Source organism: Hyperoodon ampullatus (genome assembly GCF_949752795.1).
Source record: "Hyperoodon ampullatus genome assembly, chromosome: 9".
Taxonomy (NCBI): domain Eukaryota; kingdom Metazoa; phylum Chordata; class Mammalia; order Artiodactyla; family Ziphiidae; genus Hyperoodon; species Hyperoodon ampullatus.
In genome coordinates this window covers 53,394,489-53,682,846 of record NC_136922.1, presented here as the reverse complement: position 1 = coordinate 53,682,846, position 288,358 = coordinate 53,394,489, and positions in this window count along the sequence as shown.

Here is a 288,358-nt window from a genome sequence, read left to right as displayed (position 1 = left end):
AGCATGCCATACGAATGCATCCTCCCTCTATTTATTTTTACACTACTCATTGGTGAGTGGACATTTTGTTGGTTTCTCAGTTTTTGATATTCAACCCAGCCTGCAATGTATGTCTTAATAAAAATATCTTTAGGCACTTGGGTAGGTATTTTTATAAGATAAATTCATGGCAATGGCATTTCTGGGTCAATCATTTCATGGAATTTTTCATAGAAATTACCAAATTGCCCTCCAGGAAAGCTGTGTCAATACTAGGCTCACAGCAACAGCATACATGAAAGGGGCCCTTTTTCCACACCCTCACCAAGGTGTAGGGTATTATTACTCTTCTAAAATTTTTGGCAATCTCTGACGTAAATATATATCTCATTTTTTCAGATATGATCTTTAAATGTTAGTCAGTAGAGACTCTTTCCTTCTGCTTAATGGTTATGTGTGTTTATCTGGGACACACTTGTATGTACCCCTTGCCTATTTTCTGCTGGGGTCTTCATGTTTTCCCTGGATCCGTGACAGCTCATCATATATTAAGTGTATCAATCAAGCTCTTAACATAGCTTGCCACTTTTTTCTAATTTGTCTCATTTTTAAAAATTCTAATTTATGATGTCTTCTGTCAGGCAAAATTTTTAATTTTCACATAGTCAAATATATAAATATTTTCCTTTTTTATTCATTAAAAAAGCTCTCAATAATGTTGTGAATCTACTCCTAACACTTACTCCCAAATATTTTAATAGCCACCTATAATGAATTCAATTTTGTTGGATAGAAGATTGTGTGCTAACATTTTCAGGCTATTAGATGTAATTAGTAATAATTTTGTGAGGAAATTACTATATGTCTCTCTCTTTTTTTTTTTTTTTTTTGCGGTACGCGGGCCTCTCACTGTTGTGGCCTTTCCCATTGTGGAGCACGGGTTCTGGACGCGCAGGCTCAGCGGCCATGGCTCACGGGCCCAGCCACTCCGCAGCATGCGGGATCCTCCCGGACCAGGGCATGAACCCGTGTCCCCTGCAACGGCAGGCGGACTCTCAACCACTGTGCCACCAGGGAAGCCCTATATGTCTCTTTTAAAACTGTTCTATTTCAATGTATGTGGTGATTTTTCACTCTGAAAAATTTGCTTGCAGCCCACCTTTCAATTAAGTAATGATGATTAAGCGTTGAGATGAGGGCTAAGGGGTTGGGTTCTAGCCCATCTTTGCCACCAGCTTGGTGAATGACCTTGGGTGAATCATGTCTGCCCTCAGGTTTCATGTTCTCCATCTTGAAAGGACAGGGTTGGATGAAATACGTTTTGAAAACCTTTCTAGCACCAAACTTTCAAGAGTCTATTAATTCTTTGCTCGTATCTTTATTTAAATCTTATACTAAGTGATAAATCATTTTCTAATACACAGTGAGTAGTATTCCATAGTTTTTTTTACGAGTTTTTTTTGGGGAGGGTGTATAGGAAGGAAATTATATTTATTAAGTGCTTATCAGGTCCTAGGCACTATACATGTATTGTTTTATTTAGTTTCCACAACAAACTTTCGAGATGGAAGATGTAATCCCATTTTACAAATGAGGAAACTATAGTCCACTGAGGTTAAGTGATGGAACAACTGGGTAGCCTTATGCAAAAATGAAATAAAATATACCTTGACTCTTAGCTGATATCACACATAAAATTTAACTTAACATGGCTCATAGTCCTAAATGTCAGAGCTAAAACTATAAAACTTCTAGAAGAAAACATAGGAGAAAATCTTAGCGACCTTGAATTTGGTAAAGACTTTAAAACATGACACTGAGGGCTTCCCTGGTGGTGCAGTGGTTGAGAGTCCGCCTGTTGATGCAGGGGACACGGGTTCGTGCCCCGGTCCGGGAAGATCCCACATGCCGCGGAGCGGCTGGGCCCGTGAGTCATGGCCACTGAGCCTGCACGTCCGGAGCCTGTGCTCCACAATGGGAGAGGCCACAACAGTGAGAGGCCCGCGTACAGCAAAAAAAATAAAATAAAAAAATAAAACATGACACTGAAAGCACAACCCCAAAAGAAAAAAGTCAGTAAATGAGACTGTATCAAAAGTTAAAAGTTTTGCTCTTCAAACAGCATTGTTATGAAAGCCACAGCCTAGGAGAAAATATTTACAAGATATATATCTGACAAAGGAATTGTGTCTAAGCTATATAAAGAACTCATGACTAATTAACAAGATAAGCAACCCAGTGAAAATTGGTAAAATTTGAACAGACACATCACTAAAGAAGAAATATTGATGCCAAATAAAAACATGAAAAGAAGTTCAACATCATTATCCATCAGGGGAATGCAACTCAAAACCACAATGAGAGGGTTTCCCTGGTGGCGCGGTGGTTGAGAGTCCGCCTGCTGATGCAGGGGACACAGGTTCGTGCCCCGCTCCGGGAAGATCCCACATGCCGCGGAGCGGCTGGGCCCGTGAGCCATGGCCGCTGAGCCTGCACGTCCGGAGCCTGTGCTCCACAATGGGAAAGGCCACAACAGTGAGAGGCCCTCCGCAAAAAAAAACACAAAACAACCACAATGAGATATCACTTCACACGCATTAGAAGGGTTAAAACTGAAAGAAGCTGACTGTACCAAGCACTGGGGAGGATAAGAAGGAGCCAGAAATCTCATACACTGCTGGTGGAAGTGAGAAAGGGTACAACTGCTTTGGAAAACTGGCAGTTTCTTAAAAATTTAAATGTACACTTAACTACAACTCAAGGGAAAAGAAATCGTATGTTTATACAAAGATTTGTACATAATGTTCATAGCAGCTTTATGAATAAAAATTAAAAACTGCAAACATCTCAAATGAGCATCAACAGGTAAATGGATAAACAAACTCTGGTACATCCATAAAAGGAAATTAAATAAATAAATAGAAATATCTGGAATAAGTAGAATAAAAAGGGATAATTAATAATAAAAAGGAATAAAATACTGGTACATACAACAACACAGATGAATCTCAGAATAATTAGGCTGAGTGAAAGAAGCCAGACAAAAGAGAGTAGCTATGGAATGACTCCATTTATATAAAATCTTGTAACAGAATCTATAGTGACAGAAAGCAAATTCATGTTTGTCTGGGGAGGGACGACTTACAGAGGGGCATGAGGAAACTTTTGGGGGTGACAGATGTATTCACAATACTAATTGTGGTGATGATTTCATGGATGTTTACATCTAACAAACATTAAATTGTATACTTAAATATATGCAGCTTTATTTGGGTCTATTTTATCCACAATAAACTTGTAAAATGGATATATTCAGAGAGAATTTCTCTGATGCATCGTAACAGATAAATGTATTAATAATGAAGACAACTAACATCAACTGCTTTTTTTTTTTTTTTTTTTTTGCGGTATGTGGGCCTCTCACTGTTGTGGCCTCTCCCGTTGCGGAGCACAGGCTCCGGACACGCAGGCTCAATGGCCATGGCTCACGGGCCAAGCCGCTCCGCGGCATGTGGGATCCTCCCAGACCGGGGCATGAACCCGTGTCCCCTGCATCGGCAGGCGGACTCTCAACCACTGCGCCACCAGGGAAGCCCCTCAACTGCTTTTAAATCACAGATTTTGCCAAGTTTCCTGCCTTTTTTTTTAAAGTTTTTAATGGACAGCTTAGTTACTTATGTACACTTCTTAGTTAATTATGGCCTGTATATACCAGTGTTCCCATGTCATATATCCCTTGTCTTAAAATTTTTGATTAACCTCAGAATGACTTTCGCTGCTATCACCCAAAGTGGTGAGAAATTAATTTCTTAGGCGTAGAGAGGAATGTTGGGTGTGTGGGATCTTTTTTTTTTTTAATCTAGAAAATAAAAAGCGTTCTTAGGAGTCTTTGCCTAAGATGTGATCTTAGAATAATTTCACTCTGGTATTGTTTGCAAAAAAAAAAAGTGTTTTCATTTTCTTGAAAAATGAAACTTCTTACCTTTGATAATCAGATTTTTTAAACATAAACATAACCTCTCCCATCCTGTTCTTGAACTGGTGATTTGTAAGCAAACATCTCATAATCTTTAAGTTCAAATGAGAGCCGCCTCAAGGCAGTCATGCATGAGGACACATGTATTGTGTCTTCCACTGGTACTGCCCTTTCTCCAAACATTTTCAAAATTTCTCTTTTGTAGAGTCATCTCTGAGCCAAAAGAAAAATTGGTCTCTTCATTATAGTTACAAATCATCCAAAATATTATTACAAAGTTTTATAACCCACTCTATCTACCAGGCCTGGTTCCACATAATTTCAGACTATTTTCAAAAATTCTCCCAAATTAATTCCCCCAAACAAAAATTTGCAACAATATTTTGAAAAACTTCTACTCTTACTTGACTAGTAGGTTGCTTGACCAATACCCTGATGCAGGGACACGTCTTTTTACTTTCAACAATAAAGAAATAGGGCATTTTACCTTTCACATTTAAAACTGTCATTAATATGTTAGTTCTTCATGGAGGAACCAAGACTTAAAATACATATACAATAATATAATGTTAATAAAAATAGAAGCTGGCTACATACTAAGGTCATTTTGGTTAACTGTCATAATTTAAGTATTAGAAAACTAATTTTTCTTGATCCAAATTAGTGAAACCTTAAAAAAGACTGTCTCAGTAGAATATCATTTAAGAGGACAATGTCATTTTCAGACATGTTCTGAAATTCTAACTCATTTTGTAGTAGAATTACAGAATAACATTTATTTTTTAACATCTTTATTGGAGTATAATTGCTTTATAATGGTGTTAGTTTCTGCTGTATAACAAAGTGAATCAGCAATACATATACATATATCCCCATATCTCCTCCCTCTTGAGTCTCCCTCCCACCCTCCTTATCCCACCCCTCTAGGTGGACAAAAAGCACGGAGCTCATCTCCCTGTGCTATGTGGCTGCTTCCCACTAGCTATCTATTTTACACTTGGTAGTGTATATATCTCCATATATACACTACCACTCTCTCACTTTGTACTAGCTTAGCATTTCCCCTCCCTGTGTCCTCAAGTCCATTCACTAGTAGGTCTGCATCTTTATTCCCGTCTTGCGCCTAGGTTCTTAATGACCATTTTTCTTTTTTAGATTCCATATATATGTGTTAGCATACGGTATTTGTTTTTCTCTTTCTGCCTTACCTCCCTCTGTATGACAGACTCTAGGTCCATCTGCCTCACTACAAATAACTCAATTTCATTTCCTTTTATGGCTGAGTAATATTCCATTGTATATATGTGTCATATCTTCTTCATCCATTCATCTGTCAATGGACACTTAGGTTGCTTCCATGTCCTGGCTATTCTAAATAGAGCTGCAATGAACATTGTGGTGCATGACTCTTTTTGAATTATGGTTTTCTCAGGGTATATGCCCAGTAGTGGGACTGCTGGGTCGTATGGTAGTTCTATTTTTAGTTTTTTAAGGAACCTCCATACTGTTCTCCATAGTGGCTGTATCAATTTACATTCCCACCAACAGTGCAAGAGGGTTCCCTTTTCTCCACACCCTCTCCAGCATTTATTGTTTGTACATGTTTTGATGATGGCCTTTCTGACCGGTGTGAGATGATATCTCATTGTAGTTTTGATTTGCATTTCTCTAGTGATTAGTGATGTTGAGCATCCTTTCATGTGTTTGGTGGCAATCTGTATATCTTCTTTGAAGAAATATCTATTTAGGTCTTCTGCCCATTTTTGGATTGGGTTGTTTGTTTTTTGATATTGAGCTGCATGAGCTGCTTGTAAATTTTGGAGATTAATCCTTTGTCAGTTGCTTCATTTGCAAATATTTTCTCCCATTCTGAGGGTTGTCTTTTCAACTTGTTTATGCTTTCCTGTGCTGTGCAGAAGCTTTTAAGTTTCATTAGGTCCCATTTGTTTATTTTTATTTCTGTTTCACTCAAAGGTGGATCAAGAAGAATCTTGCTGTGATTTATGTCATAGAGTGTTCTGCCTATGTTTTCCTCTAAGAGTTTTATAGTGTCTGGCCTTACATTTAGGTCTCTAATCCATTTTGAGTTTATTTTTGTGTATGGTGTTAGGAAGTGTCCTAATTTCATTCTTTTACATGTAGCTGTCCAGTTTTGCCAGCACCACTTATTGAAGAGGCTGTCTTTTCTCTATTGTATATTCTTGCCTCCTTTATCAAAGATAAGGTGACCATATGTGTGTGGGTTTATCTCTGGGCTTTCTATCCTGTTCCATTGATCTATACTTTTGTATTTGTGCCAGTACCATAATGTCTTAATTACTGTAGGCTTGTAGTGTACTCTGAAATCAGGGAGCCTGAATCCTCCAGCTCCATTTTTCTTTCTCAAGATTGCTTTGGCTATTCGGGGTCTTTGTGTTTCCATACAAATTGTGAAATTTTTTGTTCTAGTTCTGTGAAAAATGTCATTGGTAGTTTGATAGGGATTGCATTGAATCTGTAGATTGCTTTGGGTAGTAGAGTCATTTTCACAATGTTGATTCTTCCAATCTAAGAACATGGTATATCCCTCCATCTGTTGTATCATCTTTAATTTCTTCCATCAGTGTTTTATAGTTTTCTGCATACAAGTCTTTTGTCTCCTTAGGTAGGTTTATTCCTAGGTATTTTATTCTTTTTGTTGCAGTGGTAAATGGGAGTGTTTCCTTAATTTCTCTTTCAGATTTTTCATCATTAGTGTATAGGAATGCAAGAGATTTTTGTGCATTAATTTTGTATCCTGCCACTTTACCAAATTCATTGATTAGCTGTAGTAGTTTTCTGGTAGCATCTTTAGGATTCTCTATGTATAGTATTATGTCATCTGCAAACAGTGACAGCTTTACTTCTTCTTTTCTGATTTGGATTCCTTTTATTTCTTTTTCTTCTCTGATTGCTGTGGCTAAAACTTCCAAAACTATGTTTAGTAATAGTGGTGAGAGTGGGCAACCTTGTCTTGTTCCTGATCGTAGTGGAAATGGTTTCAGTTTTTCACCATTGAAAATGATGTTAGCTGTGGGTTTGTCGTATATGGCCTTTATTATGTTGAGGTAAGTTCCCTCTATGCCTACTTTCTGGAGTAGTATCAGAAATGGGTGTTGAATTTTGTCAAAAGTTTTCTCTGCATCTATTGAGATGATCATATGAGTTTTCTCCTTCAATTTGTTAATATGGTTTATCACATTGATTGATTTGTGTATATTGAAGAATCCTTGCATTCCTGGGATAAACCCCACTTGATCATGCTGTTTGATCCTTCTAATGTGCTGTTGAATTCTATTTGCTAGTATTTTGTTGAGGATTTTTGCATCTAAGTTCGTCAGTGATATTGGCCTGTAGTTTTCTCTTTTATTTGGCATCTTTGTCTGGTTTTGGTATTAGGGTGATGGTGACCTCATAGAATGAGTTTGGAAGTGTTCCTCCCTCTGCTATATTTTGGAAGAGTTTGAGACAGATAGATGTTACCTCTTCTCTAAATGTTGACAGAATTCACTGGTGAAGCCATCTGTCCTGGGCTTTTGTTTGTTGGAAGATTTTTAATCACAGTTTAAATTTCAGTGCTTGTGATTGGTCTGTTTATATTTTCTACTGCTTCCTGGTTCAGTCTCGGGTGGTTGTGCTTTTCTAAGAATTTGTCCATTTCTTCCAGGTTGTCCATTTTATTGGGATATAGTTGCTTGTATTAATCTCTCATGATCCTTTGTATTTCTGCAGTGTCAGTTGTTACTTCTCCTTTTTCATTTCTAATTCTATTGATTTGAGTCTTCTCCCTTTTTTTCCTGATGAGTCTGGCTAATGGTTTACCAATTTTGTTCATCTTCTCTAAGAACCAGCTTTTAGTTTTACTGATCTTTGCTATCATTTCCTTCATTTTGTTTTCATTTATTTCTGATCTTATCTTTATGATTTCTTTCCTTCTCCTAACTTTGGGGTTTTTTTGTTCTTCTTTTCTCTAATTGCTTTAGGTGTAAGGTTAGGTTTTTTATTTGAGTTGTTTCTTGAGTTAGGATTGTATTGCTATAAACTTCCCTCTTAGAACTGCTTTTGCTGCATCCCATAGGTTTTGGGTCATCGTGTTTTCATTGTCATTTGTCTCTAGGTATTTTTGGATTTCTTCTTTGATTTCTTCAGTGATCTCTTGGTTATTAAGTAGTGTTTTGTTGAGCCTCCATGTGTTTGTTTTTTACAGATTTTTCTGGTAATTAATATCTAGTCTCATAGCGTTGTGGTCGGAAAAGATACTTGATAGGATTTCAATTTTCTTAAATTTACCAAGGCTTGATTTGTGACTCAAGATATGATCTATCCTGGAGAATGCTCCTTGAGCACTTGAGAAGAAAGTGTATTCTGTTGTTTCTGGACGGAATGTTCTATAAATATCAATTAAGTCCACCTTGTCTAATGTATCATTTAAAGCTTGTGTTTCCTGGGCTTCCCTGGTGGCGCAGTGGTTGAGAGTCTGCCTGCTAATCCAGGGGACACGGGTTCGAGCCCTGGTCTGGGAAGGTCCCACATGCCGCGGAGCGACTGGGCCCGTGAGCCACAGCTACTGAGCCTGCGCGTCTGGAGCCTGTGCTCCGCAACAAGAGAGGCCACGATAGTGAAAGGCCCGCGCACCACGATGAAGAGTGGCCCCCACTTGCCACAACTAGAGAAAGCCCTCGCACAGAAACGAAGACCCAACACAGCAAAAATAAATAAATAAATTTAAAAGAAAAGAAGAAAAGCCAAATTCTAAAAACTCTTTAAAAAAAAAAAAAAAAAAAAGCTTGTGTTTCCTTATTTATTTTCATTTTGGATGATCTGTCCATTGGTGAAAGCGGGGTGTTACAGTCCCCTACTATGATTGTGTTACTGTTGATTTCCCATTTTATGGCTGTTAGCATTTGCTTTATGTATTGAGGTGTGCCTATGTTGGGTGCATAAATATTTACAATTGTTATACCTTCTTCTTGGATTGATCCCTTGATCATTATGCAGTGTACTTCTTTGTCTCTTGTAATAGTCTTTGTTTTAAAGTCTATTTTGTCTCATACAAGAATTGCTATTCCAGCTTTCTTTTGATTTCCATTGGTATGGAATATCTTTTTCCATCCCCTCACTTTCAGTCTGTATGTGTCCCTAGGTCTGAAGTAGGTCTCTTGTAGATAGCATATATATGGTTCTTATTTTTGGATCCATTCAGCCAGTCTATGTCTTTTGGTTGGAGCATTTAATCCATTTACATTTAAGGTAATTACCGATATGTATGCTCCTATTACCATTTTCTTAATTGTTTTAGGTTTGTTATTGTAGCTCTTTTCCTTCTCTTGTGCTTCCTTCCTAGAGAAGTTACTGTAGCATTTGTTGTAAAGCTGGTTCGGTTGTGCCGAATTCTCTTAGCTTTTGCTTGTCTATAAGGATTTTAATTTGTCTGTCGAATCTGAATGAGATCCCTGCTGTGAAGAGTAATCTTGGTTGTAGGTTTTTCCTTTGCATCATTTAAAATATGTCCTGCCACTCCCTTCTGACTTGTATAGTTTCTGCTGAAAGATCAGCTGTTAACCTTATGGGGATTCCCTTGTATGTTATTTGTTGCTTTTCCCTTGCTGCTTTTAATATTTTTTCTTTGCATTTAATTTTTGATATTTAACTGATATTAAACTTTTTATTAAACTATTAAAAATTTTAATAGTTTGATTAATATGTGTCTTGGGGGTGTTTCTCCTTGGATTTATCCTGTATGCGACTCTCTGCACTTCCTGGACTTGATTGACTATTTCCTTTCCCATATTAGGGAAGTTTTCAACTATAATCTCTTCAAATATTTTCTCAGTCCCTTTTTCTCTTCTTCTTCTGGGACCCCTATAATTCAAATGTTGGTGTGTGTGATATTATCCTAGAGGTCTCTGAGGCTGTCCTCAGTTCTTTTCATTCTTTTTTCTTTGTTCTTCTCTGTGGTGGTTATTACCACTCTCTTATCTTCCAGGTCACTTATCCGTTCTTCTTCCTCAGTTATCCTAGCCCCCTTCAGGCTGTGTTCCCCAGCCAGCTTTGCTGTCACTGCTAGAATGAGATCGTGCACTAGTGGCACCTTGCTCTGGGCTATGCAATAATAGTCAGTAGACACATATCTTGTGGTTAAAATAAACATACCATTGGCTGTAAAGCTCAATTTAAAAGGAGAAGGGTTCCCATCAAGCACGTAGTGTCTCAAACTGATTACTTAAAAGGTGTTCTGAATTTGTATATTTGTGTGTATAATTCAATCAACCCAGTGAGATCTGATTTTAGTATGCTGAGGCTGGAAAATCCCAACCCAGGAGATGCTAAAGGAAGAACCATCACAGAATGCCGCCTTCTTCAAAACTGCCCTTTCAGAGTTGTTTATTTCCAATTGTGAGTATAAGGAAATAAGGGCCATTGGTTATTTTGCTTGAGTACCTATGCTCTGATAAATGGCTTGGCAAATTGTCAGCCTTTTCCTTTTCTATCTCCCTTCCCAAACTTCCTCAGGTAATACTTGGTGCCAGCACATGAAAGAAAGTTGTCTCTGAGTGGAAAAACCAAAAGACCTTCATGAGAAGCTCCTCCACCCAGAAACACTTCCAAGCAGAATTTAAAGGAGATCATTTGTTTCTGCTTATTTTTCTAGTGACTTGTCTCCCCAAACCCATTCCCTTGTTTTCTGTGGTAAGCACAAGGCTTGTTTCACTCTCAGACACAGCCTGAAGGGTCCACGTCCTTGAATGATGGCATAGCTCAGCATCCACACTATTGAACCCCTGGCCTTTTCTTGTCAGGGATGTGGCAGGGAAAAGCTTCAGGCCCTATACCTGCATGGAAAATGGAGGGACCTTTTGCTGACACTGCTCTCTCACAGCTTGTCATTTCAAAATGAAACTTGCTGTGTTACTAATCCAGAAAGGCCTGGAATTTTCATCTATCTGCTGTTAAATGCCCTGTTAATGTCATGTTGGATTATATGATAATAGTGAAATAAATCCTTTAATGACTTATCTAAACCACACCACAGATAGAAGAGTGAAGCAAGGTGGGCTAGGTAACAATCCAGAGGGAAGCAAGAGGACTGGGTTCATTAGCCACATTCAGGTAAAGGATTGCATTTGGTTTGCTGCCTAGTTCATCATGTGGTCCCTGTCAAGGGACCTTGAGGAGTGTGAACCAAGCTTATTCCACCCAGTAGGATTGACTTTCTCAGTTGATTTATTTTCTAGGTAAAACATACCTATAAGGAACTAACCTTCATTACTAGGCATCACTGAGAGAGCCTGTCTCCATAATCAATTCTTTTCCCTATGTGATTCTCCAAGGCGAAGGGTGGAGGATGGGGGGTGGGGCAGGTGAAGAAGGCAATATTTTCCTCTCACTCTGTCTTCCCCATAGAACCTAGGAGAGAGACCTGAATATACTGGCTGTCCATTTAATGATGACCCATATGGTTTGTTGCTCTTTACCCAACAGAGCTAACCTGGGTCGGTCATCACTCTCAAGAGGGAGTGAGTGAGAAGGAAACAGTGCTGAGCTTGTGGATGGAAATCCTAGATTCAAATCCAGATTCTGACTTCGCCAACCATGTGACCTCTCTGCACTTCATGTCCTCACTCATAAACTGCAGGGTTTCTACCCCGCTCAGAGAGTAAGAATCAAGTGAGATGAGGGGTATGAAAATACTTCATATTTGGGAAAAGAGATGTAAAACAAGGCTTTTATTACCACCCACTAGTCCAAGAGTTCCCAATCTGGCTGACCATCAGAGGTGTCTGGAGGCTTATTAAAAGTATAGAATTCTGGGCCCCTACCCAGTCTTAGTGAATTAGAATCTCTGTGGGTAAGGCCTGGAAATCTGTACTTTTAGAGCTTCCTGAGCAATTCTGATGCTCACTCAAGCTTGAGAATCACAGTGCCAGGGTTTGAACTTCTTAAAGATGAGAACCGTGTATCTTAGTATTTAAAAACCTCCACACCTAACACATGGTATTTATATAACCAAATTGTGACCAAATATTCACTGTACAAATATTTACTGAGGGCATACTGTGTGCCAGGCATCGTGCTAGCCACCAGGGAGACACACAGCACAATCCTGGCCTGTACTGAACTTAGGCTCTACATGTTGGTGGTGTGGGTGTTAGATGCAGGTACAATAGTTTCACTGTAATGCACCAGCTACTATCAGAGAGCTCGAGCCATTGAAGGGTTTTCAGCAGTCCTTTGATATGGTCCGATGTTGCTGAACTTGTCAGTCTTGCCTTCATTTTCAATTCTATTTTCACTTCTTTGTTATGAGCAATATTTCCTGCAGAAAATAGTGAGAAGCTTTAAAGAAAACGTTTTGTAGATTTTCCCATCTGTTGAATTTCATGTTTCTTCCTGGTCAGTTTCCTTGGACTCATGCAGAATATTTTTTTTTACACAAGCAACATGTTGGGGGCAAATGCTAGTGGAAATGTGAGGTCTAAACACCACAGGTGCAGAACAGGAGCTACCAAAGGACATGCCTTGAAAGGGGAAAATGAGAAAAGCGATCTTCTGGGAAGTCTCACTCCAAGATGAAATGAATTTTCAAAACATAAAGAGGTTGCAAAAAGGAAAGTTAAAATTCCAATATCTGTCTTGGGATATGAAGAACAGCAAGGTGTTCTTGATTCAACCCAAGCATGGCCAGTTGACCCCAATGTCTGGCTGACCCTAGCATAGCTGGCTGACCTGAGTTTTGCCCATCCCTTGCACCACACTTGAACCCTGTGTAAGCCCTGAAGTCATGTGGAAGATCATTTAAAAATATTTTCTTCTCTTTGTCTCCTGGCTCGGACTGAGAATTCTCTGAGGAGAGCAGTGTGGAACCACAGGGGAGATGGAGCTCATTCTTTCTATATTTCCATGTGCTTTTATGATGATTTCCCTGCAAGAGTTGGCCGGCAAAGGAGCACTGAGAGACTCCTTGATTTGTGCACGGTGGTGTGAGCAAACAGTTTCCCATCAGAACGTTATGGTTGGAGAGGAAGCACTGGATTCAAACTCAGAAGCCATGGTTCTGGTGTCCTGCTCTAAGTAAGCCGTTCAAAACATGCTGCTGAAGGAAGGAAGGTGTGAAGAAATGAAGGAATACCAGCGAGGTCTGATCAAGACATTTCACCAAACATGAGACGAAACTACAGCAACCACAGAAATCAAGGATCAGGAGGTTACCACATTGTGGGTGTAAATGTATCCCAGATGCTGGGCAAGAAGCAGAAACTTAAGATGTAGCCCCTGCTAGTGTTCACAATCTGAGAACCACTGAACAATAAATTTGGAATTCCACAGGCAACTCATAGAAGAAGAGGTCTGGTATTGGATCTGCATCAGGGAGAGGTCAGGACTCTGGCTGGGCCTTGAAGGGTGAAGATGGTTTTGATAGAAGAGAGGGAAGGAGTGCATCTTAAGTAACAGTCTGAGAAAAAGTACAGAAGTCGTTTAAATCATGATGATAACATTTATGAGACAGCGAGCTCACCAGGATGACTAAAGAAGGCACTGGGAGGTAGTCAGGGAGCTGGTGGCCTTGCAGTGGGCAAAGGAACAAGGACCTGGTATAGTAGGAGCTCCAGAAGGAACAAGGTGCCACTAGAGGCTCCTGAGTTGAAGAGCAATGTCCTTGGGTGGCTTATCTGGCAAAGTGGGCACCTCCCACCCACCTCCTGTATGACTCTTGCTTCTTCACTCGGCTGCTGAGGTTGGATGGGAATCCAGTGAACACTTCTGTTGCTCTCCCAGGTGAACAGATCCACAGATGTGGGGGGCAAGCCCCCTCACACACTCCCTTGTCCGAAAACATGATGGAGACTAGATCACACACTTTCAAAGCAAACCAAGAGCCTCTTCCCTCTAATATGATTCACCAGATGACAGATGATCACAATCCCTGTAATTACTTAGATACTTTAATTGACTTTCAGTGGCAGTAATAAGTAACTGGAGTTCAGGCTTATAGAATTTCCTTCCTAATTGTGGCTGTTAAACTCATCATTATGGGGATAAATAACACACCACTTTATTTAAACCGTTTCCCCCATACATGTAAATTCCAGTGGAAGTGCCCCAGCACTTGCAAGCCCCTAGGAGAGCTGTTTGGGGGCAAGGACCCTGGTGGTACACTGTCGAGAGAGCTGCTCAGGCTGGTTGGCTGCTTCGTTTGAATGAGCAAGCCATGAGTTTCCAACACTGACACACTTCCTAGTGCTTCGGCTTTAAAAGGCTGTAGAAAGGATAATTGACCACAGCTTGTCAGCACGAGAGATTTACTGTCATTAGTGCAAACTCAGATGAATTATTTTAATATCATGGAATATGAAAAATGGCCAGCTAGTTTCCTTTCTCAGTAAGTTAAGTACTTAAACAGCTTTTCACACTTCACTTCTGCATTTAGATGTAAAGGAGGGAGGAAATCATAAAGGGCCCATGAGTGGGAGTAGAAGGAAGGGGTGGGACTAACTTGGCAGAGGTAAGTAAGGAAAGGTAAATTCCAAATTCTCAGATAAGATCCAAGTGAACAGATCTCCTCAGGGTTGCTTGTTTTCAGGGTGGCATAGAAGCTAAATAGACATTCTTTTTTTTTTTTTTTAGTTCCCAACATTGATTTCTATTTTCCAGTGTAGTATTAATTTAGAAAATTCTATTACAACTTGTGTTCTTTGTGTTTTGACCCAGTTGTAGAGAAAAAGAACTAGAAATATAGCAAGATAGATTTAAAAACCTTTATTACACCATAGACACAAGTTTGGGAAGCCTGAATTTTTTCACTCAGGGCCATGCAGATATGGTCCCTTACATGTTCCATTTTGTTTTGTTTTGTTTCTGAACCATCCATTCTTCTGAGGATTGTGTAAAAAACAGCCAGTGCCCAAAGAGTCAAAGAACGCCTCAAACTGGAGCAATTTATTTTCGTTTTGCTTCCCTATGGCTCTTTCTGCAAATATATTTGCTTCCTAACTCTCAGAACCCAAGACAAGCTGCCCCTGGCAATTATCTCATTTTGATTTTGGGGAGGAGGGCTTTATTCCTGTCTGATTATTGAATTTAGACTTTGCCATCTGTCCCCTGTCTCCACTAAGATAAAAACATGTGGACCTGGTTCCTGTTGTTATTGTAACTGAAATGGAACTAATCTCACTCATTTCTATATGGCTTAGCACTGCAGGTGAATATCTGTGAATGATGTTGCCAATTACTATTGCTTGATTGGCTGGTTGTAAATGCTATTTGTTCTTACCCCTTTTTTCTTTCTCAAACACATTGTAACACACCTGAGAGGTGAAAGTAACAGAATCCTTCTGAAAGGAGGGGAGAAAGTCTGTAAAATCCAACAGCATATTTAGTTACTGCATATTTGATTGTTTCCCTTTCACCACTGAGTGACATGGCAATAACATAGAGGGAGATGAACATTTCACTAAATAACCTCATTAGGAACTATATCGTTTAAAACACATAAACAACAGCCACAACAAACTTAAAGGCACTACAAGCCTTGGTCTCTCCTTGAACTGGCCATCATGTTCCAGGTCAGAAAGTGAGTGGGCTGGACTTCTCAGGATCAGTGAGTGATGGAAAATCCAGAGCCTTGGGGCTGCAGGTTCTTTCCCCGACTTCTGGTTTCTACCATTTAGAGTGAGTTGTTGCTTCACCTACATCCCACCAGTCTGGTGATGGCTCATCTCCAAATTGCTTTGAGAGAATCATGGTTTGAGTTTCCTAATTCCATTTTTAAAATTCAACTGTGGATGGGGCAGCAGAGTCTCCAATCCCCTGGCTATTTGTGCAGAACTTGTGTGTTTGTGTGTCACAGAGAAAAACATCATATTTATATTTAAAGAAGAAAAGTCATGTAAAGAGGATAGAGTTAGGATGGAGAGAGGTCTGAGCAAGTATATTCAAAGGTGTCGAAACCCAGTCATGAAATGCTTGCTCCCCAACCCCTACCAGACGGTTAGTAACGGAACTACCTTTATCACTGCAAAATATGTGTGAAATGATGGCAACATTCATATGAGAAAAAAGGAAATGACAAGAAATAGCGGTGTACCTGACTAGGGTACATTAGCATGGTGATGTGTTGTAGTCAGGTCTCCTTTCATGTTCTCCAACACAGATTTGATCCAGACCTGACCAGGATGACAACATTTCCTCTTGAATGGATTGCCATGTGTTCTTTTAAACAAAATCTACATGTTCTGTCTCTGCTTGGGGTACAGCTTTAACTGGCCCATCATATGCCCTGGTGGAGTGTCTGAGCTCAAGGCAGGTTGGAAATAAGGCAGCACATCAGATTGGAGATGCTTGCAGAAGTGTTGTGAGGGACAGACTGGATGCTGGTCAAGCCCGTGGTCAAGAGTGTGCAAAACGGACTTACTCCATCTCCAGGATCAGGATGCAAGGGGGAAAGGGAAACTTTTTTTGTTTGTTTTCACACCTCTCTATCTCTATCTATCTATCTATCTATCTTTCAGTTTTATTGAGATATAACTGACATACTGCACTGTATAAGCTTAACGTGTACAACATAATGATTTGACCTACATACATCATGAAATGTTTACCACAATAAGTTAGTGAACATCTATCATCTCATATAGATATGAAATTAAAGAAATAGAAAAAATATTCTTTTTCCTTGTGACGAGAACTCTTAGGATTTACTTTCTTAACAATTTTCATATATAACATATGGCAGTGTTAGTTATATTTATCATATTGTACATTACATCCCTAGTACTTATTTATCTTATAATTTTTAAATTTAAATATGACAGGCTGCCACTCAGAATGGTTTAACATCTCTCTCCAGGGATGGCTTGGCCCATATGACAGGTTATAAGACATGTTTGAAACTTGAGAGAGATAAGGAGAGGAAGGGAGGAAGAGAGGGAGGGAGGCGGAGAGAAAGAGAGAGGAAAAAGAAAGGAGAAGAAAATAAAGGTTGGATTTTTTTTCTGCACCTGTTTCACTTTTTGCGATGGATGCTAAATAACCTGTATTGAACGTTTCGCCTGGTTGTGTCCTAATGAGCAAGTGCACTTCTGGATTTGGTAGGCATGTCATCCATAGGCATGCTTTTCTGGATGTCATCTGCCTCGCAGAACACACCCCTCTTCACTGTCACCTCCACTTCCCTGACAGCTCAGCTTATCTTTCTGGCAATAGAGAGACCATCAATCGCCAGCAACCTGTCCATGAGCATTGGGGAAGGCAGGGGGAGGTGGCAAATATTAAATCACTAAGGAGACAAGGCTGTGTGTGGTGTGACACCGTGGGAAAGCTCTAAGTCTTTTCTACAGTCAAGGTTTCCCCTAGTCTTCACCACATAACTGGGCTTGGGTGAGCACAGAGGGGATTTTCAATAACTGTACTTGGCTTCTGAGATTCTGTGGTATATATATATATATTTTTTTGCGGTACGCGGGCCTCTCACTGTTGTGGCCTCTCCCGTTGCGGAGCACAGGCTCCGGACGCACAGGCTCAGCGGCCATGGTTCACGGGCCCAGTCGCTCCACGGCATGTGGGATCCTCCCGGACCGGGGCACGAACCCGTGTCCCCTGCATTGGCAGGCGGACTCTCAACCACTGCGCCACCAGGGAAGCCCTGTGGTATACATTTTGATAGTGGACTTTAACCATGTCAATTTGGCATTAATATTGGTATGTCCCCTAATGTTATGTATTTCCTCTCCCCTCCCCAAATTTAAATAGTTTTACTTTTATTCTCTTGCAAAGCAGAGAATGTACAATGCAAAGTACAATTTGCATGTACAATTTGCATGTACAATGTAAAGAGGTATAGAGAAGTAAGTAAAAATAAGCTTTACCTTACCACCAATAATAACTCCTTTAATACTTTGAAAAATACCTTTCTAGATATTTTTTCTATGCGTGTGTGCACACAAATACACACAAGCACAAACATACATATGTTCTTTCAAAAACCTCCTTTTTTCATTTAGAAACATATCATGTTCAAATTCCCATGCCCATAACTATATTCTACAGCATTCTCTCAAATGGTTTCTTTGTATTAATCATACGGTTTCTTTTTTCATTATTAAAAAGTACTTGTGGATACCTCTTTGTATACTTTTATAACATCTTTAAGATAAATTTCTAGAATTGCCGATTTGAAGATTATGAACATTTGAAATTTGGATATATGTTCTCATATTGTCTTCTAGAAAGTCATATTAGTGATAAATCCCATGGATGCATCCACAGTGGATTTCTTTAAAGGATGTTTACATATTTATTTCCTGCCTTTTCGTGATACAGAAAAAATATCTAATGACAATGTAAGACTCTTTTAGAAGGAAAAGTCAGGCTATAGTCAGATGATTATTTTGTCAAATCAGTTGTCCTTTTTATGGTTCCTGGGTTTTAGTTATTACTTGCTGCTAAAAAGTAAAATTGTGAAGCTATTTCTTTAAGTTCCTTTGTGATTTTCAGTTATAATTTTGTGATTTCAAGCTAATGATGTTGTGTGGGCATGATGAATTTGGGGTAGTGTGTGGGCAGGCATATGTGTTGGATTTGCTTTGGAATTTCAATTACCAAACAGCTAGATGATTCCTATGGCCAGTGTATTTATCGTGAATGCAAGACGAAGGCACAGGACGGCTCATCCCCATTCAGTGTGAAAATGGTACCCAACCCCTTGACCAGCAGCCGGCAGCACATCTATTCAGGTCTGTGTGTATATGAAGGCATATCCCAGGAAGACACATGCAGATACAAAGGTTCTTAGATCACTGTTAAAGAAACACTTCCACAGTCAGATGAAAAAACAGAAGACAGGTGAACTGAGAGTGTTGTGTGTGGATGGGGGGAGGAGTGGAAAAGGAGTTATGGTGACTGAAAAGTATGAGAAACCTTGGAGTAAGATGGGGGAAATTAGGGAAAGTAGCTGCTTTTCACAGAAAAAGCTACCATAGGCTTTTTGGGCATTAGCAAAATAATCAGATTAAGGACAAAAAAATGTAGTTCCAGTGAAAAACTGAAACTCAGACACAAAATAAACAGTTGTATAAATCCAGCCAGTTTGGCTTTTACTGATTTAAATATGTGTATGTGTGTATGGCTGTGAGTTTGTATAGAGTTCATTGTTCAGTAGCAGGAAGACATACATCACATCTCCTGATATATTGTATCATGAAGCTCAGTTCTTTAAACATGAAGTCATAGCCAACCCCTCTGGGTGCAAGCATAAGGCATGAGAACTAGCCCAGCACCACTGCCGTTAGCATCTGGTATCTAGACCTTTCATTAATATTTATGGAGCCATAGGCTAAGCATAGAGCCCTCCATAACTCAAGGAACCAACACTGTACTCTGAAAATAGTTTGATCTTGGCTTTTAATGTAAAGGTAAAAATTTTTAATGTTTACAAACCCAAAAAAATGTGCCTCAAGATAAGCTACATGACTTTAAAAAAATACATTTTTCCTGAATTGAGAACCCATGTCCTGTTCTAAAGTAGAACCCGCAGACAATTTTGTCTCCTCTCCCTATCTAAATGATCTTTTTTGAACTGCATCTTAGAGGGATAATTTTCCTTGTCTCTCATTCTGTCTTGTTTTCTTATGAAGAAGGGAGGGTAGGGTTTAAACAAAAAATCCTACAATGAGCTAAGCAGCTAATATGCACCAGGCACTGTGCTAATTACTTTCTCTATATCAAATCATTCACTGCCACAGCCTTATAAGGTAGGTTGCATCATTCAGCTCCATTGACTAAGTTGACTGAGGTTGTACTAATATCAATACTTCGTGGAGAAGGATTCAATCTCAAGTTAGCATGACACCAAAGCTACATGCTTTTTCCTTGAGCTGCATGTGGAAGTAGAAGAATTCGTGGGATTCCTCGTATCTCCTTGACATCATAGAAATCACTGATCGAGAGAAAATATGGCCCAGAGTCTTTGTAACAATACACATGTAATTCATACACTGTTGTAAAATGTATTTCTTACTCACCTTCTAGTGTCCATTCTGTGCTCTGTATCATACCGTGTGCAAGAAAAGTAAGATGCCTTGGTCTTCACTGTAGGAGAGCTTCTAGAGCTTCTAAAATTGCATCAATCAGCTACCCCCAGTACAACACTAGATGAGGCAAGACACATTCATAGCCGAACCAGCTGATATGACTCAAAAGAGAGGAGTCTGTGTAAATATCAGCTGCGCTCATGACATGTTTTGTCATGAACAATGACTTAACACTTACACATTTACTCCAACATTTACTGAGCACCTGTTGTGAGCTCAGCAGCATGACGAGAAAATAAACAACTCATGGTGGAGAGAAACAGAATGATAATCCAAAGTAGCTGATCTTACCAAAAGTAGGAGCCAAGTACTTGAGGTGCTTATAGAGGAGATGGCTTTGCTCGAGATCTTACTGGCTGGGGGCATTTCACATGATGGAGAGGAGTCCACAGCAAGTAGCTACCAACTTGTCAGAAGAAGAGCAGGGATTCCAGCACAACGTGAATATAAGGATGTTGAGAGAGTCAGGGCTGGAAAATAAAGAACAAGGGGGTAAGGTTCTGGAGGAGCTTGGAGGCTGTGCTTGGGATTTTGGATTTTCCTAGAAGTTGCTGAAACCCTATGAAGATGTTTCAGTCAAGAAGAGACGTGGTTTGTTTTTTCCAGAGCTCATCTGCCTTCCATGTGAAGGACTCGCTGGATGGGGAAGACACTGAGGTGGCCTCTTCCCAGGTGTAAGGCAGTATCATCTCATTGAACTTGCAAATTCAGATTGCTCTACTCCCCATTCACCCAGAAAAGACCACGAGGTCTAGACTGTCCCTAGTTACCCCTGACTTTTGTTAGCAGCTGTCTGTATTATCCTTTCCCAAAGCTAACTTACGCTCTGTGGTTCTTTTCTGAGGTAAGACTCTCAATCTAAACATTAAATGGAACAGGCCCAACTGCAGATCTTCTAAACTGGTTGGAATGGAAAGGGATTAAGAAGTGGTGGGGAAAGGGAAAAACAGCACCGCTTGAGAGGGTCATCTGCCTCCAATGATTTAAACCCTTTCAGGATAAAGGGAGGAAAATATTAAGGACCAGACATGCTTTCAAAAACACAGAACCCATAAAATCATGGAATTCTGGAGCTGAAAGAAGCCTCAGAGAGCTGATCTCTGGTTTTCAGTAGGATTCTAGAAAGAGTATAGAACTTGAAATAGAGAGCCTGGTGTACTTAGGACAGTTTATGTGACTTTAGGGAAGTGACTAACAACCTCTCAGAGCCCCAATTTTATCTATTAATTAAAGATGATAACACCTACCTCTCAAAGTGTTATGAGAATGAATTAAATATTCTATGTGAAAAGATAAAATCATGTACAACACAGTTGCTATTTCAGATGAAGAAACTGAGACACAGAGAAGCTGAGTGGACATATAGAAAGGTGGTTGTTTCAGCGAATGAATAGATTTCTTCACAACCCTGACCTATGAAACCCAGCGTGGCTTTTCTAAGTCTGTAAGCATTACCAAGCTGACAGGATGCTTTTAGTGAAAATGGCAAAATCTTCTCTCAGGTCCTGTGTTCTCACATTCCCTAAATTTTTAACATTTCTTGCTTTCAAGTAGCTGATACCATTGAACCCTGCCTGTCAGTCTCAGTTTTAGCAGTGAAGGCTTAGGGTGGATTTTACCTAGCATTTCACAAGCTATCTCAGGGGTGCCTTAGCGTCTCTGTGTCTCTTGAAAGCCCTTTGTGGTTGTGTCTGGAATGAGTCCCAGTGCTTACTTCATACAGGTGTGCTAGCACTCCAGCCTCCCTGACTTACCATTTCCTTTTCACTCTGTCACCAGTTAAAGATGGCTGCCTACTTGTTGACTCATTATGAGCAATTGGGCAACAAGATAGGATGATTCTCTTTACTGTTTTGTCCCTCACACATCAACCTGGTCTACTCTTCTTACTCCTCTGCAGACCTACCCTTTCTCTTCCTCAAGCCATGACCTATTTGACAGGAGACATGTTCTTCAGTAAGTCCAATGGCTTGATTGCATCAAAGTGGGAGACACCCAAGACTCCAATGAAAAGGATTATTTGCAAGAATGGGAAAGTGATCATTTACTCAGAATGACTTTTTAATAAAGACTCACTGAAAGCAATTATTTTTTTCTTGATGATTTTATTTTCTGCCTGGACAAGATTCATGTTTTGACTGTGTTTGCAAAGCTTCTACTGCTGGCCTTGGCTGATGGACTTAGTCACTGACAGCTGGACCTTCCACACTGCAGTCCTGGTTTTGATTATCCAAGAGTGGGGATAATTATCCCCCAAATCTCCAATTGTCCACTACAGGCTCCCTTCTACCCTACTCTGCTACCTTTCCTGTCATGATGACAAGAACAAAAACAGTAATAATAATAGCTAATACTTACATTAGTGTTTGCTATATGCAAGGAGTTTTCCTAAGCATCATACCAATATGAATTCGTTTAACGCCTACATACAACCAACCGTATAATCTCAAGGAATCTGGGAACAGGAACTGCAGGTCAAGAGTTGTGATAGGGGCCACTGTCAGACTTTTAGGTAGGGATTTTTAGTACCAAACAATGGTTCTCAACATGGGGAGAGTTGGACAATATCTGGTAATATTTTTTATTATCTCAAGCAAGGTGTGATACTGGGGTTGATGTTATGATTAATATACTAATACGTGTAAAATGATTAACTCAGTGTCTGGCATATAGTAAATGCTCCCTAGGTTAGCTGCTATTTTTATTATAATATACAGAGCCTTCTGGCCTTAGGGAGACAAACTGGGCTGCTCTTTGTCTTGAGAGAACACCTTCAGTTCATGCCATCCAAGGGAGTAGTTTTCTCCATCTTAATCCTAAAAAGATGCCCTGTCTTAGCCTATTAGGAAGTCCAGGAAAAATTATCTTTGATTTGTTTCAATGATATATCTCTTTCTCATCTTTTTTTTTCTGCCTCTTGTTTTACAAAAGAAAGCCAAGTTTCTCTGTCCTGCACTTGCATTTTGCGGCTTCACTGGCTCCATGCCTGCCTTCTGAGACCTAGGCTGTCCACCTGCTCCCCCTGCATTCTCACGCCATGTGTTATGCTTAGTGAGAAGGGAGCCTCACTAAGATGGATGTGAGACAGTCAACATCCCTCTCCAGGATGGGTGTTCTCACACATTCTCATCAGGCAAAATTATGGGCTAATATTGCTGGAATTATCTAGGCGCTGAGGCTGAGAGAGGTTCACTATCTTACCTGAGTTATCCAACTAGTGAGTCAGTGAGTGAGTGAGTGAGTGAGTTAGGAATACATATAGCCTCTGACATCCCACTTCCATGTTCTTTGCATTCCCCACTAGGGGAGTGCCAGTGAACGATGCCTACATTTCAGGTCTTCAGGGTCTCATGAAATTATTAACTTTTTTTGTGTGTGTGGTGGAAGACCTAATTTGAATATAAGTTGAGACATGATTACAACTCAGACTGGCTGGGCATCTCTGAGCTGGTGGAGCAGGCCTGCCAAAAGATTCTACCAGAAGAGGGAAAGCTTCTTCTGAAGGGAAAAGGAAGCTAGAAAAGTGTGGCTTGGTACTAAAACTTCAGGGTTATAGGGAAGGGAGTAGTCCTGAGAGCAGAATGGTGTCTGTCACTTAGTGTCCATGAAGACGAGTACTCTGTGAGCCCAAGGAGTTTATATGTGAATTGTGTGGTAAGCAGGGAGCAGTGAGGAAATTTGGAATATTTGTTTCAGGAAAATTTTGCAAAACTTTGTGCTCAAGGAGCACAGCTACGTGTCTACCTAACAGAATGTGAAACAAAATGAAACACTAAATGGTTTGGCATGTGGAGGGTTCTGGTGCCTTAGCTGAGGGGGAAACATCTGTTCTGAGAGGTTATGGCAGTACCATCAGATGTGTGGGGAAAGATGGCAGAGAAGTGGGAGCATTCACTGGAGTGGATGTGAGACCCTCACTAGAGACTTACGAGACATTCCTTGGAAATATTTCTACAGGCAAGAGCCTGTGAGTTCTAATTTATAATGTGACTGCATTGGTGTATATAGGCCTGAGGAAATGAATGGTCTTTGAAATTTCACAAAGGTTTTGGTACCTCAAAAAGCTAACAAGTATGGTGATTTGTTATACTTTTCTTTGAATCCTTCAAATTGGCATTTGCCTGTGGCATGCATTGTAGACTATTACTTTCACAAGCCTGCAACACATTGCTAGAAATAATATACTTATGGAACAGCCTGAAACCCTGGAAGAATGGTTCCAACATGTCATTTATGAATTACCTCAGTATCAGACGAGGCATTCACAGCAATCAAAACACATTAATTTCAAACAACGTTCTGTGTTTTAGACCACTATACTGTACTATATATATATATACTAAATCCATATTGAAGTAGTTTTAATATAAATGAGGTCCACAGAAATGTCAGGCAAAATACAACTGCCAAGATTATAAGATAATTGGTAAATGTTTGAATGGAAGCCCAAGGCTGGGTTTTAAAAGGAGGGGAAGGAACGTCATACTGTGTAAGCAAAGATACATTTTGGAATTCCATCCACTTGGAATTCATTTATTCAGTATGTTGACTGTCTATGGCTGCCTGGCAGAGACTAGGCAGTGGAGGTGAGCTGGTGTTGTGAAGCTACTAGGAAAAGATTGGTGAAGAGAGTTAGTGCCTTAGTTATCTATTAATGCTTAACAAACGATCTCAAACTTAGGAGCTTAAAACAGTAATTTTTTTATTATCTCTCTTTTTTTGTTTTTTGTTTTTTTTTTGGTCATGAGGCATTTGGGATCTTTGTTCCTCAACCAGGGATCGAACCCATGCCCCCTGCATTGGAGGCACGGAGTCTTTACCACTGGTACGCCAGGGAATTCCCATTTGTTATCTCTTATAATAGCCCCAGTGGGTTAACTGGATTCTTCTCTCAGAGTCTTTCACGTGGTAAGAGAAGGTGGCATGAGCTGGATCATTCGAGATGACTGTACTCATCTCAAGCATTGGCAGGGTTGGCTGGAAGGCTGAGACATCTTTCTTTCTATCTCAATATGGTCTCTCTATGCAACTAACTTGGGTTTCTTTAAATGAGCTTCTTAAATGTAAATCTCTAGAGTGGACAAGCAAAAGCTGCCAGTTCTTTTGAAGGTTTAGACCCAGACTAGCATCGTGTCACTGATGTCATATTCTATTGAAGTGGATCACAGGGCCAGCCTAGATTCAAAAGTCAGGGACTACACAAAGCTATGAATTCTGGGAGGTGTGGCTCATTGGGGGCTATCTTTGGAGCCTGGCTACCATAAATACCTAAGGTAACATCAGGGACAAAAATAAGGAAAGTGAGCTCTGATGAAAAAAGCTAATTTACAGATTAAAGCATGTTAACTAGCATATAAGCATCAGTTACCCCCAAAGCACAGAAAGTTATACTCATGCTTGAACAGGGATCTTCTTAAATCCTAAAAGACATATTACATGACAAAGAATTGGATGAGAGTGATCTTGGGTTTCTAATTATGTTATTATACAGAAAGAGAAACAGGATCTTAATCACTTAGAAGTTAAGTGGTAGAAGTCAGAGGAGAGAGGCACGCTTTAACGCAAAGAAAAGCTTGCAGGGCAAGGCTGCGAAATTCTTACTGAATGCCCTTTGTTTTCTTGGGGTAGTTAGGAAAGTGAGTGTTTACTCAGGGATGAGAAGAGGAGAGTTAAGTTTGGCATATGCTGTGGAAAATGGGAAATGGTTCCAAATCAAGGACACGGTGTGCTGAGAAGCACTGGGCCCAACTGATGTTGACCCGTAACTGTGTAGTGTGGCCCACTGGAGAACTGTGTGGTTTTCTTCTGCAGCACATTTGAAACCAGGGACAGAGAAATCAGTAGTTAGGTCTTCATGAAAGAACAGATTGTGAGTGTTGGAGGTACGTTAGGTCTTCATGAAAGAACAGATTATGAGTGTTGGAGGTATGTTCCTCTTTCCTTTCTTCGGGGAAGACTGCAGGGAGACAGCTTAAGGATCTCGTAGACATCATCTTCTATGACCCTCCATCTCTCTGCTGCTTCCACTGGAAGCATTCTTGCCTGGCATAGCTTCCTCCCCACAGGTGACTCTTCCCAATAAACTCTACATGCAAAATAAGGCCTCTAGGACTCATTCCAGTTGAGTTCCAAGATGGAAAGGATACTTCATAAGAAATTTATTTCTGCAATTTTTCCAATCAATAATCTATAAAGTTTAAAAAATCATTTTTCCTATGTAAGTAATGCATATTCATTATAAAAAATTAAAAATATAGATGAGCAAAAAGAAAACCTAAAATTACCTTCTTCCCAGAAATAACTGTGTCAATAATTTGATACAGATTCCAGCTTTTGTCTTATGTATATACAAAGTTGTCTTAAGTAAGTGGTAGGCAGTCATTATACTCAGAACCAGCTACATAATTTTGGGGGCCCAGTGTAAAATTAAAATGTGGGACCCCTGGTTCAAATATTAAGAACTTCAAGATGTTGACAGAAGAGCATTAAATCAATTGTGGGTCCCTTCTAAGTGTTGGGCCTTGTGCAACTGTACAGGTTGCACACCCATGAAGTCAGCCCTGCTTATCCCTTAATCTCAAGCATAAACAACTTTACTGGCTGCAGGACTTTCTCCTCCTTTCCCTTCTCCTAGCTTCCAGGGCAGCTCTGGGGCTGCCAGAGTGTTTGCAACTATGGATGTGGTTAAAGCCAATCCAAGGGACCCTCCTCGGGTTTCATCCTCAGCAACATGTAAAAACGAGTAGTTTGTTTTATGATATTTTCCATTTTCTCTTTTCAGTATGTGCTGCCCTCCCTTCAGCCTGACTTCCAAGGGAGCCAGGGCCTCCTACAACCCCCTGAGGGTTCAGGTCCCCAAAGCCAGCTGGCCCAACAGACAGGGCATTCATCCATGGAGGATTTTGGCCCTTGAAACTTAATGGTATTGGCCCTGCTGGGTTTCAGACTTGTCTGGGACCTGTGACCTTTTGGAATAGGAATGCTTATCATATGCCTGTCATATTATTGTACTGTGGAAGTAGATAACTTGCTTTCTAGGTTTCACAGGCCCACAGATGGAGAGAAATTTTGCTTGAGTATGGACCATGCCCAGAGTCTCACCCTACCTGATTTAAGGTGATTTAGGAGATGAGATTTGTGATTTTTGGAGTCAAATTATATTTAGATGAGATCTTGGACTTAGAGTTGATGCTGGAATAGGTTGAGACTTTTAAGGATGTGGGAGGAGGTGAATGCATTTTTTTTAACATCTTTATTGGAGTATAATTGCTTTACAATGTTCTGTTAGTTTCTGCGGTATAACAAAGTGAATCAGCTATATGTATATGTATGTCCCCATATCCCCTCCCTCTTGCGTCTCCCTCCCACCCTCCCTATCCCACCCCTCTAGGTGGTCACATAGCACCGAGCTGATCTCCCGGTGCAATGTAGCTGCATTTTACATTTGGTAGTGTATATATGTCAATGTTACTCTCTCACTTCGTCCCAGCTTCCCCTTCCCCCTCCCCGTGTCCTCAAGTCCATTCTCTATGTTTGCGTCTTTATTCCTGCCCTGCCCCTAGGTTCAACAGACGATGATTTTTTTAGATTCCATATATATGTGTTAGCATACAGTATTTGTTTTTCCCTTTCTGACTTACTTCACTCTGTATGACAGATTCTAGGTCCATCCACCTCACTACAAATAACTCAATTTCATTCCTTTATAGGCTGAGTAATATTCCATTGTATATATGTGCCACAGCTTCTTTATCCATTCATCTGTCGATGGACATGTAGGTTGCTTCCGTGTCCTGGCTATTGTAAATAGTGCTGCAATGAACATTGTGGTACACGACTCTTTTTGAAATACGGTTTTCTCAGGGTATATGCCCAGTAGTGGGATTGCTGGGTCATATGGTTGTTCTATTTTTAGTTTTTTATGGAATCTCCATGCTGTTCTCCATAGTGGTTGTATCAGTTTACATGAGGTGAATGCATTTTGCCCATGGAACAGATGTGAGTTTTGGAGAGACCAGAGGATATACTGTACTGAGCTGAATTGTGTATCCTCAAAAGACACACTCAAGTCTTAACTCTTGATACCTTTGAATGTCACCATATTTGGAAATAGGGTCATTGCAGATGTAATCAAGTTAAGATGAGATCATACTGGCTTAGGGTGGACCCTAATCCAATGACTGGTATCCTTACAACAAGAGGGAGATTTGGACATAGAGACACATGGGAAGAAGTCCATGGGATGATGGAGGCAGATATTGGAGTGATGCAGCTATGAGCCAAGGAACACCAAGATTGCTGGCATCCTCAGGAAGCTAGAAGAGAGGTATGGAACAATTCTCCCTTAGACCTTTTAGAAGGAACCAACCCTTGCCAACACTTTGATTCCAGAATCCTAGCCTTTAGAACAGTGAGAAAATAAATAGAGAAGATTTTAAGCAGATAGAGAGATAGTCCCACTTATGATCAATTGAAAATGATTACTATAGCTAAGCATGAAAAAGGGATTTTAGGGGAGCAAGAGTGTTGCTAGGGAGACAAGTCATCCCCCTGTGACTTCCTTACTGCTCCACGAAAGGAGGTGCTAGTGGCTTAGACAAGGGTGGTAGTGACGGAAATGGTGACAAGTGGTTGGACTCAAATATATTTTGAAGATAAAGCTGATAGGACTTGCTGGTAAATTGAAGTAGGGAGTGAAGGAAAGAGAGGGATCAAGAATGGCTCCAAGATTTCATATGGAGCCCTGGGTAGATGTTGGTTATTATTTGCTGAGTAGAGAGACTCAGAGAAGAGCAGGTTGGGGATGCCCAGAAGATCGTAAGATTGAGCTACTCGTCAAAGTTCCCATGGAAGTGTTATGTGGTAGCGTCCTTTCCTCAGCTAGTCCAGAGGGCAGCCAAGTGTCCAAAACTCTCACCAGCCTCCCAATGGGAGTCACCATGTGAAAAACTGCCTGAAGACAAATGCTGTGGAGAGACAGGGAACAATCTGATGACATTCCTTGAACTCCTAGACTCCACGCCTAAAGTCCATCCACCTCTTTAAGTTTTCATTACCCCTAGTCAACAACGTCTCCCTTTTTTATGGCTTAAATGTTTTTAATTTGGGCTTCTGTTATTTCCCCCCAAAAGAGGCCTTAGTACAATAAGAAATATAAGTCAGAAAATAGTATAATAGAACTGATGACATAGAAAAGTACTCCATACACTGATAAAGTTTCTTAAAACAAAGCTTATCATTTATTTCCACCTGTTTTCAAGGGCAGGGTGGGGGGTAAGATTTGAGGTCATATAGGATTTCCTAAGCAAAATCTTTTTAAAACTCAGTTATTTCCTTCTTTAAAAAATGAGCCCCAAGCAAGCTGTTCTTCTGCTCTGCCTCGTCACCCAGACTCTCTCCCGGTGACACAGCCTCGCTCCCGCGGTCCCAGGGAAGCAGTGTTCCCTGGGCAGCTGCCTCTCTTTAAAGCTGACTCTCTCATCAGTTGCAGACCACTGAGGCTTCAGAGTTAGGGCTCATCTGCCAACAGCTGGCTGGCGCTTCACACCCCAGGTCCTGCAAGCTGCGTCCTTGAGGCTTACAGCATTTCTCTGCACAGGAAGAGCGGGTGGCACTTGTTTCTGAGGCGCTGCTGGAGAGGAAGCACGGGGCCAGGTTGGGAGTATTGTTAGCTTTGCCTTATTAATAAAATAGGGTTAATGATTTATTCATAGCTAGGACAATGCAGCTCTGCTCTGGAGGACAGCACAGAACTGTTGCATTACAGAAGGACAGCTGCTGGGGAAGAGGGGCAAGCCTTTGAGAACTGGTCTTGGGCTGTTTCTACGAGGCAGAGAGCAGGTTTATCTGACCAAGTCAGGGCTTGGAGGCAATTATTTGCATACTGCGACTGCAGCAGAATAAATGCTGGCGATAGAGGTCCCTGGAAAGATGCCCCCTTACTTTTCCACTTCTCTTCTAATGAGTGTTTGGTCACCTTCTTGCTTTATCCCCTCCTCCTCGGTACCTGGAAGATGCCTGAGTTTGTAATTCAAGATGTATTGTCTGGAGAATATCAATATAATACACATCTGAACGCGATCTCCATCAAAGGGAGCTCATCCCAGGCAGCAGAAGAAAGAAATGATATTTGGGCTTTTCTGGTGCTAGCCTAAGCATACACTATTTTTAAAGATTAAATCCTTTAAAATCACATCTCTTCTTCCCCAAATGGACCACGGAAAATGTTTTTATAAATAATTAGAAAAGAGTTTTAATATACTGCAGAATCTTGATAAATAACTGGGAGATATAATTTTTTTTAATGCCAATTACTGTCATTTGTTAAGGACAGGGTAGATTTCTGTTCAACTATTTATTGGATGATCAGTTGGTTGGTGTGGTTCAGAGGGCAAGGTGAGTCAGGATTTGACAGTCTCCAGAAAAACAAAAGCAAGAGCACTCACTTCCCAACAAACCAAATCAGCCTTGGCTGGAACAGACAAAAAATCAGATTTATTTACTGTTTTTGCTTTATTGCCCCCCTATCTGAGCCTCCATGGCCTCCCCTGAGGCTTCAGGAGATTTAGATCAAATGTCAGAAAGGAGAGCTGGATTTTTCTCCTCTTTGGTGCCTGACTACAGGGGAGAATTCAAGGCCATAGAAGGTATTGAAGATATCTCATTGTTGGTGTATATGCTTCCACACAGCAAGCCTTCCTGAGGGACTGCCCACCCCTCTGCTCAGCTTCCTCCAGAAGAGATCAAAGGTTTCAAAACATTTCCACCTTTACTAATTTTTAATGCCTCTACCAGACTGAGACTTGCCCACTGGAAAAAAAAATCCATGCTCGTTGAAACAGCCAAAAATAAAAGTGATCCTCTAACAGTAGCACATTTAACTTCCTCCATGACTACCAGCAGTAGCCAAGGCAGATAGCTTTTGCCAGTGTATTAAGCCTTAAAAATGTCTTTGGGAAATGATCACACTGGAAATCAGAATACGTTTAAACATAATTCATAAAATTCAGAGTCTCCTTACAGAAGAATCAAAGTGGCTATCACCCAGATCCTTCCCTGTAACTTCTCTGGATCGTGGTCCCACCCTGCCCATTCCTTTCCTCTGCTCCTTTGCCCAGTTTCCCCCCAAAAGCCACCCACAAGGGTCCATGCAGGAGCCAGGAATGCAACCCCAGGATTGGTTTCCCAGGCCATCAGAAGATAACACTGCCTATCAGCCAAAATATAAAGCTTCCTGACTGCAGTTGCAGAGATTACAGCTAATTATACACTTCATGCTTCCTGCAAAAGATATATATTTTAAGCTGCTGGGCTGACTTTCTCCCTTGGCTGTATTTAAAGGTTAGTTTCTGGCCTGCTTCCTGGTTTAATGGAATAGTTTAAATATTACAAATCATTACTTGATTCTAATAAATTATGTCTCCCCTGGCACCTCACAAAATCCTTATCATGCCAGAGGAAATAGTTGGAAGGAACAGGTCAGTCTCCATGATAATAAACAGAATAGCAAACCACAGGGTTGTAGATTTGAGGATCCCTGGCTTCTTGGTGGTTGAAAGCATTTGGCCCTCGGCCTCACACTCACCCCAGCACCTGAGGTCTGTGGCTAAAGCAGCAAGAACTCCACTCCCCCACCTCACAGGACTGTTCACTCAGCTTAATTGTCAGCTCCTGCTAAGAACATGTAACATCTCATTTTCCCAGAGATTGTGGAAATGTTGAGCTTTGCTTGTGGCCAAGTTGAGTAGTTAAGTGTCTGGAGTTTCCTTCCTTGATAGGCAAATGCTGTGGATGGTCTGAACCTTCCTCTGTAGGATGTTGTAGGATAAATGAATTCCAGTTTCCAGTTTGAAGCAAAGATCTGGACTCAAACACTCTCTGTGTGTAATTGTGTGTGGGCAGAGGGTCTCATCCAACTTGGTGTATTTACAATATATTGCCAATCTTATTAAAGAGAAGAAAGTAACCAAAACACACACATATGCAACAACAAAAGTGATATACAAGGCATGCAAGAAAAGGGCACGTGAAAAGCCCTTGTCGCTCCCCAGGAGCTAGAGGGAAGGGTTTCAAGTCTCTTGATTCCAGCAAAGCAAAGAGAAGCAAGATAAGACTGTTGAGAGGTCAGCCTTGACAGCTAAGTGCTGAATTTCCATGTCTCTAGCTGTTTGACTAAGACATCTATGTGGAAAGTGAAAAACCCAACCACTTTTACAGATGATTTGTCTGTGTGGTACCAAATGTCCTGATTTCCCCTTTAGCGACTAGAAGATTTGAAAACAAAGTAACCACTGAAGTATCAACCGTGGATCAGATCTCTCATTACATGGAATTTTCTTGCAGAATATTGAACTCTAAATAATGGGACTTTTGCAATAGTTGATAACCCATAATTATTTTTACAAAGGCTAAGCCTTGTGAATGTACGGGTTTAAGCTGCTGAGTTGATATGACTCAAAGGTCTACTTTATTGCATGACCTATTAAAAAAATCTCTTACACTGCCCTGTGCAGGTATTTCCACCTTAGAAACTAATTTGTTTTTTTTTCCTCAGGAGGTTCCCCTTTTAAAATCCAAAATCCTTGGTTCACCTTGGGAGGGGAAATTTATTGATTGTTTTCTAAGATGATGGGTAAGGCAAGGGTCTTAGTGAAATGGACTCAGTATCTATGCCCTGCAGAGAGGAGATGGTAAATGCAGAAATGTCCAACAGGGGCTGAAAGAGCTCCAAAGCAAGACTGGCCATCTTTGAGGCATGCAGTGTCAGGATCAGTTCCCTTATAGGCCACTGGCAAAAAAGGAGACATGACCTCCCACTGGACAGATATTGGTCACTCCCAAATAAAAAGGTGAATACCCAAATGGAAAATGAAAGTTCTTTTGTATGTGTGTACACACTAGTGTATATACTACACTAGTAAAATTAGTATTTGGAGGATTTTATTGTTAAGGTTGTCATTTCTGAGATTGAAAGAGAGAGAGCGAGCCAAAATGGAAAAAACAGAGACCTTGGAGTCACTTTCTCTGAGGCAAGTTAAGTGAAACCAAAACTCTACTAGGGATAGATTTGCGGGCAAATGCAATAAAAGCAAAATCTAATTTTCAAGGGAGATCGCATCTGAAAAAGATGAATGTCATGAAACTTGTTTTTGTTGTCACTGTTGTTTTCATTGGGGAAAAACAAAATGACTCACAAATTCCAGTTTGCTTTGAAAGGAGACATATTTGAGGGGTGCTTCAGCAACTTCACAGTGCAGAAGGAAGGTTTTAACATAATATCTCCTTCAGCAAGCTAGTTTATCATACTTAACAGAAATGACAGCAGAAGGAAAAAAAGGATGGGAAACCATTCTGGGGTGAGCAAAGGGTGACAACAGGATGGGAAAATCCAGCTTCACCAAATATTTATTCATGCTTATATAAACCTCAGTTAGCTATCTTCAAATGCTAAGTCTCTGCTGAAGAAAAGAAGCATTTGGAAATGCAACTTGGAAGTTGGTTGATGTCAGTTATTTTGCTGCATTGTTGATTAATGTAATTGAAGTATATATTACAGAAACAGAAAAGGAAATGCGACTTCTTCAGGGACCCATTAATTTCTTAAGGATAAAGTGTTTGAAGGTTCAAAGGCTTTGTTGAAGCTTATTTTAAATTTAAAATTTCCATTGCCAAGGGATTGATTACCATTCTTATATTAGCTTTGTCAAACACCAAGTTGATCTTAGTTCTTTCAAAGTTTTGTGGCACTTAACTGTTTTCACAGCATTGTTTTTAAAGAGAAGCCTATCTTACAAGTTCTCCCAAGGACAGACTTGTTTTCCCTTTACAAGAACAGCAAGATGAAAATTTCTAAAGTCTTAAAAAGAGCAATTCCCACCCTCCCCATCTTTGGGATCTTGAAAGTCATTTCTGCAAGTCAGGTACAGCATCTCCTCATTCAAACACTTTCCCATATTAATTTCTGTTTGGCTTTAAAACATCAATTTATTTAAGTGGCTTTGGGCATCTGAAGCTTAGTTATGTTGTTTAGGGACCCCTCAGTCAGATTCGTTAAGCTTTTCCCATCTCTCCACCCCAGTGACTACACATAGTTCCTTTTATAACTCTCTGCTCTCTTCCTCTGATCACTGTTTAAGGCACTCGCATAAACACGGCCCTTCGAAAGTAAGCCAAGATGTCCCAAGCACTCGTCTTTACTTGTACTGTCCCAACAGTGAACGCGTTAGTTCAAGAAGTCAGACAGCAGCGTTTCTGGATCCTTGGAAACCCAGCCAAAAAGAAAACCGTCATTTCATATAAGAGCAAGAACAGGAAATATGCCATTAGGAAATCAAGGTTAAGGTGGCACTGCCATCCACCCAGATGAAGGTGGTCTGAGAAGACTGTGAAGCCACATTAGAAACGAAAGCATTATGACCCAGGGCTTTGCCACGGGAAATTGATAATAAGATTGCTGACATCCTAAGAGCACTTCAACAGAAAGTCTTTTTTTCTTACAACGAGAAACGTACTTTTCTCCTCATCAATTTTGCTTTTCCCTACCCTTCCCGTCCTGATGCTACTGCATGGTATTGGGAATGTGATGTCCAGCCAGCAGAAGGCACCCTGCTGGGCTTCGCCTCCTTCCAGGTTGTCTCCAGGTCATACATGGAGTTGCAGGTGCACTGGTGGGCTCAGACCTTGAGAACTGTCCCTCCACAGCAGCACCCAGCCTCGAGTCCATGCAGCTCTGAGAACTGTTTGGCCTTGGCTAACGAGGACACATATCCTCTCATCTGGTGCGGGAGATTTTGCCTCAAGAAATGCTGTCACTCACATTGACTTTATTTTCAGTGTCTTCTATTTGAGCCCAATTTAGGGGATGACTGTCTGGATCCTATTGCAAATATCTGGAGGGCAGCTGCGGGCCGGGTCTGGGTGGAAGAAATATGACTTTGAAGATGCTCCCCTTCCTCTGATCCTCCCACAGTGGTGTATTCTAGGCCTGCTCCTTGTTCCAGATCTTTGTCTCAGCGTTCTCCCTGCCAACCACCCCACTCCCGGCACAAACATACTCCAACTACCTGCTTCTGAATCCCCCAGTCTCAGAGAATTGGTAGGAGAATCTGGCCTGAAATGGCTTTAATGTGCTCCCAATCTCTAGTAACATTTGCTTATTAACTACCCCTTGGCTCTCTACCCCTTGGCTGAAAATAGTGAGGGGTGTGTGTGTGTGTGTGTGTAAATAGATAAAAATGAGTGGTGAAGACATTTGGGGACTGGGATGCATGGGGAGCAGTTTCCCATCACGTTAAAGTGGGAGTGGCGCTGATCCACTGATATACACAGACAGCCAAACGCCCACAGGTGGGCCCTTACTAAAGGCAATCGATGATGGTGATGATGATATGAACTGGGGAGGAAGAGAAAATATGATATGGAGACACAAAACAGAGGCTACAGTTGCACTGATGCTAAAAAATATCCCCAGTGGGTGGCTGGTGGGCAGCATGGAGAAACACTTAAGGGGGCTGGACTTTACCTACACAGTCCAGCTAAACACCCCCTCCTGGGTATCACATTCCAGTCTGGTGAGCACTGGAGGGGGGCTAAACTGGCCCTCTCATGGACAATTCAGAGGTGCTGGGTTTTTACATCATTTTTAAACTTTGCAGGTAAGTTTCCTCTATACCTAAGAACCTGGGGATGCCCTCGGCATTCTCCACTCTCAAAGAGCTTTCCTCTGCGAGGAGCTGCAAGAATAGAGCTGGTGAGTGGCCTCTGCTCATTGTTTTTGATTAATGGTAAGAGAGTGAATGCATTGGCAGGGACTTCCCCCTCCCCATTTCTTCAGCATTCAACAAACACAGACTAACATCCTCCTCCTAGGGTCAGGCACTGTCCTAGGCTTTCAGGATATAGAGGAGTAAGTGGTCCCTTCCAGGAGTTGAGGATGTAGGTTGTATTATCACCATTTGGCAGATGACAAAACAGAGCAGGAGAGGTTAAGTGGCTCAGAACCAGGATTTCCTAAAATCAGAACCTAGTTTCCTAATAACTTCACTAGTTACTCAATTTGAGAATTCGAAGGCTACAAGAGACTTTTATGCTTTTCACGGTCATTTCTCCTTCAGGGGAGGAGGCACAGAAACCAACCTAGGAGACAACTCTCCCCCATCATTATCTCCATTAAATGGATGGAGAATCTGAGCTGGAGTGGTTGTGACATGGCCAGTCATACTCTGCTACCAGGGCCATGCTACTGCTACGTCTCTACCAGTTTGTTCAACCCCAGTCACCTTTACAGACAGGCCTAGCTCCACCTTTCAATACCATCCTAGACCACTGAATGCTGCTGATGGTGAATAAGAGCATGGCTACAGTGTTATATGAAAATCAACCCTGCAGATGTGGTTTTCACCACTGCAGTGTAGTAGCTGAGAGCATAAACTTGTGAGTCAAACAGACCTGGATTTGAATCACTATTAGCATACTTTAAATCTGAGGAAACGGAAGCATATAGAGTTTGTTACTTGCCCAAGACCACATAGCTTGTAAGTACAAAAACCATGCCAGAGTGTGACCTGTTCCTGTCTTACTCCAGAACCTACTCTTATTTCACTCTGGGATGCTATCTACCCACATTAATCCCAGCATTTATTGATAATAGGAACTATTCATTAGGCATTTCCTATGTGTCAGAAACTATACAAAGCCCTGTACATATACTGTCTCCTTGAATTATCTTCCATTTTTCTTTATAATTACCTCCATTTTATAGAAGAGGGAAGGAGGCCTAGAGAGATTTAATAATGTGCCACAGCTAGAAAGTAGTAGAACTCAAACTGGATCCCAGGATTGGGATTGTCTGACTCTGAAGCTCATTTTCTTAAGCACTATGTATGTTGTTTAGACAAGAGATCTGGAAAGGACTGATGGATTGGTGTCATATTTAAAATTTCCTTTCATCACTGGGTACAAGTTTCCATCACTGCCTTCTTGGATACAGAAGAACTGAGTGTTCGGATCAGAAATGCAGGTTAGTGATTAGTAGCACAGGAGAAACAAATCTACAGAAACACAGGCCCTCAAATCTTTAAGAGTTACCTTTCAGATCATGTAGTCCAACTTCTCTTTTAGTTCAGAAAGTGGATGTTTTCATATCCCTGCCAGATGGAGGAGATCCCATACCTAAAAAGAAGAGTTCCAGCCTGGATTATCTAAAATCTATTTTTTCTGAAATTTGATTTACTTAAAAGAGCCAAGATACTGAATATCAGATTGGGTTTGCTAATACTGATAAATGTGGTGCTATTTTTTTTTTTTTTTTTTTTTTTTTTGCGGTACGTGGGCCTCTCACTGTTGTGGCCTCTCCCGTTGCGGAGCACAGGCTCCGGACATGCAGGCCCAGCGGCCATGGCTCACGGGCCCAGCTGCTCCGCGGCATGTGGGATCCTCCCAGACCAGGGCACGAACCCGTGTCCCCTGCATCAGCAGGCGGACTCTCAACCACTGCGCCACCAGGGAAGCCCTGTGGTGCTATTTTTAATTAGCCTTGACTTCCAAATGGATTTCATACTGTGCTTTTCTGTGTTTTCTATGCTTTAAAAAAAAAAAAAATATATATATATATATATATATATAATCACTCCCACAATTCGAAGAACTGCTATTTTTAAAGAGAAATGAACAAATCAGATTTCATTAGTATTAAATGGTGAGGTGGAAACATCATAGGCCTCAGGGTTAAACAAACCTGGCTGTTGAATCCCTGCTCTGTTCCTTATAATTTGTGTGACTTTAGCCTCTTTTTCACCTCTCTGAGCCTTGGTCTCCATCTGTCAATGGTGTTTCTACCTACCTTCCAAGACTGTGTGAAAAGTAAATGAGATATTGGTGTAAATCACTTGTTAGATCTCTTCCCTCCTCTCCCCTTTTATTCTTTTCACCAGTTAAAAGTAAAGCTTTCAGGGGGCGAGGGCAGCTCAGGGTGGGGCTGGCGAAGGGGGAATGTTATACTGAAGTTCCTAAAAGTGTTTGGTAAATGATGCATCACAAAGTCCTAAGGTTCTTCCCACAGTGTCTTGGGATGACAGCTAATGAACACAGAAACATAAAACAGATAGAAAGGAAGTTGGACAAGAAGGAGGAGGAGGTAGCTGAGCTACAGTAAGAAAACATTTCAAGATTCTATAGCATTATAATTTAAGTTCTCATCTGCATCTCATTATCTTAATAATCCAAAACAACAGCCCTTCAATGTCTCCCACAGAAGGAGGATGGGAAATGATTTTTCTGGACAGGGTCCCCAGCCTCTCCATCACGTTAGATATTATTTCCAAATGTTGAGTGTCAAGGGAGTGTTTCACATTCTCCTAATCATTAAACAGTTTGGCTCTCTTTGGGGAGGGGATGAGTTTAGCAACCCACAGAGCAGCCTCCTAGAATAGACTTCTCTGGAATTCCAAAACTCCAACAGGAATACAGCGTGGTATGTGGAGCCTCTGTAAGAAGTACTTTATCGAATCTGCATCCTCCTTTTGGGGTCTACAAACTAAACTCAGTTCAATCGGCCATGTAGGATTTATTTCATTTTTTTTCTCCTGGAAAATATAATGATATTTGAGAAGTATTTACTTTGAAATATTTCAAACTTACAAAGGAGTTGCAATAATAGTGCAAGGGATCTTACATGCCCTTCACACAAATTCCTCAAATGTTAACGTTTATAGCACAGTTGTTTTAATTATTATCTCTCTAATTATATATAATTATTACCATTACTGTTTTCTAAAACCATTTGAGAACAAGTTAGAGATATGAAGCCTCTTTACCCCTAAATATTCAGTGTATTTCCTAAAAATAAGGGCACTTTCCCACACAAACATGGTACAATTATTATAATCAAGAAATTAGTGGTGCTACAACACTGTTATCTAATCCTTGGACCTTATTTAAATTTCACTGTTGTCACAACAATAGACTCTATGACAAAAGGATGCAATCCAGAATCAGACATTGCCTTTCATCTCTTTAGTCTCCTTTAATCTTGAACTCTTCCTCTGTCTTTGTCTTTTAGGACGTCGATAATTTTGAAGACTATAGGCCATTTATTTTGTGGAATGCCCCTGAATTTGGATTTGTCTGATGTTTCCTCGTAACTATTTTCAGGTTATGTATATTTGGCAGGAATATCCTCGGCGATATGATGGCTGTTTCTCAATGGGTCATACCAGGAAGCACCTGATGTCAATTTGTCCTATTTTACCGTCCTAATTTGAGATTGTTGTTCTCTTTGTAATTAATAAAAATCTTGTAAGAAAATACTTGGAGACTATTTAAACATTGTCTTTCTCCTCAAACTTTATAACTCACTAGTTTTATCCTTTAAACTAATTTAGAACTTCCCCCTTTTTGTAACTTTTGGCTAAAAAAATAACAAAGTTGTACTATTAATTAAAGTTCATGTCCCCAGAAAGGCATATATAAGAAGGGTGCCTTTGAGACACACGAGGTTGTCCCATGACAGAGCCCAGATGCCCAGAGACCAGGCTTGTGTTCTCTGGTGTCTCTAAGGTCCCTGTGTCTTTTAACAATTCCTTCCACTCCCCCTGGGAGAGAACTCTTTCAAACAGTCCTCCAAGCTGGGGCTGGGACAAACTGGCCCCCTGCCAGCCTCCAGAGAATCTCCCATGCCTGTCTTACTCCCATCCCTGAGACGACAGTCTGGTGTCTTGTTTTGGGGGCTTTTTGCAGAGCTTTTGTCTTTTCGAGTCTGTAGATCTCTTTATGACGGCTTCTTATTGTTTACACTGGAAATTGTTAGCTTTTGCCTTTGGCAGGGCCCTAAGCTCCGAGCCCCGTGTCTGAACTGGTAGACTAGAGTGGTGACCCGAGTTGGGGGACCATCAGAAGGGCAAGGAGAAGGCCCCACCACCATGTGAGAGCTCAGGCTCTTTATTCTTCAAAAGACCCTATGCAAATGCAAACAGCTTGAGAGAAGCTGTACCTTAAGCACAGCAAACAGGTCTCCTCAGGAGCCCTTGTCCCATTTGGGGATCTTCCCACCGCAGTCCCAGGTGTGCTCTCCCTGTCATTTCCCCTCTACTCCCACACAGGACACAAACTTGGGGTTGGCCTTTTCCTTTCAGTTCCTGCTTTCTTATTTTGAAACAAATGGAGAAAAAATTAAAAAGAAACAAAATGTCATTATTTTCTGTCTACCTAGGGTCCAGTGAAGATTTTAAGTGCCACAGTCTGCAGCACCTGCCATGGTCACTTGGACTGCCAGTGCTGGAACTGCTGAGCCCAGCCTTGGTAGCCACAGCCACAGCCCACTCCAGAAGCAGCCAGATGCTTGCTTGCTTGCTTCCTTCCTTCCATCCTTCCATCCTCCCCCCGCTCCTTCTCTCTCTCCCTTTCTTTCTTCTCTCCCTCCCTCTCTCCCTTTCTTTCTTCTCTCCCTCCCTCCCTCCCTTCTTTTTCTTTCTTTCTTTTCTTTCTCTTTCTTTTCTTCCTTCCTTCCTCTTTCTTTCTTCCTTCCTTTCTTCCTTCCTCCCTCCCTTTCTTTCTTTTCCCTTTCTTGCTCCCCTCCCCCTATCTTTCTTTCTTTTTTAAGAAATCCATGATATGAATTGAAGTACAATAGGTAGTTTTTTTTGTTTTTTTTTTAGAAGATGTTGGGGGTAGGAGTTTATTAATTAATTTATTCATTTTTGCTGTGTTGGGTCTTCGTTTCTGTGTGAGGGCTTTCTCTAGTTGTGGCAAGCAGGGGCCACTCCTTCACTGCGGTGCGCGGGCCTCTCACTATCGCGGCCTCTCTTGTTGCAGAGCACAGGCTCCAGACGTGCAGGCTCAGCAGTTGTGGCTCACGGGTCTAGTTGCTCCGCGGCATGTGGGATCCTCCCAGACCAGGGTTCGAACCTGTGTCCCCTGCATTAGCAGGCAGATTCTCAACCACTGCGCCACCAAGGAAGCCCCGGTAGTTTTTTAAATTGAGATATAGTTCACATACCATACCGTTTGCCCATTTAAAGTGTACAATTTGATGGTATTAGTATATTCACAGAGTTGCCCAACTATAACCACAATCAAATTTAGAACATTTACATCGCCCCAAAAAGAAACCCAATACCCAATAGCACTGACTCCCAAGGGGCAGTTTTAAAAATGACAGACGCTGTTTCTTGAGCAATATTTGCCCATCTTTCGTTCTTTTCCTGGACTTAACTATTCAGTCACTATCTTTCAGAAGAGCTGTGCCTGCAGTGGGCTCTCTGAGAAGACTTAATTGATGGCAGCTATGCAGTTGGGTTTCCTTCCCTAGGGAGCACTAATGTGAACTTTGTTTAGTAAATTTTGATTTAGAATTTCTTCTGACTTGTTCCCTGGAGAATCATGAATGGGTTATTCTTAGGAAGTGACAGGATTATGGGAATCATCTTTTCTAGGATTTACAGTTTTAGTAGCACTTTCATATACACAATGTTATTTTATTCTCTCAAACAACAGTCAGAAATAAAAATAACAATAGAATTCACTTATTAAGTGCTTATTCTGTGCTTGGCAACTCTGAGTAGTTCCCATACATGCATTAACTCATCTGATCCTCAAGCACCAGATGAGACAGGGCTCTGGTAAAATTAGCCAGAAATGCAGAGAGGTTAAATGATGAAAAGCCCAAGATCGTAGAGCTGGTAAGGGCAGAGCTGAGATGTGTGCATATGCAGTTTGACTCCAATCTGAACTCTAAATACCACTCTTAATTGCCTCTAGTGTTCCCATTTTGGAAGCAAGGACTGAGGCTTTAAGAGGTTATACGTTATAAGAACAACTAGTTAGGACCTGAATACAAGTATTTGGACCCCAAGCTTAATGCTATAATGAGGTAACATGCCTCCTCCATCAATGACTTAATTCAGCATCTTGCCAGGTACACAGAATCAAGTCCTTCAGCTAAGCCAAACAAACAAACAAAAAGAAATAGAAAACATATCTTGTTGAAACTTCATCTCTTAAACTGCAGTGTCATTATTGTGACATTATAAGATTGGCTATACTTTTGGTGGGCCAGAAGCGTTTTTCAAACCAATCTCTAAGGTCAGTTTTTCCTTCCTATTTGTGCCTCCTTTTGCAACCTCTCTTGATTTCTCTTTCTCCGTGTTTCCTATTCACAAACAGGGAATGAGCCACATGGATTTAATAACCAGGGCACTGATTCATGTAGACTTTCATCTAATCAGAAAGAACAGTGGCAGGTTCAAGAACTCATTTGATTGTATATCTTTTTAAAAGAGTTGACACACATGTCCTTTAGAGTAGAGAGAAAATAGTAAAATTTAAAAAGCAAAAGCCAGCTCAGACCTGCCAGATGCAATGATCGGTTACACAGAAGAGATCCATGGAATCCTGAAGCCATTTGGGTTTTGTTATGTTTGCTGAAACAGCACCAAGTGTGATCTCTACTGCTTTAAACGGTTTAATGACTTTTGGATAAGCCTTCAGAGTTAAATGGTTAAATCACCAAATGCTCCAAAAAATAATTATGCAAACAATTTTCTGGCTAATTATCTAACATGAACAGAAGCACACAGCTGCTAAGATATGTAATTGCTGTTTCATCAGGGCTGGCTATTGTATATACATGGTTCCTTTACTGATCTCAGTGTGGTTTGGTGGGAGGCCACTAACATAATATCTCATGAAATGAGCAAGTTAAAAGTCCCAGCTCTGGTCCAGCTAGTCACTCACTTTGATTCTTTTTTTAAGGGAATGGATTAAATCAAATCCATCCATAGTGGACAAGCACATAACTAGTATGTACATTTGTGTGGTATATCTAAGTCTTGGGCATGTATATTTAAATGTCCAATGTGGATAAATATAAATATTTTAACTTATTGGATATAAAAGGTACATATAGAAAACTTGCACATATCATAATTGTCCAGTTTACAAATGAGCACTCTCATGTAACCAGCCCCCAAAGCAAGAAATGGAACTTCACCAGGACCACAGAAGCCTCCTTTGTGCTTCCAATTTCTACTCCCTCCAAGGGTGGGTACTATCCTCACTTCTATCAACAGAGATTAATTGTACATGTTTTGCACTAAATTTAAATAAAACCATACAACGTATATCCTTTTGTGCCTAGCTGCTTTCATATAATACCACGTTTGTAAAATTTACCTATATTGTTGCAATTTGTTCAATTCTCATTGCTGTATAGTATCTCATTGTGTGAACACTACAATTTACCATTCTGCTGTTAATAGGTCTTTGGATAGTTTCTGGTTTGGGGATATTATTAATAAATCTGCTATAAATATTGAGTATATCACTTGGTAAACATATCCATGCACCTGGGTCTATACCTAGGAGCAGAATTGCTGGGCTGTATGGTGTGTGTAACTTCAGCTTTAGTAGATGCTGCCAAACAGTTTCCCCAAACAGTTGTGCCAGTTTTCACCCCCACCAGCACTAGAGGGAAGTTGGGATGAATGTTGTAAAGAAGTCTAACTGATGCTTGCTAAATTTTAAAGGATGGTGTGGAGTGAGGAAGAAGAGTGAATGGTAGGTCTAATGGAAAGTGTTCCAGAAATATGGCCTTGTGAGGAAAGGATAAGGTTGGAGAAAGAAGCCTGGTGGAGGAAGCAGTCACGTTCAAGGTCATTTGGTAGATAGGAGAAGACTCCATGGATGTTTATCACCCACTCTGTTGTCTTCTGTAGTATGTGACATGGTCCTAGTGAATCACCCCAGGCCTTTCTTCCTTTTTTCTTTAGTCCACGTGGCATGTGCTCAAGGGCTGCTCTCCACTCTGGAGACTTGGAGATGCCCTCCCTCTCACCTGGCTGCCCACGCTGCGGTATATGTATACTTAACACAGATATCTGGCCCTTCTGATGATAGGGGAATGAAGGATGAGAAGTGAGGAGCAGACAAAGAGAAATCAGAGAGAACAGAATGAAAATCTGAGTCGAGACCAGTTATCTGGTTGTGTAACTTTAAGCAAGTCACTCAATTCCTCTCATGGCTTTGTTTTCCTCAGCTACAAAAAATTGAAGGCAACAATTCTTAACTCACTAGGTTTATTTGATGATCAAATGAATTAAAAAAGAATATATATGGAAATGTTTTGGAGCAAACACTTGTTGTCTTTTCTACAGGGTATTATAATTAATACTCAAATCATCACTTTAAATAGAAATGTATCTCCAAGTGGTATCAGTTCCATTTTGCTATTCAAATTTGCTATTCAAATTTATTGCGTTAACAGAATAAGAAATAATCCTTCTCAGTAACGTTAACAGGAGTTACAAACAAAAATGTCTAAAATAGTGGCATTTACCCAGGATTACCCAGAATTCATTGGGTTCAGTCATCCAGACCTCCATCCAGACTTGCATCCATTAATTAATTATTTTAACAAACATGTTTATTGAGTATGTACCCTTTTGTTTTAGGATGATTCTAGGCAGAGATTCACAACAGGATTCAAAGATGGACTTCAAGGGGTCCCTGAACATTCTGATTTTATATGGAGAGGAATGTGGGGGGTGACTTCTGTCATCAGATTCTCACAGAACTCTGAAAAACCCACCCTCTCCAAAAATAAGGTTAAGAAGCACCGTTTCAGGGATTTGTAGGATAAAGGAATATGAACTCTATATAAAATAATATGTGATTATTTATATAAGAAATTCAAATTAAGTTGACAATAGACTCCCCATTAGCAATAATAGATGCCACAGAATAACAGAATAATATCTTTAAAATGCTGAGGAAAAATAAATATTAACTTAGAATAATATATCAAGCTTGATTATTATTCAAGTGTGGGGTGAAATAAAGAAAGACACTTTGAGAAAAAAACAAAAAACAAAGATTGAGAGAGTTTACCAACTTTAGACTCTTGTCAAAATAACTATCAATAAATATTATCCAATAAACAGGGATTTTAAGTGCAGAGTAAAAATGTAAGAGGGAATCATGAGCAAAAAAATATTGTGAACATGGTTGTAAATTTAAAGAAGCAGTGTCTTAAAAAAAATCAATTAGGGCGTTGTTTAAATAACAAGAAACTAAAATGCTAGATGACAATAACATGGACAAGGGAGTGGGAGAGGCTGAAATTATAAACTCCAAGTTCATTGTATTATTCAGGAGGAAGACAGAGATAGGCTTAATTTAGACTTTAAGCAAGTATGCCTTTTAAAATTTAAGAGTAGTGCTCAAAGAATAAGGGAAAATGTGTAATTTCAAAACACGAACATGCAAAAGAAATGATTAAAGAATTCTAGAGTGATCTAATAAGAAACAGGAAGAAAAAAAATATATATGCTAAGAAAAAACAAAACATAGTAGAAAAAGTCTAGATATATTAGTAATCTCAGGAAATGTAGACAGATTAAACTGGCTTGTTCAAAAGTAGAGATCAGATCATTTTTAAGAAACACAATCCATTATGTGCTGTTTACAAGAGTTGTACCTAAAACATAATGATGCTTAAAGATTGAAAGGGATGAGAAAAGATAAAACAGGTAAAGAATAATATTGCTGGAGAAGCAATATTCAGGCAAAAAAAGCATCATTTGGAATAAAGTCATGATATAATCACCGAAGAGCAGTTCACAGGGAAACAATAGTAATGCTGAATCTGTATGTTCTGAGCAAAACAGGGTCCTGGCTTATAAAATAAATGTGACAAATCTCTCTTAATGGGAAATATTTTTGCATGCCTCTTTCATAAACTGATCATAAGCAGTAAAAATTGATAAAGATATAAACATTTTGAACAACATAAGTAACTGGCCAGGCTTAAAGGAGACCTGTATAGAAGAAGCCTGTATTCCTCATATAGAGAATTCACATTGTTTTCAAGTACACATTGAAAATACTGACCACAAAAGAAGTCCTAAGAAATACCAAGGAATTGAGAACACTGACCACATTCTCTTTCTATAATGCAATTATATCAGACATCAACAACAAAACGCCTCCCCCCAAAATACCCCATATATTTGGAAATGAAAATCATCTTATAAATATTCATGAATCAGAGAAGAAATAATAATGGAACTTATGAGATATTTAGAACTGAGATATTTAGAACTGAATGACCACAAATCACTACCTAGAAAAACTTGTGGGACGCCAGCATAGCCTTAAATTTACATTTATTAAAACAGTGTGGAAACTGCAATGATTAAGCTAGGCAACACTATTGTGGAAGAGGAGAAGATCGGGGAAGTTTTCAAAGGAGGAATGTCCGATCTGAGAATTTAAAGATAGGGAAGAAGAAGAGATAGAGGAGGAACCTGGAGGAGAATATTCTTGGAAAAAAAGAAAAACCAGTGGTAAATTATAAATAAGAAGGAGCTACTGTGCCTAAAGGTAGTTACATTGGGTTTGTTGGAGGCTTGTTTTAGACATACCCTCTGAGTTTTGTTACACAAAAAAATTCCTTTAAAGTTAAAAGAGAAAATTCTTAAAGTAATAAACCTGTAATTGGATTGGCCACTTATAGCACAAAATAATTGGTTTGAAAGTTATAAGGAGTTTGGAGCAGTTTCATACACCATTAGGTGGTAATCCCTGAACCAGCGGTAGGAAATGGTCCCTAGAAAAAGATACTGTGAAGGAATTAGGATAATTGACTTCAAAACTACATACTGGGGTTTCAATTCCTGCAATGGAAGAATAGCTTTTTATTGGATTAATCTGCAGATACTAGACAAAATATAAAAAAGAGCTGTTGGAAGGCACTAAACAGTGCCTACTTCTGTAGGCAGAAACAGGGAAGCAGTTGGGCCATGAAAGAAGGGAGTTTGTCCTCTGAGGAGATTCCCAGACTGCATGCTACACAGGGTGCTAGAGCTTAAGCAAAAAAACCTACTGTCTTTTTTGCCTGAAGGGTCAGAGGAAAGAGTGTGGGATAAATAGAATGGTTGGAAATGGAGGGTGTGGATCCCAGAAAAGAGGAAGCCATGGTAAAGGAGGGGACTAGACTCTGCATATAAACTCCGTTCAAAACCATAATTGACTTCTGAGCAGTACAGGCACAAGTGGGATTCCAAATATCCCAAGGAGAAAATGACATCTAGGCAGCTGAGAGAGCTGAGGAAAGATTGCTGCTGCTGGAACCACAGGGGAAACTGCAGTTTGAGTCTTGACAAGTTAGAAGAGCTTGGTAAACTCTTTGGACTTGCCATCGAAACACCAGAGAGACCTTAAGAGTAAAGACCATATAACAGAATTAATGGGTTTACTCTAAAACTAAGGAAAAATGAAAATAGATCCAGTAGAGCATAAAACCAAGCCTACAAAAGTTTATGGTGATCTGTTAATAATTTGACTGCTTGCTGGAACAAAATTTGACACTCTTCAGGATAAGATTACAGGATACGGAGTCTCTCCAATGTATCATTGTGACACACAGCCAAGAGAAAAATCAATCAGTAAAAACAGACTGATAAGTGCCCCAGATATTGGAATTATGGGATGGGAATTTCAGGAGACAATTAAAGACTGAAAAGGAACCAGATGGAAATCCTAAAACTGAAAAATACATTATCTGACATTTAAAAAAATCTTAAATGAAAATTAACAGCTTATAGAGAAAAAAAATTTTTTAAATCATGAAACTTAAAGGCAGACCAATAGAAATTATCCAAACTGAAATGCAGAGAGCAAAAAGATTGGGAAGAGAATGAACATGTGTGTCAGTATCAGGTGACCTCATACAGGTGTAAATTGAGTTCCAGAAGGAGAAGAGAGAAATAATAGAGAAAGAAAAAATACTTCAAGAAATAATGGTTCAGGGGCTTCCCTGGTGGCGCAGTGGTTGAGAGTCCACCTGCCGATGCAGGGGACACGGGTTTGTGCCCCGGTCCAGGAGGATCCCACATGCTGCAGAGCGGCTGGGCCCGTGAGCCATGGCCACTGAGCCTGCACCTCCGGAGACTGTGCTCCACAGCGGGAGAGGCCACAACAGTGAGAGGCCCGGATACCGCAAAAAAAAAAAAAAAAAAAAAAAAAAGAAATAATGGTTCAATATTCTTTTAATAGTTCAATATTTTTAAAGTTGATTAAAAAATAAATTTAGCATCCCATGGATCAAAGATGTTGAATGAATCCCAGTGGATAAATATTAAGAACCCCAGCACAATAAACACTAAGATAACCACATCTTGGAACATCATAGACAAACTGCTGAAAACCAGAGATAAAGAAAAAAATCTTAGCACAGTCAGGGAAAAAGACACATTAAATATAGGGGACAATGATTACAATAACTGCTGACTTCAGAAGCAGTGAAAGCCAGAAGATGATGGAAGGACATCTTTTAAAACTCATCATCTAGAATTTTATATCTAGGGAAATATCTTTAAAAATTAAAGTGAAATAAAGACATTTTTAGGCAGATAAAAGCTGAGAACATTTGCACCTGCAGAACTGACTACAAAAAAGTGCTAAAGATTCTAAATGTGTAAATTAAAAAAAATTTTAATCTAAAATGCTAAAAGTTATTTAAAGGGGAAATGATATAAGTTGGAAATTCAGATCTATAAGAAGAAAGTATGAGTAATAATAATGGTAAATATGTGGGTAATTATAAAATACTACTTTCCCTTTTTAAAAAAAATCTCTATAAGTCAGCTGATAAACAATTTATTGTGGAGTGTTATAACAAATGTAGCAGTAAAATATTTGATAACAATAGCACAGAAAAGGGCCAGGGTATAAAAGGAATTGTACTGTTGCAAGTAGTACAATATTAATTCAACATAGACTGTGCTAGGTTAAGGATGTGTATTGTAATTCCCAAGAAAAGATATAAAGTATAGGAAAAAAAGCCAACAGAGGAGAATATTGAATAAAATACTAAAAATTCATTGATTATCACAAAAAATAACACAGGAAAAAGGAAACAAAGAACAGAAGAGGCAAAAATAACTAGAAAGATGATAGACTTAAACCCAATTATATCAATAATTAGATGAAATGTGAATGGATTAAACACTCCAATCAAAAGGCAAAGATTATCAGACTGGGAAGAACAACAACAAATAAGACCCAACTATATCCTGTTTAGAGGAGAGGTACTTTAAATATAAAGACACAAGTTGAAAGTTAAAGGATGAAAAAAAATATACCATGTGCAGAATATGTGTAAGCCATATTAATATGAAAGTTGACTTCAAGACAGAATATTACCAGAGATAAAAATATTTTATCATAATGAAAAAATGAACCAATTCATCCAGAGTTGCAATAATGGTAAATGTGTATACATCTACTAATTAAATTGCATATAAAATTGAGTTGAGTGGCAAAGTTGTCCCCCATATTTTGTGGGAGAGCACCTATCCTTTTTGTGGCTGTTGCATACCCAGGAATGATGAGAGTAGAGATGGTTTAAATAATGATTACAGGGAGTGTAATTGTATGTGTAATGTAGCTAAATGGTATGCTTCTTCCTGCAATGAAACCGTATTTGGATTTCAGGTGGCAATTGTTTGTTTCTTTTTTAACTTGAAAATTTTAAATGTTACTCTTTTTATGGATATAACCCCAAGTTCATGAACTATATTTGGTGATCTCATTTGCACACTTCTCTAAGCAGGAGTTGTGACTTTGAAAATAAGCTGGGTCAACAGCCCAAGGTAGTCTATGTCATGGCCATATGTCTCTTGTGGTGAGGCCATTCCTTTGGTGTTTCTTTCTGCGTGCTGGGCTACAGTTGGTCCCACAGATTGCTGAAATCCTGGCATTAGAGACAGCAATCAGTATGCAGTCTTTTTGCTTTACCATAATAATCACATGCATGACAACACATTGAGTCATCCCACTATTTAACATTTCCCAAAGTTTCGTTTGCCATGAAGTTGTTTGGGACTCAGAAATAATTGCAAATTATAGGAAGACTATCATATTGACCCAAAAAAGTGAACAAAAGGAGACCTTCAGGGAAGGAAAGAGAATCAGAGATTCATTAAATTCAGAAGGATCCCTGTCAGTCATCTCGAAGAGCATTTTATAAATTTAATGAACATAAAAATCATCTGTGGATGTTGTTAAAGTGCAGATTCCCAGATCCCATCCCCAGAAACTCAAATTTATGATCTGGGATGGGACCCAAGAATCTAAATTTTTAACAACTTCTCTGTGCAAGTAGACCTCAGATTACACTTTGAGAAACACTGATCTAGCTTCAACAGATCAGACATGACAAGTAGTTTCCAACATCTGCTTGAACCTCCAGCCATGTTGAGCTCACCACCCCACAAAGCAGCCCCATTTCATTTTAGCAAGTTCTCCCTTGTTCTGAGCCCAAGTCTATCTCTGCCTCCTTTATCTTCAGGCTCTTCTCTCGGAAGCTACACAGAATAAGTCATATATCTCTCCTTTTATGATGACCCTTTATATTTTTAATATAGTTATTGGGTCTCCTTAATACTACTAGTTACTTCAATAGTTTCTAAAATGGTATTATATCTAGACATATCACCCATCTTTATGATTGTAGTGTGTGTCTTAAAATGCAGTATCAGACCTAATAAACATATTTCAATTTATCCTCACAATTGTAAAGCTCAGTGAAGGTCATTACTTCCCCTGGTTTGCCTTCATGGGTGTTTGTTTGTGTGCTTGTTTTTAAGAATTATACTACTATACAGGTAGTATAATTTATCCAACTTTGTCCTTTTAAAACAATGTTTTGCCTATTCTAGGCCCTTTGCATTTCCATATAAATTCATAATCAGCTTATCAAGTTGTCCAAAAGAGCTTGTTGGAATTTGTTTGGATTCCACTGAACCTATACACTGATTTAGGTAAAACTGACATTTTAACAATTTTGATTCCTATGTTTCATGAACACAATATATCTCTCCATTTATGTAGGTCTTCTTGAATTTCCTTCTGCTATGTTTTATATTTTTGAAGTGGATCCCTAAGTATTTCACATTTTGATGTTATTTAAAATGTTAAAATTAAATTTCCACTTGCTAATTAAATTTCCAGGTTGCTAATATATTGACCTACAATTAACGTTTATATATGTGTAATATATATATTGTAAATGTAATGTACATGTGAACTGTAAATGTACTAAACTCACTTGTTGTAGTTTTTTGGTAGATTCCATAGGATTTTCTATTTAGATTATAATGTCATCTGTGAATAATATATAAAGACAATTTCACTTCTTCTTTTACAACATGGGTGTCTTTAATTTTTTTCTTACCTTATTTAACTGACAGGAACTTCTGATACAATGATGAATAGAAGCAGGGAGTGTGGACATTCATGCTCTTTTTCTGATCTTAGATGGTAGGGTAAACATCCAGACTTTCACCAGTAGGTGTGATGTTAGTCGTAGGTTTTTTGTAGATGCAGTATATAAGGTTGAAGAAACTCCCATCTAATCCTACTTGCTGAGATTTGTGTGTTTTTGTTTCAAATCGAATGGAGCAGGAATCAGCATTCTTTTTTCTATAAACAGACAAACAATAAATACTTTAGGCTATCGAGGACATATGTTGTCTCTGTCACACATTCTTTGATTATTTTGTACAACTGTTTAAAAATATAAAAAACATTCTTAGCTTGTGGGCCATGGACTGTAGTTTGCTGATCCCTGATCTAGTAGCTTGTTATGCTTTCAATTCTCACAACTCACACTAGGGGGCAGTAGTATCAAATTGCCAAGCCTCCACATCCCCAGTTTTGGGGTACCAGAGAAATGGAATGAATTGACAGCTTAATTTTAGTCTTTAAATGTACTACTTTTCACTAAAGTATTCCCAGGAAGAGATAGTAATCTCTATTTGCCTATATTGACTTAATAGTATTAAGAGAGAAGACTAATGAGAAAGGATATAAATATTATAATAAGTAATTGAAAATCAAAATGCCTTCACATTTTACTCATCTACAACATTTCCAGTTATCAAAATACATTCTGGTCTCTGTTGGTCCAGATGGGCCAGCCACTAATTGACTCAATTCTTTCAGCCCCTTTATATTTGCAAATCAGAGTTACACTACTCATCTGTGCTCACTAACCAACTCAGGAAAGTTAAGGGTCTTCTGAGATCTCTTGGGCTCCTATTTTCTCTGTCTGTTGTGTTTTGTACCAGAGACTTGCTTCTGTATGTCCAAATACTGAATGGTTTTTCATAATATTTAGGTCTCACCAGAGAAAGCAGAGCACTAGACCCCTTGAGGCTAAGACACAGCATAAAAGCAGGACAGGAGGGAAGCATGATGCATGTGCAGTAGCCCAGGCTTAGACAAAATAAGACAGTTCTGGGATCCCCCTGCCTCCTCCACTGCTTCTCAAATGTGTGACCTTGGGCAATCCCTTTGCATGGGCCTGGCACACTGTAAGTTCTCAGCTTTCCTTGAAGAGAAGAGAAGATGGAAAAGTCTAGAACCATCATTTCCAGGGGTTTTTTTTCCTTTTTTAAAAAATTTAATTTTATGTATTTTTTTATACAGCAGGTTCTTATTAGTTATCTATTTTATACATATTAGTGTATATATGTCAATCCCAATCTCCCAATTCATCCCACCACCACCACCTCCCTGCCCCTGCTTTCCCCCCTTGGTGTCCACATGTTTGTTCTCTACATCTGTGTCTCTATTTCTGCCTTGTTTTTTTTTTTTTTCCTTTTTAATCGTTGGAGTTTTTTCTTCAAACAAAACCTGTATGTCAAGCCCATAAAAATGAAACTTCTGTAGCAGAGTGGTACAGTGTCCCAGCCATATTTGTTGAGTCTATTTCTGGACCCTATCCTTATCCCCTCAGCAATATCCACTATGCCCTAGAATTTCAGGAAGCACTGTTTGAGAGAAACAATTGTTTGCGGCATGGACGTAGGAAATCCTATGAAGGTAACCAGACTCCATAGAGTCAGGGCAGTGAAGTATTTACAGCCTTGTTATTTAAAGTATAGTCCCAGGACCAGCAGCATCACCTGAATCCAAGGCCCAATCTAGACCTACTGAATTAGAATCTGCATTTGGACAAGATACTCTGCTGTGTGCGCATTAGATTTTGAGAAGCCCTAGTGCAGTGTGAGGAGAGGGGGAGAAAGCACACAATAGAGTCATCACAGATGTAAGGCATTACCAAAAGAATGCAGCTAAAGTTTGCCAAAGCTGCATTCCATTAATCCTCTTTAGAAATTTAATAATTTGCGTAATATTATTAGCATTTTTTTCAGATTTCTTCAGGGAGTATGAGTTTATTAAAAGGATAATACATTTTACTTAGCTTTTTTCTCTTTGACCCTTCATACCATTTTTGGATTTCTAAATTATCTTTTGATTATGCCTACAACCTCCCATGAGGATTAGTGAGTTATAGTTATTTTGTTTTAAAAAAAACAAACTTTCCAGCCACAAATAGGAATTTATAATTACCTGAATCTATAATGTGAGTTGTTAATGGAATATTAGCTATTTGAGTAAAAAGGTACTGCACACAAATAATTAAACAAGACAAAGAACATGCAGGCAAGAATTTCTACTTCTTTTCCACAGTAGTGGCTCTGTGGCTCTCCATCTAGATGCTGGCATTCTTTTTGTAAATGATTGATTTTCCCACATCTGAATACTGATAAATCTATAACCAGCTCTGATGTTAATATTATGCCAGGATGAAAAAGAGAATAATAATGACACAGTGGGAGTTACAACACTGAAAGAGAAATTGAGAATTCAGAATATGGAAAGGGGATTTATTATCTATTTCTTTGTGATCTGACCTGGAGTTCAGAAATCGTGATGTAATTTCAGTTCATTCCTTCATCTATGAAGTTTGGATTAGTTAGTGATTTTCAAACTATGTTATAGCTATGGAACCCTTTGGGCAAAGGAAATGGTACAGGCAGCCTATATGTGAAAGAAATAAAAAAGGGACAGCTTGGGAGTTGGAGAAACAGGTTTCAAACTCCTGGGCAAGTGTCGCCTAACTCAGAAAATGGGGCAGCACAATAAACAGGGCTGGAAAATTAATGGGTTGAAGCCAACATGTATTTACCTAAATAATTTTATATTTATTCTTTTTTTTTTTTTTTTTTTGCGGTATGCGGGCCTCTCACTGCTGTGGCCTCTCCCGTTGCGGAGCACAGGCTCCAGACGCGCAGGCTCAGCGGCCATGGCTCACGGGCCCAGCTGCTCCGCGGCATGTGGGATCTTCCCAGACCGGGGCATGAACCCATGTCCCCTGCGTCGGCAGGCGGACTCTCAACCACTGCGTCACCAGGGAAGCCCTATATTTATTCTTGATAAAAATGATTTACAAATTACATTGCTGAGGGGCATCTCTGTTAAAGTAAATGGGTCATGGCATTTACTGGGGTGACATCAAGTATATCAAATCCCATCAGTTCTTTCTGAGTAGCACGTTTCCCATTCATTCTCTCCTTGCAATTCTCACAGCCACCATCCTAGCTCAGGCAAACATAACTAATGCCTGGACAATTATGACAGCCTCCCAAAGGGCTTCCCTCCACCTCCAAACCTTTGGAGGCAAAGCCAAGGTTTACACATACCAAACATGCAAGAGATCCTGTAATTTGCTCCTGGCTTTGTTACAAAGCCCTACTGCCAATGGAGAGCAGAGTCCAAAATCCCTTGCTTGGCATGAAGAGTTCTCTACGTGGCCTCTACTGAGCTTTCTATTTCTCATGTGCCCCTTGGTGAGCCCCATAATCTAGTCAATGGGAACTACTCTCTCTTTCTAATTTTGCATGCCACCCAGTGCCTCTCTCATTACTCCCTTTGCCTATTATGTCTTATCCATCATCTTTATATGTCTAAATAATACCCACCTTTTAAAGACTCAGCTCAAGTGCTACCTCCTCCCTGAAGTCCTTCCTGAGTTTCTCTGTCCTTCCCAAAGTCCTTCCTGTCCCTGTGCCCCAAGCTAGTAATCACCCTATTACTTACTATAACTATGGACCCCACTCTGAGCACTTACCCCATTCCAATTTGAGTTATAGCTCTATACATTTAGCTCCTGTTATTTTATTATTGATTTTTCCATTGTCTCTCCTATTGGCTATTTAGAGCATAAACCATATCTTGTTTAATTCTAAATCCCTCATGGTGTCTAACACATGCCAGATACATAGAAGATATTTGATGAACAAAATATGGTCTGTCTTCTATAATATGGTTATTGTCCCCCTGAGAAAATCTGTGTTACAAAAACAATTGTTTCAGTGGGAAAAGGGGTTATGGCTATTAAATTTAAGGCCATAACAAATTATTTTTCCTACATGAATTTTAAGAATAAGACTTTGTAATAGCTCTTAGTGAATCTTGTTTCTGCAAGTGGATATATTGGGTAAACATAACTCATCAAAACAACCTAAATGCTTCTTCCCTTCCCTTTAATCCACCCATTAAGAGTTTCTTGATCTTTATCACCCTTTATCCCGACCTTGTGCTTTTACTTACAATACAGTTCCCACAGTGAACCAAATCTAGGGAGGGTAATTGAAAGACCAAAATGCCAACAGGGAAGTCAGTTCCCTAAATTAATTTTTTTTTTGCTTTATATGGGAAAATATGATTTATGATCCCATTGGCCCCTGTAGGAAATGTTGAAAAAGAGAGAATGTTTATTCCCCACCTCACCTCCTACATTTCCATTGGCATTCTGCCCTCTCTTCCCTTGGGGATTCTTGGGGAACTTCCCTCACTCACCTAATTCCCTCCTCCCTATAGGAGGAAAAGTGAGCTGACTGGTTAGAACCCATGTCATAGCAGTGGGCAGAATCTCTCAGCACTGTAGCTCACAGCTCCTTTCTGCTTCCAGGTCCACAGCTGATTGTGTAAGCAGATTTGGAGCCCGTTCCACAGTCTGAGTCAGCCAGTCAAATAAATCCTATGGCCTGTATTCAGGAGAGTATTAGAACGATTCCATGTTGGCCTCAGGTCCAAACTGTGTTCTCTAATATTTAAATATTACCAGTGCCTGCATTTTGAGGAATGTTGGGTGTTTTCTCTGCCAGTTGCAAAGTCTATACTCGGTTCTCTTTAGTTTGTTATCTTTACACTTACTCCTTGTCAGTCTGAACATAGAAAAGGGGAGGGGTGAGTCCTGGGCTCTCTAGCCTCTGACACAAAAACTCTCCTGAATTGGTAAAATGTTTTATATATTACAAGGCATGTTTACTTCTAGTAGCTCAACTGATTCTCACAGCCCTGACAGATATATTAAAATCTTCTTAGCCTTGCCCATGATCTTTTCAGTGGCAGAGTTTCCAAGTCAGTGGCAGAGTTTCCAAGTCCTTTGACATCAGAAAAATATTCTCTATACTTCATCTTGAAATTGGCCCTTGGCAGTGACTTGAGCAAAATTCCTTCTATTCTGTTTCCTGTGAGTTAGGGCTAGGAATTCTCTTCAGCAACACTCTCAAGCAGAGCTTCCCTCTGAACTGGGGGACAAAGTGCATAAATAGAGGAAGATGCCCATGAATGAACTTGAGAGGAAGTGACAGGAAAAAGGAATGTGACTTATAAGTGGTTAGCTTGGAAATCCAGCAGCTATGGCAGAAATGCTGGAGAAGAAAGAGGATTTGGAAGAGCATGTCTTTGTTCCCTTGGTCCTCTGATTTTCAGGCAACCAGGAGAGTCTAGTTGTGAAATCTGTAATATACTATAGTATACTCTGATAGTGAGGGAGAGCTGAGGCACTTAGAGAACCTGGAGACCATTTGATCACACCTACTGATACTAGAAAGCAGTTAAGTATCCTTAATGACCCTTAATTGAATAAAAACTATCTCCTATTCCCTTGATCTTTCCCATTCAAGCTAACATGTATGCTGGGGTTATCCAAGACAGACAGAGATGGACATGCTGCTTGAGCCAGTTTTTCTATTTATTTTCCAAAAGCAAAGAGGCCCCTTCTGAAACTGCTGCTTGGCAACCTGAATTTAAACCTTCACCAATTGGCTCCCACTCCTGTAATCTGTAGACAGGATTCTAAAGTAGAAGCTATCCGTGAGCGTGTATCTTTTAAGGTTGGGCTCTCAAGCTCCGGCCCCTGCCTTCCCGGTAGGACCACTTGGCATGTTTGCCCTGGATCTTGCCAGTCTAGCATTTACCTGTATGGTTTTATTGGATTATTTCAGTGTAGATTTGTAATATACCCCTTAAAGAAGAAGAAAAGGAAAGGAAAATTCATCGAGCATATATCATTTTTTCAGGCAGGATGCCAGGTGATTTATAAAAGTTATCACATTTACCCTCACCCCTTATAGGAAGCCAAGGCACTATGTGGCATCTCATATTTATACAATCATCCACCATTTACAATTCATATACATCATCTCATTTAATCTTCACAGTGGTTCTATTATGAGGAGGGCATGATCCTCATTTTATAAATGGAAAAACCAAGACTCAGAAGGGTTGAACAATATGCCCAGGCCACAGGGAGAGTTTTAAGAGAGCTAACACTTGTACCCAGATCAGTATTCATTCCACCAAGGCCCCAAAGGCCAGACTTCCATGTATGACCTATTCTGAAGGTATGAGAAGAATGTAGGCTTCAGAATTATCTAGGTGTGGGTTCAAACCCTGGTCCTGGAACATCCTAGCTCTGAGTTCTTGATCAAATCTCTTAACCCCATGGGGTTCCAATTGCTTCATCTAAAATGGGGGAAATAGTATGTATCTCATAAAATTGCTAAACAATTTAAATGAGGTTAACTACACTATGTGCTTGAAGCTTAATGGTTTTTCACAAATGCTCATTTCCTCTTCTACTAATTTTCAAGTAATCAACAATGGAGTGGTAAGTTAGAGAAAGTTTAGGATCAGAATCTGGGGGTATATGGTCAGAAATGTGAGCACTTTTATCAAAAGGAAGAATACCCTTCAAAAGTTGAAAGCCACTGTTCTAGAATTTATTAGTCTCAAAATGTGTGATCCAACATTTTATTGTATACTTTCTTCATGAAAAGCACCATATTGGGTACTGAAGGGGATAGAAAGACATGGTCCTGCCTTCAGAGAGTGAGGTTTGGACTGCTGTGAACATCTTTTCTCCCTCCAAGGACCACCGTGGAATGAGATGTAGACTCTCAGATTCTAGGTTATTCCCCATGTCCCTAAAGCAGTCCTTCCATCCTTGTGTGGTTTCTTAAGGAGTTTGCCTTAAGGGTTAAACAATAAAGGATATAGTTTAAGGGGTATAAGAAGCCTTTTAAATTTTATACCAATAGCACCTCTGACAATCCATTAGAATATACTTGGAACTAGATTTGCTGAGTCTCTCTTCACTCTTGTCTTATGGTCTTGGAAGTCAGCCATGCCTAATTGCTCTGACATAGTTTTCTTGTTAGTGGGTCATGAAGCCAATTTAGTAGGTCTTGACCAGCATTTTTTAAAATTAAAAAGACCTTACCAGATTAGAAAACATCAAAATGCATTGTACTTATTCTTAGTAAAGTTTAGGTTTTTTTCCCCGTGAAACATTAGCCTGTGTAAGATATTTTTTAGTGTGGGTAGTCATCAAAAATGTTTGAAAAACATATTCTTAAGAAACAAGGTCTAACATTATAAGTGCCAAGAGTGCTCATGGAATAAGTGGCAAGGATTAGATGTTAAGTCTAGCACTTTAGAGGTTATTTTCTTCTAGGCATTTCCACCAAGATATATGTAACTGCCCTTAGATAAACAGCTTTCTCTTCTGTTATGGCTGCATGAACCATCAGCTAGATTTTCCCTCAATGTTCTATTCATCTCCACAACCACCATCACCACTACCTCTTCCTCCTGTTTTCCTTAGGAGAATCTCTGTGGCAGAGCCCCCAGATCTAGTCTCTTACAAGCTGGAGTATTCCTGCTCTTATCTTCTACATCTCCTGAAAATGGGTACATAATCAGTCTACCACAAGAAATGATCCAATCTTACTCATAGTTGCCCAGAAATCCATACAGAGTCCAAAGGATAGGACAGATTTTTGTTGTCATTGTTGTTGTGCTCATCAAGCCATGTTCTGCTGTGTTGTGTCTGTCTTGCATGGCTGCCTGGAAACACCCTTTCCCTTGGGATTCCCTCCTTCATCCATTTCCCTCCTTCACCCATTTCTCCTTGGGGAGCTCAACTTCATTATGCCACCACTCCCCATGTTCAAACCCGCTCATCCCACTTCAAGTTATCACCACTCAAATAGCAGGTTCTTTTCACCTGGATCTTCTGATTCTTCAGAGTGGAGTCCTCTCAAGACTAAAACCTTTTTCTGGCTGATACCACTCATCCTCAAGACATAACTCTATGATTAAATGTGACAACAATGGGAAGGGACAAAGGGGATGACGTGGAAAGAGCATCCCATCCTGACATATTGGTTTTATCTCATTAGACTGAGTCTCTGGTCTCTGCACCACAGGAGTTGTCCACACTGGACAATCTATGAGCTGACATTGAGATTTCAAAGAAACTATGCTCTATCCCACTGAATATGTTTGAATTCAAGGATCCTTAAAATATAGTACATATTAGTCCCTTCCCAATGTCCCATTGCTCTATGGGTGTTCAGAGAAGGAAGTGTTGCTGAGGACTAGAATGATGGCAGAAGACTTTGTGGAACAGATGAGGCTTGAAGTGAACCTGGAGAGGTGGGCAGAATTTGGAGACATGAAGCAATGTAAACAGGAATTTGTAGACTAATAGGACCAACAAGCATAGCAGAAAGGAATCAGAACACTCTCTATGAGTGAGTGCACCAGGCTGGTGGGATGGAGCACTGGCTTGGAACTCTGTCAGGAGGTAGAATGAAAATATGGTTTAAGACCAGACCCTCATTGAAATACTTGAATAACAGGAATGGGGGAAAATAGGCTTTTAAGCAAATGAAAATGGCATTTTAGGGATATTAACATTCTAGTTTATGGAACAGGATTTGGTGCAGAGACAACCAGCAAGGGTAGATCACATGAGGAACCACTGTAGTGATCCCGGCTCGAGGCAACCAGGGCCCCAACTAGAGTGAAGCAATGAGAACTGAGAGGGAAGCTTTTACATGACAGTGTGCCATTGACTTAGAGCAATCTAATCAGCAACATTTCATTATGCACTTTGTCTTGAACCAGATAATTTGTCCTTCAGATATCTTTCCTGAATATGTAAACGCTCTCATTAAGATACAAGCCCTATGCCTGCTTTGAAGCTAAGCCAGACCCCACCTAACGCTGGCCTTTACCCCTTTTCTTCTCATTGGTAATCAGCTCACTGAAGCAGATGTTACTTCCTGACTCCGCAGGTGCCAACAGCCTCAGAAGGAAATGGATTATAGAACTGGGGTCTGCACTCAGCATGATCCAAATATGGAAATCAAACTGAGCCTTCTCAGGCTCCATGCTTGGGAAGGAGAGTGAAAAAGGGCTTAACACTGGGTCTCAAAAGACAGGGTGGTTACCAGAGCCATCATGGAGCCATTTATCTGCCTACAGAAGGTCTTGCCAGTAATAACAATTAATGCCAATGGCATCCTTTCAATTTACCTTCATGGATTAATTAAACAAATACTTATTGGCTATGTACCAGGCATTAAACAAGGCTTTGGGGATAAAAAGACACAAAGGGCAGAGATCTTGCCTTTGATAAAGTTTCCAGCTGAGTAGGAGAGACAGACCTATAAACAAGTAAGTAACATTACAATGGCATGTTCTGCTCTCTGTACCAAAAATTGTAAGATCTGATGTTGGAGAGATAGACAGTTTGGGATTAAAGTCTTCCCGCTGCATACTTTTCAGTAATCACTTGGAAGGTCAAGAAGTCACATATAAACACCTTACACAAAAACTTTTATCTGAATAAAAGCAGAAAAGAAAACTAAAATTAACAAGTCCTCAGTAAAACCTGGGAGTTTGCCCCAGAATTATTTTGCCTTTTCCCCTGGGCCTTTATTTAACCCCAGTTGTGGTTATGCTGTCTGACCTTCTTTTATAGAAGCCTTGAACTTCACAATATGAAGGCCCTTCTACTCCCAGTCCCTAGAGTGAGTCAGACTGCTGGTGCTTAGCAGGGGAGAATTCCCACCAAGAGCGTTAGGAAGAGCAGGAATTGGAAGGAAGAGAGCCAAAGCCCTTAGTGAAATCCTTCTGTGGGAGTTGCAGATGTAGAGTCTAGTGGGGTTTTGGTCTAGGAAGTTTAGGAAAAATGAAAAGCCTGTTGGTGAAAATTTAATCTTCTCTGTGAATTGTAATCATTTTTTACAGACAGAATCGTGTCCCTCAATAGGTATTGCTTCCCAGTGAAAACAAAGAGAAGTCATCTCAGGAAAAGTCAGCCCAGGATCACCAAGTAAAGAAGAGATTTTGTTGTTAGTCATTTAATTTATATTTTTCTATAATAAACTGTTGGTCTTTGTTAAAAACTAGAATCATACGATCATGAGTCTTTGCTTTTCTTTTTGTTTTACAGTCTTTTTGTTTGTTTTTTAGTTTAAAAGAGGTGGTTTCTAGTGGCAGAGGATATACAAGGTTGAGGTTGGAGAGGGCTGACAAAAAAGATGTTATTAGAAATAAATGTTGTCATTATATTGGCATTAAGGGTTATTTCAAACTTTAGGAAGAGAAGAAGGTATTGAGAACTCTCTTTTTCAACAGAATTTTTAGATACTATGTCTCTAAATAGTTTCAGGCTAGTTTCCTCAGAAAGTATACTGCCTCCTTTGCCCCACTCATATCCTTGTTAGGTTTAGCTTAATAATAATGTGAGGGGCCAGAAAAGCTTTTAAAGCTGATTTCCTACAGTTTGTAATTCCTTGCCAGGAACTGGAGGACTGATTGGCCATGCCCTCTGAAGTCTCCTGGCTATTTGTGAGAGTAGAAAACGAAACAAGGTACACATGTCTACACATACACGCACACACACACAAACACACACACACAGAGCAAGCTGTGAGACAGCACCACAGAAAAATATGTTCACAGTAACTCAATTTCACTAAAACTGGAAGTGGTCTTTGGAAGAAGGATAATAAGTCCCACTAGTAGATCGTTTTCTTGTCCTCAAAGGGAGGTGCCTGCTGACCAACAGCACTTCCCAGAGAGTTAAGTCATAGATCGCATTTGGCCATGGTGGAGAGAAGACCTGGGTCTCCTATTGGTCAAGGACGAGCTAGAGTCTGTCCGTGGAAGCTGGAAATGTTGAGGTGAAATCATGGGCCTTTTGTGTTCTTTGCTTTTCAAGTGAATGTTAAAAAATTCGACAGCTGTGTTTTACTCCACTGGAGTCCCTCAAACACCCACTCACCCCCAAAATCACTTAGAGGGGTGCACAACAAAGTAATTAGTGAATTATTCATTCAGCTGTGTAGCCAGGTGCCAGAGGCGACCTTCTGCAGATTTCAGGTGATTACTTACATTGAGTAAGGCAAAATTCCACAGTTCTTCTTCTTGCTGATTTATAAATTTTTCTCTTGTTAATCAAAAGAGGCTAGAAAATTGTATGAATCACAAAGGTACTGGAAAACATCAGTACAACACATGTTGAGCCAAAGTTGCCAATGTCTAAATTATTCTCTGGTAATTATGTTTCCACGTAGTTTAACATTTTATAGCTTAAGTTACTGGCCTTGGAGCAAGTCTAACCTGGCTCTGCCTGTGAGAAAGAGACATTCTCTTTATTCAAATTAAACACAAAGGACATAATTTCCCATCCTGTTAGGAGGAGCAGACTTTCAACATTCCTTAGAGTTCTACACAAGGCAACTAAAGAAAAGGTCAGTCATTCACTCAGAAAATATTTTTTGAGTACCTACATTTCAGGCATTACTAGTTGCTGGTGAAACAAACACAGCCTTTTCCCTCGTAGAGCTTATACTCTAGACTTCTACATATCTAGGATGCTCACACAGTAGGAGGACTAGAAGCAAATTATGCACAAGGGATTTCAACGAAATGAAGTGTGCACTAAAACGGTGACCAAGGAAGTAAGGGATCTGGGAATTAAGTGATATAAAGAGCAGTTGAAAGAAATTGGAGAGTTCAGGAACGGTGCAGGTATTATTTTCTGCGGCTCTAGAGGGCATACCCTAATCAAGAGGTGGTGAACTTCAGTTCAATACTGAAAGGGTATAATGTTTAGAAGCACCTCAGAACAGAATGAGCTGCTTTGGAAGGAGGCAGAAGCCCTACCCCGATGTACTGAAGTAGCCACCAGCTTAGCCACTGCTCAGTGGTCTGTGGAGGCAATTTTTGTGACAGGCAAAGGTTTGCCCAGAAATGGACAAATTCTTAGAAATGCACAACCTGCCAAGACTGAATCAGGAAGAAATAGAAAATATGAATAGACCAATCACAAGCACTGAAATTGAAACTGTGATTAAAAATCTTCCAACAAGCAAAAGCGCAGGACCAGATGGCTTCACAGGCAAATTCTATCAAACATTTAGAGAAGAGCTAACACCTATCCTTCTCAAACTCTTCCAAAATATAGCAGAGGGAGGAACACTCCCAAACTCATTTTACGAGGCCACTATCACCTTGATACCAAAACCAGACAAGGATGTCACAAAGAAAGAAAACTACAGGCCAATATCACTGATGAACATAGATGCAAAAATCCTCAACAAAATACTAGCAAACAGAATCCAACAGCACATTAAAAGGATCATACACAATGATCAAGTGGGGTTTATTCCAGGAATGCAAGGATTCTTCAACATATGCAAATCAATCAACGTGATACACCATATTAACAAATTGAAGGAGAAAAACTATATGATCATCTCAATAGATGCAGAGAAAGCTTTCGACAAAATTCAACACCCATTTATGATAAAAACCCTGCAGAAAGTAGGCATAGAGGGAACTTTCCTCAACATAATAAAGGCCATATATGACAAACCCACAGCCAACATCATCCTCAATGGTGAAAAACTGAAACCATTTCCACTAAGATCAGGAACAAGACAAGGCTGCCCACTCTCACCACTCTTATTCTACATAGTTTTGGAAGTTTTAGCCACAGCAATCAGAGAAGAAAAGGAAATAAAAGGAATCCAAATTGGAAAAGAAGAAGTAAAGCTGTCACTGTTTGCAGATGACATGATACTATACATAGAGCATCCTAAAGATGCTACCAGAAAACTACTAGAGCTAATCAATGAATCTGGTAAAGTAGCAGGATACAAAATTAATGTACAGAAATCTCTGGCATTCCTGTACACTAATGATGAAAAATCTGAAAGTGAAATCAAGAAAACACTCCCATTTACCACTGCAACAAAAAGAATAAAATATCTAGGAATAAACCTACCTAAGGAGACAAAGGACCTATATACAGAAAATTATAAGACACTGATGAAAGAAATTAAAGATGATACAAATAGATGGAGAGATATACCATGTTCCTGGATTGGAAGAATCAATATTGTGAAAATGACTATACTACCCAAAGCAATCTACAGATTCAATGCAATCCCTATCAAATTACCACTGGCAATTTTCACAGAACTACAACAAAAAATTTCAAAATTTGTTTGGAAAAACAAAAGACCCCGAATAGCCAAAGCAATCTTAAGAACGAAAAACGGAGCTGGAGGAATCAGGCTCCCTGACTTCAGACTATACTACAAAGCTACAGTAATCAAGACAATGTGGTACTGGCACAAAAACAGAAAGATAGATCAATGGAACAGGATAGAAAGCCCAGAGATAAACCCACGCACATATGGTCACCTTATCTTTGATAAAGGAGGCAGGAATGTACAGTGGAGAAAGGACAGTCTCTTCAATAAGTGGTGCTGGGAGAACTGGATAGGGACATGTAAAAGTATGAGATTAGATCACTCCCTAACACCATACACAAAAATAAGCTCAAAATGGATTAAAGACCTAAATGTAAGGCCAGAAACTATCAAACTCTTAGGGGAAAACATAGGCAGAACACTCTATGACATAAATCACAGCAAGATCCTTTTGGACCCACCCCCTAGAGAAATGGAAATAAAAACAAAAATAAACAAATGGGACCTAATGAAACTTCAAAGCTTTTGCACAGCAAAGGAAACCATAAACAAGATGAAAAGACAACCCTCAGAATGGGAGAAAATATTTGCAAATGAAGCAACTGACAAAGGATTAATCTCCAAAATTTATAAGCAGCTCATGCAGCTCAATAGCAAAAAAAAAACAACCCAATCCATAAATGGGCAGAAGACCTAAATAGACATTTCTCCAAAGAAGATATACAGATTGCCAACAAACACACGAAAGAATGCTCAACATCATTAATCATTAGAGAAATGCAAATCAAAACAACAATGAGATATCATCTCACACCAGTCAGAATGGCCATCATCAAAAAATCTAGAAACAATAAATGCTGGAGAGGGTGTGGAGAAAAGGGAACCCTCTTGCACTGCTGGTGGGAATGTGAATTGGTACAGCCACTATGGAGAACAGTATGTAGGTTCCTTAAAAAACTACAAATAGAACTACCATATGACCCAGCAATCCCACTACTAGGCATATACTCTGAGAAAACCATAATTCAAAAAGAAACATGTACCAAAATGTTCATTGCAGCTCTATGCAGAATAGCCCGGAGATGGAAACAACCTAAGTGTCCATCATCCGATGAATGGATAAAGAAGATGTGGCACATATATACAATGGAATATTACTCAGCCATAAAAAGAAATGAAATTGAGCTATTTGTAATGAGGTGGATAGACCTAGAGTCTGTTATACAGAGTGAATTAAGTCAGAAAAAGAGAGAGATAAATACCGTATGCTAACACATATATATGGAATTTAAGAAAAAAAAAAAGTCATGAAGATCCTAGGGGTAAAACAGGAATAAAGACACAGACCTACTTGAGAATGGACTTGAGGATATGGGGAGGGGGAAGGGTAAGCTGTGACAAAGCAAGAGAGAGGCATGGACATATATACACTACCAAACGTAAGGTAGATAGATAGTGGGAAGCAGCCGCATAGCACAGAGAGATCAGCTCGGTGCTTTGTGACCGCCTGGAGGGGTGGGATAGGGAGGGTGGGAGGGAGGGAGACACAAGAGGGAAGGGATATGGGAACAGATGTATATGTATAACTGATTCACTTTGTTATAAAGCAGAAACTAATAATATCCTTTAAAAAAAAAAAAAGGTTTGCCCAGATGATTCCTAACGAGGCTTCCACTTGTGAGTTTCTACATTCCATAAACCTGATGACCAGTGACCACAGAAGCTACCTGCTTCGTTTAGCAATTCATTTTTCAGCCTGCATATACTAAGTCCAGTGAAGCAGAGAACTGGGAGAAACTTTCTCTCCTTTGTTCCAGGTGGAATAACACAATATAGCAATAGAAACTGCTCCTTCCTCTTACCACAGACTCATCCTTAAAGATCATCTCTCTAAAGAGATGCTCACTGACCAATGGTTCCATGGAAAAGGGCTTCAAAATCAGGTAGTAATTTGTTCAAAGATAGATAGTTCACTGATGGCAGAGCCAACAATAAGTGCCACTGTTTGAGTTCAGTTCATTTTCTATGATGCGCAAATCATAAACGGTGAATTTTGAACCATGTTCTGAAGAGCAAGAGGATGGGAATGTTTCACTGGGCTGGTCACACGCTGAGCCTAGGATATGGAGTCATTCAGTCCAGCTCCTCCGGTATTTATTTAATTCTATAAAGTGCCAGCTCCAGTCTTCCAAGCTGCCCAGCTATAAGATTCAGACCAGAAAGATCCTAAACTTCTTTCCCTACATTTGCAATTCTCCTTCTTTTCCCTTTCTTCCAACACAAATTTGGAGGTTCCATGACTATTTATATAATCAGACACTTTGTTTCAGGAACAGGGCAACTAATGTCTTTATGAGGAAATGCCCTGTAAATGTTCAAAACCTCAAAACAATTTTCAAATCTCTACTTTCCTTTTTGAAAAATGTAAAGAACAATTAAAGAGATTTTAGGAGGAGAATCTGGCATACAACACCCTCAACCATGTTCCAGGGCATTTTCTTTGGAGGATGTGATTACAGCTGTTCAAACTTGAAGTTATTTACATTGAACAAAAACCTTGATTTTAAAGAGTCATATGACCATATATAAACTGGAACATGGCAAAGAATCAACACTTGGCATTTTTAGTGGACATATATTGCCCATTGGCTATGGCTCCTGAAGGGTGCTTTTCAGGGCCCTGGGTTGGTGGGAAATGATAAATGAAGACTAAAGAATAAGAATTTTGCCTAGTGAGTCATATTGGGTTGCAGCTGAATTAGAAAACAGCAGGTAGTCATCCGAAAGGTTTATATGAAATCTAATGAATCAGAAAGAGAAAGCAAGTGGAAAGAGTTTCTTTTCATACAGAGCCAGATTCTCATCTGATGTAAGTTTTGGAGAATTAGCCAACATATGGAAATTATCCCCATGTTGTCATATGGGACAGCAGTATGAGGAATTGTTAAAGGAATGGGAATATTTAGCTTTGTGAAGAGAAGATCTGGGTAGCACAGATAGCTCTTTTCAAATATTTAGAAGGTCAGCATGTAGAGAAGGGAATATTGTGTGTTGCTCCCAAGGGCAAAACATTGGAGACGTTGGAGAGATGGGGTGTGTTTTACTATTCCCTTGTCTCCTACTAGGGCAAACAGAGCATGGCTACTTCCTCACAGCAAAATAGGCTCATGTGAGGGGACAGAAAGATGTTTCTGGAGCCATCCCCTAAGACTGGGATGGGAACTAATGGAGACTGACCCAGACACAGGACTGACAGCAAAGTTTCCACCTACCAGGCATAGCTTGACTCTAAATACCAATATCCATATGCAGTTCAGGCAAACAGGCAGCAAGGAGGAATGGGAAGTACCTGGACTTTGGAGTCAGGAGAGTCTAGGTTGAAACCCTGACTATGCCATTTATTGTCTGTGTAACCCTGGGAGATTTGCTTGGCCTCTCTGAGTTGCAGTTTCCTGGTCTGTAAACAGGGATGATGTCACCTGTGCTAATGGACAGCTGTTATGTCCACTCAGAATTCTCTCTCCCTGTTCTAGGAAAATCACCTTGATTTCCTCCAAGTCAAGTAGAGTCCTCGTGTCAATCATGGTGGCCTGCCTATCCCTGGACAATCAAACTTTGCCTCCCTGGAATTTTAAACCTGAGTGGGGTGACCCAAGGATGGGAAATGGTTGGAGTTGATTCCTTCTGAAAATGACATCATGAAGGGACTGTCCATCAGTTCCTGATGCCAGAATTTCCTGAGCTACCAGGCTGCTGTCCTTCTTGGGGCCTGGTTTTTCAGTTTCTTCAATTTTATGAGCTACCCCATGTTCTGCCAATAGATCATGTTTTTGCATAAGTTAGCTGAATCAGTGTCTGTAGTTTGCCAAAACAAAGAACCGTATCTGTACACCTACCTCAAAAAGATTGCTGGGAAGATTAAATGAGAAAACATACATAAAACCTCTGACACTGTTGTAGTGTCTGGTACATAACAGGTTTCAATAAATGGTAGCTGTTGTAACTATCAGGTACTATAATCCCAAGATGAGTAAAGAACAGTTCCAATAGATGGGGAAAGCCACATTCTGAAGTTAAGGTAGGCACACACAATCAAGGCTATCTGTTCTTAAATATCTGGCCCCAACTCCTGTCTGTGTAAATGAGAACCACTGAAGCTGGCTTGGCCTTGAGATTTGGTGGGACTCCCCGACTCTGGAAGTGATGAGGCTTAGGTTGAAAGGCCCCAGTCAGAAGGCCATAGGAAAGTTCCCACAATGGGAGGAAGGCTGGACTTGAGGGTCTCCCAGGTCTCCCCCAACTCTATGCACTTCCATGCAATTGATGCTCCAACTGCTAGAGGTCTGCAGGCAGGGTCCGGAGGCTCAGGGTCTCCTGGTAGCCAGGAAATACTGTCGCGTCCCGACATTACTTGACCCTGTGCCATGTGACACTGTTAATCCTAGCTTTCCTGTGCCATCCCTCCTTCCTGATTTTCCCCCTACCTCTCTGGCAGTGCCTTTGCATATGCTATTCCCTCTGCCCTTAATGTCCCTTTTTACTTCAAGCATCAGGCTGACTCCTACTCATCTTTAGAGTTTCAGTTTCAGGATCAGGTCTCCTCAAAGCCTTCCATCCCACCCTCATCACCCCAGCCCTTCAACCCTCCTCCACCCCCACCCGCCCAGTGTGCCTCAGCGCCCTCTGTTCCAGCAGTCAGCACACTGGATTTTCATAGCTGATTCTTCATCCCATCTCGACTGTGAGAACAAGGCACAGCCCAGACCTTGTTCATTCTGCAGCCCCAGTGCCCAGCACAATGCCTGGTGAAGGGGGGAGGGAAGGAAATGTACCAAAGGCAAAAGATCTTACACTACACGTTTGAGTTTTATTTGTTGTGCGAATGTTGGAGGTCATTTGTTGGCATTTGTTCTTATAGCTGAAGACCCAATTTGTGCAAATGTGTCCAAATGGGGCAGGTAGGAAACTTTTTAACTACTCACCACTTACCTGGCTTTGCTGCCAGGGAACACAGCCAGGCCCAGAGAGTGATCCAGCCTGAGAGGCCAATGAGAAGACACTGGGGGAATCAGGTTGACTGAATGTTACAGGCTAGCACTTTCATTTCCTGCTCTAGGTAGCTCCAGCCCTGGATAATTCTGAACATGTTTCTCCCAGAATCAAAGATTACAGGATAGTTCATGGAAGGTACACTTGAATATGTCCAGCTTAGCTTTACACAAACCATCCTAAATCAAAACGTTTACCACCTGAACCCAAAGCAAATAGAATATACTACCTTATTTCTCCTTCATTAGTCAAGGAATGGAGTCGGTGATGTGTTAGGTGCTTTAATCTCCCTAGGCCATAATTCTATGACTAACTTTAAAACAAAATGAGAAACAAAACTCCCACTAGCCTGGCTTTATTCAGTCCTGGTTTGTTTCCTCCGGCTGTCTTTATGAGCATCTCCAGTGACAAAGAACATGATGGTCCCACATCATGAGGGGCACCATACCCGGGGACACTGTAATTATTCTAACTAGTTAGATTAAACTTAGGTCTTATGTTAGAGGAAAACATGGTTCTCCTTATACTTTGAACAATGAGTTCCTACGGTAGGGGCTGTGGTATAAGAAGCAGGGCTATGAGTGTTCTTATCCTCAGTCATCACGCCAAGCCTCGCTCTTGCTCAGGCCTCAGAGAGGGTGCAAGCACTGGCCTGCCTTCCAGGGCACATGCGGATGGAGGGAAGGAGGGTGGGCACATGCCCTGAGTGTCCGCCCTCAGCAGGAGGACTGGGCATGGGCTCCTCGGATGCAAAGACAAGAAGGTGTGAATGCTCACATTTCTTCCACAAACAGGCCTGCTTGGGTTCCAGGAGTCAGAGGGCTTCATCTCTGTCCCACAAGGCATGACACCAGCAGCAGCCAAGCAGCTCTCTTTTGGAAGAAAGGAAGACTGTTCAGCGAGTAGGAGAAAAGACTTGAGGATGGCTTCTGAGATGGAGGAAACCCGTGAGAGTCATCTTCAAGAGCGATCCAGCTTATTCTCCCAGGTCATGGGAGGCAGAACTCCAGGGTGGACTTGTGTCCACACAACATGGTAGAGTCCTTTCTGTCAGAGCTGTTCAAAGAAGGAAAGAGCTGCCTGTCTCTGGAAGGCTTCAACCAGAGGCTGGGAGCCCACCTCATGGAGAAGTTGGGGAGGGATTTTGGAAACCCAGTGAGTGACTGGGCGAGAAGACCATGGAGATTCCTTTCTTCCTCAAAAATCTAAGAAAACACAACTTAAAAGAATCTGAGAGCATCTTGGAGAGGAAAAAGAACTGGTTCTCTTTTTCTTAAAATGGGTTTTGTGGGGTCTTCATGAATGTCCTAGGGATGATCATTAACCAAAGAAACCCTCCTAAACAAAAACCATACACATTGCCGGAATAAGCTAGCAGGAGTCTGGAGATACCATCCCAGAATCGCAGAACAGTTGACACACGCTGGACAGCATGTAGAACTATTTTCTTTAATCATTCTGAATTGCCTGCTACACACAGAGCACAGGTGTAGGTATTGGGAGAGTTACAGGATGTTTATGGCCCAAGGAAAGTACAATATACTTGGAGAAAGGCATTTTTACTAACCAAAAACTCAAGATCAACACTGAGAAAATTTTGAAAATATTCATATATGAAAGAAGAGGGAGCAATTGAGGAGATTCCAGCTATAACTTAGAAGGTTCACATTCCTCAGATCTATGCCACACCCGTGTTTAAAGTGTTCCATGGGAGTGGATCTACAATGTGACCACCCACATCTCCTTCTCATCATCCCTTGACCCTTTCAGGGTGGGAGGTGGGGTGGAAGAAAGAGGCACTCTGCTCTCAGTGGAGGCTTTTCCTTTCACTCAACATATTTTAGTTGATGAAAGCAGCTCATGCAAACCCTCAGCTTCCCTTCCCTGATCTTTTTTTCTTTTTCTTTTTTTTGGCCATGCCATGTGGCTTGTGGGATCTTAGTTCCCTGACCAGGGATTGAACCCGGGCCCTGGACAGTGAAAGCACCGAGTCCTAAACACTGGACTGCCAAGGAATTCCCTTTTTCTTCTTCTTAGTGCTGTCGTGCTTTATGATACTTTGCCTCTACTTCCCCCATAGACTGGCACAGAGTACAATCATGAGACAGGCAGGGAAGGTGAACAAGGGGAGATAGAAGAAGAGAAAACATTTTCTGCCTCCCCTCTTTAGGCTGTACTACTAATTCTTACTGTCCAGGTGATGTGAAGCCTCACAATGCCATGTGAAGCCAGAGAAGTGCCCACATGATGCTAGCATCCCAAGCTACATCCAGGCCCAATGGGCTTCTGCTTGATTGTGTTAAATATACAAGTGCACGCACGCATACACACGCACATTTTGCATTCAGGTTTAAGAGAAAGAATGACTCCATTCTCATTTGAACCAAATACCAGAGGACATATTTTTGACTTGAAAATGACTGCTTAATTTTGTAGACCTTTAGTTTAGAAAAATACCAAGCCTATAGGGCTTATATGCCAGAGAAGGGCATGAGAAGGAAGGAAGCTTTAAGACAGGAGGAACTCTTGACAAACGATTTCAATGAAGCTTTGTATTTTCAAAGCAGTTTTAAATCATGAAGTAGCCCACCCAGCTATCCTGAGAAAGTAGGTCAGCACAATATTTTCACAGGTGAGGAAACTGAGATACAGTGTTTGGTGGTTCACCCAACATGTACAACGCGGGTAGGAACACAAACTTCTGGATTTCCATCCGGACATACTCAAGTAGGCTGCCTTCTTCCCAGAAAGAAAATACAGGCAGTTAGCAGCTTTTACTTTTATATTTTAATATGCTAAATAGACTAAAACACGGTTGCTGTAGACCAAGAAGTCTTAAGGTGAAAGAACACCAAAGGGTAGAGTTTGAAGCTTGTGAATATTTCCCAACCTAGTCAACAGTTCAAATGCTCTGTTCTGGGCATACTGTAGCCAAAGCAGCTGCTAGAGAATCAGGAGGCCTGGATTCTAGGAGTAAGCAGCATGGCTTTGCAAGAGTCATTTAAAATCTCCGAGCCTTGCTTTTTCATCCTCAAAATGAAGACACTATTTTTTAAAGTTTTCCATTTGAAAAATGCAGAAAGACATAAAATAGTTAAATCACTCATAATTTAACTGTGCTTTCTGAAGTAGATACAAACAGGTGTGGTAGTATTCCTTCTCTACCCCTCTAATACCATCCCAGAACTTGAAGCATATTTTTCTAGGCTCATACCAATACATAATATATATTTACATAAATATATGTAAGGGTCACACTTTATAATTTTTAATAAAAATGATTCATGCTGTACATGTTGTTCTATAACTTTTTCCTTTACAATATGACATCATTCCACTTCATACTGATCCTGTTTTTTTTAATTATTTATTTTTTTATACAGCAGGTCCTTATTAGTGATCAATTTTATAAACATCAGTGTATACATGTCAATCCCAATCTCCCAATTCATCACACCCCCACCCACACCCCCCACCGCTTTCCCCCCTTGGTGTCCATACGTTTGTTCTCTACATCTGTGTCTCAATTTCTGCCCTGCAAACCAGTTCATCTGTATCATTTTTCTAAGTTCCACATATATACGTTAATATACGATATTTCTTTTTCTCTTTCTGACTTACTTCACTCTGTATGACAGTCTCTAGATCCATCCCCGTCTCTACAAATGACCCAATTTCGTTCCTTTTTATGGCTAAGTGATATTCCATTGTATATATGTACCACATCTTCTTTATCCATTCGTCTGTCAGTGGGCATTTAGGTTGCTTCCATGACCTGGCTATTGTAAATTCTGCTGCAATGAACATTGGGGTGTATGCGTCTTTTTGAATTATGGTTTTCTCTGGGTATATGCCCAGTAGTGGGATTGCTGGATCTATAGTAATTCTATTTTTAGTTTTTTAAAGAACCTCCATACTGTTCTGTATAGTGGTTGTATCGATTTACATTCCCATGAACAGTGCAAGAGGGTTCCCCTTTCTCCACAGCCTCTCCAGAATTTGTTGTTTGTAGATTTTCTGATGATACCCATTCTAACTGGTGTGAGGTGATACCTCACTGTAGTTTTGATTTGCATGATACCTCATTGTAGTTTTGATTTGCATTTCTCTAATAATTAGTGATATTGAGCAGCTTTTCCTGTGCTTCTTGGCCATCTGTATGTCTTCTTTGGAGAAATGTCTATTTAGATCTTCTGCCCATTTTTTGATTGGGTTGTTTGTTTTTTTAATATCGAGTTGCATGAGCTGTTTATATATTTTGGAGATTAATCCTTTGTCCATTGATTCATTTGCAAATATTTGCTCCCATTCTGAGGGTTGTCTTTTCGTCTTGTTTATGGTTTCCTTTGCTGTGCAAAGCTTTGACGTTTCATTAGGTCCCATTTGTTTATTTTTGTTTTTACTTCCATTACTCTAAGAAGTGGATCAAAAAAGATCTTGCTGTGGTGTATGTCGAAGAGTGTTCTTCCTATGTTTTCCTCTAAGAGTTTTATAGTGTCTGGTCTTACATTTAGGTCTCTAATCCATTTTGAGTTTATTTTTGTGTACGGTGTTAGGGAGTGTTCTAATTTTATTCTTTTACATGTAGCTGTCCAGTTTTCCAAGGACCACTTATTGAAGAGACTGGCTTCTCTCCATTGTATTTCCTTGCCTCCTCTGCCATAGATAAGTTGACCATAGGTGCGTGGGTTTATCTCTGCACTTTCTATCTTGTTCCATTGATCTATGTTTCTGTTTTTGTGTCAGCACCATATTGTCTTGATTACTGTAGCTTTGTAGTATAATCTGAAATCAGGGAGTCTGATTCCTCCAGCTCCGTTTTTTTTCCCTCAAGACTGCTTTGGCTATTTGGGGTCTTTTGTGTCTCCATACAAATTTTAAGATTTTTTGTTCTAGTTCTGTAAAAAATGCCATTGGTAATTTGATAGGGATTGCATTGAATGTGTAGATTGCTTTGGGTAGTATAGTCATTTTCACAATGTTGATTCTTCCAATCCAAGAACATGGTATATCGCTCTATCTGTTGGTATCATCTTTAATTTCTTTCATCAGTGTCTTATAGTTTTCTGAGTACAGGTCTTTTACCTCCTTAGGTAGGTTTACTCCTAGGTATTTTATTCTTTTTGTTGCAATGGTGAATGGGATTCTTTTCTTAATTTCTCTTTCTGATCTTTCATTGTTAGTGTATAGGAATGCAAGAGATTTCTGTGCATTAATTTTGTATCCTGCAACTTTACCAAATTCATTGATTAGCTCTAGTAGTTTTCTGGTGGCATCTTTAGGATTCTCTATGTATAGTATCATGTCATCTGCAAACAGTGACAGTTTTACTTCTTCTTTTCCAATTTGTATTCCTTTTATTTCTTATTCTTCTCTGATTGTCATGGCTAGGACTTCCAAAACTATGTGAATAATAGTGGTGAGAGGGGACATCCTTGTCTTGTTCCTGATCTTAGAGGAAATGCTTTCAGTTTTTCACCAGTGAGAATGATGTTGCTGTGGGTTTGTCATATATGCCCTTTATTATGTTGAGATATTCCCACTTTCTGGAGAGTTTTTATCATAAATGGGTGTTGAATTTTGTCAAAAGCTTTTTCTGCATCTATTGAGATGATCATATGGTTTTTATTCTTCAATTTGTTAATATGGTTTATCACATTGATTGATTTACGTGTATTGAAGAATCCTTGCATCCCTGGGATAAATCCCACTTGATCATGGTGTATGATCCTTTTCATGTGTTGTTGGATTCTGTTTGCTAGTATTTTGTTGAGGATTTTTGCATCTATATTCATCAGTGATATTGGTCTGTAAATTTCTTTTTTGGTAGTATCTTTGTCTGGTTTTGGTATCAGGGTGATGATGGCCTCATAGAATGAGTTTGGGAGTGTTCCTTCCTGTGCAATTTTTTGGAAGAGCTTGAGAAGGATGGGTGTTTTAGCTCTTCTCTAAATGTTTGATAGAATTCACCTGTGAAGCCATCTGGTCCTGAACTTTTGTTTGTTAGAAGATTTTTAATCACAGTTTCAAATTCATTACTTGTGATTGGTCTGTTCATATTTTCTGTTTCTTCCTGGTTCAGTCTTGGAAGGTTATACCTTTCTAAGAACTTGTCCATTTCTTCCAGGTTGTCCATTTTATTGGCATAGAGTTGCTTGTAGTAGTCTCTTAGGATGCTTTGTATTTCTGCAGTGTCTGTTGTAACTTCTCCTCTTTCACTTCTAATTTTATTGATTTGAGTCCTCTCCCTCTTTTTCTTGATCAGTCTGGCTAATGGTTTATCAATTTTGTTTATCTTCTCAAAGAACCAGCTTTTAGTTTTATTGATCTTTGCTATTGTTTTCTTTGTTTATATTTATTTATTTCTGCTCTGTTCTTTATGATTTCTTTCCTTCTGCCAACTTTGGGTTTTCTTTGTTCTTCTTTCTCTAGTTCGTTAAGGTGTAAGGTTAGATTGTGTATTTTCGATTTTTCTTGTTTCTTGAGGTAGACTTCTATAGCTATACACTTCCCTCTTAGAACTGCTTTTGCTGCATTCCATAGGCTTTGGATCGTCCTGATTTCACTGTCATTCGTCTCCAGGTATTTCTTGATTTTCTCTTTGATTTCTTCAGTGATCTCTTGGTTATTTAGTAACATATTGTTTAGCCTCCATGTGTTTGTGTTTTTTACGTTTTTTTCCCTGTAATTCATTTCTAATCTCATAGCGTTGTGGTCAGAAAAGATGCTTGATATGATTTCAAGTTTCTTAAGTTTACCGTGGCTTGATTTGTGACCCAAGATGTGATCTATCCTGGAGAATATTCTGTGCGCACTTGCGAAAAACGTGTAATCTGCTGTTTTTCGATGGACTGTTCTATAAATATCAATTAAATCTACCTGGTCTATTATGTCATTTAAAGCTTCTGTTTCCTTATTTACTTTCATTTTGGATGATCTGTCCATTGGTGTAAGTGAGGTGTTAAAGTCCCCCACTATTATTGTGTTACTGTCGATTTCCTCCTTTATAGCTATTAGCAGTTGCCTTATGTATTAAGGTGCTCCTATGTTGGGTGCATATATATTTATAATTGTTATATCTGCTTCTTGGATTGATCCCTTGATCATTATGTAGTGTCCTTCCTTGTCTCTTGTAACATTCTTTATTTTAAAGTCTATTTTATCTGATATGAGTATTGCTACTCCAGCTTCCTTTCGATTTCCATTTGCATGGAATATCTTTTTCCATCCTCTCACTTTCAGTCTGTATGTGTCCCTAGGTCTGAAGTGGGTCTCTTGTAGACAGAATATATATGGGTCTTGTTTTTGTATCCACTCAGCAAGCCTGTGTCTTTTGGTTGGGGCATTTAATCCATTCACGTTTAAGGTAATTATCGATATGTATGCTCCTATGACCATTTTCTTAATTGTTTTGGGTTTGTTTTCGTAGGTCCTTTTCTTCTCTTGTGTTTCCCACTTAGAGAAGTTCCTTTAGCAACTGTTGTAGAGCTGGTTTGGTGGCGCTGAATTCTCTTAGCCTTTGCTTGTCTGTAAAGCTTTTGATTTCTCCATTGAATCTGAATGAGATCCTTGCCGGGTAGAGTAATCTTGGTTGTAGGTTCTTCCCTTTCATCACTTTAAGTATATCATGCCACTCCCTTCTGGTTTGTAGGGTTTCTGCCGAGAAATCATCTGTTAACCTTATGGGAGTTCCCTTGTATATTATTTGTTGTTTTTCCCTTGCTGCTTTCAATAATTTTTCTTTGTCTTTAATTTTTGCCAGTTTGATTACTATGTGTCTCAGCATGTTTCTCCTTGGATTTATCCTGTATGGAACTCTCTGCACTTCCTGGACTTGGGTGGCTGTTTCCTTTCCCACGTTAGGGAAGTTTTCGACTATAACCTCTTCAAATATTTTCTCAGGTCCTTTCTCTCTCTCTCTTCTCCTTCTGGGACCCCTATAATGCAAATGTTGTTGCGTTTAATGTTTCCCCAGAGGTCTCTTAGGCTGTCTTCATTTCTTTTCATTCTTTTTTCTTCATTCTGTTCCTCAGCAGTGAATTCCACCATTTTGTCTTCCAGGTCACTTATCCGTTCTTCTGCCTCAGTTATTCTGCTATTGATTCCTTCTAGTGTAGTTTTCATTTCAGTTATTGTATTGTTCATCTCTGTTTGTTTGTTCTTTAATTCTTCTAGGTGTTTGTTAAACATTTCTTGCATCCTCTCAATCTTTGCCTCCATTCTTTTTCCGAGGTCCTTGATCATCTTCACTATCATTATTCTGAATTCTTTTTCTGGAAGGTTGCCTATCTCCACTTCATTTAGTTGTTTTTCTGGGGCTTTATCTTGTTCCTTCATCTGGTACATAGCCCTCTGCCTTTTCATCTTGTCTCTCTTTCTGTGAATGTGGTTTTTGTTCCACAGGCTGCAGTATTGTAGTTCTTCTGGCTTCTGCTCTCTGCCCTCTGGTGGATGAGGCTGTCTAAGAGGCTTGTGCAAGTTTCCTGATGGGAGGGATTGGTGGTGGGTAGAGCTGACTGTTGCTCTGGTGCGCAGAGCTCAGTAAAACTTTAATCCGCTTGACTGCTGATGGGTGGGGCTGGGTTCTCTCCCAGTTGGTTGTTTGGCCTGAGGCAACCCAACACTGGAGCCTACCTGGGCTCTTTTGTGGGTCTAATGGCGGACTCTGGGAGGGCTCACGCCAAGGAGTACTTCCCAGAACTTCTGCTGCCAGTGTCCTTGTCCTCACGGTGAGCCACAGCCACCACCCACCTCTGCAGGAGACCCTCCAACACTAGTAGGTAGGTCTGGTTCAGTCTCCCCTCGGGTCACTGCTCCTTCCCCTGGGTCCCTATGCTCACACTACTTTGTGTGTGCCCTCCAAGAGTGGAGTCTCTGTTTCCTCCAGTCCTGTTGAAACCCTGCAATCAAATCTCACTAGCCTTCAAAGTCTGATTCTCTAGGAATTCCTCCTCCTGTTGCCTGACCCCCAGGTTGGGAACCTGATGCGGGGCTCAGAACCTTCACTCCAGTGGGTGGACTTCTGTGGTACAAGTGTTCTCCAGTCTGAGTCACCCACTCAGCAGTTATGGGATTTGATTTTACTGTGAGTGCGCCCCTCCTACCGTCTCACTGTGGCTTCTCCTTTGTCTTTGGATGTGGGGTATTGTTTTGGTGAGTTCCAGTGTCTTCCTGTCGATGATTGTCCAGCAGCTAGTTGTGATTCTGGCATTTTCGCAAGAGGGAGTGAGAGCATGTCCTTCTACTCCACCGTCTTGGTTCCTAATGGTACTGTTTTTTTTTTTTAAATATTTATTTATTTAGGCTGTGCCAGGTCTTAGCTGCACCATACAGGATCTTTGTTGCGGCATGCGGGATCTTTAGTTATGGCTTGCAGACTTCTTAATTGTGGCATGGATGCGGGATCTAGTTCCCCAACCAGGGATCGAACCCAGGCCCCCTGCATAGGGAGCTCGGAGTCTTACCCACTAGACCACCAGGGAAGTCCCCATGATACTGTTTTAATGGTTGCAAAATACTCCATTGCCTGGATGTTACATAATTTGTTTAGTGATTCCTTTTTCTATGGTCTTTTGTAAGGTCCAAGGAAGATAATACATGATAAAGTGCTTTGTCAACCATAAGACTTGGTCTAAATATAGAGGATTATTTTCATTACTTATCAAATATAAATGACCTAAATATATTGGTTTTAGCTTCTAAGCTCTCAATGTATTTAACACTTGGTAGATATACAGAGAGAGAAGTAATACACCTCCTGTAATGCAGTCAACATGATCATTTGAAAATTGATTTATTGCATGAGTTTAGAAAGAACTGTTAACTGAATGTACAAGGCAACATCTAATGGATACTCTCAAAGGGGAAAATTCATTTTTATCCAATGAGTAACCTCTACTTATTCAGCTGATAACTTATATTCTAAAGTAAATTATTTAAATCTCATACGTTACTCTTGCAAGTAAATCAGAATTGAATGTTAAAAACTATAAAGTGACGTATGTGAAAGAAAGATGTATTGATGTGCTCTGATACACAGAATAAATAAGAGCTTTTGTTTCTTGTTTTGTATATGTGTCTGTGTTATGTTTGTTTTACTTTATTTTAAATTGTCCTTGAAATAGCAGTTAAGTAATAGCAGGTCTTTTTGGCAAGGGACAGAGCTGAAATTTTTACTAAGAAAGTGGAAGCTGAATTTTCTGTCTCTGATATGCTATCTACAAATTTAAAATAGGGCTTCCCTGGTGGTGCAGTGGTTGAGAGTCCGCCTGCCAATGCAGGGGACACGGGTTTGAGCCCTGGTCTGGGAAGATCCCACATGCCACGGAGCGGTTAGGCCCGTGAGCCATGGCTGCTGAGTCTGTGCGTCCGGAGCCTGTGCTCCGCAACGGGAGAGGCCACAACAGTGAGAGGCCCATGTACCGCAAAAAAAAAAAAAAAAAAAAATTAAAATAAAATGGAACAGTAAAATTTTTATAAACAAGCCTGCTTATAAGAGGAATATATGGATCTTGGCCTTAATTTTCCAAGTTCCTCATATGCTCTAATTAATTGGACCATTCTCCACTTCATTTTATCTGTGCAACACAAGAAATGGTACACAACAGAGTTTGCTTTACTCCCATGTCTTAGGGTAAGTGGTGACATTTAATGGGATCTTCTCCTAAAGACAGGGTTGGGATATACGGTTTACAATCCTCCCCAAACCAATGCAATCCTTTTTCTTGTCCAAGGGCTGGAAGACAGAGGTCAAGGGTAGTTGGTCTCTGCTACTACCCACCACTCGGGTAAAAGTACAAAACCATAGGCTGCCTGTTAGATCTCTGAGGCCACATCCCCAAGTACTTGGAAGGGGTGTTGCTAACACTGCAGCAGAACCTAGACCCTGCCAGCGGGCCTGTGGATGTGAGACAGCCATATGCTAATGGTGACTGAATTCTCAACCTTTATTCCTCTATATCTTCATGGTAGATATTGTTCACAAGCACAGCCCGCAGTCACAGATACACACAGGCTATAGGAAGTGGCACCTTCACTTTGTCACCCAGGCAAGAAAACATATCAGAATGCAAGTGAGGGAATGTGACATTAACCTAAGGATAATCTTTAATCCCTTCTGATGTGCAAAACTTCGACACTTTGTTCACAAGTGATTGTGACCTACCAGCGTAGTCCAGTACGCCATCTCAGGAACACTGGAGAAGGTTCTTATTCAGGTCTCTTTCACATCTGAATTCTCTGACTCTATGAAAGATACAAAGATCCCAGTCACAACCAGGCAGCAATTCCTCATAGGATTTTGATCAACCAGAGTGATTTTGTATAGAAACACTCAGAAAGCTGGCAGAGGACCAGTCTTTCTCTCTCACATGTAAGACAACATTTCCTAACATCTGGCCTGGAGAAAATTTCCCTCTGCTCCCTCATTCACTCCACAAACTCCAGAAGACTTACTTCTGCCTAAAGCTGCATCTGTATGAGATGGTTACAGATAATAGGTGGAAACTCAGTTCTACATCATGTAAAAATGTATCCAGGGAAAGGTCCACAGAGGACAGGACCCAAGGAAGCCAAGGAGACCAAATATCAAATATTTGACTATCAAATTTCCCCATCCTGATCTCTCCCTCCCCCGACGCTTTTTTTTTAGTTCTAAGTCACTGATTAAAGGTTTTCTTACATATAGCCTCTTCTCTGTATTTAAATTCACCCAGAGATGGTACTAGAATGTGCCTCTGAAGGTCTTCAGTGCTGCTCTCATCTTGGAGGAGGGAAGAGTGGGGCCCTTTGCACAGAACTCCCCCCCTATCCCCCACCTCAAATCTGTCTTTTCACTGTTGGTGAACATTTACATGTCTCCTGCTGGCCGCTGATCTCACGTGCACTCAAGTGGTCATACGCGGAAGGGACATGTCACTAAATGCTGCTGCCTGCTGAGCTCTTGATTTGCACGGATAGGAGCACTGCGTAATGGCCTGCTGAGCTAATCTTCACAGGAAAGAAGGTTACCCTCGCCTTAGTTACTCTCCCTCTGGAAAGGAGCTCTGTATTCAGCCTTGTGTTTATGAAACATGAAAACACATGTTGTAAAAATGTTCTGCATATAAATGAAATAATGCAAAGCAATTATTATGCTTGTTAAGAAGGCAACAATACGATTATGACATGAAAAGTGTTAATAGTGAATAAAATATGTTTTAACTTGTTGAAAATCATTTGCCTCTTTCTTAAAAGCACTGTGTGCAACTAAAACAAGGAAAGATGCCACACTGAAGGAGCATGTAAAAGGCAGAAACCTAAACACAATAGAGACAAAAGCCAAAAACCCAAAAGTCAAGTTCAATGTGTTATCTATGCAGACTGGCTGTCAATATTTTTCAAATTAGCTGGTTAACTGCCAGATCTCCAGTTTACTTCAGGCTGTGAAGATGGAGTTTGTATGTCAAAATCAGATGCTTCATAAATGGCTCTTCTGATGTTATCTTCAACTTCATCTCCTTTCCTAAGTAGGGCTATTAAAGTAGCTTTTACAGTGGCAGCAATTTTTCTATCTAAAGGAAAATAGCTTAAATGCTTAATGGGTCCAATTCTCTGTAGAAGTCCCAGGGCAAAGATGCTGGGAGTGAGTCCTACAAGTAGTCCCTACAGGAGCCTCTGGTGGGGTACAGTGGGTCACTGGGGGAGTAGATGGAGCTTCTCTGCTCCCACCTTCAGGGTGCTCCATAAGGGTAATGGAGATTATGAATAATCAACCTTATTCATAAGAGCTCTCAACCTGTCATGCCAACTCATGCTCTTCCTCTTCTCATATCTTCCCTCTCTTCAACCTCCAACCCATCTCCCTGCCACACACCTCCGCCTCTCAGCCCCTGTCTTTCCACCCCACTCCCAGAGAAACATCAAAGGTATCACACAGGAAGTCTTCCTCTTCTCCCTCGATGCTTATAAACCACTGCCCATCCACACGCATCCCCTCTTCCTTCCCCTGTCTAGGGTAAACCCCTCCACCTGGGCTTTGGATCCCATCCCTTAATGATTCTCAGGGGCTTCAGACCACTCTCGAGTATAGCTTACCTTCTCTCCTTTATATTCAACTGGTCTCTTTAGCCGGAGAGTTTCCACTGACATTAAACATGGAAAATGTCATCTGACCAGAGTGGGCTTGCCAGATTAAATCCAGGGTAAACAACAAATAATGTTTTAGCCTAAGTATGTCCCCAATATTGCATTGGATATACTTAATACTGAGAAGTACTTGTTGTTTACCTGAAATTCAAATTTGACTGGGCATCCTTCATCTTTTTTTGTGAAATCTGGTAACCGTACGCCAGAGAGGTCTTTCTTGACCATTCACTGTATAAAATAGTATTTCCCCCACTTCAGATAGTTTCTATCATGTTCCTTCACTTTTTTTCGTCCTCATACACTATCACCACTGGGCTTATTATGTATTTATATGTTTATTTATTGTCTCTGTCCCTTCACCTTCTCACTAGAATGTAGATTCCATTGGAACAGGGGTTTTTAAATTCTTTGCTGCGTCTCTTCTGCCTAACATAGGGCTTAGCATAAGATAAGTGTCTGATAAATGTGTTGAATAAATGTATGCTTGAGTCTCTCTCTCCTTTTAAAACAATTATCACACAACCCCATAATCCCCCTAGATCTACTACTCCATCTCTCTCATCCACTTCAGAAACTGATTTTGTAACAGATCTTAACACTCATCGTCCCTGTGATTTCATCCCAGTTCCTCTTCTTCCTACTCCAGCCTGGCTCCACTCTTATTATTCCACCAAAGCAGCTTGAAGGTCACGGATTAATTCCATGTTGTTAAATCACATGGACATTTTTTACCCCCATCTAATCTCTCAACAAGAGTTGATGTTACTGACCACTCCTGCTTCATGAAATAAGTCCCTTATTTCACTGGTACCGCACCCTCCTGGTTTTCCTTCTACCTCCATAATCACTTCCATTGCCAGTGTATCCTTCTCTACCTGGCCATTAAAGTTTGACTTTAGTCCTAGGCCCTCTTCTCTTTTCACTCTGTGTTCTCTCCTCCAGGTAACCTCTGTGTGGCTTCAACTGCCGTTCATTAGCTGATGACTCCAAAATTTGTACATCCAGCACAAAGCTCCCCTCTTAGTTCCAGACCTATATACCTATTTGGTATCTCCACTGGATGTCTCAAAGTTGTATCAAACTCAATTATTTAAGACTGAATTTAATGCATCGTCTGCTTATCTAAGTCCTGGTCCTCTTCTTTTGTACCACATCTTGGTGAATGACACCTCTGTGCATCTAATGGCATAAGCCAGACAACAAAAGTCATCCTTGACTCCTGTAAATCTCACCTCCCAAATAGCTCTTGAATCCATTCATTTATCTTTACCTCCATGGTCACCTAATACAAAAGACAATTAACTCTTGCTAGACCACTGCAATGGCTTCTTAACCCAAAGAGCTAAATTCAATGACTCCAACCTCTTCCTAACTTGTTTTCCACATTTATAGCCACAGGGATTCTTCCACCTGTCAAAAATTCTTCCTTGGTTTCTTAGAAGGCTCCAACTTCTCTTTCCAGTTTTATCACATGCCACTCTCTTCTCCATTCTCTCAACAGCAGCAACACTGGCCAGGAATCAGTTTCTTAAATGCAACTATACATTCAAGAGGGCTGGATGAGAAAGTGATTACAAAATAACTTGCTTAAAAGAGTGAAGTAGTAAGAAATAATGTTTCATATGAAAATCTGCCATCAGCCATCCGCCAAAAACATCATCTAAAATTTAGGGCTGAAAGGTCCTTCACACATAATCTGGTCTAATTCTTTCCCTCCAAATAAGGACATGAGGAAATAAGGGTCCAGAGAGGAGCATGGAATGACTAAAGCCATAAAGCTATTTAAGGGCAGAGCTAGGAGATAAATGCCTGAATCTAAAGTCACACCTCTTGCCCCAAGTGAAGAGTGAATAACTGATGAGAAATAAAGTGACCTGAGAATTACCACAGCTCTAAAGACATGGAGGAGCGATCAGAATGAGGCTGAGGCAGATGAAAGGAGCTAAACCAATCTGCTAATCAACCAGCAAACATTCCCACAAGAGAACTAGTGAGCCTTCAGACATAAGAATCAGGAACTTTGTCAATGAGCTTTTCAACCAGATTGAAAAAGCCTCCTATAAATATTCAATAGCTTCCAGAAAGATAGTCAATGGATGTGGATTGGATCAGGGTTGGGGGCTTGGGGTACCAACTGCTCAGTATATAAGTAAACAAGTGGGTCCTGACCAAACTTATCAAGTGAGAGCCCACCTTCTATTAAGTCAGCCACATAAGCCACCTATTACCACCTGAGATTTTCACAAAGAACCCTTTCCAGCTTCTATGAGTCCTTAAAGAAACTAAAAATCATCAACTGATGTCCACTGAAAGTTACAATTTAGGGCCACAGATTCAAGGCACCACTACTTCCTGACAATTAGGCAAAGATATCATCAGAGAGATCCTGGTCCATTGCCTTTCAAAGGAAAGCCCAAGCCTACTGAGCACAATTCATACTTTGAAACTAAACTTACCATTCAATGGCCAAGGGGAGCTTTCTGGAGGACACTTCTATTGAGATCAAGAGAGGCTGAGTAAATACCCTGTGTGTGCTTATCAGTACAGGTGTTGAAGTGTAAATGAGTGTGAAAGTTGCCTTTTGGTGTCAAAAGACCTGACAAGATTCTTTTCCAAATGGGATTGAAATTATTAGTAAATTTGTTGAGCTAAGAGACACTGTTTATCAGCTGTATTTTAAATTGGTTTCCAGGGAACACCTATGTTAGGGTTATAAGCATCAAAGGTGATAAACAACTTAATTATCTTCCCAGAACCATTAGGAAAAAGTATCACTGTTGGTGAGTTTCCTTTAATGTCTTCTTTTGAAATGCCATCCTGCTACTATTGTCGAACTATCTGTAGTTTTATTTCCCAGAGCTCTGATGCTCCCTTCATAAATAGAAAAGGCAGTTAGAAGTAAATTAATGAAGTTAACAACATTTACACTGGTCAGATATATCTTAAGTTACCATTGGGCATAGCTTCTCCTTGGAGAAGCAGCAAGTTAAAGGGAATCAGAAAACCTTGAGAGAATTTTGAGGGATGAGGCAGAAAGCCCATGAGGAGCTGGAAAGGCCTGGGCATGGTACCCATTCTTTATTAGGGTGGTTTCCGAGAAAAGAGAGCTGCCAACTGGGAGGCTGTTATAGGGAGGGGAGGGAAGAGTTTCGTATTTTGTTTATTTCCATTCACTGTCTTTAAATTTTATTCATGAAGAAAAATGGAAACATGAAGGCAGAGTGTGGTAGTTGTTAGTAAGCCAGACTCTCTGTTCAACATATATTTCTTCCCTCAGATTCCATCATTGGAGCATGAAGGTTTTTTCATTTTCTAGGCTCTACTCAAATACAATGTCTCTGGGAGGACTTCTAATTTTTTTTAATTACTGCTATAACAGAGAACAATAACCTTTCTGTAGAGAACAAAGAACAAGTAGTAAGTGGGATTTGAATAGAGGCCAAAGACGGACTTTCCCAAATTCAGTTTTGCTCAGGACTAACACTGAGTTGCATTTTGGTTTTGCCTCCTTTTCTTATTTCTTTTTTACGTGGAAAATTTTTCTGAATCTCACCTTCACTCTTTGAACTGGGGTTATGTGGTTAGACTTAACTGTCTTTTTACCTGGCAGAAAATGAATGAGAAACAATCTGTTTTGAGTGTCTCAAGAAGTGATGCCATACAGAATCAGGCAAATATACTATAATTACTTTTACACACTTCATGTTTTTAAAGATGTTAACTGGGGTGAAAAACAGAGTTGGAAAGGGAAGCTATTCCTGTCTCATTTTACAAACAAAGAAACTGAGGCCCATCTGGAAACAGCTATCAGCCCAGGGCTCCTGGAGAACTAACCCATAGCCTTCCCACTTGATTCTGCTAAGGGAAATCTTGCACCATGGTTGGGACTGGAATCGTATTAAATAACTGTCTCCATGTAATATCCTTGATGTTGAATACAATTAAAGAGAAACACAGTGCCACCATCCTTTCAGCCCTGCCCCAAACTGGCAGTCTACCAAGGCCAAACATTAATTTCTCAAAGTCATTTTGAAGCACAGAATGTTATATCACAATAAAAATGTCAGTTGGACATTAAAAATAAGTGCTTTGAAAAAAGAAGTATTTTCAAATACCTGTCTTAATTGCTTTGGATTTAATCTGAGAGTGGAGCAACTGAGTAGTCTCTTCATCTGACTTCATTCAAAAGAAGTGGGATCTTCTTTTAGCACTAATGGGTCTATTAACCTGGGATCTAGACTGTGAACTTACAGATGGGCTTGTCTTTCTTCACATTTATCTCTACCATCATCAATTTCCCCTCTCATCTTCCCTTGTCCAACTGGTCAGCTTTAAATTTTTTCTGAATGTTGATGGGAATTGTTTGTTGAAGAACAAAAGGTCCAGCTATATCCATTTATATAATACAAGCTTTAGAGAGAGAAAGAAGAGAGAGAGAGAGGCTATTCCAATCTTATGAGTCCATATTTGGCATGTGGTATGTTTTGGCTCCAGAAAGGTATTTTAAAAATCCCGGTTATCTCAGACCAAATTGCCTTAGTCTGCCATGGGTCAAGTAGGAATTTCCATGCTGCCTGCAGACTCCAACACCTCTGCTCCGTTTCCTCCATATTACCACCACAGCCATATTTCTGAGATCTTTCTAGAGGATGCAGATAAGAGAGGTCCTTCCTCCAGAGTTCAGTTTCACACTGGAGAAAGAAAGACATCTTCCTGCTCCGGGTTCTATTATTGTCGACAGGGAAAGTGCAATGGTGAGTTTTAGAGCATTTAATAGGCAAGCAATCCATGGCCCACCAATATTTGACTCTGGCAATTTCTGTCAGCTCATGTTGATGTTGGTCAGTGACAAAGTCACAGGACTATAGGAGCCCGATGCCCACCAAACTTTTGGTCTGAGTAGAAACAATGGTTTCTACTCAAACAATGGAAAGCATGATGGTTTTTAGAGACTAAAACACATGTTTAAGGATTCTGCATTTCCAAGACATGTCCCAAGTTTTCCTCAAGATCTTTTCATACTCTAACTACAACAAAGAGATGTAACACAAAGTCCCCAGTATCTGTGGCTGCCTGTGACTGTGACATGTCCTTAAGGGAGCCTTTGTGCCCTTAAAATATTTGCCCTGATTTATTTATGAAATTGTTTTATAAAACAATTCTATCTACTATTACTAACACTACTAGAATTAATAGAAAGATAGTTATCATCCCAGTGCCATTCTTCCCCACCAGGATCGGGTTAGGGCTTCAGATTGAACCTCAACACTTGTTGAAGTCAAAGCTGCAATCCAGGTGATTTACGTCTATGGAGATGTTTCATCTTTATATCTTATTTCTCTAGTACCCGCTTAGCATTTTTCGTCCCTGACTGGCCAATGGCACCCTCACTGTAGCACCTGATCAGTGTCTTACCTCTCTAAACAGTTCCTCTCAAGAATGTCACCCCACCTCCTTTATTAAAACTCTGCATCTTGCCAGATCATCTATCTTAGCAAAACTTTAGCATCCTGTGTTCCTTTTCCTCAAGATCTTGTAGATAACCATTAAGAGATTTAATATACCAGCACATAATAAGGTTACATGGGCAATATAGTATAGCCCTTAAGAGTAGTTGCTTTAAAGTCAAACCGTGATATATAAAACATTTCATTGTAAATAATAATGGCTGAATCAAAGAAAAGCTATTCATCAACAGCAGCAGCAGCAGCAACTATTAATGGTATGATAATCACCCTCCACAGATATTATAATTTCTCTTCAGACTTTCAGTGACTTTATCCATTAAGGTAACAAATGTGAAAATTTCTGCCTTCTAGCTGGCCAACTGGGGTATGGTCTTTCTGAGATGTTTTCAATCCTTCCGATTCTTCTCCTGCCCTGCACTGAAGGCTTCCAGCCCTGAACAGTCATAGCTGCAGGCAGGGCTGGGGCAGCGCACAGCAGAGAAAGAAATGGCCAGGTGGGGTGGGCTCAAGTGTAGCCACTCCAAGTCCCCTTACTTCCTCTCCTCTCAGGAGCCATATGGCCAGTGCAGCCCTGAATTCCTCAAGTTCCAAAGCCGAGGTTCATGAAGTATCTTTAAGCTCAGGGTAAGACAAGCAGATGAGAAGACAAGGATACTCCTTCCTCTAATTTAAGCCCAGCAGTCTTAATATTCCACATGACAGGGTTTAAGATAAATGAAGAAGCCTTTTTAATGTGTGTAGAAGAAATGGGCAAATACACACCCTTCCCTTAATCCTCAAGTGTGGCACAGGAATTGGTATCTCCTGAACCACTTATAAGTGAAACTAGCAGAGTGGTGACAACATTCCAGAGTGAGCCATTGAGACTTGCTGGTTCACATTGATTGTGAGGCCTTTCCCATTTCTAGTGACTTGTAGTCTGTCTGCAAGGAGGCTAACAGTGAGCCATGTGCCGAGCACTAATGCTTTCCTGACTCTGGTTACCATGTTGTGCTGGCTCTAAAATAGAACATATTTCTCAAGTGAGTTAATGCTCACTTATTACTTTGTTATAATGTTTAATTATCATAAATGACACTTAATTGTTTAATTACTAGACCAAAGAATAGATAAGGACTTGCAGCAAGCAAAATATAAGACCAAGCTTCGCTCTCTATAGAAAGCCACATACATTGTATATGCATAGGTACTGTAAATGTATGTACAGTATTTTATATGAGCATTTATATATAAATCTATACTTGTATATGTTTTAGACATACCAGATTGTCACGAGTCTGATTATCATACATGTGGACCACAGGAGAGATGCAGCCCTCAGGAAGAAATGGTTGGCTCAAGAGGTGAATTCTTTGCACAGGCTGCTTGAGTAACAGTGTTACTGAGGACCATTACTACAGACACTGCTGAGCAGTGCTGACCCTGTCCTCTTTGAGAAAATAATTCACACTGCAGTGAAAGCCGAGCGATTGGATTGTTCATGGCACCAATTCAAGATAAAGAGAGGGTAGGCCAACCGAATATGGTCTCTTAGCTGGAGTCTTACCCAAAAGAAGGACTGATCCTTTGAGGAAATATGAAGGAGCAATATTCACTTAAAAGCCCTCTGTGATTTGTGCTAAGCAGTACCTACAAGTCTAAAGGAATGTTGACCTCCTTTTTTCACAAGAGGAAAAGATAATGAGACCTGAACAAATTCAAAGCAATTCTAGGAATGCGCTCTTCTCACAACCAAATGTTTTCAGAGAAGCTGCTCCTTATGGATCATTTCTCAAATGCAGTCACTGAGGGCACTGGGAAGTTATTCCAGTTTATGGAGGCTAATAGTAATAGCTCCTGTTAATTGAGCACTTACTATGTGCCAGATGCTAAGTGTTTTACCTGTGTTCCTCTACGTATTTACTTCTTACAATGATCCTACTAGGTGCATCCTACTTCTATCTGCATTTTATAGATATTCTTATCTATAAGGATCTATAACTAAGCCAGAGAGGGTAAGTAATAAGCCCATCATCACACAACCAGTAGGTGGCAGAAGAAGAATTTGAACGCAGGCAGTCAGTCTCCAGATCCCATCACTTTAACCACCCACCTATACTAGTACACCTTGCACTGGTTTGGGACTGATGCTGAGGGTTTCAAAAACTCAGAATAAATCAGGAAAACTGGATTGGTTCTCACCAATTTTGAGTGTTCTCCTTTGCTGATGGGGAGTCTTGGAAAATATCTACCAAGAAAATGGAAACAACAGCAGCAAAGGTTCTGGTGAACCAGTGTCTCACTGTGACTCAATCCTTAGGAACAAGTCAAGACTCTTACATTCCCCTGCTTGGCACTGACTACTGTAGTAGAGGCAGGAGGCTCAGTGGAGGTTAACTGTTGGGAAGTGTGTTTCACAGCTCCCACTCCTGGGGTTCATTAACCACAAAGGAGATGGATGTCAAAGAAATGATGTAAGTCACCCGGGGAAGAAATGGCTAATGACACTAGTCTCACATTCCCAAGCCCAGAGGTAAATCACATATTCCCTTCAGAGGACGCTTTTAGTGCTGCCACAAAACTATTAGGGTTGTTAGAAAAAAGACAGGTGAATCTTTATATTTTCTTGGCTGCCTAGTACCATCATATGTGTACTCAATATTTTGAAAAGAGGCTTTAGACGTCATAAAACCCACAGGAGGATTTGATGATAATCATCTTGTACAAAGTCCTCCTTAATTGCCTTCCTAATGTCTGAGGTGACTCTCCTCATTTGAAAATTGCTTCATTTTAGCAAAGGGCATTTTATAAAATATATGGCCTACAAACTAGCCTTACCTCTGAGGGGGAAGGGGAGGATGCTCTTTTACGTGTTTGGGGAGGGACTTTTTTTTTTTTTTGATAGGGATCCATTTTATTTATTTTTAACATCTTTATTGGAGTATAATTGCTTTACAATGGTGTGTTAAGTTTCTGTTGTATAACAAAGTGAATCAGCTATACGTGTACATATATCCCCATATCACCTCCCTCTTGCGTCTCCCTCACACCCTCCCTATCCCACCCCTCTAGGTGGACACAAAGCACTGAGCTGATCTCCCTGGGCTATGCAGCTGCTTTCCACTAGCTATCTATTTTACATTTTGTAGTGTATATATGTCAGTGCCACTCTCTCACTTCGTCCCAGCTTACCCCTCCCCCTCCCCGTGTCCTCAAGTCCATTCTCTACATCTGCATCTTTATTCCTGTCCTGCCCCTAGGTTCTTCAGAAACTTTTTTTTTTTTTTGGATTCCATATATATGTGTTAGCATACACTATTTGTTTTTCTCTTTCTGACTTACTTCACTCTGTATGACAGACTCTAGGTCCATCTACCTCACTACAAATAACTCAATTTCATTTCTTTTTAGGGTTGAGTAATATTCCATTGTATATATGTGCCACATCTTCTTTATCCATTCATCTGTTGATGAACACTTAGGTGGCTTCCATGACCTGGCTATTGTAAATAGTGCTGCAATGAACACTGTGGTACATGACTCTTTTTGAATTATGGTTTTCTCAAGTATATGTCCAGTAGTGGGATTGCTGGGTCATATGGTAGTTCTATATTTAGTTTCTTAAGGAACCTCCATACTGTTCTCCATAATGGCTGTATCAATTTACATTCCCACCAACAGTGCAACAGTGCAATTTACATTCTCCACACCCTGGGAGAGACTTTCTATGTACTCCTTCAACAAAGTTATATGGAGCAGATTCTACATGTACCCAGAGGCTGAGGAAAATACAGGGATAGATGGCATGGTCCTTTTCTTAAAGAAGACTTTGGAGTAGTGTCTGAAATTATCAGAAGGGATAAGAGGAAGACAAACAGCAGGACAGGACTTGCTGCCACACAGACATGGTGGGTGTATTGCCGACATTTTGTCTGGACCATCCTTTTGTTACCACCACTCAAGTCTCTTCTACCATAAAAATAAACAAGTAACACAAACAAACTGAGGAAGATAAAATTGAAGATAGAACACCACAGAAAATGTTCTAAAGTCCAATTTATCGATATTTTAAACCCTTAGCTTCTAGACTCATTTTGATGTATGAATAAGTCTTACAATAGCATATTTACAAAGGCAAAAGTCATGAGAAAGAGAATTTCTAGAGGGAGAGAAAAGATAAATTGGCTACATGGTACATGAAAAAAATCACTTTCTGGGTAAATAAATTAGATTATGGGCTCCAGATCTGTGACTTGCTATATTAACTTTATAATACACAGCCTCTCTGAGCTTTAGTTTTCTTCATATAAGACTAATAGTACCTGCCCTGATGTGAGAATAAAATGAGACATAAGTATAACATACTCCATAACCAGATTCTTTCTGGAGGAAAAACTGAGTGAGCCCATAGGCCTTTAGCCTTTAATTACTTTTTCTTTAGCTGTTTTCTTTATTTATTTGTTCGAAGTGACACAAATAGGGAGGGTGCTTCTGTAATGCTAAGTGATTTCTTACCTCAGGAAGATGGAAACACCCTTATATCAGATACCTGATATGCATCACTTCCAGTTCTGTCTTACCTGTCTCTAACTCCAGCCACTGCTGTGGTGACTAGTTCTGCATAGTTTCTGATAAAATTCATCCAGGCTCAACTTGACAGTGATGCACGAAATGTCTTGATTTTGCACCTGCTGCCAAAGGGTCCCCATACAGAAGTTTAGAATGCTACAGGACACCTCCAGGCACTCATGTAAATACAACCTGGAAATGCAATGGATTTAGCACCCCCATGGGATGAAAATTTCCCCTTTCTCCCCCTAGAGAAACAGTCCTGAGAAGTAGCTGTATGGCTTCTCAGAGGATGGTCTTTCAACATGAAACAATCAGTTGAACTTGGCCTCAGCCAGGTTGATCAGCATTCTTGTGTTTTCCTCCATCCTTCTCTGCTTCATACTCCATATTCCTCATTGTGAATTATACTGCCTAATTAAATAGTACGATGTAAGACTTTGGTTCAAACTCTACTTTCTGGTGAACCAAGACAAAAACAACTGATAGCAGAGTGGCTCCAGAAAGCAGCCCTTCAGGAGGGTATTTTGGATCTCAGTTTAAAAGACCCCATTGCTAGCAGCAGATATGGTGATGATAATCTCTGGCATGTAGTGACATTATAACTAAGACTTTCACCTGTGGTAACTGGGCTGAGATGCAGGTGGTAAATGAGGGGGCTATGGTAGTGTAAGGCATGGATAAAATGTGGATGATAGAAATTGTGGAATAGAGACAACTGCTGTTAGCTGCAGTGGAAGCTTTAGAAAATAATAGACTCGAGGAAGCAAAGTGTCAACTTAAACCAGTCTGTAAAAGCCAGAAATCCTCTACAGAGGCTTCAATGGAAATGGTCATCTCCTGCAAACATAGGCAAGACCATGCTGAAAATCAAACCCAGGATCTAGCTGTAAAGGTGGCAGAGTGAATATGTAGCCTCACAAATCTCCGCTATCAAAGTTAGTACCTTGGCAGGAAAGGAGTGGATGGGACTATTTGGCTGAACCACGCTGAGAATCTTGAGCTCTCACTAAACCCTCCCTTACCAGAAGTGGCTGCCTGCCTGGAGACCATTCAAGAACTTCCTCTAAGGCAGGTGCCTCATAAAATGATATTTTTTCTCCTTAAGGTATGCCCCAGCATCCCTCATTGCCTCGAGACTGTTGACCAAGGTGAAGTCTCAGTCCAGCCCAAGCACTACTCCTGGAGGATACGCACCAAAAGAATTGCAGAGATCTGCTAATATGGCCTGGAAAGAATAGGGGCTACACAGGTGAGAATGGAGCTTGAGAGTCCTGGACTGGAGTGGGGAGGTCAGGTACAGGGCTGGATAAAGGAAAATTTACTGACATGGGGCACCCATCCACGACTGGAATTCAATATCCTACAAAGAACCCCGGGAGCCGGTCCTAATTGTCTGTTGAGACATGCCTTGAAGTTTGGTGAAGAGAATACTAACACCAACTACCATGGTAGAAAAATCACAGCCTATCATCCAGTTTCCAGATCTAAATCAGTTCACAGACCCAGAGTACAATGATTGTTAGGGAGGCCAGGATCTCTTGAGGAAGAACCCTTCAATGTCACCACAAGTATATACAGGAAATCTTCCTTTGACTTGTCCCCTAAATGTACCTGTGGCCATTCGTTAGAGTAACTGTTCACTGTTGAAAGGGGAAAACCTGGCCCTTTTAAAGTCTGTTGGATAAAGAGTTGGGGCTGAAATGAAACCAAAAGACCTGAAATGCCATCAAGGACATTCAGTTAGAATAAAAGCTCATCTGAGAACCATGATAATAAAGTTTTGGCCCAAAATTGTCTCACAGTGGGTCCATAGTATTCATAGACCCACCTTGAGGTTACTTCTCATTCTCTTAGTGTATCATTAGGATAAATACATTTATCAGCTGTTAGAACCCTTACACTGGTTCCCAGATCTGTAATGTAAAGGCCATTATGGTACAAACAGCCAAGTAGAAACTGCCTCTATCTCTGGCCAAGACCACAAATCAGAAGCAATGCTGCATCCCAGAAGGAACTGCAGAGCTTGGTGCCACTGTCAGACTTACTTGAAGGATACAAATGTGATTGTTTCCATCATATCCCTTGTTCAATTTACCTGTCTGGCCCTGAAAAATCCTGAGGGATCATGGCAGATAATGTAAAACTACCATAAATTTAGCCAGGTGTTAAACCCAGTCACAACTACCATGCCAGATGTGTTATCTTTCCTGTGAGTGGATTAAAAGAGACTCTGGTACCAGCTATGAGACAAGTAATCTGTGAATGTGTTCTTTTTTTTTTTTTTTTTTTTTGCTGTATGTGGGCCCCTCACTGCTGTGGCCTCTCCCGCTGCAGAGCACAGGCTCCGGACGCGCAGGCCCAGCGGCCATGGCTCACGGGCCCAGCCGCTCCGCGGCATGTGGGATCCTCCCGGACCGGGGCACGAACCCGCGTCCCCTGAATCGGCAGGCGGACTCTCAACCACTGTGCCACCAGGGAAGCCCTGTGAACATGTTCTTCTCAATGCCCATAAGAAGGAAGGATCAAAAGCAGCTCACATTCACATTGCAGGGGCAGCAACTCACTTGTGAAATTTTGTAATTTCAGTCCCCACAAACTTAAGGTTCTGGTTTCCACTGTGGGGTGGATAAGGGGTAGGGGTCTTTCTACCAGGTGCACAGAAAGGGTTCCATTGAACTTGAACCTTTAACTAGCATGTTGTAACTCTTCATGCCAGTGCATCAGCAAAGAAGAGAGTTATTGTATGTGCTCATCAACCTAATTACTATGTGGAGCTACAGCTGCTGCTACAGAATACAGCCAGGGAGGAGTATGGCCAGTATCAGGAAGAGGACCTTAGTGGCAGCTCTCTTAATCATGTGTACTTATATTGACTCTCCTTCTTCCTTCCCTGATTCACTCCTCTTGCCCCTCACTCCAGCACTCTGAAAGCTGGGAAAGTACAGAAGCCTTTGCCTCAGGTTCCCCTTTCAGTAGAACCCAAGCTCAGGCTGCTGTCCTGATGGTAGGTTCAAATGTACTTACTTGCTGGGACAGAATGGATATGCCAGGCACATTACATATTTTATTTTATTTTATTTAATCATCACGATGATCTTGAGAGGTAGAACGGTTATTTCTCTTTTCCAGGGAGGGAGACAGTTTCAGATAAGTCAAGGATTTTGCCAAAGGACATATAGCTTATGAGTTGCAGAGCCAGGTTTTGACCGAGAAAGTGTCTAACTCTAAAGCTCAAGGTCCTTCCTCTATACCTTCATGCCTAGGTCAGTGATGACAAAAATGAGTACTCAGAAAGAAGACAATTCACGCTCTTGTATCATTCTGATAACCCCCTTTGCACTATTAGTGGTTGGTTTTCACTTTAAGTTTTAGTTTTTCTTTTTAATATGTAAATTAGTACACAGCGTACTTCTCTACAGGTAAATATTGTAGGAATGTTAAAGGGAATGGCAGGGGTCCATCATTCTGAAACGTGTGATGGAAGAAATCAGAGAGTGCTCTTTTAACAAATCAATATCTAAGAAGTGAAGTAAGTTAGAAAGAGAAAAACAAATACCGTATGCTAACACATATATATGGAATCTAAAAAAAAAAAAATGGTTCTGGAAAACCTAGGGGCAGGACAGGAATAAAGATGCCGATGTGGAGAATGGACTTGAGGACACGGGGAGGGGAAAGGGTAAGCTGTGACAAAGTGAGAGAGTGGCACGGACTTATATATACTACCAAATGTAAAATAGATAGCTAGTGGGAAGCAGCCACACAGCACAGGGAGATCAGCTCAGTGCTTTGTGACCAACTAGAAGGGTGGGATAGGGAGGGTGGGATGGAGACACAAGAAGAAGGAGATATGGGGATATATGTATACGTATAGCTGATTCACTTTGTTGTACAGCAGAAACTTAACACAACATTGTAAAGCAATTATACTCCAATAAAGATGTTTTTAAAAAAAAAGATCTAAGAAGTGAATATAGAGACTAAGTAAAAAGCCAGCTCATTAAAATTTTTTCTCCTTCAGGAAATAATTTGCTTCTAAATAAATTCAACACAATAAAAATATGAGAGAAGAAGAAAAATATGAAACATCATATCATTTTAAGTTTGATTATGTCACTGAATAAATTAAATGGCTGTAGAGTAGAAAGAAACATAATCCATAAAGAAAGTGAGGAAAGTTAAAGCAGTCAACAGTAATTAAATGGTGACTGAAGATGAGTGGAAATTGATTTGTATTAGCTGAAGGTCATTCCTGTCTTTTAGAATGTTATGCATCAGGAAAGAGAGAAAAGAAAGGTTTCTACTATTTTGATATAAAAATATGTCAGTTCTCAGCCAAGGTCACTAATTCCAGACAGCAGTAGATTCCGAGTATACATTCTAATATTCCACACCTACTGGCAGGTATTGAAATAGATAAGATCCTTTAATAAGGCTGTTTGGGAGTGAGTCGTAAGAGCTTCATTGGTTTGCTGGCTGTTTATCCTTGTGGAAGCTGAAGGCTGACTGACTCAATCCAATGCAAATAGAGGTAAAATTGGCAGCTCGAGCTTTTAGCTGACATGGCATCTGATGGATAGCCCTCTGTCCCCCAGCGTTATATCTGCTCAGTAGGGACTCAGATGACAGCAGGAGGCTGCAAAAACTTGTGCTCTACCTCAGATTCTGTTATGGTGTTGCCTCTGGATGTTAAGCTTTCTTATGTAACACATCTAATGTTTATCATTTTTATTATGAATGCTAACATTATAAATAATCAATCATTATTATTAATGATGATGACTACCATTTATTCAGTGCCTACTATGTTCTATATTCTACTTTATTCTGGTTCTTTTATATATATATTGCTGTACCTAGAACTCTGGAAGGTAGGTATTACTATTATCACTTTCTGTTTGAGGAAACTGAGGCTCAGAGGGAATAAGTTACTTGCCTAAAACGAAGGCTGAGGTACTACATCAGTGTAGGCTCCTCTCTACTGTTTCCATTATACAATGTGGCTGCTGATTCATTCCCAGGAATCTAGATTAGCAAGGGCAGACTTTAATAAAATCCTTCATGTTACCACAAGGTGTGTTACAGAGTAGAATTAATGCACATTTTTGGAGTGGTAAGTAAATATGATTAAGGCCGCTGCCATAGAGCATGGCTGAATCAATAATAACAGCAACAAAAAACAGAAATTGATTCACTATGTTAGGGTCATAATCTCTATCAAGTTATGTAAAAGACAGTTTCTTCAGCAAGTGGTGCTGGGAAAGTTGGACAGCCACATGTAAATCAGTGAAGTTAGAACACTCCCTCACACCATACACAAAAATAAACTCAAAATGGCTTAAAGACTTAAATATAAGACATTACACCATAAAGCTCCTAGAAGAGAACATATGCAAAACATTTTCTGACATAAATCGTAGCAATGTGTTATTAGGTCAGTGTCCCAAGGCAAAAGAAATAAAAGCAAAAATAAACAAATGAGACCTAATCAAACTTAGAAGCTTTTGCACAGCAAAGGAAACCATAAACAAAATGAAAAGACAACCTACGGAATGGGAGAAAGTATTTGCAAACGATGTGACCAGCAAACGCTTAATTTCCAAAATATATGAATAGCTCATACAGCTCATAAAAACAAACAACCCAATCAAAAAATAGGCAGAAGACCTAAATAGACATTTCTCCAAAGAACATATACAGATGGCCAACAGGCACATGAAAAGACGTTCCACATCTCTAATTATTAGAGAAATGCAAATCAAAACTACAATAAGGTATCACCTCACAGCAGTCAGAATGGCCAAAATCAAAAAGTCTACAAATAACAAATGCTGGAGAAGGTGTGGAGAAAAGGGAACCCTCCTACACTGTTGGTGAGAATGTAAATTGGTGCCGTGTGGAGGTTCCTTTAAAAGCTAAAAATAAAGCTACCACATGATCCAGCAATCCCACTCCTGGGCATATATCCAGAAAAGATGAAAAGCCTAATTCGAAAAGATACATGCATCCTAATGTTCATAGCAGCACTATTTACAATAGACAAGACATGGAAGCAACCTAAGTGTCCATCAACAGATGAATGGATAAAGAAGATGTGGCACATATATACAATGGAATATTACTCAGCCATTAAAAATAATGAAATAATGCCATTTGCAGCAACATGGATGAACCTAGAGATGATCATACTAAGTGAAGTAAGTCAGACAGAAAGACAAATATCAAATATAACTTATATGTGGAATCTAAAAATATGATACAAGTGAACTTATTTACAAAACAGGAACAGACTCATAGACATAGAAAACAAACTTATGGTTACCAAAGGGGAGAGGGTGGGGGGAAGGATAAATTAGGAGTTTGAGATTAACAGATACCCACTACTTTATATAAAATAAACTACAAGGTTCTATTGCATAGCCCAGGGAACTATATTCAATACCTTGTAATAACCTATAATGGAAAAGAATTCTGATAACTGAACCTCTTTGCTATACACCAGAAATTAACACAACATTGTAAATCAACTATACTTCAAAAAAAACACCCCACTTCTTAAGTGCTTTCAATACGCAAACACATAATGTTGGTTTCTAAATATGTTAATCCTGTATTTTATTTGACTTTCAATGATTATTTGTAACCCTTCATTGTCACCAAGATAAGAATTACCTTATCTCAGAAGACCTGAGACCTTTTTTTTTGTTTTCAAGTACTACTTCAAGGACCATTGAGAGATAGTGTTTGTTATCACTGTCAAAACTTTATTCAACATTTAGTATCCCCGAGTGAGTAAATGAACCTCTTATATAAAAGATTTAGAAGCAATAAGTGGAGGTTAATTTATATCATGTGCATATTTAATGCTCTGGGATTGTAGAATAACACTAAACAAATTAGCCAAGGAAGGGGCGAAGAATAAAGAAGACCCTTTCTTTTTATTCCCCACATGTAATCAAGTGAATATACTGTAATATTCCCATGACCTAGAGCTTACCACAGGTGGGGAGGACAGTATGTATGACGTGGGCATGGTATAATTTTAGCATGCAAGCTTTTTCAAGGCTGGCACTGTCCAGTCTTGCAGATGCTCGAAGCTCTTATTAATCAAGGCTTATTCCTTTATCGCCCCCAATACTTGTGCCACGCCAACCTCATGGTAAACTGTCAACCAAGGTCACCATTAACTAAACTACTACTATTGAGGGAACCAGGCAAACTCACATTCCCCACCTGCCTGGATCCCACCTGTGACTTGTTGAAGAAGAATAATGCAGGTATGAAGTTCTTGTAGGCAGGTTTGTAATGCACAGGCAATAAATCATATTAGCAACAACAGAAGTGCACTGGTTTCCCTTCCCCCTACAAACTGCTCTGGAAAGGCACCTCTGCTGTACATCTCTTTGGAGAGCAGTGGTGATCTGAAGAAATGCTTCCTCTTGAAAGAACCCTTTTTATTCACAGTGGAATACTCTTGAATTTTGCAGGTCGTCAAACACACACAAAAAGGTTTTTTTTTAATAGTTGAGGAAATAAGCCTAAAGAAGATGTGTACCTAATCCTATTAGCTGACTTAATATAGAATTATTAAAAGCCTTGGTATACAGGATTTAACACAATCTTTCTAGCAGGGTGTGATGTAATCTGTTTTTGTTCCTCAGCTAGCAGATGGCTTACCTTTAAGTAATTTCCAATATGTTAAGAGATCAAAAGCCATCCTCTCGCCACCGAGGCAGTAATCGTTATTCTCTGCTGGGGGTTGCTTGGTACTGTGGTAGGGATATGCAAAGGCTCCTGGCATTTCCAAAGATAGAAAGGCGACATTTCTTCAGACTTTGAAGTTAATAATCCTTCAGAAGTTGAAAAACTGAGGGATTTTTCAAAACCCTTTTAATGTTCTATATGCCATGTGCGAAAGTAAATATCTGTAAGAAATCACTGAGGGCTGGTTCGGAGCTTGGACGAGTGCTCAGCAATCTCCCATGTCATGGACTGGCGCCATCTCTCGCCGCTGAGGGTATGAAAAGGTTGTGCCTCCATCAGGTAGCGCTCTTTGGAGCATGTGGTTTCCAAGTTGAATGTTTTGACAATCATGCTAGAAATAAATGTGAAATGTGTTGTGCTGTCACTGATGAGCCCAAGCAGTGGCATTATGACAGGTCTATCTATCCCTGCCGTTGAGACACAACGCTTCCTAAGGATGCGGTGCTTCCTCACGCATTGTCTAAGTTATTGGAAATGATCTATTGGTGAAAAGATGGCGTAAACTTGCATTCGGGATTTTGTTTGATCTTTACTACTAGAGAGAAAAATGTTTTATATCTCAATGGTTTAATATGCTCCTAATGAACCCAGAGCCCACAGTCACTTTTTGTAAAATCCAATTCAGATTTTTGTTGAAAAAATGTGCTGAGTGATAGAACCCTGTTGAATTTTGAGTTCAGACAAACCTTAGTGTGTCAGGGTTTGTTACCACCTTTGCTTAAGGCTCTTGCTTTTGAGAAAGAGAGGTTTCATTTTATTCCTTGGACCAGTCATTTTCAGGCTACTTAAAATCAGGGGGAAAATATATTCCTAGGCATACAGGAGACCGAGGTTGGCTCTTCCCCTTGGAGTTAAAAAGGATTGTTTTAACTTAAGTGACAAGCATCTCTACTATCACCCCCTCCTTTTCACCATTTTGGCTTATGCATTTGATGGCTGGAATTTTGGCAGGCAAAGGATGGATAAATGAGCACCTAGTAGTCATCAAGAGAAACAGAAGGGGAAAATAGGAAATAGAACTCCAGAGGCATATGCAAGAAATTCAGGCACCAAGTTTCATTTGGAAGGAAAGTATGGGCAAATGGCCTGGGACAAGAAAAATTATGAGATGGGAACTTGAAATGTCATAATAACATTTTACCCCAACACAGAAAATCATGCATGAATAGAATACCGATTTCCCCAAAACAGACTCACCAAACTGTGTGGCGCTTTAAGTAATAGCTGTTCTCTGTTCTAATCCACAGACAACAATGAGCAAAGTCCTCAAAAGATTCTATCCCAACTATTCCACAAGGTATTCTCCTTTTCAGAATCTTCTGTTACTTTAAGCACCCTGAAATAACTGATGCAAGGAACAAAATGAAAACTCTCCATATCAAAGGCAAGAGCTGGTAAGAGTTAGGTGAATGATTTATATTGATTCTCACACAAATCTCCCTGGTTGTGCACTGAGCTCATTCCTTCTTTGCAGACTGATTTCAACAGAACTGCTCCCCATTCTCTCTGGATTCTCTTTTCTTGTCCTTGAAAACCATTGTTATGTCTCTGCTTTCTTCTCTTCAGGATTAAAGGACCCATCGTTTCTTTAACCTGGCTTTCTGTGAGGCCTCTTGCTCCCTCATAGGTCTCCTCTAGGTTTGCTACCTTCCATGTGGTGAATGAGGGAACAGGATGTGGTAATTCAAGTAGAAAGCTGAGACTGGCAGGCCACGGGTTTGTTCTTTCTTCAGTCACGTAATAAAGATAGTCTGACTTTGAATGGAATGCCTAAAACCTAACCATAAATGCTGGAGGATTCTGGGAAAAGGTGAAATTCGGGAAGTCAGGGATTCTGTTTGAATGTTGGTCTATCAGCTTGGATAATAATTTCCCATCCTCTGAGACAAGAGAGGTAAAGTAGGCAACTCTCATTGAACTGCGTCAGTGAGATTTGGGTAGGAGAGGTAGGGTAACAAAACATCAAGCATAAAAATGAGACCAGAATTATGACTCAGTTATTCGGCATTGTCATAAGTGTCATTAAGAAGCAGCATGATCTACAACATGCTCGCCCCCGGGTCCTGCTTAAACAAAGAGTTGCTTAGTTCTTCTCCTATCCCCACCCAGAAGAGAGGATTCAAGGCTTAAAGTTCCAGGGCTTCCTGCTGGGGGAAAGAAATGAGCCAGAGGCTGAGTGGGAGGACTCTGTCCCTTCTGCTTCCACTCCTCACAGCCAGAGCTGCTTTGTTAACCCCCTCTGTCCATCTTCAAGGAGGTCACAATTAGCAGTAAGTAGCCAGTGCCTAATTATTCAGCTCCCCTCCCCTGAATCAGTTAATCCATGAGTCCATAAATTAACACTGGATAATGTCTAATTGATTGTATAAGATATTTGTCAGATGATTAGGCATCTAGTTTTGAAACATGGTAGAAATTTAGATCATACACGAATGTGACACTCAGCTCATAGAGAAACTGTGATAATCCTCAGAGAGTTCTGATTCCTTAAAGGGAAAACACCACATAAATCAGAAGGCTAGCTCTCCTCCTGGCTCCTTGGAATAACAAATTCTCTCTCAAGCCGGGGTGAAGAGACATATCCTCTCCAAGTGATATTAGCTAGCAGAGCATTGACAATTGCCAACCTCCTTCCCCAACCTTCCCGTATCACAGGCCAGGGAATGGGTTAATTTTCTACACTCTGGACTTGGGCTGTGGATTCCTATTCTTGTTTCTTTGTTAAAATTACAGGGGAGGGCTTCCCTGGTGGCGCAGTGGTTGAGAGTCCGCCTGCTGATGCAGGGGACGTGGGTTCGTGCCCCGGTCCGGGAGGATCTCGCGTGCCGCGGGGCGGCTGGGCCCGTGGGCCATGGCTGCTGAGCCTGCGCGTCCGGAGCCTGTGCTCCGCGACGGAAGAGGCCACAGCGGTGAGAGGCCCGCGTACCGCAAAAAAAAAAAAAAAAAATTACAGGGGAAAAAAACCCTACCTGTAGTGAAAGCAGAATCACAGTGCTAAAAAGGACTTTGGGAGGTCAGTAAATTCAACACTCTGCTCTTCTGCAGGATGGTGCCCCTTGCCCCCAGTTGAGAGCTCCTGGGATTTTGAGGCAGTGTAGGATGAATGCAGGATATCTATGACTCTAGTACGCAGTCAAAAACTCAGCCCAGCAGTGAATGCACAGCACTTTCTGTATTCTTACTGTGCCTTGCGCAAAGACTTTTCACTTCATACATCATTCACAACTTGCTACAGGGATTTCACAAAGCCAGTACATACCGTTTACACAAAGAAAAGCAGAAGAAGAACAGGTCTGGGAAAGGAAAAAGCAACAACAATAATCAAAGGTGTGTCTGCCAAGTGTAGCATTATCAACGGGGAAATTAACAAGGCACGATGTAATTGGGAATGTTAGTTAAACAAATGGAGTTTCTCATTCTGTTCACACATTTGAAGAAGTCTAGAGAATTCCAAACATGGTTAGTCAGTTTTGGTTTTTTTTTACTGGGCTCTAGTACCATGAAGAGCAAGGCAGAAAAGGATGGAAATTGGAAGCTACTTCTCCCCTCGAGAGATCTGGTAAACAGATGCTGAGTTAGTCCCAACCATCTGGCTCACAAAATCCCAGGGTCCCAGAGGAAGGTGCCACCTGGAGGTGCTGGAGACACTGTCAGTGTGCTGCCCTTGATGACTGAAGGGAGAGGCCCCAAAGCACACAAAAGGAAGGAATATCTTCACTTGAGTTCTTGAACGTCTCAAGCCGGATTTTCTTCCACAGATAGGTGAAAGGAAAGCATATTTCTAGCTAATTCTTGAGGGATTTTTCTTTTCCCACAAGATGATTCCTTATGAGCATCATGAGTATTTTCTGAGTAATTAGCACTTCTACTAAACAGTAATTGGGATTCCTCCCCTCCCTCCAATTCTGTATTATATTTTATATTCTGCTTGGGCTTCATAGTAGCTTGACAAGCAGATTTGCATGGAATAAATTGAGCCATAGTAAGTTAGTCAGAAGAATTAATCAGAGACAGAGTTATTAGTTTCCAAGGAGTGAATTAATTTAGGAAAACCACTGAAAAGTTCATTTTCATTGTTTTTTCCTCTAGAAAAAAAAAAAGTTGGACTTCCGGGTAAGATGGCGGAAGAGTAAGACGCGGAGATCACCTTCCTCCCCACGGATACAACAGAAATACAGCTACACGTGGAACAACTCCTACAGAACATCTACTGAACGCTGGCAGAAGACCCCAGACCTCCCAAAAGGCAAGAAACTCCCCACATACCTGGGTAGGGCAAAGCGGAGAGATTCCCGCACAGAGGAGCGGTGCCGAGCGGCACTCACCAGCCCGAGAGGCTTGTCTGCTCGCCTGCCGGGGCGGGCGGCGCTGGAAGCTGAGGCTCGGGCTTCGGTCAGAGCGCAGGGAGAGGACTGGGGCTGGCGGCGAGAACTCAGCCTGAAGGGGGCTAATGTGCCACAGCTAGCCGGGAGGGAGTCCGGGAAAACTCTGGAGCTGCCGAAGAGGCAAGAGACTTTTTCTTCCCTCTTGGTTTCCTGGTGCGCGAGGAGAGGGGATTAAGAGCGCTGCTTAAAGGGGCTCCACAGACGGGCGCGAGTGACGACTGAAAGCGCGGAGCCCAGTGACGGGCGTGGGACGCTGGGGCTGCTGCTGCCGCCGCCAAGAAGCCTGTGTGCGAGCGCAGGTCACTGTCCACACCGCCCTTCCGGGAGCCTGTGCAGCCCGCAAATGCCGGGGTCCCGGGATCCAGGGGCGGCTTCCCTGGGAGAACGCACGGCGCGCCTCGGGCTGGTGCAACGTCACGCCGACCTCTGCCGCTGCAGGCTCGCCCCGCACTCCGTGCCCCTCCCTCCCGCCCGGCCTGAGTGAGCCAGAGTCCCCGAAGCGGCTGCTCCTTTAACCCTGTCCTGTCTGAGCGAAGAACAGACGCCCTCCGGTGACCTACACGCAGAGGCGGGGCCAAATCCAAAGCTGAGACCCAGGAGCTGTGAGAACAAAGAAGAGAAAGGGAAACCTCTCCCAGCAGCCTCAGAAGCAGCGGATTAAAGCTCCACAATCAACTTGATGTACCCTGCATCTGTGGAATACATGAATAGACAACAAATCATCCCAAATTGAGGAGCCAGGGGTCAGTGCTGTGCCTCTGAGGTGGGAGAGCCAACTTCAGGACACTGGTCCACAAGAGACCTCCCAGCTCCACATAATATCAAACGGCAAAAACCTTCCAGAGATCTCCATCTCAACACCAGCACCCAGCTTCACTCAACGACCAGCAAGCTACAGTGCTGGACACCCTATGCCAAACAACTAGCAAGACAGGAACACAACGCCACCCATTAGCAGAGAGGTGGCCTAAAATCATAAAAAGTCCGCAGACACCCCAAAACACACCACCAGACGTGGACCTGCCCACCAGAAAGACAAGATCCAGCCTCATCCACCAGAACACAGGCACTAGTCCCCTCCACCAGGAAGCCTACACAACCCACTAAACCAACCTTAGCCACTGGGTACAGACACCAAAAACAACGGGAACTACGAACCTGCAGCCTGCAAAAAGGAGACCCTAAACACAGTAACATAAGCAAAATGAGAAGACAGAAAAACACACAGCAGGAGGAGCAAGATAAAAACCCACCAGACCTAACAAATGAAGAGGTAATAGGCAGTCTACCTGAAAAAGAATTCAGAATAATGATGGTAAAGATGATCCAAGATTCTATTTCCCAGATCCAAAATCTTGGAAATAGAATAGACAAAATGCAAGAAACAGTTAACAAGGACCTAGAAGAACTAAAGATGAATCAAGCATCGATTAAAAACACAATAAACGAAATGAAAAATACTCTAGATGGGATCAGTAGCAGAATAACTGAGGCAGAAGAACGGATAAGTGAGGTGGAAGATAAAATAGTGGAAATAACTGCTGCAGAGCAAAATAAAGAAAAAAGAATGAAAAGAACAGAGGACAGTCTCAGAGACCTCTGGGACAACATTAAACGCACCAACATTCGAATTATAGGGGTTCCAGAAGAAGAAGAGAAAAAGAAAGGGGCTGAGAAAATATTTGAAGAGATTATAGTTGAAAACTTCCCTAATATGGGAAAGGAAATAGTTAATCAAGTCCAGGAGGCACAGAGAGTCCCATACAGAATAAATCCAAGGAGAAATACGCCAAGACACATATTAATCAAACTGTCAAAAATTAAACACAAAGAAATCATATTAAAAGCAGCAAGGGAAAAACAACAAATAACACACAAGGGAATCCCCATCAGGATAACAGCTGATCTCTCAGCAGAAACTCTACAAGCCAGAAGGGAGTGGCAGGACATAATTAAAGTGATGAAGGAGAAAAACCTGCAACCAAGATTACTCTACCCAGCAAGGATCTCATTCAGATTTGATGGAGAAATTAAAACGTTTACAGACAAGCAAAAGCTGAGAGAGTTCAGCACCACCAAACCAGCCTTACAACAAATGCTAAAGGAACTTCTCTAGGCAAGAAACACAACAGAAGGAAAAGACCTACAATAACGAACCCAGAACAATTAAGAAAATGGGAATAGGAACATACATATCGATAATTACCTTAAATGTAAATGGACTAAATGCTCCCACCAAAAGACACAGATTGGCTGAATGGATACAAAAACAAGACCCATATATATGCTGTCTACAAGAGACCCACTTCAGACCTAGAGACACATACAGACTGAAAGTAAGGGGATGGAAAAAGAGATTCCATGCAAATGGAAACCGAAAGAAAGCTGGAGTAGCAATTCTCATATCAGACAAAATATACTTTAAAATAAAGACTATTACAAGAGACAAAGAAGGACACTACATAACGATAAAGGGATCGATCCAAGAAGAAGATATAACAATTGTAAATATTTATGCACCAAACATAGGAACACCTCAATACATAAGGCAAATACTAACAGCCATAAAAGGAGAAATCGACAGCAACACAATCATAGTAGGGGACTTTAACACCCCACTTTCACCAATGGACAGATCATCCAAAATGAAAATAAATAAGGAAACACAAGCTTTAAATGATACATTAAACAAGATGGACTTAATTGATATTTATAGGACATTCCATCCAAAAACAACAGAATACACATTTTTCTCAAGTGCTCATGGAACATTCTCCAGGATAGATCATATCTTGGGTCACAAATCAAGCCTTGGTAAATTTAAGAAAATTGAAATTGTATCAAGTATCTTTTCCGACCACAATGCTATGAGACTAGATATCAATTACAGGAAAAGAGCTGTAAAAAATACAAACACATGGAGGCTAAACAATACACTACTTAATAACGAAGTGATCACTGAAGAAATCAAAGAGGAAATTAAAAAATACCTAGAAACAAATGACAATGGAGACACGACGACCCAAAACCTATGGGATGCAGCAAAAGCAGTTCTAAGAGGGAAGTTTATAGCAATACAATCCCACCTTAAGAAACAGGAAACATCTCAAATAAACAACCTAACCTTGCACCTAAAGCAATTAGAGAAAGAAGAACAAAAACATCCCAAAGTTAGCAGAAGGAAAGAAATCATAAAAATCAGATCAGAAATAAATGAAAAAGAAATGAAGGAAACGATAGCAAAGATCAATAAAACTAAAAGCTGGTTCTTTGAGAAGATAAACAAAATTGATAAACCATTAGCCAGACTCATCAAGAAAAAAAGGGAGAAGACTCAAATCAATAGAATTAGAAATGAAAAAGGAGAAGTAACAACTGACACTGCAGAAATACAAAAGATCATGAGAGATTACTATAAGCAACTCTATGCCAATAAAATGGACAACCTGGAAGAAATGGACAAATTCTTAGAAATGCACAACCTGCCAAGACTGAATCAGGAAGAAATAGAAAATATGAACAGACCAATCACAAGCACTGAAATTGAAACTGTGATAAAAAATCTTCCAACAAACAAAAGCGCAGGACCAGATGGCTTCACAGGCGAATTCTATCAAGCATTTAGAGAAGAGCTAACACCTATCCTTCTCAAACTCTTCCAAAATATAGCAGAGGGAGGAACACTCCCAAACTCATTCTATGAGGCCACCATCACCTTGATACCAAAACCAGACAAGGATGTCACAAAGAAAGAAAACTACAGGCCAATATCACTGATGAACATAGATGCAAAAATCCTCAACAAAATACTAGCAAACAGAATCCAACAGCACATTAAAAGGATCATACACCATGATCAAGTGGGGTTTATTCCAGGAATGCAAGGATTCTTCAATATACGCAAATCAATCAACGTGATACACCATATTAACAAATTGAAGGAGAAAAACCATATGATCATCTCAATAGATGCAGAGAAAGCTTTCGACAAAATTCAACACCCATTTATGATAAAAACCCTGCAGAAAGTAGGCATAGAGGGAACTTTCCTCAACATAATAAAGGCCATATATGACAAACCCACAGCCAGCATTGTCCTCAATGGTGAAAAACTGAAACCATTTCCACTAAGATCAGGAACAAGACAAGGTTGCCCACTCTCACCACTCTTATTCAACCTAGTTTTGGAAGTTTTAGCCACAGCAATCAGAGAAGAAAAGGAAATAAAAGGAATCCAAATCGGAAAAGAAGAAGTAAAGCTGTCACTGTTTGCAGATGACATGATACTATACATAGAGAATCCTAAAGATGCTACCAGAAAACTACTAGAGCTAATCAATGAATTTGGTAAAGTAGCAGTATACAAAATTAATGCACAGAAATCTCTGGCATTCCTATATACTAATGATGAAAAATCTGAAAGTGAAATCAAGGAAACACTCCCATTTACCACTGCAACAAAAAGAATAAAATATCTAGGAATAAACCTACCTAAGGAGACAAAAGACCTGTATGCAGAAAATTATAAGACACTGATGAAAGAAATTAAAGATGATACACATAGATGGAGGGATGTACCATGTTCTTGGATTGGAAGAATCAACATTGTGAAAATGACTCTACTACCCAAAGCAATCTACAGATTCAATGCAATCCCTATCAAACTACCACTGGCATTTTTCACAGAACTAGAACAAAAAATTTCACAATTTGTATGGAAACACAAAAGACCCCGAATAGCCAAAGCAATCTTGAGAACGAAAAATGGAGCTGGAGGAATCAGGCTCCCTGACTTCAGACTATACTACAAAGCTACAGTAATCAAGACAGTATGGTACTGGCACAAAAACAGAAAGATAGATCAATGGAACAGGATAGAAAGCCCAGAGATAAACCCACGCACATATGGTCACCTTATCTTTGATAAAGGAGGCAGGAATGTACAGTGGAGAAAGGACGGTCTCTTCAATAAGTGGTGCTGGGAAAACTGGATAGGGACATGTAAAAGTATGAGATTAGATCACTCCCTAACACCATACACAAAAATAAGCTCAAAATGGATTAAAGACCTAAATGTAAGGCCAGACACTATCAAACTCTTAGAGGAAAACATAGGCAGAACACTCTATGACATAAATCACATCAAGATCCTTTTTGACCCACCTCCTAGAGAAATGGAAATAAAGACAAAAATAAACACATGGGACCTAATGAAACTTAAAAGCTTTTGCACAGCACAGGAAACCATAAACAAGACCAAAAGACAACCCTCAGAATGGGAGAAAATATTTGCAAATGAAGCAACTGACAAAGGATTAATCTCCAAAATTTATAAGCACCTCATGCAGCTCAATAACAAAAAAACAAACAGCCCAATCCAAAAATGGGCAGAAGACTTAAATAGACATTTCTCCACAGAAGATATACAGACTGCCAACAAACACATGAAAGGATGTTCAACATCTTTACTCATTAGAGAAATGCAAATCAAAACTACAATGAGATATCATCTCACACCAGTCAGAATGGCCATCATCAAAAAATCTAGAAACAATAAATGCTGGAGAGGGTGTGGAAAAAAGGGAACCCTCTTGCACTGCTGGTGGGAATGTGAATTGGTACAGCCACTATGGAGAACGGTATGGAGGTTCCTTAAAAAACTACAAATAGAACTACCATATGACCCAGCAATCCCACTACTGGGCATATACCCTGAGAAAACCATAATCCAAAAAGAGACATGTACCAAAATGTTCATAGCAGCCCTATTTACAATAGCCCAGAGATGGAAACAACCTAAGTGTCCATCATCCGATGAATGGGTAAAGAAGATGTGGCACATATATACAATGGAATATTACTCAGCCATAAAAAGAAATGAAATTGAGCTATTTGTAATGAGGTGGATGGACCTAGAGTCTGTCATACAGAGTGAAGTAAGTCAGAAAGAGAAAGACAAATACTGTATGCTGACACATATATATGGAATTTAAGAAAAAAAAATGTCATGAAGAACATAGGGGTAAGACAGGAATAAAGACACAGACCTACTAGAGAATGCACTTGAGGATATGGGGAGGGGGAAGGGTAAGCTGTGACAAAGTGAAAGAGCGGCATGGACATATATACACTACCAAACGTAAGGTAGATAGCTAGTGGGAAGCAGCCACATAGCACAGGGAGATCAGCTCGGTGCTTTGTGACCGCCTGGAGGGGTGGGATAGGGAGGGTGGGAGGGAGACGAAAAAGGGAGGGGATATGGGAACATATGTATATGTATAACTGATTAAATTTGTTATAAAGCAAAAAAATAAATAAATAAGAATCTAAAAAAAAAAAAAAAAGTTGATTCTTGAAGCTTGCTGAAAAAGATCTGAAACTGTAAGCCTGCACTTTGATATTAGGCACGAATAGCCCATTGCATTCTTCTCTGCACTCACACTCACCCCATGTCCTTCCCCCTAAGCATTCGTGAGGAAATGAGGGGCAGGCTGTTTTGCATGTCTTGGTACTGGACCTAGGAGCCCACCAAGTCCATATCCACTGAGCTATAGACAGACCTCAGGGTGACCATTCAAGCTACTAAAATCCAGGTGCTGAACATACAGGGTCCCAGGACATGTCACCCATCTGCCCTGTCCTTAGCCTGGCAGGCCCAGAAGCCCTTCCCACACCAAACTGCTCAGGCACCCAGAGAGCCTAGGTAATTGTACGTGACTGCCATTTACTTACCAAGTCCTGCCTTTTTCTTCACTCTTTGGTTTCCTGATCCCTATTTTGTTCATCTTTTCCCTGGTTTCCCACATCTTTCCTGACCCTGGGTTTGGGGGCATCTATTCTGATTCCTCAGTTTTGGATTACTAGAAGATAATCCAGAGGTTCCCCTACCCCAGCTCCGAAGGGAGTGAGCTTGACTCAATTCCCTGACTTTGGAATACCCACAGTTCTGAGAGAGCTCTCTCCATCAGACCAGCCCTGTGGGATCCTGTTGGCTCTGATCCCATTTAGTCAGAAAGGGAGTTGGGGTTTTCTGCACTGAACAGCTAGGGGAATAGAGCGGAAACTTCTCAGAGAACTCTGAATTCAGCTTCCCTTCCTCACATAAGAGGTCAGTCCTGCAAGAGCAAGTGGAGGCCTAGAAGATCATTGGGGGGAGAATCAAACGCACTGTTTCATTCATTTACTCAGTCATTCATTAATTCAATAAACATTTGTTAAGTTTCCACTATGTGCCAAGCATTGTGCTGGACTTTAAGATGCTGTTAGGTCCCCCATGTTTGTGTTGCTCAAGAGGATGTGGCTAACACTTATCACAAATTAACAGGCTTGGAATAAAACCACTGCATAGTGTTGCAATTTTATTTGGCCAACCAACAAAGTGCATGATTGTTGCCATGACCCAGATGCCAACAATACATTGCTCAAAATGTCACAATGACAGACTGCTTATAAAAAATGTTATGTGTAAACCTTGGTCAGAATGTGTGGTGTCAGGACAATGTCCAAGTCCATTATCTCTCCCTGTGGTTGCTTCTAATGATTATTCTGGGATCTGCTTGCTTCATGAGACATCACTGTAAGAGCCCAAGGGCTGACTCGTCCCTTTATCATCATTCAGCTTGCAAATTCTAATATTCACTATGTGTTTGATTGGCTTATCTGCCTCTTGCCTGGAAACTTAGTTGAGAGGAAATCCAAGATCACAAGATGATGGAACAGATTTTTTTTTTTTTTTTTTTTGCGGTACGCGGGCCTCTCACTGTTGTGGCCTCTCCCGTTGTGGAGCACAGGCTCCAGACACGCAGGCTCAGCGGCCATGGCTCACGGGCCCAGCCGCTCCGCGGCATGTGGGATCTTCCCAGACCGGGGCACGAACCCGTGTCCCCTGCATCGGCAGGTGGATTCTCAACCACTGCGCCACCAGGGAAGCCCTGGAACAGATATTTAAATCTCTTAGTACAAGTGGCTGGCTTTGTTTCCCTTTGTTTTATAAAAAAGAAAAGCAAGGCATAGCGGCAACTGGGTAGTGTAGTCTGTAATAGGACCCACATGTTTGGGCTCTCTGCGCTGAGTTTCCCTACGAAGAAACAGAGGCATCACAGTAAGGAATAAAAATCCATGACAAGAGGAGAGTAATAGAGTGTGCTCACATAAAAATGGGTTTTGAGTATGTCTGCCTGGTAGCTTGGAAGGGTGATAAATAGTGTAAGCCTTCGAAATGAATAGAATTCTAATGATTTCACTGTGGAAATGCTACAATTCTTTATTTTCAATGGTACTGCAGGTAGACACCAACTTAAGGGCACTTGTTCATAAAGGCAATGTAGATTGCATAGTTTGGCAACTGAAGAGAGAAATCCTTTAGATAAAAAAAAATTTATAGGGTTTTTAACGGGTAGCTTCACTCGATCAGCCATTATTCCCTCAGAAGTCTTTAATAACTCTGTGGTATCTTTAATGAAAATCTTTCCTTAACAAAGATATTGTTACTTTAAAAAGACAATGTTTTTATACTAGCCTGAAAGATAAAGAAAAGTTATGGAAAATCAACTGAAGAACCATGGGCATGTTGCCTTCCTGTGATTGCTAAAGATTTGGAAGAATTTCTGCCTAAATTGTGCTAAATTTGTAAAGATTTTCATAATAGTTTTTGGATTCAGACCAGCTTCTGCTCAAAGCACTGAAACAGCCTAAAGGGAGTATGCAGTACAAGGACATGATTAGGACAGTAGTTTTTTAATTTGAGAGCAGAGAATCACTGACTACATTTTCCCTCACATATATCACTGGGGGAAACACTGGATCTTTGCTAGGTGAGCAGATAGCTGCCCAACTTCCTGGGGTATGAGGTGAGAGAAACACCACCAAAACCCAGCAGTGTTACACTAGTGGTCTCCTCAGTGCTCCCGATCTACACTAACCGGAGCAGGGGTCTGTAATGTCGGCCATGCTCTACCGTTTGACTTAAGAGGAACACAAGCATTGCTAGTGGGAACGTAAACTAGTTCATCCACTCTGGAAATAAGTTTGGCAGTATCTATTAATATGATGCTGAATATACCTTATTACCCAGACATTCCATGCCTAGGTAAATATCCAACAAAAATGCATACGTATTTCACATGTACAAACATTTTCATAGCAGCACTATTTGAAATAGCCTCAAAGTGGAGACTACTCAAATGCCTATCAACTGTAAAATGGACAAATTGAGGTAAATCCACAAAAGAAAATACTACGCAGGGCTTCCCTGGTGGCACAGTGGTTAAGAATCCGCTTGCCAATGCAGGGGACATGGGATCGAGCCCTGGTCCAGGAAGATCCCACATGCCACGGAGCAACTAAACCTGTGCGCCACAACTACTGAGCCTGCACTCTAGAGCCCACGAGCCACAACTACTGAGCCTGTGAGCCACAACTACTGAAGCCCGCGCGCCTCGAGCCCGTGCTCTGCAACAAGACAAGCCACCACAATGAGAAGCCCACGCACCACAACGAAGAGTAGCCCCCGCTCGCCGCAACTAGAGAAAGACTGCACACAGCAACAAAGACCCAACACAGCCAAAAATAAATAAGTAAAATAAATTAATTTAAGAAAAAAAGAAAAGAAAATACTACACAGCAGTTATTACTGCAACTACTTACAACAATATAAATATTAAATGCAAGAAGTCAGGTACAAAATAAGTCCATTTTTTTTTTTTTTTTTTTTTTTTTTGTGGTATGCGGGCCTCTCACTGTTGTGGCCTCTCCCGTTGCGGAGCACAGGCTCCGGATGCGCAGGCTCAGCAGCCATGGCTCACGGGCCCAGCCGCTCCGCGGCATATGGGATCCTCCCAGACCGGGGCACGAACCCGTATCCCCTGCATCGGCAGGCGGACTCTCAACCACTGCGCCACCAGGGAGGCCCAATAAGTCCATTTTTAAGGTTCTAAACAGGCAAAGTTATTTTATGATATTAGAAGTCAAGATAGTAGTTACTCTTAGGAGGTGTAAGTGACAAAAGGAAGGTTTCCGTTTTTGATCTAGGTGTTGATTAAAGGGGTGATGGAGTTTTTGAAAATTTACTGAGCATTTTTCTACATGTACATGTCTTAGTCTGTTCAGGCTGCTGTAACAAAAACACCATAGATTAGGTGGTTTATAAACAACAAACACTTATTTCTCAGTCTGGAGACTGTGAAGTCCAAGATCAAGGCACCAGCAGGTAAGTGTCTGGTGGGAGCCTGCTTTCTGTTTCGTAACAGCCATTTTCCACTGTGTCCTCGCATGGAAGAAGGGACAAGGGAAATTTCTGGGGTCCCTTTTATAGGGTCACTAATCTCATTCATGAGAGCTCTGCCCTCATGACCTAATCACCTCCCAAAGGTCCCACCTCCAAATACCATCACACTGGGAACTGGGTTTCAACATACGAATTTGGAGAGAGCACAAATATTCAGTATGTTTTTCTTCAACGAACTCCCTCCCAAAAGATTGATGCAATAAAAAACAAAAACTTTCCTACATAGCAGAAATAATAAATATGTAATAGAAGAAAAGATCCCATTACAATATCATAAAAAGTACAAAACACCTACACCTAAGACCATACCTATAAGAAATTTTCAAGACATATTTGGAAACAAGAATTTTTGAGTAAATAAACAAACGTACAATGTTCATAGGTAAGAAAACTCCCTGCAGTTCAATAGTTCAGTCATGCCTGCAGAAACTTGGCTGCATCTGTGAATCACACTTCTGTGGTCCACCCCCATTATGGGAGAGCAATGCCAGCTCTGGAGACCAGAGTGGGTCAGATTCAGACTACAGAAGAATCTCCCATTCAGCAGAGTTGGAGGCAGAACTGGTAAAATATAGGTATCACCTGACATTCTACTTGATAAGATAGAAAAAGAAAGTGAAATTCTCTCATCAGTGTCTGTGTCTTAATGTGTATATTTCTACCTCATTATGCTTTTTAAAAAAATATTTATTTATTTATTTGGTTGTGCTGGGTCAAAGTTGTGGCAGGCGGGCTCCTTAGTTGCAGCTCGCCGGCTCCCTAGTTGCGGCATGTGGGCTCCCCATTTGCAGCACGCTAACTCTTAGTTGCGGCATGCATGTGGGATGGAGTTGCCCAACCAGGGACCGAACCCAGGCCCCCTGCATTGGGAGCCCAGAGTCCTATCCACTGCGCCACCAGGGAAGTCCCTTCCCACCAGGGAAGTTTTTAAAAACAATCAAAATGCGGTATTGTCCAAGAGAAAATGGCTCTAATTTTAGCAGAAACTAAGACAAATGTCATGCCCTACTAGATAGCAAGACAGTCATAAAGCTCTAGTGGTTAAAACAGTGTGGAATCATCACAGGAATAAACAGATCAATGACAAACAATGAGTTAAGAAACAAATCCACATGAATGTAGAGACTGCATTTATCATGTCTTGGTGGACCATTCATTTATTTATTTTATCATCAATTTAACTATATTTACCAAGATAGGCACAAATTATAAGGTGCCAGGCATACTATTTCTATTCTTGCTTTATCCCCAAACTATATGGTTGGAATAATGGGTTCAGTTGCAAGAGAAATATGCTGATTGCCACATTGCCTTATTTAATCTAATGTTCACTCAGGTGTCAATAAAATACCTATATTTTTCTCTTCTCTCTATATTATTTTTTTAAATTTATTTGTTCTATGTATAAAAAATTACATTTAGCTAATATTATATATGATTCCTAAGAAAGATAATAAAGTTAACCTTGTTAACACTATACTCCCACCAAATTCACAAAAATTGAAAGTCTGACAATAGAAATTTAGTTGATGATATGAGGCAATGACAACTCTCACACACACTCCCTGTGGGAGTGTAAATTGATACAATTACTTTGAAGTTATCTAGTTACATTAAACATATGCATAACCTGTGACCCAGCAATCCCGTCCCTAAGTATGTACTCTTTTATACTGGTGTGCCAGGAAATGTATACAAGAATGTCCATAGCAACATTATTTCCAAAATGCAGAACTACCTACATTCCTATCAACAGCAGAGGGATAAATGAATTGCAGTATAGCATATAATGGAAAATCACGCAGCAATGAAAATAAATGAATCTCAGCCACACACAGCTGCATCATATCAAGTGACAGAAGCCAGACAAAAAAGAACACGTACACTATGAATCCATTTATATAAAATTAAAAACGGGTATTATTACACTCCAGTGTTTAGAGGTATATAATCAGGTGGCAAAAGTATTAAGAAAAGTGAAGGGTTGATGACCATAAAAGTCAGGCAAGTGCTAACCTTTGAAGGAAGGAAGAGGATTGGGACTGGGGAGGAACACATGGGAGCTTCTGGGATACTGGCAATGGTTGGTCTCTTGACCTGGTTCATGGTTACACAGGTGACACTTATTAAACACATCTTTAGATTTTATCACTTTTCCATGTGTGTTATATTTCACTATTCTTTAAATAGTTAAAAAATAAGTCAAACATTTTGGGTACGTTTTCTTGGTAGGCCAAGGACATCTGCCTCTGGACCACGACTTTCCTCACCCTGTGGTTTGGCTTCCCCTGAGGCCCAGAACGCCTCATGATTCAGGCTCACTGCATGCAGCACGCTGTGTTAAGAAATAAATAACTCGTGGTCCTGAGATACCCCGAATTTCACATGAACCTGAGCTAGCTCAGCAGTCAATATTTTAGAAATCTGGATTTATTTCTCCTCATAGGATCTACCATGGGTCTGTAATTGACTTTTTTTAAACTAAACTTTTAAAATGAATCCAGGCTGTTTAAAGTATATTTTTGATCTAGTGAAATACTGAGTGCTATCAATTAGATATTCTGAATGTCATCTGTTTGTTATCATTTGTTATCATTTAGTAATGTGATATGCCTTGTATATCCACTTTAGGGGCTTTTTTTATTCCTTTATTCACCACTATTGCAAAATCAATCAAATGTGAGCAAAAGCAAAGGCAATTGAATGACCCAAAACTGAGATTTGAGCTGCCAAAACAAGCAGTAAAACAGTTTTTACTAGCTCTAGTGATTGTCAAAAAGATATAGTTATAAACTTTATTTCAAGTAAGTTTCTGAAAGATCTGGAAATGTGATTATCGGAATGTAGATTGTACAGAACTTTATGTCCCCTGATTATTCACAGATGCAAATTATCATGCGATTGGAAGCATACTAAAATATTGCAAACATGTTCTGAGGTTAGTAATATGCTGCCTTTGTTACTTTAGGGTCAGTCTGCTCATTCTTTCCAAAGCAAGAGCCTTACTGTTTGTATTCTTTCATAGATGGGGAATGATCGGGTAAGAATAAAACACACCAGAACTGTTAATCACACTTCCTACAAAAGAATGGAATTTTTGTAGGGAGACAGGTAAAAAGGAGTCACTTTTTTCTTTTGGAGTTGTTTGATTTTGATTGAAAGAATATTTCATAATTGTATTGCACCTCATATTTAGATTTCATATTAAAATCAAGATAAATGAAACTTATCAGCTATCCCCACTGCATCTCCTTTGCATGGCTGGCTCCATTTTATTCTTCACATATCATTAAAAAAATCATCTCCCTTTCTCTGTCTGAAGTAGGTTCTTCCTATTTTTCTCCCTCATAGTACCCTTTCCTTCCACTTTGTAGAATTTATAACATTTTAATCACGTTTATTTGATTGCTTATTTTGTCATCTCTGTGCCCCATGGACTCAAATGTCCAACATGGTACCACAGTGTCTATTTTATTCACCATACAATAGCCTGTACCTAGCACACTGCCAGTCATGTAGTCACTCAACTATTTGGTGAATGGATGAATGAATGAATGAATGAATGAAAAAATTATCAGATTGAAACTACCAGATGAAAACTACCATCTTATTTTCTTACACAAACTATGAAGTTGGAATCCCAGGTATGAATTCATTCTTGCATTATTTTGCTAGACACTTGCTTATAGTACTAAAGGGAGCTCAGCACTGGGAATCAGCATCATGGACTCCATCTGGCTGTCGAATAAACCCACTGTGTTAAAGCAGGTTTCACCTTAGGTCAGAGATGCATTTCTCCTCTCCTAACTCCATCATCTTACACACTAACACTCACGTCCTCCTTCCTCCCCACAAAAGCAACATAATGAAGATAAATAGGCATTTTACAGACAGGTAATCTCATGATAACAGTTCCCTGTTATTTACACCAGCAAAGCCATTTCCACGGTGTCAGGGCTTGCCTGCGCCCACCAGGGTCGGATTCTGCCAGTCCGTGATCTGTAAAGGTGTAGGGTTCATTAGGGCTCTGAGAACAGCTGTCCAGGACTGCTGGAGATCAGATTACAGGATCTCATTAACTCACTCTCCTTGCCTGCTTCAAGTGTTTTGTCAGGACCAAGACCTATTATTTCAACATGTCTGGTATCAAGAGGGCCAGAGGCTGAGAGTTTAGTTTTATCTACTTCTGGTCAGTATCATTTTAAAGTGCATGCTAACTAAAAGCAATACCAATCATGTTCATTGCAAATGTTGCTATAAAATATAGAATTGTTTCATATCACCATGCAACTAGTTCTTGTTTGAAACTTCCTAGTTACCTAGTTAAAAATGACACAGTTTAAATCGAGGTTAATTTTACAATAATCTGTTAAATATGGAGAAATTAATAAACTCCTAGGACTTTTTATAGTTTTATGTTGCTTTAATTTTTTTAAAGTTTGGTTTGTTAACTTATCTGAGGAATGAAAACAGCATGAGCATTATTCAAGACATGTGTGTTTACTTGGGGTTCATTCAGCACAACAGGCTTAGCTCAGAGAGTGGGCCAGCATACTGGTCTTCTGCAAGAATCTGCTGTGGACAAGTGAGGATGATTGGAGAATGTTCCAAGATAAGGGGAAAATATGTGTCAAGGCCTTGAGGAAGACAGAGTATGGAGGGATCAAGAAATAAAAAGATGCCCTATGCTGAAGGATAAAGTACAGAGAGAGGAGTGAAGGCAGAAGGGGAGCAAGGTAGGTAGAGGCTAGATTATGCATGGCTTTATAGAGTGTGTTAAGGACACTGCTCTTTACCCCAAAAGTGAAGGAAGGGACTTTGAATAGTTTTAACCGCACATGAAAGTAGGAAGGTAGGAATGTGGTCAGAATTGTTTTTTGAAAAGACGCACAGACTGGATGAGGAGGAATTAGTAAAAGGGAGGCTGGGATGCTATTGCAGTGACCCATGGTGAGAAATCATGGTAGTTTGGATTGGGCTGTTGACTGTATAGATAAAGGAGAATGGAAACAAAAGGATTTAGGATACTTTTAAGACATAAAAGTCTTTATTATCTTGTTAATGAATTGGTCATGTGATGTGAGGAAAGAGGAAGGGTCAAGAATGATTTTTACATAGCTTTTCAGCAACAGGATGAATGGCCGTGCCATTCACTGAGAGAGATCACAATGGAGAAAAACACATGTGAAAGGAAAGAATGAATTCAGGCTTACAGATAATGAGTTTGAGGTCCTTATATCCGAGAGAAGATGCTGCATAAGCAGTTAGAATTCGGTCTAGGGCTCAAAGGAAGAGGTATGTCATCAGCACTGGTAACTCAGGTCATGGGAATGGATGAGGTGGCCTGGCAACAGAGTGTAAAGTGAAAAAAGAGGGCCTGAAACTGAGCTCTAACAAGCTCAAACATTCAGTGGTTGGAGGAGGAGAACTGGCAAAGAAGCTGAATAAGAGCAGCCAGAGAGGTAGAAGGAAAACATGAAGAGTGGGGAAGGGGGAGGGGGAGGCCAAGGGGAGAGGGGGTTTAAGATGCAGGGAGCGATCAGTGGTGGAGGGGTAGAGGTTAATGCTGCTGAGCATCAAACAAGATGAGAACTGGAAATTGTCTGCTGGATTTAGCAATGTGACGGCCACAGGTAACTCTAGAGAGAGCCATTTTGTTAGATGGCTCTTTGTTAGATGGAACAAAGGCCAAAATGAAATGTGTCTTTAGAGGAGTTATGGAATGTGAAGAAATGGAGAAAGTGGATATAGAGGGTTTTTTTGTTTTGTTTTGTTTTGTTTTTGTGGTACACAGGCCTCTCACTGTTGTGGCCTCTCCCGTTGCGGAGCACAAGCTCCGGACGCGCAGGCCCAGCGGCCATGGCTCACGGGCCCAGCCGCTCCGCGGCATGTGGGATCTTCCTGGACCGGGGCACGAACCCGCGTCCCCTGCATCAGCAGGCGGACTCTCAACCACTGCGCCACCAGGGAAGCCCGGATATAGAGTTTTGACAAATTTCATTGTGAAGAGAAAAGGGAGGGCTAGTAGATGAAAGGGAAAGCAACATTAAATGGGGCTTCTTTTCTTATTATTAAATAGGAGAGGCTGGAGGGTATTTAATATTTAAATATTGATGGGAATAGTCCAGTTGAGAGGGAGGGATTGAACAAACAGGAACGAAAAGGGTTCACTGGTTATATGTCTAAGGATGCACGCTGCTGCCGGTATCACCTTGCACTAATTGCAGACTCCCCCTATACCTTTCTTCTGGGTTATGGGTAGATACTACAGAAAAGAGTCTCTCTGTCTGCCAAGCACTGCCTCCAAGTTCAGCCTCCTGAACCAGCAACCTCTACTTTGGCCAAGCCGTTTGCTAATCCTTCAAACTTTAGTGGGCTCTTGCTCTCTGAGATCAGTCCAGTCCAGCCCTCCAAATTTACCTCTCCTTTGCTCCAGGACCATAGCTACAACCAGTGCTTTAGCCATGGATCTTGGGACCTCATCCTAGGTCAGAGCCCCAGGCTCTTCACTTGCCCAGGATGGGAAGTGAAAGGAATAAACACTGGACTCACAAAATATCAGTACTGTCCAATAGTTGAAAATACTTGCCCTGTATCACAGGAAGGGCCTACGACCAACCTCTTACTCCGTCTTAAAGAATGCCCAACTTTAAGGACAACCTACAATTGTAAGCCAATTGTTGTGCATTGTTGAGATTCCATCCCAAGCCAGGGCCCACCCTATGTATGCTTCATGGATTTTCCTCTGAGTCCTCCCTCTAACTAGGTTTCCATTAAATTCAATATGGCCATCACTCCCCACAAAATCTAGTCCCATCTGTTTTACGTTTCTTTCTGGACTTTTTAATGTCCTAACTTAACTTCTTTGGCGAAAATATTGAAAGCTGAAAGTTGTAGATAAAGATTTGTGTTCAGGAAACGAGCTGTCAGCACAGACGTATGGCATAATTTTTAGCAAAAGTTCAATATTACCTTAATGTGTATTCAGGGAAAAAGCTATAAATATAATGTTCACTCTAAATAGGATCGTAAAACAATAGAATATTTTCATAGCTTTTTACCCAGATATTGGTTTGAGGCAGTGTTACACTCTATTATTTCTGATTCTTCTGTGATTACTATAATGAAGAGAAGGAAGAGGGAAGGGATGGAGGGAGGGTGGAAGGGAGAAAGAGTGAAGAATTCTGCTTTAGTTTCCCCCCTAACAAATTAATAAGCACATGGGCACCTGGTTCAAAAGTCCAGAGTCCTGTGATATTTCTTTTGGTTTCCTCTCTGCTCACCTCATGCTAAGAGGTAGCACAACACAGTGATAAGATCATGGGCAGATAGATAGATCTGGGTTCAAATACCAGCTCCATCTATGTTCACCTTCTATGAGATCTTGGGCAATTCTCTAATTCTTTGAGCCCCAGTTTCTTCATGAAATGTTTAATAAGATGAACCATGCTGGGTCCCTGTGAGGATTACAAAAGATTAAGTGTGCAAAGTAAATTACTTATCAACAAATGGCAACTATTATTGCAAAATGGACTGAGACCTAACACATGCATGCTGGTCTATTTCCTTCATGAGAGAGGAATCTAACTGGAGTAAGACCCACTTACTGCAGATATAACCATTCATAATAAATGAAGTCATTCACACACAAGTTGTGACTCTCATAATGGAGGGGGCCCAATGCTCCTTAGTATGATGATGTCAGCATTATGGTTTCCCATGAAATATGCTTTCTTCATATGAAACTAGACTGTGAGGTCTTTGGTTGGGGGGGGCTGGAGGGGTGCGGTGAGTGAAAATGAATGCTTGCTTTGATGAATATGTTTTGATAAGCTTTGATGAATATGCTTGCTTCTTAGGGCCAGAGGAAATCAGCCACAATTCTCGCTGGTAGGGAAAATGAATCAGACAGGTACTTTCTGTCTCTTCAACACATAAATCCAGAGCATAAATCCGCTCTGGAGTCTGTAAAGCCTGAGAAGCTTCAGTTCATAACACTGGAAAGAGCATAAGGGAGGAAACTCCAGTAAGGAGCAATAGAGATTCCTGAAGAGTGGGTGTGGATACTGGACTGGGGGTCTAGAAGAAGGAGCTATAGGACTACAGGAGAGGAAATTGGGGAGAGAAAAACAGGGTTGGAAAATAACCAGGGGATAATCCATGTGGAGTACATCTTCAGTCTGAAGGTCTGAGTCTGTTAGCACCTTCCACATCCTTCTGTGGTAGGAGGGAAATAGAAAATCTGGTGTTCCCAGGTGATAATTCTCAGTGAGACCTTCCTGACATTTTCTTTTTTGCTTTTTTTTTTTTTTTTGCAACACCTTTTGTTTTTTGGATGGAATATCTTTTTTTTCTAACATTTTATTGGAGTATAATTGCTTTACAATGGTGTGTTGGTTTCTGCTTTATAACAAAGTGAATCACCTATACATATACATATGTTCCCATATCTCCTCGTTGTTGCATCTCCCTCCCTTCCTCCCTATCCCAACCCTCTAGGTGGACACAAAGCACTGAGCTGATCTCCCGGTGCTATGCAGCTGCTTCCCACCAGCCATCCATTCTACATTTGGTAGTGTATGTATGTCCATGTCACTCTCTCACCTCATCCCAGCCCACCCCTCCCCCTCCCTGTGTCCTCAAGTCCACTCTCCACGACTGTATATTTATTCCTGTCCTGCCCTTAGGTTCTTCAGAACCATATACTTTTTTTTTTTTTAGATTCCATATATATGTGTTAGCATATGGTATTTGTTTTTCTCTTTATGACTTACTTCACTCTGTATGACAGTCTCTAGGTCCATCCACCTCACTACAAATAACTCAATTTCGTTTCTTTTTATGGCTGAGTAATATTCCATTGTATATATGTGCCACATCTTCTTTATCCATTCATCTGTCAATGGATGCTTAGGTTGCTTCCATGTCCTGGCTATTGTAAATAGAGCTGCAATGAACATTGTGGTACGTGACTCTTTTTGAATTATGGTTTTCTCAGGGTATATGCCCAGTAATGGGATTGCTGGGTCGTATGGTAGTTCTATTTTTAGTTTTTTAAGGAACCTCCATACTGTTCTCCATAGTGGCTGTATGAATTTACATTCCCACCAACAGTGCAAGAGGGTTCCCTTTTCTCCACACCCTCTCCAGCATTTACTGTTTATAGACTTTTTTTTTTTTTTTTTTTTGTGCGGTATGTGGGCCTCTCACTGTTGTGGCCTCTCCCGTTGCAGAGCACAGGCTCCGGACGCGCAGGCTCAGCGGCCATGGCTCAGCGGCCATGGCTCACGGGCCCAGCCGCTCCGCAGCATGTGGGATCTTCCCGGACCGGGGCACGAACCCGTGTCCCCTGCATCGGCAGGCGGACTCTCAACCACTGCGCCACCAGGGAAGCCCTGTTTATAGACCTTTTGATGATGGCCATTCTGACTGGTGTGAGGTGATACCTCATTGTAGTTTTGATTTGCATTTCTCTAATGATTACTGATGTTGAGCATCCTTTCATGTGTTTGTTGGCAATCTGTATATCTTCTTTGGAGAAATGTCTATTCAGGTCTTCTGCCCATTTTTGGATTGGGTTGTTTGTTTTTCTGATATTGAGCTGCATGAGCTGCTTGTATATTTTGGAGATTAATCCTTTGTCTGTTGCTTCATTTGCAAATATTTTCTCCCATTCTGACGGTTGTCTTTTCATCTTGTTTGTGGTTTCCTTTGCTGTGCAAAAGCTTTGAAGTTTCATTAAGTCCCATTTGTTTATTTTTGTTTTTATTTCCCTTTCTCTAGGAGGTGGGTCAAAAAGGATCCTGCTGTAATTTATGTCAGAGTGTTCTGCCTAAGTTTTCCTCTAAGAGTTTTACAGTGCCTGGCTTAACTTTTAGGTCTTTAATCCATTTTTAGTTGATTTTTGTGTATGCTGTTAGGAAGTGTTCTAATTTCATTCTTTTACATGTAGCTGTCCAGTTTTCCCAGCACCACTTATTGAAGAGGCTGTCTTTTCTCCATTGTATATTCTTACCTACTTTATCAAAGATAAGGTGACCATATGTGCGTGGGTTTATCTCTGAGCTTTCCATCCTGTTCCATTGATCTATATTTCTGTTTTTTGGCCAGTACCATAATGTCTTGATTACTGTAGTTTGTAGTATACTATGAAGTCAGGGAGCCTGATTCCTCCAGCTCCGTTTTTCTTTTTCAAGATTGCTTTGGCTATTCGCGGTCTTTTGTGTTTCCACACAAATTGTGAAATTTTTTGTTCAGAGACTGGGACAGTCTGAGCCTTCGTGTGGCCAAGTCAGGAGCAGCTGGCTAACGGTCCCAAAGTGATAACATGTCAAATTCCAAGAAGGCTTTCTGCAGTGCCCAAGCAGTAGTCCCAAGCAGCTGCTCTGCTCAGTAGTCCCAAGCAGCTGCTCTGCTCAGCTGCAGCACTCTGACCAGGGAACTCGGTGGGACCCTCAAACGAGGATTCCTGCCGGCCCTAGAGCCTGACTTGACTTGCCCACCCAGGCAAGGAGCTGAGAAGAGCATCTCCTGGCCCCATCTCACCAGAGGAGCGGAACTTCCTGACATTTTGTAAAAGGAATGTGTGTACTTCCTTTGAATGCTGGCCTTTGAGTTTCGTCTGGGGAAGACTAGCCAGGAGAGGAGTGCATGGGACAGGAAGGGTCATTATCTCCCAATCACCTTGTAGGGCATTCCCTGGCCACCCCACCAAACACCCACATTCCCACACACCATTAATCACCACAGAGGGCCCATGAGCCAGCTGTGGCTGAGATTACTTACCAAGTAAGAAGGAATTTCCTCCCTCAATCCACTATGAGAGAGAAAAAGATGGGGCTCTATCGTTCCAGGATTATATGTTAGTTCTTCCTTGATGTGCTTAGAGAATCTTTCTGTCCAACATCACAGCTATGTTGTTTGGCATGACCTTCTTCCTCCCACCCACTTTCACTGCCAACTCCTAGCAGCCTTGCTTCTCCTTTAGTCCCAAACCTTGCAAAGCCTTCTCATTTCCACACAGGATTCCTACTTTCTCCAGGTATCATTAACCAGGCATCTAATCTGTATTTAATTACATTTCAACTAAACATACACATACCTAATACATATCTATTTCCTCTCATCCTTCCATTGGGAAGAGATTTTGAAGTCAGTAATGATTCGTGGTGTGTGTGTGTGTGTGTGTATATGTTTGTGTGTTGTTAAATATATACTATCCCTATAGAAATAGAGACCAGAGTAGCAAGGAATAAGCTGTAGCAGTTGTTATTGAGAAAGTGTGAGGGGGGGGCGGTGGAGAGAGAAGAGATTTTTAGGAAGCTAATGTGTTGATACAGAGGCCTTGAAGTGACGGATGGGTAAAGAGAAATTTTCAGTTATTTTGCTGTGTGATACACTCTTTAAACCCCACGCCACTCATTCAAGAATGCCTTCAGCAGTCATCTACATAACTCTTCTAAGCCTTCTAGAATTGTATTTGGGTTTTTATTCAGTTGTATTGATAGCACAGTCAGACCACAAAGGGATTCTTCCATATTTGGGTTAAAATTAGGTATAGGCCAGGATAGCTGGGTTGAAGGTCAAAATAATTCAGAGCAAAAGCCCAGAAAAGAGTGATTAAAGAGGCTTGGAACCATCAGATGGCCATGCCACATGTAGGTTAAAGATCCTGACTACTAAATGGGGGAAAGCATGGGGCCCAGCAGCCCTTCTGGAGCTATAGCTTGCTATAAACCCCTCAAATTTTTATCACCAATCCTAGATTTATTTTAATAATCCATCGTCTGGATCAGAGCTTCACCAGGACTGATCCTAAATCATAATCAGGTGTGTGAGGCCAACATTTTCAGCTTTTTTTCGGACATTCCACTTGGTGGCCTTTCTCAGACTCAGCATATGCAGAACTGAATGCAGCATCTTCACCTTTCCAAATTCCCTGTAGTTACCCAGGAAACCAGGAAAGAAACATGGATTCCTCCTCTCCCTCATTTTCTACATCCAGTTGGACAATCTGTTCAGTTGTTTCTAACTTCCTAGGCCTCACTATATTTTGTCCTTTTCTCTTGAGCGTATTTCCCCTGTTTCAGATGCTCATCACTAGCTTCCCACCTAGTCTCTCAGCTGTAACCTCCTTCATCTCTATTTCACCATCTACACTGTCAGCAGAATGATCTTTCTAAAACAACTTGATGGCCCTTCTTTGTCCACAGGATCCAGTATAAACCTGTCAGCAAGTTTCCTAACTTACTTTATTTATGGTATACACTGACTTCCCCTCTGGCCTCATGTCCCACCACCTCATAAGCCATGTTCTTTCACATCTCTGAGCTGTGACTTCTACCCAGAATATACTGTGCTCACCTTGTCTGCCTGCAAAATTTGGCTCAAATGTTAGTTTCTCTGAATCTTTCCTTGATTCCTCTCAACTAAAGTCATTTTCTTTCTTCTCAATAACCCCACAGCATTTTGACTGTGAGGAAGTACAGGATAAGGACTGTGTCTTATTTTTCTTTGGGTCCTGGTACCTAAAATAGTACCAACCACATAGAAGTTTGCCACTATTCATTGAGTGATTCAATTTGATGCTATATCTGAGATACCATGAACTTGTTTCTACATGATAATCAGTAAGTTATTAAGATAATTAAAAACTAAACAAAGTGCAAGCTAGGAATAGAAAGATGCTTTCTTATTCTGACTAAAAACAAAAAACAAAAACCCAAAAACCTATAACATTATACTTAATGGTGAAATACTGGATGCTTTCCCCCTGAGATCAAGCACAGGGCAAGGATGTATATTATCACCATTTCTCTTAAACATTTTAGTGGAGGATTAGTCAGGGAAATAGGGAAAGAAAAAGAAGTAATAATATATGTAAAGTACATTAATCTATATGTTAGAGGTTAGTATCTTTTACACACAAATACATATGTACATACAGACAATAAAGTTCTCTTCACATATTAACTTCATTATTCTTTTGAACTGGGCTTGTATCTATAGTTTAAGGTCCAGCCAGGCATTTTAATCCCTTTTTCCAGGACTGCTCACTATAGCCTCCAGTACTATAGGATATGGTATAGTACCAGAAACAGGGAAGCTGGGTTGATTCCACATGGAGAGAGCTTATTTAGCCTGTGACTGGTAAAATCTGCTTTTTTTTCTTCATGTAATTTCTTTCAAAGACAAGTGACTTTTTCCATTCTTTCAATTGAGATATAATGCACATACCATAAAGTTCACCCTTTTACAGTGTACAATACAATCGATTTAAATATATCCACAAGGTTGTGAAACCATCATTACTGTCTAATCCCAAAACGTTTTATCACCACAAAAAGAGACACTGTACCCATTAGCAGTCATCTCGTCCTCCACTCACCCATCCAGCCCCTGGAAAGCACTGAACTATTTTCTGTATCTGTGAATTTGCCTATACTAAACATCTCAAATAAATGAAATCATACAATCTGTGGCCTTTTGCGAAAGACAACCGATTTTAAAGGAAAATCAGTAATATTGTCAAGTGGAATTTATAACAGATATAGAAGTATTGAATAAAAGGAATGACAATGATAGCATAAAGATCTAGGGTGCGGGTATGTGGCAGGCAGAATGCAGCCCCACAAATCTCTGAGCCCTGTGAATATGTTACAATACATGGCAAACCGAATTAAGGTAGATAACTGAAACAGGGAGATCATCCCATATTATTTGAATGGACTCTAATCATGTAAACTCTTGAAAGTGGAAGAGCGAAGCAGAAGAGTGGGTTAGAGAGATGTGATGGGAAAAGGATGCTACTCACCATTGGTCTCTGGCTTTGAAGATAGAGGAGGATGGTCCTACAACCTCAAGTAGCTGAATCTGCCAACAATCCGAATGAGTGGGAAATGGATTCTCCCTCAGAGCCTTCAGAAAGGAACAGAGGCTTGCCACCACTTTGGTTTTAGTCTAGTGAGATCCATGTCAGAATTCTGGCTTACAGAACTAGAAGATAATAAATTTACATTGTGTTAGCCTCTAAATACGTGGTAATTTGTTATGGCAGCAATAGAAAACTCATACCAAATGTTGATGAGAACATGCAGCAACTGGAAGTCTCAAAGATTCTGGTGGGAGTGTAAAATAGTACAACCACTTTAGAAAACAGTGTGACAATTTCTTATACAGTTAAATATAAACTTACCATGTGACTCAGCAAATCTTAGGCATTTACCCAGAAAAGAAACTATATGTCCACAGAAAGACTTTTACATGAATGTTCATAGCAATTTTATTCATAATAACCCCAAACTGAATACAACTTAAATATCCATCAACAGATAAATGGTATGTATAAGTTTTGCTATACTCATACAATGGAATATTATGTAACAATAAAAAGGAAGAACTACTGATACAAGCAACAACAGGGATGAATCTCAAAAACATTTAGCTGAGCAAAAGAATACAAAAAAAAGAATACATGCTGGGCTTGTTTATTTCCCCTCCATTTCTTTGAAGCTATAGAATAAGCAAAACTAATCTGTAGTAATAGAAATTAGATTATTTACTGTATGTAAATTATATTTCTGAACTCCCATATTCATTTCTGTGAAGTAATGGGGTAGACCAAATCAGAGGTTCTCAACCCTGGCTGCACAATAGAATCACTTGGGAAGCTTTTAAAAAGTACCAATGTTCAAAAAAAAAAACAAAAAAAAACCAAAAAGTACTGATGTTCAGGTTACATGCCCAAAGATTGTCATTTTAATTGTCCCTGGTGTTGGGTGTAAGCACTGTCGTTTTCTTTAGAAACTTTTAAACTAATTCTAATATGTACTGTTTTCATAATCAGAGCTTTAGAAAGTTATTGAAGGAAAAGTCTGCAGTCTTATCTCCATGGAAGTTGGCCTCTGGTCTCTAAGAATAGCATCATTGATAATTGGACCATGGCTTAGAAATTATGAAAATGTTGGAAGAGTTGCCTAGAAAGATATAAGTGACATAGAGTTTGCCAAAATATTAGATGGAAATCATCTTCTATGAAGAATAAATAGTCAATAGCCAGTCCCAGTTTTCTTCACCATTATCCCAGACTAAATGGATGTAAAAGATATATTATCTGATTTATAGAAACCATCTTCTGAGAAAAAATAATTAGAATATACTTGAATTTTTAAAACTTTGAATTCATTTTGAATTTGTACTAGTTCAAATTTCCATTTTTATATAATAGACCTAACTGGCTAGGAAGCTGGCTGTTTCTTTCTTGATGGCCTATCCAAGAGGCAATTTACTTCCATATCTAGGCTCTTAAAATGACTGAGGCACCTATAGAAGAACCTTGTCTGCTAGTTCTCAGTGAATCACCGGGAAGACTCATGAGTTTAATGTTTTGAAGCTAGTCAAAATTGCAATCCAATTTGGTAATTCAAAAAATGATTATTTTTTGTGTATTATTCAGATGCCCTCTCCCTTATTTCTTTGGTTGTTTGACCACCATTTGTCTATTTCTCCATTGGAGAGAGGCTTGGACACTTGAGGGAAACCAGGTCATAATTAAACAAATCCGTTCATTTGGAAAATAGCTCTATTTGTGGGAAGAAGTAGAAACTGTTTCCTAAACAGTGGTTTGGGCTTCCCTGGTGGCGCAGTGGTTGAGAGTCCGCCTGCCGATGCAGGGGACGCGGGTTCGTGCCCCGGTCCGGGAGGATCCCACATGCCGCGGAGCGGCTGGGCCCGTGAGCCATGGCCGCTGGACCTGTGCGTCCGGAGCCTGTGCTCCACAGCGGGAGAGGCCACAACAGTGAGAGGCCCGCGTACTGCAAAAAAAAAAAAAAAAAAAGTGGTTTTAGAATTGTTCTAAAATCATTAATGCCAAGCTCTCCACATCTTGACGCTATTGATGTGAGTAGTGTGGGGAGGGGGGTGGAGGGGGGAGGGGAGAGAGATGGCTATGATAAATAGTAGATTCTTTCCATAATTCAAACCTGAAACATAGGACTAATTCTATTTTTAAAAGTGTTATTTGCCAAAATAGCTTTTTTATTACTATTTAACCTGCTACCTCTTAGTCATGGAGTAGCTATGAGCACAAGTCAATGTCATTCTTTTAAAAATTATCCCAGTGGGGGCAATAGGGGTCTTATGAAAGAAAACCCACACTTGTACAATAACATACGGTCTAACAAATTCACAACTGAGTGACTTCTCTTGCAGCTGTAGTTCAAATTATAGGCATTTCAGATGCTTAATGGTGACTTTAATTTACTGGGAGGAAGTGTATGCTGAGCATCTGGAAAGACATGATTTTACTTTAATCATTTTGATTTAGGTGATAATAATTACAAGTATCATCATGGTCTATGGAAAAAACAGTGGTTTTACTGTTACTTGCCAGGACTTGTTTCTAGCCTCCACCAGGGTATTTTTTTTCTTGGACCAAGAGGGGTTAAATCACCCTTCTGAAAGTTCCTTTGCTATTTAAGTGCCTGTCATGAGCATGGATTCATAATAATGGAACAAACTGGTGAATTTGTTTAGCCAAACTGATAACATGTTAAAAGGTTAAGAGTAGTGGTATTTAAGGTAACTTTAAAAAGCAGCATTCATCTGCCCCAGCAATTTTATAGCTAAATAGGTGTAGCAACTTGAAAGATCTTAGAATAACAAACTGTTTCTCTCTCTGACTATGCCAGTAGTTTTGTGAAAAACCCCACTAGGTATCCTGCCAAGAAGGCATTAAGTGTAGAATGGGGCATATGCCCTGCTCTCAGCTTTTCAGTCAATCTATTTCCTGTTTTAAAGGCATAGAATAGAACGGTTAGAATAATCACTTAACTCTAAATGCAAAGAAGAGATTTAAACTCAAGATCAAAATATCTCAGCCAACCAGAGGCTTTTCAAACTAGAGAGAAGATCCAGGAGATATGAATAAACATACTTCAATATGGAGAAGCATGTATGTCACACGGTAGGTACTCAGTAAGTATTTACTGAATGAACAGATGAGATTCCCAACCAATCAAAACTTTATTAGAAACTGTTTGTCTAACAGTTCTAGAATTTAAACATATAATATCTTATAAATATGAGCAAGTCAATGGTCTAAAAAATAGGTAGAATCCCCCAAAGACACTTCTCTATTGAAAAGATCCACTTTGGTGCTAGTTCTGCCAGTATTACACCTCCGGGCTCTCTGACTCTATATTTTTCATCTGTAGTATGAAGACCATAACATATTTTCTTTCTACATCACCAGGTTGTGGTGAAGATCAAAGGACCAAATAGCAATGCTTCATAAACTGAAGGATGTTTAAAAATGCACTGTTTTCTATATTATCCTGTTTATGTTTTCCCATAAAAGATGCTCCCTTTGCCTCTGTTCCCCTCCACATACATATTGATAAAGGTACTTGAGATCCAGGCATTGCATTTCTTCTGGACCTTACAAATGACAATGCTTTCGGTCATGGGATCATTTAGAAAGGCTGTACTTAGCTATTTCAGAAATGATCAGGCCCAGCTCTGCTCAGTTGGATTTGTTCTCTCTTGGGTTATCTGCTTTGAAGCAATTTCTCTCCTTATTTGCAAGGGGAGATAGCAGAAATTAAAGGGCACTAACATTATATTTTCTTTGAGTTAAAAAGGGCACGAGAGACCTCAGCCTGGACCCTGCTGTTACCTAAGCAAATAGGGAAAAGTTCCTTGGTTATCAGAGACCACACCTGCAAATAGCAAAACTGGGCATTCCTCGGGTCCCTGTCCAATGCTGTTTTCATTACCCTAATGTAATTAGTTTGACTAATAAAAATGCTTGTGGCTTAGAAGGGTTGAAGGCCTTAGTTAAAATGGGGATGATCATTTTCCCCTGTCCTTCCTATCCTCTTCTTTGCCTTGGCATTTGAGAAGCAGCTTCAGTTGAGAAGTCCCAGAGCCTATAGTGAAGACATTTAAAGCTGGGAACCCTTATGCAACTTCTTGGTTCTGTCCTTCAGATTCATTCTTGTAGAATCCATAAAACACAGATTTTATGAAGAAAAACTCAATGTTAGATACTTTTAATGTCTTGATTAAAAAAAAATTTAACAACTTTAATATACTCAAATTAGACTATATTCTGGATTGATAAATTATGGAATACTTAAGGGGATTTATGTTATAGGAATTTGAGCTAAATATTCCTCAGATAAAGGCATCATGGTGGCAGTCTCTCAATATAAATCCTTCCCTATCCAATTAGTTTACCAATCATGCTAATTCCATTCACCTTGCCAGTGTGTGGTTTAGAAAAGGAATGTGACTTGATCCTAGCCAATGATCTATGAGGGAAGGTCTGCTAAGAGGAGCTGGGGTTTCCAGGGAAGACTTCCTTACTCCTAAAAAAATTCACGAGGAAGATGTGGTGTCTTTATGTCCTGTGGACAGAGTTATGTCTGGATGTGATGATGCTCAGAGATGCTGCAGCCATCTTGATGTCCACCTTGGGAATGAACCCAAACTGGAAGCATTGCAGAGCTAGGGGAGATGTCAGAGTGGAGATAAAGCCCTGAGAAACTGTGTCTCTGGGAAATAATAAATTATTTAAACCTCTTTAATAGAGTTTTCCTGTTAACCTGTAGCTGAAAGCATCTTAATTGAAAATTTGGGTGACAGAAACTCTAACTTTATAATTGATAACCCATGCTTACACTCTCCCCTCTCTGAAAATGTTTCAAAACATGTAGCTTGTTGATATATGGCCAGTCCCTGTAAATTTCTCTGGCAGGAACTGTGGGTCTCAGAGGAAAGAAATAATAATTTTTATAAAAGCTCATCTTGAATAATCTACCCTGCTTGCTTCAGGTGGGTTGGATAAAGGATAAAATTAACCAGATGGAAGTGGAGGTAAATCCATCAACAAGTCTACTGAGTGCCCAGCATCCTACCAGGAATTTAATCAAGAGTAGGTAAATTATTTGTATTATTTTCATGAGAAAGACTGTTTGTACTCAATTATCTGTTTCTAAAGGAAGTATTCTTAATTCCCAGCGTGATAGCTCTTATGCTGTTAGTACTTGGTGCAGAGAATGTGCTTGATGAATTTGTGTTGACTTTTCTCTGCTAGCCAACATGAAGGCAGCCAGACCATGCCAAAATCAGCACTAAACTATTTCTCATGAGTAACAGCAATAATATTCTTTTCCTTTATAGAACCTTTAATCCAAGAATCTTAAGCCTATATAAACATTTACTTAACAATATACTCAAAATCTCAGTATTTAGTTAATGGAGAAATTCAACTAGATGCAAGAACATGGAAATAAAAATAGAACCCAGAACCTTGACTCATAATGGTCTTTCAATACTATTGTCCCTGCCTAACCATTCAAGGAAAATCAAAAATTACAAAGGTTTCAGCAAGATAAACAACTATGCTTTTCCAATCCCAGCTGATAATTCACTATTTCTCTTTTCTTGCTTTTTAAGATTATGTTTAATTTTTTTCATTTTTATTACATTTTATTTTACACAGTGGGAGCTCTGAATGCCAAAGGATAGGGAAATTGAGCTAATTATGACTATCTCAATATCTTGGATCTGCAAAAAAATTTGGCAATATTTGAGGAATGAGGTTTCTTTGGATATTTACAGAGCTTCCTGTTGGACTAAAGTACTGTCAAAACCTTTCTCTTGGTTCTTAAATAATTCTTTTTCTAAATTGAAAGGGCAGAAAAAGTCATGGAATCAAATTTTGGAGGACTAAAACATGATGATGCATTAAATTTCCAATATTCTGAGGTTCAGCAGATTATGAAGAGAGGTTTGAATTCCACTATTTGGGATTTAGGATAAGTCAGCAGAAGCTAGGTAGAAGTTTAAGAAAATTCATAGTGAAACTAAGATTTCATGACATTATATTTAATAGACAATAAACTCTCTTTGAATACAAATGAACATTAATAAGCTGATCATAAATTAATCATTTCCTAATAAAAGTAGACCCGGGCTTCCCTGGTGGCGCAGTGGTTGAGAGTCTGCCTGCCGATGCAGGGGACACGGGTTTGTGCCCCGGTCCGGGAAGATCCCACATGCCGTGGAGCGGCTGGGCCCGTGAGCCACGGCCGCTGAGTCTGCGCGTCCAGAGCCTGTGCTCCGCAACGGGAGAGGCCACAACAGTAAGAGGCCCGCGTACCGCAAAAAAAAAAAAAAAAGTAGACCCACCAGGGTCTCAACTTGACAACATTTTGATTAATTCATTGTTGGTTGATTGATGATTATTCTGTCTTGAATCACAAAGGCTTTGAACTGAAGTATCTTCTTAGAAAATAATAGTATTACATTTAAAAAAGTAATTTTATTTAACTCATGCCATTTGTGTATCCCTTCATTTAGGTCTGTGTTGGCCAGGGGTCTAATCCTGTCCAGCACACAACTAGTCAGTTCTCAGAAAGCAGCTTGACAGTGAAGATTCTACTAAAATATCCCCACATTTCCCTGAAGCTGAGTTCACAAGGGGAGTATAGAGAAAGATGCGGATTTTCCTTTAGTTTACGTTTTGAGCCTCCTATCAATAACTCTCAATCATCCTTGCCAGGGACCTACACTGAAGTTGTGATGTCATAAGCTGCATAAAAAGATATATTAAAGCTGACACTTAATATGGAAACCCAAGATACCACAGGAAACAGATCTCGATTTAGTATATGTTACCACTTACATTTTAGTGGAATGCCAAATTGTATGTATTGTTGGAGGTATACATTTGTCTTTTTTTTTTTTTTAGATTAGGTAAGATCTGTCCATCTGTCCATCTGTCCATCTCTTATTGTTAAACTTGCTCTGAAATAATAACTGATGGGTAATTTCTAATTTTCAAAGAACTTTAGTATTACTTAGTACATTAACTGCTCATCTCACAAGTGCCATATGAGATAATTTGGTTAAGCATTACTATCCCCACCATTGTCACTTGCTCTAAGTGGCTCAACCGAATTGGTATTCGAATCTAGTCCCCTGATTTTACATCCAACAATCCTCTCTCTCCACCAGAGTTGTTTTCTTACAATCCTAAAATATGTGTGGGTTAGCCTTTCTAACCCAGCTCATTTCTATTAAAATATTGTTACTATCTTCATCTTTATTTTCTTGTACTGTTTCCATAAGAACTGAATCACCACATAAATCCCCATTTCTAAGCAAAACTTCTCTTTAGTGTTGCTATAAATTATTCAATAGATTTATCCTGTATCCCAAAGGCGGATGAACTTCATTGTGGAGTGTTATCTTCCCTACACTTAAAAACCATTCAAAATATAAACAGCTGCACGCCTATTGGACCAAGTCTGCATGACAAAATCCTTTATAAATTTTTTTTAAATTTCTGAAATTCCCATAGGCTACTCCATTCAGGAGGGAGGGGAAAATAAGAAATATTCACACTGTACTCAGCTGTTTGAAATGGTTGAGCCAACTTTACTACTGTACCATGGGAGAAATCCAAAGACCAACAAACCAGGTTCTCTATAAGTCTCTTCATTATTATGCTCTCTGCTATAACAAAGTACTTTATCTGGCATCAAAATTACATTAATGCTCTGTTCACACTGCTCTTGCAAGAAACAAACACTTCTTTGTGTCTGAGTTTTCCACATGGTTGCCCTGATGAAACATATGCCATTGGAGGACAAATATATTGCTGCAAGTAAAAAAGAGCAAATTAATTCCAGAACCTAGTTAGAGATAAAAGATACCATTTCCTTATTTTTGAAATGCAACTTATATAAAATGTCACACTGGGCTTTATTTGTGGAAGAAAAGCATGCTGCAATTTCATAACTGACAATTTTTCTAACTTGACATTTTGTCCATTGCAAAACTGCTCAACAGAGTTGTGGGCAACTTCTTTCCACTGCTTCTGGCTAGTCCATTCAGTAAATCTTAATGTTACTATTGAAGATGCATGAGCCACCCAAGGTTTTAGCAACTTGATTCCAAAAATCTCTGTAATGTTTTGGTACAAATGCAAAGAGCCAAATTTTGAAATTTCCTGGATCAGAAAGAAATCCTTTCTCAGGAGGACTTGAAGTATTTCCTTTTTCTGATTGAGCTGTGATTCCACAGACCCTCCCTGAAAATTCTGGTACCTCTGCCAGAAATTAGAAAATAAAAGGAAGATACTGTAAATCCTTCTTAATTGTTATCCATAAAAATTAGCAGTAAGTACATATTTCATTGAGTAATTATTTGCTGGAACACCTGATCCAACAGAAGAGAGATTTTTACACATGAATAAGATGATTTCACTCTCAATCAGCACATCTAAGCCAGTCTGCTTCCACATTTCAGACTGAGGCTGAAGTAAAACTGTTTTCCAAATAACTGGATGAAAAGAGAAAATTAAAACAAGTTTTAACAGTTATGCAGGGTACAATCTGAATGAATTCAAGATTTGTGTGTGTTTATTTTCATTGATTTACGTGTAACAGTTTATGAGCTTAGACTTAGCCTTGGATATTTCCATGGAAGCTAACAACAGTATGCTGACCCTAAAATTCTGATATGACATTCATTCTTTGAAAATAACACACGCCTTTTCCATCACCATGCAGCCCAGTTTCTGATGTATATAGGGCGATTCACAAATAATGATGGAAGAATAAATAGGAATAGAGTGTTGGCTTTTTTGTTTGTTTGTTTGTTTGTTTTTTTGCGGTACGGTGGCCTCTCATTGTTGTGGCCTCTCCCGTTGCGGAGCACAGGCTCCGGATGCGCAGGCTCAGCGGCCATGGCTCACGGGCCCAGCCACTCCGCGGCATGTGGGATCTTCCCGGACCGGGGCACGAACCCGTGTCCCCTGCATCGGCAGGTGGACTCGCAACCACTGAGCCACCAGGGAAACCGTAGAGTGTTGGCTTTTTGGTAAATTATGCCTTCTTTCTCTTGGGAGACATAACCGTTCATTCTCATACAGAGTGCTCTTGAAAAAAATAATTTGATCTTGATGCTAATGGTCAAGTGTGAGTTAGAAGAAGTGTAGGGAAGGATGCAAACAAGTGCTGGTCAGAACTTTACTAAACTGATGGTCATGTCCTATTCCCACTTCAGAATTTGTCCCTATATCAATTCTCTTTAAGGAAAAAATAACAGGAAATTAATGGAAAAGATTACTGCTTTAACCCCATTTAAAAAAATCCTAGACTATAACCCTTCTCTGGAATTTAAAAATTGGTCTTGAAATACTTTGGTCCTCAGCGTTTTGGAGTTAGAGCAGCACTACACTGCATCCTGGAGTAGAAGGACTTTACAGGTTTGCAAAAAGTCTCTGTAATAGCAACAGCGAAAAGTCTCTCTTGGGTAATATTTGCCCAGTGTATCTGAGTCTCCCCATATGCAGAATTCCCAGTGGCTTCAAGGAGATTTTACATCCTAGAAATAGGTTGTAAAATCCCAGATCTCACCCAACACTTAGAAGAGGGGACTATACTTTTCTTCCACTTTGACATCTTAGTCACAAATATTCTCTATCTTGTTAAAATCAATTAAAAGATAAAATGTCATGTTAAAGTAACAAAATAGAAGAATCTAATGGATCTTGAGTGTCAAAATACAAGCACAGTCAGCCAAAAGAATAAGTTTTCCAATTCAAATTATGTTTGTGGATGGTTTTTGTCAGGTAAGAACAAGAAGAGAGGAATAAAATATAAATAGCTGCAATATAATAAAAAGAGATAGACTACTATATGACTATAGACACTAATTATAGAATAAAATGTGAATGACAGAATGGCTTTGCTTTATACAGAGAATTAGAATGGAGTTTATCATAGTTAATAGGAAGGAGAGTTGAAGGGACTGAGGGGAGGGTTGCTAGAAGAGAAAGAGGGATTTGTTAAATTTATTGAATATCTACTACAGGTTTACTACAATACTAGATTAATATCTTAAAAACAAATTATTCAGAGGTATAATTGTTTACAGACACAGTTCACCCTAAGCTTTATAACATTTTAGATTTTTGAATGGCTTATCCTGTTGGTGCTCTGCAGATGATGATCTGGTCATTCAGGCCACTTGCCTCTGAATGGCTGGGAATCACATTTAAATTAGAAATTATGGAGTTGATGGAAATAGTCTCCAAGTCAAAGGAATTGGGCTCTATCCTCTATCTTGTCTTTAATGCACAACAGGGCCTTTGGTGGTTAGTGTACAACTTCAACCAACACTAGGGCCTGGCTCACATTCATCAACTAACATTTGAAAACTGGCTATTTTAGTGGAAGAGTAAAACAAGGTGCAACTGAATAAATGTTAATTCATTCAAGTGCTTCATCATAAGATCCTAAAAGGTATAAGATTTGACTCCTGAAATTATGAGGGATCTGAGATTTCTTTTTCCTCTGTGCTAATGTTAATTGTCACAACTAGACAGAAGATTAATAAGGAAATAGAGGACTGGAATAATACAAAAACTAACTAGACCCAAGACATATATACAGAACATTCCACCCAACAGTAGAATGCATATTATTCTCAAGTGCACTTGGAACATTTTCCATGGTAGACCATATATTAGGCCACAAAATGGGTCTCAACAAATTTTAAAAGATTGAACTTATACAAAATATCTTCTTCAGACCACATGGAATGAAACCAGGAATCATTAACAGAAGGAAAATTGTCACTCACAAATATGTGGAAATTAAACAACATACTCTTGAACAATCAATGGGTCAAAGAAGAAATTACATAGGAAATAAGAAAATACTAGTTGAATGAAAATGAAAATGAATCCAAGGACTCTGAAGGATAAAATGAAATCATTAAAATGTAAAAGTATATATATTCACATGGGAAGATGAGCTCACATTACATCAAGTTTAAAAAGAAAAAGGCCAGCTGAAAAATGTAGATGTATATAGAAGGATCCTATTAAAATACCTCATGCACACATATTCACACAAGCAGAAAAGCATCTGAACAGATCATAGAAAATATCCATTATGATTATCTTTAGTTGATCACCTTTGATATTATGTATATTTTTCTTTCTGTTTATCTGTATTTTCTAATTTTCCCTAGTGAATATGTATTACTTGAGTAAATTTTAATTAAAATTTAATAAAATATAAAGTCAAATGAAAAACAAAAAGTTATTATGAGGAAATAATTGCACATGTGGTTTTGGATAGGATTATTTCTTCAGTTACTATACTTTAAAACATAAATTCACTGAAACAAGCAGATGAAGAAAAGGACATAGAGATTATTTAAAACCAGCAAAATATTGCATGCATATTACAGGCAAATTTCAACAAAATTATTACATGATGTAGACTTCTGAAGAATTTTTTAATCAGAATATTTAGCTACTGCCCTGTTTCTCTTTGATGTGATTTACAGTTGGATAACTTTGGCTTCAAGGAGAAAGTAAACATACCCTAGCATTAAGAAACACTATTTCAGGTGAATGATTATTTCACTGCTACCAGTATTTGGAGAAGGCATTTCAAGATGATTGATCCTCTGAGGGAAAGAAAGGAATTTCCCCTTTTCGACAATCTGGGGCTCTTTAAAACTCAGTAGTGCTTGCATTGTTTCACATTGTTGGAAATCCCGCTTTGCATTATATTAGTTTCAAGGATAAAAATGTTGTGGGAATAAAACATCCAAATACATTTTTTTCCTCTGGAGCCTTGTCTTTATTCTAATGTGAGAAAACTTTTATCATCTCAAAATCATGTGTAAATTTGGTAAGGAAAACTCAAGTCATAAAATGTGAATCAAATCATAAAATATGAACTTAACTGGCAATGGAAAAGCAAGAAGAGGCTTCTTTTGCCTTTATTTCTGACCTTAGTACCAAATATGGATTGTCTTTATGAAAGAATTAAGCTTGAGAACTCCACTGCCCCATCACAGAACAAACAGGGAAACTGACAGTACTCTTTCCATTATTTTCTGTAATATAAAATGCTATTCAGTGGGAGAATTTTTTTTAAATTCCAAATTTAAAAGAACACACGAATAATGTAAGGATTAATGTATGTTTGTAAAACATTCAAAATTTCTCAAAAGAAATCCAGTTCCACATGACCCCTGACATTTCTTAGCCCTGCATCCTGTTTCTCACTAGCTTTGTTCTCAGAGAAAAGGACCTCGTCTTTTTCCCTTACTCACTACACTGACTTTTCTAGTTTTCCTCAACATTTAGCTAAGTGATGGACCTTCCCCATTATTGTATGTGAAGTATGCCGTCCTCTCTGGCCACAAGCAGGAACTTCTTATGTGTGTTAACTGTATATCTATTTATATCTAATTTATGACAAATAGTAAAATGACATTGCATAATGAATTCAAGGAGAAAAAAATGACAATTTGTAATGTCTCAGAGCTACCTAGAGAGAAATTACAGACCTCTTCCTAGATATGGGTTGCTGAAAATCAAGACAAAAATGGTCTGGCTTTCTCTGTCCAGAGGATATCTATGAGGTACACTGTTAGAAAGAGAGCTTCCCAACTGAATTTTTTTGCTTGTTTTCATCCACTGTCATTAGATTGTGTATACTTTCACAGTCAGAAACATTTCCTCAAACATATTCCAGGGCTTCCCTGGTGGCGCAGTGGTTGGGAGTCCGCCTGCTGATGCAGGGGACGCGGGTTCGTGCCCCGGTCCGGGAGGGTCCCGCGTGCCGCGGAGCAGCTGGGCCCGTGAGCCATGGCCGCTGGGCCTGCGCGTCCGGGGCCTGTGCTCCGCAGCGGGAGAGGCCGCAGCAGTGAGAGGCCCACGTACTGCAAAAAAAAAAAAAAAAAAAAAAAAAAAAAACATATTCCAGTGCCCTAGATGTTTATTAGACTCAATGAATTTTAATTCATGTTTCTAATAATTCCCTGCAGAGTTGGGAATCCAAATAGGCACTGGGAGAAAGATCCAGCCATGAGGCCAGTGTAGGCTCTTCTCTCATTGCCAGTGTGATGTCAGCTGACAAAGCCAGTAGCAAAATCAGAGGGCCCCCTCCATGGGCTGATGCTGGCGTTTTATCCCCTACAGACCCACAGCTCTTTAATACTCAACCCATTAGTATCTGCTCATTTCAGTTTCTACCACTACCAAAAAAAGGCCGTTTTCGTAGTAAGACTGACTTCTATTATCTTTCTTAGAAATCATAAGTGGTATTAATTAATTTTTTGTTCTTCATTTTTAAGTAACATAAACCAACAAACAATGGAATATGGAAAAATAGTGTTGGGGACAAGAATAAACATTTTACTTAATATCAATTGAATGCATATGATGGAGTATAGTATTCAGTATATTTTTCCATCTGTTAAATCTGTTGTTCTAAAACTAGAATTCAGAGATAAAGCAAGTATAGAAACAGTGTGCATGACATATAATAATAATGTTTCTTAGTTATGAATGTTGAACTGATGATAAATTAATAAGTAAATAGTCCTTCTAGCACAGTTTTGGGTGCCATTGAGTCTGTTCCTTAACTCTCTATTTTATTCCACTGGTGGATTTGTCTATTCCTGTGATAATTCCATACTGGCTTATAGTGTGCCTTGATATCCAGCAGAGTATGGACCTTGTAGTATCTTTGGCAGATGCCAGAATTAGACCTGTTTCTCCTTTCTGGACTACACACACTGATTCCTTTTTATAGATGGAAATTACACAATACCAGAACACAGGCACTAGTCAGAGTTTTAATTTCCCTTTATTTCTTATCAAGTAGAATGCCAGGTAATACCGATATATTTCCTGCTCTTCTTTCAACCCTCTACTGAACGTGAGACTCTTCAACAATCTGAACTGTTCTGAGTCTCAGAGCCAGCACTAATCTCTCATTAATCTCAGAGGTATCCATGTTGGGAGGAACAACAGAAACAACAGAAGAGTTTTCCACCCTGCAGCTAAGTTTTTGCAGGCATGACTGAGCTATTGAACTACAGGGAGTTTTCTCATCTATGAATATAGTATATATCTTTATTTACTAGAAAATTCTTTATTGTTTCCAGAGCTGTCTATAAAATTTCTTGTAGGTTTGTTACTAGGTGCATTGTACTATTTATTCCTATTTTGAATGGGGTATTTTCTTCTAATGCATTTACTAACTGGTTATTGATCACAATAGGAAAATCTTACTTTTGTTCTGTTTTGGGTTTTTTTGCAGTAGCCTTTGGAGAATGATTTTATTGAAGAAACTTTATCTGCAGAAAAGCATATGTCTCAATACAGTTTCACAAACTCAGTACAGCACCCACGTCGAGAAAAGATGCCTCCTTTGTTCTCCCTTCCCACCACTGCCTCCACCTGAAGAGTAACTGCTATCCTAACTTCTAACACCGTGGAACAATTTTACCTCGTTTTCAATTTTGTATAAAAGGACTCAGACAGCATGAACTCTTTTGTGTTTGGCTCCTTTCATCCCACATTATGTTTGCAAGGTTCATCCTTATTGTATATAGTTGACATTTGTACATTCTTATTGCTGAATAGTATTTTTATTTTTATTTTTTGCTAATATACCACAATTTGGTTGTCCACCCTACTTTTAAGGGCATTGGGTAGTTTAGGGCTATTACAAATAGTACTTCTATGAACATTCTTCAACATGTCTTGTACATTTGAACTTACTTATGCGTTTTTGTTGGTTTCACACCTAGGAATGGAATAGCTTCGTCACAGATTTAAAAGGTACTGCCAGAGTTTCCCTGGTGGTGCAGTGGTTAAGAATCCGCCTGCCAACGCAGGAGACATGAGCTTGAGCCCTGGTCCGGGAAGATCCCACGTGCCGTGGAGCAACTAAGCCCGTGTGCCACAACTACTGAGCCTGCGCTCTAGAGCCCATGAGCCAGAACTACTGAAGCTTGCGTGCCTAGAGCCCGTGCTCTGCCACAAGAGAAGCTACCGCAATGAGAAGCCCGTGCACCGCAACGAAGAGTAGCCTCTGCTCACCACAGCTAGAGAAAAGCCCGCGCACAGCAACAAAAGACCCAATGCAGACAAAAATAAAATAAATAAAATAAATTTATGGGAAAAAAAAGGTACTGCCAAACAGATGTCTACAGTAGTTGAACCAATTTATAGTTCCATCAGCAGTGTATGACAGTTCCAGTTTAACTTAGTACATAAACCATCAGTATTCCAGAGTTCCAGTTGTTCTATACCCCTGTTGACACTTGGTATTCTGTACCCTTTTCTAGTCATTTATTGTAGTAGTGTGTAGTATTATGACACGGTGGCTTCAATTTTGCTCTTCTCTGATGACTAATGAAGCCAGGTACCTTTCCAATTGTGTCTAGACCATTTGGACATCATTTGTGAAATACTTGTTTAAGCCTTTTGGTCATTTTTCTTTCGTGTTGTCTATCTTTTTCTTATTGTTTTATAGGAGTTTTTTAAACATCCTGGATATGAGTCCTTTGTCAGATGTATGTATTGCCAACAGCTTCTCCCACTGAGGACTCTTTAATGGTGGCTTATGGTGTAATTTATCATTTTTTCTTTATAGTTACTGCTTTTTGTAATGAGTTTTAAAATTTTTGTCTACTCCAAGTTTATGATGATGATCAAGCTATTGATTATTAGATGCCATTCCTCCATCTGGTCACTTTGTTAAACCTTCTTATTGGTTCCAATAATTATGATGTTAGATTCTTTTTTTTTTCTTTTTTGGTAGGTAATCATATCATTTGAAGTTATCAACCGTTTTAGGTCTTGCTTTTCATATAAGTCAAGAAGTAAGTGAAACATATGACTAAATTAACATAAACAATATAAGATTGTATTGTTTTACATACCGGGAAATTCCAAGACAGGGTGGCAGCAGGTACAGCATGTCAAGTTCCAGTTCTGCTTTAATGAAAGTCTCTTTGCTTTGTTATCCTCCTATGTTAACTTCATCTTCAGGCTGGTAGCCAGGTGTTGCAGTAAGCCCTGGTTTGCTAAGAAATATGTAGGAAATGTTTCATCATGATTGAATGTTAATTATTACCAAATGCTTTTATTGCTATGATTGAGTTAATATTGTTTTATTCCCTTAAAGTGTTGAGTAAAATACCAATTTATTTTCTAGTTTTGAACCATCCTTGAGTTCCTCAGGTAAATATATTCTTAAATATCTTCTTTTAATCTCCTGCTAGATTCAATTTGCTAATGTTTTATATAACATTTTGGATTCTTTGTTTATAACAGAATGGGCCTATAATTTTATTTTCTTGTGTGGTCCTCAGCTTAATTTGGTATCAGGGTTAAGCTAAGTGGCTTAATTCCTCATATTTTTCTGATACATTAGAAATTGCAGTTGATTCTCATTATTTGTGCATTCTGTATTTGTGAATTTGACTACCAGCTAAAATGGATTTGTAGCCCCCAAATCAATACTTGCAGCACTTTTGTGGTCATTTGTAGACAAATGCAGAGAGGTGAAATGTTTGAGTCATCCCACATGTGCATTCCCAGTAGAAGTCAAACAAGGCAATGCTCTGCCTTCTTGTTTCAGCTCTCCTACTGTGATCAAGTATCTTTTTCATCGTCTACTTAGTGCCATGTCTTTTGCATTTTTTGCTTTTTGTTGGTGATTTTGCAGCTTAAAACAGTCCCCAAGCATAGTGCTGGCATGTTGCCTAAAGTTCTTAAGCAGAAGAAGGCTATGACATGCCTTATGGAGAAAATCTGTGTTTCAAATAAGTTTTGTTCAGGCATAAGTTATTGTGCTGTTGGCCATGAGTTCAATGTTAATGAATTAACAATATCTATTAAATAAAATGTTTTTAAACAGAAATATACATAAAACAAAGTTATGTATTGATCAGTTGGTGAAAATGTTGTGGCCAGAGGCTCACAGGACTAACCCTATATTTCCCCTATGAGCAATAATTCAGGGTTCACTAATTCAATGTTAATAATGACTTTATAGAGCATAATTGACACCAATAACAAGAACTGACTGTACCTATTGTTTGCAGAGTTGACAGCAGTCACCTTTGTGCCTTTTGCAGAGACAGATCAATAACTACCATTTTGATTTCTTTTCTGGTCTTGGTCTATTCAAGTATCCTACTGGGCCAATTTTAGTAATTTACACTTTTTTAAAAAAGTGTCTGTTTCATCTGATATTCACATTTACTAGTGTTCCTTTTTATAATATTTTATTCCCCTGTGTATGTTCCATTTTTGTTACTAATCTTAATATTTGGGGTATCTGTTTTCCTTTGATTCCTGTCAATGTCTATCTTTGGTGTTTGCCTATGAGTATTTTCAAATAATGAGGTCTTATTTTGTGATTATTTTGTTATTTGTTTGTTTTCTGTTTCTTTAACATCTTCTCATATCTTTATTAACTCCTTCCTTCTCTTTTTTTAAAGTTTAAAACAGTCCATTTATTTTAATTATTTCTTATATTCTAAAATAAAATCATATTTAACACTTTAAATTTTCCCTTGACTCTCTGTGGCTGCATCCCATAAGATTTTATATAAAATTTTTGCTGCTGTGTACAAAATATTACAAAATATTTTGTAGCTTAATTTTTATTTTCTTGAACCCAGGAGTTATTAGAAGTATTTTTCCAGAGTACTAATTATTTTAATTAATTAATTTCTAATTTTACTGCACTGTCATCAGCAAACATGGCTGCTATATGTGGTAAACTATTGAAACTTGTATTTCTTGCTCTAGTACTAGGCTGAACACGAAGCTTCTTAGAAAGGTCTTGAAATAATACTGTTGTGCATCAGGGAACAAGCTTCACTGTTTTCAAAATTTCCCTGGCTATCTGCAAATGCTAACTCCTCCCCTCCACCAGGGAGGGGCTGCCAGGTCCCACCCGAATGCTAGTTTGCCCTTCTTCTTTGATCTCTTTCTACCGCTAAGACCTAGAGCTGGTCACTTCCTCCAACGCAGTCAGGAACTTCCTTTTTGTCTTATAAGCCCTTTCTATCTGCATCTTACAATAAACATTGACATTCATATTCCTAAGCTCTGTTTTTTATAGGTAAAAGGGAATTTTGGAATTTGAAATCTGTTTTCTCTCCCACATAAGCCTGGCCTTTAAAATTATTGTCTTACAGACTCAGAAAGCCTAATTTGAGGCTGAGCAATGACTTTATTGTTTCAGAAGACATATATTCAGGCCCTGAAGCACTGAAACCCGCTGATTCAATGGAAGGGAAATCACATGGCATAATGATTTAAAGGGAATTAAAAATACCTTGACTTAACATTTTAAAAAATACCCAATTGATTCTGATTGATTTGATTTTTTTAGTGATCCAATTGGCCTGAACTTCATCTAGCAGCTTACAGTAACCAGCTGTGGTAAATTATTTTTCCACCATTCTTTTTCTCTCCCCCTCAGCTGAGACATATTTTTAGCAGAGACACTTCCCAATGTCACTAGCTTGGAGTTTGGCCAGGTGACTTGCTTTGGCCAATGAAATATGAGAGGACTTACGTGCACTACACTCAACCAGACTTTAAATGTGTATGTGTGGTTTGGTTTGCCCTCTCACATTCTTGCAATCCACCATGAAGAGACTGTCCCAGGGCACCACAGTTTCTTCATTCTGAATCCCAGAATAAGGACACATATGGAACAGACCTGAATCTAATCCACATCCTGGTGCCAAGTCCAGCCAAACCCACCCCAACCAAATCCAGCTGAGTCATAACCCAATCCACAGACCTCTGAGCAAGAAACCAATGTTTGTTGTTATAAGTCAACTGAGATTTGGGGAGTTGTTCATTAAATAGAACTATTGCAGCAAAAAGCTGACTAATACAGTAATCTTGTAGTAAATGATTCTTGCATGTTCTATATTTTATATGGTTCATAGTACATTTAATTCAAATTATATATCTGATTCTCCAGTTTAATCAAGTCTCCACATGAATTAGCAAAGAAATAGTTTGTACCATATAGTTTTGCAAACACACCTGGGTGGAGGCAGTGGAAATATATCTGCATCTTCCCATCAGGTCAGAAATATTTCAACTGGTTTCTACTAGCCGGTCAGGAACCTAGCAAGGTCTTCACATATGCAAGGCCTCCTACTGCATCTTAGAGTACAGCCACTCTTACAGGCTTTATGTTGGCCCAGAATAACATACAATCCAGTGGGAGGATAAGTACAACAATTTCCTCACAACCAGCTGTTCATTTACATAACTCCAGCACAAGGGCAGCATCCTATCAATGAGATGATGGGATGAAGTAGGGACGAATCTCAATATTCACTTATTACCATGGGTATCTATCTCCTCCACATTATGCTGATATCTGTGATGGCCTTTCTAAATAACTCAGGGCATCAGAGGGTTGCTCTTTCCCACAAGCCAAGATAGCTTTGGCAAACACATCTGTATAATGTGTGCACTGGGCACATTTCCTTGTTGAATTATTCAACTAAATCTGATAATGAGAGCACATTGACACAGTTAAACACTCAGGTGAATAAAGGATTCACTTTGAAGTGCAGAAATTTTTGGAGTCATCTGTGTTTTAACAAGTGATGGTTCTCACTACCCTCATCCAGGGAGGAAGAAACTTTAGAAAAGGTAAACTAGAGTTGAGTATGCTGGAGGCTTTTTCTGGCATGATTTCAAGGAGAAGAAAGGTGAGGCAGTTTCCAGTGTTCATTTGAGCCACCAATCTTTTTTGAATAAATGTAATGATTTTAAGAGACAGAAAAATGAGACTCAGTTCTTACGTAAATCTTATTCCTCTGAACTCTAATGGGAATAGAGATGAACACAAGTATAGGTATCAACACCTCTGATTTCTGATCTTCCCTCTGTAAAGCCCCTCATGCACAACCTTACAAAAACCTTGTGCTTTTTTCACCTCAATTCTCACTCTGTTAAATGGGAGAAAATTGACTGATCCCCCCATTATTACCATAGTATATATTTATAAATCATCAACAAAACTTTTTGCAAATACAAGGGCCATCCAGAAATACAAATTTGGGTAATAGCTGTATTTAAATATGATGCATACATTATGAAACACCTGACAGTCACACTGGCTGTCTCTACAATAAGGACATCATTACGGATAGTGGTTTGGCACTTGGCAAATGCCAGCTTGTATTTTTATTAGCCTGCCCTGTCTCTCCAACTGATCTGTGTATCCTTACAAATAAGGACTATTTCTCAACTCTCTTTTAATCTTCATTACTTAGTGCAGTTTGGAAAGCACAAGGTAGGTGATCATTGATTTTATAATAAAGGTAGTTAACAGTTGCCATTTGCTGATCCTCTTCCATGTGCCAGACCCTGTGCTAGGCATTTTACATACACTGTCTCTATTTCATACAATTGTACAATAACTTCAAAAGAAAAATTTATCCCCATTTTACAGATCAAGAAACTGAGGGTCAGAGAGATTATGAGACTAAGCCTAGGCTATATTGCTAGTTTAATAAGAATGACTGTGCATGTAACGAATAAAAGACATTTTAAGTAATGAGATGGTCATAGTTAATAGTTTAGAAAAGCAGGAACTAAAATAAAGCATCCCTAGTAATTGTTAATTGTTGACACAGTTCACTATTCTCATCAACAATTTAGTGTCTGCTAGGATCAGAGAATTGCCATGAGTGTTACTTAACTTCTGAAGCCAAAGCTTTCTTTCAGTGTCTAGAGAAGAAATTAAACTGTGTGAATGTTCATTTCTTAACATGGAAATAAGTTCAATCACCTAAGATGTCTGTCTGGTCTAAATCTTTCTTTCCAAATGATTCTATCTAACTTATGAAGTGATATTTATTTGTCAAAATTTCATGCTTACTTGCCATTGAAATCACGTCTACCCAGTCATATCTATATTTTATACACTATTTGCCCCATATTATATGCTCAAGGAGAAAATTGTAAAAGCAAGAGAAGAGAGAGAATTTGTAAAAGTTTGTTGTTATTTCTCCAGTGACCTCCTCATGATCGTAATCTGATAATGTGGATGAATCATTTAGATGAGTTTCTTCCTCCGAATATTTCATTCACGATCAAGAAAGGACCACTTAGCTAACCACTCTCTTTTTGCCTCTGAGGCAAGGAGAGCCCAGACACATGAAGTGACCAGACTGCGGTCAGTCAGCTGGCCAGGGTCAGAGTTACAGTTAGAATCCAGGCTTTCTTTCCATTACCTTAACCCCAAATTTACAAATTACACTTTTTAAAATGCACTATCCTTTTCTTGTGTAATAATTAAGAAATACAAGCTTAAGGAACATATAGCTTTCTTCTGTCTTGAATTAGCCAGTGACGAATAGTAAGTCTTCGAAAATATATAGTAAATCTAATTTTAAAAAATCAACTCTGCTTAGCCACAGCTGCAGGAGCACTAGGCAGCCCTTTCTCATTTACAAAGACCTTCACATTTAGTGCTGTATTTAGTTCTCACTGCAATCCTGTGAGCTGTTACTGTGATCTTGACTTTGTAGACAAGGAAACTGTTGATCAAAGAGACTAAATCATCCACCTTGTGGGTGGCAGAGCCAGAACTCTAAAATGGCTTCATAAACTTGACTTCATTGATTCCTCCATTTCAACACTATTCCTAATTCTTCTCATGGAAAAGTTGTCTGTCTCCCAGTGGGATCAAGCTCCGCCTTGCAGGGTAGAGAGTTTTGGCCAAGAGTGACTGCCAGGCCAGGGACTACATTCTCAACCCTATGCCCTTTTGGTTTGGGCCATGTGATGAGTGCTCATCAGTGGAACATGGAGCAGAAGTGTTATGTGTCAGAAGCAAATGTGCCTTTACACTCTCTCCTTCCCCAACCATTGGCTTGCGTTGTTGTCCAGGGTGTCCTTGGAAGGCACGTGCTGAAGATGGCAGAGCTGCTGAGCCAGAGTCCCTGAATAACAGTGGAACAACTGTGCCTTCCACCACTCTGCTCTGTTAACCAGTAATATCCACAACGGACTGCTATATGGGCAAAAAAAAAAAAAAAAAAAAAGTTTCTTGTGAAAGCCAATGAAATTGTGGGGTTTGTCTGCAAACCTAGCTAGCAGTACCTTAGCAAAATGAATATACTTTTTATTGGAGGAGAGAATTCAGATTTCTGTTACTGCTTGACAAATCTCTATAAGCACATGTTTACTAATTTACTGACTTTAATTTTACTAAATGGAAATGACTCTCCTGAGTCATTTCCCAATGACTGCCTTTTCTCTCTTGATTTTCCATTAGTTTAAGGTTAATGATAATTACTAGCTTATATTTCTATGTATGGTACTCAAACAAAAGTGCCATAAAAGTACATTTATGGCATAGTTATTTGTAAACTAGTTATTTGTATTTATAAATAGATACCTGACAAAAAATTTTTAAAGGACTCCTGTCTTTTAAACCCTTTCAAGCACTCCCCATCTTCAAAAACATTTTTTGAGGAAAATTTACATCTCTGACTGGGATAGGAGTAGTGGTCTGGAATTAATCAGTAAGGATTTATTGTTTCCTAGGAATATAGTTCATACAAGGGCTTCCCTGCTGCTTGACAACCCTCAGAGCTTTACCACTGAGGATGCTCCCTCAGGAACACACAGGACCTGTTGTCTGGGCACTGCTTCCAAAATGTGGCCTAAAACATATGCCAAGACCTCACATCACCCACATTTCTCCACCACACAGAGGGTCTGAGGCCTTCCTTCTTTTCATTCCCTTGATGTGGCTCCTCCAAGAGTGACGAGTGGGAGAAACGATGGTTTTGAGAAAGGTACCTCAAAAATTATTTTGACAACTCCCTCCTCCACTCTAAGCTTTAAACTTTCTCTCTCCCCACAGTGTTAAGGTATTGCTCCTCTTAATATTTCAAGTCTAAAACCTGAATCAAAAGTCTGAAAAAAAGGAAAGTTTTGCCAACAAAGAAGTCCCCATAGCAAATGATAAATACCCCAAGCGCTTTTTGGAAACAATCCTGAAAGCAAAGTTTGGTCACTAGCGTAAATCCCCATAGAAAAAGAAATAAATCTCTGTGACATCTGCTAATGTACACCATTTCCCTTAAACACCTCTTCCTGTCCACTTTCCACACCTCCTTCCCCCTTTTCCCAATGCTCCTTTTGTTCTGTGTTTTTTGGCCTTCAGGGCATGACTTAGCCAGCAGAAGGTACCAGGAAAACCAAGGGTATTGCATGCAGCTGTGTGTAATCATATTGGTGAATTAAAACTCCAGGTCTAGGGTCTGAAATAAAAATCAGTGTTAGCAAAAAGATGGATGCTTTTTTTTCATGCCTTATTCATTCACGTGCACAAAAAGCATTTGCCATTCACCTGTGGTGTTAGCACTGTTTAAGGCAATGGAGAAATAAAAATATAAGATGTGGTCTTTGTTTCCTTAGCCAGGTACAAGTTATATGTTTAAGAACCCCAAACAAACTATACAACGAAAACATAAAGACTGAGAGATTCAACTAGCTAAACAGAAAAGATCCACATGTTGGAATGTATCATACATATGAGTCAGGAAAAGTGTGTTCTTGTTTTGTTTGTTTGTTTGGAGGAGGAGGAAGACTGCCCTAGAATATATTATCAGGAATCACATGTTATATGACAAGTGGTATATAACACCTGAAGAGACATCCTTGGGCTGCAAGCATCATGAGTCAGACTCTAATTACAGCCTGGAGTTCAGATCTGTTCTCCTCCACTTAAGAGGTGGATAGGGACACTAGGGAGAGTCTAGTGGAGATCCACAGAGGTGAGGAAGGCCTACAAAAGAGGGCTCTGGAGGAGCTGATGGAAGCAACAGTAGGCCCCATCCTAGCTGGACTCACATCCAGTTCTACCACGGGTCAAAGCAGGTTCCCCAAAAGAGTCCCAAAGAGACTGTCCAGATTGAACTTCCACTATGAAACTTCCACTCTTTGCTGGCTCTTTTGCTGTCAGAATGGGCCAATCCAGAGCTGCCCACGTAAGTCACCTTGAACTACACCTGCTTTGCATTATTCTTGTTTCTCTTCCCTGGAGATCCTTCAGCCATCTGGAATGCATTGTGGCATGACACACTTCTCATTTTCCCCACAAACATCCCTGATTGAAGGCAGATGACACCTAACCTTAAGCTCACCTTTAGGAATCTGTGCTAAGTCTGGTTTAGCGCAACTAGGTTATAATATGGATGTTATTCCTATCTTCCAACTCTATGGGTCATGGGTTATTTTATAGAACTACAGCTGTTGTACATTGCCAGGGAGATCAGAACCAGATTGAAATGGTGTTTAAGTTAAACATCTAGATAATTAGACCATGAACCCAACTATTAAGAAAAGCCACACCTTTAGAAGTCCTTAAGAACAGGATAGACTCTCACCTGTCTTGGATATTTAAATACAATTCTACATAGAAGATGATTTCTTGATGTTTCCTCAACACTGTAACCATGTATCCCAAACACACAGGTGCTAGCATTTCTCCTGGCTTTTATTTCCTTTGTCCATGTGTTTGGGGATTGTGGGAATGAAAGGGAGGTAGAAAATCTGCCATAAACTGTAGCTACCATATAGCTCTTTCGTGGCACTGGAAATATACCAGTAATATTTAAATCTGATTAACGCTTGCTTCATTTAAATGCATCTCATTGGTTTGAAATGAGATTCATTGGCTTGATTCTTTTGGCATTGTCTTCAATGTCTTCCATTACCTTCATCACTCACACCATCATCATCATTAAACTATATTGAGCTCTCCCTCTATGACAGGTTTTGTGCTAAGTGCTTTACATATATCATCTATTAGAAATCTCACAATAATTCTATTAGGTAGATACTATTAGTGTCCCCATTTTGCATATGAGGAAACTGAAACTGAGAGAGGTTATGTGACTTGCCCATTCCATTGGTAATGATGATATCTATCTTTTTTTTTTTGTTGGTCTAACCTAAGCCATTTGATAAGGAATCACTTTTCTGACCTGCAGCCTCATATTTGCTGGATGATTTTTACATTTCTTGCATGCATTTCAAGTGAATGAAACACACTTACCCCTTTACTCTCAAAGTCTCTCTCTATGCTACTCTCTCCTCTCTGCTCTTGAGGTCTACTATCTTTTCCTCTCTTCTACTTGTTCTTTTCTCTCAGTCACACTTCTGTCCTCATCACCCCCATGTGTGGGGCTCCTAGACAACTTTCCTTCCATCCTTCTCCTCTGCCTACTTACATGAAGTACAAAGCACATGACACGGGTTCAGAGAAGCACCTTCTCATACAGGCCCATATTAGAGGGGCTTTTATTTGTAAGAATTCTGAAGGGCTTTAATGGCAAAAAGAGAATTTTCCCCTGCTCTGAAAAACTATTGGGCAAGTTTCCAAACTCCCACTGTAGCAGGGAAAAAAAATCCAACTATCTGGAGCATTTTATGCACCTGACACCATCACACTAGTGGCATCAGATTACATACTCAGTACAGACTTCTACCACATGCTGTTGCAATTAACCACATGGGAATGTGCAGGCCAGGACCCCTCACAGTTATGCAATCATTGCCATAGTACAACATACAGAGCAGTGAGAACTAAAAATGCCCTTGGAACATAATGCTAGATTTCATTAGGAAATGAAATTGTGACTTTCCTGGGAGTGACAGCTCTCGTAGAAAGAGATGATGGCCCAGATTTCTACTTATCACCAGTGTAACTACTCTAATCCTCCATCTCCAGGTCAGGTCTTTGATAAAGAACCTCCAGAGAAACTTCGAGGTGGTTTGACTGAGGCATGGCTTAAAACAGTGTCTATACATTTTAGATGCCTGATCAGTCATGAGAACCCAGTTAAGGGATGGGTATTAGGAATTCGCTATCCTTAACCCAGACATTGTATTGAGACCAAGGGAGGTCAGTTCAGTTGGAAATGTCTGCAGTACCTGCCCCAAGACATTTAAAACAGCACCTAAGGGCTTCCCTGGTGGCGCAGTGGTTGAGAGTCCGCCTGCCAATTCAGGGGACATGGGTTCGTGTCCCGGTCCAGGAAGATCCCACATGCCGTGGAGCGGCTGGGCCCGTGAGCCATGGCCGCTGGGCCTGCACGTCTGGAGGCTGTGCTCCGCAACGGGAGAGGCCACAACAGTGAGAGGCGCGCGTACCGCAAAAAAAACAAAAAAACCCCCAGCACCTAAGAACTATGCTTCGGGAATTTACTCCCTACTTCCATCTTTTCCAAGGACACCTGCACCCTCAAGCTCCTCCTGTGCTGCTAGGAGCTCCTGGCCATGTCTTCCTTCCCTGCCCTAAGTTCTAGATCTGGACCTACTCTTCTCTCTGCCTCCTAACACCTGCACCTGTTGAATGCCTCATTCCTAACACGTGCTTCTGACTTAAGTTTGGTACTGCTACCATCTAACTAGTGAAACAAAAATCTGAAGGCATTATTTTCTGACTGATCTTAACTATCTTCTATTTTAATCACAGTGGGATATACTGATTAACAACACTGCTTAGTGGTATAATATTAGAAAGTAGAGAAATAAAGCAACACTTTAGAAGTCCCATAATGGAGTCCTTTCTGTTGTCTTCTGATCAGCTAAAGACTTTGCATAGCCTTCGAAATATGTATGATTTTAGTCCTGCAGAGAAAATCTATTCTGTACAACCATTATACAATCAATGCCTATTGTCAAACTGTAGGTTAAAGAATAAGCACTGGGGACTTCCCTGGTGGTGCAGTGGTTAAGAATCCACCTGCCAATGCAGGCGACACAGATTCGAGCCCTGGTCTGGGAAGATCCCACATGCCATGGAGCAACTAAGCCCGTGGGCCACAACTACTGAGCCTATGCTCTAGAACCAGTGAGTCACAACTACTGAGCCCGTGCGCCTAGAACCCATGCGCCTAGAGTCCATGCTCTGCAGCAAGAGAAGCCACTGCAACAAGCAGCTTGCACGCCGCAACGAAGAGTAGCCCTCGTTCACCGCAACTAGAGAAAGCCCGCACAGCAATGAAGACCCAATGCGGCCAAAAATAATTAATTAATTAAAATAAATAAATTCAAAGTCTATGTTCTTAATCACTACAAAATGCTACTCTTCATTAAAAAAAAAAGAAAGAATAAGCATTGATCCTGAAGATCGTACAAGAGTGACAAGGTTACTGTCTGCAGTTAGACAGTGCCAGTCCATGCCAAGACACAAATAAAAAAATAATTACCATAGGGTTTGGCTTCAAGGTAGATGCCAATTACACCCTCATTTTGAAGTAGGAACTTTTTGGCATGTTGGTGTTGAGAAGTATCTGTTTTTCTTACCATCTTCCTGTTTTTCTTCCTGAATAATAATATCAACATTCCTTGGGGGGCTGTGCTCTTTCCGCCCACCTTTGTGGCCTGATGGGACCCCACTGGCATTCTACAACCACTCAGTGGTTTTCATCTGAGTGAATTCAAACAAAAGGAATGTGGTGATTCAGGCAGTAAAGTAAACTCAGCCCCTTGGGTTCCTTGGCCTTTCACACAGAGCATATGTCCTCAGCCGAAGCACTTGGGAGTCAGACCCTGTATGAGTGCACAGCGTATGGGAAAGCGGGGATGACTTAAAACAGATGAGAGTTTTAAGTTCAGCCTGTGCTCAACAGTTACATTTAATTTAGAGATTTCCCAAAACCTTTCTGAAGTTACAAAATGGCCATGAGAAATCAGCTTCTTTCTTATGTGGTTGCAGATTTAATTCTGAAGTTCATGAAGCTGCGTCAAAGTGCTTGCATAACACTGTAAGCTGTCGCTGATGGAAATGAGGCTGGTTTCTTCTTTGTTGTTAAATACCTACAGTGATTACACAAACATTCAGCTCCCATTATTGTGTTAGATGTGTGAGCCATGTTTCCTGCCCCCAGAGAATTCAAAGATGCATGGTGAAATATCCATTGAAATGCCTTAGAAAGGAAAATACTAATGGTAGACCTGGTGCCTCAGAGGTTAAGCTTGAAACGCCCATCCCTGGAAGGAAGGAAGGAAAGACTTGAAAGTCTAAGAGAAGTACTCAGAGTGACAGATTTGAGAGGGGTACTGGAGACTCTTCCTGCTGCGATCAAACTCCCTGCCTCTGTGAGGTCAGTGCAAGCCTTTTTTCAGCACCACAGAAAATCTGCCTGTTCCTAATTGCACCTCATGACTCAAATGTAAGTTCAGGATGACCTTCCGGGAGGGTCTAGCACCTTCAACCTCTAGCACCTTGAACCCCTTTACACTGACTTGGTGTGCTATACTATTTTTTTCTTCAACACCAAATAGTCTAAATTTGGAAGCTAGAAATATGGTCCCCATCCTATAATTAATTGGTTAGTAATGTGACCTGGAACAAGTCCCTTCCTGTCATCTGCATCTGTGAATTGGAGAGTCTATTATATGAAGGCACACAATAAATATGTGTTGATCTGACATCCCCTAACTCCTACATCATTTGTAAGAATATTTAAAATTTAAAAACCTCTATAGAATAGTGTTCCCTAATCTAGGAGTACATCAAAATTACCAGGGAATTGAGAAAGAATTACCATTCTTTGTTAAGATAAACTTAACAAAGTTATTTGGTTTTAGTTGCCTTCTCTTTGTTAAGCTATAACTTACATGCAATGAAATGCACAGATATTAAGTGTAAAATGTGTTTTGACAAATATATACAACCTTGTAACTATCACCCCAATCAAGACATAGCAGTGCCATCACCCCAGAAGTTTCCCTAGTGCCCCCTTACCAGTTAACTGTCCTACCCACCTCCCCCACACTCACAGTCAACCACTCTTTGACTTCTGTCACTATCTAAATGGAATCAAAAGTATGTACTACTTAACATCTGGCTTCTTCCACTCCTAATGTCTATGAAAGTCAGTAATTCTTTCCTTTTTATTGTCAGTGGTATTCCATTGGATGAATGTACCTGTTATGGGCTAAATTGTGTCCCCTCAAATTCATATGTTGAATCTCTAACACCCAAAGTGATTGTATTTTGAGATGGGGCTTTTAGGAGGTAATTAAGGTTAAATGAGGTCATAATGGTAGGGTGCCAATCCAATAGGACTGGTGTCCTTATAAGAAGGGGAAGAAAGAGAGAGATCTCTCTCTGAGTGCACGCATCAAGGAAAGTCCATGTAAAGACAAAGTGAGAAGGCAGCAGTCTGCAAGCCAGTAAGAAAACTCTTGTCAGAAACTGAGTTGGTTGGCACCTTAGTCTTGGACTTCCCAGCCTCCAGAACCATGAGAAATAAATTTCTGTTGTTTAAGCCACTCAGTGTACGGTTATTTGAAAATTTTTCAGCAAGTAAGTATTTATTCAAATATGTTTCTGTCCCAGGGACTTCCCTTGTGGTCCAGTGGCTAAGACTCTACACTCCCAATGCAGGGAGCCTGGGTTTGATCCCTGGGCAGGGAACTAGTTCCCACATGCGGCAACTAAGAGTTTGCATGCCGCCACTAAAGATCCCAAACGCCGCAACGAAAATCCCACACACCACAATTAAGACCTGACGCAGCCAAATAAATAAATAATATATTATATATATATGTGTATATATATATATATTTCTGTCCCATTTTCCTTATCATTCAGGACTCCAATTATATGTATATTAAACCTCTTGGTATTTTCTCACAGGTTACTGATGCTTGTTCAGTTTTTAAATCTTGTTACTCTATTTCAGTTTGAATAATTTCTATTGACCGGGGGCTCTTCCCTGGTGGTCCAGCAGTTAAGAATCTACCTTCCAATGCAGGGGACATGGGTTTGATCCCTGGTTGGGGAACTAAGATCCCACATGCCAGGGGGCAACTAAGCCCACACACCACAACTACTGAGCCCATGCACCTCGACGAAGAGCCCATGAGACGCAACTAAGACCTGACACAGCCAAAACTAACTAAATAAATAAATATATTTTTAAACATTTCTACTGATCTGTCTTGAAGTTCACAAATTCTTCATTATGTAGTGTCCTAACTGCTATTAGCATACTCAATAATTAATTTTTTATTTTGTATATTGAATTTTTCAGTTTAAGAATTTCCATTTGCTTCTTTTTAAATAGTTTTCACCTGTCATCCTTGATGTCTACATTCTTTGCAAATTCTTTAATACATTTATATTTTTGAAGTCCTGTTGACCAACTTTTAAAACAGAGTCATCTGTGTATTTGTGAGGTTTTCTCTTGATTATAAGTCACACTTTCCTCCATCATGTCATAATTTTTTACTGTATTCTGAACATCATGTAAAACAAAATTTTGGAGACCAAATATAACATTTATTTTGTTTACTTCTCTTCCCTCTTTATGGTACTGGTATGGTACCATATAGTATGGTAAGATAAAGTATTAATAGTTCAGATTTCTCCTAGAATCAACTTTTGGTATGGCTGGGTCACAGCTTTCATTGGATTGATTTCATCTGTGATTAACATAACCTCCCAAAACTGACTTAAATTTGTAATTTCCATATGGCTACTTATGTATTAGAATTTTATAGAGAGACGTACAATGATTGTTTCTATATCCTTGAAAAGCAAATTGTTCCAAAAATTCTTGTGATCACAGTTTTCAGTCAGAACAGCAGCATCAACCACAATGTAAACATATTGAATATCCACTATGTTGTGGGCCCTGACCTATCTATGTTCTGGGAATACAAAAAGCTATCTGGACATTTATTGCCTTCAAGAGCATTAAAATCTAATTGGAGAAATAGGACAGATACCTAAAAACTCAAATAATCTGGCAAAATAGATTTTATAGTATGCCAAATGAGTGAGAACAGCGATAAATATAGCTCTGTGAAAGTATCAATAGTATTCACAAAGAGCTCTGGGGATCAGAAAAGACTTCATGAGGGAGATGAGACTTTAAGTGAGGCTAAAAGAAAATATAAGGTAAATGAGGCAGGGTCAGGGAGGCCTTTTTAGAGAGAGGGTGTTGTGAACATATGAACATGGTGCATATTTAAGAAGAGGAGAGATGACTACAAAGATTGGAAAATATCATGTTTTAGAGGGTCTAGGAATTTGGTTTGGCATGGGCATTAATGCAAAGCCAAAGATCAATTAATGTAGTAGCCATGTAATCATGGCCATACTTTGAAATAAGCAATCTTACAGTAAACTGTGAATACTGGCAATGCCTCTTTGCCCTCAGACCCATTTTTGGCCTTTTCCCTGCTCTGTATCATAGTGGGGCTAATTCCATTGGCAGGATTTGGCACATAAGATTGAAGAGTGGGTGGAAAGGAGAAGCCAGTGTATTTCTCCCCCTCTTTCTTTTCCTTAGACTTCCCCAGCAACAGCTAGATAACTTCCTTGGCATCTCTTCCTACCACCCCCTAGGTGACCCTGGGCCCTAAGTTCTAGTGACACTGCCTCTCCCTTTCTCTCTCCAGTTTGGGATCTTAGCAGCTTCCTGATGTCACCAATCACTGAGTTACTTCACGCGCCCTGGTAAACTTTTCATCCTCTTCCTGTTGCTACTATAATGAAGTACCTGCATTAAGTTCCTTCTGTTTTAAATAGCCATAGTGTTTTCTATTTTCCTGATTAGATCTGGTTAGATCTGGGGACATGATTATAAGTCATTTCCACTTTATGTATCAAATTTACATTTCTGAGTTTGAAAATTTTATTCCAGATATTACTTTGCAATCATAATGAAAACAAAAAAATTTTAAGAAAATTAACATGAATGTGATATGTAAAGCAGATTGAAATTAGGAGATACTGGATGCAAATTATATAAGGTCTGTGTATGAATAGTTCTGTGAGTTGTAACTGTAGAAGCTGAAAGAAAAAAGACACTAGATAGATATACCAATGACAGAGGCAGACACTAAAGCAGTGACTCCAAACCAGGGCGTATATAAGAATCTCCTGGGGAGCATTTTAAAAATACACATGTTGGTTATCACCCCAGACCAAGTGAATCAAATATCTGAGGCTGGGTATAGGCTTGACTATTTTGAAATGACTTCCTGAGTGGTGCCCATTGACCCTATCCTTATCACTCATTCTCCCATCACTACTGAGAACCCTTAGACATGGAGGAGCCACTAGAGAGAAGAACAGTTTCACCAAGAGAAAGGCCTAAAAGAAGTAGAGAGTTAAAAGAGAAGGGAATAAGAGGGAAAAATAAAAAACTTCAAAGGAAAATAACATACACCATAAATTTATGGCTAGAAATTAACATTTAGTAGGAAGATATTATAAAAATGTTTCATGTCTGTCTAACGTATTAGCTCTAAAAAGGTAAACTTCTCAAATATACTAAGGCAGTGAAGAACTTGGGGGAAAATAAATAATTTTAAAGGCAAAGATTTTGCTACCTAAAAATACCAAATAAAAGAGAGGGACTCCATTTGGAGCAATATGATTTTCTAAGCCACAAAGACTGTGGGGAAGATCCAATAAACAACAGCATTTTAAATGCCAAATTAGAATGAATAAATAAATGACCTTCCCAAGGGAAAACTGGCTCTTTTGAAATTTTAGTAAATAGAGTTATAATTGCCAGATTTCCTTATCTATGGAAAACTAAGCTTCATTAATATTGAACTTGCCAGTTATCTACATGAGTAACAGAGATCTTCATGAAAAGGGAGATTCAGTAATTAGCATTTAACTCTTCATTAAAATATATGAATAGCAAGATAAAAATCAACTCAGTCTTCAATTCCACAAACATAAAAAGTATCTTTTATTACCAGAACACCATTTATGGGAAGTTCAATAAACATTTTATCAAAAGTATCTAACAAATAAACCCTAGGTTTAATTGACATGAAAAGTTTTACTATATTTCATAAGACACCCCAGCCCCATCCACTGGCCTAACTTAAAAAATACTGTCTCTAAGCCAGACAAAGAAGCAATCTAATGAGTAAGTGTTCTCCATACAGACTGACCCAGGGTTGAGGAAACTTCTAAGAAATCTATACTACAGCACTCACAGTCTGGCCTCCCACCCACAAGGTCATTAGGAGGAACAGCTCCTCTCCCAATTAATCATGCATGGAGGCTCTGGCCCTCTGTGCTGTACACACAACAGACACCCTGGGCATGTGCAGAGACAGTGTGGGTTATGAGGATGCTCTCATTGTGCAGGGCTAGAAATTGGGCTGCATGGAATAAAACAGTGGTAGGAGAGACAGATTGGGTCCCTGCAGTGCCTGGGAGAGGTGAGAATGAAGAAAAGAGGGGTGATTTAGGTTAAGCTAAGGCAGTGGTTCCCAAACTGTTCAGGTGTCAAAATCTCTATTGTTCTGTTTAATTCTAACATGTAAACTAGCAGAATATATGACTACATTTAGATACGCATTTTATATGTACATATAAATATACATACATAGAAATACACAACATAAATTATTACCATCTGTCTAGCAAAACACACTGTGTGCTAGGCACAAGGGACTATTTCTCTGTTTTCCTATTAACATTTCTTAGCTTGTTCATTTTTATCATCTGCTAGTGTTCACAACTAGGCAAGATGTCACAAGTGCCAATGGTTTGAGAAATAATTTATGAGAGAAAATGATGGAGATTATTCATTAACTTACATTTTCCTGAGAATTGGCAAAAGGCCGTTATAATTATATTTTAGTGAAAATAGGCTTGGTGTATCATAAGAAACATCCATAATTTGTTAAGACCCTTGGACTGTTAACAACTGAAACCTATTTGAACTAGTGGAAACAAAAAAGAGGGAGTTACTATAAAGATAGATTATCTTTTGGAATACAGGGCAGTGATGAAATAAAGATTCATACATTTCCGGAACCAAAAACAGCAAAGCCAGGAAGAATCTTTCTCTATCTGGTTCCTCTGTTTTCCTATGCATACCCGATTTTCTTTGTCTTCTCTGTCTCTGTCTCTCTGTCTCTCTCTCCCTCCCTCTCAAAATAATTCTCTGCCCCTCCATCCAAATTCTCGATCCTTTATGCAGAGAGCTTTTATTTAAAAGTGTTTCAGTTATGCATGTTTTAGATTATGAAAGTGGCAGTGGGAATAGGCTAAGGTCCTGTTCTTATGGCATTTGCTAGGAAGTTACTGATCAGATGCAGAATTCTGCTCTGTTAGCAACTAGGATTCCAGATCGCCTCACAGGGTACCTGGAGGGAGCTGCTGCCCTCCCTGCAGTGATGGTAAATACACAGAACAGCAGTTCATAGCCCCCAGCATCCCCCAATACAGGGCTCTCTGCTCTTGGACTTTCCTATCAACAGGCAAAAAGCTACTGTGTCCTCCAGACAGGACTAAGAAGCCTCGGTGAGGGCCTCCCTGGTGGCGCAGTGGTTGAGAGTCCGCCTGCCGATGCAGGGGATACGGGTTCGTGCCCCGGTCTGGGAGGATCCCATATGCCGCGGAGCGGCTGGGCCCGTGAGCCATGGCTGCTGAGCCTGCGCATCCGGAGCCTGTGCTCCGCAACGGGAGAGGCCACAACAGTGAGAGGCCCGCGTACCACAAAAAAAAAAAAAAAAAAAAAAAAAGAAGCCTCGGTGAGTGATGCCTGGAGGAGGGAGCCAGATAGCCACAGAGCTGGCTCAGCCTGCAGAGCCCGGGGCGGAGGATTACACTGCTTCTGTGGCTCCAGACTTGTCCGTATTCACAAAGAATTTCAAGTAAAAGAGTGACCTGACGTTGAATGCTCTAATCCATCCAATTGGCACTGTCACATCTAACTTACCTGTGAGCGCTGAGCTGCCTAAGCAGATTAGGCAGCAGTCATGCACGGTAGACAGGAAAAGCCCAGACTTCTGTGACACCTACAACTTTTCTGTACTTCCAAAGGGGGTTGCCTTGCCTTGCTGGGGGCTTATTTTGGCTGGAGGAGAAGGTGGTAAAAAGATGATTGAAGTGTGAAAACTAATAAATGGCTGTTTTGTGCAGGAGAGAAATAACTTAGGTTATACTTCAGGTATATGGCAGGTGACTCCTGACTAGATTATGTAGTTGGTCAATGCAGCAGATGACTTTGGGTAGAACTGAAATATTCTAGATTCTCTTGCTCATGTGTTTACAAGCTCCATGATACAGATGGGTTAAGTGCAGCTGCTTGACTGGTGTCACACAGTGCCATGTCCCTTGTCACAGATCCTGAATGCCCCAAGTTATAGGTACCATATGGGGATTTCCCTCTTAGATCCTGTTGGGTCAGAATCCTGTCTGTATTTCTAGCTGCAGAGCCTCTGCAGGCCAGCTTTATGCCCAGGCACATGGAAGTGTGATATAACAGTACAAAAAAAAAAAAAAAATCCCGCACGCCTAAAAACTTTTCCACATCAGTCTACCACATGCCTGAAGTTCCTGCCTATCTCTTCTCCTTTGTGGCAATGCTTCTTAAACCTACCTCATCCTTTCCATCCCCACTGTCATCACCCCCCACTGCCCCGCTTGCCTGGGCTAGCACCATCGCGTCTCAATTAAATCTCTGCTTCCAGCTTTTCCCTAAACTAATCCATCCCATTACATACATTAGAGGCACCTCTTCAAACACATTTCTTTCTTTTTTTTTTTTTAATACAGCAGGTTCTTATTAGTCATCCATTTTATACACATCAGTGTATACATGTCAATCCCAATCTCCCAATTCATCACACCACCACCACCACCCCTCGCCGCTTTCCCCCCTTGGTGTCCATACGTTTGTTCTCTACATCTGTGTCTCAATTTCTGCCCTGCAAACCAGTTCATCTGTACCATTTTTCTAGGTTCCACATATGAGTTAATATACGATATTTCTTTCTCTCTTTCTGACTTACTTCACTCTGTATGACAGTCTCTAGATCCATCCCCGTCTCTACAAATGACCCAATTTCGTTCCCTTTTATGGCTAAGTGATATTCCATTGTATATATGTACCACATCTTCTTTATCCATTCGTCTGTCAATGGGCATTTAGGTTGCTTCCATGACCTGGCTATCATAAATAGTGCTGCAATGAACATTGGGGTGCATGTGTCTTTTGAATTATGGTTTTCTTTTCTTGAATTATGGTTATCTCAGGGTATATGCCCAGTAGTGGGATTGCTGGGTTATATGATAGTTCTATTTTTGGTTTTTAAAGGAACCTCCATACTGTTCACCATAGCGGCTGTATCAATTTACATTCCCACCAGCAGTGCAAGAGGGTTCCCTTTTCTCCACACCCTCTACAGCATTTGTTGTTTGCAGATTTTCTCCTGATGCCCATTCTACCTGGTGTGAGGTGATAGCTCATTGTAGTTTTGATTTGCATTTCTCTAATGATTAGTGATGTTGAGCAGTTTTTCATGTGCTTCTTGGCCATCTGTATGTCTTCTTTGGAGAAATGCCCATTTTTGGATTGGGTTGTTTGTTTCTTTAATATTGAGCTGCATGAGCTGTTTATATATTTTGGAGATTAATCCTTTGTCCGTTGATTCATTTGCAGATATTTTCTCCCATTCTGAGGGTTATCTTTTTGTCTTGTTTATGGTTTCCTTTGCTGTGCAAAAGCTTTGAAGTTTCATTAGGTTCCATTTGTTTATTTTTGTTTTTATTTCCATTACTCTAGGAGGTGGATCAAAGAAGATCTTGCTGTGATTTATGTCAAAGACTGTTCTTCCTATGTTTTCCTCTAAGAGTTTTACACTGTCTGGTCTTACATTTAGGTCTCTAATCCATTTTGAGTTTATTTTTGTGTATGGTGTTAGGGAGTGTTCTAATTTTATTCTTTTACATGTAGCTGTCCAGTTTTCCCAGCACCACTTATTGAAGAGACTGTCTTTTCTCCATTGTACATCCTTGCCTCCTTTGTCATAGATTAGTTGACCATAGGTGTGTGGGTTTATCTCTGGGCTTTCTATCTTGTTCCATTGATCTATGTTTCTGTTTTTGTGCCAGTACCATATTGTCTTGATTACTGTAGCTTTGTAGTATAGTCTGAAGTCAGGGAGCCTGATTCCTCCAGCTCTGCTTTTTTCCCTCAAGACTGCTTTAGCTATTCAGGGTCTTTTGTGTCTCCATACAAATTTTAAGATTTTTTGTTCTAGTTCTGTTAAAAAGTGCTGTTGGTGATTTGATAGGGATTGCATTGAATCTGTAGATTGCTTTGGGTAGTATAGTCATTTTCACAATATTGATTCTTCCAATCCAAGAACATGGTATATCTCCCCATCTGTTGGTAGCACCTTTAATTTCTTTCATCAGTGTCTTATAGTTTTCTGCATACAGGTCTTTCGTCTCCTTAGGTAGGTTTATTCCTAGGTATTTTTTTCTTTCGGTTGCAACAGTAAATGGGAGTGTTTCCATAATTTCACTTTCAGATTTTTCATCATTAGTATATAGGAATGCAAGAGATTTCTGTGCATTAATTTTGTATCCTGCAACTTTACCAAATTCATTGATCAGCTCTAGTAGTTTTCAGGTGGCATCTTTAGGATTCCCTATGTATAGTATCATGTCATCTGCACACAGTGACAGTTTTACTTCTTCTTTTCCAATTTGTATTCCTTTTATTTCTTTTTCTTCTTTGACTGACGTGGCTAGGACTTCCAAAACTATGTTGAATAATTGTGGCGAGAGTGGACTCCTTGTCTTGTTCCTGATCTTATAGGAAATGGTTTCAGTTTTTCACCATTGAGAATGATGTTTGCTGTGGGTTTGTCATATATGGGCTTTATTATATTGAGGTAGGTTCCCTCTATGCCCACTTTCTGGAGAGTTTTTATCATAAATGGGTGTTGAATTTTGTCAAAAGCTTTCTCTGCATCTATTGAGATGATCATATGGTTTTTACTCTTCAATTTGTTGATATGGTGTATTACATTGATTGATTTGCGTATATTGAAGAATTCTTGCATCCCTGGGATAAATTCCACTTGATCATGGTGTATGATCCTTTTAACGTGCTGTTGGATTCTGTTTGCTAGTATTCTGTTGAGCATTTTTGCATCTATGTTCATCAGTGATATTGGTCTGTAGTTTTCTTTTTTTGTAACATCTTTGTCTGGTTTTGGTATCAGGGTGATGGTGGCCTTGTAGAATGAGTTTGGGAGTGTTCCTCCCTCTGCTATATTTTGGAAGAGTTTGAGAAGGATAGGTGTTAGCTCTTCTCTAAATGTTTGATGGAATTCGCCTGTGAAGCCATCTGGTCCTGGGCTTTTGTTTGTTGGAAGATTTTTAATCACAGTTTCAATTTCAGTGCTTGTGATTGGTCTGTTCACAATACAGTATTATTAACTAGAGTCATCATGCTGTACATGATATCTTCATGACTTATTTTATAACTGGAAGTTTGTACCTTTTTGTCTACAGTCCTCCTAAGAGGTCTGTAGGTAGAATTCAGGGGTCCATACATTTAGATGGTAAAAAAAATACTTCTTCATTTTTGTTAATCTCCAATGAAATTTAGCATTTGCTTCAATTATGTTGGTAGGCAAAAAGCTACCATTGTATTAGCATACCTGTGCCTTGTTACCAACATTTTAAAAATCACACACATTCATATCATATTATAGGTATTGCAAATATCTCAAGATATTGTTGCCTCTCGTCATTACTTTAAAATCATGTTAGTTATTAGATCCATCACTAAATCTTGTTACTTCCTACATTAATAAAGAAGCACATATATTACTATTTTATAGATTTTAAAATATTTTGGTAACTATGTTCCTAAATAATTGATTACAATTGAAAGCCCCATGTATTTTTTTTTTGAAGTTTTGGTTAATTTTTTGTTTGTTTGTTTGTTTGCGGTATGGGGGCCTCTCACTGTTGTGGCCTCTCCGGTCATGGAGCACAGGCTCCAGACGCGCAGGCTCAGCAGCCATGGCCCATGGGCCCAGCCACTCCGCAGCACGTGGGATCCTCCTGGACCGGGGCACGAACCCGTGTGCCCTGCATCAGCAGGCGGACTCCCAACCACTGTGCCACCAGGGAAGCCCTAATTTTTTTTTTTGTTTTGTTTTGTTTTTGCGGTACATGGGCCTCTCACTGTTGTGGCCTCTCCCATTGCGGAGCACAGGCTCCGGACGCGCAGGCTCAGCAGCCATGGCTCACGGGCCCAGCCGCTCCGCGGCATGTGGGATCTTCCCGGACCGGGGCACGAACCCGTGTCCCCTGCATCAGCAGGCGGACTCCCAACCACTGCACCACCAGGGAAGCCCCCTAATTTTTTAAAAAATTTATTTATTTTATCTATTTACTTTTGGCCGCACTGGGTCTTCGTTGCTGCACACGGGCTTTCTCTGGTTGTGGTGAGCAGGGACTACTCATTGCGGTACACAGGCTTCTCATTGCAGTGGTTTGTTGTGGAGCACGGGCTCTAGGCAAGGGGGTTTCAGTAGTTGTGGCACGTGGGCTCAGTAGTTTTGGCTCACGGGCTCTAGAATGCAGGCTCAGTAGTTGTGGCACACAGGCTTAGTTGGTCCACGGTATGTGGGATCTTCCCGGACCAGGGATCGAACCTACATCCCCTGAATTGGCAGGCAGATTCTTAACCACTGCACCACCAGGGAAGCCCAGAGCCCCACGTATTTTCGAAGCATTTTAAAATATTCTTAGAAGGGGTCCATAGGCTTTACCAGAATGCTAGAAGTGTCCACTGCACAAAAAATGTTCAGAACCCCTGCCAGAGGTGGTGATGATTCATAATATTGTCTGTATTTGGCAAAGTGGGCTGTTTCATCTCCAACAGATTTTGTTCTTTCTACATCCTAAACTCAACAAATGTTTATTGATCCTCTATGTGTGCCTGGCACAGTTCTAGATGCTGGGGAATCAGAAGTAATATAAACAAGGCCCTTGCCTTCAAGAAGCATAATTCTAGTGGGGAGACACAGGCAATAGACAAGTAAATAAACCCAGTAATTTCAAATTGAGAAAAGTTCTGTAAAGGAAATAAACAGAATGTTAAGTAAATGGGGCAGAGTGAGGGATCAGAAAGCTCTCTCTGAAGAGTTTAGGACTGAAGGATGAGCATGTATGAAACATGGGAAAAGGTGGGGGAAACGTATCCCAGGCAGAAGAAAAAGTAAATGCAAACAAACCAGGGCTGTGAAAAACCTATGCCGGTTCATGATAGATTGACTGCATTCTGGCCACAATGCTGATAAGTCCAGAAAGTTGTTTCTCCCTTGGTTTGCAAGTTCTGAACTTCTGCCTCAGTGTTTAGAGTTTGTCAATTGCATGTTGCTCTTACTCCTTTTCCATTGATCTCACACACATCCAAGTAAGACATGAGCCATGGGATTTGTAGCTCACTTGTGCAACTCCCACAGATGCCCTCGAAAGGCTGAAGTGGGAAGAATGATCATCTTCCAGCCTAAGTGCTACCAGAAGGCTCCCCTAATCCAGCTCCTGTTACTTTGCTCACTGCAAATATCCTGGCTCAAGACAGGAAAAGTAAGAGTGAGTAAAGAAGCACACCGCTCTACTTTCAATATAACAGCCCTTTGCACCCTGTTGGTAACAACTTCTAGAAATACTTTAGATCTTCAACCACAATTAAATGTCATAGTCTTTAGCTAATATATCTTCTCTGAAGCATATATATGATACAAAAAAGATACACGGATGTGTCTAACACAGAAGACTAATAACTATTCATTAGGGCACTATTTCATTGTTAATGCTATTTTAAAAATTTTGTAGTAATGTATTTTTTCCTTAATAGCTACCATTAATGACTATGCTATGTGCAGTAGGCACTGGCTTTTGGACCTATGGCATCCATTTGTTCTCTTTCCTTTATCAGTTCACCATTCTGTTTTGAGTATCCATTCTCCTCCCCTCTTAATCCACGGTAGTAATGGCAGAACTAACTCCACACCCAACTCCATAGATGTCATGTGACCCAGGCCCCACCCATCAGAGCTACAGGTTCTGCTGGCTGCAGGGATTGTTTCAGGGAAAAGCATCAGAGATGTGAGGTGCCGTGAAACTCTTAGTGAAACTTCTGGACCTTAATTTGAGCATAATGAGAGTAAACAGTTGCTAGAACCACCTAGAAATCCCATGAAGCCCAAGAATGAATCCAACACATAACAGAGACAGAGCCAAGTCCAGAGATAGAGAGACTGGGTCCTGGTGTCCCTGCTAAGTAAAGCCTTTCCTGAAACCAAATCTACCTGGAATGGTTAGTTTTACATCAGCGAATAAATTCCCTCTTGACTTAAAACAATTTGGGTTGGGTTTTCTGTCACAACAGAAATAGTCCTGATACCTACCTGATAATCACTGAAGACAAATTCATTCATAAACTTGTTAAGAGGCTCTGCCATAGCCTTTAGCCATAATATATTCATCCTCAAATGCATTTATCAATATATTACATTAGAGGAGAATTATTTTCTCTCCCCATTCTCAGTCCTCATTCTATTTTTTTACAGTATTCTTCTGGATTTAAAAATCAAACAGTCAATTCACTCCACACTAACTTACTGTTTTACATATTTGAAAATAATTTCTTAAACACAATCACTATAATCCCTCACTATCATTCATTGAACTAAAAGACCAATATAGCCTTTGTAAAGGCCAGGCAGGAAATAACTAGTAGCTGTCTTCATGAGTCTAGAGCAGAGAAACAAGTTTCAAATAATACCTTGTATTTCAACGGTATGATATTTATATTCCAAAGGGCAATCAGCAAAATTCTGATATGATAACTCCCCACGTGATCACAAAAGTACATCAAAGTTTCTTTGACAGTTTAATGAGTGGAATTTACTCCATTCCAAAGTCTTGCAACTCAGCAACACACTTTGGGCTATATAATTTATCCATCTAGCTGATACCTTGTCTAAACTGGAAATGTGCCTCTCCCTTTTGCTAAAAATACTTGGGTAGTCCCTTGTAAAGTGAATTGCTATTCCCCACTTAATCTTTCTCTCAGGGGACTATTAAGGTTAGACTACCAGGAACTTGGAAGTTTCAATACCAGAACAAGCAGCTGAGACCACCTTCAAAATCTATCTCCACTCACTTATCAGGAGACCTCCAGAAACTCACTTAATTTCTCCTGAGACTTGGCTTCTCCACTGGGAGCTCAGAAATGATAAGAGGCCAAAGCCACCAGCCTCCTGGAGCTAGTGTAAGAGTTAAAGATAACGTCAGTCAACTAATGATACAATTTAAAATAATTATGGAAAGGGAAAAAGGTGTACCATTTAACTTTTGATCTATTTTTACAGATTTTTTAAATCCTCCAAACTGTTTCAAATCAGTAATTTGATTTAAGAAATAAAGTTTTCTTATTCAGACAGTCAGTAAGGCTAGACAGTTATGTGATTGTTTTTTCTTCCTCTCTGCTCCTGACAGAGGGTTTGCAGCACCCAGGACCAGAGAGTTTCTGGCAGAAATGAGGCAACCCAAGCCTTCTGGGGACATAGTGTGTATCCCTCATCTTGCGCAGGGAGAGTTCATTATTGAAAAGTGTGTGCTATGGGTGGGAAATAAAAACAACAGGCCCCAAATAGCCTAGGGCTGAATTCATTGCCTGTGGACTTGCTACTAATGATCTGGGGAGCACACTGGTGCTTAATGTTTTATCAGTTTAGTGCCAATATGAGGGCTGGGCTCTCAAGCAAGCCCCAAGCTGAGAACCTAGTGTCTGAAATTTCTGTTCTGAAAGACACTGAACTGGGCAAGAGCAAGGCACGTCGGGAAAGAGAATCGTTTTTCTCTTTGGTTTTTACTGCTTCTGAAGCAAAGCCCAAGCCTCCTGGAGCTGGTGCCTCTGCCGGGCACAGCCTCCCTGTGGGGAGTGGGAGTGAGGCCTCCAAGTAGGGGATTCAGGCTGTGCATGCAGCAGCAACCTGTCAGAGGCAAGGCCCCATCCCATCCTGTGGCCCTTCATACACACACTGCCAGGACAGTGGCAGAAGAGCAAGAATTGGTGTTTGAGTACTTTTGTCATGAATCCCTCCAACATTTCGAAGATGCGAGAGGCACTGGGGTAACGTTCACAGCAGGAAAGAAGAACAGAGGGCCCCAGGAGTGACAACTGAGTACTGGATTATTCCTAATATCCTAATTTCAGTTAAGCCAGAGTTGGTGGAGCAGGATTCAAACCCAGACTGTGTGGCTCCAGGGTCTATGCTCTTAACAGCCATGATATACAGCCCATGAGAAGAACAAGATGAAACAAGATGGAGGAAACATCAGTGACAGTCACAGGCAGTTATTAAAGTAGTCCACAAGAGTGGCTATGAGTCTTCGTGACCAAAGCTGGAAAGGAAGCCAGACAAGCCACACAGGCTCATGAAGTAGAACATTCAGATGCTCAGGACATACACTTATACCCACACCTGCACCTGCCCACCCCACACACATGCCATCCCCAGCGCACACACACTTTGCCCATCTGGGAGGATTGAGTTCTTCTTCTCCTAGAGTAGAGGTTCAGGTGGGACTGAGGGGAGGGGTGGGAGATGATCGTCAACTTCCACCGCAGCCAGCCTTACTTACAGCAGCAAATTACACAGGGCTATTGGTTAAAGAATTCTTCAAAGCAGACCAAAGCTGTAATGCTGATCCACAATTTTAAGAATGATATCTCAAGGGCTGGGGAAATCCAGTAAGATGCAAATAGCCATTTCTCTGATGATCTGGTTTGATCCAGAGATAAAAATCTAGGATATCAAGTGGAATAAAATAACTGCACATCTTTCAGGCAATCTTCCATAAATATTATTTCTCATAAACAGGCTTTAGGCAAATGTTGGGCAGCAGATAGTTTGAGCCTAGAAAGAGGGAAATTTTGTTTTGCTAATTAAGAACAAATCTATATGCTTTTGAAAAATCAATCAAGAAGGTAGGAAGGGGGGCTTCCCTGGTGGCGCAGTGGTTGAGAGTCTGCCTGCCGATGCAGGGGACACGGGTTCGTGCCCCGGTCCGGGAAGATCCCACATGCCGTGGAGTGGCTGGGCCTGTGAGCCATGGCCGCTGAGCCTGCGCGTCCGGAGCCTGTGCTCCGCAATGGGAGAGGCCACAACAGTGAGAGGCCCGCGTACCGCAAAAAAAAAAAAAAAAAAAAAAAAAAAAAGAAGGTAGGAAGGGTGTTCCATTAAAGACATTAAGAAATATGACCCAAAGGTTGGCTGAAGAGGCCACCCAACCACCATGGTCAGCATATCTGCCTCTCATCCTAGATTTTATTTTTCAAAATAGAATCAATCTAGAAAAATAAATTTAAATTTCAAAAGTCACTGAAGTCATATATATTAAGTATAAGAGAACCAATCTGTATTTTTTAAAAATGTAAAAGCTGGCACTGAGGTTACACATGGCTACAAAACTTCACAGAGAAGGAAAACAAAGTGCCGGTGACTGCTCTACTGCTGTTTGTTTTTAACTTTAATATTACCTATACTGCAACTTCTTCCACTGTAGTAATAAACCAGAATAAGGCCCTTGAGTTGTATAAATTGGGTGATTTCATTTTTTAAAGCCTAGGATAATCACATATCTGGCATCTTATAATTCAGTGTAAGGTTTTTCTGAAAAATGAGATCCACAGATAAGTAACTCCTCCATCTCGTTTATCCCACCCCCTACTGCCTTGGTCTCCAAATCAGTGAAAGTGTGACTTGCTGGCCAAATCTGAGTGTAGCATCCAATCACCTTATATGTCAGGGTGTTCACCAGCTCTGTTTCGTGAAGATTCCACAGGCTGTCTCCAGGGGACAGATTGATAGTTTTGCTGATGAATGTCTCATGCTGTTCTTAAGGAGAACATTTTTTGCTCTCACTGCAAATGGCTATAAATCCAGCCTAGCTTCATCTGCTTCTTCAGGTGGACCTCATCAGTTGTAGGCATCTTATCAGCAAGAAACAGCCTCTCATAATGGTTGATAAATATTCCAGCCTCCCAAGAATCAGTTATCGAGAGATTCAAATCATGGTCAGTACTTAGAGCAGCTATTACTACAGACAATGCCAGTTACCCTTTGTACTTATCTCTGTAACCAGAGAGGCTGAATAGATCTTTTTATGTCTCCACTCCTGGTCACTAAAAGCTAAGTTCATTCAAAATTTCCTCCTGCCTAGGGAGCTCAAAGGCCTGTAATAAAAGTTGAAGAGATTTGTGTGAACATAAAATAAAATGTGTTTCCTCTGGCACCCACCCCCTCCGCCCCAACCCTGCCCCAAATTTGGGTAAAGGCATACCCAAGGGTAAAGGCATATATATCTGAAATGGTGGGGCAGGTGAAGGTAGAAAGAAGCCTCACTGCTTAGTTCAGCATAAGACAAGATTGTTCCAGGGTGATGTGTTTTGTCCTTCTGCCTATTTGTTTTAATGAAATTGACCTGACCTGAGTCTGAAATCTGAAAAACACAGGGTTTGGGATTTATGAAAATTTGCCAGGTCTCAAGGGAAAACAAGCATTTTTTTTCCTGCATGGTCCCAACAACATACCTCTAATGAAAGTAATTATAAAATCTCAATGGTTGGGTAGATTAAGGGGAGCTGCTAAGTAAAACCCTCACACTTTTTGTGGTGATCATTTTGCAGCACATACATATATTGAATCATTATGTTGTACACCTGAAACTAATATACTGTTATATGTCTTATATGTCAATTATATCTCAATTTTTAAAAAATCAGCACATAAGAAAAGAAAAGGGTCTGGAAACTCTTAAAAGGAAAAGTGGTAGAGGATATGCAACATGGTACCTCCTCAAGAAAGCTAAAAGGTATCTATGCTCAGAAGAAGGCCCATGAAAGAGTAAAAATCCACAGACATTTCAACAGCTCTTAAAGCTGTCATCACTTATCTCTCTACATTTGTAGTTAATCAGATCTTTCTATGCAGGGAAGCAATGTTCTACAGAATGCCGACCTTACATCTCGATTTTTGTAGAACTTACACTTATACGCAAGGCTCTTCAGTAGCCAAAGGTCTTCTTTTTCTATTCTTGTAGTTGAGTCTCACTGCAACCTTTGCTATAAGTGTGAGTATCCCCATTTCACTGATAAGATAATTGAGGTTCAGAAAAGATTAAGCAATTTGTCCAAGGAAGTGAAATTATTTAGTGATGGAGCATGTACTGTAGTTATATGCCCAGGTTACAAAATTCTGGCTCTTCTCATTTTGCCACACTGTCACCATGGGTACCAGGGCTGGGAGGTGATGGGTGTGGGGAGGGACCTAGCCATGAACGAGAGGGGTAGACTGACCCATGAGTGGCTCTTTCTGAGGCACGCACTTACAGTCCAGCCATATCTATATCTAGTTTTATATCACTTGTAAAAATTTCTCTTTTTCAGTTCTTCATTTCCTTTCTTCATAGGGTCATGCTCTTTCCATAGTAAGCAATTTCATTCCCTTGATGCTTTGTCAATATCTGAAACTGATCTTCCCCAGGAAAATTTCACTATCTGTGAGACTGTCCAAACTCTAACAGTGAGAGGAGAGCGGCAAGAACTGAAGCAGAGACCTGCGTTCTGCTCTGGGTTGTGGATCTCTAGCCTCATCGTCCCTTCCCAAGCCCAGAAAGAAGCCCTCCAACCCTTCTGCTGTGAAGCACTGTTAAGAATTACGTCCTCCCCGAGGTAGCCAGTGAGAAGAACAAAGATGACCAGAACATTTTCGGACAACGAGTGAGCTCAAGATCTGAAATTGGCCCCAGAACTCCCAGGACCATTAAAATTATTTGCTTAAGAGCTCTTGGTTTAAAAGGTTCAATTCCCCCCAAGTAACTTTTTTTTCCTGTAAGTGGAAAAACTTGCTAAATCTATGACCTCAAGGTTGACAACTGTATAATTGTTGTACTGAATAGATGGCAAAAAAAGATTTTCCTCTGGTTTTCCAACACCTTTCAGTTCCGCACTCGTGAGGCAAAGGTACCATTCACTGCTGTCTTTCAGCCTCTACTGCCTCTTGTACAGAGTGGAAGAAGAAAATTTGTGTTGGGTTCTCCTTTCACACAGAGATTAAATGGTCAGATAGTGCATATGCCGCGGCATTCCAAGTCCTTCTGAGGCCATTTAGAAGTATTTCATCATTGCAACTGTTTCAGTTTTTCATCTGCTCACAGCTCAGCCCCTCCAACAAGCCTAGGCCTGCCCCCTCTCCCTCCCTCTGAAGTTTTTTTCCTCACAACAAGCCAGGAATCTCCTCACCTTGTCTTACACACTGAGGAACTAAGGGGAAAAAAACGTGTCCTAACTCAGTGAGCTGCAGGTTTTTTTTTTTTTTTTTCCCTTAGCATTCAGGCTCTTAGCCCCAAATGAAGATTTATCCATAAAGGTTTTATTGCTTCCGAACTCCACAGGATATCTTAGTCCATTTTCACTATCTCTCACTTCTTATCTGGCACAAAATTTTTCTCACTGATACATATTCCTCTTGGGTGGCCCTTTTGTCTATTTTTCAAAGTTGTCAGAAAACAACATTGTTACACTACCAAATGTAAAATAGATAGCTAGTGGGAAGCAGCCACATAGCACAGGGAGATCAGCTCGTGCTTTGTGACCACCTAGAGGGGTGGGATAGGGAGGGTGGGAGGGAGGGAGACGCAAGAGGGAAGAGATATGGGGATATATGTATATGTATAGCTGATTCACTTTGTTATACAGCAGAAACTAACACACCATTGTAAAGTAATTATACTCCAAATAAAGATGTTTAAAAAAAAAAAGAAAACAACACTGACAGAAAACTCTGGAGCAGTGTACATCAGCTAGGCTTTTAGTTTCTGTTGCTCACTCTCTTCTCTAAATCATTCCAGTTTCACAGACTGTCAGAAGGCCTGGCTGAATCTCCAACTTCTAAATATGTTGCACGTTCTCTAGCTCAGCCCTTTGGACACTTTCTTGGCAGGATCTCACGCAGGAGGGAATACCAATGAAGATGAGCCCGTGCCACAGTGACCTCCACAAAGACAGTGGCTCTCTGACTCAGGCTCGAAATATTTGCTGTCAGTGGTGCATGGGAAAGGTAAGTATTCTGAAAGTGGCTTTTAAAATAGCCGAATCAATCACCTGGGTAACTGGGAAAACAGAAAGTTAAGTAAAAAAATAAATTTAAACAGAAACCAGTGCCACCCACATGTGAACAGGAGGCAAAGAGCCTGAAGCAGTCTTGAAACAAAAATTCTGAATGGCTCTAAGAATCAAAAGAAACATAAAGAGTACCTTGGGGCTCAGAGAGGAAGTTCCTTTGGACCGTCCTGCTCTGATCCTAAATGTCTGGAAATGATTCTTGTGCTTTTATTAGGGTTATTTTTCATGAACCAGTTCAGACAAGATAGGAACCAACCCAAATCCATCTCACAGACCCACACCAGCCTTGCGTCCTTCATGGGGTGCAGGTCGTGCTTCACTTCTCCTGAAGACGAGGAGCTGGAGGCAAATTATCCCAAGAACTTCTTGTTTTGGTCTTAAAGCACTCTTAAGGCATCAAGAGAATTACAGTCTGACCTGGGCAAAATTATTAAGGAGAACTTCTTATATATTTCTAACCCTGATTCCTGTACCATAAATTCTCCTTGTGGCTAAAGAATTTGTGATATTACTTTTTTCCTCCACTTTTTTCTCCTGCTATCCCTGCCCATATAATTAGGCTCTCCTTTACCTTGCCCAAGGGGAGTTCAATCTATAATCGATAAGCAGAAAGTCTCCAAGGCTAAATGTTTAGCAAAAGCCTAAATGTTTACAACATACTTTCACTGGAGAGGTAAAGGGAAGAGAAGGGAGTTTGTGGGTAGAAACAGAGCTGGAGAAGCCTGAGAAGACACCAAAATAAAGAGGTTTCTACATATCTAGAAGTAAGAGAGCAGGAGACAGAGAAGCTGGCTGATCCCAGAGAGGCAGGAGCTCGGATCTGCTTTCTGGAAGAACCACCAGGAAGGGTCGAGAGAGGCATGACCATTAGATTGATCGTTGACCAGGCATGATGTTTCTTGCCCACCTCTGTTCATGGACTGAGATATTCAAATCTACTCTGCCTGTGGTGACCTCATTAGACTCACTAAGAATTCTCGTGCAGCACATGCCTGCTATGTGGACAGATTTCAATGCCAGAATTGAAATTAGAAGAGAAAAGAAAAGCTTCAAGATTTACTTACTCATTTTCATTTTCTTAGTTGATGAGCTAGTTTTTCTACAAAACTGTTTGTTAGTTCAAACCATGTAAAACTACTGCAGTTCAACATTTGTCGGCCCCCAGAAATGGCAGTTTCATGTGGTTCACCAATTAATGAAAAGGTAGTTTATCCACGTGGCAGGTGCTGATCCTGCTGGGTCAGCAGGGACCTCTGCTTCTCTGAGGGTTTCCCAAAATCAAGGTTTTCCACAGAAACCCTTGCTGTTCCCCTTATTATCTTTGGAGAACCTTCTGAGGGCATTGCTGTAATTCCCAGCAGAGGAAAAGTGAGAGAGGGTGGGAGGAGTTAGGTGACTACAAGCTGGGAATGAGGAGGATCTCACGTTAAAACACAAATCTACCCGGCAGCCTCCTGTTTTCTTTTTGGGAGGCTCAGCTTTCCTAAATAGGGTGCATTTTCCCATCTTTTTGTTTCCCATCTTCAAATGTATCCTTGTGTTTGTAAGTGTATCTCTGAACAACAATGAAGAATAAATTAACAGTGGTCCCTCAGCTGCAGTAAAAGCAGTAAAATAATATCCTTCCATTGATGTCAAGAGAAGAAAAGGCTCTGACTTAGAATGTTTTAACAGCAAAACATTTTTTAAAATATTAAAAAGTCAAAGGTGAATAGGCATCCATTAGATACCAAGGAATGAAGGAAGGATGGACCTATCTCCAAACTTAAGCCCAGATCTCTGCTCACGAGCAAAGGAAAATTCAATGTTCCATTTTACTTGGGTGTATTTTACTTCAGAACTGTCAGCTAGCTCCAAAGCCACATCTTCAGTGAAGCCCTCCCATATTCCCCCAGCCACAATGGGTTTCTGCCTTCTCTATCTTTTCATGGAATTTTGTGTTACAGAATAAGATTCTTTATTGGGTTATGTAAACACCACCCATCTATGAGCACCTACTGTATTCAAGGCATTGTCTTGCAGGCCATATAAAGATATGAAAAATACAGTCCTGCCCTTGAGATTCTTAGAGTCTAGCAGGCAGTTATGTTTGTGGTCGGCTATATTGGTCCCTGACAAATGTCTTGGCATGTCCTATGTCTTCTACTAGTCTGCAAGTTCCTTGCAGACAGAATTTGTGTCCTGTTCTTTCTTGGGCCCCCATGAAGCAGTGCCCAGCATTGTGCTTAGCATATACAAATATAGGTAAGGCTCCATAAATGCTTGCGGTGAGTCCCCAGACATGGGGACAACTTCAAAACTTGATGGATGGATGCGTGGCACCTGCTCCACACTGTGTCTTTCCCCACAGCCATCTACTTCTCTTTCTGGCCTGTCTCCGGCAAGCTGTTGCACTCTTGCCCCTTTCCTCATTTGGTTCTCCCAACCTCACGACTAGGACAGGTGCACTATATCTGAAGCCGGTGATCTACTGCATAAATATTAATAAGCACAGTCACTCAGTTTTCTCCACCTTCCCCTTATCCCCCACTGCTGACAGGAGATGTGGTTTGCTTTTCCTTTAAGTACATTTTCTTTAAGACAGTTATGGAACTCTTTTCTCATTGTAAGTTCTCCAGGCAACCATTCTGCCTCTTCTCTCTTTATGGTGTGTTTTGTTCCTTTTTTTATATATAAATTTATTTATTTTATTTATTTTTGGCTGTGTTGGGTCTTCACTGCTATGTTCGGGCTTTCTCTAGTTGCAGTGAGCGGGGGCTACTCTTTGTTTTCGTGTGTGGGCTTCTCATTGTGGCGGCTTCTCTTGCTGCAGAGCACGGGCTCTAGGCGCATGGGCTTCAGTAGTTGTGGCATGCAGGCTCAGTAGTTGTGGCTTGTGGGCTCAGTAGTTGTGGCTTGCGGGCTTTAGAGCGCAGGCTCAGTAGCTGTGGCGCACAGGCTTAGTTGTTTCGCGGCATGTGGGATCTTCCCAGACCAGGGCTCAAACCCGTGTCCCCTGCATTGGCAGGCGGATTCTTAACCACTGCGCCACCAGGGAAGTCCCTGTTCCTTTCTTAATGTTATCTGACTTGTAAAAGAGTACTGCAATTCATGAAAAATTTCACATGCTGGTCAAATTAGATTGAAAGCTCCAAACATTGGCAGGTACATCAAGCCAAGAGGTAAAATTATAGTGAGGAAGCCAAGGGTCTTAATACGGGTTCCCCCCAAAAGCAGACTCAAAGACAAGAAATTGGGTGCAAGGATTTAGAAGGTAATCCCAGGAAACATGGAGAGGGAGTGAGGAAATGAAACAAGGAAGGGAAGAAAGTCAACAAAGGGAGTGTTGATAAGCAAATGGCCACTCTGGGCAACTGGGGTTTGATCCTGCTGAGGACCCCATGCAACACTGGGCAGATGCACCTCACTTTGACCCACCTAGGGATGAGGAGGCTGGGGAATGTACCCACTCCATTCCACCCCTCTGTGATTGAAGACTGCTCCTGGGCATTAACCCGTCTCGTCTAGCATGCTCCTGGAGCTAGGAAAAACCCTCAGGCAGAGAGAAACAGGAGCTTGAGGTAGGAAGTCTTAGCTTATACACAAAGCTGAACACTGAAGCTGCAGGTGACTGAGGGGATGTGGCCAGACCCCAACAGCATCAGCTGTGCCCACTGATGTATAATAGAACCTAAGATCCAGCAGGACCCACCCTCTGGAGCCTGAGAGGATGTTGCCCCTGGGACTGCTTAAGGGCATCCAGAGGAGAGTGACAAAGAGACAGAAATCCAGCCCACATTCTGTTTGCCAAACTGTATGCTCCGTTTGGGGCTGCATCCACCTGGAAGAAGCAAAGTTCTTTTTCAAATCTGCAAAAAGGTGGCAAATGGACTAGCAGTGGCCCTGATATAGCACTACCCCAATATTACAACAGATGCCAAAACAATATTGGCATTATGTGGTCAGATTGTACACACCACAGTCTCCTTGATGTGGAAAAGAGGGCACACTAGAATAATAAGGCAGTATTTGTGTAGTCTTTCCATTAGGTAATATCCATTTTTGGATATACAGGTGATTCTTAATGCAAATATAATTTTTGCTATCACCCCATTCATAGCAAATCTGAAATCCTTTGCAGCAATAATTAACATGTGCTTTATCATGAGCTTTTTCTTCTACTCCCAGAGGATATCTGATCTTTCTGCCTAACTGAGTGAGATGGCCGTCAGATTGTGCCTTTGCCAGTCACTGGAATTGGCTGCATGGCTGTGCCTGACCCAGAAAGCATTTGTACTGGACCAGAGTCTTCTTTCCAAACCCATCCAATGAGTGAATCTCTTAGACTCCCCAGCGCTCCCCATTAGAGGGAGTGGCCTGCAAGTGATGTCTCTGGTTATCACACAGTTTGGAATCTCAATCAGTCTTGTCGCTCCTGCTTCCCAGATTTACAATAGACACATTAACTTTGCTGAGTATATTTCCTGCACTTGCCTATGCTTCTGGGCAAGGGTTTTTAATGTTCTTTTCTCTTCCACAGACTGTGGTTTGCATGTTTTCCATCTGACTGCTTAATGGCAGGATGCCTTTCTCCACCTCACAAACAAATTGAATTTTCTGATCGTAGGTTATTTACTTAGTCTTTGAAATCCTATAACTTGTCCCAGTTATTCATACTGACTGAATAACTCCTGCAGCATGAAATATCTCAGGGGTAGTCTCACAAAACGGAACTCAAGTCAAGGACCCTTTAAGTTCTGACGTCTACAAGACCTTGTAAAGACCCCTTTGGAGGTTTTTCTATCTTAGCAGTTGTTCAGTTCCCAGAATCAGAGAAAGCTAGGCCTTGGAGATAATTCCAAAGTGGCATCTAATGTCTGTAGCATGTAGATTACAATACCTTGCTGTGATTTGATGAAGAGGGATTATTTTAAGGAGGACTAAAATATGTTCATTCTCTCATCATGGCTTTATTTAAAATGGGAGGAGGCATATGGATCCTGAAGAGCAGCAATTCCATGATGGATATCTTGGCATGAGCTTGATATTTCCTATTCTTACTTTATATTTAATTATTGATAGCTCTCATCAAGGCCTTAGCTCTAACCCTGGGTACTCTGCAGATACAGTAGGTAAGGGGTGGCAATTGGCACAGAAGTACACTTTGAACACAATGAAATTTGGTCTCATGCACCAAATTTTATAATAATTAGAGATGACAGTTTCACATTTTGAAAATAGGTACATACAGACAACTACTACATATTTAAGGAGCTCTTAAATTCCAGGTACCTGCTTTTATACTTACTTATATAAAATGATTATATATTAATGTTAATGATTAAAATAGGTGGACAAGCCCATTTGACTTTCTGCATATGAGAAACAATTTTGTTGGATATCGTAAAGTTTCTTTTATCAATATGTAACATGTTATCACGTTGCCATTTATGTTTCTAACTTGAAATTTGATCCTTCAACTCTATAACAACTTCTTGTGTTTTAAGGATTCAATCACAGCAATTTTTAAAATAACTGAAGCCACTTGAAATGGTGGCTCTGGGGTCAGACAAACCTGTGTTTAAATCCTATTGATTAGCTCTGTGACCTCAATCAAGTTATTTCATCCTCTAAGCTTGCCCCCATCTGAAAAACTTGGGTTAATAAAATCTCATGGAAATGCTGAAAGATTATGAGATAGATAAATGTATTTTAAAAACAAATATAGTGTCTGATATATAATAGATCTAGATCTTACCAAATTATCTATCTATCTATCATCTACATATCTATCTTCCCCTCTATATTTCCTGACTTTCTTAAATGACTGTATCAAGAACTCTAGTAAAATATTATTTCTCTCCAAGTTAAAAAAAGTGTCTATGAAGATTGCTAATATTCTACATATTTTCTTTTAGGACAGTATTTTTGTCCCTTGTAAGTCAGATGCTGAGGTTCATATTTTTGAGGATTGTGATTAAGCCTGTTACTCCCAGCATCCCTTCTAGTGCTAGATTCTGCATTGGTACCAGAGTTCACCAGGATTTCAGGTTTTGATAAATCAAATAAACCATTGCTTCCAACTCTGAACTACTCCTCTCCTTTACCACGAGGACAAGTAGAAATGAAAGGACTTTCTAATTTGTCTCTGTGACATTTATGGGTGTCAGCTCCCTTAGCTGACTACTTAATTTAAAAGATGTCATCCCTCTGTTGTCTTGTATTATCTGATTCTCTTACTAGTGCTCTAATAGCTGTTTCTTCCACCCTTGGTTTGGAAACTGGCAAATATAGTTAGTTCCTCGTCAGCCTTTCTCTACCCTATCAACTGTGATTCTATGGCAAACACTCTTGGCCAACATCTGGAGAAACTGGAGAAGTTGTTTGAGGGGTTTATTTTATTTGCTTTTTAATGAAATCATTTTGGAGCTCTGCCACAAATCATTGAAGAGAAAATGTGAATTTTTGTCTTGCAAATGCTAAGGTTTGTTGAGAATATCTAAAGAGTGGACAAGTAAGAAGTTCCTTTGTTAAGTCCTCAGCGTTGGATCTGGAAACATATGTTTGCCTTTCCCTTCTCTCCCTCGTGTATAGAGACATGCCTAAGGCTGGCCCACTGAGGAATCACTGTGTGAAGCTGGGAATCACCCAGCTCCTCATGACTGCTTTAGAGACCGGATCCTTCTTCAGGTAAATGTTGTGTGTGCCATGGAGCCCTCCACAGTGAGGCCAAGTGGCCTGTGGATGCTTCTCAGAATAATCTTTGTAAAAAGAATAAAATATAGTATATAACATGTCAAGGGAAACCAATATACTAAAATACAATTATCAGATTATTTTATTATATTATGTGCTTCTTCACTAGTGCATAAAATAACAAGATCTTCTGGCAGGTCTAATAATTATCAAAATTCCTAGTAGTGATGAGCATAAATAATAATTAGAGATATCTGAAACAACAGTGAAATGACATGAAAATACCCATGAGTTTTACTGTTGACAAAGTCATACGTATTACTAGTACTATCATAGTTTGTTTCCTACATTTGTAATATAAAGGTATGCTAACTAACTCTCAGAGATCAGCAAAAATAAAGAGGTCATTTTTTTCCCATCCAAGTGTATGGATCTCCCTGATTTCTACTTCATCAACCCCTCGGATGTTCGTGGCCCACAGGTTAAGAATCCTCGGGTCCTGGCTCCCAGTGTGTGAACCAAACTCTCTGGTTAGAGATTCTCACCCCCTGGCCTGTCTCATTGTCAATGTTGCAAGGATCCAACGGCAAGAGGCAAAATCTGAACATTCGAAACCAAAGCTGTGCTTAAGAGAAGGGCTTTTGTCTTTGCTGATGATGGAAAGGATTCACAGTGAAAAGATCATTGTGTACCTTGGATGTTTGGTTAATGTGCCTTTGAAGGCTCTGGAACACACCACCAGGAGAATTCACCCCCCTACAGACTTTAATGCCACCGCATAGCAAATATTGTAGGGAAAAAGGCAAATCAATGTATTTAGTCCACAGAAGAAAAACACGTTTTCAGTTTACGTCTCCACAGCAGTGAAGTCCATCCTGCTGGATCCTGCTGGAGGCGAGCCTTGAGAGAGAGGACCGGGACACTGTCTGGGTGTTCCCAGAATTACCTTCTGGCTGTTCTCTGGTGTTTGTTTTTCTATCCCCATCCCTCCTCCTTCTCAGCCTGGCTCAAATTCAGCTCTGAAGCAGAGCCCCAAAAGGCTGAAGGCAGACTTCCTCTAGGCAACTCTCCTGAAGCCACCCTAGGGCTCTGTCAGTGGGAGACAGGAGTCAGTGACGGGGACAATCACTGCCACCTTCCTCCCTCCTCTTTCCTCCTCAGTTCCTGCCAAGCCCTGACAGCTCTGGAAGCCAAGAGCCTTCCTTTGACTCCCGCGTAGGTCTCCACGATGTGCGCTCCTGCCAAGCCACGGGGCCAGCTCTAGGAATGTGTTTTTAATATTCATTGTTCACTCTGTCTGTTACCGATGTGTGCACTGCAATTACTGTAATTCTTTGCACATGTGTTGTTATGAAATGGGTGCCTTTCAAGCTATGCCAGGTTATTTTTTTTTTCTTTCTGAAACCCAAATCTATTATTTCTACCTATGTTTCAGTTAGTTTGCCATGCTTCTTTATTTCATTTCAAAGATCAGTCTGGGCGGCAAAGAAAGAGTGGCGTGTGCACAAAGCAAGGTCTGCCTGCTTTCCTCATGGTACGACAGTTGCTTTTGATTTAGGCTTGTGTGGTTTTTACCTCCCTCTCTTGTTTTCTTCTTTCCACGCGCACAACCAAGCCAACTTTCAGACATACACATCATACACATTGGACATGCGCTGCTGCTGGAGTAGCCATCTGCACCCAGGGGAAGGCACACGTGCGGTGTGCAAAACACACACACACACATGCATGCAAACAGCTTTTGGTTGAAGATTTCTTGGGTATTAGGACTTTTGTCTCCTCTTAGTGGTAGAGAGGGAAAGGAGGTCTAGAAAAAGTCATTCTCTTTTCTTTTCTTTTTTTTTGAATTTAATTGGACCTTTTCTGACATGATGTAGAAACTTCAGCCACTGGGGTACAAAAAGGATTATATGCCTTCATTAATTCAGATTGTCTTATTTTTGGCTTTGATTTTTTTTAAATCAAAGAACAACAGCAAACGTAAAACCAGAGTTTAAAATCTGCTAATATTTTTTAAGTTTCTTAGGACAATGACAAAACCTTAGTAAATTAAGAGTAACTATTATTCTGCCTTTGAGAACTTACTCTCACAATTTACAGGAGCTAAATTAAAAATAAAACAGCAGCAGTGTCCACCTGGCAAACATCACCAGCTATCCCCACATATATATTCCTTTCTTTAGGGATTTTCAGGATACCCTCTGTTTTTGCCAGGCAGAGAAATCTGACCCGGTTGCACCCCTGCCTGCCAAGCATTTTACTTTCATTGTTAACTATATCCATTTGTCACCATGAAACATTATTATTTTAAGGTAGCAGGGAAGCAGGACTGCTTGCTGCATAATGGTGCCGTAACTCTTGTTGCCAAGAAGGAATCAAAGAAATGGACAGTGGCTAATGTGGGAAATCACACCAGAGAGAAAGAAACATGCAGAGAGACAGAGACAGAGAGAAGCAGGGGAGGAAAGGAGAGAAGGAGAAATAGACACAGGCAGAGGGAAAGACACTGAGAGACAAAAAAAACAGAGAGAGACTCACATAGAAAAGCTAGAATTTCCATGAAAAGATTTATAAAAGAATGACATAGCTGTTGCTAGGGAGCTGGGAGGAGAGCAGACAGATACGCCACCCACCAAAGATTTTTAATATAAACCTGCATGTCTTTGTTTGTATCATCTCTCCAGTGAGGAGACTGGATAAAGAAGGGAAAGAAATATGGAGAAGCAGTCTTCCTAGACACACACTATTTTAACAGCACACTCTGCAGCTGCTGTATTGCGGGTATGCCTGAGGTCAGAGGGCAATTCTCACTCCCCAAATTCCAAGGCAGGCCAAGGCTGCACCCATCCAGCTATGGGGAATAAGCCTACTCCCATGCATGATGGCTTTGAGATGTGTAACCCAGGTATGGCAGATCCTGCCTTCCCCTGATTGAAAGAACACATCTTGATGACCTGTGTGGGCAACCAGGGAATTTGGTCTTACTCTTGCTTAGGCTTGGGGTTGAGGAGAGGAATCTGGGAGAAACCAGCAGTGGCTCCACAAGATTCAACTCCCAGCGGGAATCTGAGGACATGGATGGGGGTCAGTGCCATTCAGGATCACCTGCCTGCCTGTATTAGGGTTCTCCAGAGAAACAGAACCAATAGAATGTGTGTGTGTGTGTGTGTGTGTGTGTACACACACACACACACACACATACATGACAAAGAGAGACGCAGAAAAAGAGATTTATTTTATTTTAAGGAATTGGCTAACGCCAATTGTGGGGCTAGCACATCCAAAATCTTCGGTGCAGGCTGTCAGGCTGGAAATTCCGGCAGGGGTCAACGTTACAGTCTTGAGTTAGAAGGCAGCCTGGAGACAGAATTCCTTCCTCTTCTGGTCACCTCAGCCTTTTCTCCTAAGGCCTTCAGCTGACTGGATGAGGTTTACCCATATTATGGAGGGTGATCTTCTTTACTCAAAGTCTATAGATTTAAATATTAACCTCGTCTAAAAAATACCTTCACAGCAACATCTAGACTGGTGCTTGACCAAACCACTGGATACCACAGCCTAGTAAGGTTGATGCATAAAATTAATTATCACATAGCTCTATAAGATAACTGGGATGAATATGGCCATCCCGTCACTGAACCAATGTATCAAAGATTCAGAGGTATGAAGTAGGCGGATCTCCACATTGGAGCAAGTGTGAGAAGCTGGGACCTTTATCTAGCAGAGCTGTTGCTTTGTTCTACCCCAAGAAAATTCCTTCCAAAATTGCGTCTTTGAAAAGAGGCTCCTCTAAGGAATCTGCCCCTGTCTTGAATTCGCTCCCTCTCTCTAATCCAGACCCTCTGTACTCCAACCCCTTATTCCAGTCCCCCAGTTGGATGTCCAAACCACCACCACTGGAAACTTCACGCGACCACACCCCTTGATCCATCCTCTATCTGCCCTCTTAATTAGTGCCCAGCACCCTGGCCTGACGTTCACTGAGCTCTCCTCTGCTCACTGTGGGCTCCAGAACGGCTGAAGGGGTCAACTCTGCTCCTCTAAAGGAAAGCAAATACTGGTGCCCCAATTCTTTTTCAGTCTCCCCCAAAGTGAAAACTTTGGCTATTTACCTTACAGGTAGGGTTGTCAGATTTAGGGGAAAAATAGCCAATTAAATTAGAATTTTAGAGAACCAACTGATAATTTTTTAGTATAAATGTATCCCATACTTGGGACATATATTACAAAGTTATTTATTGTTGATCTGAAATTGATGCCTAGTTAAATTTGAATTTCAGATCAAGAACTAATCATTTTTAGTACAAATATGTCCTGGGTAATATTTGGGATATACTTATACAAAGAAAATTATTCCTTGTTGATCTGAAATTCAAATTGAACCAGGCAATTTATATTTTATCTGGCAATCCTGCAAGATGACCTAAAATATAAGGATACTCCTCCAACTCATGGAGTGGTTTTTTTCTGAGACAATATAGGCTGACTTCCTATCTAGGACCAGATATTCTTCCACAAGCAAGGCTTTGAGTCTTGTTGCCTCTGTAACAATAGCTTCTGACTACCTCTCCTCCCAACACCAGCTGCCCTGGAGTGATGGGGCCACTCCAGGTTTATCCCTCCTCCTAATCGGAGTAGGGTGGAAGAAGGGAAAACTTGTCCTGTTCAGGTCAATATGTTTTCAGAGAAGGAATCATTGACATCCCCATTCATCCAGGCTCAAGACCCTGGAGTCATCCTCAATTTTGTCTTTCCTTTAGTTCACCCTGCTAGAGCTTTATTCACAATGGTTTTTTGAGCCCTCTCCCTTTCATCACAGATATCCTCTTAATCCACATTCATTATTTTTCACTTAGGTGACAACGTGAACTTCTGAATTTTTTTTCCAACCTGTAGCACCTCTCTTCTGCAGCTCATCTACCACACTCCCTGTCCTGAAGTTCAGTGCCATTGTAAACACACAAACACTCCCAAGGCTCAGAAACATTCTGTTTCCAGAATGTCTGTCAAATGAAATCATTTATTTTGGCCTACGTCAAGTCCAAATATCAAGGCCATATATCAAGTCCCTCAAGCAACTGACTTTAAACCAGGGGTCACAAACTTTTTCTGTAAGAAGCTAGACAGTAAATTTCTTAGGCTTTAAGGGCTATACAGTCTCTGTCCCAATTACTCAACTCAGCTGTTGTTGCATGAAAGCAGTCATAGATGATACATCAATAAGTGAACATGACTGAGTTCCAATACACCTTTATTTATAAAAACAGGAGGAGAGGACAGATTTGGCCCATAGGCTTCAGTTTGCTGATTCCTTCTCTAGTTGCTAGATCAAACCTGATCTCCAAGTGTCATGCTCTCTGTAGAGCTCTCCCTGATTCACCCAGTTTGAAGTGACTCTTTCACTTCATGCACACAACATTTTATATCTCTTTTATGGCCAGGCCCACATTCTGCCTTGTATAGAGTCCATGCCCCAGCTCTCTGTTGGAGTGCTTGGCATCCCTTGCTGAGACCATACTCTCCTTTACACAGGGTAGATGTTCAATAAGAAAGTATTGGTGGGAAGAATTGTTGAAAGTCAGTGGAGTGAGTCTAGAGAAACGGCAGAGCCTTAATCAACTACAGTTTCCTCCTTCTCCTCCAGGAAAAAAGTGTGAGTTCCACTGAAGATCATGGAACACCGCCAAATGCCTTCTGGAGAAACTCAGCTTCTAGGCCAGTCAGCCATCATTTAAAACACACAGAAGCCTGCCTATCAAAAATAAACTAGCTAAGCATTCAATTCCCCAGTGAGGAAGGTTGGTATTGCAAATGGATTTGGGCTGAAACCATTTTCCTTTTTGAAACACACCCAAGCTTTAAAAGAAATAGCTTCATCTGATCTGAACTGCCAACACAGTCCTCCAAAATCCATCCCTTGAGAGAACCTCATTACCAGCTTCAGTTCAAAATCCATGTGACTCCGAACCGTCCGAGGTTTGCAAAGCAGGGTTAGAAATTGCCAGGCCCTATGCACCTCAGAGAAAGGGTTTCAGAGCAGGGAAAAATGAATGGAGGAAAAGAGCAATAATGCAAACATTTCTCCAGCCAACTTACTAGGAAAGTTAAAAATTATTTTAAAGTTAGCTATCATTGAAAATTGCAAGCAAATTTATTTCTCTGGTTCTTTAGTATTTTTTGTCATTTTTTGGACTTAGGGGTGGTTTAGTTATAGTACTACATACTTGATTTTGTCTCTCTAATCATTTTAGGTGCACGTCATGTCTTAATTAATCTGTAGGTTTCTCAAGAAAAGGGTGCACGTTTTCTGTTCTTGCACACCTCCTAGAGCATTATATTACCAGGGCCATAGCAAATGCTCAATAAGCACACAATAAACAAATGAATATATGGGGTATATTAACCTGCTAAAGTCCTTGGTGAGGGAACTAAGTTACTTATGTTATTTTTTTTTAATTCCTCCCTTCTCTTAAAATCCTGATTCCACCTCTTTTTCGCCACCAATTAGTACTATTTTAAGTCCTTTGAAATTTTCATAACAATAAAAAAGAAAAACCAAAATTTTGCTTGCCGCTGTGTTTTACTAGATTTAAAAGTTCTTTGGTGGCAGGACACGACCCACTGACATCTGGATAGATGAAAAGCAGAACTTTTTGTTATTTGCCAAAGTAGAGAAGACGTCCAGGCAGAGCCACACTGAGGGTTACACCCTGGGGCAGGGGCAGCTGATGTGTGACAAGCAAGCTGGGATTAACTAGGTTTAGCAGGCTCCCTGTGAATTGGCTGATTTGAATAATTTCACAGGCTCCAGGACTTAGGGGCTGTTTTTAGTTGTCTGGTACCTGGCCCTGGGGCAGTTAAGGCTGGCGCATAGACGCCAGGAGTGGAAGAGTTCGATAGGGAAGTCACTGGGGATGTGGACTTAATCAGCTGCTCAAAAAGAGGAACCACCGGCCTCCAGACAGGTCCTCAGAACTGGATCAAGACAGCTTTTAATAAAAAAAAAAAATTAAATTACACACTATAACAGAAGTCACTGACAACACTCGCATCTATGTTTCCTGAAAGCAGGGGCCTGCCTGTACTATTCTCCCTGTCACTGTACCCTAATGCCTAGCATGTCAAAGGCACACACATTTTCTCGAATAAATTGAATGAATCCGGATTTTCACTCCTACAACAGGGCAGAAAGATACCCCACTGAGACTGCTGGCCTGGATTCTACACTTTCAGTAGGTATTCAGACTTGCACTGCAGGAAAAAAAAGTGTAGTAAATCTACTATTCCGGGGGAAAAATGTGAATAAGGTCAATATTAGTCTGTCAAAATATTACATCCACAATCTGGGATGTTTTCATTTTATCAGAATGACAGACACAAGTAAAACAGATCAGTGTTTATTGTACTGATCAAATCTGAGAGCAAAATGACATTTGGGGATAAGAGAAATGGGAATGAGAGAAACAGAAACTGACCAAATTTCAAACTGAGCTAAATTTCAATGGTTCTACTATGGGATAGAAGATAACAAAGCTTCGAAAATCAAGAAGCAGAGAAAGGTAAGAAATGACGCTGGATAACAGAAGCTCATGAGCTCTGGAAAGAGAATCACTGGTTTTATAAGATCACATAACACTAAGAGCATTTGGAGGGGTTATCATCGTCTATTGGCATAGAAGAACTGAAAGAAAATACATCTAGATTTAGCTTAGATAAAATAAATAGGAAATAATGTCTTGGGACAGTAGAAAGTTAGTCATTAGCCCAATGAATGCAAGAAAACAGACTTAAAGAAAAAATATGACACCACTACAGTGTTTCTACAGGAAGCAACACAGAATGAGGGCTTCATGATAAACTCTAGAAAGCTTTAGAAACCTCCAAGAATGGTTTCTTCATTGCAGGATCAATCAAATTCTTTATTATGTTAACGTATGTTGGGAACCTCCAAGAGCAAGGTGAGGTGGGCCTTGGCCACAGAGCCCTCTTTTCTTGGAGCAGCTCACGTGACTCACGTTCCATATAACACTCTTTGATAAAGCCTATGCTGACGTGATTTTTTTTTTTCTTCCAGTGTTATTTTCATAGCAACACAAGTTATTTTATTTTGTCAGAATTTAAGCAACAAAATTCCAGAACACACAGTGCCACCCTACCTCTTAGGGACTAACTAGAAAATTCTCCTCGTGTCTAATATAGGTATCTATGTCCTTTGAGAAAATACATCTGGTCCCTCTATGACATTCTTGGGAGAGACTAAATAAATGTATACAGTAATGTCCACTCTCCTCAGTGCTGAAAAATAAAAATTAAAAAGAAGTGAAGCAGGATGTGGTTAGTGCTGAGAGAACCTCAGACTGATCCTAATGTTAATCACTGTCCCATTATGTTCCTGTTCATCTACTTAATTAAAAGCCCAGAAAAAAATCAATTTAAAGCCTGGAACCAAAGCAGCAAGGTAAGAACAGCATTAACAACTAGAATTTCCATTTCTGCAAGTCTGCAAAATTCAGCAGTGTCTTCTATTGAATGAGCATCTGATTAGGACATCAAAAAATATCGAATATCAGCACTTAGCTAGACAGTTTGACATGTCAAGCAGAGGCAAAAGCTGTAGTAGGCATTCTAGGAACAGTAGAATGTGATAGGCAGGTCTTCGCCCAGTGATTCTGAAACAAGTGGTCTTTCTTTTTTTGCAGTAAACCTCCTTGCAAGATCTTGTGATTCTGGTGTTCTAATGGGGCAGTTGTTTATTGACATTTTGAATGATGTAAGGTCATTTTATCATGACTTTTAAGAAGCTACTGACATTACTTTTTGATTTTTTATTTAGATTTCCATTAAATATCTATATGTTTATATGAGTTATAAACACACAGCCATGAAAGCTCCTCTGAGATCACTACTGTTACAAGGAAAACAGACCCGAGGAAGTTGGTGGCTTTCAACAACACCTCCAACAATGACTCCTTTATTGAAATATTTATTAACTACATAGCATGTGCTAGGTCTTTTTGTCCCCTGGCTTGCTCAGCTCTATCCTTATAACTAAATGACCAAGACAGCCTAGTCAATCAGGCAGCTTTTGAATTACTTTCAATGGCAAAAGAAATAGACTGATGGTCACACAGCCACAGGTATCAAGCTGGCATCCTGGGCTCATGTATTGCCATTAGCTAAGTGAACTCAAACCTAGGAAACCACACCTTTAGTAAACTCAGACACACTAGTATCCAGGTAGCAAAATTACAAACACCATTCCCAAAGGGGCAAAGAAAAATGAAGCTTCTTTATTTTCCTGTAAGTGGGACAATCCCAGTTTACACCTGTTGTCCAAGGGTCCCAACTGCCTTAACATTTCCCTCAGATTTTTAATTTTTTAATAAACAATTATTAATAGCTGCATTGGTAGACTTCTACTTTGTATTTCAGCTCCTGACACGGTCTTGGCTAGTACTGTGGGAGATGTATGCACAATAAACAGATTTTTTACTTTAACATATGATTAAGTCTAAAAGATGTCTAGCAATAACCCATCTCTCTTTTCCCTATTTTTTCCAGACTCAGTTTAACAAGTTCCTTCCTTTCAAAGACAGCACACACATTACCTGCTGGTAAATGCAGGGCCCTCAGGCAAGAGAGAGCTCAGGAAGCTAATTTCTTGCAGTTTAGGTGGCAGTTGAGAAGGGCTGAATATCCCTGCCCCTACAAGCCACAGTTGGGCCAGTCAGTTGTGCTGTGGCCTATGCCACACCCACACCCTTCCAAATGCATATAGCCACTGAGCCATCAGTTGGTAGGGTCAGTAGAAATGTGAGCCTTCATTGGTTAGGTGGGAAACATAAATGGGAACTAGAGGCTGGGCCATCTTATCATAGAGCTTTTAGAGAGCAGTCTGAAAACTATCATTACACAGGTTTGTGATTCACCGTATGATTTATATACATATAGCAGTAGCTATTATTTAGTAATGCTGTTTTATTTTGCAATAAACTCTTTCAGCAGCCAAGAACTCAAAAAGCCAAAAGCACATGTTTAGCAAAAAATTAAGCTCTAAAATCAATTTCACAAGAAAGTTGATGATGAATATGGATGTTACAAAGAATGTTTATCAACACAGTTTACCATCTGTCATGAAGGCTAAGTGATACCACTGACCACATGAAAACCAGAAGACACAAATCTCTGGAAGAAGCATGAGCATCTATTCCAAAAGTTAGAAGTTACTTTAAGACTATATCCAAAAATGACTGAACATGTGCGCCTGCAGAAAACGTGTTTACAAATCTCTCACTGAAGCATGACTTTTCACTTACCTCAAATGTTTGTTCTTCTTCATTAAATTCACCCACTTCAGATTCCAAGTTTCCTTTTGGACACATGAAAAGTGAAGTGATAACTCCACTGCTGGAAGAACTGCACAAACAGTTGAACGAGGCCAGTTTTATTCCAGTGTCCTAGATACATCAAAGAGAAAATCAGTTAGTTCCAATAATAATTTGTTTTTCTTTATTAAATTCATGAAATCAAAAGACATCTTTTGAATATTCATTTTGTCAATAAGAAATATCTGACATTATCGTGAATGCTATCATAGGCTCACATAAAAAGATCAACATTAAAGATAAAATTATTTCTTCTGTGGTACAGAGATACAAATTTTAGCAGAGTCCAGTGTTGTGATAAAAACAATATTCTTACTAAATTAAGAAGCATTTGGACGAGAAATGTACTTGAAACTGGATGTGGTAAATGTATAATTAATAATTACATCCTAAAAAGCTGCTGTATTCCACTAATCAAAACAGAAACTGTGTTTGTCAAAATGTATAAATAAATATTACACACACACATATGCAAAGTTAGAGTAACTGAATTATAAAACTGTTTATGAGGAAGCTAGTGTTCAATTTCATTACGGAGATACACACTTTCGTTGCTGCCTGCCATTCACATCTGCCCCTAATGTTTGCAGAACCCATGGCAAGAACAGAAATGGAAGCCCACAAACTGTAGGTCTAGAGTTTTATAAGTTATAAATTAAGCTAGCAAACTGTTAAATATGTTTGATGCTATCGTGACAAATATACCTTCAATAATGGCCTAAAAAGCCAAGTTATAATTTAGAATCCTCAGAGTGCTTGGAATTCTTGTGTAGAATGTAGCAGTGTGGAGGGAAACACCTATCCCTAGCCTTTCCTCCCTCCAACTCCCTCTGGCGCAGCAAGGGGCCTCAAAAAACAGGCAAGAACATCCCAGAACAGCCCATATGTCCAAGTTCTGTCAATAGTACCCCCTTTCCTTACCCCTAAACAGCTGTCACTTGGCCAAATCTTAGGCCAGGGGGTGCTAATACTAGTCGTAAGGTTCACCCTTGGGAAGAAGTACCTGAGGAAGATGCCTGCCCATCCCTGGGAGCAGGTCAGGGCCATCTGGACAAGGAATTCTGGGGGCTTAGCCACCTGGGCACTTGCCTGGGAAGGCATGCCTCTTTGGCCCCTCAGATTTGAGTTGAGCTGAACAAGACAGCTGACCCCTCTAACACATAGGTCCCTAGACAGCAGTGTTTCCTACTCAGATTTAGATCTAAGACATTCTCAACTGCCTGTTAGAAATGTTTGAGGTTTTAAAGAGCCATTTTGAAAATAAACTTAAGTGCCTAACAATAGCATTGAAATACACACACACACACACACACAGAGACAATCATCACATACATCCCTGATGCTTTGAAAATGGAGGAAGCAGTATTATTAAGTCAGAAAATGAGAATAACGTAAACCTTCAGAGACTCCTAAGCAGGACCAGCTTCTGGGAGTATGACCTCTGCAGTCACACAGGGCCTCTGAGCTCAGAAAGGTCCCACATTTGGTTTCATGTTCACCTGTCACCTTAAAATTTTTTAACACTTTGAACAAGAGGCCTCACATTTCCATTTCGCACTGGGCCTGCAAATCATGTAGCCAGTCCTGTTCTCAAGGGCCATTCACTCAGCAAGAGGGTTTCCTATGAAACTTGCGCACTGTTTTCCCTTTGAAAGAAAAGTCAATAGAGCCAGCATTTCGCTTTCGATTATTTCACTTTCCCCTATAGGCCTGGACAAAAACATAAGGGCAGAGGGGAAAATGGTTTTAAAGGGCACTGGAGTATTTGAAAACCCTGACAAAGGTTCCATTAGAGGGTTCAAGTTGGTTCTTGTTATTCTGGTATTGCCTCACCCACTTCCTGCCTGATCCCTGATTAAATGCCACCATTTCACCCAGGTGTCATCTGGTCCTTTCTTTTGCCCCTAACCCTACCTCTTTTGATTATGAAGGTTTGCTTTCTCTTTGTGATTTTTTTTCAGTTCCTCTCTACTTTTTAGATTAAAGTTTGGAGTAGTAATATTATTAAAGCATAATGCCAGGCAGAGATAGGAAGCTCTCCAGAATATCTTTATTAATCCAGGGCAAGTCCATTTTGAAAGAAAGAAAGAGAAAGGAGATTTATAAAGGGCAAGGGCTGGCCTTAGCAGATCCTCACAGCAGGGGCAGAGCCTGACACACTGCAGAAAGGTCTGAAAGGAAACAGAGGAAAACTGTCCTCGGCATCAAATCCCCCAATGACTGACACTCCCTTAGCCTCCTCCTCCTTCCACTAGCCCCAGCCCTCTATCTCATGAACCCTGACTTTGAGTTTCTTAACTCACTATCTATTCTGCAGACTTTCTCCTACAAATCTCCAAACTCCCCCTCAGCCATTAAACAAGGAAAAGCCCCCAAACCCAGTCTTCTTCAGACATGGATGGCACCCAGGGAAATGGGGCAACTGTATAGGTGACGATGAAGGGCTGCCAGCTACTAGCTCAGCAACACAGAGGTTAGGAGCAGCCTTCAGGCTCTTAGCAAGCTGCCAGTCTCCCTCTTTAAGGTAAAACATGGAAGCCCAGCCTGACTGACTTCAAAGGCAGAAGCCTGGGGAAAAGCTGGCTCTTCCCCTCTCTGCCTCACACTGTGTGCACACCTATTTTCTCTCTGGGTTATTCTAAAAGGACCACAGGGACTTGGGGTTCAGGACAGAGGTGCAATCAAGGCTGAAACAGGGATGGCCCAGAAACAGAACGGTGCTTTCTTGACGATGGGGACAGACAAGGCCACCCTTTCATACATTCACCCTAAAGCTCACTCTGGGGCTCATCCATCCAAGGAAATCAGCCACAGGACAGAGGTACAGAAATGATAAGAAATTTCTGCAATGCTTTAAAAAAACACTCGGGTCATCCTCCTTCTTGGATTTCTAAAAGGTTTGTGTATGATTATCGAGTTTCATTTACTGGATTTGTTTCTAGGAGTGATATTCTGAACATTAAAAACTGATAAGGGGTGGGCACAGACCCATCAGAGCAGGCCCTGTCTTTGCAGCTGGGAGTCGTGGGGACGGAGGGGGAACGGGTAGGCAGGTCCTACTCAAGAGACTTGAGGCAGCAGCCATTTACCACCCAATGGGGAAATATTCAATATTTAAAGTGGGACCTATAACACCAGTGCTTACCAGCTGAATACTAGCTCTATTAACAAGTTTTCCTTGGCTCAAATAAATGTGGAATCAGATATGTCTGGGTTGGAATCCTTGATCTTTCACTACCAGATGCAGTAGTGAACTTAGGTAAGTTATTTAACTCCTTGGACCTCAGCTTCCACATTGGTAAAACTGGAATAACTCACCTCTTAGTTCGTTATGACATTTACATGAGACAATATATGTAAAGTGCCTCTCAACTAGAATTTTGCTCACATAGAATTCAAGATCATGTTCCTAAAGAGTGTGGCATAGGAAAAGAACAATAGATGTGACTAATGTTTCATGGCATATATTAAGTGGCTAGTGTGTGCCAGGCCCTGTGCTGGTACAATACACCTGCTAGCCAATTCATCCTTACCAAGACCCTGTAAATTGGGAATTTCTATCTTCATCAAGGTCCTTTTTTGTTGCAAATAATAACACTAGCTAATATTTATTGAGTGTTAACTAGAACCCTATAAGGAGTTATTGTTACTGACCTCGTTTTGCAAATGGGGAAACTGTGATTCAGAAAGAGTAATTAATGTGAACAGTAATTGAACTGATGTGTACAGGCTGTGAGGATTACCACCGGAGTCAGATACCTTGGCTTAAATCCCAGCCCCGGAGAAGTTACCAAGCTTCTTAGGCCTCAGTTTCCTCATGTGTAAAAAGAATTAAAAGGGTTGTCCTGGCAGGAAACAAATGGCACACTCAAACAGGGAAAGTGAGGATGGTATACAGAGCCAGGGGCAGGATTAAGGGAAAAGTACGAGGGATGATGGAGCACATGATTGGGGGGTGGGAAAGTGCTAGCAGTGGCCTTAACCAACCTAGACCTAAAGACCCAGAGGACAGAGTGGGCAGGAACTCAGTGAGACCTGAGGCTGGAGCTACTGCTGGAGCTAGAGCTGTTGGAGAGGCCACAGATCGACAGTAAAGGAACGCAACCACTGCTAACCTGTAGCCTGGCAGGGAGAAAGCCAAGAGAAGAGACACCCTAACTTCACTCTCATCCTGCACTCTGTCCTCCTGCCACTACCTCTCATCATTGACCCAACCCAACTGGAAGCTACAGGACAAGGAAGTCAACTGATGTACATGAATGGTCACAGACAGGGTGGAGGAAAGTGGAGAGTGAATCTGGAGGAGTAAAGGGAATACCTAGCCTGGCTATCTTATACTACATACACAGAATTGGTATTGTATTAGTTAGGGTTCTCCAGAGAAACAGAACCAGGGGGGAGACAGAGAGAGAGAGAGAGAGAGAGAGAGAGAGAGAGAGAGAGAGAGAGATTTGTAAGGAATTGTCTCGTGATCATCAAGGCCGTCAAGTGTAAAATTTGTACGGCAGGCCAGCAGGCTGGAAATTTTGGCAAGAGTTGATGTTGCAGTCTTGAGTGCAAATTCTACATAATAGCAGGCTGGAAATTCAGGCAGGGTTTCCATGTTGCAATCGTGAGGAGAATTCCTTCTTCTTCAGGAAAACTCAGTTTTTACTCTTCAGGCTTTCAGCTGACTGGATGTGGCCCATCCACATTATGGAGGGTGATCTACTTTACTCAAAGTCTATAGATTTAAATGTTAATCTCATCTAAAAAATATCTTCACAGCAACATCTAGACTGGTATTTGACCAAACCACTGGGTACCATAGCCTAGGCAAGTTGGCACTCAATCTTAACTATCATAGGTATCTACAATGATTTAACCTTTTAGGACATCTCTTTTCTTATCTACATCTGAAGTAGGTGGTACAAGCTCCCTTATAGTTCCTAAATACCACAGCAAACTAACGACTTCCTGATCATCACTTCCAAAAGAGGTGCAGGGAAGAAGTCTGTGCTAGGCTGTTAGATCCTTACATTCAGAACAAGGGAGGTGTGGCCAATTCAGCCCAAGTTTCTGGGGTAGCACTCCCCAAATAATTGTGAGAGGAAAATTGCTCCAGAATGTTAAGAGGTGGTTCAGGAAAAAAAATCTTCCCCTGAACAACTGCAGTTGTTTATTCAAGCACTAAACAAACTTAAGTAGGTATCTTATTTACTGGGGAGACTTCCCAGAACCTCTACTGTGTTGATGAACATTGTAAATCTCCAGATGGGGATTTAGGTTGCTGTTTCCTGAGTTTATGTGACCATTGCTCACTTTGCCCTCTAAGCATGTGTAAACATCTTGAAGAGCCATGATTGCAAGGAATGAGATTTGGGAATGTGGTTCTAGGCCCACCCTGAGAGCTCTTCTAATAAGACTGCTGGTTTGCTCTCTGCTTTCCTGCCACTCCCTTATAGTGAGAGAGAATCCTAGCAGAAATGAGGATAAGCTAGTTCTTGGGGGATCCAGGTCCAGGACCAGCTACCTAATTTATAGGGCCCAGTGCAAAATGAAAATGGGGGGTCTCTTGTTAAAAAATTATTAAGACTTTCAAGACCTTGATAGCAGAGCATTAAATCAACTGTGGTGCACTTCTGAGAAAGATGGGGCTCTGTGCAACTGTACAGGTTATACATCCATGAAGCTGACCCTGCCCTGGTCATTCATTTATCTAATAAATTGAACACGTGCTTACTATGAGTTACATTTTCTTGTCCTGAAAATCTTGCAGAATAAAAGAGGAAAGTTCCTTGGACAGACCCTAGGGCAAACAAGTTCTCCATTTTTCCTCAAGCCCAACCAGTGAGTCCCCCATGACCTACACATCCTTGTCAGGTGGTCTCAGGCAACAAACTGAAAGAGAATCAGAAGAAGGGCACCGGTTTCAGTTGAGGTCGGGTTCTCCAGGAAGCAAACTTCCTGAGACAGAGCTTAGTATGCAGGATGTTTATTAGGGAGTGCCCTTGGCATTAACATCTGTGGAAAGGAGGGGAGGAAAGCGGGACTGGGCAGAAGGAGAAGTTGGGTTGCAATACAGACTGAACAACAGCCGCAGCCTACTTCCTGGGGAAGCTCTAGAGCTAGAATGGCCCTTCAGTATTGTCCTGAGCTGGGACATTGTCCTGAGATGGCCAGCCTTTATAATCCTCCATGGAGTGGGGGCAGCTAGATGCGGCAGCCATAGAAAGGGGCCTGACCTTGGTCGAGGTGTCTTCACAGCTGAGGTAAACCCTATGGTGGGGGGTGGGGGCTGTGATTGCTGAGGCTGTCCACCAACATCACTCCCAGCTGCTGGGGCAAGAAGGCCTTTCTTAAAGGTAAGTTAGGTGGGGATTAGTGGCTGTGGAGAGGCCAGTCAGGAGTACTGCGCTGCCCACCTGAGCGATGATGTGGAGGACAGACGAGAGGACAGACAACAGAAGCAAGAAGAACTACAATCCTGCAGCCTGTGGAACAAAAACCACATTCACAGAAAGATAGACAAGATGAAAAGGCAGAGGGCTATATACCAGATGAAGGAACAAGATAAAACCCCAGAAAAACAACTAAATGAAGTGGAGATAGGCAACCTTCCAGAAAAAGAATTCAGAATAATGATAGTGAAGATGATCCAGGACCTCGGAAAAAGAACATAGGCAAAGATCGAGAAGATGCAAGAAATGTTTCGCAAAGACCTAGAAGAATTAAAGACAAAACAAACAGAGATGAACAATACAATAACTGAAATGAAAACTACACTAGAAGGAATCATTAGCAGAATAACTGAGGCAGAAGAACGGATAAGTGACCTGGAAGACAGAATGGTGGAATTCACTGCTGCAGAACAGACTAAAGAAAAAAGAATGAAAAGAAATGAAGACAGCCTAAGAGACCTCTAGGACAACATTAAACGCACCAACATTCGCATTATAGGGGTCCTAGAAGGAGAAGAGAGAGAGAAAGGTCCCGAGAAAATATTTGAAGAGATTATAGTCGAAAACTTCCCTAACATGGGAAAGAAAATAGCCACCCAAGTCCAGGAAGCGCAGCGAGTCCCATACAGGATAAACCCAAGGAGAAACACTCCAAGACACATACTAATCAAATTGGCAAAAATTAAAGACAAAGAAAATTTATTGAAAGCAGCAAGGGAAAAATGACAAATAACATACAAGGGAACTCCCATAAGGTTAACAACTGATTTCTCAGCAGAAACTCTATAAGCCAGAAGGGAGTGGCATGATATACTTAAAGTGATGAAAGGGAAGAACCTACAACCAAGATTACTCTACCCAGCAAGGATCTCATTCACATTCGATGGAGAAATCAAAAGCCTTACAGACAAGCAAAAGCTAAGAGAATTCAGCACCACCAAACCAGCTCTACAACAAATGCTAAAGGAACTTCTCTAAGTGGGAAACACAAGAGTAGAAAAGGACCTACAAAAACAAACCCAAAACAATTAAGAAAATGGTAATAGGAACATACATATCAATAATTACCTTAAATGTGAATGGATTAAATGCTCCAACCAAAAGACACAGGCTTGCAAATGGATATAAAAACAAGACCCATATATATGCTGTCTACAAGAGACCCACTTCAGACTAGGGACACATACAGACTGAAAGTGAGGGGATGGAAAAAGATATTTCATGCAAATGGAAATCAAAAGAAAGATGGAGCAGCTATACTCATATCAGATAAAATAGATTTTAAAATAAAGAATATTACAAGAAACAAGGAAGGACACTACATAATGATAAAGGGGTCAATCCAGGAAGAAGATATAACAATTAGAAATATAAATGCACCCAACATAGGAGCACCACAATACATAAGGAAACTGCTAACAGCTATAAAAGAGGAAATTGACAGTAACACAATAATACTGGGGGATTTAACACCTCACTTACACCAATGGACAGATCATCCAAAATGAAAATAAATAAGGAAACAGAAGTTTTAAATGACACAATAGACCAGATAGATTTAACTGATATTTATAGGACATTTCACCCAAAAAAAGCAGATTACACTCTCTTCTCAAGTGTGCACGGAACATTCTCCAGGATAGATCACATCCTGGGTCACAAATCAAGCCTCAGTAAATTTAAGAAAATTGAAATCATATCAAGCATCTTTTCTGACCACAACGTATGAGATTAGAAATGAATTACAGGGAAAAAAACGTAAAAAACACAAACACATGGAGGCTAAACAATACGATACTAAATAACCAAGAGATCACTGAAGAAATCAAAGAGGAAATCAAAAAATACCTAGAGACAAATGACAATGAAAACACAACGATCCAAAACCTATGGGATGCAGCAAAAGCAGTTCTAAGAGGGAAGTTTAGAGCTGTACAAGCCTACCTCAAGAAACAAGAAGAATCTCAAATAAACAATCTAACCTTACACCTAAACGAACTAGAGAAAGAAGAACAAAGAAAACCCAAAGTTAGCAGAAGGAAAGAAATCATAATGATCAGAGAAGAAATAAATGAAATAGAAACAAAGAAAACAATAGCAAAGATTAATAAAACTAAAAGGTGGTTCTTTGAGAAGATAAACAAAATTGATAAACCATTAGCCAGACTGATCAAGAAAAAGAGGGAGAGGACTCAAATCAATAAAATTAGAAATGAAAAAGGAGAAGTTACAACAGACACCGCAGAAATACAAAGCATCCTAAGAGACTACTACAAGCAACTCTATGCCAATATAATTGACAACCTGGAAGAAATGGACAAATTCTTAGAAAGGTATAACCTTCCAAGACTGAACCAGGAAGAAACAGAAAATATGAACAGACCAATCACAAGTAATGAAATTGAAACTGTGATTAAAAATCTTCCAACAAACGAAGTCCAGGATGCAATGGCTTCACAGGTGAATTCTATCAAACATTTAGAGAAAAGCTAACACCCATCCTTCTCAAACTCTTCCAAAAAATTGCAGAGAGAGGAACACTCCCAAACTCATTCTACGAGGCCACCATCACCCTGATACCAACACCAGACAAAGATACTACAAAAAAAGAAAATTACAGACCAATATCACTGATGAATATAGATGCAAAAATCCTCAACAAAATACTAGCAAACAGAACCCAACAACACATTAAAAAGACCATACACCATGATCAAGTGGGATTTATCCCAGGGATGCAAGGATTCTTCAATATACGCAAATCAATCAATGTGATACACCATATTAACAAATTGAAGAATAAAAACCATATGATCATGTCAATAGATGCAGAAAAAGCTTTTGACAGAATTCAACACCCATTTATGATAAAAACTCTCCAGAAAGTGGGCAAAAAGGGAACCTACCTCAACATAATAAAGGCCATATACGACACACCCACAGCAAACATCATTCTCAATGGTGAAAAACTGAAAGCATTTCCTCTAAGATCAGGAATGAGACAAGGATGTCCACTCTCACCACAATTATTCAACATAGTTTTGGAAGTCCTAGCCATGGCAATCAGAGAAGAATAAGAAATAAAAGGAATACAAATTGGAAAAGAAGAAGTAAAACTGGCACTGTTTGCAGATGACATGATACTATACATAGAGAATCCTAAAGATGCCACCAGAAAACTACTAGAGCTAATCAATGAATTTGGTAAAGTAGCAGGATACAAAATTAATGCACAGAAATCTCTTGCATTCCTATACACTAATGAGGAAAAATCTGAAAGAGAAATTAAGGAAACACTCCCATTTACCACTGTAACAAAAAGAATAAAATACCTAGGAATAAATCTACCTAGGGAAACAAAAGGCCTGTATGCAGAAAACTATAAGACACTGATGAAAGAAATTAAAGGTGATACAAACAGATGGAGAGATATACCATGTTCTTGGATTGGAAGAATCAATAGTGTGAAAATGACTAAACTACCCAAAGCAATCTACACATTCAATGCAATCCCTATCAAATTACCAATGGCATTTTTTACAGAACTAGAACAAAAAATCTTAAAATTTGTATGGAGACACAAAAGACCCCGAATAGCCAAAGCAGTCTTGAGGGAAAAAAATGGAACTGGAGGAATCAGACTCCCTGACTTCAGACTACACTACAAAGCTACAGTAATCAAGACAATATGGTACTGGCACAAACACAGAAACATAGATCAATGGAACAAGATAGGAAGCCCAGAGATAAACCCACGCACCTATGGTCAACTAATCTATGACAAAGGAGGCAAGGATATACAATGGAGAAAAGACAGTCTCTTCAATAAGTGGTGCTGGGAAAACTGGACAGCTACATGTAAAAGAATGAAATTAGAACACTCCCTAACACCATACACAAAAATAAACTCAAAACGGATTCGAGACCTAAATGTAAGACCGGACACTATAAAACTCTTAGAGGAAAACATCGGAAGAACACTCTTTGACATAAATCACAGCAAGATCTTTTTTGATCCACCTCCTAGAGTAATGGAAATAAAAACAAAAATAAACAAATGAGACCTAATGAAACTTCAAAGCTTTTGCACAGCAAAGGAAACCATAAACAAGACGAAAAGACAACCCTCAGAATGGGAGAAAATATTTGCAAACAAATCAACGGACAAAGGATTAATCTCCAAAATATATAAACAGCTCATGCAGCTCAATATTAAAGAAACAAACAACCCAATCCAAAATTGGGCAGAAGACCTAAATAGACATTTCTCCAAGAAGACATACAGATGGCCAAGAAGCACAGGAAAAGCTGCTCAACCTCACTAATTATTTGAGAAATGCAAATCAAAACTACAACAAGGTATCACCTCACACCAGTTAGAATGGGCATCATCAGAAAATCTACGAACAACAAATGCTTGAAAGGGTGTGGAGAAAAGGAAACCCTCTTGCACTGTTGGTGGGAATGTAAATTGATACAGCCACTATGGAGAACAGTATGGAGGTTCCTTAAAAAACTAAAATTAGAATTACCATATGATCCAGCAATCCCACTACTGGGCATATACCCACAGAAAACCATAATTCAAAAAGACACATGAGGGGCTGCCCTGGTGGCGCAGTGGTTGAGAGTCCGCCTGCCGATGCAGGGGACATGGGTTCGTGCCCCGGTCCGGGAGGATCCCACATGCCGTGGAGCACCTGGGCCCGTGAGCCATGGCCGCTGAGCCTGCGCGTCCAGAGCCTGTGCTCCGCAACAGGAGAGGCCACAGCAGGGAGAGGCCCGCCTACCATGAAAAAAAAAAATACATCTGCTCAGCCTTCACCACTTGGAGATCCTTTTTCTGTAGATTTGAAGTAGATAGAGCTTGGGAATCCTGTGTGTGTGTGTGTGTGTGTGGGTGGGTGGGTGGGTGTGAGAGAGGTTTTTCTAAAATTCATTGCCATTTGTGACAAGATTTCTTTTTTTATGCAAACAACATATTTTACTATCTTAAGAATGGGTTTAGGAGATAACTTTTTCCTGTAGATATTTAGCACCAGAAAATAGGGCTACAGACAAATTGGTTATTCTAAAATATGTTATTATTTTAGGAAGATTTTTCTTCTGCTTTGTGAATAACTATACCATACAACACACTTTGTCATTTAGCTACCTTGTCATACAGTATATTAGGGAGGATACATACAGAATTAGCATTGCTAATTTAGGGGCATTTATTTTAAATGTATATTTCACAGAGAGTTTATGGTTGTTTGACCAAAATGAACATTATGTTTATAACTGCCTCATAAAATTCTAAGCCAAAGCTATTTTGATGATACTACATAAGTGAAACAGTAGGACCTTGACTGTACCCTGAAGAAGATTCAAAACTATTTCCTGCAGAAAAGCTCAGGACTCTTAAGAGAGGAGGTGGGATGATCTTCTATCTACGTATGTTCTTCTAACATTAATAAGTTCCTTAGCTTCAACAAAAGGATGTTAATCCTATACTTAGAGGTAATGGTTAAGACACAAGGTTTCATGGGCAACAAACTATATAGACCAGATGCACTCCAAGGAGTTGTCATAAAATAAAACCTCAAGTTCACTGCAATGCAATATTTTTTTTCAAAAGTTCGGTTAGAGAAACAATATTTGGATGAAACGGTTTAAATGTCACATTTAGGTATTATAAAAAAAGATCCTTGGATCAAGACAGACATGCAGAGACATGGACCTTTTCAGAATTTTTTGCACTAAATATGCCTTAGAGGAACACCAGTAGCTTATATTGAGAATCTCTATAAGAAACAACCTTATAAATGTATTTCTGTACCAATTTTTATGGACATTGCTTATCAAATTGACAAAAGATTTTTTTCTCAAAGTAGTTTTGTTTTAATAGTATAATTTATAAAGACAACACATTCTCAATGAGTAAAGTTCAAATGATATAATAGAAATTATAAAAAAAGAAAACAAACCTAACCAACCCTACCACTATAATTATCCTTTAGAGATATACCTAAGAGATATATATAGATATATATACATAAATCAATACTTTTATATGTATTTATACATATTATATATATATATAATATATCTAACATATATAGATGGATATACTACACATAAATGGGGTCTTATTACACAGTTGGCCCTCCATGGATTTCCCATCCGCAGATTCAGCCAACAGTGGATCAAAATTTCCATCCATAGTTGGTTGAATCCGAGAACAGAAAACCCACTGGATATGGAAACTGACTGTATTCATTGTACTATGCCATTTTATATAAGGGACTTGAGCATCTATGGATTTTGGTTAAACACAGGGGCTCCTGGAACCAATCTCCCACGGATACTGAGGGACAACTGTAGCATATTATTTTCAAACTGTTTTTTCTCATTTAAATATCTTAATGAATATCAATGCACATCAACCTTCTCAGTGACTATACATTTTTCTATTGTATGAATGTACCAAATTCATTGATTAAATACCTTATTGATGTATTACTAATTGATTCTAATTTTTCACATTAATATAAATGGCACCATATTGAACATCCTTGCATGTACTTATGACTTTGGGCAATTATATGATTATCTCCTTAGGATAGATTTCTAAAAGTGGTATTTCTGAAATCACATTTTCTGATTTCAGGAAGAGGGAAGAGTATTGACGAGGAAGGTGGAAGATGGAATCCCCTTCAGGGTACAGTCAAGGTCCTATTGTTTCACCTATGTAGCATCATCAAAATAGTTTTTTGGCTTAGAAGATTCTAAGGTAGTTATAAAGTATATATACCTATTCATTAATATGGCTAAACTGACTTTCTAAAAATATTATCCAAACATATACTTTCCTACCACCAGTCCTAAGACTGACCATTCCCTCCACCTACTCCCACAATTTTGTCAAGATTTTTTCACTTTTTTCATACCAATAAATGAACAAATTTTCAAATGTATACTGGTCAATCATATTTCTTCCTTTATTAATTGTTGTTTCATGTCTTTAGCCCGTTTTTCTACAGAAGTGTTTATTCTTCTCTTAATGATTTATAAAATGCCTTATATATATCAGAGCTTGTAACATTTTGCCAGACAAGTTTCCAGATTTTTTGTTATTGTTGTTATTGTTGGTTTCTGTATTTAATAGTTTGTCATTTGCTTGTTGGAAAAGAAAATGATAAATGCAATATGCCGCTCACTCTATAAATTGCAATTTCCCCCTTATCCCTCAAGACCCAACTTGAATCCCACATCTTTTCCTAAAGCCTTACCTCCTTCCCCATCTTAACATGATCTCTCCCTCTGTAACTCATTGTCTGTACAATTATTTGGCAATTTATCCCACAATGCCTGGTGACACACCTAAGTACTGTCAGTCACACTCAAGTCTTTTTTTTGCAAGTCAGCAACCAACTCCTTAACAGGAGTTAAGTATTCACTCCATGCCCTCAAAGCTGGTGCTCAATAAATAATAAAGCAAGGGCTTATGTAAAGCAATGAATTGGGTGAAAAATAGATGACAGAAGGCACCTCAAATTTTCCAGGCTTGAGAAAGGGCTTGGCTGAAGCATTCAGCCTGACAGTTTATGCAGTTCCATTGCACTTCTTGCCTCAACATTCTGACCCAAGGTAAAGCTCATTCCAATCATGTCAACTCCTGAGACATAGCTATTTTCTTTCCTGCAAGGGCACCCATATTTCCTAGTTTACCCAAAACATTCCCAGTTTGCTCTACTTGTGTATTTCTTAAAAGTTCCTTTCATCCCAAAAGTTTTGGATGATAAATTACATGTTTACCCAATCTATTGCTGGTTCTTATCTTATTTATTTCCTAAGCTAAACATCTACCACACAATTTAAAAGACTTGGTGGACGAAGATCAAAATTTCCAAGCAGGATATAAATGTTGGCCCATTCATCTTGGTTTAATTAATTAAATATATATGAGCCTAACCTTGAAAGATTAAAGGAAACATTTAATGTGCAAATAAAAACACTTGCTATTTATATGAGGTTTTTAAAAGGTCATAAAGTGGGTTTTTTTATTGTGTTCACGTTTTCTTCAACTAAATTGAGAACTTTTTGGAGTACCATTATTCTTACTTTTTGTACCCCTTCATCATAGCACTTAAAAGAGTACTCTGTACTCAGTGGACATGCAATAAATACTGCTGTGAAACCACTGGGGGCCTGGAGATTTTAATTTGCTTGTTGATTAAGGTTGTCCTTCCTCTTGACTCCTACCATGTCATCACGGACATGTGAGGGGATAGTATTGATTAGAGTGCTGAATGGGAAGTGGTATCACAAAAACCCAGCTGAATTATAAGATTCACTTTTATGTCTTTGGCTTGGTTGTCCACCCACAGATAGAGCTCATCTGAATTAGATGTGTCTGAAAATTCAATTACCCCAAATGGAAACATCTGGATCCTTTTTTTTCTTCCTTTAATCCTTTGTCCTGGTGACTCTGCCAGACAGTCCATATTCCTTGTTGGTTTGGCAGGAAACATATAAGGGCATAGTTAGAAGTGGGGGTAGTTGATGGAAATGTCTCCTTGCCTGTTGTTTCAGTCTATGTAATCACTTTCCTTCTCTAGATATTAGAATCACAGATTTTTATCAGAGTGAAGACCTTAGAAGAAAAGTTAGTGTAACTCCATCTTTTACAGCAGGAGGAATTTGTACCCAGCAAAATTAAATAAGCTGCCCCAAAATATATATGTAATGATAGCAGACCTGCACTAGAACTCCTTTTTTTTTTTCTGATTCTCAATCTAGAGCATTTTTTACCATACCAGAGTCTAGATACTGTCTGAATATTAGCTATTGCCTCATTTCAGTCTGTGATACTGGTGCTAGACTGATTTAAACTATAGAAAACAATTGCTCATTTTAAATAAATCTGAATGTTATAAGAAACAAGAAAGATTTCCCCCCAAATTTGCCTGATATCTTTAGTAGATGCTGAGGGATAAAACTGACTTCTTTTTTTATGGAAGGTGTCAGCCAAATTCAGACAGACGTGTTTTTGTGTGTTCATAAGCTAGGACAGAATCAGAGAGAATAGGGTCTGACAGAAGAGATCATGAACCATCAAATACATCTCATCCCTGCTCCAGAATTCTTTTCGTAGAAAAAGAAAAGTTCTGGGAACAAAGAATAAGGGAGAAGTAGACATATATTTGACCTGTGGTTTTAGGTTTAACTTAGGAAAAGCAGAAAATGAGATCTTATTATAATTATATCTGTAGCGGATAGAGACAGCCAATTTAGATAAGCTGAATATCTACTTTTCTAAACCGAAAAGAACAGTTTTGATTCTCTGGGCAAGCTGTGACCTCATGCAGTGGAGAGGCTACAAAATACTACTGACCAAGAGAAGGGATCTTTATATAAGCTATCGCACATCTGAGAATACTAAAAAGATATTTTAAAGTCTACTTAATCTTATTTTGGACATAAATTCCTTTCTTTCCCTCCCCCCAAAAAATACTCAAAGTGACATTTCTGCTTCTAGCACACATTAGAAAGTTATGTGAAAACACATTTGGTTCATGTACACTATTTTTAAAGTCTTTACTGAACTAGCTACTCTCAGATGTAAATTGATCTTCTCATCTCTACCTGCCTTAAGTTTCAAATATGACGTTGGGGTTGTAAAGGAGGATCATATGACATAAAGGAAATAAAATTTAGAGGGAACAGAGAAGTGACACAAAGGCTCCTTCCATCCAGCAGAAGAATAAGAGCAGGAACAGTGATTTGGGGTGGAGAGGTGGGAAGGGATAGAGGGAGAAAGTCAGGAGAGGCAAGAGGAGGTAGAACATAGGAGTCTGGTGTCGCTTCTCCACTGTCTGACCCAGAGACTTGTGGAGAACAGATATTACCTAAATTGGAGTGTTGGGGGGTGCTGAAAGTAGAGGTGCACCTGCCCTGCTTCCCATTTGGTTGCCTGGTAGGAATCCACTGAGCAGGGTGTTCTAGGCCAACATGGAGTAGGCCCAGCAGTATAAAGAGAGTGGAGGAGTCTGGCCAAAGGAAAGTGTCATCTCCCTAACTCTCAGGTGGACGACACAAAAGATTCCATATGCTCCCACAGAGGAAGCAGTAGAAAGGATGGTAAATGCATGAGGTGAGATCCAGAAAGTCTGCCATGGGGCCCACCATGGTAAGAGGTAAGGAACCCTGCACAGAACTTGCAGAGTGAACTACCCAAGCCTGGGAATTAGATGGTGGATATGACAGATGATCAGCAAGGTTTTCATGAAGAATCTAGATGGGGCCAAGGAAGCAGAGAGGGACCACTTTGTCCTCCCAAGATGGGAAATAAGAAGAAAGGAGCATGTATGTGTTCATAAGCCACAGATTTCATGGTGGACACCAGAAGAACACACATTATGCACATCTGAGAACAGTGTGAGTTTGATTTTGTAACCACTCAACATATAGTTATTCAGTATTTGGTAGCATAAGGTTTATGGTCTTAAAAAGTGGTCTAAAAGTCCTAGCTGATACAAAGTTGCAAGGCCACCATCTACTGGTAATTTGCTCAAATTTCATGATTCTTTTTTTTAAAGAATAGATTTTATTTATTTATTTATTTATTTATTTATTTATTTATTTATTTATTGGCTGCGTTCCGTGGCTGTGCACAGGCTTTCTCTAGTTGCCGAGGGCTTCTCATTGCAGTGGCTCAATAGCCACATGCTAGTGGCTACCTTGTTATATAGCACATATCGAAGCTGACATTTAGCACAAAATTGGGGCAAAACTGATGTATATTGAATGAACGACTGAATAACCTGTCTGAGCTCCACAGATTACTAGCTGCTACTTTCATATTTTTGCACTGAACAATTATCTGAGACTAATTGGATATGAGAGGAAAGAGAGAAGCCAAAGAGTTTGGGAGGAAGCCATAAGGAGAATTAGGGAGCCATTGGCAGAATTGGGGACACTGAGAAGGAGGACTTGGTTCAAGAGGGGACAAAATGAATATTGGAGCTCTGAAAGTTCCCCACTGTGAGGAACAAAGCTTCCAGTGACAACCAGTAGCACCAACATAATTTGCCATCACAACTGCTCGTATTTCTTGGTCCACACTATCCAATGGCTGCCCATAATTCTGTCCTATCTGTTCTGGAATCAAAATCAAACTCCAGCTGTACTGTGCTGTGGTTCTGCTTGTCTGATCCATGATTTTCAGGATGTTGGTCTGAATTTAACAGCTACCTGTTTTACTCATAGCTGCCTTGAACCCTAAATTTCAACTTCTGCCTATTCTGATCTTCCTAGCGCCCTCCTGCCACCCTTGACTACAACCTTCTGCTTCTGACTTTGTTCCAGTCTATGCCCCTGAACCTTGTAACGTCCAGCCCAATCTATCCTTTTTTTTTTTTTGGCCACGCTGCACTGCATACGGGATCTTATTTCCCAGACCAGGGATTGAACCCCCACTGCCTGCAGTGGAAGTGCGGAGTCTTAAACACTGGGACAGCCAGGGAAGTCCCCGATCCATCCTTTTTTAACAAATTCATTAAAAAATTTTTTTAATTCTTGACATTACAGAACAAAACTGAAATTTATTAACATTCCACTCTTACATTTCTTATTGACAGAAATAAAATTCATGAACCAAAAGCTGAAAACAAAACTAAAAACAGGAAAAAGCTTATAAAACTAAATATGGATCCCAGCATTAACAGCTGAACAGAGAATGTGATTTTTAACTGAACACTTACAAATTATTTACCTACTTGGACTCAAAGTCATGCCTGTGTCACCAGTTCACCTGGATACCTCAGCATCTGTGGTAGGCAGCCTCTCAGATGACCCCTAGTGATCCTCACTTCCCAGTATCCATGCCCTGTGTAATCCCCTCCCCCTGAGTGTCAGCTGGATCTAGTGGCTCACTTCGAACCAACAGAAGACAGCAAAAGTGATGGGCTATAACTTCTGATATTAGGTTACAAAAATACTGTGGCTTCCATCTTGGACTCTCTTTCTTACTCTCTCACTCACTTATTCTGAAGAAAGCCAACTGCAATGTTGCAAGGCTGCCCTGTGGAGAGGCCCACATGGCAAAGATCTGGGGAAGTCTCAGTCCAACAATCCATGAGGATCAAAATTCTGCCAACCACTACAGGAGTGAACCTGGAAGTAGAACCACCTCCAGTCAAGCCTTCAGGTGAGACTTGTGTTCTGGTCAACACTTTGATTGCAGCCTTGTGAGATACCTTGAGGCAGAGACACCTAGCTAAGTTGCATCCAGATTCCTAACCTACAGAAACTGTGTGTTTTAAACTGCTAAGTTTTGGAGTAATTTGTTATGCAGCAAGAGATAACTAATACAGCGTGGAACCCTTATTTTCTTATAGAAAACTCATGTAATCTATCCTATCTACAATGAATTTTGGACATTTTAAGTGATCACAAGATATTCAAACCAGAATGTGCACAAGATATTTGGTAATAATAGACCTGGAGCCTAGGGAAGGGGTTAGCATCAAGGTTATAAAGGAAGTCATGACAATGTGTTGACTGTCTTTGAAGACTTTGAATGTAAATAAGAAGCATTTGTCAAATGCATGAGGGGAATAATTCGTCTCTTCCCTTGTGAGTCTCACTTGACAGAGAGTAGGAAGCTCATGAGAAACATTTGGGGAAATTTACAAATATATCCACAGCCTCACCTTCCCCCTTTAACCCAGACTTAAATCAGAATCTCCAGGAAGAAAATCCAGTCATGCACATTTTTCTAAGTTCCAAGAGAGTAGAACTTAAAAAAACATTAATCTCTTATACAGAATTCCATATGGGCCAGATCTGTTAGAGGTTCAATATAACCAAGTCTTCCAGAAGTCCTCCATTATAGTGCAAGCATTTCTCTAACAAGACGCTGTCATGGCACAGAACTGTACCACAGAGAGCTGATAACATAAGTCATCTTCTTTTGTATTAAAAGCATCCCCTACCAATGAATTTTAATAATCAGTGACTTATGCACAGGAAGTTCTTTTAATATCTCACCTGGCCTCTCACTGGGGCAATGAGAAATTTGAAGTTTCACTGTGATACAGTTGAGGATCTGTAAATTATTTCTAGATGCCTAATAGAAATTATGTCTTTAGCAAGGATAAAGCTACAGGCTAACTAAGATGTCAAGTGTCTTTGACTGGACAGAAATTATATCAATATATCTATTATTAGCATATTATTTGTATTATTATCATATGTTAGTAGAAAGTTGGAAAGTTAATGACACAATAGAAACTACCTACGTCAGTACCCATATTGATTTTGCAATTCATCTTGTACCTAATACAAAGTGACAGCCAAATTAAAGTGACTCACACTTGAGTATCTCTAGACACTTTTTTTTTTTGGCTGTGCTGGGTCATCGTTGCTGTGCGCTAGTTGCGGCGAGCGGGGCTGCTCTTCATTGCGGTGCACGGGCTTCTCATTGCAGTGTGCGGGCTTCTCATTGTGGTGGCTTCTGTTGTTGCGGAGCACGGGCTCTAGGCACACGGGCTTCAGTAGTTGTGGCACGTGAGCTCAGTAGTTCCGGCTCGTGGGCTCTAGAGCACAGGCTCAGTAGTTGTGGTGCATGGGCTTAGTTGCTCTGCAGCATGTGGGATCTTCCTGGACCAGGGCTCAAACCCATGTCCCCTGCATTGGCAGGCGGATTCTTAACCACTGCACCACCAGGGAAGCCCCTCTAGACAATTGTTAATTTTGTTACTAACAGTCAGTATAGTAGAAAAATCAAGAGTATTAGAATCAGAGAATCTGTGCTGTCCTATCTGTACAAAGGGAACTTCTAAACATCAGCTTTTTCATCTGTCATGTGGGGATAATGCTAAAGGGGTGCTGGGAAATTAAAAGAGAAAATGTGGTAGCCTAATGTTTAGCAAATAGCACAAAGCTTGGCACATAGTAGAAGTTCAACAACTGTTGTTATTGCTTCTTTTCTTTAGTGCTTCTTAGCAACTCAATCATGATAAACATTTATACAGTATATCATTGTAAATCTTGATGAATATAGATCATTGATTATAATTTGGATCAATGATTCAGTCTCTCAAGGCAAAAGAAATAAAAGCAAAAGTAAACAAATGGGACCTAATCAAACTTAATAGCTTTTGCACAGCAAAGGAAACCATAAACAAAACGAAAAGATAACCTACAGAATGTGAGAAAATATTTGCAAATCATGCAACCAACAGGGGTTAATATACAAAATATACAAACTCATACAACTCAGTATCAAAAAAACAAAACACTCAATCAAAATATGGTCAGAAGACCTAAACAGACATTTCTCCAAAGAAGACATATAGATGGCCAACAGGCACATGAAAAAATGTTCAACGTAATTAATTATTAGAGAAATGCAAATCAAAATATGTGAGGTATCACCTCACACCAGTCAGAATGGCCATTATCAAACAGTCTACAAATAATAAATTCTGTAGAGGGTGTGGAGAAAAGGCAACCCTCCTACACTGTTGGTAGGAATGTAAAGTGGTACAGCCACTATGGAAAACAGTATGGAGGTTCCTTAAAGAACTAAAAATAGGAGCTACCATATCATCCAGCAGTCCCACTCCTGGGCATATATCCAGGAAAGCCAAAGACTCTAATTTGAAAATAACACGTGCACCCCAGTGTTCAAAGAAGCCCTATTACAATAGTCAAGACATAGAAACAACACAAGTGCCCATCAACAGAAGAATGGTTTAAGAAGATGTGATAGTATCACACACACACACACACACACACACACACACACAATGGAATATTACTCAGCCAGAAAAAAGAATGAAATATTGCCATTTGCAGCAACGTGGATGGACCTAGAGAATATCATACTAAGTCAGAAAGAGAAAGACAAATATTTATGATATCACTTACATGTGGAATTTAAAAAATAATATAAATGAATCTGTATACAAAACAGAAACAGACTCACAGACATAGAAAACAAACTTATGGTTATCAAAGGAAAAAGGAAGGGGAGAGGGATAAATTAGGAGTATGGGATTAGTAGATAAAAACTACTATGCATAAAATAGATAAGCAGGGACTTCCCTGGTGGCACAGTGGTTAAGAATCCGCCTGCCAAAGCAGGGGACACAGATTGGAGCCCTGGTCCGGGAAGATCCCACATGCCATGGAGCAACTAAGCCAGTGTGCCACAACTACTAAGCCTGAGCTCTAGAGCCCGCGAGCCACAACTACTGAGCTCACGTGCCACAGCTACTGAAGCCTGTGCGCCTAGAGCCCATGCTCCGCAACAAGAGAAGCCGCCTCAATGAGAAGCCTGTGCACCACAACAAAGAGTAGCCCCAGCTCGCGGCAACTAGAGAAAGCTCGCATGCAGCAACAAAGACCCAACGCAGCCAAATAAATAAATTTATTTTTTAAAAAATAATAAAATAAAATGAAATAGATAAGCAACAAGAATTTACTATATGTCACAGGGAACTATATTCAATATCTTGTAATAACCTATAATGGAAAATAATCTAAAAAATATATATAACTGAAAAAAAATCTAGATCAGTATTGAAATAGGTAAGTTCTTTGATATGAAATTTTTTTCAAAATATAGAGTCCATAGGGAAAAAATAATACAAGGGGTCTCTGATGATTTTTAAAACTTGGGAATATCTGACAACCCAAATATGTCCTAGTATACATTAATCCTGCTCAATGTCTTCTTTGATAGAAATGACAAAAAGCAGCTTGTTACATTTTATATTCTTCATTCATATCCTTCATGTTTGTGTATGTGTGCATATATATATAACCCAAATGGGACCATGTTAAATGTTCTTCTCTACAGCTTAGTTTTCATTTGTAATAATAAATTGTGGACACATTTCCAAGTTAGTACATATAGCTGTAACTCAATCTTTTTAATATACTAACATTTATTTAATTGGTCTCCTATTGAGGCACACTTAAATGTTTCAAATTTTCATTATTATAAATAACCCTTATCTGTGGATCTCTGTACATATATCTTTAGACACTTGGGTATTTCTGTAGGATTACATAAATTATGAATGCATTTGGCTGGCAGTAACAAAAAAAAACCATACCAAGAATGATTGTTAAAATGAATTTTCTCACATAATAAAATACTGAAAGGTAAGCAATTGCTAGCATTGTTCTTTCAACCCTTCTACTCCGCCATGCTCGGCTATTGTTTATGTTCTCCAGGTACCACATCTGCACCCCAGCATCCCAGCAAGAAGAAAATAGCAAGGACCAAAACTTTCTCCTGGAAGGAAAGTCCCCCAGCAGACTTTCCCTAATGACCCTTTGCTCAGAACTGTGCTGTGTGCCCATCCCCAGACCAATCACAGGCAAAGCAAACGGAGTCACCACGACTGGATGAAACCCACCATGATTCATTTCCTGGGTCTTGGGACTAGAGCCCATCATCTCTGAACTCATTGAAGGATTTAACCGGTTGGAAAATTCGGAGTCTTAAGAGAAGACTCTTGGGAAAGAAAAGGGGAATGGAAAGTGGCTACTAAGAAGGCAGTGAACAATATCTTTGACAAAGATAAATTATGAAGGAGAATTGCTGAGCCAAAGGGTATATGGCACTACATTTTAAATTTGTGATACAGATTGCTGAATTACCTTCCAAAAATATTGTATCAAATGAAAGTTCCAATAACATGTATGAAATGGCTGATTTGCCCATATTCAACAACCCTGGTCTTCTAAATTTTTCTAAATGTTTGCCAATCTGATAGGCAGAAAACAATCAAATGCAAAGCTAGATAGATATGAACAGATAGATCATAGATACATAGATAGATGATAGAATCTCAATAGTTTATTTTGTACATATTTTATTATTAGTGTAGATGAGCATTTCTTAATATATTTATTGTCCATTTGAATTTTTTTTCTGTGAATTGCCTGTGTAACTGTATACAACTTATTTTTCTGTGAATTGCCTGTGTAAAAGTACCTTTATCCACTTTTCTATTGCTTTTTTTCTTTTTTTATTTAATCTCTTTAATATATTATGGGCATTAACCCCCCTTTTACAAATATATTTCCCAGTTTATTTCTTGACTCTCTCCTTTTTTTACGGCCTTTCTTCCCATTCATATGCTTTTAATTTGTGTTAAGTCAAATCTATTCATCCTTCCTTTTACATATTCAAATCTTGGCAATGCGCTAAGGAAAACCACGTCTGCTTCAAGACTAAAATATTCTTTCAGTCCTGCAATTTATACAGTTTATAAGAATAAAACCTTAAACTACTTGGAATTTATTTATTTTCAATGATAATGTTTGTTATCTACCTATATATCTCCCAAATTGTTATCCAATTATAAGTGATATTTGTCATTTAAATGTCTAATTAATTTTAAATGTCCACACACATGTGCTGGGCCATTACCACAGTTTTAATTACTATAGATGTAGAGTATGTGCTGATAACTTGTAATGTAATTATTTTACTATTATTATTGTTTCCTCTACAGTTTTCTGGACATTCTTTTGCATTTTTTTTCACTATAAAAAGTTTGATCAAATTTTCAAGATTAAAAGAAATAACTGGTCGGTGTACTTATTGACATTTTATTAAATTTATAGTTTGGGGAGCATCTTTATAGTTCTGCATCTTCCTATTCAGAAGCATCTCATATTATTAGAAAATGATGTGATATATTGGTGGAACAGAATTAAATTCTACCTTGGTAGAGTCAACTCTTTTCTCTTTAAGGTCCCAAAGAAGACAAAGTAAGGAAAATCAATACTTTATTATTAGCTGAAACTTTGGCCCTACACCATATTCAGATCTCTGATAGCTCATCTGGACCAAATAAGGATGTCCTTTTTTAAGCTACATCAGTGTTAATGGCCTAGCACCACCGAAGAATCTGTTCTGCTTATGCCACAGCACCAGTCCCCTTCATCCTTGTCCCTCCACTCTCCACCCCCACCACCAACTCCATGCACCAAACTCGGCACTGCAGTGGGATGCACTGCCAAACCCATCAGCACTAAAGAGAGAGGATCCAGGGAAAACACATTTGCCCCATTGCTAAAAGTAGTATCTAAAATAAAGACAGCTAAGGAGGGAGAGAAAGAGTCCAATGAAAGAAAGAGAATGGCCAAGCTTGATGGAAAAAAAAAAAAAAAAAAAAAGAAAGAAAGAACTGGGACCACTTCATGTTCTCACCACAAATATGGACAAAGACTTTCCAGGTCTTTCAAAGCTCCACGGCCAGAAGTGACCTAATCATTTAATTACCGCTAAAAGTGCCCAAACATTTGATTCCCACTAACTAACTGGATTGGCAATCCTCTCCATTAGGCTTGAAGTACAGATGTGAGTAAAGCGTTCAGAGAGGACTTCTATTAGAAGTCAACAGTATTTCTTTATGTACATTCAGAACTTTATATCCTTCAGCCAACCCTTACAGTTTTCTACATGTCAGTGTTATACTTTCCTTGTCAAGTTTATTGCTAGGAAAATTAAGGATTTTATGGCTATGGGGAATAGAATATGTTTAAAGTTATATTTTCTAAATGGGTGACAGGTAAAAATAATTGATTTTCTGCATGTTTATTTTTACCCAACCTCATTGAACTCTTTGTTTTTTTAAATTCTGTGGAATCTTCTAAGCATACTGTTATATTCTCTAGAAAATAAAATAGTGATTTGACCCCTTTCTTTCTATTAATTTATTTAAAAATGTATTACACATACAAAAGAATATTATAACATACATGGTACAGTTTAAAGAAGAGTAATAATTTTAAAATAAAATAAATACTTATTCCCCAAATGAATAAAATACCAATTCCTTTGAAGTTTCCTGTGTGTCCTTCCTAGAAGTAACCACCGCCTTGAATTTTGTAGTAGTAACAATTCCCTTGCAGTTTAGTGTATATGTCACTGTGCATGTAATTTTGTTTTGCCTGAGTTTGAATTTTATATAAATGGAGTTATATTGTATATATTCTTCAGTGACTTGCTTTTTATCCATGATGTAGAGAATAGGAAAAGTTTCTGTTGATCCTTTTCCCTGCTATACAGTATTCTTTACTTATTTTTTCTACTGTTCATAGATATTTGGATTTATTTTCTTCTTGTTTTTGTTTTTTTCCTATTACAAATAAGGCTGCCTTGAGCATTTTTGCATATATATCTTGATGAACATGTTTAAGAGTTTCTTTGGAATATACGCACGTGGGGATGGAACTGTTGTAAGTAGAGTCTATGTGCATATTCAGCTTGTCCAGGTCATGTTAATGTTTTCTGAAGTGATCGTGCTAATTTACACAGCCACCAGACATGTATTTATGTTCCCATCGCTCTACATCCTTGTCAAAACATTGTATTGTTTGTTTTTTTAATGTTTGTCATCTGATGGTGTGAATGGTGTCTCTGATTAACCTTGTCCTGATTACTAATAATGTTGAGCATATCTTCACAGTTGTTGGCTTTCTGTGCTTCCTCTTTTTAAAAACTTCTTCATGTCTTCTGCCTTTTTTTCCTTTTGTTGTCTTTTTATCATTGAAATCTTTCTGACTTGTAGAAATTCTTCATATATTCTGAATATTAATTCTTTTTGGTTATAAGTATTACCAAAAAAAATCTTCTCAGTTTATAGCTTGTCTTTTGAATCTTTTAATAATTTTTTTTGAGAAAAAGGAGTATTTCATTTTCAGGTGGTAATATTTACTTTTATTTATTTATAAATCTTTTCCTCCAAAAACTGGCTTATAATTTTGAGTCTTATTTAGAAAATTCTTCCATATTCTGAGGTCATGAAATTTTTCCCTTTTAAGTTTTTGCCTTTTACATTTAAGAACTTGATCTGTTTAGAATTGATTTTTGTGCAGAAAATGAGGCAGGAAACCATTTTTACCTTTGTCTGTATGAATAACATATTAGCCTGGCACTAGAGTTGCCAGAGTTTAGCAAATAAAAATACAGGGCACCTAGTTGTATTTGAACTTCAAATAAAAGTGAATAACACTTGAGTAGAATTATGTCTTGTGCAATATTTTAGACACACATACTGGAAAAGTATTTGTTGTTTATCTGAAAATCAAATTTAACTAAGTATCTTGTATCTTATCTGGCAACCTCACCTGGTACCATTTATTGAATAATCCATTCTTTATCAGCTGATACGCAATATCATTCTGTCATTTTTCAGATTTCCATATCTGTAGATGCTTCCATATTGTCTATTTTGTTGCAATATATATATCTTCTCAAGCCTCCCAACCATATTCTTTTACAGAATTGTTGACTAGTACCTCCAGACCTATGTTAGATAACAGTATAGTAAAATTGGGCATTTTTGTCTTGTCCTTCACTTTACTGGGACTGCTTCCAGTGATTCCTCATTAGTCACATGGCAGGCTTCTTGGTTGAGATATATAAATATATATCAGGTTAAGGAGATGTCCATCTAGTTCTATTTAATTAAGAGCTTTAAAAGATCTAGAATGAATGTTAAAATTATAAAATTCACTTTCAGCATCTTTGGAGATTATTATAAGAGTTTCCCCTTTCATCAATAAACATTATATTATATTAATGAATTATAATCAGGTGAATTTTTTATATTTAAATTGATCATAGTGTATTATTCTTTAAATATGCTCCCGGATTTTGCCTGATAATTTAGGATTTTAAAATGCTATTTATAACAGATTGGTCTGTATTTTTCTTTTGTGAGAGAGAGAGAGAGAGAGAGTGTGTGTGTGTGTGTGTGTGTGTGTGCACACACACTCAAGTGAAGGTGAGTGGGAAGGGGGAGGGATGAGAAGGAGACCTTAGCATGTGTAACTTTAAAACAATTTTTAAGTATTTTTAAGTAAAAATAGAGTAAAGCAGAGCTGAGCCTTCTCTCGCTCTCTCTCTCTCTCTCTCTCTCTTACACAACACCACACACACACACACACACACTAAACCATACCCTTTCCCAGGATCCCCTAAGAAAGATCTTCAGAGCAATTGGAAAAACACTGGATTTTATTTCATATCCTCATTTCACAAACAAAGAAGCTGAGTCCTAAAAAGATTAAGAGTTCATGTACCTGGTCTCTTCTTGCTAACAGTATCTAAAAATTGAAAGGAAATAGGTCCTTGAGGGAATGCTAGTGGAACTTTATTTAAGTTGGAGAAAGGAGACTGACTGGACATTTCATTACAGTCTTCAAAATGATGAAGGGGGTTCAAATAAGCATGACAAGCTGTCCTTTTCAATGTGCTTTCTGGATAGGAGAAGTAAAATGGCTCTAATTAATTCAAGAAGGATTTGGGTCAATAGGAAGAACTTCCTGAATGAACAAATTCCAAGACAATAGAAGGGGCTGCCAAAGGAAGTTGAGGAAGAGCTTTTTGTGAAGCTGGTAAGAAAAGTGTAGACCGCCACTTTTCTGCAATGATTTCAGTACTGTTAGGTTGAGCCAGATAAAACTGCTGCTATTCAAACTGTTTTTACCTATAGAAAGAGCAAATTCATCTAGATCAACATAATATTATACATGGAAGCAAGTAGGTAGGCTTCACTCTAGAGGACATTCTGTCTTCATTTCAGCCTTTAATTTTACTCAATCTCTACAGAATGTGTAGACTGGAAATACACTTATTTAAGAAGGTCAAAATTTAAAGCTTACAAAAGATCCTCTTCTAATTTAAGCTCTTGGTATTTAAAAGCCAGAACTACCAATATTCTTATTTGTACAATCAATCATTCCAGAAGTGATAAAGTATAAACTATGTTTAAAATGAAATGTTGTTAAGATCCATGTTTTGGATGCTGAGTGTCCTTATGTCCAAGCTATTCCATCTAAATGAGATCACTGGCAGTGGAGGACTTCAAGCCAGTGTCAGCTGCAATGATTCTGTTGATGAGATTTGGTATAAATGCTAGTAGATTAGCTCTCACCTTCATTTTGGGGTCAGATGCCATCAAGAGTAGTTGTGCACATCACTAATCATTAGAGAAATGAAAATCAAACCTACAATGAGGTATCACCTCACACCGGTCAGAATGGCCATCATCAAAAAATCTATAAACAATAAATGCTGGAGAGGGTGTGCAGAAAAGGGAATCCTCTTGAACTGTTGGTGGGAATGTAAATTGATACAGCCACTATGGAGAACAGTATGGAGGTTCCTTAGAAAACTAAAAATAGAACTACCATACGATCCAGCAATCCCACTACTGGTCATACACCCTGAGAAAACCATAATTCAAAAAGAGTCACGTACCACAATGTTCATTGCAGCTCTATTTACAATAGCCAGGACATGGAGGCAACCTAAGTGTCCATCGACAGATGAATGGATAAAGAAGATGTGTGGGCTTCGTTGGTGGTGCAGTGGTTGAGGGTCCGCCTGCCGATGCAGGGGACACGGGTTCGTGCTCCGGTCCCGGAAGATCCCACATGCCGCAGAGCGGCTGGGCCCGTGAGCCATGGACACTGAGCCTGCACGTCCGGAGCCTGTGCTCCGCAACGGGAGAGGCCACAACAGTGAGAGGCCCGCGTATCGCAAAAAAAAAAAAAAAAAAAAAAAGATGTGGCACATATATACAATGGAATATTACTCGGCCATAAAAAGAAACAAAATTGAGTTATTTGTAGTGAGGTGGATGGACCTAGAGTCTGTCATACAGAGTGAAGTAAGTCAGAAAGAGAAAAACAAATACTGTATGCTAACACATATATATGGAATCTAAAAAAAAAATGGTTCTGATGAACCTAGGGGCAGGACACGAATAAAGACGTAGATGTAGAGAATGGGCTTGAGGACACGGGGAGGGGGAAGGGTAAGCTGGGACGAAGTGAGAGAGTGGCACTGACATATATACACTACCAAATGTAAAATAGATAGCTAGTGGGAAGCAGGTGCATAGCACAGGGAGATCAGCTCAGTGTTTTGTGTCCACCTAGAGGGGTGGGATAGGGAGGGTGGGAGGGAGATGCAAGAGGGAGGAGATATGGGGATATATGTATATGTATAGCTGATTCACTTTGTTATACAGCAGAAACTAACACCTTTGTAAAGCAATTATACTCCAATAAAGATGTTAACCGCCCCCCCCCCAAAAAAAAAGAGTAGTTATGCAGTATCTCTTCCCACGGCCAGTGGCTTGGAGTCATTGTGTATAAACTGTCACTAAGCTTTGACATTATTTTATGAACTTTTCCAGCCCAGGGAATTGTGCTGTGCAACTCTGTTGTAATTTCTCCTATGTAGTCATCCTCTGATCAGTTTCCATCCCCCGCAAAAAGCCTGTTAGATTATTGAGAACAGAATGATGGAAACTGTTAAAAGAATCAGACTGGGCATACTAAAGGAATGGAGTTTTCTCTCAAATGAAAATGCATAATTAACTATTTGCCTGGAACATACACAAGTAAAAAGGACTGAGAATAAACTCCTTGATTTTGTTAACCCATCTTGATGGATAGAACACATCTGAAGGGGGTTAAAAACCCTACATGGCCTTGACATGTAAGCCAGAAACTCCACCTTTGCCATTTGCAATGGCCCTAAGGTTCTCAGCAGTGGGACCATATTTCCCATACAAATTCCCAAATACTCCCATATGGTCTGTTCTTACACTTTGAGGTATCTTCACCACCCACTGTTATCACCATATAACTTAGCATTTAATCCTACTAGGTGATGTGTTTGTGTATGCATCTTAACGTCTCCATCACCACAAGTTCCTTCATAACCTCAGTGACACCTGTATGTGTATAGTGACGTTCGGCCTAGAGAATCTAAATCTTTATGCACCTCAGTGCTTCATCTGTAAATGAGATTGGAAATTCCTATTGCTCACTGCACTCACAGTACCCTGCACAAATTAGACACTTAAAAACTGTTTGTTTGCTTTCTTTTTTTTTTCTTCTTCTTCAGCTCTTTTTTTTTAACTTATAATCTTTCTTTTTGAATTTTATTTATTTTTTTATACAGCAGGTTCTTCTTAGTGATCTATTTTATACATATTAGTGTATACATGTCAATCCCAATCGCCCAATTCATCACAGCACCAACACCACCCCCCGCCGCTTTCCCTCCTTGGTGTCCATACGTTTGTTCTCTACATCTGTGTCTCTATTTCTGCCTTGAAAACTGGTTCATCTGGACCATTTTTCTAGATTCCATATATATGCGTTAATATACAATATTTGATTTTCTCTTTCTGACTTACTTCACTCTGTATGACAGTCTCTAGGTCCATCCATGTCTCTACAAATGACCCAATTTTGTTCCTTTTTATGGCTAATATTCCATTGTATATATGTACCACATCTTCTTTATCCATTCGTCTGTCGATGGGCATTTAGGTTGTTTCCATGACCTGGCTACTGTAAATAATACTGCAGTGAACATTGGGGTGCATGTGTCTTTTCGAATTATGGTTTTCTCAGGGTATATGCCCAGTAGTGGGATTGCTGGGTCATATGGTAGCTCTATTTTTAGTTTTTTAAGGAACCTCCATACTGTTCTCCATAGTGGCTGTATCAATTTACATTCCTACCAACAGCGCAAGAGGGTTCCCTCTTCTCCACAGCCTCTCCAGCATTCGTTGTTTGTAGATTTTCTGACGATGCCCATTCTGACCAGTGTGAGGTGATACCTCATTGTAGTTTTGGTTTGCTTTTCTCTAATAATTAGTGATGTTGAGCAGCTTTTCATATGCCTCTTGGCCATCTGTATGTCTTCTTTGGAGAAATGTCTATTTAGGTCTCCTGACTAGTTTTTGATTGTGTTGTTCGTTTTTTTAATATTGAGCTGCATGAGCTGTTTATACATTTTGGAGATTAATCCTTTGTTGACTCATTTGCAAATATTTTCTCCCATTCTGAGGGTTGTCTTTTCATCTTGTTTATAGTTTCCTTTGCTGTGCAAAAGCTTTTAAGTTTCATTAGGTCCCATTTGTTATTTTTGTTTTTATTTCCATTACTCTGGGAGGTGGGTCAAAAAAGATCTTGCTGTGATTTATGTCAAAGAGTGTTCTTCCTATGTTTTCCTCTAAGAGTTTTATAGTGTTGGCTCTTATTGTTAGCCCTTATTGTTAGGGAGTGTTCTAATTTCATTCTTTTACATGTAGCTGTACAGTTTTCCCTGACCTTTGCATCCAATATGGTTTCTAGTACTATGCTGAGCACATACATGCTGAACTCATCATCCTCCCCACGCCCATGCATATACCCAAAATCTGTTTCCAGACCTGTGTTCTCCATCCAGCCACTCAACCTAGAAACCTCAGCTTCAACCTTGATTCCTTTTTCTCCCCCACATGCCACAGCTGATGGGTCACGAAAGTCTGCCAATTTTATCTTTTACCTTTACATTTCTTGAGCATATCTGCTCCAGTCCACATTTGCCATCATTACCCCAATTCAAGTCTGGTTTACTGCAATGTCCTCAAAAATGGCTTCAATTCTCTCCTGCTTAAAGTCATTCAATGCCTTCCTGTGGCATGTAAACTCTAAACTGTCCTCCAAAGCCCTCTGATATCTCTTTGGCCTCCTCTCCAGACTCATTTCACACCTTAAAATGAGTCTCACAGTTTATAATTGTCTCACAGTTTATAATTCAACAAAGCCACACCACTTATGTACACACACTGAGCCACCATGCACAGAAACTCCCCTCCCTCCCCTTGCCCAGCCGCCCCCTCTTCCTGGAACATTTACCACTTCACTCACACCTTCTCTCCTTACCTAGCTAACTCTGATTGGTTCTCTAAGACTCAGCTCAGGCAACGTTTTTCTGAACCTCCCTGTGCTCCACTTCCATTTGGGTTGGGTGTACCTCCTCTGTGATCCTAGAATGCCCTGTGCATGCATCTGTCACTGTGTCATCTCTGACACCTGACACCCCTTGCCCTCATTTCCACCCCAATACCTAGTGTTGTCAAGTCTATCTCCAAAACACATCTCTGATCCATCCGTGTCTTTCTCTCCCCACTGCTCATACCTAATTTAAGCGTCTCCCACTTTACTTTCTGTGGTAGCCTCCCTAACTGATCTTCCCAGTTCCACTGGCCCCTGTTCTGCTAAGTAGCAGCCAGAAGGATCTTTTCAAAGTCATACCTATAGGTCATGAAAGTCCTCTGCAGAAACTTCTTCACTGACTTTCCTACACTGACAATTATGTGGCCTCCCAAGGCCCTGCCATCCCCCATCTCCAGCCTCAGCTCCAATTATTCTCACCTCCTCACCAAGCTCCAGCTATGGGATTCTCAAACCAGATAAATTCATTCTTTCCCTGGGGCTTTCAGTACAAGCTACTCTCTTTGCTCAGATCATTCATCCCTTGACTTTGTATGTCTTACTCCTACTCATCTTTCAAGCTTCAGCTGAGATACCATTTTCTCAGAGACACTTATCATGTCCCCAGTCTCACTTAGCTCCTTCTAATCTCACTCATAGTACCAGCTGTTTTCATTCACAAAATTATGTTTATTTATTTTTTTAATGTCTCTCTTTATCATACCCTAAGCTCTGTGAGGAGCATAATCAGGTGTGGGTTTTGTTTTGTTTCTAACTTCTGTATACCTGGCACCCATCACAGGGAAACATAATAAATGATGAATGAATTAATTAATTGACCATATTATTTTTTAATTATCTCTTCCCCCACTAGTTGGTTTTACTTATGCACAGCATTCATATAGAGGTGTTCCATAAATTTTACTGACTAAATGCCTGACAAATGCATTGACTGATTAAGAACTGATTTATTGTGGCTTATGTTTACTCAAGAAATTCTAAGTTTTAAAAATAATATAATTTTTATCATTTTAGGTGACTTCATTCCATATTTCTGAAATTAGCCTAAAATAAGTTTTATTCATACTTTTAAGAGACATGAAGACATACATATTTCTGGGGAAGTCAGCTGAATATATTTTGGAAATCTCAAATTTCTAATTATGTTATATAAAGGATTTGCTGAAGCATCTAACCTATGCATCTGCTTCTAAAGGGCTTTATTAATATTACTTTAGGTGGCTAGCCAGGTCTCATGTCCTAAAAGTCTTCTGCTGAAAAGTCTACTGTATTAAAGAAATTTTTCTCCTTGTGTCTCTTTTGAACTACTACTAGTGTCATAAGCTGACAAAATTGTTCATTGTACATTTTTCAACTTTATTACTGTATTTTAAAATTGTTTATAACATCTTTTTGAAGCTCCAAGATGGCATACTTATATCCAGATACTGTATCATGAGCAGATCTGGTGTTAAAATTTTAAGATTGGGGGAAAAATTCTCCCTAGAGCTTTTTACTTTGAAAAAGAAAGGAAAATTACACATACTATATCAATAAGAAATTATTAAAGCAGTACACACAATTGAAACCTGAATATACAAACATAATAAAAGATCACCACGATGACTAAAGAATCTTCATCGAGTTAAGTGTCTTACAGCAGCTGGAATTAGAGTTCCCTCTGGATACACTAGTCTGGAGCTGCGGTTGCAATCTGCTTTCCAAAGGAGCATCCAATTAGTCCCTCTTCCTTTTACCCTCACATGTAGATGATTAGTTCCACAATTACTCTCCTTGGCCTCTATTTGGAGAAATGTCAACAGTTGCTTTAACTCTTGAATATTTCATTGCCTTTGAAAAATCCAATTCCACTCAAAAATCCCTTATTTTGTTTGTTTGTGGTGCACACATCTTTAAAAAAAATTTTTTTCTATACAAATTGTCTGTTTCAAAGGCTCAAGAACAAATAATTTTATGCTTTTTTCTCTTCCTTTAGACCCCTCTTTTCAACTGAAAATAGAAACATCTTGAATTGCAATAGTATTTAAGATTTCAGAATAACTGCCTCCAGAGTAGAAAATTTCCATTTCTAATTTTCCCTAAATCTTCATCTTGAAAAACAAAATTGGTCTTGGTTAAGAAGGGTGATTCTAATGGGTAATATATTACAAATTTTCCAAAACACTAAAATTGTGATTCTCAACATTATGAACTATTTGGTGTGGGGTTTTTTCCCAAGTAAAAAAAATCCATCTATTTACTAACAGGGTTTATCCTACACACATAAAGACAAAATTAATTTTCCATTGAGTTGACCAAGGACTGGATTTACTATAATACAATTGTCTTTTTGGTTCAGAATATAAGTATATCTATAATTATGTATGCACAAGTGATGAAAATCTGTTTTGTTATCTTAAAAGATTTATATCTTTATTATATAAATTAGTAAGAAAGACACTAGAACCCTCAAGAGATAAATGGATAAAGAACATGGAACAAGCAATTCACAAATAATCCAGAATGGACCCAAAATTATTATGTGAAAAATATCTCTCCAGAGTGTTGGTTATAAAATTGAGAAATGGGAAATGATTTAAATAAAAAATTAAAATGTGAGAAATGGCTGACATACAATGGAATATTATACAGCCATTTAAAATCAGTTTAGGATAAATTATTAATAATCTGGGAAAAGATTCTACCATGTGAAAAAAATAGAATGCAGTTATATGTAATTAAATACAATGCAATCATAACTTTCTCAAAAACAAAAAATCTATGGGTTATTATTCTGCTTTAAAAAGAAAGGAAATTCTAATACATGCTACAACATGGATGAAAGTTAAAGACATTATGCTAATGAAATAAGCCAGTCAAAAATATAGTATGATTCTACTTTTATGAGGTATCTAGAGGAGTCAAATTCATAGACACAGAAAGTAAAATGGTGGTTCCCAGGGCGGGAGGGGTTGGGGGGAAATGGAGAGTTAGTGCTTAATAGGTGCAGAGCTGCAGTTGGGAAGATGAAAAAGTTCTGGGGATGGAAAATGGTGATGGCTGCAGAATAATATGAATGTAATTAATACCACAGAACTGTATACTTAAAAATGATTTAAATGGTAAATTGTATGTTATGTATATTTTACCACACAAAAAGGATAGTACTGAGTTTCCATATACCCTTTAACTAGATTCCACTGGTGTTAACATTCAACATAATCATAGCACAATTATCAAAACTAAGAAAAGAACATTGGTACAATACTATTAACCAAACTACAGACTTTATTCAGATCTTACCAGTAGTTCCACTAATGTTCCTTTTTTTGGTACCAGAACTTAGAACATAAAACCCTTTTGTAACAACAGCAACAACAAAAACATGTAAATCCTTTATAAAATAATTTCCTATATGGTTTCTTTAAGCTATAATCCTTATTATTATATTTTAAATATCTTCAAATTTACCCCCCCAAAAAAAAGGTTTAGAAAGTTGTCTGTTGTATAAAGCATGTTCATCTTGTTTTATACAACAGAATTGTGGTTGATAACTGAATAAAGGCAGCTGGCTTGGGGGACCATATTAGTTAAAATTAAGTTATAACTAGAACTAAAATTAAAAATAAAACTATTGGGCTTCCCTGGTGGCGCAGTGGTTGGGAGTCCACCTGCTGATGCAGGGGACACGGGTTCGTGCCCCGGTCCGGGAGGATCCCACATGCCGCGGAGCAGCTAGGCCCGTGAGCCATGGCCGCTGAGCCTGCGCATCCGGAGCCTGTGCTCCGCAACGGGAGAGGCCACAACAGTAAGAGGCCCGCGAACCCAATAAAACAAAAAAACAAAACTATTAAACAATGTGGCTGTTTATTTCTCTGTCATATAGGAGTCCATAGGTGCATGGTCCACAGATGATACAGAAGCCCTGTGGTGTCAGGATGTCCAGCCTCTTCTACCTTGTTGTTGTGCATGCATGGCTTCCATTCCCAAGATCATGATCTAAGACAGCTGCAGAGCTCCAGCCATTACATACACATTCCAGGCAGCAAGAAGGAAGAAAGAAGGGCAGAAATGTTTTCCCTCTCCCATTAAAGACAATATTCAAAAGTTGCACTTCCACTTACATTGCATTGGCCAGGACTGAATCATGTGGCCACATCTAACCATAAGGGAGGCTGGGGATTATAGTATGTATTCCAGGATGGTATGGACCCTGTAAAAAACACTGGGAGTTCAATGACTAAGAAGGGTAGATGTGGAGAAGAATTTTGGAGGACAAGTCTCTGCAACATGAAGCATCCTTCATTTTGGACTTAAGAATAAACTAGAGTCTGGAGAAAACAGTGACAAAAAAAACTTTCTCTACCTTGATCCCTGGCAAACATGTGTTTTCATTACAGAGGAGAAGTTATGGCAAAATATGCTACTGCCCCTAATCTGGTGGGTAGAGGTATCCTTGGAATGCATATGAACTGCTGAATTGGAGTCAATGAGTCTCTGTCTTTAGACAACACACAAATCAATTCAAAAAATATTTGTGGAGCATCTACAATGTTATTGAGCACATACTTGGAGCTAAGCTAGGTACTCTGAGGAGTTTAAAATATATATATATAAAAAATTTTTTTTAAGTAAAACACATTCCTTACACTCTAGACTTACATTTCTATTAAGGAATAAAGGAATTAAGGAATAACAACATAAAACAAAGGTAAACTGAATATTGGATTTTCCCCAACCCCTTCCAGTACCATACCATCACCTTCCAGATCAGGATGTGGTTTTTGTGACTATTTTCTAACAAGGTTTCCATCCAATAGGTTGAGACCTATTAATAAGTTCAGATGCCCTACCTGATCAATCTTTCATAATTGTCATCCCCCTTTCAGCTTCACAACAGGGAGCAAGTTCAGCATGCATCCCAACTCAAGATCTTTATTTCACAAACCTTCCTCCCACCAATCAACACTCAACTGGACCTCACCATTTTGGCCCTCCACACCAGCTAGTTCTTCTGGGGGAAAAATAGTCCCTCTTTACGAAAAGACTGGGGCAGGTCTGGTTTCAAGGAATCAGATTTTTTTGAGCTCCTCAAGAAAACAAAATACAAAAGGACCATTAAATGTGTTTTAACTATTAAAAGAAGTAGGCAGATGTTCATTCTCCTTATCTGTATGAAAAATTTCCGTTCCTGACATTGAGTCATGTTCACTTTTCCCAAGAGGGAATAAAATGTTCCCTGTAAAAGCACAACTTTTTCTTTTTCCAGTGTTCTGGACCCATGCCAACATAACAGAAACAGCCAAATAAAGGGCTGTGATAAGCTCCTCAGGTGCCAGGGGAATGTTATCAGAGGAAATCATCTTCCTCCCTGTGACAAGATGTATGGATCCTCACCATACTCACAAAAAAATTGGGGCCCCCAAGGAGTAGAAATTCATCAAATACTCAGTGGGGAATTGTGCACAAAACAGCAATGGAAACCAGTGGAAACACAATTTTATTAACTCCAAAAAGTTGTACCAATTGGGTTCTTAGGAATAGTTCCCAGATTGATATGCCTGGAGACAAAGGACTTTTAGTGACAAATCTGATAAAATATGTGAGAAACACGGTCTTTCCTCAGTTAAGATTCCAATATTAAATCCGGAGGAAAGTTTTAGTCTATAAAATATAGTCATTATATAATCTATTGTGCCACAGCAGGGACACAAATTTAATGCACTGGGATGTACAAAAAATTTAGAAATGCAATCTCTTTTATTTTGTCTATAACTAAATAGGTCTTTGTCACCTGCTGGGTGACAGGGAAGAAAAACAAATGACCAATCTGGTTGAAGTTGTGCTTGGTTTCTCCAGGAAAGAAAGCTGAGTCCCAGGTTTTTCATTCTTACAGTCCTTTGCTTTCATTCAAGATGGCATCCAAGGATGGGGTAAAGGGGTGTGGCTTGAGTTACCAGGTGGAAGTGTCCTCAGGTGATTAGGTGTAGTGTATTTTGATACCTTTGGTCTCCGGAGCAACATCTATTGTCCAACAGTTTACTGCCTGCCTTGCTAGTATGTGTGGCTAAAGTCTGTGGCTACTGTGATATCAGGTCTGTTCTTTTGACTTAAGAACTGCTCCCAGGAAAAATCTGAAAGAGAAATTAAGGAAACACTCCCACTGACCATTGCAACAAAAAGAATAAAATACCTAGGAATAAACCTACCTAAGGAGACAAAAGACCTGTATGCAGAAAACTATGACACTGATGAAAGAAATTAAAGATGATACCAACAGATGGAGAGATATACCATGTTCTTGGATTGGAAGAATCAACATTGTGAAAATGACTATACTACCCAAAGCAATCTACAGATTCAATGCAATCCCTATCAAACTACCAATGGCATTTTTCACAGAATTAGTACAAAAAATTTCACAATTTGTATGGAAACACAAAAGACCCCAAATAGGCAAAGCAATCTTGAGAAAGAAAAACGGAGCTGGAGGAATCAGGCTCCCTGACTTCAGACTATACTACAAAGCTACAGTAATCAAAACAGTATGGTACTAGCACAAAAACAGAAATATAGATAAAAGGAACAGGATAGAAAACCCAGAGATAAACCCATGTACATATGGTCACCTTATCTTTGATAAAGGAGGCAAGAATATACAATAGAGAAAAGACAGCCTCTTCAATAAGTGGTGCTGGCAAAACTGGACAGCTACATGTAAAAGAATGAAATTAGAACACTTCCTAACAGCATACACAAAAATAAACTCAAAATGGACTAAAGACCTAAATGTAAGGCCAGACACTATAAAACCCTTAGAGGAAAACATAGACAGAGTACTCTATGACATAAATCACAGCAAGATCCTTTTTGACCCACCTCCTAGAGAAATGGAAATAAAAACAAAAATAAACAAATGGGACCTAATGAAACTTAAAATCTTCTGCACAGCAAAGGAAACCATAAACAAGACAAAAAGACAACCCTCAGAATGGGAGAAAACATTTGCAAACGAAGCAACTGACAAAGGATTAATCTCCAAAATATACAAGTAGCTCATGCAGCTCAATAACAAAAAAACAAACAACCCAATCCAAAAACGGGCAGAAGACCTAAATAGACATTTCTCCAAAGAAGATATATAGATTGCCAACAAACACATGAAAGGATGCTCAACATCACTAATTATTAGAGAAATGCAAATCAAAACTACATTGTAAAGCAATTATAATCCAACAAAGATGTTAAAAAACAACAACAACAACAACTACAATGAGGTATCACCTCCCACCGGTCAGAATGGCCATCAACAAAAAATCTACAAACAATAAGTGCTGGAGAGGGTGTGGAGAAAAGGGAACCCTCTTGCACTGTTGGTGGGAATGTAAATTGATACAGCCACTATGGAGAACTGTATGGAGGTTCCTTACAATACTAAAAATAGAACTACCATATGACCCAGCAATCCCACTACTAGGCATATACCCTAAGAAAACCATAATTCAAAGAGTCATGTACCACAATGTTCATTGCAGCACTGTTTACAAAAGCCAGGACATGGAAGCAACCTAAGTGTCCATCAACAGATGAATGGATAAAGAAGATGTGGCACATATATACGATGGAATATTACTCAGCCATAAAAAGAAACAAAATTGAGTTATTTGTAGTGAGGTGGATGGACCTAGAGTCTGTCATACAGAGTGAAGTTAAGTCAGAGAGAGAAAAACAAATACCGTATGCTAACATATATATATGGAATGTAACAAAAATGGTTCTGAAGAACCTACGGGCAGGACAGGAATAAAGATGCAGACGTAGAGAATGGACTTGAGGACATGGGGAGGGGGAGAGGGAAGGGTAAGCTGGGACAAAGTGAGAGAGTAGCATTGACATATGTACACTACCAAATGTAAAATAGATAGCTAGTGGGAAGCAGCTGCATAGCACAGGGAGATCAGCTCGGTGCTTTGTGATGACCTAGACGGGTGGGATAGGGAGGGTGGGAGGGATGCTAGAGGGAGGGGATATGGGGATATATGTATACATATAGCTGATTCATTTTGTTATACAGCAGAAACTAACACAACATTGTAAAGCAATTATACTCCAATAAAGATGTTAAAAAAAAAAAAAAAGAACTGCTCCCAGGAACCCTTGGGCACTGTTGGTGAGAATGTAAATTGGCATAGCCAATATGAAAAGCAGTATGGAGATTCCTCAAAAAGTGAAAAATAGAACTACCATTTATCAATCTTTCTTCTGGGTATATATCCAAAGGAAATGAAAACAGGATCTCAGAAAGACATCTGCATTCCTACTTATTCACTATAGCCAAGGTATGTAAATAACCTATGTCTCCATCAATGGACAAATGAATAAAGATGTGGTATATATATATACACAATGGAATACTATTCAGTCATGAGAAAGAAGGAAATCCTGTCATTTGCAACAACACAGATGGGCCTTGAGGGCATTATGCTAAGTGAAATAAGTCAGGCAGAGAAAGACAAATACTGTATGATCTCACTTATACACGGAATCTAAAAAAGTCAAACTCATAGAAGTAGCAAAGTGGTTGCCAAGGGTTGGGTTAGGGGGGAAATGGGGAGATGTTGGTCAAAGGGTACAAACTTCCAGTTATAAGATGAATATGCTCTGGGGATCTAATGAAGAGCATGGTGATTATAGTTAGTAATACTGTATTATACACTTGAAAGTTGCTAAGAAAGTAGATCTTAAATGTTCTCCACAAAAAAGAAGTGGTAATTATGTGAGGTGATGGAGCTGTTAGCTAACACTATGGTGGTCACCATTTTGCAATATGTAAGCATATCAAATCAACAGGTCATACACCTTAAACTTAAACAATGTTATATGTCCATTATATCTCCATAAAGCTGGAAAAAATATAAAAGAACTGTTCCCATCTTTCCAGTAGAAGTTTCCATACTGTGACCTAGAAATAAATTAGATCTACATTCTGGCTTGGGTTTCCTAAACCAGTTTCCTCTAAAGCAAAAATTTCAGCCTGGGAACTGTCTCATGCAAGGAAATATATATATTTGGACAATAACTCATTCATCTCTTGGCTCCAAGTATCTCCTACCAGAAGGATTTATCCAGGAAAAAAAATGATGGCTATTGAATTTTTCTATTCCAATCGAGTGAGTGATTCATTCATTGGAAGTCTAAGTGATGGTGATAAATAGAAATATAGAACACAAGTGCTGGAAGGAAGTAATCTCTATTTTATAGGCCTTAGGAAACTGAGGCTAGGCTAACTGAAGTGACTTACTCAAAGCCACCTAGTTAGTTACTGCCAGGGATGGAATTTGAATCTGGGATCCCTGACTCTTAATTATTCCACAGGAGTTTTAAAAGGTACATTTTAGATTTACCTAAATTATTACTGATTTGCTACAAACTAAACCAGTCTGTATTTTCACTTGGCAATAATTAAAATGTTAGTGTACATTTTGTTATTACATTTTTTAAGTAGCCAAATTGGGATATGAATAGTCTTCATTAATATAAATTAATTAAAAGTCTTTAACTTTCATACAAATATCTATTTTAAAACTGGAACAATTCTGAATCAATGTGAAAGACAGAACACTGGAATTTTCTCCTAGGTATTATGTCTTTGAAATGCTTTATTTCAAGCAAGTGTTTTTAATAACACCAAACAAACTAATTCTAAGAGTTCTCTTACTTTTAAAAATTAGAAAAAGAAATGCCCAAAGAAAGAATTTGGATGGATTGGTAACTGACTATTCCAAATCATAATTACACTTTATGTTATGTCCCCATATAGGTCAAAGAACAGAATTATCTGACTCCAAATTTAAAATCCTCTTGAGAAACTCTCCCGCAGAGCTTGTCTCCCAGCCACGTCTATACATGTGCCTCTGTGGATAATACATTAATACCACTCACAATAGAAGGTATTGTTCTTTATAGCTAGTCAAATTAATTATTTGAGCACCCCAGGATGTACAACATGAAAGAACAGCTTTATAGATATTCAGGGCACTATATAATATGCCATGGTGAATTATTGACTCTAATGAGAACATCCTCAAAAGGCTGAACTCCCAGGGGTGCTGGCTGAAGAACTGGGAGGAGGGGCTCATACGTTAAATCAATAATTAGGAAGACAGAAGGAAGAGAGACAGATTGGGCAAGAGATTTCAGAAAATTGAACATTTGTCATCTGTGTATCTCCCTTGCTGATGATTCATTAAAAGAAGATTAACTTCAGTAACTTATTGACCAAACTGCCAATAAATCCTGAGCTCTATTGCCTGGGATGCATGAAATGGACAAGTCTGGATATATTGCCAAGGGAGCTAAGTGTGATATGATTTAAAGAAATTCATGAGCTGGTATTGTGTTAGTTATGTATGTTTCACATTTGTATACCATGCTGAGTATTGTGGCAGGTTGATAAGGGATATAAAAAGAAGCAAATAACATTCTTAAAGGAGTTTATAGTTTATCTAGAGACATCAACTATGCATATATGACGTTACTTAAGAGAATTTACCCATATTTCTAAAAAGACCACTGTAGTCGTTGGCAACATGGAATTGTATCTTTTACCTCATCTCTGACTCTATCTCATGCTAACGTTATTTATTTATTTTTTATTGTTTATTTTGGGCTGTGTTGGGTCTTCATTTCTGTGCGAGGGCTTTCTCTAGTTGTGGCAAGTGGGGGCCACTCTTCATCGCAGTGCACGGGCCTCTCACTATCGCGGCCTCTCTTGTTGTGGAGAACAGGCTCCAGACGCGCAGACTCAGTAGCTGTGGCTCACAGGCTTAGTTGCTCCGAAGAATGTGGGATCCTCCCAGACCAGGGCTCGAACCCGTGTCCCCTGCATTAGCAGGCAGATTCTCAACCACTGCGCCACCAGGGAAGCCCCCCATGCTAACGTTTTAACTAGTCAACTTTCCTTAAAAACAGATTGTTAAAAAAAAAAAAAAGAAAAAAGAGCTTCCCGGGTGGTGCAGTGGTTAAGAATCTGCCTACCAATGCACGGGACATGGGTTCGAGCCCTGGTCCGGGAAGATCCCACATGCCGTGGAGCAACTAAGCCTGTGTGCCACAACTACTGAGCCTGTGCTCTAGAGCCCACAAGCCACAACTATTGAGCCCATGTGCCACAACTATTGAGCCCACGTGCCACAACTACTGAAGCCTGTGCACCTACAGCCCGTGCTCCACAACAAGAGAAGGCACCACAATGGGAAGTCCACGCGCCACAACGAAGAGTAGCCCCCACTCGCCACAACTAGAGAAAGCCTGCGTGCAGCAACGAACACCCAACGCAGCCAAAAATAAATATAAATAAAATAAATAAATGTATTTAAAAAAAGATTGTTTCAGTTCCTGTCACACGTTCAACCAAGAGGACAATGAGATGATATATGTTTTGTGAAACATGACTGAAATAAGGAAAAGTGTAACTATAGACTTCAGTGAAATTTTCAGAAGCACTCCTGGTCTTCTAGGATCACTTATGTATATTGCATTAAAGGCTTTTCTGACTGTGTAAATCAAATGTGGAAGAGTGATGTTTTCAGACCACCTCTCAAAGAGATGCAATCAGTTAAGGTCCTGGTGTATGAGTAGAAATCCACAACAATCAGCTCCTAATACTAATAAAAAAATACTAATACTAATAAAGAAATCAACCTATATATATTCTGCACTACTCAGAGATGTTTCAAAGATAACTAGCAATTTGAGGTCTTAGGGAAATAAGAAAGGAGGTGTTATGGAATCCTCCATTCTTTGGTTTCTATGGCAGTGTCAGGAGGGTTGAGGATGAGTCTGCAGATGTTTGGGATTTGCTGGGTTCCCTCCACTATACTCTCCCTTCCATCTGCCCCATGCTCAGCTCAGACTACTCACATAAAGAATCCATTCCCACCAACACATCCTCAGACAAGGGCAGCATAGTGTCAAGGTCTGTCTTGCTCCTGGACCCTTCTATGTATTGCCAAGCCTTCTAGAACCTGATTTCTGTTCCCTTCAACCTACTTTCTAGTACCTTCATGACTGGGTCTTCTAGCCTAGGCTCTGGGTCCCTGTTGCAGTCTCACCCCACCTACCTATTCTGTAGCCTGAGATGTTATTGCAGGTGAAGTTCCAACACACACACACACACACACACACACACACACACACACACACACAGTTTCCTCATTCTGAGATTCTATGAGAGAACAATGGTAACTGTGGCAACCCTTGTTATCTCTCTATGGATTTTTTGAAAAGATTGATGTTTTGTATTGTTTTTTCATCCTAGGAAACACTGGCCTCAAAAGGCAAAAAGTCTCTGGCAAGAGAAATGTTCCTAGAAGGCCCTGAAAATACAATCTCCTTTCATGACAGTTAGCAAAACATCTTCTGTCACTTCTGGGGCTCTCATTTCCCCTCTGTGCAGTATTCATAGCATTCAAGTATATTAAGCATTTGCATCATTTATATGTGGCCCAGCCTCTGTTCTAATCCTATGTATTAGTACAGCTAACTGCAGCTCACTCGGTGCTGCTGTTTGCACAGTTGGACATGTTGGATAAAATAAGTTCACCCCTTCAAAGACATCTAGTAGTGTCTTTCTTTTTTACACCTACAGCCATTCCTCATTGTTCTCACAAGCACAGTGAGTTTTAATGAAGTCATATCTTTTAGTGTAACACCGCAGGTACACAAATGCTGATAAACCTCCTTAACTCACTGTCAGATCAGCATGTTTATCTTCAAGCTGCAGAATGTATTTAATTATAAGATATGAAAAGGTCCTTCAGATTTCTTCTCTGGGCCTGGAACTAATGGCTCATCCATGAAGTGCTGTGTCTCCCAAAGGTTATAATGACTAGTTGCTGATCATTTGAAGGACTCATTCATGGTAGCATCTGGACTGCAAGCTACAGAAATTTCTTTTAAAAGTAAAGAAAGAAATAGCTTCTAAAGACCCAGGAAATTTTACCAAACATATATTTAACACAAACACTCACAAACACACAGACACACAAACACACACTGGTGTGAATGTATATGAATATATACAGACACATGAATGCTATAAGGAATTCACTCTCAAAAATCTTAAAATGGGAATACCTCTCAGAAGTTATTAACATCTTAGTGTAAATTAATCTTAATCACATTGCTTTCCTTAAGACTAGGTTTCTGAGGGAATGGGAGTTTGACCTGGAAATTGGAAGGGAGATGCCAGAGGAAGGTATGGTTGTTAAAACGAGGGGAGAAAAGGGTTTTGGAGAGCACTCTCCCCAGTAAGACAGGGCTGAGAAGGTTCCTTCAGAAGGAGAACACCATGCATTCAATATTGTGAAAGTGACTATACTACCCAAAGCAATCTACAGATTTAGTGTAATCTCTATCAAATTACCAATGGCATTTTTCACAGAACTAGAACAAAAAGTCTTAAAATTTGTGTGGAGACACAAAAGACCCCGAATAGCCAAAGAAATCTTGAGAAAGAAAAACGGAGCTGGAGGAATCAGACTCCCTGACTTCGGATTATACTACAAAGCTACAGTAACCAAAACAGTATGGTACTGGCACAAAAACAGAAATATAGATCAATGGAACAGGATAGAAAGCCCAGAGATAAACCCACACACCTATGGTCAACTAATCTATGACAAAGGTGGCAAGAATATACAATGGAGAAAAGACAGTCTCTTCAATAAATGGTGATGGGGAAACTGGACAGCTACATGTAAAAGAATGAAATTAGAAAACTCCTTAACACCATACACAAAAATAAATTCAAAATGGATTAAAGACCTAAATGTAAGACCGGACACTATGAAACTCTTAGAGGAAAACAAAGGAATAACACTCTTTGACATATATCACAGCAAGATGTTTTTTGATCTACCTCCTAGAGTAATGAAAATAAAAACAAAAATAAACAAATGGGACCTAATGAAACTTAAAAGCTTTTGCACAGCAAAGGAAACCATAGACAAGACCAAAAGACAACCCTCAGAATGGGAGAAAATATTTGCAAATGAAGCAACGGGCAAGGGATTAATCTCCAAAATATACAAACAGCTCATGCAGCTCAATATCAAAAAATAAACAACCCAATCAAAAAAAGGGCAGAAGACCTAAATAGACATTTCTCCAAAGAAGACATACAGATGGCCAAGAGGCACATGAAAAGATGTTCAACATCACTAATCATTAAAGAAATGCAAATCAAAACTACAATGAGGTATCACCTCACACCCGTCAGAATGGCCATCATCAAAACATCTACAAACAATAAATGCTGGAGAGGGTGTGGAGAAAAGGGAACCCTCTTGCACTGTTGGTGGGAATGTAAATTGATACGGCCACTCTGGAGAACAGTATGGGGGTTCTTTAAAAAACTAAAAATAGAAATACCATATGACCCAGCAATCCCACTACTGGGCATATACCCTGAGAAAACCATAATTCAAAAAGAGTAATGTACCACGGTGTTCATTGCAGCACTATTTACAATAGCCAGGTCATGGAAACAACCTAAATGTCCATCGACAGATGAATGGATAAAGAAGATGTGGTAGGGCCTCCCTGGTGGCGCAGTGGTTGAGAGTCCGCCTGCCGATGCAGGGGATACGGGTTCGTGCCCCGGTCTGGGAGGATCCCATATGCCGCGGAGCGGCTGGGCCCGTGAGCCATGGCTGCTGAGCCTGCGCGTCCGGAGCCTGTGCTCCGCAACGGGAGAGGCCACAACAGTGAGAGGCCCGCGTACCACAAAAAAAAAAAAAAAAAAAAAAAAAAAAAAAAAAAAAAAAAGAAGATGTGGTACATGTATACAATGGAATATTACTCAGCCATAAAAAGGAACGAAATTGGGTCATTTGTAGAGATGTGGATGGACCTAGAGACTGTCATAGAGAGTGAAGTAAGTCAGAAAGAGAAAAACAAATACTGTATATTAACACATATGTGGAATCTAGAAAAATGGTACAGATGAACCTGTCTGCAAGGCAGAAATAGAGACATAGACATAGAAAACAAACGTATGGACACCAAGTTGGGGAGAAGCGGGGAAGTGGGATGAACTGGGAGATTGGGATTGACATATATACACTAATATGCATAAAAAAGATAACTAATGAGAACCTGCTGTAGAGCACAGGGAACTCTACTCAGGGCTCTGTGGTGACCTAAATGGGAAGGAAATCCAAAAGAGACGGGATATATGTATGCATGTAGCTGATTCTCTTTGCCGTACAGCAGAAATTAACACAACATTGTAAAGCAACTATACTCCAATTAAAAAAAGAAACTTGATCACAATTTTGGAAATATAAAAACAAAAGGTCCATCTGCCAAGAAGTTTCTTTTTACATATTTGTGCTTAATGCATGTGGAACTGTCATATATGGACTTATTCCCAACTCCACCATTGATAATTATCACAGTGTAATTTTTTAGAATATCCCATCCTTTTTTGATGTGAAATGCCATTTTCATCATATATTAAAATTCCTTATTCACATTTCTGTGTTTATATCTATTCTAATACTATACTTGTTTAATACTTTCAGTAAAAACAGTGTCACAAATTTTAGAGTATCTTAAGATATTAAAATTTCCTATATATCATATGAGATTTAGATACATATTTCTATGTGTATACTATAATTTGATAAAATTTTGTAATCTGTTCCATAAGCATTATGCTCGTTTTTTATTAGAGATATGCCTATGATACATACACACACACACACCACACACATACATACATAAACACATATGGAGAGAGAGAAACTGATTGAGTTGAGAGACTTAGTCAAATTGAGATTGACAGAGAAAAAGTTGCTATGGAAAATGGAAACCTTTCAAAATTATTTTTCTAACTTTGTTGTTACAGATAGAAACACACAGATTTTCGTATTGATTGTATATCTACCAAAGTTGTTAAATTCTCTAATTGTAAAGATTTTAGATCAAAAAAAAAAGAGAGAGAAGGCTGCGGGATCCTAAGAGAAGAGAAAAAGGCAAACTAAGAATGTACGAGGCCTGAGAGAGTAGCATGGACATATATACACTACCAAATGTAAAACAGATAGCTAGTGGGAAGCAGCCACATAGCACAGGGAGATCAGCTTGGTGCTTTGTGACCACCTAGAGGGGTGGGATGGGGGGGTGGGAGGGATATGCAAGAGGGAGGCAATATGGGGATATATGTATAGGTATAGCTGACTCACTTAGTTATACAGCAGAAACTAACACACCATTGTAAAGCAATTATACTCCAAAAAAGATAAATAAATAAATGAATAAATAATTTAAAAAAAGAATGTACAAGGAAGGCCCAACAAGCATGGGCATCCTTGCCCATAGGGCAAAGATGGGGAGGGCAGAAGGGAGACAAGATTCAGTCCCAAAGACAAACAGGCTTGGTGGAAAGTGCATGAATTGAGAGTTAGATAAGTCATTTAACCTCTAAGCATCTTTTCATTTGCCTATCTCACCTCACAGCTATTAGTGTAATATAAGATCATGCCTTTATGAACAGCTTAGTGGAGAGTGTTTTAAAACTATAAAGCAAAAGCAAAACAAAAGTATATATATATATATATATATATATATATATATATATATATATATATATATATATATATATATATATATATATATAAAGCCCGAGGGACTTCCCTGGTGGCGCAGTGGGTAAGAATCCGCCTGCCAATGCAGGGGACATGGGTTCGATCCCTGGTCTGGGAAGAGCCCACATGATGCAGAGCAGCTAAGCCCACGTGCCACAACTACTGAAGCCCACACGCCTAGAGCCTGTGCTCTACAACGAGAAGCCACCGCAATGAGAAGCCTGCGCACTGCAACAAAGACCCAAGGTCTTGGAGCTCAGTAAGGAGGCAGGTGGGTAAATAACCACAACACAAGATGCAAAATACACATTTAGCATAAAGTGCTACGGGGATAAGGAAGAAGAGGAACCATCTCTGCCTGGGGAAAATCAAAGCTTTTCAGGGTAGGAGGTGGTTGAGCTGGGTCCTGCTTTACAAGGAGTTCACCTGCGGGGACAATGGAAAGTCAAAGGGAGCAGCAAGGGCAGAGGTAGCCAGCCCCAGGCAGCGAGTCTGTGCTGCTCAGTACTGCTTGGCTTAAAGAATAAAAAGCACAGGAATGCCAAATCTCTTAACTAACTCCCCTGGCCTGATTCCATGCTCACCAAGCCACCCTCTGATGATAATTTGGCTTCCCACTTAGATCTGCCTGTAGGGAAAGCACATGCTGGTCAAGGAGCTGGAGTATCCAGTCCACTAGATGATTATATTTCTCATTGTAAATTAATAAGTCAGCATAAAGGCTGATGCATTTTTCAAAGTACAGGAATGAAACTATCACTTATAAGGCAAATGCAAAGGAAATTAGGTGAAAATTCACCAGGAAATCAGCCTTCAGGCTGCCAGTGTAGACAATGACAGAACGGCTGTGCAAACACCACAGGTAACTTCCGGAAATGGGCTCCTGACAAAGTGTATTACACAGCACGTTTTCTCCCCCACATGAAGTGTTCCCTTTCACATTTTTCTCCATTGTTATAATCCCCTCAAACAGCCCAGCCAAAAGTAAGCATCAAATGTCAGTCATCCCAGACTCCTGGAAACCCAGGCCTGCAGGGTAGGTTGTGCCTTCTTTACCAAATCCTTTACCTTTCCTGTTTTGGGCTGAACTGTGTCCCTCCAAAATTTGTAGGTTGAAACCATAACCCCCAGCACCTCAGAATGTGGCTGTATTTGGAAATACAGACTTTAGATTGGTAATTAAAGCTAAATGAGGTCATTAGGGTAGGCCCTAATCCAATATGACTGGTCTCCTTTTAAGAAGAGGATGTTGGAAAATAGACATACTCAGAAGGAAGACCATGTGAAGACAGAGGGAGAAGACGGCCATCTGCAAGCCAAGGAGAGAGGCCTCAGAAGGAAATCAACCCCGCCTACACCTTAATCTCAGGCTTCTTCCCTCCAGGACTGTGAGAAAATAAATTTCTGTTGCTTAAGCCACTCAGTCTGTGGACCTTTGTTCTGGCAGCCCTAGCAAATCAATATACTTCCTTTCAGATTCTTCCCCCAACCACTCCAACAGAAGATGCCTATCTGGGACATTCAAAGCCCAAAAGGTTGTCTACTGCCATTAGCAGGAATGCATTTTAGTCCCTCATGCTTACTGTCAATTACTCAAGTGGATGACTTTGGAGCCTCAACCATGACAAACATTGTCTAGTCTCACTAAAGTAACCAAAGACATAATTTCTAAGGCATAAGATCCTGAAAGTCTAACAAACTGCACAAAGTCCTTGGCACAGATAAGATGAACAATTTAGGGGCTTCCCTGGTGGTGCAGTGGTTGAGAGTCCACCTGCCGGTACAGGGGACGCGGGTTCGTGCCCCGGTCCGGGAGGATCCCACATGCCGCGGAGTGGCTGGGCCCGTGAGCCATGGCCGCTAAGCCTGTGCGTCCGGAGCCTGTGCTCCGCAACTGGAGAGGCCACAGCAGTGAGAGGCCCGTGTACTGCAAAAAAAAAAAAAAAAAAAAAAAAATGAACAATTTATACACTGAAAGTACAAAAATGTATGATTGTGTTTATTTTGTGGTGATATTTTTATAATTTCTATTTTTAAAAATTAATACCTTGCTGGACAGGTGAGCCACAGAGGATCAGACCACCATCCAGCTAGTTCCTGAAGATCTTTACCCTGTAACAATCAGAACTTACTTGAGAAACTCCTAAATCTCTCTTTTTAACGATTCATTTCTGAATGGGTAGAGTGTCTCAGTTTCAGACTTACAGTTCTGACATCTGCTCCCTTGCAAGGCTATCTCAAGGAAAATTAGCTTGAGAAATTGGAACGCTTTCAGTTTGCACCTGGAACTGGGGTCAAGTATGTTTCATTCTTCCCCTTGTTCACTTGTTTTTACAATTTCTTTTTTGTGAGAAGCAAAACTAACATTTTTTCCTTATAAAAATCATCTTTAGATGGGTATTTTTGTGGTTCATTAATATTGATGGTTATGTGTCCCTTTTAATTTCCACTGAAATATACCACATTTGCAGGGTAAAATAGTCAATTCCTGACACTCAATACCGGCTCCAATTCAATCAGTCTTCCATTGAAAATGGTCTTGTTACATTAACTGATAAGTCATGTGGATTGCATATACCCTTGAAATGATATGATGAAAATAGCACTTCACCTCTGTGGTTTTCTTCCCAAAAACACATGATCCCAGTCAAATCATGAGAAAAGCATGAGACAAATCTCATGTTCCCAGCTGAGGGGATTTTGATTAAATACCTGACCAGTACTCCTCAAAACTGTCAAGGTCATCAAAAACCAGGAAAGTTTGGGAACTATCACAACCCAGGGGAGCCTTAGGAGACAAGATGACTAATGTAATATGGATGAGATCTTGGAACAACAACAAAAAAAGGACATTAGATAAAAACAAAGGAAATCTGAATAAAGTATGGACTTTACTTAATAATAATTCTTCAATATTCATTTATTAGTTGTAACAAATGTACCATAGTAGTGTAAGTAATGTAAGATGTTACTAATAGGGGAAACTAATGTGGGGCCTATGGGAACTTTCTGTACTATCTTTACAATTTTTCTGTAAATCCAAAATAGTTCCAAAATAAAAAGTTTATTTTAAAAACATGCTCCAGTTTAACTCATCCCAAAGGCCATCACTGTCTGTAACCAGGCTCTAATACACAGCCAATCTTCACCAAAATTCTAATATGTGGCTCCCGTCCCCTCTGATTTCCTCTCCCAGGGCATCTTTTGTACATATTTCATGTAAGCACTTTATCTTTCAGTAACAAGACTTCTTTTAACTTTCAACAGTCGTCTGAGGGCTTCTGCTCCCTCTTCTCTTTAAAACAAATACTTTAGTGGAGGCTTAATATCATCATCCCATCCCTTGGATGGACCAAGCACATGACTCTTGTCTTCATGTTTTCTGCACCGGGATATCTACAACCTCAATTCCTGGGGCAGCTTTCTCACAGCATAGACCCCAAGTTTTCATTAAATAAAGCCTTCTGGGATCAAAGCTCAGCTGCTAGAAGTGGTAGAAAGATGCCAAGATGCCCGGCACTAAATCAGTATGAGGGAAATCGATACCAGGGAGAGCTGGGGTGTACGATTTTCAGCCCTTAGCATTAAAAGTCCTCCAACACTAAAGACATCCAGATGCACGCCACCTGGGACCCAAAGTCCCTAAAGAGAGTGTTCTTTTACTGTTGAATCATTTGTGGTTCGGGTTATTTTTGTTGTTGTTGCTTTTTTGTTTGGTTTTTAACTAATCTGAAAGCAGTGTTTATTTGAAGAAAATGCCTATTGGCCTTGATATTCAACTCACACTCAAGTTGGCTTATATTCAGAGCCAAGCAGACCCTGATCTTCATTAACTATTCAATAAGAAGAATACAATTAGCCTGGAGTTGGTTTTTAGACCCAAACACAAAGAAAGGCCCACATAAATCTGAACAGGGATAATTCCACTCTCCCTGTAATGGATGTGATGAAGGGGCAAGTAGCAGGCATCAAATAGAGACCACCATTCTCCTCAACACTAGGCTTAAAGGGCACCTTTGCCCCTGCTCAGAAAGCAGGGCAAGATGGCCCCGCCTAGCAAATGTTTACCTAAGGGGATCCTTTTTACTTTGCAAATCATTGATTCAGAAAATACATGGGTGCTAAGAGGAAGAAAGCCTATGTATGCTCAGCACAAAAGTAAGCTGATGTTAGGGAAGAACTGAGCTAATAGTCCTTCAGGAAGAAAGAAAACTTAATCCTCCAGTGGGCCAGGTGGAATCCGGGAAACCCTCTAAGAAGGAGAAGAGGGTCTGATGACAGAATTGTTACGGATCACGTATGTATATATATTCCATTGACCTTTATGGAAATAGGATGTTTCAATTTATATCAAATAATCATTTCTACCAATCAAATTAATAAATACATAACTGTATCATATAATTAGATGCATACACAATAATTTTATTCCCTGAATAATAGCTGCCATCTGTTGAGTGATAACTATGTGCCAGGCACTGTGATAAGGACTTCCACTCAGTAGCTCAGTCAATCCTCACAAGAACCCCAGGAAGTAGGATTCACTATTATTATCTCCTTTTTATGGCTGAAGATACCAGGGCTCAGAGAAAGTATCAATAAATAGTTCTTCTGAGGTCTCACCAGTTGGTTAGTGGGAGAGACAGGAATGGAGTATGCTTAGCAGGGGCTTGAAGCCTTGGCCTGGTCCCACCTCCCACCACCTCTCCACCTCTCTGGGATGGGTCCTCAGTCCCCCCTCTTCCCTGGCCACTGGCACCCCAGCCCACTTAGGCTTCCCCTACTAAAACCTGCCCCACCACAGCTGCCACCTGGGGCAGCTACCATTCATGTTGAGGGAGGAGGTCAGACCTGCACTCCTCTGCTTCCACAGAGGCATGAGAAGGTATGAGAAGGATCAGTATCTAGTGCAAGTTCACTGGCATCTAACTCTGGATAAGGCATGGTGGTGGCCATCCCCAATCCAGGCTGACAGCCCCAGAGAGCATTCTGCAGGTGACTCAGAACTTGAGACTCTGCCATCCAGAGTTAGAGAAATTCCAGTCATTCTTCTAAATTCTGAATGTTCAAGTGTTTGGATTATAGCCTAATCCTAAAGAGGAAACAACTTGAGTTGAATATCACCTCTTAAATGAAAGATGCTACAAACTTTTGCAAATTAGCTTTGAGTGGTATGTTCCAGGTGCTTTTTCAGCTATTGAAGTGGTCACAAAGAAAAGAGGTATTTAAGTCTTAAATGGAATTTCTAATGAGAACTTTATATTATCAGTTTTCCTTCCCACCATAGCAATTCATTTGCAAGTGTGTTTAATGATTTATGTCCATCTTCACCATGTAAAGAAAACTCTAGATTGGTGTTTCGCAAACAATTAAAGTGCAAATAAATCACCTGGAGATTTTGTTGAAATGTAGATTCTGATTCAGTGGGCTTGGAGTAGAACATAAGAATCTGCATTTCTAACAAGCTTCCAGGTGATGGTGATGCTGCTGGTTGATTATAGATCCTTGCATCAAAATATGACCCTCGGACCAGTAGCAATACCTAGACATTCAACAGAAATTCAGAATTTCTGGACATACCCCATACTTACAAAAAAGAATCTTCATTTTAACAAGATCTCTGGGAGATTCATAAGCACATTAAAGTGTGAAAAGCATTATCCTTGACCTTCTGAATCATATCTTCCTCTATTTCTTCTGCTTTCCAAAGCCACAAGATCAGAAAGAGTCATTGGGACTACTGATAACTGTTCCAAGTTTATAATATGGTAGGTCTTAGGAAGGACACATTGAGCTTTGTTTTATTCTCTATCCTGACTCTCCCAAGTATATTCCAGAATTTCTGCTTATGGTCTGAGAATCATTTGTAGCTTTGGTTTAAATATTGGTTTAAAATGTTGGTAGGACCATTATATACAGGCTGCTAAATCTGGAGAAGGGGGCATCTTTAGGGTGTCATGGAGTGCACTTGAGTGGGACCAAAATTTTTCTGACCCATTAGGCTTTGTGAGTAACTGCAAATTATTCATAGCCTTAGATAATAAGAACCACAGAGGAGCTCTAAAATTAATGCAATTCACTATTAAATATTCATACTATTTTCTCTCAGAAGTGTAGTAGAATGGTTAGGCACACCAAAAGGCTCAGAGACAGTCTGGATTCAAATTCTACATATGCCTCCTATGAGTTGTGACACCTTGGGCAAATTACTTAGCCTCTCTGTGCCTTAGTTACCTCATTTAAAACAGGTATGATAACAGTACCTATGTAAAGTTTTAGAAGGATTAAATAAAGTAATAAAGCCCTTGGAACCATGCCTTGTGCATAGTAAGCTTTGCAAAGACATCTAAATGCAAACTTGAAAATATGGCTAATTTTTAACATTTCTTTGTAGGGCCTCCACATTTCTATAATTTAGCTTAATTGAATCTGTTGTGCTATGACTAGGTATACACTTTCCCCTCCATTAGAGAGAAGAGGAACACACCCATGGTTCTGTTTACAACAATTAACACGTCAAGCATTGAGAAGCATGATGAAAGTGGGGTCAGCAGCCATGGCCCCCAAAGGGCATGAAGGTAAGGCCTTGAGGCTATCTCTGTATTTCATGGTCAGACACCAGCTAGGGGAAGAAAATTCAAAATATGCCTCCAGACTCCCAAACACACAGAAAGTCTCAACAGTGTAAAACCAATTTGTTTTACTTTAATAATCAGAGATTGTTGTTTTCTGAATGGTTAAGCATTTATCAAAAGCTGTCAAGGTACTGAGCAAAATGAAGTTTAAAACTGGATGATTAGCAATTAAATCTCACTCAGTAAATTGGCTAGTCTCAATACAATAAAGTGCAATATGAAAACACTGCTTTTCCACTTAAATAAAAACCTAAGGGGAAAACCCACATAACAGAGATTTTCAGATTTCAACACCCCTTCTCTGCCCAAGATACTGAAGACAGGATCAAATATATTGCAATACGTCTGCTGCACTCACAGGCTTTTCAGATTCCTGCCCTATGAAGCCAGTTTCCCTTGTGTTCCATCAAGTATTTCTTTGTTTTGCCTAGATGATGCTTGTACACTCCTCAAGATATACTCCTGGGCAGTATGTGCATTTGAGATTTTTCCCTTCTGACCCCAACCTGGTTGTCTCTGGACCAAAATTGATTTGCAGGCAAGAGAAAACTGCTGAAAGTTTCACGACATTTAGACTTTAAAAGCACATGGTAGTGGCTCAATTAGGTTTCCTTACCTAGGATTAAAACCTATTAACGTGAGAGACCTTCAAGATGGTGGGGGAGTAAGATGTAGAGATCACCTTCCTCCCCACAAATACCTCAGAAATACATCTACATGTGGAACAACTCCTACAAAACACCTATTGAATGCTGGCAGAAGACCTCAGACTTCCCAAAAGGCAAGAAATTCCCCACGTACCTGGGTAGGGCAAAAGAAAAAAGGAAAAACACAAAAGAATAGGGACAGGACCTGCACCTCTAGGAGGGAGCCGTGAAGGAGGAAAAGCTTCCACACACTAGGAAGCCCCTTCACTGGTGGAGACGGGGGGTGGGCGGGGGGGAGCTTCGGAGCCACGGAGGAGAGCGCAGCAACAGGGGTGCAGAGGGCAAAGCAGAGATTCCCCCAGAGAGGATCGGTGCCAACCAGCACTCACCAGCCCGAGAGGCTTTTCTGCTCACCCGCCAGGACGGGTGGGGGCTGGGAGGTGAGTCTCGGGCTTTGGAGGTCGGATCCCAGGGAGAGGACTGGGGTTGGCTGCGTGAACACAGCCTGAAGGGGTTAGTGCACCACAGCTAGCCGGGAGGGAGTCCAGGAAAAATTCTGGAGCTGCCTAAGAGGCAAGAGACCGTTGTTTCACGGTGCGCTAGGAGAGGGTATTCAGAGCACCACCTAAACGAGCTCCAGAGATGGGTGCGAGCCGCAGCTATCAGCGCAGACACCAGAGACGGGCATGAAACGCTAAGTCTGCTGCTGCAGCCACCAAGAAGCCTGTGTGCAAGCACAGGTCACTATCCACACCTCTCCTCCCGGGAGCCTGTGCAGCCCACCACTGCCAGGGTCCCATGATCCAGGGACAACTTCCCCGGAAGAACATATGGCACGCCTCAGGCTGGTGCAACATCACGCCGGCCTCTGCCGCCGCACTCCGTACCCCTCCCTCCCCCAGGCCTGAGTGAGCCAGAGTCCCCCAATCAGCTGCTCCTTTAACCCCATCCTGTCTGAGCAAACAACAGACGCCCTCAGGCGACCTATATGCAGAGGCAGGGCCAAATCCAAAGCTGAAACCCAGGAGCTGTGCGAACAAAGAAGAGAAAGGGAAATCTCTCCCAGCAGTCTCAGGAGCAGCGGATTAAATCTCCACAGTCAACTTGATGTACCCTGCATCTGTGGAATACCTGAATAGACAGTAAATCATCCCAAAATTGAGGCAGTGGACTTTGGGAGCAACTGTAGACTTGGGGGTTGCTTTCTGCATCTAATTTGTTTCTAGACTTATGCTTATCTTAGTTTAGTATTTAGTTTATTATCATTGGTAGATTTGTTTATTGATTTGCTTTCTCTCTTCCTTTTTTTATAATATATAGATTTTTTTATTTTTCCTTTTTCTCTTTTTGTGAATGCGTATGTGTATGCTTCTTTGGGTGATTTTGTCTGTATATCTTTGCTTTTACCTTTTGTCCTAGGGTTCTGTCTTCCCGTTTTTGTTTCTTTGGTATTTTTAGTATAGTTTTTAGTGCTTGTTATCATTGGTGGATTTGTTTTTTGGTTTGGTTGCTCTCTTCTTTCTTTCTTTCTTTTGTTTTTCTTTTTTTATTACTTTTTAATTTTTTTATTTTTAATATATTTTTTAATTTTTTATTTTAATAATGCTTCTTCCTTCCTTCCCTCCTCCCTCCCTCCCTCCCTCCATTCCTTCCTTCCTTCCTTTCTTTCTTTTCTCTGTTTTCTTCTGAGCCGTGTATCTGAAAGGGTCTCTGTGCTCCTGCTGGGTGTCAGGCCTGTGCCTCTAAGGTGGGAGAGCCAAGTTCAGGACACTGGTCCACCAGACTTCCTGGCTCCATGTAATATCAAACAGCGAAGGCTCTCCCAGAAATCTCCATCTCAATGCTAAGACCCAGCTCCACTCAACGACCAGCAAGCTACAGTGCTGGACACCCTATGCCAAACAACTAGCAACACAGGAACACAACCCCACCCATTACCAAGGGGGCTGCCTAAAATCAAAATAAGGTCACAGACACCCCAAAACCAACCAATGGACGTGGTCCTGCCCACCAGAAACACAAGATCCAGACTCAACCACCAGAACACAGGCACCAGTTCGCTCCACCAGGGAGCCTACACAACACACTGAACCAACTTTAGCCACAGGGGACAGACACCAAATCAACAGGAACTATGAACATGCAGCCTGCAAAAGGAGACCCCAAACACAGTAAGTTAAGCAAAATGAGAAGACAGAGAAACACACAGCACATGAAGGAGCAAGCAAAAAACCCACCAGACGAAACAAATGAAGAGGAAATACGCAGTATACATGAAAAAGACTTCAGAGTAATGATAGTAAAGATGATCCAAAATCTTGGAAATAGAATGGAGAAAATACAAGAAACGTTGAACAAGGACCTAGAAGATGTAAGAGCAAAAAAACAATGATGAACAACACAATAAATGAAATGAAAACTTCTCTAGAAGGAATCAATAGCAGAATAATAACTGAGGCAGAAGAACGGATAAATGACATGGAAGATAAAATAGTGGAAATAACTACCACAGAGCAAAATAAAGAAAAAAGAATGAAAAGAATTGAGGATGGCATCAGAGACCTCTCGGACAACATTAAACACATTCGAATTACAGGGGTCCCATAAGAAGAAGAGAAAAAGAAAGGGACTGAGAAAATATTTGAAGAGATTATAGTTGAAAACCTCCCTAATATGGGAAAGGAAATAGTCAAGTCCAGGAAGTGCAGAGAGTCCCATACAGGATAAATCCAAGGAGAAACACTCCAAGACACATAGTAATCCAACTATCAAAAATTAAATACAAAGAAAAAATATTAAATGCAGCAAGGGAAAAACAGAAATAACATACAAGGGAATCCCCATAAGGTTAACAGCTGATCTTTCAGCAGAAACTCTGCAAGCCAGAAGGCAGTGGCAGGACATATTTAAAGTGATGAAAGGGAAAAACCTACAACCAACATTACTCTACCCAGCAAGGATCTCATTCACATTCGACGGAGAAATTACAACCTTTACAGACACACAAAAGCTAACAGAATTCAGCACCACCAAACCAGTATTACAACAAATGCTAAAGGAACTTCTCTAGGCAGGAAACATAAGAGAAGAAAAAGACCTACAATAACAAAACCAAAACAATTAAGAAAACAGTAATAGGAACATACTTATCGATAATTACCTTAAATGTAAATGGATTAGATGCTCCAACTAAAAGACATACACTGGCTGAATGGATACAAAAACAAGACACGTATATATGCTGTCTACAAGAGACCCACTTCAGACCTAGGGACACATACAGACTGAAAGTGAGGGGATGGAAAAAGATATTCCATGCAAAGGGAAATCAAAAGAAAGGTGGAGTAGCAATTCTCATATCAGACAAAATAGACTTTAAAATAAAGACTATTAGAAGAGACAAAGAAGGACACTACATAATGATCAAGGGATCAATCCAAGAAGAAGATATAACAATTGTAAATATTTATGCACCCAACATAGGAGCACCTCAATACATAAGGCAAATGCTAAAAGCCACAAAAGGGGAAATCGACAGTAACACAATCATAGTAGGGGACTTTAACACCCCACTTTCACCAATGGACAGATAGATCATCCACAATGAAAATAAATACGGAAACACAAACTTTAAATGGTACATTAAACAAGATGGACTTAATTGATATTTATAGGACATTCCATCAAAAAACAACAGAATACACTTTTTTCTTAAGTGCTCATGGAACATTCTCCAGGATAGAGCATATCTTGGGTCACAAATCAAGCCTTGGTAAATTTAAGAAAATTGAAACCATATCAAGTATCATTTCCAACCACAATGCTATGAGGCTACATATCAATTATGCAGTAGGAAAAAATTATGTAGGAAAAAAATCTGTAAAAAATACAAACACATAGAGGCTAAACAATACACTACTAAATAACCTAGAGATTACCGAAGAAATCAAAGAGGAAATCAAAATATACCTAGAAACAAATGTCAATGAAAACCCAACCCACGATGACCCAAAACCTATGGGATGCAACAAAAGCAGTTTTAAGAGGGAGGATTATAGCAATACAATCCTACCTCAAGAAACAAGAAGCATCTCAAAAAACAACCTAACCTTACACCTAAAGCAATTAGAGAAAGAAGGAAAAAAAACCAAAAGTTAGCAGAAGGAAAGAAATCATAAAGATCAGATCAAAAATAAATGAAAATGAAATGAAGGAATCAACAGCAAAGACCAATAAAACCAAAAGCTGGTTCTTTGAGAAGATAAACAAAATTGATAAACCATTAGCCAGACTCATCAAGGAAAAAAGGGAGAGGACTCAAATCAACAGAATTAGAAATGAAAAAGGAAGAGTAACAACTGACACTGCAGAAATACAAACGATCATGAGAGATTACTACAAGTGACTATATGCCAATAAAATGGACAACCTGGAAGAAATGGACAAATTCTTAGAAAAGGACAACCTTCCGAGACTGAACCAGGAAGAAATAGAAAATATAAACACACCAATCACAAGCAATGAAATTAAAACTGTGATGAAAAATCTTCCAACAAACAAAAGCCCAGGACCAGATGGCTTCACAGGTGAATTCTATCAAACATTTAGAGAAGAGCTAACACCCATACTTCTCAAACTCTTCCAAAATATAGCAGAGGGAGGAACACTCCCAAACTCATTCTATAAGGCCACCATCACCCTGATACCAAAACCAGACAAAGATGGCAAAAAAAAAAAAAAAAGAAAGAAAACTACAGGCCAATATCACTGACGAACTTAGATGCAAAAATCCTCAACAAAATACTAGCAAACAGAATCCAACAGCACATTAAAAGGATCATACACCATGAGCAAGTGGCTTTATCCCCGGAATACAAGGATTCTTCAATATATGCAAATCAATCAATGTGATAAACCATATTAACAAATTGAAGGAGAAAAACCATATGATCATCTCAATAGATGCAGAAAAAGCTGTCAACAAAATTCAACACTGTTTATGGTAAAATACCTCCAGAAAGTAGGCATAGAGGGAACTTTCCTCAACATAATAAAGGCCATATATGACAAACCCGCAGCCAACATCATTCTCAATGGGGAAAAACTGAAACCATTTCCACTACAATCAGGCACAAGACAAGGTATCCCACTCTCACCACTATTATTCAACATAGTTTTGGAAGTTTTAGCCACAGAAATCAGAGAAGAAAAAGAAATAAAAGGAATCCAAATCAGAAAAGAAGAAATAAAGCTGTCACTGTTTGGCAGATGACATGATACTATACATAGAGAATCCTGAAGATGCTACCAGAAAACTACTAGAGCTAATCAATGAATTTGGTAAAGTAGCAGGATACAAAATTAATGCACAGAAATCTCTTGCATTCCTATACACTATGGATGAAAAATCTGAAAGAGAAATTAAGGAAACAATCCCATTTACCATTACAAGAAAAAGGATAAAATGCCTAGGAATAAGCCTACCTAAGGAGACAAAAGACCTGTATGCAGAAAATTACAAGACACTGATGAAAGAAATTAAAGATGATACAAATAGATGGAGAAATATACCATGTTCTTGGATTGGAAGAATCAACATTGTGAAAGTGACTCTACTACCCAAAGCAATCTACAGCTTCAATGCAATCCCTATCAAACTACCAATGGCATTTTTCACAGAACTGGAACAAAAACATTTCACAATTTGTATGGAAACACAAAGGACTCCGAAAACCCAAAGCAATCTTTAGAAAGAAAAATGGAGTTGGAGGAATTAGGCTCCCTGACTTCAGACTATACTACAAAGCTACAGTAATCAAGACAGTACGGTACTGGCACAAAAACAGAAATATAGATCAATGGAACAGCGTAGAAAGCCCAGAGATAAACCCACGCACATATGGTCACCTTATCTTTGATAAAGGAGGCAAGAATATACAATGGAGAAAAGACAGCCTCTTCAATAAGTAGTGCTGGGAAAACTGGACAGCTACATGTAAAAGAATGAAATTAGAACACTCCCTAACACCATATACAAAAATAAACTCAAAATGGATTAAAGACCTAAATGTAAGGCCAGACACTATAAAACTCTTAGAGGAAAACATAGACAGAGCACTCTATGACATAAATCACAGCAAGATACTTTTTGACCCATGTCCTAGAGAAATGGAAATAAAAACAAAAATAAACAAATTGGACCTAATGAAACTTAAAAGCTTCTGCACAGCAAAGGACACCATAAACAAGACGAAAAGACAACCCTCAGGGCTTCCCTGGTGGCGCAGTGGTTGAGAGTCTGCCTGCCGATGCAGGGGACACAGGTTCGTGCCCCGGTCTGGGAAGATCCCACATGCCGTGGAGCGGCTGGGCCCATGAGCCATTGCTGCTGAGCCTGCACGTCCGGAGCCTGTGCTCCACAACGGGAGAGGCCACAACAGTGAGAGGCCTGCGTACTGCAAAAACAACAACAACAACAACACAAAAAGACAACCCTCAGAATGGGAGAAAATATTTGCAAACAAAGCAACTGACAAAGGATTAATCTCCAAAATTTACAGGCAGCTTATGAAGCTCAATATCAAAAAAACAAACAACCCAATCCAAAAATAGGCAGAAGACCTGAATAGACATTTCTCCAAAGAAGATATACAGATTGCCAACAAACACATGAAAGGATGTTCAACATCACTAATCATTAGAGAAATGCAAATCAAAACTACAATGAGGTATCACCTCACCCTTGTCAGAATGGCCATCATCAAAAAATCTACAAACAATAAATGTTGGAGAGGGTGTGGCGAATAGGGAACCCTCTTGCACTGTTTGTGGGAATGTAAATTGATACAGCCACTATGGAGAACTGTATGGAGGTTCCTCAAAAAAATAAAAATAGAACTACCATATGACCCAGCAATCCCACTACTGGGCATATACCCTGAGAAAACCATAATTCAAAAAGAGTCATGTACCACAACGTTCACTGCAGCTCTATTTACAATATCCAGGACAAGGAAGCAACCTAAGTGTCTATCGACAGATGAATGGATAAAGAAGATGTTGCACATATACACAATGGAATATTACTCAGCCATAAAAAGAAACAAAATCAGTTATTTGTAGTGAGGTGAGTGGACCTAGAGACTGTCACACAGAGTGAAGTATGTCAGAAAGAGAAAAACAAATACCGTATGCTAACACATATATATGGAATCTAAAAAAAAAAAAAGATTCTGAAGAACCTAGGGGCAGGACAGGAATAAAGATGCAGACATAGAGAACAGGCTTGAGGACATGGGGAGGGGGAAGGGTAAACTGGGACGAAGTGAGAGAGTAGCATGGACATATATACACTACCAAATGTAAAATAGATAGCTAGTGGGAAGCAGCTGCATAGCACAGGGAGATCAGCTCGGTGCTTTGTGTCCACCTAGAGGGGTGGGATAAGGAGGGTGGGAGGGAGAAGCAAGAGGGAGGAGATATGGGGATATATGTATATGTATAGCTGATTCACTTTGTTATGCAGCAGAAGCTAACACCCCATTGTAAAGCAATAATACTCCAATAAAGATGTTTAAAAAAATGAAGATACCAGCATATAAAAGAAAGAAAACCTATTAACGTTCCAGCATTTTCCTCTCCATAAGATTCATTTCTGACACGCGTGTGGTGACTTGCAGAGTGCTTCATTACAGCTCAGGGGCACAACCGATGCCACACAAGCCATTAAAAATGAGTTTGTGAGAGTGCAAAAAAGAAACCTTTGTAGACGAGGGCCAATTTGTTTCGAAGGCAGTGCACTGTAAGAGCATTCACAAAGCGGCAAGCATTAGCTCAGATTCAAGCTATGCCGTTTTCACTCCTATTTTTAAATACCAAACAGAGAACTGGGAGAGTCGTTTCTTTGTGACAGCAGCTTTGGTTTCTGCCCTTATTTTCTGCCATTACAGCTCCAGTTAAGCGGTATGAACAGCCCTGTGATTTTTGTCTTGGATAAAAATCCATAAAGCTGTGTTTGGCCAGGGTCCTAAGGAGAGTCATGATATTCTCTATCCCTCAGTTTCTTTATATTCAAAATATCTCCTATACAAAGTTCATAGGGTAGTTGGGATGGATGGGAAAGCTAATGAACATTATTATTATTATTATAAGTAAAAATCAGTAGCCAGGTAGTGTACAAAGAATTATTTCTGTTGTTATTAATGCAAGCAAATTTATAATTTGCCACCTCAAGACACCCGCATTGTTCTTCCTAATTGATTGCATATTCACTGTACCTGCAAGTTCCAAGTTAAATACCTTTGGATCAGGGTTTCTCATTCTCAGTATTCTTGACATATTAGACTGGATAATCTTTTTTGAGGTGGACTATCCTGTGCATCTTAGGATATTTCAGACTCCTTGACCTCTACCCATTAGATGCCAGTATCCCTCCCTGCTACCCAATTATAACAACAAAAAATGTCTCCAGCTAATGCCAAATGTCCCCAGATAATGCCAAATGTCCCCTGGTGGACTAAATCACCAAGTAGAGAACCACTTCTTTGGAGTTAATCAAACTGGTATTGTCACTGGCTGCATTTATTATAAGTGGAGAACAGCAAGAGCAATTTAGCTAGTGAAAGCTATAGAAACAAGTGGGAACACTCTAAGATTTGTACAAGGCGGATATGAACCAAACCTGAAAGCTAACAGCGGCCACTAAAGTCAAGAATGAGGCTGAGGCTGTCAACAGAAACTTTAGATCAGGATTTGTGGGGAGATATGAAGGTAGTTCAGAATGGTCCCCAGAATTGCAGGCATATGTCTACTGAAAAGTGGAAAATCCCTCCCCACTCCAGGGGCCTGAGGAAAAGAAAGAAAAGTACCTTTATATATAAAGTACCTTATATATAAAGTACCTTTATAAGGGAATAATAAAATGAAAGAAGGAAGAGCAGGAAAGAAACAAAATTGACAATGAATACAGAGGAAAGAAATGGTAGGAAAGCCTAAAGATATAAAGATATTCTTGCTTCTGAGCTTATCTGAACCCACCTGAACCTCTGCTCTGACCTCCCACCTTGTAACTATCTGCTTCCCATTGCTGTTGTGGCCCTTGGTCAACTGCAATGGTAGTGTGAAAATCACTTTAAACTGTAGTACATAGGTTAAAAGGTAAGAGTGATAAAATAACTATAGTTGCAATATTTTGTTAATGTACAATATAAAAAGATATAAATTACGACAGCAACAACAAAAAATGGGAGACGGGCAAGTAAATATGTAGAACTTTCTTATGCAATTGAAGTTAAATAGTTATCAGGTTAAACTAGGCTGTTATAAATATAAAATGCATCATGAAAGCCTCATGGCAATCACAAAGTAAACAAACATAATAGAAACACAAATGATAAAGAGAAAAGAATTAAAAGCATAACACTACAAAAAGTCACAAATTCACAAAGACAACAAGAGAGGAAGAAAGGAACTGCAAAACAATCAGAAAGTAATTAGCAAAATCTCAACAGTAAATCCTTACCTATCAGTAATAATTCTAAATGTAAATGCTTAAATTCTCCAATTAAATGACAGAGTGGCTGAACAGAAAAAAAAAAAAAACAAAACAAAAAACTATATGCTGCCTACAGAGATTCATTTAAGCTTTCTTTATTGACACTCACAGGCTGAAAGTAAATGGATGGAAAAAGATATTCCATAAAATTAAAACCATTGTAAATCAACCATACCCCCATAAAAATTTTTTTAAAAAGAAACAAAAAAATTATAAATGAAACAGGAGACATTACAATTGATACCTCAAAAATACAAAGGATCATAAGAGACTACTATGAACAATTATACACCAACAAATTAGATAACCTAGAAAAATGGATAAATTCCTAGAAACATACAACTTATGAAGATTGAACCATGAAGTAATAGAAAATCTGAACAGACCAATAATGAGCAAGGAGATTGAATCAGTAATGAAAATTTTCCCAACAAATAAAAGCCGTGGACCATATGGCTTCCCTGGTGAATTTTATCAAACATTGAAAGAATTATTTCCAATCCTTCTCAAACTCTTCCAAAAAAACTGAAAAGGAAGGAACACTTCCAAACTCATTTTATGAGACCAGTATTACTCTGATACTAAGACCAGACAAGGACACTACAAAAAAAGAAAATTACAGGCCAGATATACAGACTCAGATATATATATGCTCACCATTAAATTGGGAAAATATGGCCTAGAATTATTAGACCACACAATTATTGTGTGTGAGTGGACGACTGTATAGCAAGTCCTTCTCTTAGCTTAGTGTCAGTGAGGTAGGGAGAAAAACTAAGAAATTATGAGATCTGAGATAATGTACATTAATGTTCTTTGGAAAAGCATAAATAGTCCTCAGTTTTCGGCATTCCTGGAAACTGAGTCATAAAGAAGATCATGTTTCCCACTAGAAAAATGAAATAATTGGTGGTTGCATTCCTGACCAAATATTCAGCAGCAAGCAAACCATAAATATGAATGACAACATGTCTCAGCCATCAATGATAAACTCTTAAATTATTTAAAACACTAGGCTGATGCTTCAAGCCCCAGAAAAAAAAATTGGTTGAAATGTATTGCTTGTCCTAAACAAGAAAACTCTGTAGTCAAAAGCAACAGTACAGAACAGACTGATGGATCAATAAATATTTCTTGTGTAAGGCGTTATGACTGGTGCTGAAAGAAATTCAAAAGATGATTCCTACCCCCAAGGAGTTGACAGTCTCAATAGGAATAATCACATAAGTAATTAAAATGAAGAAAGGGTTTAGTACAAGAGGGATGACAGTAATAGCCAGCATTTATTGAACACTTCCTATGTGCCTGGCACTGTTCGAATTGCTTTATCTGTATGAACTCATTTAATACTCAAATAAGCTTGCAAGGTAGGTACTAACATTAGCTCCTTTTTACAGGTGAGAAAATGAAATGGTTAGATCACACAACTCAGATGTGGTAGAGGCAAAGTTAAACCCACACAACCTAGCTCCAAAACCCACATTCTTAAAACAATCCTGTACTGCATCTCAGAAGAAATGAGCTATAGGAGTGAACCACTGAACAGGTTACTTTGGGCTGGTGGAGAATCTGAGAAGGCTTTCTGGAAAAGTTGGAATTTGTGTTGGACCTAGAAGAATGGATATCTCTTGAATTTGCAGAAATATGGAGGAGAGCATTTTTTATTCTCTGAATAAAGATCGATAAATCCCTTTATCGATCTTTATTCAGAGAATGGAGTATGTTTCAAAGAAAGCCCCTCACACTTACCTGCCTGTAGCCTCTAAACTGGTGATTGGCATCCCCATTTACCTAGTGCCTAAGAGAATTCAGAATATAATCTGATTCCCTTCTCCACTCCATCACCCACTATCACCACCCATACACATTCTAAATCCTCTCTCTTTCCTCTCCACTCCCACTCCCACTGCCTCAGTTTAAGCCCTGTGACTCCCCAGCTGCGCCATGAAGTAGTCTCCTACCTCGAGTCTCTGTCTTCAGTCCCAAAACGCTTCAATCTAGTCTCCACGTCAGTGCCAGAGTATTTTCTAAAATGTTATCTGGTCGAAGTGCTTCCCCACCCATAGGATTAATCGAAATTTGTTACTGAGGCATAAAAGCCCACTTATGATCTAGCTCCTACCTAGCCCCATCTTCTGCCATTTCCCCATAGGCAGCCTATGTTCCAGCTGTACTGAACTACTTGTTCTCCGAAGGTATAAGGTTCTCTACAGACAGCTCTCTACCCTAAAAATTCTTCCCCACCCACCCCTCCAACCCTCAACCTCTGAAAATTCCTGTTCAAGTGATTAAGCCTGCATTCTTCCTCTGGAAGTCTTCAAAGACCACCTAATGCAGGTTATGCATTTTGTCTAGGTTCCCATAGAATGTTATTTGAGGCTCTATTTCCCACATCATATTGTAATTGTTTTTACATGCTTCACTGACCAGACTGTAAGCTCTTTAGAGGCTTTGCAACTCACTCTTACCTGTATTTCCCGGTACTCACCCTAGTGAGTGAATGATTTATTGGGTTCTAGAATTCTGGGATCATGGACACACACCCAGCTGCAGCCTATCTTAACCACCCTCTTCTTTAATGGAAGGCTCATTACTTTCTCCACTCTCTCTCTTCTTAAATCAAATTATGATAGCAAGATAATTACCTATTACTATCATTACTAATATCTTTGTGTTATCATTTTCAAAACTGCGAGACAGAGAAGCTAGTTTAAAATGTTTAAAAGCTGGTTAATCCAGATTGAAGAATGAGATTTATACATTTTATTTAAATCCACGGTGTGCCAAACCCTTGAGAACTGGCAATGACATCTTCATAGCAAAGGGAAGGTCACAATTATAACATAAAATTGTTTGACATACAGATTCTGTTTATAATTTGGCAATATAGATTTACACATTGATTTTTAAGATGTATCTTAGTCATTCTAGTTACTTTATCTTTCCAGTGATTTTCCTATGACATCTGCTTTTTGTTTGCTTCTCTTCCTCCCTAACTTAAGCCCAATCTACCCACAGCCTTGGCTGAGGAGCTGCAGGAGTCCCTTTCCCTCTCTGTTTTTATGCTTGGGATTACCCTTTCTTCTCTACTACAAACCCCATAGCTTCCTGGGACTCCTCCATCCTCCAACGCACAGGTGCTACTTCTGATCTTGCCCCAAAGCTGATTGATGGTGGGTCTTGTTTTGGGGTTGGTAGTGATGGTGTTTAGTACTAGTGAGACTACCTACTAGTAACAGTTGTCATCGTTGCCATCGTTGTATTAGTAGTAGTACTTTTTGAATATTTGCTATGTTTCAGACACTCTGCTAAGCAATCTTCATATGGGTTATCACTATTAAACTCTAACAGCACTCCTATGAAAGCTAGTAAGTGAAAAAGAACTCAAACTCAAACCCACACCTATCTGATTACAGGATAAAGAAGCAGCTCCTGGGTAGGGCTTATAAAGGGCAAATGTGAGAAGCTGTACCTCCTCTCCCCAACCTGATTACAGGCCCTCCAGCCCCTCTTATCTTCTTACCACCTATCTCCCTGCTGGAACATACACTGAAAGAACTATCATTATGGTTGCTGCTCTCTTTCCTCTGCATTTCTACCTTTTCACTTTGCCAGGAGCTCCTGACTTCTATGCCCTTTCTGCTGACCCTTTTTTGCATCTTTCTTTCCTGATCCCACGTACATCTCTGCCAAATAAAGGCATTAAAACAACAATGACAACCTTTCATTATTATCATTTTGCAAAAGAAACAGCATTTTTAACACCAAACTAGGCGGTCTCAGATTAAGGAATATTTCTTCAAATGGAATAGATTTACCTTTATAAAAAATATAGGCTAAATATCATATATTAACGCATATATGTGGAATCTAGAAAAAATGGTACAGATTAACCTACTTGCAGGGCAGAAATAGAGACTCAGACGTAGAGAATGGATGTGTGCACACAGGGGGGAAGGGGAGGGTGGGATGAATTGGGAGATTAGGATTGACATACATACACTACCATGTGTAAAATAGCTAGCTAGTGGGAACCTGCCAGCAGGTATAGCACAGGGAGCTCAGCTCAGTGATCTGTGATGACCTAGATGGGTGGGATGGGGGAGGGCTGGGAGGGAGGTCCAAGAGGGAGGGGTATATGTATACATATAGCTGATTCACTTCGTTGTACAGCAGAAACTAACACAACATTGTAAAGCAATTATACTCCAATAAAAATATATACATATATAGGCTAGATTCATCTTCCAACAAAGTCTCAATGCTAAAGCAATGTGGCCTCCACAGCCTCAACACTTGGATTTAGAATAAACTTAAAACCAACTCACAAGCTCTCCTGTGCCAACCAGCCCTGCTACCCATCCTGCCAGAGTGATGCCTCCACCACTCATGTCTCAGCGTACTCAAGACTCAGGAGGAATTTAAAGTAGCTTCTCTTCTCAAAAAGGTAGACATCCTTGGCTTGGATCACCTCCCAATGCTCTTTATTCTATTTATTCTTCAGAGTTAACTGCTCCTTTTCTGAGCTACTTCTGGGCCTTATGCATAATTCTGTTCCTTTTACATTATTTTGCGGTCACGGTTGGTTTGACTCCTCCACTGGACTATGAGCTCCTTGAGGACAAGGGTGCTGTCACCTCATTGTGCTTCCACAGTGCCTAGCATACAGTAGACCTTCAATCTGACTGGTGACCAGACTGATCCCTCGCAGTAGAGAAACCAGCTCACTAAATAAATTAGAGAAACAAAGAGTTCAATGAAGTGCTTTGTAGAATAATTTTGTTAATAACTTAAGATGGCAATCATTTTTGAAACAGTTATTAAACTGTTGTCTTATTTTCAGTAAACAGTAGGTAAACATTCATTTCCTAGATCTACCCCTTTCCCACTGATGGCCCATAGCAAAGGAACAAAGCTAGAGACCAGAGGATTCTAATGGGGTCACTATCCTCTAAGGAGAACAGTAAGCATGGGCTCTCACCAATCACAATGGCAGCTAGAGATCTGCTAGTCACTAATGATAAGTCCATGTGGAATTAAAATTATGTCTTGTTCACTTTGGGAGGCCTCACTACTTAGTATGTAATCAAAGAGTATTTACTAGATAATGGATAGATCGAGTCTTGTGGAAGGACTGTGAGTGTTCGAGTTTCTGAGAGTAGAACAATAATCTTCAGTATTTTTGTTCAGAAGTGGTGGGCAGGAGAGGGAAGAAAATGAGATGAGGATGAGCTGATGGGTATAACTGATGCTCAGTGGTCTCACCTGAATTAAAGACAGCACTTCCACCCTGTGCTGTCCATTCATGCAAGTTTCTCAAAGACATCCACACTGACCAAAGGCTGTCTGCACTCAGCTACCCAGAATTAGTACTTTCTCAATGCATAAGTCAAGAAACATGCAGGATATGCAACTTGTGATTCATCTCTCTTCCATCTTCTCTTCTCCCTGGTTTCTATCTTCTCTGTTTATCATAGTGACTTATATTTATTCTTTATTCAAGTTCTAGAATTAAATACTCTGTCTGAAATACCACTGGGTACATTTTAAAGTTCCAACCACATGCCAGGCACTATTCTAGGCACTGGGTATCCCTAACTTCATGGAGTTTATATTCTGGTGAGGGAGACAGATAATGAGCAAGGAAACAAATTCAGGCACAGAATTTCAGATAAACACTATGAAGACAGTACAGCACAGTAACAGAATAAAGAATAACTGAGAAGGTAGGGTACAGTCACCTTATAAATATGATGGCCAGGGAAGATGTTTTTGAGGCAGTCCCAGTGCTGAAAAGAGCAATGATTCCTCCCCACCCCAGCCAACTTGCTCAAAGACATTTGTTAATCATAGAATCATTCTCAGTTATATTCCCCTTCAGTGAAGGGTTTATGTCAAAGTACAGTGACATATACAGAAGATGTTCTGTAAATGGCCACTGCCTAATTAATTTTCCTCTGATGTTCATTTAGGAGCCTGTTAACTAGAAAAACCATTGGGCTGCCCCAGTGAACCTCTGACAGTTTCACAAGAAACTTATTCCTTATCAAAGATTTACCCAAAGTACCAGAGCCCACCTGACAATGTATTTTACTTTCGCTCACCCTAAATGCTCTTCACCCACTGGGATATTGTCTGTTGACATCCAACATCTGTTGTTCATTTTCAAACACTAATCCCTGTAGTGTGTCCTTTGGGTGATCAAGCTTACTCTAAAGCTCACTATAAAAAATTCAAGAAGATTGGGACTCTCCTATTTTTCCATTGACATTTTTACCCCTCCTTTGATTTCAAATTGATTTTATTTTTCCTTTGCTTCCTTTTCTTCTATTTTACTATTTTCTTCAGGTAGGAATTTTCCTTTCATCCAGGCATGCCATACAGCCTTGGTCATGTGCTTTCAAACTTATAAAACACAGAATTTGAGCAAGTTTTTTTTTTTAAAGAAAAAAGCCTGTGGGGGGCTTCCCTGGTGGCGCGGTGGTTGAGAATCTGCCTGCTAATGCAGGGGACACGGGTTTGAGCCCTGGTCTGGGAGGATCCCACATGCCGCGGAGCAACTAGGCCCGTGGGCCACAACTGCTGAGCCTGCGCGTCTGGAGCCTGTACTCCGCAACAAGAGAGGCCACGATAGTGAGAGGCCCGCGCACCGCGATGAGGAGTGGCCCCCACTTGCCACAACTGGAGAAAGCCCTCGCACAGCAATGAAGAACCAACACAGCAAAAATAAATTAATTAATTAATAAAAAAAGCAAAAAAAAAAAAAAAGTTTCTTTAAAAAAAAAAAAAAAAAAAAAAGAAAAAAGCCTGTGTACTAGCATTATTTTAATAAAAAATAAAAATTTTAAAAGGTCAAATTTATTTTCCTGGGCAAGACATGTTTTTCATATTTAGGGTCTATCAAAAGTTGTACTTCAGAGGCCTGTCATAAACTCCTAGGTGGCAGGAACCCCTCCCTCATCAATGCCCTTTGAAGTTAGGAGTTTAGCCGAGGATAATAAAAATAATCATGCTTATATTTAAACCTGTCCAATACCCTTCATTCCAAGGCATAAGAACAACTTTCAAACAAATTAAACTCTACAAGCACTTTTTCTCACAGATAAATATTATGATGAATAAGCAGCAGAGTGTGTTCATCTGCCAGATACACAGTAAGAGCTGTGCTAAAACTGAAATGTCTTCATGAACTACTTCTATTATACTTTCCCTCCTATTGCTTCTAACAGCCCCCCACCCCACCTTCCAATTTGCTCTTAAGTGGCTAATTGTGATATGAAAGGCTTCTCTCCACAAATCATTTCAATGATGAAGCACTGAAGACTGTTAACCAATGTGTTAAAAGCCTACAACAGAATGGTTTCATTGGGAAGTATAATTTGCTTGACATTCTCATCTTTCCAGATGTTATGAAAGTTTCCTTTATTCACCAAGCCAAAGAACTGGGATATATAAATGGCTTTGAAATTGGCAGGTAATTTTGAAACAGTTACAAGAATGAAATCATGGGTTAATAGTAAAAGTGTTCTTTTGCTGAATTTTTCCCCATGCTCATAGGTTCCTATCTTCAGAGCCTTTGAAAATTCCAGGAGAATACTTTCCTATGAGCAAAGTGCTCAAAAGAACTTGTTCTTCGCTTCTGGTGCATTTCTTTATCCCCTAAGGTGCATAATAAGACTCTTCCTAAATCTTCAAAATCCCTAGTTTTATGACCAATAAATTAATCAAAAGCCATATGCTGTCTAATGAATCTCTCCAGGACATCTCAGACTTCCATTTGCTCTACAATCTAAATACTGGATAGCTCAAAGATTCCATGGAAGAGATGTAGGGCTGGAAGTTATACATATATATTCTTTTTCATTATAGAAGTTATTGCAAGATATTGAATATAGTTCCCTGTGCTATACAGAAGGACCTTGTTGTTTATCTATGTTATATATAGTAGTGTGTATATGTTAATCCCAAACTCCTAATTTATCCCTCCCACTCTTCCCCTTTGTTAACCATAAGTTTGCTTTCTATGTCTGTGAGTCTGTTTTTGTCTTATAAATAAGTTCATTTGTCTCATATTTTAGATTCCATATATAAGTAATATCATATGATATTTGTCTTTCTTGTCTGACTTAACTTCACTTAGTATGATAATCTCTAGGTCCATCCATGTAGCTGCAAATGGCATTATTTCATTCTTTTTTACAGCTGAGTAATATTCCATTGTATATATATATATAAATCCGTTCATTTGTCAAAAGACATTTAGGTTGCTTGCCTGTCTTGGCTAAATAGTAAGGACTCCTTGTTTAATAAATTTAACACGAGAAAGGCATTTTTATCACCAAAGGAAGGGAAATCAGAGTACATAGCCTCTACTAACTCCATAAAAATGGGTTCATCAAGTTAAGAATTTCCTAATACAGATATCCCACTTTTCAGATCATTAGAGAGTACTTCCAATTGGAGGAAGATTTAGGTTGCTTTTCTCCTCCAGTAGAGGAACAGTTCTAGAAGCAGTCTGATAGGTTAGGGGAATTAATTCAGGTGGCCAGAGCAAGGGGTTTCCTGGTGTACACAGTGAAACCTGTTCATGAAACATTCCCAACAGCCCACCCCACAAGGAAGTGCTGCCCCCGGGTCTATCTGAGCACTGCTACATTCTGTTTTCCTCCTTAATGTGGAAAACCTATGTTTCTGATTACTTCCCCAAATCTGGCATGAACTAACAGTGAGTAACATATTGCAAAAGAGCTCTGCGTTGGGCAGCCACGCAAGCTGCGGCCCTTCAGATACAGCGTGGCAACCCCAGGAAAGGGTCTGCTTTGCCCTCTGGCTCCCTCCAAGCCCACCTCCCAACAGCCTCTCTGCAGAGCAGTGCCAAGGGGCCAGCTCACGCAGTGCCTCCCCACCTGCCCACCTCACGCTGACCGTTCTAAGCTGCCCTTTCTCTTTGCAATGTCGCCAAGCTTTGTTTACACAGCAAATTTCATTCCATTAGAATGTTGAAGCCTCCTCCCAGATTATTAATCAAGATGTGAAATAAGATAAAACCTAATCCACAGTCCCTCAGCTATGAATGCTCAAAGCCAGGCTCATTAAACATATCTGTCAACGATGCATTGCACCAGCCTTAGGCCCCAGATTGATTGGAAGTTGGGGGAGGGGTGCAAAGCATTTGGTTGCACAATATATTCAAGAGAAGGAACTCTTTTTAAGGTGTGGCCAGGTAAGTCTGTTTAGAGATAACTATAGGCTATATAGTTTTATAGATTCTTTTCTCTGGTTGTTAATGGCAGCCAAAGAGATGGAGAAACAGATGTTGAGATGGGAAACAAAAATTCATGTACCATGTGTGAAAAGCTGAAAATCATTATGAATGGGAGTAAAGCAATATGCCACAATGGAAGCAAACCTAGTGAATTCCTGCATGGATTCAAACACTATTTACTTGTGTTAAAAAGAAGGAAAAATGTTGAATTCTGTTAAAGCGCTTAAAGTCACTTTTAGCTAAGGTTCTTATCTATCATCCTGTCATTAGCATCCTCACCACCATCCCCATCACGATATACTTTGTATTTACGCTGGGCTTTTCAAGTTCAAAGCACAAAGCACTCACATCAGTCAATTAATCACCTTGAGGGATCTGTGTTGGGTGGAATGCTTCCTAGCAAATGCACCCCTTAACGTGTCACTGGAGGATCCACTCGCCAGGAGTGTTCCTGGCCTACAAATTTGATGTCATCTGTTGGCATTTTGTCAGATTTCAAATATACATTTTCCCCTAACAAACTGACAGCCCTATTTTCTGAATCAAAGGAAAAGTGATTTTACTGATCTTTTAGCATTAAGAATCACTCTCTCCATTTGGGTGTTTCTGGGTAGTAGCCACAGTTTAGACACATCTAAAAGAGAGGGGGAAGAAAAGGATGGAGGAAGTAAAATTCAATAAATATATTAATTGTTTTTCAATGAGAAAGTGAACGATAGAAAAAAAGTAATTAAATCTGAAGTGATTTATAATAGGAAACAGATGTCGGTGTGAAAGTAATTTGAAATAACCAAAGGGTTCCAAGACATCTTCCAAGAATATGTTTTAACACATAAACATTTAACAGCACAATAGCTAAGCCAAAATTGCCCAATTTCAAAACTTCACCTGCGTTCTTATGTTACTTTTTATTCCTTGATTAACAAAGAAAAGGAGGGCTTCCCATATTTGAGCTGCTTATTAACAATTCTTTATTTATGATGGACAGGGAAACCAGGCATATCTGTTTCACTTTTCTGTCCTGGTAGGTTTCATATTCTGTTTCTAATTCCCATGCCCCTGTGCTGTTCTATTTGAATTTCCAATGCAGCAGAGGAAATGGTTTCTAAAATATTAAAATCCTGTTTGCATTGACTTTCTTTACGCTTTGTGACCACATTTCTATTCAGATCAGGTTTCACAGCTTTTAACTTTTCCAAGTCTAAATTTAAAGTTAGTGCAACTTCACGGTACCCCTTAAGGGGATAGCTCTTGTAACAAGGGAGAAGCAGCCTGGAAACTGCAGAGAAGCCAGACCGTTGGGGTGACTTTTTAAAAAAATTTTACTCCTCCTTACAGACTTTTTGAAAGTGTTTCAAGCTAAAACTATATTTTAAACAGGGGCTCGTTTGGGAAAGACATCAACCTGGGAAACGTCTCCAAGAAACAAACCTCACTGGGTTGACTTTGCCTGGAAAACAGTGTCAGCCACATCTCCAACCCTCACTCCAGGGTTTTTCTCCCTACCCCCAATCTTGCCTTCTCTAGGTCCCCATCCTACATTGGAATCCTTCTTATTGTGTATAATACTAGGCCTTTATCGCTCCCTCCCTGGAGACCAAGCAATACAATCTAGAAAAATGAAGGAGACCATTCTCTCTGAGGGCATCAGTTCCTAAAACCCCAGTTCAGACCCTAAGAAAAACTCTCTGAGAAATTGAACTTGGGGCCTCTGGCGTCTGCCCCAGGGAACTTGCTTGCTTGCCCTAAGTCACAAGCCTCACTGTAATGTTATATATAGTTCTAATAATTAATGCCTGTATAGTATTTTATAGTTCATAAAGCCTTTTCATATCTTCACAAGAGTTCTGTGACAGAAGGTGGGCAGGTTTTGTTTTATCTACATTTTATAGATGAGGAAACTGTTTTTCAGAAAGACTGCATGAATTGTCTGAGATCATAAAGATAATTAGTAGAGAAGCCAGAGCTCCAGCTCAGGCCTCCTAATTCCCAATCCTTTTTTCCTTCCCCTACAAGCATGTGTGTTTCTATAATTCTCTTTCCTGAAAGCAGGGTCATTCTCAGAAACTTTTATTTTCCTGGTGCCTCCTCTTCATCCCAAGTACAAGAGGGCCAAAAAAAGTTTTGGGGAATTCACTCAGACCACAGTCACTCATCTTGTGTGCAGAGGGGTCCCATCTAAACTTTATCTCAACTCACTTCACTTTGATCTATGTTAGCCTTAGTTATAGATGGATTTCAATTCAAAAAATACTTGTGGAGTATAGTCCAGGCACTGTACTAAGCTCTGAGACAACATTAAATAAGACCAACCCCTAGCCAGCCAGTGAGGTGCTTACAGTCTAAATTAAATACACAATTACAGCCCAATATAACAAAATGGTCATGGAAGGCTTCCTGGGAAAAGGGACATATAAATTAAGGCCTGAAAAACTGAGTTAGCCAAGTGAAGAGGTGGGGAAAAAATATTTTTGGTTTAAATATGTATGTGTATACACACACACACACACACACACACACACACACACACACACACACACCCCTCACTGAGGAGTTGCTTAATGGGTATAGAGTTTCAGTCTTGTAAGATGAAAAAGTTCCGGAGATTGGTTGCACAACAATGTGAATGTACTTAATACCAACTATACACATAAAAATGGTTAAGATGGTAAATTTTATGTCATGTGTATTTTACCAAAATTAAAAATAAAATATTTGGGTTTTTTCAGCATGTATAATGATACAAATCCCAGTCTACCATTCCTGAACTTTTGGGCACTGAAATGTGAACTCTGCAATCAGTTTTTACTGATTTCCCTGGTGGGAAGTTTCAGTCTCACTTTTGGTCAACTCTGATAAGGGACAACCCTAAGTAAAAGGAGTACTCATTGTGATTTCCCCCAACTTCAGCCTTCTTTCACCCCACTCACAGCCTTGAGCTCCTCCAGACCTGCCCAGATGAACCAGGTGAAAGTGCAAACAAGAGAACGTTTTTTTTCAGCTGAGACCATGCCAAGGAAAGGAGAAGATCTGGGCATGGTGATTTAAAATTGTGCCAAAAAGAAAAAAAAAAACTGTGTAAAAAATAATTTAATTATCTTAAGAAAGCCATGCCTTGTAAGCTCACCTACTCCTAGGATTTTTGTTGCTGCTGCTGTTTTTTCATTGGCTTTTTTTTTTTTTAAATAAAGATCCTTCTGAGCATCTCCAGTTTGGATTGACAAGGGGAATACTTGTAGTGGCAAGGGGTCCATTTGTAGTGGTGGCACTGAAACGTGTCTGAAGCACTGAGAAACGCTGACAGGGCTGAAACAGTGAGGAAGGTGACATGGGCCTAAAGTGACTGCTGGTCCCTTCCTACACAGGGTTAAATTATACTAGTCCAGCACACCAGGCACGTTCCCATTTTCCCAGAACACTGGGCAGAATTGCCAGCATTGGGATTTTCAGAAGTTGGAAACACTCTGAGGAAAATGTTAACAGAAGAAGGGAAGGGATACGCAAGAGCCATCTCACCTGGTCTCTCCCTGCCCGCTTCTTCCCTACCTTTTCCCATTTATACACTCCAGAAAACTGTGTGCTCCTCAGAGGCCAATAAACAACTGTAAGTAACCATATGGATTCTGAGGGAAACCGAACTTGAAACAGCAAGCCGAGCAACACTAAAAGCCTATCTGAGATTCTTAAATTCTATACAATTCCCATCTAAGAAAGAAAAATCACAGTCAGCTGTGAGCTCAAGCAAGATTAAGGATCTTTCAAAGAGTTTCCATCGGCTTCAGGATAACAATCCAACCACCCTAGCATGGCATGCAGGACCTTTAGTGATCTGGCCCCTGTTTCATTTTTCCAGCCACATATATCACCACTCTCCTCTCACACTTACTCTAGCCAAACTGAACATAGTATTTGCAGTTCCCTGAACTGCCGCCAAAAAGCCGCCAAATATATATATGTGTATATATATATACACATACACACACACATATACATATACATATATACATTAATATATATACATTAAAACATATGTGTGTATATATATTATGATTCCTAGTAGATAGATGTTTCTTTTTTAATCTAAATTCCAGAAGGAGACTGGCAGCCCACATCCTTGGGTTCATGTCTCACAAGCCAGAACTAGTCCTAACTCTAGGCTGGGAAATGTAGTCTCTAGCTGGCTTTCCACATGCTCAGCTAAACCTTGGAAGGTTTAGTTCTAAAATGAAGGAAGGAATAGATGGTGGGAGACATTTAACAGTCTGCATTGTCTCCCATCTCTGTATCTTTACACAACTGCTTCCCTTTGTCAGAATGTCGCTCGCCTGGATAATTCCCCACATCCTTAGGTAGCTCCGACATCAGCTTCTCTGGGAACAAACCCTTGCTCTGCATTCTTTGAGCATCTGTGCTTCTCTCTGCCCCAGCACTTATCCCACTCTTATTGTAACTGTCTACTTGTCAGCCTTCCTATCAGATCACAGGCTCAAAAGAACAGGGACTATGTCTTTTATTTTTACACTCACAGAGCTAAGGCTAGTGTATGGCTCATAGTGGGCATCCAATAAATGATTGTGGAATGAAGAAATAAAATACAAGAAGAGGAGAAATTATCTGGAAATTCTAAGCAGGGTTCTGTTCCAGTTAATTTGGAAATTGTCGTATTATTTCTTAAGAGTAATCATTTTAACTTTTTTTTACCTGTTTCAATATGTCCATGGTTCCTAGGTGTGTCCATATTCCGCATTAATTGCGATGTTTTTGAAAAAGTAAAGGTTGTTTTTCAAAAACATGATTGAAATAATACAGGTAGCTAAGTGCGGGTATTAGATTAATTCGGAAGTGGGTTATTTGGAATTTGGAACAAATTTGTCATAAAAACATCTTATACATCATGGTTGGGTATCCAACCAAGCCACAAAAAAACTAAAATTCATAATGTAACTAAACTCAGGTTCTTACAATACTATGCAGAATGAGGGCGATTCTCTGGAGAACTCAGAGCTCCAATTCTGCCCCCAACCCAACTTTATACTTCCAACTGAGTTTGGGAGTGTCTTGGTTTAGGTTCTCCCAGAAGTAGGCCCTGAGAAAAGGACTGCAGTGCAGGTGGTATATTTGGGAGGTGCAGGGAACATATGTAGAGAAATGGAAAGTGATACAGGGAAGAAAAGCAGCCAACATAAGGTGTGGTATTAAACCTGCTACCATGGAGAACAACTACCTGAAGTTTAATCCTACAAGGAAACTCTGGAAATGGGGTAAAATGCATGCTTCTAAATAATCCACCCAAGGGACAAAGGAATTGGGGTATTTATATATCAACTCCTGAGTCATTATTAGATGGCCTGGGGGTGGGGGGTGGGCACATGTTGATTCCCTAATCCTGTATCCTTGGTTCCAGACAAACAAAGTCCTCAGGCACAGAAATACAGATAACTGGCAGTTGGAAGTCATCAGGCACACACTAAGAGGTCTGAAGAAAATGCCAGCACTGGGGGGAGCCTTCAAGATGGCAGAGGAGTAAGACATGGAGATCACCTTCCTCCCCACAAATACATCAAAACTACATCTACATGTGGAACAACTCCTACAGAACACCTACTGAACACTGGCAGAAGATCTCAGACTTCCTAAAAGATGCCCTCAGGCGACCTACATGCAGGGGCAGGGCCAAAACCAAAGCTGACCACAGGAGCTGTGTGAACAAAGAAGAGAAAAGGAAATTTCTCCAAGCAGCCACAGGAGCAGCAGATTAAACCTCCACAATCAACTTGATGTACGCTGCATCTGTGGAATACCTGAATAGACAACGAATCATCCCAAAATTGAGACAGTGGACTTTGGGAGAAACTGCAGACTTGGGGTTTGCTTTCTGCATCTAATTTGTATCTGGTTTTATGTTTATCTTAGTTTACTATTTAGAGCTTATTATCACTGGTAGATTTGTTTAAGATTTGGTTGCTCTTTTCCTTTTTTAAAAAAAACTATATATAAATATTTTTCCAACATATATATATTATTTCCTTTTTCTCTTTTTGTGAGTCTGTATGTGTATGCTTCTTTGTGTGATTTTGTCTGTATAGTTTTGCTTTTGCCATTTGTCCTAGGTTTCTGACTGTCCGTTTTTTCTTTTTTCGTTCTTTATTTTTTTAGAATAGTTTTTAGCGCTTGTTATCATTGGAGGATTTGTTTTTTGGTTTGGTTGCTCTCTTCTTTCTCTCTTTCTTTCTATTAATTACTTTTTAATTTTTAATAATTTTTTCTAGTTTAATAACTTTATTTTATTTTATTTATTGTTTCTTTCTTTCTTTCCTTTTCTCCCTTTTCTTTGGAGCCATATGGCTGACAGGGTCTTGGTGCTTTGGCCAGGGGTCAGACCTGAGCCTCTGAGGTGGGAGAGCTGAGTTCAGGACAACTGGTCTGCAGGAGACCTCCCGGCCCTACATAATATCAAATGGCAAAAGCTCTCCCACAGATCTCCCTCTCAACGCTAAGACCCAGCTCCACTCAACGACCAGCAAGCTACAGTGTTGGACACCCTATGCCAAACACCTAGCAACATAGGAACATAACCCCATCCATTAGCAAAGAGGCTGCCTAAAATCATAATAAGGTCACAGACACCCCAAACACACAACCAGACATGGGCCTGCCCACCAGAAAGACAACATACAGCCTCACCCACCAGAACACAGGCACTAGTCCCCCCCACCAGGAAGCCTACATAACCCACTGAACCAACCTTACCCACTGGGAGAAGACACCAAAAACAAAGGGAACTACGAACCTGAAGGCTGCGAAAAGGAGACCCCAAACACAGTAAGTTAAACAAAATGAGAAGACAGAGAAATATTCAGCAGATGAAGGAACAATGTAAAAACCCACTAGACCAAACAAATGAAGAGGAAATAGGCAGTCTACCTGAAAAAGACTTCAGAGTAATGACAGTAAAGATGATCCAAAATCTTGGAAATAGAATGGAGAAAATACAAGAAACGTTTAAAAAGGATCTGGAAGAACTAAAGAGCAAACAAACAATGATGAACAACACAATAAATGAAAATAAAAATTCTCTAGAAGGAATCAATAGCAGAATAATAACTGAGGCAGAAGAACGGATAAGTGACCTGGAAGATAAAATAGTGGAAATAACTACCACAGAGCAAAATAAAGAAAAAAGAATGAAAAGAACTGAGAACAATCTCAGAGACTTCTGGGACAACATTAAGTGTACCAAAATTAGAATTATAGGCGTCCCAGAAGAAGAAGAGAAAAAAAAGGGACTGAGAAAATATTTGAAGAGATTATAGTTGAAAGCTTCCCCAGTATGGGTAAGAAAATAGTCAATCAAGTCCAGGAAGTGCAGAGAGTCCCATACGGGATAAATCCAAGGAGGAACATGCCAAGACACATACTAATCAAACCATCAAATATTAAACACAGGGACTTCCCTGGTGGTCCAGTGGTTAAGAGTCCACATTCCAATGCAGGGAACGTGGGTTCGATCCCTGGTCGGGGAACTAAGATCCCACATGCCGTAGGGCAACTAAGCCCTCGCACTGCAACTACTGAGCCCACATGCTCTGGAGCCCACACACCACAACTAGAGAGAAGCCCATGTGCTGCAATGAAAGATGTCGCGTGCCACAACTAAGACCCAAAACAGCCAAAATATAAATAATAAAAGGAAAATAAATAAATATTTTTTAAAAAATTAAGCACAAAGAAAAAAATATCAAAAGCAGCAAGGGAAAAAAAAGAAATAACATAAAAGGGAATCCCCATAAGGTTAACAGTTGATCTTTCAGCAGAAACTCTGCAACCCAGAAGGCAGTGGCAGAACATATTTAAGGTGATGAAAGGGAAAAACCTACAACCAACATTACTCTACCCAGCAAGGATCTCATTCACATTCGATGGAGAAATTAAAACCTTTAAAGACAAGCAAAAGCTAAGAAATTCAGCACCACCAAACCAGCTTTACAACAAATGCTAAAGGAACTTCTCTAGGCAGCAAACACAAGAGAAGGAAAAGACCTACAATAACAAAACCAAAACAATTAAGAAAATGGTAATAGGAACATACATATTGATAATTACCTTAAATGTAAATGGATTAAATGCTCCAACCAAAAGACATAGACTGGCTGAATGGACACGAAAACAAGACCCATATATATGCTGTCTACAAGAGACCCACTTCAGACCTATGGCCACCTAAAGACTGAAAGTGAGGGGATGGAATAAGATATTCCATGCAAATGGAAATCAAAAGAAAGCTGGAGCAGCAATTCTCATATCAGACAAAACAGACTTTAAAATAAAGACTAATACAAGAGACAAAGAAGGACACTATATAATGATCAAGGGTTCAACCCAAGAAGAAGATATAACAATTGTAAATGTTTATGCACACAACATAGGAGCACCTCAGTACATAAAGTCTAACAGCCATAAAAGGGGAAAACGACAATAACACAATCATAGTAGGGGACTTTAACACCCCACTTTCAGCATTGGACAGATCAGCCAAAATGAAAATAAATAAGGAAACACAAGCTTTAAATGATACATTAAACAAGACGGACTTCATTGATATTTATAGGACATTCCATCAAAAAACAACAGAATACACTTTCTTCTCAAGTGTGCATGAAACATTCTCCAAGACAGATCATATCTTGCATCACAAATCAAGCCTTGGTAAATTTACGAAAATTGAAATCATATCAAGTATCTTTTCCGACCACAATGCTATGAGACTAGATATCAATTACAGGAAAAATCTGTAAAAAATACAAACATATGGAGGCTAAACAATACACTACTTAATAACCAAGAGATCACTGAAGAAATCAAAGAAGAAATAAAAAAATACCTAGAAACAAATGACAATGAAAATACGACGACGCAAATCCTATGGGATGTAGCAAAAGCAGTTCTATGAGGGAAGTTTATAGTAATAAAATCCTACCTCAAGAAATAAGAAACATCTCAAATAAACAACCTAACCTTACACCTAAAGCAATTAGAGAAAGAAGAACAAAAAACCCCCAAAGTTAGCAGAAGGAAATAAACCATAAAGATCAGATCAGAAATAAATGAAAAAGAAATGAAGGAAACGATAGCAAAGATCAATAAAACCAAAAGCTGGTTCTTTGAGATGATATACAAAATTGATAAACCATTAGCCAGACTCATCAAGAAAAAAAGGGAGAAGACTCAAATCAACAGAATTAGAAATGAAAAAGGAGAAGTAACAACTGACACTGCAGAAATACAAAAGATCATGAGAGATTACTATAAGCAACTCTATGCCAATAAAATGGACAACCTGGAAGAAATGGACAAATTCTTAGAAAAGCACAAACTGCCAAGATGAACCAGGAAGAAATAGAAAATATAAACAAACCAATCAAAAGCACTGACATTGAAACTGTGATTAAAAATCTTCTAATAAACAAAAGCCCAGGACCAGATGGCTTCACAGGTGACTTCTGTCAAACATTTAGAGAAGAGCTAAGACCTATCCTTCTCAAACTCTTCCAAAATATAGCAGAGGGAGGAACACTCCCAAACTCATTCTACGAGACCACCATCACCCTGATACCAAAACCAGACAAAGACGTCACAAAGAAAGAAAACTACAGGCCAATATCACTGATGAACATAGATGCAAAAATCCTCAACAAAATACTAGCAAACAGAATCCAACAGCACATTAAAAGGATCATACACCACAATCAAGTGGGGTTATTCCAAGGAATGCAAGGATTCTTCAATATATGCAAATCAATCAATGTGATAAAACATATTAACAACTGAAGGATAAAAATCATATGATCATCTCAATAGATTCAGAGAAAGCTTTCGACAAAATTCAACACCCATTTATGATAATAACCCTCCAGAAAGCAGGCATAGAGGGAACTTCCCTCAACATAATAAAGGTCATATATGACAAACCCACAGCCAACATCGTCCTTAATGGTGAAAAACTGAAACCATTTCCACTACAATCAGGCACAAGACAAGGTTTCCCACTCTCACCACTATTATTCAACATAGTTTTGGAAGTTTTAGCCACAGCAATCAGAGAAGGAAAAGAAATGAAAGGAATCCAAATCGGAAAAGAAGAGGTAAAGCTGTCACTGTTTGCAGATGACATGATACTATACATAGAGAATCCTGAAGATGCTACCAGAAAAATACTAGAGCTAATCAATGAATTTGGCAAAGTAGCAGGATACAATATTAATGCACAAAAATCTCTTGCATTCCTATAAACTAATGATGAAAAATATGAGAGAGAAATTAAGGAAACACTCCCATTTACCACTGCAACAAAAAGAATAAAATACTAGGAATAAACCTACCTAAGGACACAAAAGACCTGTATGCAGAAAACTATAAGACACTGATGAAAGAAATTAAAGATGATACAAACAGATGGAGAGATATACCATGTTCTTGGATTGGAAGAATCAACATTGTGTAAATGACTATCCTACCCAAAGCAATCTACAGATTCAATGCAATCCCTATCAAACTACCAATGGCATTTTTCACAGAACTAGAACAAAAAAGTTCACAATTTGTATGGAAACACAAAAGACCATGAATAGCCAAAGCAATCTTGAGAAAGAAAAACGGAGCTGAAGGAATCAGGCTTCCTGACTTCAGGCTAACTACAAAGCTACAGTAACCAAGACAGTATGGTACTGTCACAAAAGCAGAAATATAGATCAATGCAACAGGATAGAAAGCCCAGAGATAAACCCACGCACATATGGTCACCTTATCTTTGATAAAGTAGGTAAGAATATACAATGGAGAAAGGACAGCCTCTTCAATAAGTGGTGCTGGGAAAACTGGACAGCTACATGTAAAAGAATGAAATTAGAACACTTCCTAACAGCATACACAAAAATAAACTCAAAATGGATTAAAGACCAAAATGTAAGGCCAGGCACTATAAAACTCTTAGAGGAAAACATAGGCAGAACACTCTATTACATAAATCACAGCAAGATCCTTTTCGACCCACCTCCTAGAGAAATGGAAATAAAAACAAAAATAAACAAATGGGACCTAATGAAACTTAGAAGCTTCTGCACAGCAAAGGAAACCATAAACAAGGCTAAAAGACAACCCTCAGAATGGGAGAAACTGGTGTGAGGTATCACCTCACACCAGTCAGAATGGCCATCATCAAAAAATCTACAAACAATAAATGCTGGAGAGGGTGTGGAGAAAAGGGAACCCTCTTGCGTTGTTGGTGGGAATGTAAATTGATACAGCCACTATGAAGAACTGTATGGAGGTTTACCATACGACCCAGCAGTCCCACTACTGGGCATATGCCCTTAGAAAACCATAATTCAAAAAGAGTCATGTATCAGGCTTCTCTGGTGGTGCAGTGGTTAAGAATCCATCTGCCAATGCAGGGAACACGAGTTTGAGCCCTGGTCTGGGAAGATCCCACATGCTGTGTAGCAACTAAGCCCATGCACCACAACTATTGAGCCTGCGCTCTATAGCCCGCGTGCCACAACTACTGAGCCATGTGCCACAATTACTGAAGCCCACGCGCCCAGAGCCTGTGCTCCGCAATAAGAGAAGCCACTGAAATGAGAAGACCGTGTGCCGCAACGAAGAGTGGCCTCCACTCGCCACAACCAGAATAAGCCCGCGCACAGCAACAAAGACCCAACGCAGCCAAAAATATAAATAAATAAAAATTTTAAAAAAGAGTCATGTACCACAGTGTTCATTGCAGCTCTATTTACAACAGCCAGGACATGGAAGCAACCTAAGTGTCCACTGACAGATGAATGGCTAAAGAAGATGTGGCACATATATACAATGGAATATTACTGAGCTATTAAAAAAAAAGGAAATTGAGTAGTGAGGTGGATGGACTTAGAGACTGTCATACAAGTGAAGTAAGTCAGAAAGAGAAAAATAAATACTGTATGCTAACACATATATATGGAACCTAAAAAAAAAAAAAAAGTTCTCTGGAACCTAGGGGCAAGACAGGAATAAGGACGCAGATGTAGAGAATGGATTTGAGGACATGGGGAGGGGGAAGGGTAAGCTGGGACGAAGTGAGAGAGTGGCATGGACATATATACACTACCAAACGTAAAATAGATAGCTAGTGGGAAGCAGCCGCATAGCACAGGGAGATCAGATCGGTGCTTTGTGACCACCTAGAGGGGTGGGATAGGGAGGGTGGGAGGGAGACGCAAGAGGGAGGAGATATGGGGATATATGTATGTGTATAGCTGATTCACTTTGTTATACAGCAGAAACTTGACTAACACAGCATTGTGAAGCAATTATAGTCCAATAAAGATGTTTAAAAGAAAAAAAAAATGCCAAGCACTGAGGAGTAGGAGAAAGGAAATAGTACCCTTATAGTACAGTTATGACATTGAAAACAAAAGAGAAGTGACTCCACCCCCCCACCCCCCCAAAAAAATCTCTCAAAACTAAACTGAGAAATCTGAATATCTATCTCCAGGCTCAGTCCATCAGTGTGAGTTCAATACTCTCCTGGCCCACACTGCTCTCAAGTGAGACTGATGTAAGGGGACTGGCCTTTATAATTAGGAACACAAGCCTATAGTAAGAGTAAACTTTGGTGTAAAATAACAGTTAAATGGTCAATGAGAGGCAAGTTTCTCACTTTTTCTTTTGTAAAAGTAGTTCCATTTCTGTGCTTTCCCGGTGGCAGTTGACACCTTTAGAAAGCTGAGATGCCAGCTCATTAAAGGGCCCAGGCATTAGGGGATCACTTACCTACTACCATCCTTTTGCAACAACAGTAAAATCAATCTCTGCTGTTCAAATTGGGATCTCCTATTACATTAGAGTGCAGCGTTCAAAGCAACAGTGTGGGAAACGCCAATGTTTGTAGAGCTGAGGAAATCCTATAGCTGGGCATATTGTAACTGGGAAGGCATGAGGGGGATGCAGATCCCCACCTTGGGTAACTCAAGCCCCCCACAGTGCCTCAGAGGAAGAGAGCCTGGTCTGGTTTTTGCCTGCCATCTGCACTGCCTGGGCCCTAGGCTGTTGTTACTTCTCTCTGTTTCACCAACAGAGGCCAGGACAACTTGTCACATCGATAAACAAGCTAACAACTCAAAAGGCTTTTTTCCTAAACTACTAACTTCACTGTGAATTGAACTAAAGAACTATCGAGCAAAGAGGGTTTTTCAGACTTGAAGAAAACCACTTCCCAGAGGGGAATCTCCACTGGAGAGTCACATGGGCTGGGAAGCGCTGGGAAAATGCAATCCTGATCAAAGGAAGCTCCTTCCCCCAGCACAAACCAAGGGCTGTGTTCCTAACCAGAGAAGGAAACTTACAATAGAAGTAATAATTAAGTAGTGAAATTCATATGATATGGGTGGCAATGCAGGGATTTCACATTAAATGAAGCCTCAAATATTCATTGAATAACACAAGTACCTTAGAACAATTTTTTTTATTGGAGTATAATTGCTTTACAATGTTGTTAGTTTCTGCTGTACAGCGAAGTGAATCAGCTATATGTATACATATATCCCATCTCTCTTGGACCTCCCTCTCCCGCCCCATCCCACCCATCTAAGTCATCACAGAGCACCAAGCTGAGCTCCCTGTGCTATACTGCAGGTTCCCACTAGCTATCTATTTTACACATGGTAGTGTATTTATGTCAAACCAAATCTCCCAATCCATCCCACCCTCCCCTTCCCCCTCCCCTGTGTGCACACATCCATTCTCTACATCTGAGTCTCTATTCCTGCCCTGCAAATAGGTTCATCTGTAACATTTTTCTAGATTCCACATACATGCGTTAAGTTGGTGGGAATGTAAATTGATATAGCCACTATGAGGAACAGTATTATGGAGGTTCCTTAAAAAACTAAAAATAGAACAATTTTGAACTATCTTACTTAGACTCATTTTTCCCCTAAAGAATTATTTAATCCATATATATGAAAAAGCAAGTTTTCTGTTATAAAACAAGACATATGATTTCCCCTCACACACACACACGATACTTATTTTTTGTATATATTCTTTTTATATTTTCTTTTACATTCTCACGCTATGTGGATTTTTACTGATCCAATGCCATTATGTTTTTTTAAATTGCATTAAACTACCTATCATAAAAATCTCCAATTTTATGTGCACATTGAATGATTTTTTTAGTAAGTTTGCCAAGTTGTGCAACCATCCCAATAATCCAGTTTTAAAACATTTTCATCACCCCAATGAGATCCCTCATAACCATTTACAGTTACTTGCTGTTCCCACACCCAGGCTCTGGCAAGCTCTAATCTACTTTCTGCTTCCATAGACCTGTCTTTTCTGAATATTTCATGTAGATCATAATATGTCATCTTTTGCATATGACTTTTTTCACTTAGCATAACATTTTTAAGGTTCATCCATGTTGTAAGTCTATATCAGTACCTCATTCCTTCTTATTGCTGAATAGTATTCCCTTATACAGATATGACACATTTTGTTTAATCCATTTACCAATTGATAAATATTTGGGGTGTTTCCACTTTTTGGCTATTATGGATAATACTGCTATGGACATTCCCATGCAAGTCTTTATTAATAATACTGCTATGAACATTTGTGCATAAGTCTTCATGTGGACATATGTTTTTATTTCTCTTCAACTCATTTTAAAGCAGAGAAAATGAAGAACACAGAGACAAAAAAAAAGAGCTTTCTCGTTTAGACTTAGAGTAAGTTTATACAATGTTTTCAATTGTTTAAGGAACTATTGCACTTTAAGAAAGAAACCTTTTTAATATAAAATAACATGCACACTGAAGAAAATTTGGGAAATAAAGAAATATAGCACCTATCAACCCAACATTCAGACATGATTACTACTGAAATTTTAATGACTTTTCTTTCAGTCTTTTTATTTATTTATTTGTTTGTTTGTTTATTGGCTGTGCCACGAAGCTTGTGGGATCCCTTAGTTCCCCGACCCAGACCCTCAGCAGTGAAAGCACAGCATCCTAACCACTGGACCACTAGGGAATTCCCCAGTCTTTATTTTATACATATGTATTTTTACACAGTTTATCTCATACTGTATATGCAGTGTTTTATCTTGCTCTTTAAATGAGTATTTCACATAAGCACATTTAAATGACTGTATAATATTCCACCATATGTGATACACCATCTTTTATTTAACCATTTCCCCATTGTTCAATATTTAGGTTCATTTATTCAGTAAATATTTATTGAATGCCTAATGTGTACCAGAAACTATACTAGGCACTAATGATATAGTAATGAGCACAAACAAGCATAATCACTGTCTTCATGGAACTTATAGTCTAATATATCACTATTATAAATAATGTGATTAAAATCCTCCACACAAACCTGTATTCTCATTTTATATTAATTTCTCAGGACCGAACCTTAAAGGTAGAATTTTTGGGTGAAAGAACATTAATATTTTTAAGACTCTTAAGAAATATTGACAAGTTGCTTCCCAGAAAGGTCATACAAATTTGCATTCTTATTGGCAGTGTATAACAGTAGCCATCTCACCATTTCTTTGTCAATGCTGCATTTTTTTAAAAAGATTTTTTGATATGGACCATTTTTTTTTTTTTTTTTTTGTGGTATGCAGCCTCTCACTGCTGTGGCCTCTCCCGTTGCGGAGCACAGGCTCTGGACGCGCAGGCCCAGCGGCCACGGCTCACGGGCCCAGCCGCTCTGCAGCATGTGGGATCCTCCCTGACCGGGGCACGAACCCGTGTCGCCTGCATCAGCAGGCGGACTCCCAACCACTGCGCCACCAGGGAAGCCCGATATGGACCATTTTTAAAGTCTTTATTGAATTTGTTACAGTATTGCTTCTGTTTTGTGCTTTGGTCTTTTAGCCACGAGTAATGTGGGATCTTAGCTCCCCGACCAGGGATCGAACACACACCCCCTGCATTGGAAGGCGAAGGCTCAACCACTGGACTGCCATGGAAGTCCCAATGCTGCATTTTTAACAAAGCTTCCAGCTGCTTCAAAATCTTTTTGGAAATGGACAGGAATATTTCCATATTAATAAAATTCAACTCTTCTATCTCCCATTTTCAAACTTCTATTTATTCACTACTACAAAGTCATCTTCTTTAGCTGATAACATAGCTAAAGAAAACTCTGATGACTAACAAATCTTGTATAACAGAAGTTTTCCCAAACACCTGTCCATGTAGCAATTTATTTTCTTAATAAAGATCTTTTCCCTTTGGAGATACCACTTACATTTGATACCTCTAGCATATTAAATAATTTAATATAAATTTCAAAATGTACTGGTAGGGGCTTCCCTGGTGGCGCAGTGGTTGAGAGTCTGCCTGCTGATGCAGGGGACACGGGTTCGTGCCCCGGTCCAGGAAGATCCCACATGCCGCAGAGCGGCTGGGCCCATGAGCCATGGCCGCTGAGCCTATGCGTCCGGAGCCTGTGCTCCGCAACGGGAGAGGCCACAACAGTGAGAGGCCCGCGTACCGCAAAAAAAAAAAAAAAAAAGTACTGGTAGTTAGGATTGGAATATTTGGGGGATGCCTTTTCTCTAAGATTGAAATTTGGAGGCAAGCTCTAGACAATTATCCAAGCAACTGGGGGAGCAATCTGAATGATTTCATAAGCTATAATAATGGTTCAGATATGATAATTTACAAAAGTTGAAGGCAACTTTTGTCTTCAGCTACAGAGTGGTTTCTCTAGTATCCTGACTGAGCTTTCTTTTGATACTTCAGAACTGTCCATAGCTTCAATTTGCAGTCACAACAGACTTATGGAATTCTTTATCAAAACAATAACCAACATATGGGGGGCAAGGAGAGAAATTAGTGAGGACCTCTGGAATCAAATTTAAATCAAATGAATTTAAAAGCAGATGAAACAAATACATGACTTATTCTGTGTCAACATTCTAAAAAACAGAATAGTATACTTCACTGAATGGTTATAGAATCACTAGTTCAAGTTGAAAGAAACCTCACAAATCTGTAGCCCAACCCTCTCTTATTTTACAACTACAACTCATGAAAATGAAATGAAATGACCTATCTGTGGTCCCACAGCAATGCATAAAAGAGACAGAACTTCAACCAAGGACTTTTGCTCCAAAACCAGATTTAGTCACCATGCAACAATTTTGACTTCTCAGCAAGCTCTTTTTTTTTTGGCCTTGCCACGCAGCATGCAGGATCTTAGTTCCTGCACCAGGGATCGAACCCTGAGCCCCATGCAGTAGGAGCACGGAGTCTTAACCACTGGATCACCAGGGAAGTCCCTCAGCAAGCTCTTAAAATGATATTCTACCTGTAAAGGAAATGGTACATAACAGTAGCTACCATTTACTTTATTAAATATTTTCAATGTATGAGGCTCTTTGTATACACTTTCTCACTTAATCCTCACAGCCTCCCTATGGTATGTGGCAAATGAGGAAAATGAACTAAGAGCAATTAAGTGATTTGCTCAGAGTTACACAGTTAGGAATTACTATACACAAGGACTGGAACCTAGACTGTGCTACATGAAGTGTGGTCCATAAGACCAACTTATTAGAAATCAGAATTTCAGGCCCCACCCAGACTTATTGGTCATAGTCTGCCCTTCAAAAAGATTCTCCAGTAATTCATATGCAATTGAAGTTTGAGAAGCAATGGTAAAACCCGAAGCTTAATTTTCTTAATGATTTCACAATACTACCTCAAACGTCTGGAAAAGTCAAGGAGACTATTAAAAATAATTGTGTAGACAATGCATAACCAAGAATTAAAGACAACCCACTGCTTTAATAACTTTTAAACATTAACATTCAATTCTAAAAGGAAAACTGCAAATGACCAGTATCTAAAACCTGCAGAGCACACAATGTTCAGTACCATCAAATGGTATATTTCTATCAATTCCAACAAAATTTTAATCTATAAAACAAAAGAAATAAAATTTTATTCTACAAAAGCAAAGAAATTCTGATATTGTTATTAATGGGAATCTCACAAATATGTGAAAACCTGGTGAGTTTATGGGGAAAGCTTCAATTCTCAATTTTCTATCTTATTTCCCTCCCTTCACATGGGAGGAAGGAGAAGAGTAACTCCCATTTGAAAAAGAACTGAAAAACCATAAAGTGTTGCATCTAAGAAAAATTATCACAAATATATTCAGATGGTGTTCTCATTAGGTAATAAGGACTAAAAGAACATTTAAAACCTGACAGCAAGTTGAATACAAAATGCCCAACCTTTGCCCATAGGAACACATTCAAGTTTAGTCTTCTTGCCATGATCCCTCCAAAAGAAACAACTTGATATTTTTGAATCTATAAACAACACATGGAACCTGTAAAGTACAGCATAAATAATAAGCAAAAATTATTTGCCAGAACTTACAGCAAAAAAGCTATGAGAAGGGGAAAAAGGGGCTCTAAACAGTACAATTAGTGTTACAAAGTTATATTAACACATAAATAATTTCAGTGGCAGGTCATAGGATTCACATGCATATTTTATCAACTGTAAGAAATAATTTTTCAATCTGACCCTGATCCTTCTGTGTACTTTGAAGTCTGCAAATCAGCAGTATAGCCTATAAGTTTAAAGAAATTTAGAAAGAATTGTGAAGTTAAAAGGTACTTTTGATGTTTGTTCTTTTTCTTCCATCACAAGGGCATTCGATACAACCACCACAACCACTGATGAGTGGAAAATGTTAATGCCCAAGAGATTTCCATAGCAGGCATACATATTCATTTAACCCTTTACAACCACTGCCTGTCAAAGGCCAGAGATTAACTCGATGCCTCAGCATCCTAAGTTCCTAAGCCCTGTAAACCTCCCCCCATTTTAATAACTCTCTCATTACTGTCACTGAGCCTCATTCCCACCTACCCCCGCAGTCAGTCCCTAACTTCTCTTCCTGCCTTGTCACCCCTCATTTCACACAGTGTTTCAGGTTGAACCTTCTGGAGCACAGCTCACATAACAGTACTTTGTGCTCAAAAACCTTCAGTGGCTCCCCTTTATCTACAAAAGGAAATTCATATGCACAATCTGATTCTTAGGGCCTTTTATAATATGGCCCAAATTACCTTGTCCATTTATTTTCCACACTTCCTCCACACCAACCTTAGTTTCAGGTCTGAACTCCTTG